This window comes from Rhinopithecus roxellana, chromosome 12, assembly GCF_007565055.1.
Source record: "Rhinopithecus roxellana isolate Shanxi Qingling chromosome 12, ASM756505v1, whole genome shotgun sequence".
In the NCBI taxonomy this organism is placed as follows: Eukaryota; Metazoa; Chordata; class Mammalia; order Primates; family Cercopithecidae; genus Rhinopithecus; species Rhinopithecus roxellana.
The window spans coordinates 34,367,374-34,655,731 of NC_044560.1; the positions used below are offsets into that span (position 1 = coordinate 34,367,374).

Consider the following 288,358-nt stretch of genomic DNA (forward strand, 5'->3'; position numbering starts at 1 on the left):
ATGTGACAACAGGCGGTTTTGATTTTGGCTTTATTGCTGAATTTGGTAATCTTAACATTAGGAGTACTGCGTAGCTACGGAAGATGACTAGATCATCCGGGGTTGCGGGAATTAATCCTGGATTCATGCCATCAAACTTTTGACAATTTCAGAGTATCACTTGGATTTTTAAAGCTTTATTTCAATCAGTACACAGTGATACATATCTTTTATTTCTGCTTTGCTTAGAGAATAAATGCCTAAGGTAAAAGATTATTACCAAATGTTGAATTTTTCTCATGCCCTTGTTGACAGTTATTAAACCATCAATAAGTGTATGGATTATAGTTACAAACAATAGCAGGATTTGACGCACTTGAGTATATGATGTAAGTGCCATGATTTTATAAAAGTAAAAATTATAAAAGGAGACAAAATTTTTAATTTCAAACTTATACATGTAGGTCTTATTTTTCTATTGCTGTTAAAATTCAGAAAAAAAAACGAATCTTTATTGGGAGACTAAATGAAAAGCCTGAAAAATTAAGATTGTTACAAAATTTAGTCACTTCTTATCAAAAATATACTTCTCTCTCATCATGTACACTACATTCAGGGATTAAATTTAGGAGTGACTTACTTTTTGTTTTGTTTTGTTTTGTTTTGCCTAGATCCTTTTATTAAAACACACATTTACGTTAGAATCATTTCCTAATTCATCTTTTTTCTCCACATTTTGACATCACAGAAAACAGAATGTGCCTTACAAATGATAGTATAATAGCTATTAGTCAGGCAGCAATAGTCATAGAGTTGTTACTTGCTCACATGTGAACTTGGTCATATCTGTGTATATGAGTGTTCTTTCAGTTGAATTAGGTACACTATTGGTGGTATGTGTGTGCTACTGTACACCAAGCAATATATCTCAGAGCAAGAGATCTTGATAAGTCCTTTGAAAAGAACCATTTCAAAGCAACTAGAATCCATGCATTGTGCAGGATTATGCTTAAAATTCAGGTTAGGTAAAATACAGTATTGAGCACTTAATAAACATATAACATCCTCTGAACACTCTGCAAGTAAATAAATGTTAAACAACAGCTATCATATATTTTCTTTAAAAAGAATCTTGAAAAAGAAAAAAATAAACACACAAATACCATATTTGAGGGCTTCAGATGGTCACTTCTGGTTTACTAAACAATAATTTTCATATTAACATGTTAATATGATATCAATTTGTGACAAATCAATCACAGGTCTGATCTTCTAAGGACCTGTGATTAAACTGAAGCAAAAGTGAAACTGAGTTTTGTCAAACAGAAGGGTATCAAAACTTGCAGGAGTGTGGGTCTGCAGTTAGGTAAAAAAAAAAAATCCAGACATAAGTGCGGTAAGAGCACTCAGGAAATACAGCCTTACCAATAACTCTGAAAGCACAGAACGTACTAGGTGGACGTATGCATATCAATAGCTCTGAAAGTGCTGAAGAGTTTGAATGTGAAGCTGTAGAAATTTCTTGATGATATCTCAGTATTTTACTTTTTTGTTATTTTATATGTACATTCATTCAATATTTCACTTTTTTGTTATTTGATATGTATATGCAAGAGGGTTAAATAAAAATCTGTATTTAAAAACAACTAAAAGAGATCTCCAACAAATATGAAAATTTCAAGTAACAAAGCATTGTGTCATGTTTTATTGTGTTTTTCTTAATGGAACATAAAATAATGGTGATTCTTATAATTGATAGCACTTCAGATTTGGTAAAACTACAATTCTGAACATTTAGTGAATGACAAACACATAACATCCTCTGAAAAATCTGCAAGTAAATCAATCATTTTTAAACAATAGCTACCATGTATTTGTATCTTATCCTTGGGAAAACCTTTGGGAAAAAAAAAACGCACACACAAGTATCGTAACTGAGGGTTGTGCACAAGTTACTTCTAGTTTACCAATTTTTACATTGACATAAAGTAGCACAGACTAGTTATTTCATTAAAAAAAAACACACACACACTGACAAATCTTTTCTCTATTACACTTTAGTATGAAGACTTTTCACTTATATGCTTATACCAACATAGAAATACATAACTTGAGATTCCAGCCAATTTTTATTTTCTTGAAACTTTATCATCTGTGTATTAGATCTAAGTTTTTCTATTCTCCTGCCTGCTTCTTGATGTCTGCATTTGGACCAATTATTGTTTCTCAGCATCACCAGTGTGTGGACAAAAAATAAGATGAAAAGTAAATTCAGTTCATTTGGTAATTTCAGTTTTGTCAGAAGGACTGACAGGAGATAATACAAGTAAAGTCTATAGTGAAATTATATGATTATTGATGAATTTCAATTATTACTACCATTTTCCCCACAGATAACTGAGTTTTGTGTGCATATGTGTGTGTTTTCCTATGGAATGGAACATAAAGGAAAAATTTAAATATACACAAACACATGTTCAAGTGTATAATACATATGTACTTTTAGTTTCATTTTGATAAAATTAATGAGATATGAATGTTATCATCAATTTCAGAGGTCTTTGTATCTAGTTATTTATCAACTAAAATAATCACAATATATTGGGCACTGAGTGAATGTGTCGGCTATGGATTTGTTTCTGAAAAAGTATTTCTACAGTATTCCTACACTACTCTGAACTTCCTACAGTATGCCAGTTTTATTATTCAAAATAGAATTACAGTTGAGGAGAGAAGTGCCAGTGAATACTTAGAACTTTACTGGATCAAAAGCCTCAAAAAAGATGGAAAAATTCTAAAGATATGCTTAGAAAATTATCTTTAAAACTAATTATGTGAAAAAACAATGCTCTACAAATCAATCATTATTAAAAACTAAAATACTGATATACATCCAAAAAATATCTGTTTTCTCAACTTAGTCTTGAAATATTTTTCTTCAAAAATGATTTATATGTACTTTTGTGCTATTATTATTATGCTACAGGAATTACATTAATACAATTTTCATTGAGTTCAGTGAAACAAACAGCCTACAGAAAATACCTATCTCTGGAATGTTACTCAAAAAGGCAAAGTGTACAATATTTAAAATGTCTCTAAATCAAATCGCTTTTTAAACTGATTTCTAGAAAAATTTGTTCCCTGTAAGTTATCATATCTTCTACATCTTTGTAGATAAGCATTTCTTCAATGGACAACAACTTATAGCTATTCAGGCTGAATGCTGACTTGTTCTTAACAGCATTTAACATCTTTAGGGATGTTGTAACTGAATCACTCAAAGAAGAACAAACTGGGAAAATGCGTGCAGTCCACAAACTCAGACACGTCTTGTTACCAGAGAACAGTTCCTCTGTAACTTTAAGATTCCAAACCTCTAAGCATGACAGGAAACAGACTCCAAAGAATTGAAGTAACTTTATATCTGACAATGTTTTCACACTCTTTTTCAAGTTGTCCTGCACTCCAAATGCCATAGTTGAATACTTTAAGCATCTATTCATCTTTAAACTTAAGGAACACACAAAAGAATGTGCAGGGAGGGCAGCTTTTGTTGGGATATAAGAACCACTAATAATGCAGTTTTCCCCAACTGAAACATCAGGCCCCAATCTAGAATACTCCACAACTGAGCCAGGTGCTATAGAACATCTTGAATCCAGTATGCTTTGAATGATACAGGATGTTTTGCAAGAGCATTCTGGTATATCTGGAAAGATACTAAAAGTTATGGACTGTAAGCCGAGCTCTGACTTTAAACTGTTATCTGAGGTAAAGTAAAACAAATATTCTTCGGTTGTTCCAATGTGATAAAATTTGGAGTTATTAAGAACAATAACATTTAGTGATGTTCCTTTAAGAAGATGAAATATTCTCTGTCTCATTTCTACCAACTCTGACCCTTCTTTAACGACATTTGATGTGTTTCTGGTGTACTCCACAGTTGCTCCAGGTCCTAAAGCCTGCAGAAAGTCACCATAGGCATCTATTTCACAGCTCAGTGTGCCTATTTTTTCATAAAAAGCAAGTAACATTTTTGCTGATTTATGATCCATATAAAATAGGCTATCTGTGTAGACATAGTCAGAGTCTACTTTAAGATCGGCAATGTCACCCCCAGCAAAGTCCTGTTGACAAAAAATTCCAGGTCTACACACAGCATTAAATTGATACATATTTTCTATGCTGGGCTTATGAAGGAAACGATGGCAAGATCTATATTCAAGGTCTCTATGTTTTAAATCATCAAAAGGATCTAAGACAAATACTCCATGTGTGGTACCTATCGTCAAACTAGAAGGATGAGCTAAAGCGGTAAAGCCAGGTTTGTCAAACCTAATAAACTCAAATTCTCCAATACTATAAAGTTCAATATCATCTGCACAGGTAACCAAAATTCCAGGATTCATATGTAAGGGGAAATCAATGTACATGGCTAGTTTTAATTCTAGCATCTGGTAAATGGGGTTACCAAGAGGTAAAGCAGTGAAAATTTTTCCCAGAGCACTTGCATTTGGAAGTCGTTGACTGTAGCCACCTATAAAATTAAAACAAAATAACATTTAAAAATGTAGTATTGTTTATAAAATTTTCAAAACCTAGGGTTTAATAACCTGTAAGTTACAAATCAAAATATATTTAAAGATATTTAATATATACCATGTGTTACTGTAAATCAGGAAAGAATAATGAAATCTAGATTACAAATTCAAAGAGAAATTCTCTTGTTGCCATTTGATATAACACAATTTTAAAAACTATAGGTCAGGAAAAAATTTAAGATACCGTAGAATCTGTGAAATGTTTTGAATTACATGTATAACAAACAAGAAGGACCATGGCCCAAAACATGATGTTGTATCTACATTTTTTTTCTTTTTTTCTGAGATGAAGTCTTACTCTGTCACCCAGGCTGGAGAGCAGTGGCGCGATCTTGGCTCACCGCAACCTCTGTGTCACAGGTTCAAGTGATTCTCCTGTCTCAGCCTCCCGAGTAGCTGGGATTACGGGCGCCTGCCACCATGCCTGGCTAATTTTTGTATTTTTAGTAGAGACGAAGTTTCACCATGTTGGCCAGGCTGGTCTCAAACTCCTGACCTCAGGTGATCCACCCGCCTCGGCCTCCCAAAGTGCTGGGATTACAGGCATGAGTCACTGCACCCAGATTATATCTACATTTTAAACAACAAATTTCAACCAGGTTTAGACTTCTAATTAAGAATCTACTTCACAGAAAATAAAATTATAGAAAATTAATATACTAATGCTAAAATACAGTCATTTGCTTCTTCATAACATTTCGCTCAAAGATGGACAGCATATATATAGGTTGTCCCATAAGATCATAATGGAGCTGAAAAATTCCTGTCACCTAGTGATGTTGGAGCTATTGTAAAGTCCTAGCATAATGCACCACTCAAATGTTTGTGGTGATGCTGGTATAAACAAACCTACTGTGCTGCCAGTTTACTAAACTATAGAACATACAATTATGTATAGAATACAATACTTGGTAATAAATGACTATTTTACTGGTTTTTATGTTTACTATACTATACTTTTCATTGTTATTTTAGAATAAATTCATATGATATATACAAAAAAAAGTTAAGCATACAATGGCCTCTGGCAGCTCCTTCAGCAGGTATTTCAGAAAGCAGCATTGTTATAGGAGATGACAGCTCCTGAACTCTAGTAGGACTACAGAGGTAGAAGACAGTGATACTGATGATCCTGACCCACTGTAGGCCTAAGCCTACACTGTTTTTGTGTCATCATTTCTAACCAAAAAGTTTAAAAGGTAAAAATAAAAACAACGGAATAAACCCTAATGATATAAAGAAAATATTTTTGTACGGCTGTACAGTGTTTGTAGGTTGAGTGTTATTACAATAGAGTCAAAAAGTTAAAAAAATTAAGACGTTTATAAAGTAAAAATGTTATAGTAAGCTAAGGTTAGTTTATTACTGAAGATCAACAATACATGTAAAGCACTTGGCAGCACACAGTATATTGTTCCACAAAAGGGAGCTAATAACTCTCTATTTTTTCTTTTTTCAAAGACCAGTCAATAGTAAAGTTTAGTACTAAGAATTATCTATTTCCAAAAGCAAAAATAAAAAAAAAAAATCTAACTATGCATTTCCTGGTATCTAATTTAATTTTTACTAAACTGATAATAATTATTTTATTAAATAAAATTGTAAATTAGATTTTTTTTACACATTTTTAGTCTTCAAACCAGAACTTGGATGCTTTACTTTGACATCATCTTTACAAAGAATCATTGTTTTGTATGTAAATCATAAGAATGAGAAAGTGCTTTGGAAGCCATGTAGACAGACAACTCTAAAATACCTGTCCCTGGACTGGTGTCGGTTCATGACGGTTTTCATTAATCCCTTAACATACAGAGAAAAACAACAAAGGTTTTCATGTAACCAAAATTTTCGCACAACTAAATGTATTCAATTTGAAAGGTTTCTTTATTATGAGGCTATATCCTTCCTACTTTTCTGTGTTTAAAATGTCTTTTTTTTTTTTTTTTTTTTGAGACGGAGTCTCGCTCTGTCGCCCAGGCTGGAGTTCAGTGGCGCGATCTCGGCTCACTGCAAGCTCCGCCTCCCGGGTTTACACCATTCTCCTGCCTCAGCCTCCCGAGTAGCTGGGACTACAGAAGCCCGCCATCTCGCCCGGCTAATTTTTTGTATTTTTTAGTAGAGACGGGGTTTCACCGTGTTAGCCAGGATGGTCTCGATCTCCTGACCTCGTGATCCACCCGTCTCGGCCTCCCAAAGTGCTGGGATTACAGGCTTGAGCCACCGCGCCCGGCCTAAAATGTCTTATTTTATGTGTGTGATTTCTCTCTTACATATTTACTTGTTCACTCCGTATATTGTCACATTTTCCTTTTATTTTTAAGCATTGTGGCCTCTGGCTACCAATAATCACACAAAAATGCAAGATAAAAAGTACTGGCAAAAGTCTAGTAATGACAGTGTTAAACCAGCCTTCCCTCAAAGCAAGAATCCCCATTAAGGAAGAAAGAGCATTAGGTAAAATAGCTAATGCATACTGGCTTAATACCTAGGTGATGGGTTGATAGGTGCAGCAAACAACCATGGCACACGTTTACCTATGCAACAAACCTGCACATGTACCCTGGAACTTAAAATGTAAATTAAATTTAAAAGAAAAATCCCCACTAAAGCATTCCTGGGAACTATTCATATTTGAATGAGTTGTCTTAGGAAAATAATTTTCTATATACATACCCAAAAGAAAACAATATTTATAAAAGGTTGACGATATATGTGATCTACAATTTTACGAGTAACATTTGTGAAAACCACTATACTACTTACAACCTAAAAAAAATCATGAAAATCATGAAATATTTGTTTTCAAAGCAGAATAACTTCAAAGATTTTTTTTAAAAAGAAGGAAAGTGTTTGCAAGACAGAAAAAAGTCTCTAAAGTATTAAAGGTGAAAGACTAAAAAGAAAATGTAAATTAGTAAAGTATAACATTACCAGAGTGAATCAATAGGATGGTAAAAGAATTCCATTTATCTCCATATAGCTTTTCCAAACGTTGAAGGGCACAAAGTGTTGATCCTCCATTTCCTTAAAAACAAAGTTAAAAATGCACAATTTATTTAATAGAAACCTACTAAAACTTTGTCATGATGGTAAATTTAGGTGTTATATCACCTTGAGGATTTGCCTTTCAGGAATAATTAAATAGATGGACACCAAAGGTATTGGCAATAGAACAAAATTAAAAATGTCTCATAGCAAACAACCAATCAATAAATTAGCAATGAAACCCAGACAACAACCCTCAGTAATAAATGATGAGGTAATATTCTCCCCAAAATAGTAATTATAAGAAAGAAGAAATAAATTACACAATCTGTAACATTAGAAGACTGATAAACATAAGCATTCATACAGAGTTACAAATCACAAAGCCCATTTAAATTCTCCCAAATAACACAATCAACAACACAAGTTAAGAGTTCCTTTAGAAAAAAAGATTTTTAGAACTTGAATTCCAAAAAAAAATCTTAAATATAACTACCACACTAGTTATCTTGGGCCAGTTATTTAACTCTCAGTACCTCAGATTCTCATCTACGGAAATAATATGACGCCTGTAATCCCAGCACTTTGGGAGGCCGAGGCGGGCGGATGTTGAGGTTAGGGGATTGAGACCATCCTGGTTAACACGGTGAAACCCCGTCGTCTCTACTAAAACAAACTAACAAACAAAAAAAACTAGCCAGTCGTGGTGGCAGGCGCCTGTAGTCCCAGCTACTTGGTAGGCTGAGGCAGGAGAATGGTGTGAACCTAGGAGGCGGAGCTTGCAGTGAGCCAAGATCGGGCCACTGCACTCCAGTTTGGGCAACAGAGCAAGACCCCATTTCAAAAAAAAAAAAAAAAAAAAAAAGAAATAATAAGAGTACTGACCTCATAGTTGTAAGGATTAAAAGAACATTGGCTAATTAGAATAATGCTAATGTCATTTACAGATATCCTATCTCTGGTATCAAGGGGCTTTAACTTTAAGTATCACATAGAAAATAGCCTTCAGAAAAACAGCATTTATTTCTATCTGCAATGGAAGGTCAAAGTGCAAAGTTGACCTAAAGTAGGGCTTTCAAATATATGTATTATGATATTTAAGCCACGTGACAGTGTTCTTTTGCATTATGTCCTCAAAAGGCCAAGAGTATTTTTTCCCACTACTTTGCTTTCTTCATGTAAACTGCTGGAGGAACTTTGGAGTGGAGAGGACCTTAAAAGCTCTACTGATAAGGTCCAAAGAAGTATTCCTATCTGAGTAGTGTAAATTTCATAAAAACTAATAAAATTATCTTTTAAGTAACATTCTGGAAGTTTTTCAAGGTAAGTCATAATGGGTAAGAACAGTTGCTATTCCTTTTATCTTTCTAAAAAAAGTGAATTTATGTTCAAATTTTAAAGTTTATAAAGCTGTGGGTAGAGATATGCAGTTTATACACTGTAAGTCACAGAAAAGCTTTTCTTCAATGATTATTCCGCTTAGGACCTATATTACAAATCTGACCATAAAGCGCATACCAATTTTGGCTTCAGCAGGATCTACAAAAACGTGATACTGAACTCCAAGGGGTAACTCCTTTCTTTTCAGCTTTTCTGACAGCTGTTGGTTGTAAGCAAGTTCCTGTTTTTCATCAGCCGCTGTTATTGCAACTATGTCCCAGAATTCTCCAGGTGTTACCAGTTTGCCTATTTGGAAAAGGCAAGCAAATGACAATAAAAATTATCAGAATTTTCTAGTTGCCATAGGTTTGCCTACTTAGGAAGAAGAAAAAGAAGGTAACATCTATTACCATCTTCCAAAATGTATCTTTGGCTTTTGAGAGTTAGGGAATAATCAGTGGTGCATTAGTATGATTCAAAATAGTTACAATGAGGACTGTTCACAAGTTCCTTTTTTTCTCTCTTTTAGATCACTCCCTCTTTTTATGGTCTACAATCCAATTTAATTATAAATGCTGAACGATATAATGTTTCTTGATTAAGAGAGCGACTTTTAACTTGCCAAAGACTATCGCCTCAATTCTTCAATAAGAAGAGGAGACAAACAAATCTCCAGCGTTGCAAATCAATTCTTACGTATCAGGGACACTTAGTGTTAGGTGACTGAGACAGACACAACCCAGGCCGGGCGCGGTGGCTCACGCCTGAAATCGCAGCACTTTGGGAGGATGAGACTGGCAGATCACGAGGTCAGGCAATGGAGACCATCCTGGCTAACACGGTGACACCCCGTCTCTACTAAAAATACAAAAAATTAGCCGGGCTTGGTGGTGGGCGCCTGTAGTCCCAGCTACTTGGGAGGCTGAGGCAGGAGAATGGCGTGAACTCGGGAGGTGGAGCTTGCAGTGAACCGAGATAGAGCCACTGCACTCCAGCCTGGGGGACAGAGCGAGACTCGGTCTCAAAAAAAAAAAAAAAAAAAAAAAAAAAAAAAAAAAAAAAAAAAAAAAAAGACACAACCCAAAGATCCATTCCATCAATGCCGCTGTTTATAAATGTGGGTACTTTATTTTCTATTACTTTAAGATAAACCATGCAAACTTACATAGGCTGTTAGAACATAAAATTCTGGATAACAGAAAGTCTCAACTTTCTGATGACATCTTTAAAAGACAGTCTGCACTTTTAGTAGACAGTTGGAATCTCTTTATTGATAAACAAAATGATTTATCGTTTTAATTAGTTAACAAACAGAACCCGTCAGCTAGAATCTAATAGTACTGAACATTTTACTGTTATCCAAGTATTAGTCCCAGTATTTTTTAAGCAGTCACTGCATCAGTAACCACTTTTATTAGCCAGTTGTACGGGGATTAAGTGGCATAGCCAATTTTTTGATAACAAATTTCTTCCTTTTTTTAATCCATAATTCCTCCATGCTCTCTTACTTCCTCAACAAACGTTTACATTACAGAAGTAGATGAATGTAATGTAAACAGTGAAGTTTACATTAGGGGGCTGGGATCTACTCACAAAGGTCAAAATACTGTGCTTCATATCTTTTAGACTTATTTAAAGTAACTTTTATTAATGAGCTAATCAATGCATAACTTCACCAGATTTTCTTTCTTCTTCTTCCTCCGCCCTCATTTTAATATCTATACTACTAAGAATAAGCAACAAGCATGTCAAGCAGGGACAATGAAAAGAATAAAAAAACTCAAAAGGATTATTAGCTAGCTACTCCTGGGGGGCGTCACAGGCCTGCAGATGAGAGGCAGACGGGAAGTGACAGTCCAACAAACCTCCTGGCACGCAAAAGCACCCTCCCTCTGCATTGCCCAGGAGAACTCGTATGCCTTCTCTGGTACCTCTCAGTTCGGAAAACCTCCGCAATTTTCGCTGGGTGGCTTCTCGCAGCGATACTTCCGGAGGGTCCCTAGCAGCTGCCATAGCCCCACCTTCCCTGAGACCGCGCCGCACAGCACGCATGCGCCCTGGGGTGCGCCGCAGTCCGGTTATTTCTGGCCCGCCCCCTCCGTGCGTCCCTCACGTAATCACGCCCCGGAGCGCCTTAGTTCGCTCCCTCCCGGAAAACCATGATGTGGTGAACCTGGATCTCTTCTGGTTTCTCTAGCAACGGTCTCAGGAGCAGATGGCCATCCAGCGATTTGTCTGACTGTGTTGGGTCTGGGCCACTTGTCTCCAACTCATAAGGGCTTGCGGCCCAGTTGACCCGGTGAGTGGTTCAGGTTGGGTTACAAAATTGTTAGAACCGACCCGCTAAGGATAAGGCGAAACTACAGTCTAGTTTCCCAACTTTCACATCAAAGGCGATTCCTCCTAACTGGTGATGTGTTTCAGCCTGGAGCAGTTCCCCAGGAGATACTGATAGAAGATCTCCCCCATCTGTCCTTTCCCCCCGCCACCCCAGGTCATCTGGAGCCATCTGCCCCCAACCCTGGGTCGTGATAACGTACACAGTCTGAATATTTAAAATCTGTTCTTTTTAGGAACCTTAAGTTTGTGGTTCCTAGAGAGTGAGCCACCTTTGGAAATTGTATAAAATTCAATCCGCAACCAGGCTCCAAATATTTTTGATATTTTGGTTTATTTTCTGTCATTCTTTTGTATATGCAGATTAATCTAGAATGTTCAATAGCATTCTTAGAAATAAGTCAGTCTTTTTAGGTGTATTTTGGGTAGCCATGTAGAGGTGTTCCTGTTGTAGAACACCACGTTTATTAGTTTTACAGATCACTTCATCTTTACACAGAAGAAAACTGAATCAGGGAATAGTGACTTAGTCAAGCTATCACAATTAGTAATAAAAGATTTAAGAAATATATTTCAATCCCAAACCCAGAAATTGTGCTATTTCATCATACCGTTTGATTTTTTGAGAAGATTTGTCTGTATCAAGGCCTTCATTAGGTACATAGGCATTCAGGGCACCATAAATTTACTTAGTTTTTCTTCTCAGACTTGTTATACAATCGTGTTCTAATAGTGGAAGCATTTGGATAAAATGGCAGATTAGATTACTCTTTCATAGTTTTATCATTTAAACATTTTCATTAATTAAAAAACGGTATCTTACTGAAGAACATTTAGCAAATACAGAGACTTGAGTGAGAGTAACCAAAAGAGAAGGTAGCAAGAGAAGGTCAGAGAGGGAACAAAGGGCCATAGAAAGAATTTTGGGTTTTACTCTTAAGGGAAACAAAGCCATTGCAGGGTTTTGAAATGATGTGCCTTGTGTTTAAAGAGATCACTCAGAGATACGAGAATAGATTATAATGGGGGATGAGGCAATGATAGAAGCAGGGAGACTTGCTTGGAGGCTACTCCAATATTGCAGGTGAGAGTTGGTGAAGTCTTGACCAGGATGGTAGCAGTGGGGATGGTGAGAAGTTGGTCAGATTCTGGATGTATTTTTAAGACAAAAACAATAAAATGTGCTGATAGAATTAATGGGTGTGGACTGTAAGAGAAAAAGAGGAATCAAAATGACTGCCTTGGGATGGCCATCAATTAAGATGGGTAAGTTTCTGACTGAGGAAGATTGTTGGGGTAATAGAGTCCAGAATTTGATTTTGGACATGTGGAATAAACAGACATATGTGTGTGCAGTGAATACGTAAGAGAAGTTTGTGTGTGTATGTGTCTGTATGCATTATATATGAGTCTAGAATTCAGGAAAGAGGTCTGGGCTAGAGATACAATTTTAAGAATTGTCAGCAAGAAGATAGAATTAATTTTAACTGTGGAACTAGGTGAGGTCCCAAGGGAATGAAGGTCAGCAGAGCCTATATGTCTGGGGTCTGTATATTCTAATAAGGTGAAATAAACAAGAAGTAACCAAATAAAATCATCCAGTGGTAACAGTTGTGAGGAGACAAACGGAGTGATGTGTTAGATTCTATCATACAGAATATTAAATAGAGTATTTCTTGGATCTGGGATGGTGTCATACAGAATATTAAATAGAGTATTTCTTGGATCTGGGAAAGATGGCCATAGAAATGGGAAATTATATTTTCTCAATATGACTATATCGTGCAATCAAAATTTGCTGGAAATAAATATACCATATTATCAGCTATGGGTTCTGTTCTCTTTTCTTTCTTTTCTCAAATTTTCGTTAATATTAATTTTTAAGTAAAAAAACTAAAAAACACTGTATATATGAGTAGGAGTAAATTTCCATGGCAGTTAATTGTTGGGGGCCAAAAAAATCTAGAGATTTTATTTAAGTTCATATTCAATATAATAAAACAGTGCGATATGATTGTTTAACATCTTAAGCTACTAGAGTATTATTTTACTAGAGTATTTGCCACAGAGTTTTTCCATTTATCAGAATATTTTCTATTTATCAGAATATTATTTTACCAAAGTAAAGTATATCAATCCAGCCAAGCTGTAAGCCCATTAATTCTGCACAAATCGAACACATAGGAAATAATCTATTCAGTTTTAGATTCCACATTTTTAAAAAGACATTGAACATACTAGACTATAATAAATTGAAAAATTATATTCTGTGGAGGCATTTGGGCTTTTTATTTCTTGGAAGAGCTGCCATAAGGAAGAATGAGATAGATTTTTTTAAACAACTTTATTGAGGTACAGGTTTAGAACATTTTCATCCCCCCCATTAGAATGCCTTCTAACCCATTTACAGTTAATGCCAGTTACATTGTTTTTTTATTTCTATAGACATAACTATGACTGTTGTGTGGAAATTATAGAGAAGCATGTTTTAATTTTCCCCCCTTCTTTATAGGAGGAAGTTGAAGCCAAATGAATAGGGTCCTGGATTATGTACTGTGGAGCTCATAGTGCATGCTGTGGTCAGGCCAACCTAGGACTGTACTTGTTTCCAGTCCTTGTTCTTCATGGCTCTGTTTAACCACTGTTTCCTCCTGCTACCCTTCCTGACATGCAACAAAAGCAAAACTTCTCTTTTTGCAGTTTGTTTTATTTGAATTTATTTACTCAGCTAGCCTGTTCTCAAGTTATTTCTTAAATATTTTTTTTCTCACTATGCCCTGTTGGAGGAACCCTCATATCCCTCAACTTTCCGTAGTTCAAGGAAACATTGTCCCACCCTTGAACTTTTATTATACTTCCTCCCTTAGTATTTTGTGGAATTTTTTTTTTTTTCCAAATGGAGTTCCCCAGTAGTGTAATCATAATCTACTTTGTCCAAATACCAGCATGAGGTTTCGGGGAGGGGAAAGGGACAGGGAGAGGGCAAGTACTTGAAGAATATAAATTAGTAGAGTCAAGAATTAAATTTTAATTAATGTAATACAATATTTATGACACTTAAGAGTAAGGTATTAATGGCTTAATTTTAGGAGATCCAAAATCTGTTCTTGAAAACTAACCAAGTAGTGTTTTGGGCTAGAAGAAATATTTGTTGTACTAATTTCCTTATTAAGAGGTTGTGATTTTTGTGCAGATTATTTTCTGTGAATGCTTTTATTAATTTTGACTGTTTAATATCCATCTTCTGGCTCACTACCTTTTAGTTTTTTAGGTTTATGCTTTTGCAGTTTCCAAATTGGAATAAAAATACAAACTGAAAAATGATGTCTCACAAAAGCTTTTTTTCTGAACAGAAGTATATAACCTTCTGAAATTTAAAAAGCCAATACATTTAAATAAAAAAGTTATAATTACAAATGAATCCTGATTCCTTGTTCTGAATGACTTTTCACGTCATTTGAAAACATATAGAATATGCCATGAAAATATGTTTTGTGCTATCAAGGTTATTTATATTAACTTAAACATGCACTGTATTCTATGTTCATTTTCCAGGACACATGTACTGCTCTGACTGTTCTACTAGACTCTCCCCTTCTTAATTTTTAAAATATATTTTTTCTGTGATATAAAATCATGGCAATTCTTTTATATTTTTAGAGACAGGATTTTTATTTTTAGAGACAACCTTTCACCCAGGCTGGAGTGCAGTGGCAGATCATAGCTCACTCCTGGACTCATGCATTCTCTTGCCTTGCCCTCTCAAAGTTCTGGGATTATACAGGCATGAGTCACTGCACTGGCCTATGGTAATTCTTTATTAAAATAGTCATTACTTAACAAATCTGTTATCAAAATAAAGAGTATTTAAAAAATATAATTTCTTTATTTTATTAATAGAGATGAGCTTAATATGTTGCAGACATTCTAAACTAAAAATAAAGTTTGTAATCACAATATGTATAAAATATTACCGATTGGAATCCTTACAATTAGATTTTCTAAAAACTGAAACTTTTCATTCTTTTTTTATGATTTGATTTTATATGCAGATATCTTAACAGCTGTTGTGATAATTCTGGAGTCCAGTATTCAGATTTCCATTTAATATTATAGTTCATGCTTATAAAATAAATTACTTTCATGTAGACCATCAAATCTAATATTTTAATATATTACTTAAAATAATGATGATCTGTCTTCCTAGTACCTAAAAGGTTCAGCGAATAAATTTTAAGTCTAAAGGTACACTCAGCAAAGGCTTTGAAAATTTTCTTTTCAATATTTATTATGTATCACATTTGGAAAAGAAATAAATATACAAAATAAATATTTTTTACTTCTTAATATTTAATTTAAATATATTCATGAGTTATAACCTTGTATAGTTACACTTAATGTGTTTGCCATCAAAGTTGGGAGTAAAGATGAGGTATAACTGATGGGCATTTTATTTTATAGAAATGGTTTATATAGTGTGATTAAAATGTATGATAATTTTTTTTTCTTTTTTTTTTATTTTATTTTATTTTATTTTATTTTATTTTATTTTTTTATTTATTTATTTATTTTTTTTAATTATACTTTAAGTTCTAGGGTACATGTGCATAACGTGCAGGTTTGTTACATATGTATACTTATGCCATGTTGGTGTGCTGCACCCATCAACTCGTCAGCACCCATCAATTCATCATTTATATCATGTATAACTCCCCAATGCAATCCCTCCCTCCTCCCCCCTCCCCCCTCCCCATGATAGGCCCCAGTGCGTGATGTTCCCCTTCCCGAGTCCAAGTGATCTCATTGTTCAGTTCCCACCTATGAGTGAGAACATGCGGTGTTTGGTTTTCTCTTCTTGTGATAGTTTGCTAAGAATGATGGTTTCCAGCTGCATCCATGTCCCTACAAAGGACGCAAACTCATCCTTTTTTATGGCTGCATAGTATTCCATGGTGTATATGTGCCACATTTTCTTAATCCAGTCTGTCACAGATGGACATTTGGGTTGATTCCAAGTCTTTGCTATTGTGAATAGTGCCGCAATAAACATACGTGTGCATGTGTCTTTGTAGTAGAATAATTTATAATCCTTTGGGTATATACCCAGTAGTGGGATGGCTGGGTCATATGGTACATCTAGTTCTAGATCCTTGAGGAATTGCCATACTGTTTTCCATAATGGTTGAACTAGTTTACAATCCCACCAACAGTGTAAAAGTGTTCCTATTTCTCCACATCCTCTCCAACACCTGTTGTTTCCTGACTTCTTAATGATTGCCATTCTAACTGGTGTGAGATGGTATCTCATTGTGGTTTTGATTTGCATTTCTCTGATGGCGAGTGACGATGAGCATTTTTTCATGTGTCTGTTGGCTGTATGAATATCTTCTTTTGAGAAATGTCTGTTCATATCCTTTCCCCACTTTTTGATGGGGTTGTTTGTTTTTTTCTCGTATATTTGTTTGAGTTCTTTGTAGATTCTGGATATTAGCCCTTTGTCAGATGAGTAGGTTGCAAAAATTTTCTCCCATTCTGTAGGTTGCCTGTTCACTCTGATGGTAGTTTCTTTTGCTGTGCAAAAGCTCTTTAGTTTAATTAGATCCCATTTGTCAATTTTGGCTTTTGCTGCCGTTGCTTTTGGTGTTTTAGACATGAAGTCCTTGCCCATGCCTATGTCCTGAATGGTACTACCTAGATTTTCTTCTAGGGTTTTTATGGTATTAGGTCTAACATTTAAGTCTCTAATCCATCTTGAATTAATCTTCGTATAAGGGGTAAGGAAAGGATCCAGTTTCAGCTTTCTACTTATGGCTAGCCAATTTTCCCAGCACCATTTATTAAATAGGGAATCCTTTCCCCATTTCTTGTTTCTCTCAGGTTTGTCAAAGATCAGATGGCTGTAGATGTGCGGTATTATTTCTGAGGACTCTGTTCTGTTCCATTGGTCTATAGCTCTGTTTTGGTACCAGTACCATGCTGTTTTGGTTACTGTAGCCTTGTAGTATAGTTTGAAGTCAGGTAGCGTGACGCCTCCAGCTTTGTCCTTTTGACTTAGGATTGTCTTGGCAATGCGGGCTCTTTTTTGGTTCCATATGAACTTTAAAGCAGTTTTTTCCAATTCTGTGAAGAAACTCATTGGTAGCTTGATGGGGATGGCATTGAATCTATAAATAACCTTGGGGAGTATGGCCATTTTCACGATATTGATTCTTCCTATCCATGAGCATGGTATGTTCTTCCATTTGTTTGTGTCCTCTTTCATTTCACTGAGCAGTGGTTTGTAGTTCTCCTTGAAGAGGTCCTTTACATCCCTTGTAAGCTGGATTCCTAGGTATTTTATTCTCTTTAAAGCAATTGTGAATGGAAGTTCATTCCTGATTTGGCTCTCTGCTTGTCTGTTACTGGTGTATAAGAATGCTTGTGATTTTTGCACATTAATTTTGTATCCTGAGACTTTGCTGAAGTTGCTTATCAGCTTAAGGAGATTTTGGGCTGAGACGATGGGGTTTTCTAAATATACAATCATGTCATCTGCAAACAGGGACAATTTGACTTCTTCTTTTCCTAACTGGATACCCTTGATTTCTTTCTCTTGCCTGATTGCCCTAGCCAGAACTTCCAACACTATGTTGAATAGGAGTGGTGAGCGAGGGCATCCCTGTCTTGTGCCAGTTTTCAAAGGGAATTTTTCCAGTTTTTGCCCATTCAGTATGATATTAGCTGTGGGTTTGTCATAAATAGCTCTTATTATTTTGAGGTACGTTCCATCAATACCGAATTTATTGAGCGTTTTTAGCATGAAGGGCTGTTGAATTTTTTCAAAAGCCTTTTCTGCATCTATTGAGACAATCATGTGGTTCTTGTCTTTGGTTCTGTTTATATGCTGGATTACGTTTATTGATTTGCGAATGTTGAACCAGCCTTGCATCCCAGGGATGAAGCCCACTTGATCATGGTGGATAAGCTTTTTGATGTGCTGCTGAATCCGGTTTGCCAGTATTTTATTGAGAATTTTTGCATCAATGTTCATCAGGGATATTGGTCTAAAATTCTCTTTTTTTGTTGTGTCTCTGCCAGGCTTTGGTATCAGGATGATGTTGGCCTCATAAAATGAGTTAGGGAGGATTCCCTCTTTTTCTATTGATTGGAATAGTTTCAGAAGGAATGGTACCAGCTCCTCCTTGTACCTCTGGTAGAATTCAGCTGTGAATCCATCTGGTCCTGGACTTTTTTGGTGGGTAGGCTATTAATTGTTGCCTCAATTTCAGAGCCTGCTATTGGTCTATTCAGGGATTCAACTTCTTCCTGGTTTAGCCTTGGGAGAGTGTAAGTGTCCAGGAAATTATCCATTTCTTCTAGATTTTCTAGTTGATTTGCGTAGAGGCGTTTATAGTATTCTCTGATGGTAGTTTGTATTTCTGTGGGGTCAGTGGTGATATCCCCTTTATCATTTTTTATTGCATCTATTTGATTCCTCTCTCTTTTCTTCTTTATTAGCCTTGCTAGCGGTCTGTCAATTTTGTTGATCTTTTCAAAAAACCAACTCCTGGATTCATTGATTTTTTGGAGGGTTTTTTGTGTCTCTATCTCCTTCAGTTCGGCTCTGATCTTAGTTATTTCTTGCCTTCTGCTAGCTTTTGAATGTGTTTGCTCTTGCCTCTCCAGTTCTTTTAATTGTGATGTTAGAGTGTCAATTTTAGATCTTTCCTGCTTTCTCTTGTGGGCATTTAGTGCTATAAATTTCCCTCTACACACTGCTTTAAATGTGTCCCAGAGATTCTGGTATGTTGTATCTTTGTTCTCATTGGTTTCAAAGAACATCTTTATTTCCGCTTTCATTTCGTTATGTACCCAGTAGTCATTCAGGAGCAGGTTGTTCAGTTTCCATGTAGTTGAGCGGTTTTGATTGAGTTTCTTAGTCCTGAGTTCTAGTTTGATTGCACTGTGGTCTGAGAGACAGTTTGTTATAATTTCTGTTCTTTTACATTTGCTGAGGAGTGCTTTACTTCCAATTATGTGGTCAATTTTGGAATAAGTGCGATGTGGTGCTGAGAAGAATGTATATTCTGTTGATTTGGGGTGGAGAGTTCTATAGATGTCTATTAGGTCCGCTTGCTGCAGAGATGAGTTCAATTCCTGGATATCCTTGTTAACTTTCTGTCTCGTTGATCTGTCTAATGTTGACAGCGGAGTGTTGAAGTCTCCCATTATTATTGTATGGGAGTCTAAGTCTCTTTGTAAGTCCCTAAGCACTTGCTTTATGAATCTGGGTGCTCCTGTATTGGGTGCATATATATTTAGGAGAGTTAGCTCTTCCTGTTGAATTGATCCCTTTACCATTATGTAATGGCCTTCTTTGTCTCTTTTGATCTTTGATGGTTTAAAGTCTGTTTTATCAGAGACAAGGATTGCAACCCCTGCTTTTTTGTGTTCTCCATTTGCTTGGTAGATCTTCCTCCATCCCTTTATTTTGAGCCTATGTATGTCTCTGCATGTGAGATGGGTCTCCTGAATACAGCAGACTGATGGGTCTTGACTCTTTATCCAGTTTGCCAGTCTGTGTCTTTTAATTGGAGCATTTAGTCCATTAACATTTAAGGTTAATATTGTTATGTGTGAACTTGATCCTGCCATTAGATATTAACTGGTTATTTTGCTCGTTAGTTGATGCAGTTTCTTCCTAGCCTCGATGGTCTTTACATTTTGGCATGTTTTTGCGATGGCTGGTACCGGTTGTTCCTTTCCATGTTTAGGGCTTCCTTCAGGGTCTCTTGTAAGGCAGGCCTGGTGGTGACAAAATCTCTAAGCATTTGCTTATCTGTAAAGGATTTTATTTCTCCTTCACTTATGAAACTTAGTTTGGCTGGATATGAAATTCTGGGTTGAAAATTCTTTTCTTTAAGAACATTGAATATTGGCCCCCACTCTCTTCTGGCTTGTAGAGTTTCTGCCGAGAGATCTGCTGTTAGTCTGATGGGCTTCCCTTTGTGGGTAACCCGACCTTTCTCTCTGGCTGCCCTTAAGATTTTTTCCTTCATTTCAACTTTGGTGAATCTGGCAATTATGTGTCTTGGAGTTGCTCTTCTGGAGGAGTATCTTTGTGGCGTTCTCTGTATTTCCTGAATTTGAATGTTGGCCTGCCCTACTAGGTTGGGGAAGTTCTCCTGGATGATTTCCTGAAGAGTGTTTTCCAACTTGGTTCCATTTTCCCCCTCACTTTCAGGCACCCCAATCAGGCGTAGATTTGGTCTTTTTACGTAATCCCATACTTCTTGCAGGCTTTGCTCATTTCTTTTTCTTCTTTTTTCTTTTGGTTTCTCTTCTCGCTTCATTTCATTCATTTGATCTTCAATCGCTGATACTCTTTCTTCCAGTTGATCGAGTCGGTTACTGAAGCTTGTGCATTTGTCACGTATTTCTCGTGTCATGGTTTTCATCTCTGTCATTTCGTTTATGATCTTCTCTGCATTAATGAGTCTAGCTGTCAATTCTTCCACTCTTTTTTCAAGATTTTTAGTTTCTTTGCGCTGGGTACGTAATTCCTCCTTTAGCTCTGATAAGTTTGATGGACTGAAGCCTTCTTCTCTCCTCTCGTCCAAGTCATTCTCTGACCAGCTTTGATCCGTTGCTGGCGATGGGCTGCGCTCCTTTGCAGGGGGAGATGCGCTCTTATTTTTTGAATTTCCAGCTTTTCTGCCCTGCTTCTTCCCCATCTTTGTGGTTTTATCTGTCTCTGGTCTTTGATGGTGGTGACGTACTGATGCGGTTTTGGTATAGGTGTCCTTCCTGTTTGATAGTTTTCCTTCTGACAGTCAGAAGGACTGTCTGTTGGTCTGTTGGAGATTGCTTGAGGTCCACTCCAGACCCTGTTTGCCTGGGTATCAGCAGCAGAGGTTGCCGAAGATAGAATATTGCTGAACAGCGAGTGTACCTGTCTGATTCTTCCTTTGGAAGTTTCCTCTCAGGGGTGTACTCCACCCTGTGAGGTGTGGGGTGTCAGACTGCCCCTAGTGGGGGATTTCTCCCAGCTAGGCTACTCAGTGGTCAGGGACACACCTGAGCGGGCAGTCTGTCCGTTCTCAGATCTCAGCCTCCGCGTTGGGAGATCCACGGCTCTCCCCAAAGCTGTCAGACAGAGTCGTTCGCGTCTGCACCGGCTCCTGCTACTTCCCCTGTTGGTCTTCAGCTGTGCGCTGTCCCCAGAGGTGGAGACTACAGAGACAGGCAGGCTTCCTTGAGCTGCTGTGAGCTCCACCCAGTTCAAGCTTCCCAGCGGCTTTGTTTACCTACTTAAGCCTCAGCAATGGCGGGCGCCCCTCCCCCAGCCTTGCTGCTGCCTTGCGGATAGATCGCGGCAGACTGCTGTGTTAGCAGTGAGGGAGGCTTCGTGGGCGTGGGACCCTCCCGGCCAGGTGTGGGATATATTCTGGTGTGCCTGTATGCTTACAGCGCAGTATTGGGGTGGGAGTTACCCGATTTTCCAGGTGTTGTGTGTCTCAGTTCCCCTGGCTAGGAAAACGGATCCCCTTCCCCCTTGCGCTTCCAGGTGAGGCGATGCCTCGCCCTGCTTCAGCTCTCGCTGGTCAGGCTGCAGCAGCTGACCAGCACCGATTGTCCGGCACTCCCTAGTGAGATGACCCCAGTACCTCAGTTGAAAATGCAGAAATCACCGGTCTTCTGTGTCGCTCGCGCTGGGAGTTGGAGACTGGAGCTGTTCCTATTCGGCCATCTTGCTCCGCCCCCCCCCCCCGATAATTTTAAAATTAGTACTTTAGTTGATACAAACTAAGGAAAGGTTTACTGATAATGGTACTGATTTATTTTTAACTGCAGAATTTCTTTGAAACTGTAGTTGGAGCCTTGATACTTTCTGTAATGTGTTGCTATACTTAATTTGCCTTTGAACGTTATATTATTATTTGAACTTGATAATTTACAGATGTGTATATACATTTCACAAAATAGTTATAAAATTATCAAAGTCTAAAATGAACAAAAGTGACTTGATTCCTCCTCTATGTGCATATTATAAATTTGCAACAAGTGGTAAGGGGCTTTTAACTTGGTAGAAGAGGATATATCAATTGCAGTGGTTTTTAGCTTCCCTTGGTAGACAGTAGAATCCTATGGGCCCATAGCTGCAATGATATGATTCAGGGGAAATGCTTTGGGGCCTGCTCATTTGAGTTATTCTAGTTTTCAGATGTGCAATATAAATAAATAATGAGAAACAAAACTGAAATGCTTCATGTGGTAGTTAAAATATGAAAAATCTCCACTTTTCCAAAATGATTGGAAAATCTGACAGAGTATGTAACTGAATAATATGAATAACTGACACATACATTATATTCTGAATATAGAATACTAATTTTCTAATAAAAATTATTTCTGTAATTTATTAATCATGTTAATCTTTCCTTTTAATAGCAATAACCAGGTATTACTATGTTCTATTTTGTAATTTGTAAAATATTAAGTTTGTTTATATACTGGCAAGTACATATTGTTGGCAGAGGTGAATATTAATAGAGAAAAAGAATATAAATTAGTATAGTGTATGGGGAAGACTGCTTATAAGACTAAATTAGTGTTCATATCACATCAACTAAAAAGAAACCAGTTGAGAAGAGTTTAAAATATTGAATACATATAAAACAAAAATCAGTTAAGAGGAACTGAAAAATATGTTTTCAGACACCTTGGATAAGATTTGGTATTGGAAAGGAATACAAGAATTGGGAGAGAGGACGACAGGTAAGAATTGAAAAAAAAAACTACTTGTTGGGTACTATGCTTACTTCTTGGGTGACAAATTCATTCGTACTCCAAACTGCAGCATTATGCAATATACTTTTGTAACAAACCTGCACATGTACTCCCTGATTCTAAAATAAAAGTTGGGAAAAAATTAACTCTGAATGTTCTAACAAATAAAGAAAGGATATATTTTGGAGTAAGATTTATTATTGCATGTTAAAAGTAACCACAGAGAGTATATGGAAAGACCTCCCCACTCTTCACTAAAGATCTGAACTACAGGTTGATGGTTAGATGCTTTATATTATAGAAGAACCTACATATAATCTGAGTAAAGTATTTATTTTTTAGAGAGACTATAGATCTTTATGGAGTCTTCTGGAATGAGATAATGATAAAATATGTCCCCCCTCAAAAATATTGGCAATTATAATTAAGAATTACAATTTTCTTGAAAACTAACTTAATATATTTATTACTTTTCTCCTATTTACTTTGGATTAAATTTGCTCTTCTTTTTCAAGTTCTAGAAATGGCATCTTAGATGATTCATTTTAGATCTTTGCTCTTTTCTAGTATATGTATTCCGTGCTATGAATTTCCTTTTAAGCACTGCTTTTACTATATCCTACAAATTTTGCTAAATTTTATTTTATTTTTATTATTTCAAAATATCTTTAAATTTTTATTGACCTATGTGTTACTTAGAAGTGTGTTGTTTATAAATCTCCTACGTATTTTGGAATTTTCCAGCTATTTTCCTGTTATTGATATCTAGTTTAATTCTATTGTAGTTTGAGAGAAGACGTTGCATGGCTTCTGTTCTTTTGAATTTGGTAAGACATGTTTTATGGCCCAGAATGTGGTCTGCCTTGGTGAATGAATCCTCCATGTGAGGTTGAAAAGAATGTATATTCTACTGTTGTTGGATGAATTAAAATAAAACTAGTTACTATTATTATTTTGGACAAATTATTCAACTAACAATAAGAAAAATAAGAGAATTTTATTTTATCCTCACTTGTTCCTTTCCCAACACTTTCTTACCATAGATATGAGTATCTGACCTATATCATTTTTCTTCTCTCAGACTGTCTTTTAACATTTCTTACAAGGCAGGTCTAACAACAACAAATTACTTCAATATTTGTCAAACAGAATTTATTTCTTTTTCACTTCTAGAGAATAATTTCGCATAATACAGTGTCCCTTGATATACTTTTTTTCTTTTTTCTTTTTTTTTTTTTTTTTTGAGACGGAGTCTCGCTCTGTCGCCCAGGCTGGAGTGCAGTGGCCGGATCTCAGCTCACTGCAAGCTCCGCCTCCCGGGTCCACGCCATTCTCCTGCCTCAAGCCTCCGGAGTAGCTGGGACTACAGGCGCCGCCATCTCGCCCGGCTAATTTTTTGTATTTTTTAAGTGGAGACGGGGTTTCACTGTGTTAGCCAGGATGGTCTCGACCTCCTGACCTTGTGATCCGCCCGCCTCGGCCTCCCAAAGTGCTGGGATTACAGGCTTGAGCCACCGGCCCGGCCAGATATACTTTTTGAAGCATGTATTTTATCTTGAATTGTTAATGGAACTAGGCATTCAATAATTTTGTAGAACTTACTATATTAGTCTGTTTTCATGCTGCTGATAAAGACACACCCAACACTGGGTAATTTACGAAGAAAAAGAGGTTTAGTGAACTCACAGTTGCGTGTGGCTGGGGAGGCCTCAGAATCATGACAGGAGGTGGAAGGCACATCTTACATGGCGGCAGAAAAGAGAGAATGAGAACCAAGTGAAAGGGTTTTTCTCTTGACACTTTAAATATTTCACTCCACTGTCTTCTGCCTGCATGGTTTCTGATAAGTCAAATGTAGTTATTATCTGTGATCCTTTATAAGTAAGATTTTTAAGAAATTATTTGGCTTTTTCCAATATTTTTTTTTTAACTTTTGATTTTTTGAAGTTTGTGTATTAAATGCCTAGGTGTGAGTTGTTTTTTTTTTCTTATATTTATCCTACATGATGTTCTCTGAGTTTCTTGAATCTGTGGCTTAGTGTCCGATGTTGCAGTAAATTCTCATTCATTATTGTTTTAAATACTGCTTTTATTCCTTTCTATTTTTCCTTTTTTGGTATTTTCATTACACATATGTTACACCTTTAGAAGTCCCACACTTCTAGAATATTATTCATTTTTTTCAGTCTTTTTTTTCTCTTTGGTTTTTAGTTTTGAATGTTTTTGTTGGCATATCCTCAAAGTCAGAGATTCTTTTATCAGTCACGTCCAGTCTACTAATGAGCCCTTCAAAGGTATTCTTCATTTCTGTTACAATGTTTTTGGTCTCTACCATTTCTTTTTTATTCTTTCTTAGAATATCTATCTCTCTATCTACATTATCCATCTGTTCTTGTATGTTGCCTACTTTTTCTATTAGAGCCATTAGCATATTAATCCTAGCTGTTTTCAATTCCCAGTCTGATATTTCCAACACCCCTGACATCTGTGTGTCTGTTCCTGATGAGTTTCTGTACTGCCTGTCTGTTGCTACAGTTTTGGGGTCAGCAGTTTACCCTATGATCTTACTTCTTTTGTGTAGCTAAGAAGAGTTGTTGATTTTCAGTTTGTTCAGCTTTTTAATGTGTTATTAGGATGGAGTGACTACTTCCAAGCTCCTTACATGCCATACTGGAAACTGCAGGTCCTTTGATACACTTTTTGAAGCATATATTTTATTTTGAATTGTTAATGAAACTAAGCATTCAATTAATTTTGTAGTGCTTACTGTATTAGTCTGTTTTCATGCTGCTGATAAAGACACACTGAACACCAGGTTATTTATAACGAAAAAGAGGTTTAGTGGACTCACAGTTCCTTGTGGCTGGGGAGGCCTCAGAATCATGGTAGAAGGTGGAAGGCACATCTTACATGGCAGCAGATGAGAGAGAATGAGAACCAAGCAAAAGGGGTTTCCCCTTATAAAACCATCAGCTCTTATGAGACTTATTCACTACCACAAGAACAGTATGGAGAAAACTGCCACCATCATTCAATTATCTCCCACTGGGTCTCTCCCACAGCAAGTGGAAATTCTGGGAGCTACAATTAAGATGAGATTTGGGTGGGGAAATAGCCAAACTATATCATTAAGTGCCAAACACTGTTCTAAACCCTTTATGTTGACTCATTTAGTCCTCATAACAATTCTATGGGCTGTTATTATCTTCTTTTTACAGAGGAGGAAACTGAGGTAGAGGATACATAACTTCCTTGAGATCACCAACCTCAGAACAACTTATGTTTCATTTCCTTTTTCTGTACTTAGTTTGTAGGGTGCTTGAAAAATAAAATGAACTTGTTGTAACCAGTAGAATGTGGCTGAGGGGATGCTTCAGTTGAACCTAAGCCTTAGGAAGTCTGACAGGTTCTGCTTTTATGCTTTGGGAGCCCTTAAGCGTGTAGAAAGTCTGGCTACCCTATTTCAGACATACATGGATAGATGACATAGAGAGGACAGTTCAAAATAGAGAGGTCCTGAGACAGTATGGAAAGAAAGGCTGGTTCATCTCAGTATCCCAGCTGAACCTAACCTTCCAGCAGTTCACTGGAGGAGTGAACTGACTCATGCTTCAGCCACTGTCAGTTGGAGAATTGCTTACTTCAACTTAGTGAACACACAAAATCTTCAGAATAACAAAATGGTGGTTATTTTAAGCCAATAAATTGTGGAGTGATTTGTTACACTACATAAATAGCTGAAAAATAAACCTTTTTTTGTTGTTGTTTTGCAAGATATTGAGTATTGGCTGTGGAGAATTAAAAATAAAGGAATGTCCAATAGATTTCTACTGAAATGGGAGAGACTTTGTCATTTGTACTTAGAAGTCTTTTAAAGGTTCCTTCCCCATAGTTTGCTATTTCTCTGAGTAAAGGAAAAGATAGACATGTCTATGAAATAGACATTTATTGAAATCTGACTCAGTTCTATGTCAGGTCCTATGTAAAAATTTGAAAAAACTACCTAACCGTAAAACAAGTTTTCTGTTCACAGATTACATATAATTTAGTGGAAAACAGGGCCATTAAATAATAACACATATAAATATATAATCACTAAATTGGGGATGTGGGGATGTGGGGATGGAATCAGAGTCTAAATAATGACTAGGCAATAATTTGTCAAAGAAGGTTACACTGAGAGAGAAGTGTGACATCCTAAGATAGCAGGCTAGCATATTTTATTAACTAAGAAGCAAGGGTTCTTAATAGTTTGGATTTTTAAAAATTTTTGCTTAAAGTTCAGGGATAGATGTACAGGTTTGTTACATAGGTAAACTTGTTTCAGTGTAGTGTGTTGTACAAGTGATGTAGTCACCTAGGTGTTAAGCCTAGTACTCATTAGTTATTTTTCTTAATCCTCTCCCTCCTCCCACTCTTCACCCTCCAGTAGGCCCCAGTGTGTTGTTCCCCTTTATGTGTCCATATGTTTTCATCATTTAGCTTCCACATATAAGGGAGAAAATGCAGTATTTGTTTTTTCTATCCCTGCATTCTTTTTGCTAAGGATAATGTCCTCCAGCTTTCTCCGTGTTCCTGTAAAGGACATGATCTCATTCTTTTTTATGGCTGTATAGTATTCCATGGTGTAAATGTACCACATTTTCTGTATCCAATCTACCATATATGGGCATTTAGGTTGATTCCATGTCTTTGCTATTGTGAATAGTGGTACAGTGAACATATGTATGCATGTATCTTTATAATAGAGCAATTATTATTGCTTTAGGTATGTACCCAGTAATTGGATTGCTGGGTCAAATGTTATTTCTGTTTTTAGGTCTTTGGGAAATTGCCACACTGTCTTCCACAATGGTTGAACTAATGTACACTCCCACCAACAATATATAAGCATTCCTTTTTCCCCACAACCTCACCAGCATCTCTTATTTTTTGACTATTTTTTTGTTGTTTTTTAATTTTTATTTCAGTAGTTGTTGGGGTACAGGTGGTATTTTGTTACATGGATAGGTTCTTTAGTGGTGATTTCTGAGATTTGAGGGTACCTGTCACCCAAGCAGTGTACACTGTATCCAGTATGTAGTCTTCTATCCCTCACGACCCTCCCAACCTTCACCCTTGAGTCCTCAAAGTACATTATATCATTCTTAGGCCTTTGCATCCTCACAGCTTAGCTCACACTTACATGTGAGAACTTACGATATTTGATTTTCCATTCCTGAGTTACTTCACTTTGAATAATAGCCTTCTAGGCTCCATCCAAGTTGCTGCAGAAGACATTGTTTTGTTCTTTTTTGTGGCTGAGTAGTATTCCATGGGGTGTGTGTGTGTGTGTGTGTGTGTGTGTGTATCACATTTTCTTTATCCATTAATTGGTTGATAGACACTTAGGTTTGTTCCATATCTTTGCAATTGTGAGTTGTGCTGCTATAAACGTGTGTGCATATGTCTTTTTTAATATAATGAATTTTCCTTTGGATAGATACCCAGTAGTAGGATTGCTGGATCAAATGGTAGTTCCACCTTTAGTTCCCTAAGGAATTTCCATACTATTTTCCATAGTGGTTATACTTGTTTACATTCCCACTAGCGGTATTCCCTTTTCACCACATGCACGACAGCTTCTATTGTTTTTTGACTTTTTAATTATGGCCATTCTTGCAGGAGTAAGGTTTTAGTTTACATTTTCCTGATGATTAGTGATTTTTTTTTCTTATAATAGTCAATGATTAAAGCTAAAAAGTAGGCAGTTGAACAAAATGGGGGAAAAGACATTACATTAAATAATATCAAAAAGATCTCAAATTTGAATTTAATATGTCCTTAATTAACTAGTACTTAATTATTACAATTTTTTTCTAATCTTTTTGATTGAAACTGAAAAGTAGACTGTTGTACAAAATGGAAAAAAAAGGCATTGAATTAAGTAATATCGTGAGCATTATCCCAAATTTGGTTTCTGTGAACCAATATTTCATTTCTTCCTCAAACTCTATGTCTTATTGACAGGAAGCTTTCAAGTGAGGCAAGAGTGCCAATCAAACCAGTTCCCTTATTATATATTACTCATTTTATGTAGAAAAATATTTGGGCATATTTAAGAATTTTGGTGGGAAAGAACAATGTTATTTTATCATGTTCATTACAACAGCATTTGTTAATGCCACAAAGCTACTAGCAAGGTTATTCATCTAATAGCTAACATTTGAATATCTCACATAAGTGTAGAACCTCTCATTTTGGAAAATTATCCAGTGTATCTGAGATCAGTAAGGAAAATAGAAAAAACTCTACTTTGGAATAATACCATTAGTAGTTCATTGGCATGTTCAAATGACATATAGACAGCATTCATGCAGAAGGTTTAAAATAAAAAATTATTCCTGGTGGGTGTATCTATAGACATTGCTAACTATATTTGATTAATAGCACTGTTGAAAATCCCTGAAAATAAATGCCAGGAAGAAGATAATATCTTCATAAAGAAATAGACTGTTAGAGATGGAATAATCAATGTGAGAAATAAATTCTTTGAAGTAAAAATACTTTATTTATATAGCTATATATTAAATAAAATTATATATAATTTTGTATACATATATATATATAATTTGTGTACTAATGTCATGATTAACAGTATAAAATCACCTGTAGCTTTATGTGAAGAAATGAGATCTCTGAAGTTCCATGTGGATGGGTGTTGGTTTTTCAAGGACTTTTTATGCATTTGTGAGCTAAAAAAGAAATGAAAATTAAGAAAGTGAAAAGGCAAGCCACAGAATGGGAAAAAAAGTTTTTGGAAAACACATATCTGACAAAGGGATTAGTATCTGAAATAATACAAAGAACTTAAACTCAACAATAAGACAATACTACAATAAAAATATAATGGACAAAAGATCTGAACAGATACCTCACCAAGGAAGATATACATATGGCTAATAAGCATATGAAAGATGCTCAACATCATGTATCATTAGGGAATTGCAAATTAAAACGACCAAAATCAAAACATTGACAACATTATATACTGGTGAGGTTGTGGAGCAATAGAATCTCTCATTCATTGCTGGTGGGAGTCCAAATGGTACAACCACATTGGAAGACAGTAGCAGTTTTTTACAAAATGAAATACATTATTATATGATTCAGCAAACGAACTCCTTGGTATTTATCCAAGTAAGTTGAAAACATATCCAGACAAAAACCTGCACATAAATTTTTATAGCACTTTTATTCATAATTATGTAAATTTGGAAGCAGCCAAGACATCTTAATAGGTGAATGGATAAATAAACCAAACCATGGTGCATCCATGTGATGGAATGTTATTGAGTACTTTAAAAAATGAGTTATTTTTCTAAAGACTTGCAGGAAGCTTAAATTTAAGCTTTCTTTAAATGAGGAAAGACTTAAGTCTTTTCTATTTTGGAAGTCCAAGTGATGCGATGTGGATATTATCCTGCATCCCAGCACCAATAGAGCTTGATGAGTTTAATTTGTAAAGGTTTATTTATATCTGTCTATTCCATATCTGACTCTATATTTGGAAGACTGGTTTACTTGTAGTTGAGGCTAATCTTTCTTAAGGTGTTCGTCGATCACCTGTTGACATTATTCCTAGGCCCTTAGCCCAGAAATTCTGATACAGTAGATATGAGATGGGGCCCATGAATCTGCCTTCTAGTTAATTCATTGATACTTAGAGTTTGAGAATTCTAGTTTTAGGCCTTGGTTATGATATGTAAAGTAACCAGTGTCTTGAGAGAGTACAAGAGTGTATCTGGATTTTCACATTTATTCTCATTTGAATTACACTGATTTAGTTTATCTAAACATGGTAGAAATTGGTTCTTCCATTGGGGAACATTGTTGATCTTAAAACACACTTCCAAATAGGTGACTTGAGCTCATACATTCTCTTCTCAGCTATCTCTGACTACCTTTTATGAAAGCTGAAATTACTCTTAATAAGTGAAAATTCACATATATGAGAAATACTGTATAAAATTATATTAAAAAGCATTGATCTAAACATTTTAGATAAATTTAAGTAGTGAAAATTTAAAGCTATTAGAATTCTGGAGCCTAATTGCCTAATTGAGTTGGATGTAAATATTGTGACAATGAATTTTCTCTTTAAGATACAAATATTATTGATAACATTTGAAGGCCTGTATAGCACCTTAATTTTATCTGGCTACATTGTTCACTCTCTTTCACAACGATTGTCACTTTCCTGACTTGTTTATTATTCAGTGTACTTCTTTAACAGTATATTTTAACAATTATTATACGAGTTATACAAGGTATGGTTTGATTTGTTTGTTGTTAGTTGTCTTGTCTAGAAGGGATGATTTTATCTCAGTTTCTTCACTGAATTCTGTAAATATTCTATGAAAAAGGAAGTTTGTCTTCCTCTTGCTAATTAGTTCGTTCATCGGTGAGTGCAGTGATAACATTCAGATTAGCTGTTATTGAAATGTTAGACATTTAACATTTAACATAGATAGAAAGTTCTATAAGAATTAGTTTTTAAAAATTTTAAGTTTAATAACACTTTTTACTTGCACCGTCTCTTGGCAAAATTTTGTTTTCAGGTAAATTTTTGAAAGTAGAAAAAAAATCAAAGCAATTTCTTATCTTTCCTAGATGTTTCATGGAACAATCACAGAAGAGCTAACCAGTCATGAAGAATGGAGTCACTATAATGAAAACATAAGAGAAGATCAAAAAGATTTTGTTTTTGTGAAGTTCAATGGCCTTCATTTAAAGTCTATGGAAAATTTGCAGTCTTGCATCTCTCTTAGAGTATGCGTCGTCTCAAACAATTTTATTACAGATATTTATCCACTTCAGAGTTGTATAAAATTAATCAAACTTGATCTCCATGGAAATCAGGTAAGCAATAAGCATTTCAGATATTTGCATATTTAATGAAATTTCAGTTTTATTTAATACGTACTTATGTTACCTATCCACAGTATTTCTTAAAGATGGTCTTTTATCTAAAATATAAACAAAAATTTAACAATAAATTAAAAGCATGTAAGATGTATATAAATACAGACATTTTGATGTAAATGAAAATACATAAATAGTGTGTAATTTGGTATGTTTCACTTCTTAAATCTACAGCCTGGATTAAGAATGCCTCATGCTTCCTTAATTTTCCTTAGGTAAGGAAAGTATTTTAGAAAAGTTTAAAGAGTCAGCCTATTACAAAGGAATCTTCATTGAACAAAAAAGTATCATTATGCATTTTACTATACTACTAATAATAAATTATCTCAGATGCCCAGTGTATTATGGTTTTCAACTAGCCATCATCATATAATTATAAATACTCTATTTGCTTATTAATTAGAAAATTGCTATTTGGGGATTATTGAATTTTAGATGTGTAATGTTGTACCATTTTCTGTGCTTTTTGAAAAAAGTAATTTTGTAATTTAAAGTATTTTTAATAATATTTCAGATAAAGAGTCTACCAGATACCAAATTTTGGAGTGGATTGAAGAATCTAAAACTCCTCTATCTTCATGACAATGGGTTTGCAAAGTTAAAGAATATATGTGTATTATCTGCCTGTCCAAACCTCATTGCCCTCACTATGTTTGATTGCCCAGTGAGCCTTAAAAAAGGATACAGACATGTTCTTGTTAACAGTATATGGCCTCTCAAAGCACTGGATCATCATGTGATTTCTGATGAAGAAATAATTCAGAACTGGCATCTTCCTGAAAGATTCAAAGCATGTAACCATCGACTTTTCTTTAATTTCTGCCCAGCTTTGAGAAAGGTAATTGGCTTCTTTAGGGTTTCATTTTAATTAAATGTATAAAAGGAAAATTTTAGCTTCTGATTTCTATATCTAAATTATATAAACTCTTTAATATTTTTGCATCATGTATATAAAATAATATAAACCAGTGAATATATTTGTAATGTCTATCTGAAACTTTATAAAAGTTTGTATGCCTACTACATAAAAAGCCTGAAATGATCAAATTGTAGAGAAACAAATTTTTGGTTTTTAAATTGAAAGTAAATCTCTAATTTATTCAGGATTTGGTATATGAAAGACTCCATTGGGAAATACTTAATGTTTTTTGAGAGCCTTAAAGGACAACTTAGATTATTATTAGAAGAAGATAAAATATTTAATTCTTACACAATTAATTTGGTTAACAAGATCAAACCATCATTATCTGTTGGTTTATAAAATGTTAGAAGAAGTGATTGTGAAAAGTTGATGCCTAGTTAATGGTTACAGACTACTTAAGTGGATTTACAAAAACATAAGGAAACATTCTTTGTGACACATGAATGAATGTTAGAACAAATCATTTAAGAGTTCAAAAGAGGGGGTTAAATTGGTACAAGATATAGTAACAATGTAAGTTGCAGGAGGTGTTTATAATATGTTCTAAAGATATGTGAAGTCATATATATGTGTGTAGAAAATTTGAGGAAGAATAGAACATCATTTTGAACAGTGAGTATATCTAAAAGAGTATATAAACATTGAACAGTGGTTATGCATGGAAAAGCTGAAAATTACAAAGTTGGAAGAATTTTATTACTGCATATAAATTTTTTTAATTAGGGGTATATTCGTGATTTTGTAATAGTTTTAAAAATTTAGGATTTTGGTAATAATTTTGTAGTAATATTTAAAAATATAAAAAACACGGTAGTATTTAAGTCTGATATCTTAACCTAGGCCCTAAATAAAGAATTTCACTTTGGTACTTCACTTGTGTAGTATGGCATAATCAAAGGTGGCAACATGCATGAGCCTTTTAAGGATAATCAAAGTGACTGAGATTCATTTAAGGAAGTAATGGAAAGTTGGGCAGTGGGCATTGAGAAAGAACTTGGACGACCTACTAAAGAGCTTAGACTTGATAAATATAATGAAGATTAATTGAAATTAGAGTAGGAAAATTAGAGTAGGTCCCTCATAGTAAGTGCTCTATGAATAAATGGTATTGACAAGGTTTTTAGAAGGTGATCAACCCAACATTTTGCTAGCAGATTAATGGAGGATAGAAACCAAATGAGGGCAGGGGGATCAATTACTGTAGGTTCAAAATGATGTGATCAGGATTGATATAGGTGGATACCAGTAATAAAGAAGAAAGAACACAGTGGAGAAGACAGACACATATTCAGTGAATGCCATTGTGGTAGGTGCTTTATACATTTTATTTATTCATTCTTTCACCAAGTATATACTGAGTACCTAAAATATGAAAAGGACTGTCTGGGACTTGGAGATTCAGTGGTAAATAATACTAACAAAATTCTTGTCCTCTTTAAGTCTGAGGGAAAGGCACAGAGACTAGACGAATCTGGAAACAAAAATAAAACAACTATAGAATGTCAGCTAGTGTTAATTGCTAAAGGAAAGAAAGTAAGACATTAACACAGACTGAAAGGGGTAGAGATTTGGGCTACATCAGATAGGGTGGACAGGGAAGGCCTTTTTATTTTTTCCTCATTGTTTCCTCAGATGTGGAAAAGCATTCTTTTACAGGAGAAAATGAAGCATAGTGAGGTAGGAACTTACTCAATATTGGACAGAAAATGAGTCATGAGCTGGGATTTCAGCAAGTCTGCAGTCAACATTGCATCACAAATGACAGACAGTGCAGAGATTTGAGTGTACTTTTCACACTGATTGAATGTGGGAATTGGGGAAGAGTAAGTGTGGAAATACTCCTCCACTATTTTGAACCTGGATAACTGGGACACAAAATAACTTATTTGTCAGAAATGGCAGCACTTAAAGAGTTTTGGTAAAAGGTAAGTTTGGTCATACTTACGTGAAAGCAGGATGTTAAAGAAGAAATATTAACTAGACATTGGATATGAAAAACAAAAACTCAGAAATAGTGTTCTGGACTTTGAATGTAAATTCAGGAGTGTTTGCTTGGGGTCATAGTTAAAGCCTTGTTCTCTCAGGTACATACAGGTATCAGTAAAGACTGAAAACTAAGGTTACAACCTTGGGGCACAGTCTCATTTTGTGGGTAGAAAGCAGTGTAACCAATGAAGATAAAGGATAATCGATCTCAGCAGGGAAGAGGAAAAAAAGTTAAATTGAAAAAAAAAAAAAAAGCACACTGGAAGAATTTTTAATGATAAAGAGGATGTCACATCTTTGAAATTTCAATAGCTTGCAGTTGTTGGATATGAAATTGTAATGGGTTATATGTAATTGCCAAATACAGAACCTTTATGGAGAAAGTTTTGGACAGAAGAAAGATAAAGCTTTAACTATAGGAAATAGAATTTATGAAAGATTTATTAAAGTGAAGTGGTATTTACCTCACTTTAACTTACCAAATATATAACTTACCATATTTAGAAACTGAGGATAAATAAGTTTTGATTAGAAAGAGAAAGAGATTGAAAATGTCATAAATGAAGAAATAATGGGAGAAAATCATTGTGAAGAAGTACGAATGGACGGCAACACAAATGGAGTAAGACTTAAAGAGGTATAGGCATACCAAATGCTGACATGATTTTTGTGAGTTGTGGAGATTTAAAGAAATCTTTCTGAATAACAATTTTTGAGGCTACCTATAAATTTGTGTTTGTTACTTCCACTAAGCAAGGTTCTTTTGATTGTTCTTTGATCATTGAAATGTTTTATATTTAATTTACAGGAACAAAAATAACTCTTGAGAAGGAATAAATGTAAACCTATGGGGATAATTGTTTAGTAATGCTTGAAATATATGTTTTAGAACATTTCATTGGACTTATTAACGAGTATAAATATTATGAAAACAAAAATAATGAGCCTTGTAAGAGTTCACACAATTATTTTATATAATTGGTATTCTTTCTTAAGGAGAGCATGAATGTAGAAATTAAAGAAGCATATGCTGATTTGAAAAGAGACAAATCTAGTAGTGTAATTAAAGCTTGTGGCTTATAACACACACACACACAAAATCCAGAAGGATTTTATCTTAATTGTGACATAAAATGATTTCTAACCTTTATTTTTTGAGTCAGAAAAAAAGGAGGAAGCATGGATTCTTTTTTGCTATATGAAATCAAAGTAACTTTACAAACTTGAAGTGCTTAGTTATCTAAAATCATATCATGGAAGGATATATATCTATATTTTGATTGTTTTATATATGTAACTTTTTAAAGATCAGAGTGATCTGGGCGAGAAACCAGTGCTATCAGCCAGTATTACATTTTGTTTACATCTAATAGAAATCCATCTAAATAAGGATTTTACTTTCATCATGTTACAGAAAATTAGGATATAGGAAGTCCTTCCTTGTAGTTGCTCAAGGAAATCATGAAGGACCAAGTTTATTCTAGCTTCCTGCTCTTCCACCTTTAGCAAGTGGACAGACCCCCTACCTCTCATAGGCAATGAACTTCTTCACATCCAAGCATGTGCTTAGGTCAGAAAAAAGGATTGGTGAGAACAAAAATCACATGCCAGTGAAGTCTGTTCATTTTATATTAGGAAATAATAGCTCCTGCAAATGTCTTACTTGATAGACTCCTACCACTGGAACTGCCTCACATGACTGCCACTAGATAGAATGGAATCTGGTATGATCAGTATTTTTAAGTGGACACATTTACTTCCTAAACAAAACCAATATTCTATTAATAAAAAAGAAAGAGATTCTTGTAAGGCAGCTAATATTTCACTCAGAGAAAAACAAATTGGTAATGCAATACAAGGTTGATATTTTAAGGTAGAGATTTCTAGCTTGAGCATTTAGCATCCATTTGTTCTTTTAATGTAAATGTCAAACAAAATATAAAAATGGTATGTATAATTACCAAAAATTATTTAAAAGTAAATTTATAATTCACTTAATAGAGGAATATAGATTAAATAATTTTTGTAACATTTAACGTGTTTTTGCTTTGAAAAAAATACGAAAGCTAAAAAAAGAATATACAATTATACAGTCTATATGAAAAAAACATAAAAGTGTCAAAAGTAAGATAATGCCTTATAAAAATTACATGTTTACGTTTATGGATGTGACCTGAATGTAAATGTAAATAAATTGTAAATGCATTATAAATGAATGTAAAAGCCAAAATAAAGTTGTTTATTGGCAAGATTGATTCCAAAAACGAAAGTAACGATGAACAGATCAACATAAAATGCTAAGCAAATATATATTAAGTAGAACAAAGCAAAGAACTTAACATTAGTTTCAAACAATGTAGAATTCAGTATATAAAGGGTTAAATGTCATAGATAGGAACTCTTTCATTGATAGAAAAAGTAACAGCCGAAATAATGATATTTTAGTTCTGACCATTAATGTGCACAATAGTATTATGCAAAAACATATACCATAAATACTTTGATAAATATAAGAATAAATCAATAGAAAATATTGTAGTAGAAGGAAAATGTGTAACATTTTTATGTCAACAAGTTGTGTGTGGAAAAATAAGCACATAGGGCTTCCACTATCAAGAAGATGGAGTAGATATTCCTCTAAGTACAATTAAATATCCTTGACATTATATATGTAGTAATTACTGTGTATTATATAATAAATTATATAATCTGTAATAAATATATTCCCTAAAACATTAAAATATATGTTCCTTAAAACATATAATGTAAAATATATAATTCCTTAAGATATTATATGTAATAAACATATTAATATCTTAAAAGTTATACACAAAACAAACATCAATAGACTAAAAAGGTAAAGAGAAGAGGCAGACTGGATAGAACAATTGAAACCCAAGGAATGACACAGTGGTAAGTTCTTCATTTTGCTGGTTTGTTTTTCTTCTTCTGTATAAGTCACAGTTCCCCAGAGGGACAGAACTAATAGGATAGATAGATACATCTTTATTAAGTTTTCACTTACATGATCACAAGGTCCCACAATAGGCTGTCTGCAAGCTTGAGGAGTAAGGACAACCAGTCTGAGTCTCAAAACTGAAGAACCTGGAGTTCGATGTTTGAGGGCAGGCAGCATCCAACACAGGAGAGAGATGTAGGCTGGGAGGCTAGGCCAGTCATTTCCCCAGTGTCAGACTGCATAGACATACTTAGCAGCTGAAAGAACCTCTATACCTTCATATATCCAAAACCTGAAGCTGATAAATCCAGCAACACAGAAGGGACAAAGGGTACAAACAAACAAACAAAAATTATGAAAAAAGTAATGGAAGCTTGTGCTCTCTATCTAAATGAACAGGAAAGGGTCAAACTAGCAAGACTGATAACTTTTAGAATATAACCACTCTACTGCAGTCAAAGTACAGAAAAATCTGTGTTCTCACATTCGCCCATGCAGCAAAGTCTGGGTGGGGAGTTTAGACCTCTCCCTTTTTGAGACTCAAGTGAAACAACCCAACACCCTGTAGGGTGGTGTCAAAGGAGGCCAAGTAAGGAACCAGGGATTTCATTTCTGTTGGCCAGTTATAAGCCCTTACTATCCCATTATAGTGCAGCATTCCTGCCCCTCCTTGCTGAGGTGGTGTCAGAGGAGAACTAATGGAGATCAAGACTTTTACCATTGCCTGGTGATAACAAGACTACCCCTAAAGCTGTGCCAATTAAGACCACACAGGAGCTATAACCCCTACAATATAAACAACAGAAAAAAAAAAATACTGAAAATGAAAATAGCTTCAGGTGTCCATGGAATTATAATAAAATATATAACTTTCATGTCATCAGAGTCTCAAGAGAAAGCAGTGCAGTGCTGAAAAGGTGCTTGGTTAAGAAATAATGGCTGAAAACTTCCCAAATGTTGCAATAGACATAAATCTGCAGATTTAAGAAGTTGAGAAAACCCCAAATCAGGCCAAAGAAATCCAATGCCAAAAAAAATCTTATTTATACTTCTTAAAACTGATGACAAAGGAACAAAATCTGGAAAACAAAGAATAAAAACAACCACTTTATCTATAGGTGAAAAACAATGAGAATGACAGAAAATTTTGCACCAAAAACCGTAAAGAATATAAGCAAGTGGCAAAGTATTTTTCAAGCTCAGAAAATAACACTATCAAATCGTAATTCTATGGAAATGAAAATATTCTTCAAGAATGAAGAAGGAATTAATATATACTCAGATAGAGGAAAACTAAGAGGACCTATTACCAGCATACCTCCCCTAAAATCATAGCTAAAGGAAGCGCTCTACATAGAAATAAAATGATAAAAGAAGGCTGTGGAATATCAGGAAGAAAGAACATGGCAAGCAAAAATATGGGTAAATGAAAGACACTTTCTTTCTCTTGAGTATTCTAAATACTATGTGAGCAAAAATAACACTGTCTCATGTTGTTCCAAATATACATAGAATGTATACTTAAGAAATTATAAACAGGAGTGTAAAGGGATGTTAAGCTGGATAAGGTTTCCATACTTCATCTGATGTGGTAAATTGGTGACATTAGATGGTTGTGACATTAATTGACTGTGGTATGTATATTTAAAGCATCTACTAAGAAAGCTCTACAAAGAGATATATAAAAACAATATATGGCGAGGAGTGATGTCAGCAAGATGGAGGAATAGGAGATTCCCAGTTCTAGCCCTCCCACAGAAGCACCAATTTAGTAACTATTCATGGATAAGAATGGTTTTGTGAGAATTCCGGAACCCAGGGGAGAGGTTACAGCACCCACTAGAGTGCAAAATCTGGGGAAGAATGTTAAAAGGATAAAAGGAACAGTTTTACTTCACATGTTTCACCCTTTCCCCAAGCTAGCAGAGCATCACAGTGAGAAGGACCTTTCTGGCCTCCCATTTCTTCAGTGGGGGAAGGAGAGTCTGAGATGAATATTCACTTTCCTCAGCATTTCAAGGTGTTGCCTAAGAGGTGCACTTCTGTCTTACCTCAGTCAGAATGTGGGAGAATTAGCACAGCTAAATCATCGGGGGACTAGGAACAACAACAACAAAAAAGGGGGAGGGCAGAGCTGTTAGTGGTGGGCAAACACAGATATTGGCAGTAGCCCCATACCCCCTACCATTGGCCTTGACTGACTGTAGACCTGTCAGTATCCTCACCTAACAACATCTTCCAGTTGGCCCCAGCAGACCAGAGAGACCTGACAGCTGGCCTCACCTGACCTTGGACCCCATCGGCCTCCTCTGACTTATTAAGAGCCAGTAGATACTAGTCAGCAGGCTTCAACAACCAGAGACACCAGCCAGAGCCCCAGAATCCCAGGGTGCTCTGACTGGTGAAGACCTTTAATTCCTAAAGTCAGCCTATGAAGATGAGAAGATTATTTTAGATGTAACTGCTTCTTCAAATGCCCAAACACCAACATAAGTGTATAAGGACAATGAAGAATAAGGGAAACATTATACCATAAAAGGAAACTAAAGGAAACTAGTAAAGCTCTCTCTAGCAACCAAACCCAAAGAAATGGAAATCTGCAAACTTCCTGACAAAGAATTCAAAATAATATTCTTAAAGAATCTTAGTGAACTACAAAAAAACATTGACAAATAACTAAATGAAATCAGAAAACCAATACATAAAAATGAGATACTAAAGAAATAGAAACCATTAACCAACAAGAAATAGAAAACATTAACCAAAATGAAATTGTAGGCTGGGCGTGGTGGCTTATGCCTGTAATCCCAGCATTTTCAGAGGCTGAGGCAGGTGGATCACCTGAGGTCGGAAGTTGAAGACCAGCCTGGTCAACATGGCAAAACTCTGTCTCTACTAAAAATACAACAGCCAAAAAATATAGCCAGTTGTGATGGCAGGTGCTTGTATTTCCAGCTACTTGGGAGGCTGAGATAGGAGAATTACTTGAACCTGGGAGGCAGAGGTTGCAGTGAGCTGAGATTGTGCCATCTCAGGGCAGCCTGGGCAACAAGAGTGAAACTCCTGTCAAAAACAAAACAGGAAGGAAGGAAGGAAAGAAGAAAGGAAGAAAGGAAGGAGGGGGGAAAGGAATTTTAGAGTTCAATGTTATAATGAATTAACTGAAAAATTCAACAGAAAGTTTCAACAGTAGACTCAGTCAAGCAGAAGAAAGATTAGTGAAATTAAAGATAGATCATTTGAAAGTGTCCAGTCAGAGAGATGAAAAGAAAAGAAAATGAAAAAGTGTGAAGAAACTACGGGACTGATGAAACACCATCAAGTAAAACAATATACTGCATTATGGATATTTTATAAAGTTAAGAGAGACAGAAAAGAAGGAAGAAAGTTTATAAAATAATGACTGAAAACTTCACAAATCTGGAAAAAGGAATGGACGCCTATATTTAGGAAGCCCAAAAATCTGCACATAGATAGAAATAAAAGAAATTTATATCAGGACACATCAGAAACCTTGTGGGCTGGAAGAAAATGAGATGGTATATTCAGAATACTAAATAAACAACAACAACAGCAACAACAGAAAACAAAACCTGACACCAACCAAAAATACTCTGCCTAGCAAAATGCTTATTCAAAATATAAAAGAGAGATAAAAGACATTTACAGATAAACAAAAAGTGAAGGAGTTCATCATCATTAGGCCTACCTTACAAGAAGTGCTAAAGGAAGTTTTTTGAATTGAAACGGAAATTATTATTTATTTATTATTTATTTTTTGAATTGAAACACAACATTAAGTCTAAACAAAATTTGTCACTGAATATATAATATGAAAAGTATGATATCAATGACAAAATATGGGAGGGATCAGTAAAAGTGCAGAAATGTGTATGTGTTTGACATTAATTTATATTAGCTTAAAATATACTTCATTAAGAGTTTTGATACAAATCTAATGATAATAAGAAAGATAAAACCTATAGTAGATACACAAAAGATAAAATAGCATCAAAGCATAACAGTATAAAAATTATCAAACTACAAAGAAAGACAGCAAGAAAAGAAAGAACAAGAGAACTACAAAACAAAACAATACATTGGTAATCATTAACCTTATTATTAATAATTATTTTAAGTGTAAATGGATTAAACTCACCAGTTAAAAGATAAGGAGGGATTGAATGGATCTGTAAAACACCAAGACCCAACTATATGCTGTTTGCAAGAGACTTTCCTTGGATGTAAATCCTCACATATTGGTGAAGGTAAAGAAGTAGAAGAACATATTTCTTGCAAATCATAACCAAAGGATACCGGGAGTGACTATATTTATTTAAAATGTAGGCTTTAATTAAAAACTTACAAAAGGCAAAGGAGGTCATCACATAATGATAACAGGGTTAATCCAACAAGAAGCTATAACAAGTATAAATATATTTTCATTCAACATCAAATTATGTAATATATGAAGCAACATTAGCAGTTATTAGGAGAAAACGGAAACACAATAATACAAGGCTTCAATACCCCACTTTCAACAATTGATGGATCATCCAGAAAGTAAATTGATAGGGAACAGCAGACTTGAATGATGCTGGAGGCCAAATATACCTAACAGGCATGTAGACAGCATCCAGCAGTAATATAATATACATTCTTATCAAGCACACACAGAATATTCTTTAGAAAAGATGACATGGTAACATATAAGTATTAAGAAATTTAAAATGATTGAATTTATTCCAAGAATATCTCCTAAGCACAATGGAATAAAACTAGATATCGTTAGCAAAAGGAAATTGGGAAAATTCACAAATGCAAGGAAATTAACCACTGAGTCAAAAGAGAAATCAAAAGAAATTATAAAACACTAATACAAGTGAAAATGAACTTACTAAAATTTGTGAAAACACAACCTACCAAAACATACAGGATAAAGTAAAAGCAGTATGATAAGGGGAATTTAATAGTGGAATATATTTTTAAAAAGAAAAAGCTATCTCAATCAACTGTACACCTGAAGTGTCCCGACCTGCAGGACAGTTGAACGGGCCCTGGAAGGGGGAGTGGGAATGGAGGAGACAAGAAAACACGAGAAATGGAGACAAGATAAATAGCCTGATCAAGTCTTGTTTAATGGTGGCAGTGCAATGCCTTATATAGGCTGGCAGAGGAAGAGGTTGTGCCAGGGCGGTGACGGGGAGCCGGATTTTCTCAAATTACAATTGCGCATGCGCCGTGGGTTTGTAATTTTCCCGGGCACGGGATCGCACCTGCGCCGTAGGCTGCGTATCTTCCTGGGCGGGAAAAAGTTTGCGCACACGCGGGAAAGGCTTGCACACGCGGGAACAGTTTAGGCGCGCATGGGAAAAGCTAGTGCGCGCACGGGAAAGGTTAGCGTGCGCACGGGAAAGGTTTGTAATGAAGAACCCGGAAATGGGCCATCTTTTCTCTGCTTTGCGGAGATCAAGCAACAGAGGTCGGCTAATTCTGGGCCTCATGGCTCCGGACAGGTCCCCCTTTTTTTATATATATAATTATGGCTAGAAGATTGTCCCTCGGGAACTGCGCCTGTCTTAGGTTGGAGTAATGCATCTCATCACTGGTACCCGTCATGGGATTAGGCAGTAGCTTATGATGGCCCTCCTGTCTTAGGTTAGTGAGAGATGATACTCTCTTACCCGTCATTGGCTGTCCAGTTCAGCGCATAGGGAAGGTGGTCATAATGGGTGTGAGTATGAACCACCGCGATCTTCTTGTTCTAGGCGATGATAATGGACCTGTATAGGCTTCGCTTGGATAGCCTCGACTTGTTGCTTAATGAATGTCATGAGCTTATTGAAGACCAAAGGTCCTACAGAGAGTAAGAGCAATAGGCAAAGCAGGGGGCCCAGGAATGGCATAAGATAGGGAAGGAGTCCATGGAACCTAGTCCAAAACGGGTTATGGGTTATTTCTTTTCGTCATTTTTCTAGGTCTTCTTGTAGATGCCTGATTTTATCCCTGACGATCCCGGATTTGTTGGCATAGAAACAGCACTTCTCCTGTAAAGCCAAGCAGATGCCTCCCTGTTCTGCAGTTAGTAAATCTAGGCCTCTTCTATTTTGGAGCACTACTTCTGCCAGAGAATCTACCTGATCTTGTAAATCTTGTATAGTACTTGAAATGGCCTGCATATCTGAGATCAATTGGTGAGACAATTTGGTGTATTGAGTAACAGAAACCCCGAGGCCTGTAGCCCCAGTTGCTACGGCAGTAGTTGTGCCTAATCCTGCAAGTAAGGGGATAAATTGTATTGCCCTTTTGTTTCTTCCTAAAAAGTGATCTATAGCTGGGATAGGCACAGGTTCATCTCCAGGGATAATGTCTATGTCTGGCAAAAGTGTGGCTAAGACACAGCGTCCTGTCCAGTTAGTAGGTAAATAGGTATAAGCCCTATTATTGCCACATATAAAAACCGAGCTGTTTGGGGCACACAACGATTGGGAAATATTTACTATGGTGGAACAATTATTGAATTGATTGAATCCTACTTCGAGGTCGTAAGTGTTATTAAGGGGAGGGGAGTAGATGCAAGAGGAACTAGGAAATTCTAAAGGCTGTACTTTAAGGGGAGGAATTACGGTGCAAAGGGTATTGGATGTATAATTTAGGTCATTGCTGGGTATGGCAAGAGGAACGGGATCTCCTGATTGCAGACACAGCCAGCAGTCTATTAGCTAGACTAGAGTTGGAATTGTTAAGCAGGTTATGAGTAGCAGTGAGGAAGTCAAAGGTCTGGGCATCAACTTTCTCTTTCCCTCGGGCTTTGGGAAGGCCAAGGGGTGGTAGTGAATTTCCGGGTACAGGGACCTTTGCAACTCTTCAAGTTTTTTGTATACCCTAATTTCTCGGACCTTGTCTTGTGGTCCTCCTCCATCAGAGATATGAAGAGGGGGGTGAATATTCCAGCAGACAGGCTGTCCTACAATTCCAGTACAGCCAGCTGATATAAGGTTATTGGTATTTCCTACAACTGTAGGGACACTACTGGCCCCTATAGTGGGGGTTCTGGATCTTGTTAAGATAGCAATATAGTATGTTTTACCGCCAGAGGTACATTCTAGATAAGTAGTGTAGCAGGAACTATGCATAGCAGTCTCAAATGTGTCACAAGGGCAGGTTGTGGTATCCCCTCCACTAAATATTCTTGGGGTTGACACACACCTCCACTTAAGAGAGTCACTAGACAGGTATGCTGTGTAAGCGGAGCAGGACACAGCTGAGATGTATGTATTTGGAAGGGAGGTCACATACCCCCCAAACAATCACAGGGCTTACCGTATCACTGTCGTATATATTTACGGGCCTCATGGGGATTACCAAAGCCAGCATATACCTGGAATGCTTGGCAAATCAGCACCATGGTCCAGAGGGGCTTGTAATTGGAGTTCATCTCTGCAATAGAGAAAAAGAGTACTCTCAGGGAGAAAATTACTCCCTGGATTGGTTATTGTTAGATACCTGTCTTACCAGTCGCTCTGGTAGCCATCTGGCTGCATCATGAGTTTGAGAAAAAACACAAACTGAGCCTCTTCCCCAGATTAACACTGGGTCTGGACCATGCCATGTGTTGTCTAAGGGGTCTTTCCACTTAACCATGGCAAGTTGTTTTTTGGACTCGGAATGCCAAAAAGATCAGCTGCTGATCTGTTCAGGTTATCCAAATTTAAAAATTTAAAATAAAAAGTGTGTGATTAAGGATATTTCTAGGGGTGCCCTTAGTAGGGTACCATTCTCCCTTTTTTATTTTGTCAATGGTGGTTTTTAAGGATAGGTGTGCTCTTTCAACTATTCCTTGTCCTTGAGGGTTATAGGGAATTCCAGGAATGTGTTTTATTTGTAATTTAAGACAAAAGTCTCAAAAGGCTTTGGATGTATAGCCAGGACCATTGTCTGTTTTTAGTTGTTTAGGCTTTCCAACTATGGAAAAACAGTGTAGTAAATGAGCTATAACATGTTTGGTAGCTTCTCCTGTTTGTAAGGTGGCTAGTATAAATCCACTAAATGTATCTATACATACATGGACGTATTTTAAGTTACCGAATTCTGAATAATGAGTGACATCCATTTGCCAGATCATGTTAGGAACTAGTCCTCTTGGGTTAATTCCTAAATGAGGGACTGGCAGGTATGTTATACAGGTCTGACATTGTTTAGCTATTTGTCTTGCTTGTTCTCTAGTTATTTTAAACATCAGTCTCAAAGTTTGAGCATTAAGATGGTGTAAGGCATGAGTAGCCTGTGCTTGGGCTAGGTTTGTATTTATAGCTATGGCTACCGTCTTGGTTGCCATATCAGCCAGTTGGTTGCCCTGGGATAGAGGTCCTGGTAATCCTGAATGAGCTCTAATGTGTCCAAGAAAGAAGGGTGTTGTTCTATTATGTATTAACTGTTGTCATTGTAAAAATAACTTGGCTATATGTGACACATGCTTAATTTGTGCTACTGTCTCAAGTAGAGGTATTGAGTGAGCTAAGTATGCACTGTCAGTATAAATATTAAGGGCCTGATCAGGGAAGGCTGACAGCACCGCAATTAGGGCCTGCAATTCTACTAGCTGAGCCGAAGTATGGCTGGTTTTGAATTTAACAGTGGTGTCAGCAAAAGTATATGCAGCAGTTCCTGTGGATGACCCATCAGTGAATACTAATAAGGCATTGTCTAAAGGTGTTTTACTGATGACATGAGGGAAGACAAAAGCATGTAGTTTACAAAATTGAATAAGCTTGTTTGGCGGGTAATGGTTATCTAAGTTACCGGCATAAGAGGCGCAAGCAATCGGCCACGTTTCAGTGTTTTGCATTAGCCAATGGATTTGTGGCTTAGAATAAGGTTGTATGATCGTAGAGGGGTCAATTCCAAAATATTTTTTGCTATTGTCTCTACCTAAGATGATTAAATCGGCTATGGCATCATAATAGGGGAGTAATACCTTTTTGGGTGATGAAGGCAAGTGGACCCACATAATAGGGTTATTTTGCCAGAATTAACCAGTAGGCATCAGTGTTGTGTTAAAGATTAAAAATGTTAATGACTGTGAATAGTCTATGTTAGTAACAAATTGTTCAGCAATGGCCATCTCTACCTTATTAAGTGATAAAAGAGCTTCTTTTGATAACGACCTAAGGGACTTAGGGTTGGGGTCACCTCTCAGGGTGTCGAATAAAGGTTTTAAGTCTCCCGTGGTGAGTTTTAAGTATGGCCGGAGCCAATTTATGTTTCCAAGGAGCCTTTGGAAATCATTAAGTGTTTGCAACTGATCTTTACGGATAACGGCTTTTTGATTGGTAATTTTAGGTCCATTTATTTGAAAACCTAAATATGTATAAGGGCCTTGGAGTTGTATTTTTTCTGGAGCTATTTGTAACCCCGCTGTGGTAAGTTCTTGCTTGAGTTGAGCAAAACACTGTGAAACTTGTTCTCCCATTTTTCCTGCTATGAGGATATCATCCATGTAATGTATAATGTATATTTGTTTCCATGTCTCTCTAACTGAGTGTATGGCTGTAGCCACATATTTTTGACACAAGGTGGGACTGTTGGCCATACCTTGAGGTAACACTTTCCATTGGTATCGTTTCATTGGTTCTTTGAAATTTATAGATGGTAAGCTAAAGGCAAATCGTTTTTGGTCAGTAGGATGAAGGGGAATTGTAAAAAAGCAATCTTTAAGGTCTATGATAATTTTAAAATATCCTTGAGGGATTGCTACCGGAGAGGGTAGCCCTGGCTGTAAGGCGCCTATAAGGACCATAATAGCATTTACTGCTCTTAAATCTTGTAAGAATCTCCACTTTCCGGATTTCTTTTTTATGACAAATATGGGGGTGTTCCAAGGAGAGTTGCTTTCTGTAATGTGTCCTGCCTCTAACTGTTCCTGCACTAACTGTTGGGCAGCGGCAAGCTTCTCATTGGTTAGTGGCCATTGATCAACCCAAATGGGTTCATCTGACTTCCAAGTGATTGGGTCAGCACTTTTTTGGGGTGCAGGCATGTCAATGGCCACGGTTAAAAATTTCCAAGCCCCCTTTTATCCAATTTTTCTATGGCTGGGATTGGCTGTAAAATGCCATCTTCTCTTTTTCCTAACCCTTTCCCAGGGTGGTAGCCCTGAGCCAACATTTGTGCAGTGACTATATCATTTGGGCTACACATCATGACCCTCATTTGGGAGAGATCTCTACCCCAAAGGTTAACAGGCAAATCAGGGATAACAAATGGCTTAATGAGACCGGAATTACTTTCCTGATCTCTCCAGGTGAGATATTTGGAACTTTGTCTAGGGTTATTACTTTGCCCGATTCCTCGTAAATTTGTTAAGGTCTCTGAAGTGGGCCAACTGGCGGGCCAATCTTGTTGTTTAATAATTGTTACATCGGCCCCTGTGTCTATCAGTCTGGTAAATAATTTTCCATCTAGCCATAAGGTGAGAGAGGGTTTTTGATTAGTAATGGGCTGTACCCAGTAGATGTCTGAGGATCCGAATCCTCCCTTTCCCCTTAGGGGCGATTGGACTTTATTAGCTGTTTTTAGCGATGGTAACAGGAATAACTGCGCTATTCTATCCCCTTGAGGAATAATAATGATGTCAATAGCCTTGGCCATGATTTTGATTTCTCCTATATAATCACTATCAACTATTCCCGGAAAGACCTGTAGGCCTTTCATGGTGATGCTGCTTCTCCCTAGGATTAATCCAAACATATTTGAGGGTAGGGGTCCATATACCCCAGTACCTATGGCTTGGGGTCCCATTTCAGGGGTTAATACTGTCTGGGAAGTGGAACAGAGGTCCAATCCTGCACTTCCTGGGGTTGCTCTACTAAGCTGTGAAACGGATTGTTGTTGGTGGTACAAAACTGACCGCCCCATAAGCTTGTTTCGGGGCCTGGGGCCGGCCCCTCAATCCGTTTCCCTGTTGAGGTGTTAGGGGATTTCCTTGATTGTCAATTTCAGATTTACATTCGTTGGACCAATGTTTTCCTCTTTTACACCTAGGGCAGAGGCCTGGAGCTTTTGCCTCTAAGGTCTTAGCTAGCTCTCCCTTACAGTCCCTAGCGAAGTGTCCCATTTTTCCACACTTGAAGCACCCCTTGCTATTCTTATTTTTACTGGCGAGGAAGTCTTTTATGGTTTGTCCACTAAAGGCAGCAGCCATAGCCAAGCCCTGTTGATATGAGGGCCCTATGTCTGAACAGAGGCGGATGTAGCCTGTTAAGTCTGTTTTCTTTCTATAAGGTCTGATTGCTGCCTGACAAGCCGGGTTAGCGTTTTCGTAAGCTAATTGTTTTACTTAATCCACCCCTGCCTCAGCATTTCCAAATATTCTGCTGGCCGTGGTTAAAAGTCTATGTACAAAGTCTGCAAAAGGCTCATCAGGCCCCTGTTTGACCCCCATGAGCGAGGCCCCTGGATCCCCCTTAACAGGAAGTTTTCTCCAGGCTTTGGTAGCCGCTGCTTGGATTTGAGAAAACAGTCCAGGATCGTACTGCATCTGAGCATCGGTTTCTGTGTAATTACCCGTGCCAGTTAGCATATCAAAATCCCAACCATATCCGGCTTGTTGGTTTCTCTTGGCTGTATCTCTACAATTTTCATAAAATTCTGACTTCCAAATCAGATGATCGCCTCCGGAAAGAACTGCTCTAACTAAGGTATTCCAATCTATGGGAGTGAGCCAATTTTCAGCCACAGATTCAACTATGGCCAGGGTGTATGGGGCAGTAGCTCCGTATTGCGAGACAGCAGTTTTTAGTTCTTTTATTACAGTAAATTCAAACCCATTGTGGTGTCTCCAGGCTTGTCCCTGCGCATCTGTAGTTTCAGTTACTGGAAAAACGTCTCAAGGAGAGGAATCCTCCCTATCCTCTACTACCAAGTGACCTTCCTTTTGGGACATGCTGTCTGGATCTCTGAGGGTGAGAGTGTTTCTCTATTCCTTTAGGGTATTGAACGCTCTCATTTCCTGTCCTTAATTTCTGCAATCTAGTGATTAAAGACTGATGTAGTTCTTCGAGCTTTATTTGCTCTTCAAGCTGGTGCAATTTTTTCTCTAAGCTCCTCTTTTGGGTCTATTACTGCCATAACTGCGGGGGCAGAAGCCTTAATATAGGGAGGGGGATAAGTAAAAGTTTGTGGCCAGTCAGAATTATGATATTTTGCTGCCTCTTCCTCCAAATTATCCCAGTCTACTTCTGAAGGGTTAAGGTTATTTTTACTTTTGCTTTCATTAGTTGTAGGTAAAACTGGGTATTTTTTAGCCTTTTCCTTATTTGATGTTTCTATATTTGTTATTGAGGGGACCCCAGCCTCTTCCTCGTCACTTTGTAGCAATATAAGGTCTATGTCTTTGCTAGGTGTGGATTTTTCGAGGTCGGTTTGGGAGCTGCCTCTTAATATTTCCTCAGTCTGAGTAACCACCGCCATTACCTCAGGATCTTTTTCTCTTTCCTTTTTATCTATTATATCTTTGATCAGATTCCAATAAGGAAAAGCTGTCACCGGAAGCTTTTCTGGTCCAAAAGTACTATAGTAATCTTGAAAACAATCTCCCACTCTACGCCACCTCTTTATGTCAATGGTTCCCTCTTGTGGAAACCAAGGGCAGGTATCTTTTACAAAATCTGTGAAACAAGTCAGTCATGGAAGGGCAAATACTGGATGATTTCTCCTATGTGAAGCAAATAGTCAAATTTACAGTCGTAGATAATCCAATCATGTTTACCAGAGGATAGAGAGGACACCATGGAGGTGTTGTTCAAGGTTTACAAATACCCAGTTATACAAGATACTCATCCTGCAAATTGATGAGTTCTTGCAAATTGTGGTACAACATAGAGCCTAAAGCTTGCAATAATGTATTGTAAACTTAAAAGTTTATTAAGTGAGTAGATCTCATGTTAAGTGTTCTTACTACAAACAAACAAAGGAAAATAAAAGTGACACAAGAGAACCAAAAGAACTTTTAGAGGTGATGTATATGTATATTACCTTGATTATGGACATAGTAACACAAGTAATACATATGTCTATACTCCCATTAATTATGTTTAGGCTTTTTGTGTGTACAAATTATATGTCTGGAAAGCTAAGGAAAGCCTCACTATAGATAAATCTAAATGTAATTACAAAAATATTTAAGTAACCCATAGGAAATCAAGAGAAGAAAACAATGAAAGAATAAAACAGAGGAATCTAACAGAAAACAAAAAATAAAATGATAGTCTTAGCATTAACCTGTCTATAACTACATTAAAGTTTACAGTTAATGGTCTAATTATGCAAGGTATAAGAAAGAGACTGGCGAATTGGGCTTCAAAACATTATTCAGCTATGTGTTGTTAACAAAAAACTAATTTCAAATTGAATGTTACAGGCAGATTGAAAATAAAATGATGGAAAAATATGTATCATACAAAAATTAGTTAAAGAAAAGTAGGATTGAGTAACTGTCTGAATATCTGATAAAGGAAGTTTCAGCACAAAGAGAATTATCAGAGGTGGAGAGAGATACTATATAATGATAAAAGATTCAATCCACTAATAAGGCATAGCCATTCTAAATGGGGATGCATTAAACAATAAAGCAACAAAATATAGGGATAGAAAACTGAAATGAGAAATAGGCAAATCTACAAATATAGTTGGAGATGTCAATACTTCTCTCTATAAACTAGACAGGAAATTAGATAGAAGAACTATACATAAAATTAGGATATATATATAGAAAATCTGAGCATCCTATTAACCGATAGTATGTAATTGACATTTATATAACACCACCCAACAGCCAAATATACATTTTTTCAAGTGTCCATGAAATTCTGTATAGACTGTAGCCTTAAATCAAATATCAACAACTATCCCTAAAATAAATATCAATATATTTAATAGAAGTTAAATCATACAGTGTGTGCTATCTGATAACAGAAAGATAAGAGGAAAATCTCCAAATACTTGGAAACTATTACACATTTCTAATAAAACCATTAGTCAAGGAGGAAGTCTTTTGTGTGTGTGTTTTTTTATTTTATGTTTTTAATTGTATAATTCAGTGTTTTTTGTATATTTTATCATTTCAATAGGTTTTTGTGGAACAGGTGATATTTGGTTACATGAATAAGTTCTTTAGGGGTAATTTCTGAGATTTTGGTGCTCCCATCACCACAGCAATGTACACTATACCCAACGTGCAGTCTTTTATCTCTCACCCCCTCCCATCCCTTTCCTCAAGTCCCCAAAGTCCATTGTATCATTTAAAAAAAAAAAAAAATGTATGTGGAAGTCTAGAGTGTCATATTTTTTAATTTTAATTTTTATTTAAGTTCTGGGGTACATGTGCAGGTTTGTTACATAGTTAAATATGTGCCATGGTGGGTTGCTGCACCTATCAACCTATCACCTTTTTTTTTTTTTTTTTTTTTTTGCATTCATCTATATATTTAAGAGTAAGAAAATAGGAGTAAAATACATATGTTCATTAATTAGGAAATGTTTTAAAGCATTATATACATCCATATAATGTAATACTTTGCAGACATTTCAAGTGATAATGTGTATTTACAGTCTTTGATATGGAAATACATGCATAGTATGCAGTTGAATTTAATAAAATTCTAAAAAACATTATTTGCAACAGACTTTCATTGAAAATGCTTACATGTATGTATATTAACAATCATTGTTGCCGTCTAATGAGAGTCATTTAAATATCACTACTCAAACATTCTGGAAGAGCAGCAGGACTCATGTTAAGGAATTTTTATTTTTAGAACCACATTGTGGCAGTCATATTCTAAGATGCTCTGCTACCCCATCCTTACTTTCTGCGTTTCATATTAATACCTTGTGTAATATCTCTCTCATCTAAGTATAGGTGTGATCTGCACCTTACTTTTAACCAATAGAATATGGAAATGGTGAATGTCACTCTATTATTACGTTTTAATATATAAGATTCAATGTTGCTTTCAAGCTTACTCTAGAGACTATCCTTGTTTGCTTGATGAAATAAGCATTCATGTTGAAAAAACCTCCATGACAAGAAACCTCAAGCAGCCTCCAGAATTTGTGGTCAGACTCTAACAACAGCAGAGAGCCCCACAGGCTGAGAACAGTGTCCAGCTGATAGCCAGCAAGAAGCCTAGGATTTCAGTATTGCAGCTGCAAGCAAATGAATTGTGCTAAAAACCTGAGTGAGTTTGGAAGCAGATGCTTCCCCAGTCAAACCTCCATGTGCAGATCCAGCCCTAACTGATACCTGATCACAGCCTTGTGAAACACTTACCTTCTTATGCCTTTGAGTCCTCACAGCTTAGCTCCCACTGTGAGTGAGAACATACAATATTTGTTTTTTCATTCCTGAGTTACTTCACTTAGAATAATGGTCTCCAGTTTTACCCAGGTTGCTGCAAATACCATTATTTCCTTCCTTTTTATGGCTGAGTTGTATTCCATGGTATATGTATACCACATTTTCTTTATCCTCTCGTTGATTGATGGGCATTTGGGCTGGTTCCATATTTTTGCAATTCCAAATTGTGCTGCTATAAACATCTGTGTGCAAGTGCAAGTATCTTTTTCTATAAAGACTTCTTTTCCTCTGGGTAGATACCCAGAAGTGGGATTGCTGGATCGAATGGTAGATCTACTTTTAGCTACTTAAATAATCTCCACACTGTTTTCCATAGTGATTCTAATAGTTTACCTTTTCACCAATAGTGTAAAAGTGTTCCCTTTTCACCACATCCACACCAGCATCTATTTTTTTTTTATTTATTTTTTTTATTATGGCTATTCTTGCAGGAGTAAGGTGATATCACCTTGTGGTTTTGATTTGTGTTTTCCTGATAGTTAGTGATGTTAAAATTTTTTTTTTCATATGTTTGTTGGCCATTTGTATATCTTCTTTTGAGAATTATCTATTCATGTCCTTAGCCCAAAAGAGGATGGTGTAAAAGAAATAAACGGTTAATGAAATAAAAATATAAATACAAAATATTAAAAGTTGTGGAACACAGCTAAGGCAATGCTTACAGGAAAATTTATAACACCAAATTAGAAAAGAGGGAAAATATCATATCAATGATCTATGCTTCCCACTCAAGAACTAGAAAAAGAAGAGCAAAATTAACCCAAAGCAAGCAGAAGGAACAAAATGATAAAGAGTGAATATTAGTGAAACTGAAAACCAATGAAGTTGAGAAAATTAGGAAAACATGCATCTGGTTCTTTAAAAAAGTGAATAAAACTGACAAACCTGTCAAGACTGACAAAGGAAAAAGAAGAGACAAATTATCAACATCATGCATGAAACCAGGGAGATTACAGGCCTTGCAAATATTAATGGAATAATAATACTAAATACTTCTACACACATAAACGAGACAGTTTGGATGAAATGAAACACTTCTACAGAAATAAAAACAAAAACTACAAAAACTCACCCACCATGAAATAGATAATTTGAATAATTGTGTAACTATTAAGGAAATTGATTTCATAGTTTTAAAATTCACAAAAGAGAAACACACAAGCCTAGATTGCTTCACTGGTGAATTATCCTGATCACGTAAAAGTAACACCAATTCTGTACAATATATTCCAAAAAATAAAAAAGGAACACCTCCCAATTTATATTATGAAGCTAACATTATCTGGATACCAGAATGAAAGGCAGCACAAGAAAGGAAAACCACAGATCAATGTTCCTTAAGATTATAGGCACAGAAATCTTTAAAAATATTAGTGAAAACAATTCAGCAGTATATAAAAATACATACTATGACCAAGTGGGACCAAGTATAGGAATTCAAGGATGGTTCAACATTCTAAACCAATGAACATAATCCACCTTATTAAAAGACTAAAGAAGACATGTCATACCAATTCATGCAGGAAAAAAAAAAAATACGACAAATTTCAGCATCTATTTGCGACAAAAACTCTCAGAAAAATATTTTTAGAAAGCAACTTCCTCAACTTGCAAAAGAACATCAAGAAAATACCTACAACTAACATTATGCTTAATGGTGAAAGAACGCTTTTCCCACATTATTGGGAATAAAGCAAGGATGTCCACTATCACTTCTCTTTTCAACATAGTGCCAGAAAATAGCCAGTACAAAAAGGTGGGAAAAGGAAACAAAAGGAATAGAAATTGGAAAAGAAGAATTACAACTCTCTTTGCAGATCAAATGATCACCTATGTAAAAAATCCTTGAGAATATACAAAAAATATATTAGAACTAATAAGTAAGGTTAGCATTGTCTCAGTATGCGAGATAAACATACAAAACTTAATTATATTTATATATACTAGCAATGTGCACATGGAAGCCACAATTTAAAATACAGTTTATCATCATTCAAATAAAATGAAATGCTTAATATATAAATCTAGCAATACATGCACAGTACTGCTGTGATGAAAACTACATAACACTGATTTAAAAATAAAAATAAAGATCTCAATTCTACCAAAATTTATATACAGCTTCAATGCAATTCCTATCAAAATTCCATAAGATTGTAGATGCTGTCAAGATTATACTACATTTTATATGGAAATATAAACAAACTAGAATTGCTAAAACATCTTAGAAAAACAAGAAAAAAGTGGGATGCATCAGTTACCTTATTTTTAGACACATGTAGCTATCGTAGTCAAGACTGTGGTGATTGATAACACATGGGCACACAGATCAATAGAACAGAAAATAAAACCTAAAAATAGGTTTATGCAATATGTTCAAATGAATTTTGGCAAAGGTACAAATGTAATTTAATGAAGTAAAATAGTCGTTTCAATAAATGGTCCTGGAGCAATTGGGTATCCATAGCCAAAACAACAATAACATCAAAAACCCTCAGTCTAAGTTTCATACTTTATACAAAAATTAACTCAAAATAGGTCAAGCAGTTGTGTAAGATGTAAAGTTACAGAATTTTAGAAAAGTAATACTTTTGGGGATTGGGGACTAGACAGAGTTCTTAGACCTGACATCTAAAGTATACTTTGTAAAAGGAATAAAAGATAAAATGCACCTAATCAAATATGTTTTCAAAAATTTTGCTCTATGAAAGACCCTGTTAAGAGAATGAAAAGATAAGCTACAGATTTGGGGCAAGTATTTGCAAACTCTATGTATTTGTTTGCTAGGGCTGCCATAACAAAGTACCACTAGGTAGCTTAAAGAGAATTGTATTTATTTATTTACAGTTCCGGAGGCTAGAAGTCCAAGATCGAGGCATCAGCAAAGTTGGTTTCTTCCGACGTCTCTCTCATTGGCTTGTAGATGCTCTTCTTCTCCCTGTCTTTACGTGTTTTTTCCTCTGTGAAAGTGTTCGTGTCCAAATTTCTTATAAGAACACCAGTCATACTGTATTAGAGCCCACCCATATGGTCTTAACTAATTTACCTCTTAGAACCCTATCTCCAAATACAGTTACATTCTGAGTTATTGGAGGTTAGGAATTCAGTATATGAATTTGAGGGGAAACAATTCAGCTGAAAACACCATGTATCTGAAAAAGGACTAGTATATAGAAAATGTATACAACTCTCAAGCCTTAACACACACACACACACGTCAAAAACATATGAAAAAATCTAAAAAAATTGAACAAAATCCAGAAGAGGAATTTCACCAAAGGGTATATACAGATGGCAAAGTAATTATGTGAAAAGATATTCAATATAATTAGCTGTTAGAGAAATGCAAATTAAAACCACAATGAGATACTAATATATAATATTCAGAATGGCTAAAATTAAAAAAAAATAGTGACAATAAATACTGGCATGTATACAGAGAAACTGGTAGGAAAATAAAATAGTACAGCCACTCTGGAAAAGATTTTGGCAGTTTCTGAAAAAACTAAACATGAAACAGTCATATGATTCAGCAATTGCAATACTGAGAATTTATCCCAGAGAAATTAAGGCATTATGTTCACATAAAAGCTTGTACATGAGTGTTTAAAGCAGTTTTATTGCTAATGGCCCCAAACTGGAAAATAATGTCCTTCAATGAGTGAATGGTTAAATGAATTGATACATACCTACCATGGTATAGTACTCAACCAGAAATACTAACAAATTATTGATATACATGCAGCAACCTGCATGAATGTCCATAGAATAATGCTATTTATGTATGATTGTTTCAACAATAGAAAAATTATATTTTCACTGCTTAGCACGCTTAGAATACTCAATTTTATTATGTAACTACTATTTACTATGTTCCGGTTTTGTTCTATGCCCAGGGTTTACAGTTAATAAAACACGGCCCTCTTGTTCCTCAGTGTTTACCAAGTGATCCTTAGAAATACTGATTTAAATAATACAAAAGGTTCCATGCTAATGTGGGGAGTTTCACACAGATTTTGTACCATTTTGTGTGACTGTTAAAGTGAACATAATATTAAAAGAATAAATAAAAAGGTAAAAATTATATGATTTTTCTTTATTTGAAATAAACACTTATGGGATTGGTATGTTTTAAACTTTTCAAATATGCTGAGAAAATCTGTGCCAAATTTGGATTTTTAAACAAAATTAACTGACATAATTGTACATATTTATGGCATTCATGGTGTTTCAAAACATATAATATATAGTGATCCAATCCTCATAGTTAGCATATTCATCATCTCAAACATTGATCATTTCTTTGTGTTGGGAACATTCACGATCTTCCTTCTGGCTAAAACTATATAATATATTATTATTAACTATAGTCATTCTGCAGTAATATAAACAGTAGAACCTATTCCTCCTATCTACATGTAATTTTCTATCCTTTGACAAATCTTTTTCTATCTCTTCCTTCCCTCTACCTTTCTCAGTCTCTAGTATCCTCTGTTCTACATTTTACTTCTATGGTATCAAATATTCTTATGGAAAATATTCACAAATAAAATAGAAAAAGATAAACTTTATGGACGAGATAGTAGAACTAAAAACATGGAAGTAGGAAAGATAAAAATTATTTAAGTACAATAGGCATTTAGAATGTCAAATTAATTGGGAAATTGTTTTGCATCATTTTATACAATGTGACTAGAATATAATTTTAGAATTAGTTTTTAAACTACTCTTACTGTCAACATGCAACACACTCTCATCCGTATGAATCATAATTATAAAAGTCCTTAATTTTCTTTTGAATGTCTCACTCTACTTTGTTCCAGAATTAGTCATAGCCCCTGTTTCATTTCAGACAAGTAGTGTAGAATTTCTGTTATTCTACCAGTCATTTCATTGATTGTTGATAGTTTTTTGCCTAAGCGTCTTCTGTTCTTTGCTAAGCCTTTACTATAATTCCTTTGATTGGATTGAAAACATTTGTAGTGATTATCTTTTATAGTTAATTTGTTGATTTCATAATTTTACATTATATTAGCTTGGATAAATTAATTAGTACATTTCTCTCTTTAGATAAAATTTTGTAAGTATCAAATATAATAATGTATGTGGAAGTCCCTTATAAACCCAAAAACACTATATCATTTTAAGTATTGCTATAAAACTGTTGAAAGATAACATTGTTTGCATGCTTGAAACCTCACAACAACCCAGTGAGCTGTACCATTGTTATCTCCGTTTTACAAATGATGAAAACATGAGACAGATAGGTTATTTACCCTATAACACACAGCTAGCAAGTGGTAGAACTAGGATTTAAACAAATGTAGTTTTTCTTCGGAGCCATCACTTCTTTAATGGAGGAAATGCATTGTATTATTATTATGTTTTAGAAGGAGAGTTCCTTCATCTTCAGACACCAAATGGTTTATGGCATTTGTAAAATTTTGCAGGGTCTTTATTGCCACTTTTCAAGATCATTGTTTTATGTCATGAGAAAGCTTAAGTATTGTCTGGAGGTTACTTGTTCTCTGGAAGGGACACTCATACTACCCATAGCTAATGAATATTCTGTTTTTCTGTTTAATGAGAAGGAATTGTTCATGACTCAGTGAGAAGCAAGACTCTGATGTAAACTGCAATATGAGCTTAATGGTTTCCTACTGATGAGAACTGCTTCTGACCAGGGCTACTTGGGCCTAATCATCTAAATTTCCTCTTGTATTCTTCCTCCTTTTCCACACTTCTACCCCCAGCCCCATGCCACCACTTATGCACTTTTACGCCATTACTCTCAACCCCTTTAATCCTAAGCCACAGGTGGCATCATGAGCACAAATGTAATTAACATAAAAGAAACATACAGATTTGTGGAAATCACATCTGTACTAGAAACCAGTAAAAGATAATATTCTTACAAAATATTATTAGCTCTGGATAATTTTAGACATAGCAAAGACTTTTTGTCAGATACAATGAAGGTGAGACTGCTATGGTCTAAATGTGGCCAGTCCAAAATTTGTATGCTAAAATCTAATCTCCAATGTGATGTATTTGGAGGTGGAGACTTTTGGAGGTGATTAGATCATGAAGGTAGAACCCTCATAAATAGGATTCATGTTCTTTGTAAAGAGGCCCCAGAGAGATAGGTCCCCTTTCCATCACATGAGGACATGGTGGGAAGGTATCATCTATTAACCAGGAAATGGGCCTTAATCCAACACTAAAACTTGTAGTAGTTTTATCTTGGACTTCCCACCCTCCAGAACTGATAGAAGTAAGTTTCTGTTTTTTATAAGCTACCCAGTCTGTGTATTTTGTTATAGCTACCCAGATGGACTAAGACATAACTGAATCAAAAGAAGAAACTAAGGCAGCCTGACTTTAAGCTATTCTTCCTGAAAAAAATTATAAAATCACAGGAACTAGAGGAAATTCTGCAAAACCCTCTATGTTTTCAGGGTGTTGATAGAACAAGTGACAGGATCTATTACTACAGAATAGGTTTCGTGGAGAGATTCAAGTACAGTCAGGGTTACAATAAATATCAAATGGTATATGACAGGACTCATGTGAGACAGAACAGCTAGGAGCTTCAGAAAAGAACTTAGACTCAGCCACATAACTCAAATAGTTGATAACCTAAATAAAAAATTCAATATGAGAAAGCTGACCTTTGACAGAATGGCTTCACCAAACTGAGAATAAATATATAAAGTTATGAGGAAAAATGTAGACATTCATGTGATATTTGTGAATAAGAAGGAATTATGGTAGAGAAAATTAAAACAAAGGAGAAGCAACAATCAAGGAAATAATGGATAAAACATCCTGAATCTGAGTACTGGGCAAAATTCTGTGAGCAAAGTGCATATATTTTCTTTAAAAATCTTTGAAGTTCAATTCTCTAATCACAGGAAAAAATGCAGAAGTATTTATATTTCTGATGAATTTTTTGAATGTAAGAAATCACTAGGCAAATAGAGGTGTTGGCATGAGTGTAGAGCCTGTGAGGCAGAGTGGAAAGCATTTGCAAAGGCACAGAGGTATTGATAGAGCTTGGCACATGCAAGTGACAACAAGTAGTTTCGTGTTCTTGAAGTTTAGAGGATATGTTTGGGCATGTCAAATGATGCTGGAGATAAAAACGGGATTAAAATAGCAAAGGGTGTTATATGTAATACTAAGGAGACAGGACTTTATCTTGCAAGATCTTGGGGAAACATTTTAGGCATTTATATGACCTGATTTTTATTCTAGAAAAATCATCCTGTATTCTGTAATTTTGGAGTGGAGGGAAATTGAATATAGGGGAATTGGGAGTCTATTATAATAGTTTAGGTATAGTGTATAAGGAACAGATTGAAGAGTTCCTTTGATATTTGATAGATATTTGATAGAATTTAGTGATTTATTGAATGGAAAAGGGTGCAAGAGAAAGAGGAATATGGGTTTATTACTTGGTTGACAAGAATAGTTTTTGTGACTATACAGATAATACAATATTAGTGTGGATTGATTCAAGTTAGGAAGATAATTATTTATGGTCTTGACATGAAAGTAAGTAAATGGAATTGGAAGTTTATTTTATATGCCTGTAATTTAAGAAAGAATGTCTGACAGGAGATTACAGCTATGTGAATAATCTAAGTATGTGAGGCAGTAAGATATAGCAAGGAAGGTGATCACTTGAGAAGAGTTAGCCAGGAAAGATGAAAAAGAATGAAAATCTAAATTAAATCAAATGTTTAAATGTTTGCAGAAGAAAATAAACCAGCAAAACAGACTGAGAAAAGTTTAAAAGGGAGAAAAAGAGTGTGATGTCTTTGTATCCATGCAGACATCACAAAATAATTGAGCTACAAGAATAAATTAATTGATGTTGGTAAGTCAAGCTTGGGGACCACCAACGATGATTTCTTAGTATATTAATTGTCAATTGATAATCAAATGCCAGTTATAGACAAGATAGCTCAGTTAGTCCAGATATGTAGGATGAAGAGGTGTTAAATTTGGTGAGCTTATATGGAGAAGATAGACCAATGATTGCATTAGAGTATAATTTGTCAGCTAAAAACATCAGGATTAATAAATAGAGACATTATTCAAAAAGCTGATTGAAAGTAAGGGAAAGGAACTATTGCAATAGTCAGGGTGGGATTATTACAATATGGAGAATGTTCTGACTATAAGATCTGCAAAAATCTCAAGGGTTAGGCAAAAGAGTTTCTCATTTATAAGGAAGAATAAACAAGACTAGAAATAAGTGAATGTGGGGAAGTGGAATAAAGAAAAGTAGTATGGTCTGACCTTAGAGCACTGACTGTTTTACCCTGAGACAAACCTATTCTCAGGAGCGGTTGTTAAAGGGAGATTGTGTGCTGGCTCGGGCTGATGGTGAGCCAAAGTTCAGGGGCCCAGGGGAAGGAAATAATCTTAACCAAAGTTTGGCTAACAAATATTTTGTTCGAATTGATCAATAGGGACAAAACCTTTCAGCTAATTGTTAAAGAAGGGAAGAATGGGAATTTGGAAGGTCTGTGTCAGGCCTTGCTAGAGATAAACAAGAAAGACATCCAAAAGTATTATTCAAGTCAGTCATAAAGAACAGGGTGCTTCTTTTCAGTAAGCCATTTCCTGAAACAAAGGACTGGGGAGATTTCTTAACTTTCACTGTTTTCGAAGAACACAGGGGTCAGCTAAAACTTAACATTTTCAAGTGTGACAAATGAATTATTTCACAGGACACAGGATAATATTGTATAAAGTCACTGAATGCAGATAAACATCAAGAAAGTCTTCTTGGGGGAAGGAACTGAGTCTCCCAAAGACTAAAATTGTGAGACAAATCATTGAGAAAGGCAGTTCAAGAAATACAGATGGCATTTGTAAAAAGCATTTAAGTTTGATTATCAGGTAATTCTATGTAGGATGAATGGAGATGAGATTAAGGAGCTAGGATGGGGCTAGATCAAGAAGGACTTTGTGTGGCAAATCAAGAAATTTGTAATTTGTCTTTCAGTGGTAAGCCAATGCAATATATTAATCCAGAATGCTATATGATAAGATTTGCATTTTGGAATGCTCAATCTAGCAATAGTGCATTTTATGGTTTGGAGGGAGTGGGGGAACAGGAATTAATGAAGATATAAGTTAGGAGAATTTTAGTAAGTTAGGGAAGTGATAATAAAGACATGGGAAAAACAATGGCAGAAAATAGAAGACAAAGAGAGGTAAGACTGATATTTGGGATGTTGAATGTACTGAATCTAGTAACATTTGCATGCAGGGAAGCATAAAAGAAAAGCAAACCTAGGACGGTTCCAGGGTTTCTGGTTTAGGCAACTGTGGCCAGCAGTACCATTTACTAAGGTAGAGTATATGAGAAAGCAGGTTGGGAAAGAAGATTCATATTTGGGAAAGTTGTATTTAGTTAGATATCAGTTTGACTATATTGTTATGTAGCTCAGGAGAGAGGTCAGGCGTAAAGATAGAAATCTGAGAGTCTGTGGCACAAAGGTGAGTGTTGAAGCTATGAATTTAGAAGTGGTCATTTGGAGAATGCGTAGAGATTAAAAAGCGACATGGGGAAAGTTCTTTCATTGTAACAGTGAAGTGATAAACATGGTATGTATATGTATAGTTTTTTTTTTTTTTTTTTTTTTTTTTTTTTTTTTTTTTTTTAAGTGTAGAAGCAAACAAACTTTAGAGAAAAACTGAAAGGAGTGTAGTACAGAATCTAAGGCAAGTGTTTCAAGGAGGGACTGTCCAATGTTAACTCTAAAAAAATGCCCTTGGATGATAGGGATAGAAGCTGGTGGAATGAGATACAGAAAACAAAGAAAGTGGGAGAAAAAATGTGGAATTCTGTTTCTAGATTTTGGGCTTTTCGTGAAAGTTAGATATAAAGGTTTCAGAATTGGGATTTAAGGATAGGTAAAGTTATATTTATAAATGAACAGATAGTGCTAGCAGAGGGAGAGTCTTAGAAAATAAATGTTAGACTCATAACAGTGACAGAGTGCCAATCTTCAACAAATAGAGTGATACTTCTTGTTTTAAGTTTGAGTAGAAGGCACTTCTACTCAGTATAGATAGGAATACAGTTAAATTTACAGAGAATGGAGTTAATTGATGGAGTTCAAACTTGACGGCTCTAGTTTCTCTGTGAAAAAAGAAGCAGGGTATTTAGGAAGCTCCAGGGAATGGACTGGAAGAGTATTAAATAGTGTCAAAGGTTTTTAGTAGCTAATGTTAGGAATGGAATCAAGACAGAGACAAGGAAAGAAGTTTCTAATTAGCAATGAGTGTTTGAAAGTATAAATCGGAAGTAGCACTAATCCACAAGGTGTTGTGATTTTTTTTTTGTTTGTTTCCTGTATACTTTATTATTGAGTGTATATGCGGAAAAGGTGTATGTTCTAAGTGTAATAGGGCTGATAATCTTCAGAAGAGGTGCTTCGTAAAGAATGCGATTGTGAGTATTTTTAATGTGTTATCTTCTATTCAAAACATAAATAGTGACCTTATTTCTAACCAGTCAAGTTGTCAATGAAATATACTGAGCCTACCATCTCAAATCTAAAAGTTTTCAGGAAAGGAGATCTTTCTCAAAGGCAATATAGGATATTTTCCAAGATAATTTGCTGCGTTCCAATAAAAGTGTCCAACATTCTAGTTAAGCTACAACAAAATTTTTAACTAGTATAAATTATTTTATGAATCAAAGTATATCAATTTTCTTTATGGGGACTGACAGAGTATTTGCAGTTTCATTGAACACCTGTTCATGTCACTACCATTTAGAGAGCAGAATGATTATGGTTAAAGTTTTATACATATATATCAGATTGGGAAAATAATCTTTGATAGAAAAAGTTATCATCAATAATCTTACATTTTGTGTAGAGAATTGAAATTATTTGATGCTACTAATTATTGTTCTTTTACTCTAATAATAAAAATATATTAATTATTTGTATTAATCAGTTTCATTGCTCTAAAGAAATACCTGAGGCTGGGTAATTTATAAAGAAAAGAGGTTTATTTTGACTCATGGTTCTATAGGGTATATAGAAAGTATGGTGCTGGCATCTGCTTCCGGTGAGGGCCTCAGGAAGCTTACAATCATGGTGGAAGGTGAATGGGAGGCAGGCAAGTCATATGGTGAGAGAGGGAGCAGGAGACAGAAGGGGTGGTCCCACAACCAGATCTCATGTGAACTATATGAGCAAGAAGTCACTCATCATCAAAGGGATAACACTAAGCCATTCAGGAGGGAACGGCCCCCATGATCCAATACCTCCCACAAACCCCTATCTCTACCATTGGGGATTACATTCCAACATAAGATTTGAAGGGGACAAGCATCCAATGATATCATAATTTAACTATAATGCCTATAAGACCTTGTGAACATTTTATTAGTTTATTTATACCAATAGATTACCAAGTTTAAAATATCTTTTGGAAATACTTTCATGAAAGATAAAAATTATTAATTATATTTTCTTTATACAGGGAACAACCTATGAAGAGGAAATTAATAATATTCAATATATTATTTCAAAAATTAATGCAATTCTGGCTCATAATTCACCAGTTTTGATTGTTCAAAGATGGATACGTGGTTTCTTAGTTAGAAAAAATTTGAGGTATGTTTTGTTTTCTTTACCATTTGAATATTGAAATAAGAAGGTGAAGAAATAAGTGATCAAAAGTCAATTCTCCAATAATTTGCATTTTTGTATTCTCTATCATCAAAATGGTATAGTCTGTTTAACTTAACTTTAAGAAAAATACCACAGACTCTATAGTAATATAATATTTAGAATAATTAACATTTGATATTTTATTTTTTTCTTTCCAATTTACCATATAAATACAAATGTAAGCCATGGATTATAAAATAGGATACAATAGAAATATAAAACATGGAACTTATATGGAAGATTTTATATTTTGTTTAGATACAAATACAATTTTGCTGAGACATCTGCTACCACATCAATCTATATTGTCCTTTATTTAGTTATCTTTTACTTTTTTCTTGTTCCTTGCATTCCTTTGCAGTAGCTAAGCTTTGCAAATAAATGAAAACCTTTTTTTTTTTTTTTTTTTTGCTAGAATTTCTTAACATTGTACTTGCAGAGATAAGATAGGATACTCTGTCATCAATTTATAGTATTGGTCATACCAAACGTCAAACATATGAAAAACTAAATGAAAATTTTCATATAGCTTATTCTAAATAGTAGAATTCAGAAGATAGAAATGAAATTTGTCCCTGAAATATAAATAGGATTAACATAGATCTGGAATAATAAAATGGATATTTGTTGGTAAAGCAAGATTAGGAAGTTTCACTGAAATGAGATTCAACATTCTGTGGTAAGATAGACACAATGAGACACAATGCCCTCCAGCATAAACCAATATATGCTAAATCATAGGTGGCAATGGTCCTGATAAAGAGAAACAAGTATGAGGAATAAGTAGCAAAACTGACCATAAATACAGTGCCTCTGACTTCTGAGGAAGTGGTTCCACATAATTTTCACACTGAGGTCAAATATGAGAGAACATAATTTCACATTGGAGACAAGTCAAATTAACTGAGTAAAGGAGGTGCAAAAGAATCAATCAGGCAGTTGCTGAAAATGCCTATTTAAAATATTAATTCTGTCTTTATTTTGCATTTGAATTTAATGTGCTCTTTATATTAAATACAGGTCTAATTAAAGGATATTGTTTTTGGTTTATACCTCAGGGATTTTTTTCTCTGGTAGAATGAAAGTTCTCACTGACGCTCATATAACATGAGATAAAAACTTTGTTTATGGGAAGAATCTTTAAAAACTAAGCATGTATGAATAGAATTTGAGAGTTTTGCAGGAAGAGATTTCAATAATAATATATGACAGGTTTCAAGACAAACTGATTTGTATTTTCTGCCTCTTTAAAGCTCTGTTCTATTAGGCACATTACTTACCTATGCTGGGCTTGAATTTCTGTATCTGTAAAACTGTAAAGAACAGGGGCTAATAACAGTACTTATTTCTATTTTTTGTGGGAATTGAGATGATCAATATAATGCTCTTAGCACCTAGCAAAAGTAGATATTACATTCTTATTAGCTATTAATTTTTTGTTTTTTATTTTTTGAGATGGAGTCTCGCTCTGTCTCCCAGTCTGGAGTGCAGTGGCATGATCTCGGCTCACTGCAAACTCCGCCTCCTGGGTTCACGCCATTCTCCTGCCTCAGCCTCCCAAGTAGCTGGGACTACAGGCACCCGCCACCATGTCCGGCTAATTTTTTGGATTTTTAGTAGAGATGGAGTTTCACTGTGTTAGCCAGGATGGTCTCGATCTCCTGACCTCCTGATCTGCCCGCCTCAGTCTCCCAAAGTACTGGGATTACAGGCGTGAGCCACCGCACCTGGCCTTAAAAATTTAATTATTATTGTTGTTGTTATATTTAGTGCTCTCTGTGTTGTTTGGTACCATGGGAAATTTCCCTTGGATTTCTTGCTCCCTTCCAGCATGCACAGAGTAATCTTTCAAAAATACAAATTTAATCATTTTATTCACCAACTTAAAGTCCTTCAGTGGCTTTCAATTTGTTTAGGACAAATGTTTGGAATATTGCTTCTTTGATGTGTTTCGCATACTTTTACTCACATCACAAGCTCTTACCATACTGTATTATAGTCATCTCTATAATTAACTATATCTCCATATGTACTATAAACTGTATGAGACTGTATCTCTGTTTTCCACTCTGTATCTTTAACATGTAACAGAATGCCTGACACATGTTAGGTGCTCAAAATATTTTCTGAATTGATTAATACATCAATAAATGGAGAGACAGTGGGAGCTGAAATCAGATCTGGATTCATTCATGGAAAGGTGAAAGTCAGAATTAGGAAATATGAAGAGCTCCCCTCAGAGGCAACTATAGATTCCCACAACCTAGTGTCCGAGTGATTAGTCCTTTTGTGTGTCTATTTATAGGCATGAGAAATGTCTCCCCACACCCAAATATTTTGTACTTTGAAATTTTCAACTAAAAGTACTTGAAATATGTATGGCTAAAATTTATAAAATTATTATGATTAATGCTATTATCTTTTAGAGTGGTAGTATTTCTAGTGTGGGTGATTGCATATAAGGAAAGTATACTTTTATTCTTAGAATGAAATGTGATTAGATTGATAGCCTCCTAAACCTATGTAAAGGCAGCTATATTGAGATCATAGGGAGGATTATTGGTTGCATTGAAGGGTTGTAAAAAAGGAAAAAGAATGGAAAAGAATATAGGAAACAAACATTTATTGAATGTGCAATATATGTAAAGCACCATATTAGGTACATTAATCCATTTTATTATTTAATAAAACAGAGCTTTTGAGTCTTTCTGTATTTTCTGTTTTACAGATGAAACACTGAGACTTTAAACTTGGTGGGGAAGCTAATATATGAATCAATATCAGACAGCTATTTTGTGTTGGGCATTTGTGGTCAGTTATGAAAAGATGAAACTGCATGTAAATACATATCAGATTCTGGTGTTTAACATTTTCCAAATTCCATGTTCCTTTTGCTTTTCAAACACTCCTGAAGTCAGCTTTTCCAAACAGCTCTAGTTCTTTCAGTAAGGAATGGTATTTGGAAACTAAGATATAGAAACTAGATGTATTCATTGCTATTGGGGTATCATTATTTTAGCCTATTTCAGCAGACAGAATATGGATTATTCTTTCCATCATAAATTCATGTTAACACCTCAAATGTTAATCCAACACAGAAGGTTCTTCACTGCTTTCGTTCAACATTATACTTCCCTTCGAATTTTGGTTGCCAACATTATTAATTTTACTCATTAGCTTAATCCTACAATATACATAAAAGAGTTTCAAAATCGCTATTACATACGACTATCAACAACGTATTTAATACAATTCAAGATTTGTTGCAGAATTTTTTAAATCATTATTAGACTGGAGATATGTTGTCAAAATACTTTATTGAATAGTTATTTATTTATAGTGATAGTAGTTCTTTTTCTACTGATTTTCTTTTTAATTTTAAAAATATTTCTTATTTTAGTCTATTTCACTTAGGAAATTTTTTGTTGTTTTCATTTATAATTATAATCCTTCTGGTTTAGTCTTTACATATAAAATGAGTGTTTAAATACTGATTTTTTTCTGATTTCTATCACTGCATTTCTAAATTTGCTCTTATATGTCCTATATAATTTTCTTGCTATCTTTTTGTTCATTTTGAAATAATAGGTTATAATTTTTTTATTTTTTATAAGCTTCACTTTCTGGCCTGCTTTCATTGTCTATGATGATGTTGTTATGCTCTTTATTTTCTTTTTATTATTATTCTGTAAAGGGTGAGATAGTGTTTTTTCTGCATTGCTGGTTCTATAAAATTAGTTTTTCTGAACTTTAAGAAGAAGCTTTTCTTTTTTCAGGATTTAAAACTACTCCTATTGTGTTTGTGTAGTATCCACAATGTCATGGTTCTCTTTATGGTATCTCTGGCTCTGGTTCCTTCACTTCCTTGTTAATGTGGATATTTTTCTGTCTCTTTTCACTGTTTTTCTCCGCTAATCAATTAGGATTCTATTCCCAGGAAATTCTCCTCACTTTGGGCTTTGACCTGTAAGAGAGTTTTGGCTGGTTAGTTTTGGGGGTGTAGAGTCCCAGAATGCTTCAGATCCTTTAGATCTTACCATTGATTTTTTGATTTATTGTATTCACACACTAATGCCCATCCCCCCACTCCAAATTTAGCTCCTGTTCTTACTATTTGTTTTGTTTCTTCCATCAAATGCCTCATTACTTTCATCTGTTTCCTCCTGAATAATTGCTAACACAGCAGTGGGCTTACAGTTGTCAATGCTTTTTCCCCCATTCATTCACATTTGGATTTCCTGAGGATACTTTGTCACATGGTACTGGTGTAGAAATTCAAAATTTTTGCCTTCTAGTTGTTATGTCTGTTTTTATGAAGGAATCTGGATAAATTAGAAAACTATGTCACTGCCATAACTATTATCCCACAGTGCCTTTAAAAAGTAGTGTTTACATGTTAAAAGCATTATTCAGGCTGAGGTGGGCGGATCACGAGGTCAAGAGATCGAGAGAATTCTGGCCAAAATGGTGAAACCCCTCTCTACTAAAAATACAAAAATTAGCTGAGCGTGGTGGTGCACACCTGTAGTCCTAGCTACTCGGGAGGCTGACTCCATCTCAAAAAAAAAAAAAAAAAAAAAAAAAGAAAAGAAAAGAAAAAAAAAAGCATCATTCAATAACTGTGTCTGACAAACTAAATTTCTGTGACTTTCATATTTTAGGTGATTTTTATTAAATAAATATTTATTTCTTAAAACATGTAAGGTTGGGATAAATGAAATATCCTAAATTATATCATCAGAGGTATGATTAGGGGAACTTGGGTATTTAAGTATCACAAGAGTAAATTTAAGGCAATTCAAATGGTTGACCTCAAATTGTTGAATATTTTCTGTATGTAAAATAGACAAAAAAATCAGGTATAGTGAGTGAAAGTTTTAGAAAGATAAATTTCAGCTTATTTTCCAAGAAAAATGTTTAACTCTGATTGTCTGATTGTATGGTTGCAAATTTCTTTTGGCAGGTAGTGTTAATGTAGGAACCATCTAAATGCTAGGGCTGTAATAAACTAGGTTTTAGCAGAAGCGAGAGTTTACTATATGAAAAGTCTAAGATACTTAGACTGCATTTTCCAGTAAATATGATTAAAATACATTAATATACGTATTGGAAAATAATAGCAAAATAGTACGTTATCTTATCCAATGAGGAGCAAGAGAAGGAGGCACATAATCATCACTATATATGACAATTTCCTGAAAGCTTTAGTAAATTTGATAATTAAAAGACGAAGAAATAATGTATTTGTATGTTTTACTTATTCAATTCAGTTCCATGTAAGAGGGATCCCCAATATCTTGGCTTAAACTCGGCAGAAGTTTTGTTTTTTGTTTTTTGTTGTTGTTGTTTTTGAGATGGAGTCTCGCTTTGTCGCCCAGGCTGGAGTGCAGTGGCCGGATCTCAGCTCACTGCAAGCTCTGCCTCCCAGGTTTACGCCATTCTCCTGCCTCAGCCTCCTGAGTAGCTGGGACTACAGGCGCTCGCCACCTCGCCCGGCTAGTTTTTTGCATTTTTTAGTAGAGACGGGGTTTCACCAGGTTAGGCAGGATGGTCTCGATCTCCTGGCCTTGTGATCTGCCCATCTCGGCCTCTCAAAGTGCTGGGATTACAGGCTTGAGCCACCGCGCCCGGCCTAGAAGTTTTGTTTTTAATGTGAGAAGAGTCTGTGGTTCAAGAAGTCCAGGCCTGTGACAAGAGGCCAAAATCAAGGCACAAAATCAAGGACCCAACCTTCCTCTAACTTTTCAATCTACCTTTCTAATTTGCGTGTTTTATCTTCAAGGTCATTTATGCTCAAAATGGCTGCCAGAGTTCCAATCTTTACATCTGATTGTATGCTGGAAGACAGGCAATACTGAATGGCAGAAAGGGGCACATCTCCCCATTATAACAGCAATTTTAATCACCCTTATTGGATTTACTGCATTTCCTTTTTCCTACATTTCCTTGGCCAGAATTCCCCTTTCCTACATTTCCTTGGCTAGAATTTAGTTGTATGGGTACACTGGCAGCTAAGAAACAGGGTCTTTTATCTGATCTCTTTGTCACCTGTATGAAATTTGGCTACTGTTACTAAGTATTAAAAAGAGAATTGGAATTAAGTGGTGTCAGGCAGTTTCTGACACAGAATATTTGAAAGCAAAAGACAAAATAATAATTATTGCCAGCAGCTACAAATGCATGTATGAACAAAGGAGAAAGGCTAGCATATCAAGAATCTAAGCATCTGTCTCACGAAGATAGAAAAATAGCAGAAGTTATACCCAAACAGAGTAAAGGGGAATAAGAAAAGTAGTATCAGAAATGAATGAAATGGAATATAAATATACAATAAACATGAGAAAATGCACATGAAAAAATTAATATATTTAAGAGTTCATTATTTATGGAGAGAAATTGGTAGTACTCCAGCAAGACTGATAAAGCAAAGAGAAAGTAAAAATATAAATTACCAACATAAAGAATTTAAAAAGGCACATTGCTATAGGTCTACAGATATTAAAGTGAATAAAGAACAACTTTATACCAAAAATTACAATTTTTTATGTGATATGAAAAAATTCTGTGAAGAAACAATTTTCAAGCTGACAAAGGAAGAAATAAAAATACTAAATAGTTGTACATACGTTAAAAAGTTGAACACATTATTGAAATCCTTTTCACAAAGAGACATTGAGCCTGGATGAATTTACAGATGAATGATTCTATACATGTAAGGAAAATATAATGCCATCTTACATAAATTTCCCAGAGAGTAAAAGAAAACACTTTACATATTATTTTGAGAGATCAACAAAACCTTAATACTAAAATCTTACAAAGACGTTACAAGAAAGAACATTTCAGGTCAGTATCATGAATACAAATGTAAAAATCATGAATACAGTATTAGAAAATTAGATCCAATGATACAGAAAAAATAATAATACCTTATAACCAATTTAAGTTTATTCCAGGAATACAGGATTAGTTTAACATTAGAAAATCACTTATAGTAACAGAATAAAAGAGGAAAATAACACCATGGTCATTCCTCACTTTTCCCCCGAACCATGTTGATGAAAATGTGTGCCTATTATAAGCCAGTTGTGTCCTCACTTCACATGGTTTCAAGGTAACTAAGATTTGATCTTATTTGATCTCATCTCACATATAGTAGGTAGAATTCCTAGGTGACCCACATGGCTTTTGTTCCCTGGTGTTACTCGCATGATCATGTTATGTTGAAGGACGAATTATATTATGCTAATTATGGTCAAATAAATTATGCTGAGACTACTCCACTACACCTATCAGATTCAAAGTCAAAGCACCCTATCCAACCAACACCATAGATACATCTATAACAAAGAATACTTCCCTACAAAATTTAGAAGAAGCAACTGTTAACACCAGATGTCCTAGATGTCAATGTAAGGACACAAGAAACATGAAAAAGCAGGAAACATAATGCCTCCAAAGAAATACAATAATTCTCTATAAACAGATTCCAAAGGAAAAAAATGTATTTGAAATGCCTGAAAAATTTTTTTCATGATTTTAAAGGAACTCAGTGAGATATAAAAGAACACAGTTAAGCAATACAAAGAAATCAGAAAAGCAATTCATGAATTCTTGAATGAGAAATTTAAAGTGACCAAATTCTCACATTTTGAAAGACTCAGAAGAAGAAGAGATGGACAAAGATGTAGAAAACCTATTTAATGAAATTATAGCTGAAAACATCTTGAGTCTTGCAAAACATATAGACCCACATACAGAAAGCTTAAAAGTCCTCAAAAAGATTCAACCCCAAAAGGTCTTCTCAATGGCACAGTATAGTTAAACTGACAAAAGACAAAAGCAGAGAGAATTCTAGAGACAAGAGAAAGGCATTAAATCACATATAAGGAAATCCCCCTCAGACTAACAGTTAAAACTGTATCCAAAACATGTTTTTGTCAATAACGCCTGCCTTTTAAATTAAATTTTTAAGTTTTCTGACACTTTCACTTTATTTTACGGGCATTGTGTTGATATTGGAAAGCTCTCCTGAAATAATTAGCATTTTGACATAAAATCATTATTCTCTACTATAATTGTCAGGGTAGCAACCTGTGTTATCAAATATCAAATTAATTGGGTTTGAAAAATACCTTAAAATGTTTTATTTATCATGAGTTAGAATCTTTCATGGTTGATCAGAGAAAAAGAGTAGATAAAAAGAGAAAAATTATTTATTTAATATGGAGTTTTTTTAGAATTTTCTTGCTGCCTGTATAATGATAAGCATAGAAAATTGTAGAGATTAAGTGTACCGGCCGGAGGCGGTGGCTCACGCTTGTAATCTCAGCACTTTAGGAGGCCAAGGTGGGTGGATCACAAGGTCAGGAGATCGAGACCATCCTGACTTACACGGTGAAACCCCCTCTCTACTGAAAATACAAATATTAGCTGGGCGTGGTGGCGGGCGCCTGTAGTCCCAGCCACTCGGGAGGCTGAAGCAGGAGAATGGCCGGAAGCCGGGAGGCAGAGCTTGCAGTGAGCCAAGATCGCACCACTCACTCCAGCCTGGGCTATAGAACAAGACTCTGTCTCAAAAAAAAAAAAAAAAAAAAAAAAAAAAAAAAAAAAAAAAAAAAAAAAAGATTAAGTGTACCAAATTAAATTTGCTTTTTAATTTTTATTGTTCATAGGCATTTCTTTTCTTTTGATAAAGAGTCTTACCTGTAGTCCAGGAGGGAGTGCAATGGCATTATTTAAGCTCACTGCAACCTCCACCTTCCTGGGCTCAAGTGATTCTTCCACCTCAGCCTCCTGAGTGGCTGGGACCACAGGCACACATTGCCATGCCTGGCTCATTTTTGTATTTTTTGTAGAGATAGAGTTTTGCAATGTTGCCCAGGCTGGCCTCCAACTCCAGGGCTCAAGCAATCTGCCTGCCTTGTCCTCCTAAAGTGCTGAGATTACAAGTGTGAGCCGCCTCAGCTGACCAATTATAGGGAATTCTTATAAAGACGATTTTATTTATTATAAAACAATATTAACTATTTAGGTCTAATCAACTATCCTACTTACTGTGAAGTTTTTGGTGTTATTCAAAGTTGACGGTGGATTAGAATCATCAGATAATGTATTCAAGTTCTGGCTTGTCATTGTGTGCCAGACATTTTATGTAATTTACCTGATTTGATCCTGTAAACAATCCCAGATAACTTGCCTGAGGTTTCAAAACTTGTAAGTTATAGACACAGGACTCAGGCCCATATTTCATGGATCATAACCAAATAAAATAAAATAAAATAATTGGTATTATTCTGCTAGAACTTGCTAGATCTTGGGAAAATATTATTTCTTAATAAAATTTTCATAGCAAAGTTATGAAATTATATACAAATGTGCACTACCTGCCTTATAGGCATGATACAATTATTAATTTTTATTGATCAGTTCATTCTACAAGTATTTAGTGAGTGCTTCATTCTACAAGTATTTATTGAGTGCCTACCATGGGTTAGGCCCTTTCTAGGTCCTGAAGATACAACAGTGGACAAAACATTTAAATTCACTGCCTTTGTGGCGTTTATATTTTAATAGAATTATTATTTTCACATATATAGTGGCATATAATAGGACATATATAATGGTATACTAACAATGTATATGATTTTACATTATAAGTAACATAATTATTTTATTCCTAATAGATTATTTTTGCTGAAATACAGTCATGCGTTGCTTAATGACAAGGATACCTTCTAAGAAATGTGTTGTTAGGTGATTTTGTCATTGTGTGAACACCATAGAGAGTACTTAGACAAACTTAGGTTGTATAGTCTACTACACACCTGGGCTGTGTAGCATAGTCTAGGTGGTGTAGCCTATTTGTAGCCTAGGCCACAAGTCTGTATAGAATGTTACTATACTAAATTTTGTAGGCAATTGTAACATAATGATAAATATTTGTATATCTAAATATAGAAAAGAGAGGAAAAATATGGTAATATAATTTCATGGGGACCACCAGTGTATATGCAGTCTGTCATTGACTGGAACATCATTACATGGCATATAACTATATACTTTGTAGGACGTTTTAAATGTACACTTGTCTTTATTAAGTCATTTGATCCTCACAGTAGTTCTGTGAGATAAATATTACTTCATAGATATGATAGAGAAAATTGAGGATTTATTTTTGAAAGTAGATAAAAAGAAGAGAAATACTACATTTAAATACTTAATACATATATAATTAAGAAAAAACTAAGTAAGTCATTATATTTCAGTGGTGGAATATTTTACAAAACTCTTTTCAAATTTAGATTGTTGACCTAGTATACTTGTGCTGTTTTTCTGATTACGTGGTTGATGAATAGCTAATGAGTTATTTCTTTCATAGTTGATTAAAGCAAGTAATTTTTTTAATCCTTCTCACATAGAAGTTTAGAAGATTAGATTATGTAGTATATGGAGTTCTTTTGCAAACAGCAGAGACTAACTGTAAATGACTTAGACAATATTAGAATTGGTTAGAGGCTTATTCAGGAAGCTCACCAAAAATTCAGGAAGACACAGTAACTAGCCTTGGAAAATGAACAGCAGCAAGAAGCATGGCAGAGCCAACTCCACCAGAGAGCGTTCCTAATTTTCTGTTATTATTGGCTACTTGTCTCCCCATTATTCTATTGCAGCTGTCATGAGTGCCCTCTTGCTGTCCTTGTGCTTTTAGATTGTCCCTAAAAAGTAAAAATCCAGGGAGAAAGCACCGAATTGGTTAAGCTAAGTCATATGACTGTGGCCTTAGCTGTTAGGAAAATGGAAAATGGGATTCGTTTTCTGAAGTCATTCATACGCTAGTGATAACAACATTAGCAGAGGTACCCAAAATGGAAGGATTTTCAGGTGTTGTCTACCTCTACTAAACATACATTATTTTTGTATGTATAGACCATATTATCATAATAAGCAAGATTGATATGGGGTCTCTATAATATTTCGTTAGGTAAAAATATTTTAAATTTAATTTAAAATTGTACATGTATGTGTGTGTGTATGTGCATTTATTTTTCATTTTTCCTTAAAAATTTCTAAGGCAGAATGGGAGAAAAATGTGTGCGTGTGTGTGTGTGTGTGTGTGTGTGTACACATGCATGGATGAATTAGGATAAAATATAGATATAAGGTTGGGAAACTACAGTCCGCAGGAAAAATCTGATATAGACTGTGCATAAGGAATAATAGTTTTTATAATTTAAAAGGATTGTTAAGAAAAAAGAAAAATATGCTATAGAACATATATACACTGTAACGTCTACATATTTACTAATTAGATTTTTATAGAAAAAGTTTGCTAACCATGACTGATGACTGTTACAGAAGATACAATGGAGATAATGTGATAAATGTTTTTTTTGCGTTTTTTTTTTTTTTTTTTTGTGGACTGTTACAGGCCTCCGAATTTGAGGCTTGCTTGAAGCTGTGTCCAAGAAAGTGAAAAAATAAGTACAACTTTTTTTTCTAATTTTTAAGTTGATAGAAAAATATCAATCTAGTTTGCTTGAAATATAAAATCTATTGAAACTAAAGGAAAGTTTCATGTTAAACTGGACTCCAGAAATTTGTTCTAGATTAAGTTTTCATATAACTAACTTAGAAATCTGCATTGTTGATTACTTGGGCAGTATTTGATATGTGGATATCCTGGGATCATGCCAAATGTGGTTGCAAATAAGACTTCTTGTCAAATGAAGGGACACTGATTATAATCTAGGAAATTAGACCATAGGTCAGGACTAGGAAGTTAGCTAATCGGTCTATCAAAGTTAAGGGCACCTAGTTAAGGAGAAAAGAGAGAAAACAAGAGAGCTACTAACTGAAAGGTGCCCACATAGGTAAAGAATAAATGGATCATAGTTGATTCTGAGGCCAAAATTTCAAACACCAACATCTATTTATGCATTTTAAATGTATATCATTAATGCTTTGCTAGTTCTTAAAGGAATATAAATTATTATAATACTCAAAATAGCATTATCACAACTTATATGAATCAGGAAATGATTAGTCTCATTTAAAATTACTCACATTAAAGGTTTACTTTAAGTATAAAACATTTATAATGTACTTAATATAATTTGTTAATATGAAAGCATTGCAGGCAACTTTTTAGTAATATATCTGATGTGCCAATGATAGTTACCACAGCCACCTGGGGAGTACATTTTGAGACTTAATTTTGGAATTATGAGATAAAAAGTTATAATATATAATACATAAAAGGTTATTATAATTTGTTATAGTAAATTATGTAATTGTGAATGCTGAGTGTGTTCAACAATGATATTATTACTTATGTATAATGAAGATTAGATTAATTCCTACCTTAAATGTTAGGTATATTAAAGATACCAGTAGCAGAAGTTCCTTAAAGAAAATTATATTTTAAATAATAAATTTATGTCAACATTTGCATTAAAAATGTTTAATAAGGTGAATTTCCTGGATATATACCATGATTTAAAATATTGTCTAGCTTTGCATATGGTAGGGGTTGTTAACCATCTGTTAAGACAAAGTACAAATTCAAGGCAATACTATCTAAAATTTGCATCTTCAAAATTTACCTTACTTCATTTAATGCTATCTTGGAACACAGATGTGCTTCTTTCTTCTACTATTTGTCAATGAAAAATTATCTTTATTAGAATGCTATTAAGGAATCAATAACATTTTATGGCTGGGTAAACGATTTTAATAATTAAATATTATCCATAAGATAGGGTCTCACGTTCATCTTACCAGTTGAATAATGATCCTTCTGAAATTGTCAGAATTGGACTGAATTGTTTCCTTATTTAAAGTTTACTCCAAATAATTTTAATTGCCCTAATACTTTGCAAAATATTTTGACTCCTTTGAAACTCAGAATAAAAAATAAATGTTTATATTAGTCTTATTAGAAAGTAGTTTTCCATTTTTCAGAAGCGGTACTAGAAGCAGAATATTTTGTGTGTTTGCTTTCTTTCAAAATGAATGGGCTTCTACATAGATACACATGCAAGACAGCTTTATGCTATCTTCTTGTCCTCATTAGACTTACTGGAAGATTGGTGGCATAAAAAGGTGGGTGGACTCATTCCAATAATCTGTGGGTCTTCCTGCACTGAAGGCAAGTATAGTACATCCATCAGCAGGTTTCAGGAGCTGCAAAAATAAGTGGCACAGCCTTGTTGCATGCCCTGATGATTCAAGCTGTAACAGCATGATCACTTCTGTCTGCCTTCTTTATGGATTCAGGTAAGTATAGCCCTGACTCTTTTAAGCAAGCATTTGTGGCCATTCCAGGAATAAGTACCCTTTAAAAATACAAAATTCACATGAAATTGCATACAACAGATGACACTGAAATTTAAGCTACTTTAACAGTCAGCCTTATATCTGTGACTTTTACATAGGCTTTGGCTACCTATTCTAACGATGGTTTGGCCACCTAATTTGCAAAGTCAGAAAGTCACATTACAATGCAGTATTTCCTTGGTTGAAGTGGACTGGGTGTGGTGTGATTAACTCTGCTTTGATAAAGTAGGTAAACACTGGTAGGAGGAGAATATGTTAAAATTGAAGCTTTAACAATTCCTGAGTAATATGTGGATTTCATTATCTCATTTGATGGGATAATTAATAATTTGAGAAGCAGTATTTTAATAAAGTGGAAGTATTGGTGATACTATGGATGTGAATAGAGACTGGTACTGCTACTGTGGGAAAAATATGAAGGTTCCTAAAGTAACTTAAAATAGTACTACCATATGATGCAATGATTCAACCCCAGTCTTTCAAACTCAAAGGAAGTGAAATCCCCGCCTTGTAAATATGGCTGCACTCCCACGTTCATTGCAACATTATTCACAATAGCCAAGATACAGAATCAATGCAAATGTCCATCAAGGAATAAACAGATAAAGAAATTGTTCTCAGATTCTCCTGACCACCTTTTCTGCTCTCTCTTTTCTGGTCAAGTCTGCATTCATATTATGATCACTGGTTTACCTTTGGACTTGGATGAAACAGTCCATAATACAAGGGATCTCTCTGAATGGCACTGACAAGCCAGGTTGTACGAGCCATCAGTGTAGGGGTAAAACACTCTGCATAAGATTTGACCAATAGGTAACTTGAGATGGGAGAAAGCTGGGAACACACATTTCTCCTCCTTTCCCTCTCCTAGGAATGACTCATTCTTATCACACTTCCGAAGAAGTTCTATGTGTTGTGTGAACACATGCACTATGCATCTGGCAGTATCTCTTAGTGACTCATCATGCAATGGTGACCAGTGTTGTAACATAAGGCAGCTTAAACTCCTTAAGCTGATAAGCAACTTCAGCAAAGTCTCAGGATACAAAATTAATGTGCAAAAATCACAAGCATTCTTATACACCAGTAACAGACAAACAGAGAGCCAAATCATGAATGAACTTCCATTCACAATTGCTTCAAAGAGAATAAAATACCTAGGAATCCAACTTACAAGGGATGTAAAGGACCTCTTCAAGGAGAACTACAAACCACTGCTCAGTGAAATCAAAGAGGACACAAACAAATGGAAGAACATACCATGCTCATGGATAGGAAGAATCAATATCGTGAAAATGGCCATACTGCCCAAGGTTATTTATAGATTCAATGCCATCCCCATCAAGCTACCAATGAGTTTCTTCACAGAATTGGAAAAAACTGCTTTAAAGTTCATATGGAACCAAAAAAGAGCCCGCATTGCCAAGACAATCCTAAGTCAAAAGGACAAAGCTGGAAGTGTCACGCTCCCTGACTTCAAACTATACTACAAGGCTACAGTAACCAAAACAGCATGGTACTGGTACCAAAACAGAGATATAGACCAATGGAACAGAACAGAGTCCTCAGAAATAATACCACACATCTACAGCCATCTGATCTTTGACAAACCTGAGAGAAACAAGAAATGGGGAAAGGATTTCCTATTTAATAAATGGTGCTGGGAAAATTGGCTAGCCATAAGTAGAAAGCTGAAACTGGATCCTTTCCTTACTCCTTATATGAAGATTAATTCAAGATGGATTAGAGACTTAAATGTTAGACCTAATACCATAAAAACCCTAGAAGAAAACCTAGGTAATACCATTCAGGACATAGGCATGGGCAAGGACTTCACGTCTAAAACACCAAAAGCAACGGCAGCAAAAGCCAAAATTGACAAATGGGATCTAATTAAACTAAAGCGCTTCTGCACAGCAAAAGAAACTACCATCAGAGTGAACAGGCAACCTACAGAATGGGAGAAAATTTTTTCAATCTACTCATCTGACAAAGGGCTAATATCCAGAATCTACAAAGAACTCAAACAAATATACAAGAAAAAAACAACCCCATCAAAAAGTGGGCAAAGGATATGAACAGACATTTCTCAAAAGAAGACATTCATACAGCCAACAGACACATGAAAAAATGCTCATCATCACTGGCCATCAGAGAAATGCAAATCAAAACCACAATGAGATACCATCTCACACCAGTTAGAATGGCAATCATTAAAAAGTCAGGAAACGGCCGGGCGCGGTGGCTCAAGCCTGTAATCCCAGCACTTTGGGAGGCTGAGACGGGCGGATCACGAGGTCAGGAGATCGAGACCATCCTGGCTAACAAGGTGAAACCCCGTCTCTACTAAAAACTACAAAAAACTAGCCGGGCGACGTGGCGGCGCCTGTAGTCCCAGCTACTGGGGAGGCTGAGGCAGGAGAATGGCCTGAACCCGGGAGGCGGAGCTTGCAGTGAGCTGAGATTGAGATCCGGCCACAGCACTCCAGCCTGGGTGACAGAGCGAGACTCCGTCTCAAAAAAAAAAAAAAAAAAGTCAGGAAACAACAGGTGTTGGAGAGGATGTGGAGAAATAGGAACACTTTTGCACTGTTGGTGGGATTGTAAACTAGTTCAACCATTATGGAAAACAGTATGGCAGTTCCTCAAGGATCTAGAACTAGATGTACCATATGACCCAGACATCCCACTACTGAGTATACACGCAAAGGATTATAAATCATGCTGCTATGAAGACACATGCACATGTATGTTTATTGCGGCACTATTCACAATAGCAAAGACTTGGAATCAACCCAAATGTCCATCTGTGACAGACTGGATTAAGAAAATGTGGCACATATACACCATGGAATACTATGCAGCCATAAAAAAGGATGAGTTTGCATCCTTTGTAGGGACATGGATGCAGCTGGAAACCATCATTCTTAGCAAACTATCACAAGAAGAGAAAACCAAACACCGCATGTTCTCACTCATAGGTGGGAACTGAACAATGAGATCACTTGGACTCGGGAAGGGGAACATCACACACCGGGGCCTATCATGGGGAGGGGGGAGGGGGGAGGGATTGCATTGGGAGTTATACCTGATATAAATGATGAATTGATGGGTGCTGACGAGTTGATGGGTTCAGCACACCAACATGGCACAAGTATACATATGTAACAAACCTACATGTTATGCACATGTACCCTAGAACTTAAAGTATAATAATAATAAAAAAGTTATTAGTAGTGTATTAGAAATCATGGCATCCTTCCTTAAAGGATTGTAAAGGTATGTGTGTGCTTCGTGTATATGGTAGCCTAGGTACTTAATACGTGATCTACCCTGAGGACTGTTTGAAAATTTAACACAGTTAATTAATCTAGGAGGGTTTAAGATACACTGAGGATTTTAGTATGAGTGAGGAAAATAACAGATAAAAGGAAAAGCAGCAAGAATGGGGAAAATTTTTGTGTATTTTAATAATAAGTTAGCAGCATTCAAATGGATTTTTTTTTTTTTTTTAAACTCAACCATTTGGATTTTTCTTCTTGGATTGTTAGTGTGACAAAGATTTCTGTTCTTGAATCTCTATTGGAGATACGCAGTGATTATTTTAATAAAAGAATACATCATGCAAGGAAAGAGAGACCCTTATACTGATTTTTTTCTTGGGTACAAATGCATGGTTTGCTGTGTGAAGGTCTAAAACAGCATTGCTGCACCTCTGGAGTGTTTTTCTGCCTCACAGTGTCTAGGGCTGTCAGTTGAACCAAGACCCATAATGACTGAGAGCTTATCAAAATCAAAACGGTAAATACATTTCTATGGGATTAGGTGCCCAACTTCTTTAACAAATAATGAAAACTCAGAAAGGGCATCTGCTTGGATTTTGTATCACAAACTCTGCATTTCTCTCTCAGTCCATCAGTTATTCAGGCTCAATTAATGTGTGTTTACTTTGCTTAACAGAAACTGTTCTCAGGCAAGAGACGCTGCTTGCTTTCATCATGAAGTGTAAATCAGAGGCTGGGATGAACCTCACAAATAAAGCAACTCACTAATACAATCTAATGGAAAGCTCAAGGTTCTAATCCCAGCTCTCTTGCAGGAAGGCATTTAATTGTTCTAACTGTGATTTCCTCATCTGTAAAATAAAGAGATTGGATTAGATGACCTCCAATATTGGTTCAAAATAGTCTATGTATTTTATTAGTTTCAGGAATCTCAAAGTGGATTTGTTAACAAGGATGTTTTAACTTAACATGTTTGTGGATTTGGCGATATGTCTAGTACTCCTGCTTTTTATGTACTAATGGTGTCTAATTATTTTGTATATTAATTAAATATTTTTGAAGCAATAAAAAAATTTCTCTTCAACTTCAAAAAAATTGTTAAATAAGTTTGTGTATATGTGTGTGTGTGTGTGTGTGTGTGTGTGTGTAAATGAAATATTATTCAGAATAATATTATTCGGTGCCTTTAAAAAGAACGAGAATTCTTTAGGGGAAGAAGTGGCAATTCTCAGTTTAATCTCTCCAGGATTAAATTATGAAACTGCTTTTGACTTGATATTCCAATTATCTTTTAATAGTGGAAAACAAAAGTGCACTAGGAAAATTTTTCATAAAGCAACAAAATGAGTCCAATATTTTACCAAAATAATATTGTTTGTGTTTTTTTCTTAGTTTTATATAACTCATAATTTTGGATAAAAGTGACATAAAATTCTAAAAATTTAGAAGAACATTTTTATCAAACAAAATATGTATCTAATACATATTTAGAAATAAAAAGTATTGGGTTAAATTATCTGCATCTTAAAAATACCAGATGTTAATAAATAATTATTGAATAAATCAATGTCTACATTGGTGTGTTCAAAACATTACATTTAGAAATTTTAATATTTTTAGAAACAATTCAAACAATATAGCTGTCCATTCATATTTTCTAGATACTGTTTTTGTGGCAATACAGGCAAACTGAATTTTTTTTCTTGAAAAAGCTATAGTCATGCTTTTGTGTAAAATATTAGCTCAAACCGTGTTTTACTGATGCAACATTGCCATCTAACCATGCTTATTTTTAGAATCATCAACTTATTTGTATTTTGAATTGATAATCTAGCATGTACTATTAAGAAACTGAAGTATATTTTTAAAAATTTACTATTGGAGATACAAATTAGAATAGTCAACAATAACTGAGCTACAAATTTAGTTTTGAACATCTTGGCAGCCAAAGAAAACCTAGTTCGATGATGTTAGTGTATTAGTTGCTTGATGTGTCTTAAATGCTTTAGGTGTTTTAGGTGTTGAGAATACAAAAAGATGCAAATTATGGTTCCTAATCATAAGAAGATAATAGTTCAGTTATAGAGACAAGCAAACACAGTATTTTATCTACATGATAAATATTACAGTAGAGAAATATTCACCCAACTTTGTGGGCATACAGTTAAGTCTGATTGGGTGAGGTTGTCAAGAAAGACTTCATAGAGGTTATATTACACGAATTTTTTCAAAAATTTAAAAATTTCAGCAAGTATGGAATGTATGTATGTTTTTACATTGGAAGGGATGTGGTGCCAGAAGAGTGGGATTAGTTGTAAAGCGTTTAATTCTAGTCAAACTATAGGATGTGTAAAGTTATTGAGGTAGGGAGGGACATTTCACATTAATATGATAATAACTTATTTGGTGTGAAAATACCTTAGGGCAGGGGAAGTAAGCTTAATTGCCTTGTAGTAGGAAATCGTGTCCTATATGATTTCAGTCCTTTGACTTTGAATTTCATTGAGATTTGCTTATGGCCCACGCTTTTCACCTGTGCTTTAAAAAAAAAGTGTCCTCAATAGTTATTGGCTAACATATTTTTTTGTATTTCTATTAGGTCACTGGTTAGGTGGTGTTCAACTATTCTATTCCTTATTAATTTGGGGATTACTAGATTTATCAGTCACTGGGAGAAGTGCACTTATATCTCTCACTGTGATTGTAGATATTATTATTTCATTATAGTTAGGTCAAATTTTGTTTTATGTATTTTGAACTATGATATTAGTTGCATAAAAATTTTAAATCATGTCAATCTGTCCATTGAACCTTTTATCTTTATGAAATGACTCTCAATTCATCTAGTAATCTTTATGGCTTAAAGTTTACTTTATCAAATATATTTGCACTGGCTTGTTTTATATTTAGTTTTTGCATGTTTATTTTCTATCCATTTGGTTATAGGTTATAATCGTTCTGTATATGTATCTTTATCTATCTATCTCATAAATAGCAGAATATGTTTTTTTAAATCAAGTCTGATAATTTTTATATTAGCTGTCATATTTGGACTATTCACATTAAATGCTATTCCTGATGTTTGGGGTATTAAATACATTTTTATTTTTGCTTTTTGCTTTTCTCTCCTCTTCTGCAAATTTTCTCCCTCATATTTCTTGCCTTCTTTGGAATTTAGTTTTTATTATTGTATGTTATCCCCCTCTACTGTTTTGGAAGATAAACTCTATATTTCCAATTTTGAAGAATCAGTAATCCTGGCAATGAAAATATGCTTATTTACTTTAATATATCTTCATTTAATTAGTACCTTTACTCTTCTTCTTGACCATATAAAAATTTTAGAACTCCACTTCCATTATATCGCCTTTTCAACTTTAATGCTATTTTGACATGTACTATAATTTTATCTATGTATTATAATAAGACATTAATATTGTTATTTTCATATAGTCAGTATTTATATTAAGAAATATTATCCTTTGTTGTAAGTAGTGGCAAGCCATTACGAGTGTTTAAGCACAGAAGAGATGTCATGAGATGTTACTCTACAGTTATGTGGAATAAAAGTTTTAATGAGGGAAGACTAAAGCCATCAATCCTAGGTTACTAAAACAGTTTAGGTGAGTCAAAAGGGCCTGGAATAAAATATAGATGTAGGGATCGGATAAAGGTATTTATGGGTACAATACAGAGAATTTGGTGAACAAATGGGTAGTGGTTGTTATGGTGAGAAAAAGAAGCATATGATGGATGACACTAAAAATTATGGTGTATGCAATTGCATGGATAGTGGCCAGTCCTCACTGCTTCCCTTCCTAGCTTCTTGCTTTTTCCTTCCGTCCCTCCTTCCCTTCCCTTCCTTCCTTCTTTCCTTCTTTCCTTCCTTCCTTCCTTCCTTCCTTCCTTCCTTCCTTCCTTCCTTCCTTCCTTTCTTTCCTTCTTTCCTTCCTTCCTTCATTCCTCCCCTCCTTACTTCCTTCTTTCCACTGAAGAATTTGAAGTCAAATTATACATTTTATTTCCCCAAAGCCATCATATTTTCATCACTTGCAGCTTAACATTTCACATTTATGTGTGTGTGTGTATACATATTTTTGTGTGTGTTTATTTATTTATTATTTATTTATTTATTTTTGCAGAGACAGGTCTTATTATGTTGCCCAAGCTGGTCTCAAACTACCGGCCTCAAGTGTTGGCCTCCCAAAGTGTCATATTACAGGCTTGAGCCACCATGCCCAGCCACTCTCATATTTCCTATGATAAGTGTACTGGGGGCTGTATTGGAGAGGAAGGGAAGGTGCTGGGAGAGGAACAGATATGTCATAGATAATTGAATTTCATGTGTAACCCAGTTACCTCCTGGAGCCCATGTAGTCCTGGGAGTTATGAAATATGATTTGAGTATAAACATTATCATCTTTAAAATGAAAACTACTCCCATTACAGGTGTAACTGGCAGCATGTTCTGAGTCCAAAATTGTAGTTTCTCAATCCACCTGTTTTGAAACACAGTCTTTGCTGTCTGCTTTCTTGAAAGCAGCCATAAGAGAGGATTTTTGTTTAAACAAAGACCATTTCACTCTCCTGAAGAGTTCCACTTGCAGTTTTTCTCCTTTTGTTTCTCATATTGAGACAATAGACATTCAACTTGACATGCCTAGCTGACCTCTGGGTCAAACCCTGCCCATGGGACACCAAAAAGTAAGTAAATAGGTCTGGTAATGGATTGAAGGATATTTGGAGACAGTCTGGGAATTTTGGCCCCAGTTTATCCAGAAGGAATAGCTGAAAATAGACTTTTTGTGACCCAGGAGAATTATGAAGTGTGATTTGGCTATAAACATGATCATCTTTAAAATGAAAAATGCTAAAGGTCTTTATGCTTATCTGTACTGGCCTCTACCCCATACTTGTAATCATACATCCATGTCACATTCCCATTAAATAAAGTCAGGGCCTTGGTTTTCCTTTTTTTTTTTTCGGAAGCAAAAGAGCCAGGTTATTTATTTATTTTCTTCTTCTTTCTTTCTTTCTTTCTTTCTTTCTTTCTTTTTTTTTTTTTTTTTTTTTTGATTATACTTGAAGTTCTGGGATACCTGTGCAGAACATGCAGGTTTGTTTATAGGTATACATGTGCCATGGTGGTTTGCTGCACCCATCAACCCGTCATCTACATTAGGTATTTCTAACGCTATCCCTCCCCTACCCCTCCACCCCCTTACAGGCTCCAGTGTTGATGTTCCCCTCCCTGCATCCATGTGTTCTCATTGTTTAGCTCCAACATATGAGTTGGAGAACATGCAGTGTTTGGTTTTCTGTTCTTGTGTTTGCTGGGAATGATAGTTTCCAGCTTCATCCATATCCCTGCAAAGGACATGAACTCATCCTTTTTCATGGCTGAATAGTATTCCATGTTGTATATGTGCTACATTTTCTTTATCCAGTCTAAGTCTTTGCTATTGTGAACAGTGCTGCAATAAACATACCTGTGCATGTGTCTTTATAGTTGAATTATTTATAATCCTTTGGGTTTATACTCAGTAATGGGATTGCTGGGTCAAATGGTATTTCTTGTTCTCAACCCTTGAGGAATTGCCACACTGTCTTCCACAATGGTTGAACTAATATATACTACCACCAATAGTGTAAAAGCATTCCTGTATCTCCACAGCCTCACCAGCATCGGTTGTTTCCTGACTTTTTGAAGATCACCATTTTCTAACTGGCGTGAGATGGTATCTCATTGTGGTTTTGATTTACATTTCTGTAATGACCAGTGATGATGAGCTTTTTTTCATATGTATGTTGGCCGCATAAATGTCTTCTTTTGAGAAGTGTCTGAAAGATGCTTGTTATATAAAATCTGCAGTAGCAATTTAGGTTGACTGTTTAATTTTAAAAAGTGTTGCAAATAAAATAGGAGTGAATTTAAAAAATTTAAAGAGGGGATTCTTTCCCCCCTGTAATTATACTAGATATATTGTCTATTAGGTATATATGATTTTTATTTAGATCATTGTAAAGGCATATCTCCTGCCCCTTAGGAACCAAAAGTTGAAAACAAAAGCAATCATGAATGCAAGAAATAGCCATAAATATTATACTCTTAAAATACTTAACATATTTTTAACAAACAGCAGTAAAATAATAAACTTAATTCAGTGCTTGAAGATATAAATAAAGAGCCATTATGAGGTTCAGCAAATAAGACTCTAAAAGTTTTCTACTTCAACTGTTTATGTTTGAGTTGCAGTATAAAATGAATCAAAATGGTTTTCCCTTTAACCTTAATAATTTCTACTGAATGACCATGAAAAGAGTGGAAAGAATGAAGAAGGCTAAGGAAATTTTGCATTTACAGTTAGCAAAATAATTAATAAAAACAGGCTTCCCAATCTGCCTCTGAGAAATTGACTGGAATAACCAAAGTAATAGAAAAATTATGAGTGATAGGTAAGAAGGTAGATAAAACTAATTAATGCTCAAATTAAGGAATAATTCTAAAAGCAAAATCAAAGTTCTTGATGAAATTTTGCTATTTCTAATATATATCTATATAATTAGATCTATTTCTTTATGGATTCTTGAACAATACTTTACTCTTGAAATTGCCATTAAGCTGCTCATTAGGGTTCCAGAGAGGTACCTTGGAATGATGCTCACTGCAGTGCTAAGAAACCTTCTGTGTAGCCACCATCTGGAATGATGGCAAAACTTGGTCTTACAGAATTAATTGGGATGTGTTTCCTTCCCTATTTCTGGAGGAGTATGTGAAAGATTGGTATTATTTCTTTCTTAAATGTTTAGTAGAATTCACCAGTGAAGCCATCTGGGCCTTGGATTTTATCTATGGGAATATTATAAATTGTGACTTCAATTTCTTTACTTGTTACAGATCTATTTAGGTTTTCTATTTCTTAAGTTAGTTTTGGTAATTAGTGTTTTTTTAAGGAATTTGTCCGTTTCATCTACATTTTCCAATTTGTTGGCATAATACTATTTCTCATATTTCATTTTTATTTTATTTTTACTTTTTTTTTTAATTTTTTTTGGAGACAGAGTCTCCCTCTGTCGCCTAGGCTGGAGTGCCAGTGGCATGATCTAGGCTCACTGCAAGCTCCGCCTCCCAGGTTCACTCAATCTTCCTGCCTCAGCCTCCCAAGTAGCTGGGACATGTAGTCTGTTTTTTATTTTAGCAATATATGCCTTCTTTTGTTTTACTTAGTTAGCTTACCTAGAGGTTTGCCATTTTGTTGATATTTTAAAGGAATCAAGGATTTTATTAATTTTCTCTACTATTTCTCTAGTTTTTTTATTTCACTGATTTCCTTTCTCATCTTTATTCCTTCAGTCTTGCTTGCTATGGGATTCCTTTACCTCTCTCCTTCCCCACCCCACCTCAAATTTTTCAAGTGGAAGTTTGGATTTTGATTTGACATATTTCTTATTTTCTGATATAGGCATTTACAGCTGTTTTCATCTAAGCACTGTGTACCTGATGAATTGACATTTCCAACACTGTAAAATTTTTGTCTTTGTTTCAGTAACATGTTTTATCTTAAAGTCTATTTTGTCTGATATTAGTATAGCCACTCCAGCTTCTTATAGTCACTCTCATTAAGGTATTTTTGCATTATTTTAGTTTTAGCTGATTTGCATCTCTGAATTTTAGAGTTTATTTTGTAGACAGATTGTAGTTAGAACTTATGTTTTGCTATTTTAAAGTTAATCTGAAAACATTTGTCTTTTAATTGGAATATTTAATCCATTCTCATTTAAAATTATTATTTATATAGCTGGACTTACATCCACCATTTTTCTTTTGGGTTTTTATATATCACATGTATTTCCCTCTATTTCTCCTTTATCACATTCTTTTATATTAAACAGGTATTTTCTAGTGTACCATTTTATTTCTTTCTTGGTTTTTACTGTATTTTTTGTTATTTTCTCAGTGGTTGCTCTGTGTACTACAATGTGTATCTTATCACATTGTACTTCAAATTAATATTACCTTTATTTCAGTAAAATATAGAACTTTGCTCCAGTATAACTTAAATCTCTCTACCTTCCTTTGCCCTATTGTTGTTCTATATTACATCTATATGTGGTAATTTAAACCAAACAAAAGTGTTATAATTATCGCTTTTAAAGATATCAGGAGGGGGGGCGGAGCAAGATGGCCGAATAGGAACAGCTCCAGTCTCCAACTCCCAGCGCAACCGACACAGAAGACCGGTGATTTCTGCATTTTCAACTGAGGTACTGGGGTCATCTCACTAGGGAGTGCCGGACAATCGGTGCTGGTCAGCTGCTGCAGCCTGACCAGCGAGAGCTGAAGCAGGGCGAGGCATCGCCTCACCTGGAAGCGCAAGGGGGAAGGGGATCCGTTTTCCTAGCCAGGGGAACTGAGACACACAACACCTGGAAAATCGGGTAACTCCCACCCCAATACTGCGCTGTAAGCATACAGGCACACCAGGAGATATATCCCACACCTGGCCGGGAGGGTCCCACGCCCACGAAGCCTCCCTCACTGCTAACACAGCAGTCTGCGGCGATCTATCCGCAAGGCAGCAGCGAGGCTGGGGAAGGGGCGCCCGCCATTGCTGAGGCTTAAGTAGGTAAACAAAGCCGCTGGGAAGCTCGAACTGGGTGGAGCTCACAGCAGCTCAAGGAAGCCTGCCTGTCTCTGTAGTCTCCACCTCTGGGGACAGCGCACAGCTGAAGACCAACAGGGGAAGCAGCGGGAGCCGGTGCAGACGCGGACGACTCTGTCTGACAGCTTTGGGGAGAGCCGTGGATCTCCCAACGCGGAGGTTGAGATCTGAGAACAGACAGACTGCCTCCTCGGGTGTGTCCCTGACCCCTGAGTAGCCTAGCTGGGAGAAATCCCCCACTAGGGGCAGTCTGACACCCCACACCTCACAGGGTGGAGTACACCCCTGAGAGGAAACTTCCAAAGGAAGAATCAGACAGGTACACTCGCTGTTCAGCAATATTCTATCTTCGGCAACCTCTGCTGTTGATACCCAGGCAAACAGGGTCTGGAGTGGACCTCAAGCAATCTCCAACAGACCAACAGACAGTCCTTCTGACTGTCAGAAGGAAAACTATCAAACAGGAAGGACAGCTATACCAAAACCCCATCAGTACGTCACCACCATCAAAGACCAGAGACAGATAAAACCACAAAGATGGGGAAGAAGCAGGGCAGAAAAGCTGGAAATTCAAAAAATAAGAGCGCATCTCCCCCTGCAAAGGAGCGCAGCCCATCGCCAGCAACGGATCAAAGCTGGTCAGAGAATGACTTGGACGAGAGGAGAGAAGAAGGCTTCAGTCCATCAAACTTCTCAGAGCTAAAGGAGGAATTACGTACCCAGCGCAAAGAAACTAAAAATCTTGAAAAAAGAGTGGAAGAATTGACAGCTAGACTAATTAATGCAGAGAAGATCATAAACGAAATGACAGAGATGAAAACCATGACACGAGAAATACGTGACAAATGCACAAGCTTCAGTAACCGACTCGATCAACTGGAAGAAAGAGTATCAGCAATTGAAGATCAAATGAATGAAATGAAGCGAGAAGAGAAACCAAAAGAAAAAAGAAGAAAAAGAAATGAGCAAAGCCTGCAAGAAGTATGGGATTACGTAAAAAGACCAAATCTACGTCTGATTGGGGTGCCTGAAAGTGAGGGGGAAAATGGAACCAAGTTGGAAAACACTCTTCAGGATATCATCCAGGAGAACTTCCCCAACCTAGTAGGGCAGGCCAACATTCAAATTCAGGAAATACAGAGAGCGCCACAAAGATACTCCTCCAGAAGAACAACTCCAAGACACATAATTGCCAGATTCACCAAAGTTGAAATGAAGGAAAAAATCTTAAGGGCAGCCAGAGAGAAAGGTCGGGTTACCCACAAAGGGAAGCCCATCAGACTAACAGCAGATCTCTCGGCAGAAACTCTACAAGCCAGAAGAGAGTGGGGGCCAATATTCAATGTTCTTAAAGAAAAGAATTTTCAACCCAGAATTTCATATCCAGCCAAACTAAGTTTCATAAGTGAAGGAGAAATAAAATCCTTTACAGATAAGCAAATGCTTAGAGATTTTGTCACCACCAGGCCTGCCTTACAAGAGACCCTGAAGGAAGCCCTAAACATGGAAAGGAACAACCGGTACCAGCCATCGCAAAAACATGCCAAAATCTAAAGACCATCGAGGCTAGGAAGAAACTGCATCAACTAACGAGCAAAATAACCAGTTAATATCATAATGGCAGGATCAAGTTCACACATAACAATATTAACCTTAAATGTTAATGGACTAAATGCTCCAATTAAAAGACACAGACTGGCAAACTGGATAAAGAGTCAAGACCCATCAGTCTGCTGTATTCAGGAGACCCATCTCACATGCAGAGACATACATAGGCTCAAAATAAAGGGATGGAGGAAGATCTACCAAGCAAATGGAGAACACAAAAAAGCAGGGGTTGCAATCCTTGTCTCTGATAAAACAGACTTTAAACCATCAAAGATCAAAAGAGACAAAGAAGGCCATTACATAATGGTAAAGGGATCAATTCAACAGGAAGAGCTAACTCTCCTAAATATATATGCACCCAATACAAGAGCACCCAGATTCATAAAGCAAGTCCTTAGAGACTTACAAAGAGACTTAGACTCCCATACAATAATAATGGGAGACTTCAACACTCCGCTGTCAACATTAGACAGATCAACGAGACAGAAAGTTAACAAGGATATCCAGGAATTGAACTCATCTCTGCACCAAGCGGACCTAATAGACATCTATAGAACTCTCCACCCCAAATCAACAGAATATACATTCTTCTCAGCACCACATCGCACTTATTCCAAAATTGACCACATAATTGGAAGTAAAGCACTCCTCAGCAAATGTAAAAGAACAGAAATTATAACAAACTGTCTCTCAGACCACAGTGCAATCAAACTAGAACTCAGAACTAAGAAACTCAATCAAAACCGCTCAACTACATGGAAACTGAACAACCTGCTCCTGAATGTCTACTGGCTACATAACGAAATGAAAGCGGAAATAAAGATGTTCTTTGAAACCAATGAGAACAAAGATACAACATACCAGAATCTGTGGGACACATTTAAAGCAGTGTGTAGAGGGAAATTTATAGCACTAAATGCCCACAAGAGAAAGCAGGAAAGATCTAAAATGGACACTCTAACATCACAATTAAAAGAACTAGAGAGGCAAGAGCAAACACATTCAAAAGCTAGCAGAAGGCAAGAAATAACTAAGATCAGAGCAGAACTGAAGGAGATAGAGACACAAAAAACCCTCCAAAAAATCAATGAATCCAGGAGTTGGTTTTTTGAAAAGATCAACAAAATTGACAGACCGCTAGCAAGGCTAATAAAGAAGAAAAGAGAGAGGAATCAAATAGATGCAATAAAAAATGATAAAGGGGATATCACCACTGACCCCACAGAAATACAAACTACCATCAGAGAATACTATAAACGCCTCTACGCAAATCAACTAGAAAATCTAGAAGAAATGGATAATTTCCTGGACACTTACACTCTCCCAAGGCTAAACCAGGAAGAAGTTGAATCCCTGAATAGACCAATAGCAGGCTCTGAAATTGAGGCAACAATTAATAGCCTACCCACCAAAAAAAGTCCAGGACCAGATGGATTCACAGCTGAATTCTACCAGAGGTACAAGGAGGAGCTGGTACCATTCCTTCTGAAACTATTCCAATCAATAGAAAAAGAGGGAATCCTCCCTAACTCATTTTATGAGGCCAACATCATCCTGATACCAAAGCCTGGCAGAGACACAACAAAAAAAGAGAATTTTAGACCAATATCCCTGATGAACATTGATGCAAAAATTCTCAATAAAATACTGGCAAACCGGATTCAGCAGCACATCAAAAAGCTTATCCACCATGATCAAGTGGGCTTCATCCCTGGGATGCAAGGCTGGTTCAACATTCGCAAATCAATAAACGTAATCCAGCATATAAACAGAACCAAAGACAAGAACCACATGATTGTCTCAATAGATGCAGAAAAGGCTTTTGAAAAAATTCAACAGCCCTTCATGCTAAAAACGCTCAATAAATTCGGTATTGATGGAACGTACCTCAAAATAATAAGAGCTATTTATGACAAACCCACAGCTAATATCATACTGAATGGGCAAAAACTGGAAAAATTCCCTTTGAAAACTGGCACAAGACAGGGATGCCCTCGCTCACCACTCCTATTCAACATAGTGTTGGAAGTTCTGGCTAGGGCAATCAGGCAAGAGAAAGAAATCAAGGGTATCCAGTTAGGAAAAGAAGAAGTCAAATTGTCCCTGTTTGCAGATGACATGATTGTATATTTAGAAAACCCCATCGTCTCAGCCCAAAATCTCCTTAAGCTGATAAGCAACTTCAGCAAAGTCTCAGGATACAAAATTAATGTGCAAAAATCACAAGCATTCTTATACACCAGTAACAGACAAGCAGAGAGCCAAATCAGGAATGAACTTCCATTCACAATTGCTTTAAAGAGAATAAAATACCTAGGAATCCAGCTTACAAGGGATGTAAAGGACCTCTTCAAGGAGAACTACAAACCACTGCTCAGTGAAATGAAAGAGGACACAAACAAATGGAAGAACATACCATGCTCATGGATAGGAAGAATCAATATCGTGAAAATGGCCATACTCCCCAAGGTTATTTATAGATTCAATGCCATCCCCATCAAGCTACCAATGAGTTTCTTCACAGAATTGGAAAAAACTGCTTTAAAGTTCATATGGAACCAAAAAAGAGCCCGCATTGCCAAGACAATCCTAAGTCAAAAGGACAAAGCTGGAGGTGTCACGCTACCTGACTTCAAACTATACTACAAGGCTACAGTAACCAAAACAGCATGGTACTGGTACCAAAACAGAGATATAGACCAATGGAACAGAACAGAGTCCTCAGAAATAATACCGCACATCTACAGCCATCTGATCTTTGACAAACCTGAGAGAAACAAGAAATGGGGAAAGGATTCCCTATTTAATAAATGGTGCTGGGAAAATTGGCTAGCCATAAGTAGAAAGCTGAAACTGGATCCTTTCCTTACCCCTTATACGAAGATTAATTCAAGATGGATTAGAGACTTAAATGTTAGACCTAATACCATAAAAACCCTAGAAGAAAATCTAGGTAGTACCATTCAGGACATAGGCATGGGCAAGGACTTCATGTCTAAAACACCAAAAGCAACGGCAGCAAAAGCCAAAATTGACAAATGGGATCTAATTAAACTAAAGAGCTTTTGCACAGCAAAAGAAACTACCATCAGAGTGAACAGGCAACCTACAGAATGGGAGAAAATTTTTGCAACCTACTCATCTGACAAAGGGCTAATATCCAGAATCTACAAAGAACTCAAACAAATATACGAGAAGAAAACAAACAACCCCATCAAAAAGTGGGGAAAGGATATGAACAGACATTTCTCAAAAGAAGATATTCATACAGCCAGCAGACACATGAAAAAATGCTCATCATCACTCGCCATCAGAGAAATGCAAATCAAAACCACAATGAGATACCATCTCACACCAGTTAGAATGGCAATCATTAAGAAGTCAGGAAACAACAGGTGTTGGAGAGGATGTGGAGAAATAGGAACACTTTTACACTGTTGGTGGGATTGTAAACTAGTTCAACCATTATGGAAAACAGTATGGCAATTCCTCAAGGATCTAGAACTAGATGTACCATATGACCCAGCCATCCCACTACTGGGTATATACCCAAAGGATTATAAATTACTCTACTACAAAGACACATGTACACGTATGTTTATTGCGGCACTATTCACAATAGCAAAGACTTGGAATCAACCCAAATGTCCATCTGTGACAGACTGGATTAAGAAAATGTGGCACATATACACCATGGAATACTATGCAGCCATAAAAAAGGATGAGTTTGCGTCCTTTGTAGGGACATGGATGCAGCTGGAAACCATCATTCTTAGCAAACTATCACAAGAAGAGAAAACCAAACACCGCATGTTCTCACTCATAGGTGGGAACTGAACAATGAGATCACTTGGACTCGGGAAGGGGAACATCACGCACTGGGGCCTATCATGGGGAGGGGGGAGGGGGGAGGAGGGAGGGATTGCATTGGGGAGTTATACATGATATAAATGATGAATTGATGGGTGCTGACGAGTTGATGGGTGCAGCACACCAACATGGCATAAGTATACATATGTAACAAACCTGCACGTTATGCACATGTACCCTAGAACTTAAAGTATAATAAAAAAAAAATAAATAAATAAAGATATCAGGAGGAAGGAATATATACTTATAGACTCTTTGAAATTAACATACATATGTATAATTTCCATTACTCATGTTTTCTTCCTGTGAGTTGAAGTTGCCATCTGATGTCACTGCAATCTGCTCTCAGTCAACTATGCCATACTTTTGCACCGTGTATATATGACTACAGTGATCAAAAACTTAGATCACAACACCAAAATTCCTTTAAATATCTGAAAAACCTTCCCAAGAAGCATATATACAAATAACCTCAGACTGCAATGAGTCCAATAAATACCCCATTCTTCAATGGCCAGACACTGATAAACATTCACAAACATCAAGATTATCCAGGAAAACATGACCTCATCAAACAAATTAAATAATGAACCATAGACTAATCCTGTTGAGAGTGACATATGTGAACTTTCAGACAGATGATTTAAAATAGCTGTCTTGAGGAAACTCAAAATAATTCAAGATAACATAGAGATGGAGTCCAGAATCCTATGAGATCAATTTAGTAAACAGATTGAATAATTAAAAAGAGTGAAGCAAAAACTCTGGAGTTGAAAAATGCAGTTGACATAGTGAAAAGTAAATCAGTCTCTTACCAGCAGAATGAATGAAGTAGAAGTAAGAATTAGTGAGCTTTACGACATGCCATCACAAAACACACAGAAGAGAGAAAACAAACAAAATAAAACAAAAAACAAAAAACGAGATAATAACAGAGAACTTCCCAAACCTACAGAAAAACGTCAATATATAAGTACAAGAAGGCTATAGAACACCAAGCAGATTTAACCCAAAGAAGACAACCTCAAGGTATTTAATAATCAAACACTTAAAGGTCAAAGATAAAGAAAAATTCCTAAAAGCAGCAAGAGAAAAGAAATAATTGACATACATGGAACTCCAATATATCTGGCAACAGACTTCTCAGTGAAAAACCTTTAGGCCAGAAGAGAGTGGCATGACATATTTAAAGTGCTGAAGGAAAAAAAAAAAAAGCTGTATCCTGGAATAGTAAGTACAGTAAAAATATCCTTCATATAGGAAGAAAATATAATTTCCTATACAAACAAAATGTGAGGGATTTCATCAATACTAGACTTGCCCACCAGAACTGCTAAAAGGAGTACTTCAACCAGAAAGAAAAGGAAGTTAATGAGCAATAAGAAATCATCTGATGATACAAAACTCAGTGGTAATAGTAAGTACAGAAAAACACAGAATATTTTAACATTGCAAATGTGGTGTCTAAAATAGTTATATCTTCAGTAAAAAAAAAAACAAAAAAAAAAACTAGAAGATAACTTCAAAAACAATAACTACAACAACTTTTTAAGACATAGACAGCATATTAAGATATAAATAGAAGCAACAAAAAGTTAAAAAGCAGGAGGATGAAGTTCAATGTCGAATAACAAAATGGCAAAAGTAAGATCTTACCTATCAATAAAACATTGCATAGATCATTCTCAGGGATGGACCATATATTAGACAACAAACACGTCTTAAAATATTTTTTTAATAATTGAAATTATATCAAGTGTCTCCTCTGATGACAATGGAGTAAAACTAGAAATCAACATCAAGAGGAATTTTGGAAACTATACAAAAACATGGAAATTAAACAATATGCTTCTGAATGACCAGTGGGTCAATGAGCAGATTGTGAAGGAAATTTAAAAATTTCTTTAAACTAATGATAATGGAAGCAGAACCTACCAAATATTATAAAATACAATGAAAGCAGTACTAAGAGGTAAATTTATATCTATAAGCACCAATATCAGATATATTAAAAATATTTAAATAAACAACTTAACAATGAAACTTAAAGAACTAGAAAAGCAAAAGCAAATGGAACACAAAATTAGTAGAAGACAAGATCATAATAAAGATCAGAGCAGAAATAAATGAAATTGAAATGAGGCAAATAATACAAAAGACCAATGAAATGAAAAATTGGTGTTTAAAAGATAAATATGATCAACAAACCTTTAGCCAGACTATCCAAGAAAAAAAAGAAAGACCCAAATCAGCAAAATCAGACATGATAGTAGAGACATCACAACCAAAACCACAGAAATCCAAAAGATTACTAAATGATACTATGAGAAACTATATGCAAATAAATTGTAAAACCTAAAAGAAACGAATAAATCCTTAGACACTTACAACCTACTAACACTGAACCATGAAAAGATCCAAAACCTGAACAGAACAATAGCAAGTAGTAAGATCAAAGCTGTAATAGGAAGTCTCCTAGCAAAGAAAACCTCGGGACCTGATGGCTTCACTGATGAGTTTTACTAAACATTTAGAGAAGAACTAACTCTAATCCTATTCAAACTATTCACAAAAATAGAGGAGTAAGGAATACTTCCAATCCCATTCTAAAAGACCAGTATTATCCTAATAGAAGAATCAGAAAAAGAGACATTAAAAAAAGAAAACTGGCCGGGCGCGGTGGCTCAAGCCTGTAATCCCAGCACTTTGGGAGGCCACGGCGGGCGGATCACAAGGTCAGGAGATTGAGACCATCCTGGCTAACACGGTGAAACCCCGTCTCTACTAAAAAACACAAAAAACTACCCGGGCGAGGTGGCGGGCACCTGTAGTCCCAGCTACTCGGGAGGCTGAGGCAGGAGAATGGCGTGAACCCGGGAGGCGGAGCTTGCAGTGAGCTGAGATCTGGCCAGTGCACTCCAGCTTGGGTGACCGAGCGAGACTCCGTCTCAAAAAAAAAAAAAAAAAAGAAAGAAAGAAAACTACGTTCCAGTATCCCTGATAAACATTGATGCAAATATCTTCAACAAAATAATAGCACACCAAAATCAACAACACATTAAAAAGACCTTTCAGCACGACCGAGTGGAATTTACCCTGGAAATGCAAGATTGGTTCAACGTACATAAATCAATCAATGTGGTGCATCATATTAATATAATTGAAGGACAAAAAATATATAATTATTTTAATTGATGCTGAAATACTCCACAACCACAGGCAACCAAAGCAAAAATGGGCAAATGGGATCACATCAAGTTAAAGAGCTTCTATACAGCAAAGGAAACAATCAATAAAGTGAAGAGACAACCTGCAGAAATTGATAATATATTTGCAAAATATCCATGTGACACTGGATTAATAGCCACAATATATAAGGAGCTCAAACAACCCTACAGGAAAAAAATCTAATAATTTGATTAGAAAATGGGCAAAAGTTCTGAATGACCATTTCTCAAAAGAAGACATATACATGGAAAACACATATATGAAAAGGTGCTCAACATAATTTATCATCAGAGAAATGTAAATCAAAACCACATTGAGATACCATCTCACCCTAGTTAAAATGGCTGTTATCAAAGAGACAGGCAAAAACAAATGCTGGCACAGATGTAGAGACATCTGTAGATGTCTGTTTTTATGACAGTACTATGTTATTTTGGTTATATATCTCTGTAGTATAATTTGACATTGTTGGTAGGAATGTAGATTAGAACAACCACTATGGACAACAGCTTGGATGTTCCTCAAAAATATACAAACTATCATATGATCCAACATTACCACTGCTAAGGACATACCCAGTGTAAAGGCAATCAATCTACTGAAGATATATATCTGTACTCCTTTGTTTATTGTGGCACTATTCGCTATAGCCAAGATTTGAAAGTAAACTAAGTGTCCATCAACAGATGAATGAATAAAAAAAAATGTGGTACATATACACAATGAAATACTATTCAGCCACAAAAAAGAATGAGATTCTGTCATTTGCAACAACATGGCTGGAACTGGAAGTCATTATGTTAAGTGAAACAAGACAGACACAGAGAGACAAACTTTGCTTATTCTCACTCATTTATGGGAGCAGAAAATTAAAACAGTTGAATTCATGGATGTAGAGATAGAATGATGGTTACCAGAAGCTGGGAAGGGTAGTAGGGTGGGTGGAGTGGAGACAGTTAATAGGTATAAAAATATAGCTAGATGTAATGAATAAGATCTAGTATTTAATAGTACACCAGAGTGACTACAGTCAAGAAAAATTTATTGTACATTATGAAATAACTAAAAATAATATATGTGGATTGTTTGTAAAACAAAGAAAGGATAAATGCTTGAAATGATGGATACCCTATTTATCCTGGTGACATTATTATGCATTATAGGCCTGTATCAAAATATATCATGTACCCTGTAACTATACACACCTCCTATGTAACTACAAAAATTAAAAATTTAAAAATAAGTAAATAAAAGTTGGAATGGAAAATTAACACAGAAGTTGAACAAAAAAAAAAAAAAAACTCTATCTCAAAAAAAAAGAAAGAAAGAAAGAAAGAAAGAAAGAAAGAAAGAAAGAAAGAAAGAAAGAAAGAAAGAAAGAAAGAAAGAAACAACATACAAAAGATAAAGGTCCTATGTGAAGAAAATAATTTTTATCAAACAATAACCTGAACAAATATAAATACCATATTTCTGGGTGGGAATTCAGTATAATACAAATAACCATCCTTTTTAAGTTTATATTTAAAAATAAGTGATTTCAATTACAATCTTGTTTTTCTAGAGATACTGGGAAATATGCTTTGAAAGTTCCTGAGAAAAAAATTAAATGCTTTATAATATCCAAGAAACAACTGAAAAAGTATGCCTTTCCAAATATGAAAAATTACTCTTAGGCCACTTTATCAATATATGGTTGTATTGGCACAGGGATAGAGAAATCAGATGAACAGAATAAAAAGGGCCCTTAAAAGAGCTGTGTATATAAGGGAATCACAAAGTATGATAGGAGTATTATTTTTGATGGGGAAAGGATGATTTATTTAATAATTGATAGTAGTAAAATTGTTTATTTTTCTAAACAAAAGATTTGTTTTCTTACTGTACACTATAAACAAAAATATATTTCAGATGAGTTAAAATGTTACATATAGGACTTTAGAATATAATTAAATTGAATATTTTTTAACCTTGTTGTGGGAGAGACCATTTGTAAGTGGCCTATATATGGAAAAAAATGTATTTAACTACTTTCTAAAGAATCTGTCTATACAAATCAGAAAATGTTCACATATAAATAGCCTGTATATAAAGTAGTTGAACAAAGAAAAATGAGTCAAAAAAAAATGGACAAAGGATGTGAATAGACAACTTACAGAAGAAGAAATATAAACTACCAACCAGCATATCAAAAGATCTTTAACCTAATATTCAAGATATGCAAATTATATCAGCAATGAAATATATTTCCCTAATAATTTGAAAAAAAAATTTAAAGTGGGATAATAGTTCTTATAAGGATTTAAGAGAAGGGGAATTATATTACTGGTGAGAATTGCCACCACCATTTTAAAAAACAAAATGGCAATTTTTTCTAAAATTAATTTTTAAAGTGTTATACTATTTGTAATGTTTAATTTTATGTGTCAACATTGCTAGGCTACGGTGCTCAGTTACTTGGTCAAACACCTGTCCAGATGTTATAAAGGTAGAATTTTAGATGTGATTAAACATTTAAATTTGTAGACTTTGAGTGAAGCATATTACCCTCCATAATGTGGGTGAGCCACATCTAATCAATTAAAGGTCTCAAATACAAAGACGAAGATTTCCTAAAGAAGCATTTCTGCCTCAAGACTGTGACATAGAAACCCTGCCTGAATTTTCAGACTGTAGATTTGGACTTGAGATTGCAACATCAACTTTCCTCTGCAGGCCTGCCCTACAGATTTCAAACTTGCCAGCTTCCACAATTGTGTGAGCCAATTCCTTAAAATAAATCACTCTCGCTGTATATGTATCTATTTTCTACTGGTTCTATTTTTTTGAGAGAATCCTGACTAATACACTCTTACGTCAGCAATAACAATTCTTGAAACTTATACTACAAAAATAAAATGTGTGTGTGGGAGATGGTGGGGTGGGGGAGAAGGCTAGGAAGAGACAGAGAAAGAGAGCAAGAGAGAGATTGTCTTATTTGTAGTGGCAAAACTCTTGAAAAACTTATGTGTGTCCTTTGTTGAAAACTGGATACAAACACAGTATAAAATATTATGCAGTTGTTAAAAAGTGAATTAATTCTAAAATTTAATTTGAGCGATTTCAGCAATGTATTAAGTTAGAAAAGCAAGTTACAAAAAAACACATTTAACAAACTTCTTTGCACAGAACAAGGGCAAAAGTTTATGTCCATTTGAACAAGGGAAAAATGTGGAACCAAATGTGTGGGTAGGTAGGTGCCTGTGCAATAGTCTGTAAAAGCGAGAGTGTAGTAATGATTCATAATTGTATGTGTGTGTATACAATTTTAAAAATGTGACATATACATGTGGGTGTATTTTTATTTTACAAAAAAGGGTATGTTATGCCTGCTATTTTCTAATTGGGTTGTTTCCATTTTCTGTAGTATTAGATATTATTCCATAAGAATTTTTAATAGCTGGGCGGGCGCGGTGGTTTACTTCTGTAATCCCAGCACTTTGGGAGGCCGAGGCGGGCGGATCACGAGGTCAGGAGATTGAGACTATCCTGGCTAACACGGTGAAACCCCGTCTCTAGGAAAAAATACAAAAATTAGCCGGGCGTTGTGGCAGGCACCTGTAGTCCCAGTTACTTCCGGAGGCTGAGACGGGAGACTGACATGAACCCGGGAGGCGGAGCTTGCAGTGGATCGAGTTCCCGCCACTGCACTCCACCTGGGTGACAGAGCAAGACTCCGTCTTAAAAAAAAAAAAAAAAAAAAAGAATTTGTAATAGCTAAATGTATTCTTTTGAATGGTTATGTTTTATTTAGGTAAATTGTCCCTTCTTGGTGGACATTATTGTGGTTTCTGTTTTCTCTAAATTATAAAATGACAGGGACCAAACCCTGTAAATTTACATATGTATATATACCCATTATAATGTCTTTATAAACAGTTGCTAGAATTTGATTTGCAGGTCAATGGATATATAGAATTATATTTTTATTATTGTATTACCGATACTAGTAATTGCTAGTTATATGGTGTATTATTATTATTATTTTGAGACAGTCTTGCTCTGTCACCCAGACTGGAGTGCAGTGGTGTGATCTCAGCTCACTGCAACCTCTGCCTCCTGAGTTTAAGTGATTCTCCTGCCTCAGCCTCCCGAGTAGCTGGGATTACAGGTGCGTGTCATCACACCTGGCCAATTTTTGTAGTATTACTAGAGACAGGGTTTCACCATGTTGGCCAGGCTGGCCTGGAGCTCCTGACCTCAAGTGATTTGCCCACCTTGGCCTCCCAAAGTGCTGGGATTACGGGCATGAGCCACCTCACCCAGCTGTTATGTTATTAATATTATCAAGACAATATTTGCTTTTCTATTTTTTCTGCTAATAATAGTACTACTGTTAATACAAATAATAAGATAAGGCCTTATCTTTTCTTCATACTTTGCTTATCTTCATACTTTTTACATGAGACTCTTGTCATTAAGTCAAATCTTTAGTGAAATGAGAGACAGGAGTGAAGGTGGTTGGAGGTAGCTCTTAAAGGCTATGTTGCAAGTTAATATTTTCAATTGTGATAAAATATACACACCTTTTCCATCTATATTTTTACTTTCAACCACTGCCAAAGTTACCTGGAAAATCACCTTTTATCATCAGTTCTGTATAACTTCTGTTTAAAATACTTTGTTTTACAAAGGTTCTGAAGATGATAGTGACTTTTCCTTTACTGGTTGTGATGATAATTGTTATTATTCTTTTTAAAGAATTTAATATACTTTTCTTTGTTTTACAGTAGAAAAGAACTAAAAGGTGGCACTACATTATAATGAATCATTTCCCCCTTAGGACAAATAGAGCTGAAGACTAAGTATATAACAGGGCAGGCTTACTCTTTTAAATTAATAATCATTTGAATTATGGGTCTTTATAAGTTTTACTCTTCATGCTTCTGCAATTTATACCTTATTAATGGTATATTACCTATTACCGTAAAACCTTAATACTTACATAATGGCTTAAATTTTTTCATTAATATGTAAATTTAGAGCTCTTTGCAGATAGCATTTTGTAGATACTTTTAAAGAATTCTAAACATGGCCGGGCGCAGTGGCTCAAGCCTATAATCCCAGCACTTTGGGAGGCCGAGATGGGCGGATCACGAGGTCAGGAGATCGAGACCATCCTGGCTAACACGGTGAAACCCCGTCTCTACTAAAAAATACAAAAAACTAGCCGGGCGAGGTGGCGGGCGCCTGTAGTCCCAGCTACTCCGGAGGCTGAGGCAGGAGAATGGCGTGAACCTGGAAGGTGGAGCTTGCAGTGAGCTGAGATCCGGCCACTGCACTCCAGCCTGGGCGACAGAGCGAAACTCCATCTCAAAAAAAAAAAAAAGAATTCTAAACATATGTATCTTCTTTCTCATTTAAAAATTACTGTGATCAACATTTCCTTTGAATTTTGATGCTCACTACCTTGTATTTTTCTACTAAACCCAGGTAATTAGCAACAAACTGAGGAAAACTTAAAAATTTTCGAATATTTTTAAGTTAATAATCCCTATGTATTGAATTGTAAAATAATAATTAATCCAATTGTTTGTTATTTAATACCATAGAAAGAAATGTCAATTTTTTTTCTGAAATTGCTGAAGTTATTATTTCACTCTTTGACAGGTTCAGTGTGTGGGGGGAGCATTATATCTGATTGCCTGTATGTTGTCATTTCAGAGAACTGTTAATAGACCCTTACATTGGCTTTCTAGTCTTCAAATTTCAAGCCATGATAGTGGCTTGAATACCTGACCTCGTATTTCCAAAGTTACAAAAGAACATAGTGAAACTCTATTACCTTAATTTCAGTGGGCAAGGGCAAGAGCTCCAGGTATAGGGCAGTGTATGGATTTTTATTTTTTATTTTTTTGGTATTCTCTCTGCACTAACACATTTCTCTAATACTAGGTACTCTGTTTTGGAAAAACTTCCATATTGGAGACTTCTTCTGTTTTATTGTTTTAAACTGTAGTGGGGTTTTTTGTTTTTAGGTTTTTAAAATCAATATATTTTGATTTTTAAAAAGAAAGTTAGAATGTATATTTTGGACTTATTTTTAATTGAGTAATGTCCTGATTTACATTGTTTTAGTTCTCTGTATTGATTTTCTATTTTACATTATGCATTTTAAGTGTTTAATATTTGGTCTTTCTCATCAAATCTTGTTTTTCTTCTCTTTTAGAACATTCTTAGTTGTTTTAACAACTGTTCCAATGTTCGACTTTTTTGGGGGGAGGGTTCAGATTCTTTTGGGGATCTGAAGAAAGCTATGGGTATTTTACCTAGTATAGTCCATGCGTGCATATTCAAATAAATTTGCTTGTGAATTCACTAGATTCATGACCCTGAAGCTAAACTGTAATATATACCATAACTTTAAAATTCTCCTGTTTCTTAGCCTTTATTCTTGGAAAATTAGAGTAAATCTGAGTTATTTCATGAAAGACCCAAGACCCCTCTCTTCTCCTGTCTAGGTTACCTTGATCTTGAGATCTAGACTGTCTCACACTATCCAACCAGGACCTTAATGGATTAATGAAGCCACTTACTTATTGAAGGCAAAGTAAAGTTTTACAAACACCCTATTTTATTTTGAACTCATTAGTTATTTTCTATTTTGTAATGAGACTTTTAATTGCTAAGGCAACCACATAATTCCTGAATTCCTCCAGCCAGTAGTTCATTAAGAAGCCACTTCCTAAGTTAGAATGTCATTAGGGAGTCTCCAGTAAAAATAAGATGAGATGGAAATATTAAAGAAATGTTGAGATTAAATAACTGATGTCATTAAAAGTTAAATTTAAATGTTTTGTCCTCACAATTCATTATAATAAGAGAAAAATAATCTTCCATTTTTTGTTTTTCTAATCTAAATATCATCAGACTTTGAATTTTTAATCAATAGGTCCCTAGAGTCTAGAACAGTTCTTTTTGAATGAGCGAATGCTTGAGCAATTCCTGAAAGAGTGAATAAATACTTCTGCTGAGATAAAAATTAGGTTTTAACATCTATAGGTTGTGGAAATGATTTGTACCTCTTCAATTCTATGGGTTTACTTTCTATCAGACATTATAAAAAAAATCATTAGATAAGATAGTATGCTTTAGAAAGAAAATGAAAATAAAATTAAACATTATATTTAAAATAGGAGCCATGTAAAATTAATTATATAATCATATAAAATATTAAGAATATAAGGGAAATTTATTTTAAAATAAACTTAAATCCTAACATTCACATATATGTCTTATATCATTTTTGTTCCTCTCTTCCTTTATAGCTTTTGTTGTTAGTGATTATTTTATAGTTTAACATGTACATTTCTTTATTGATTTTTTCATTGTATGTTTTTAGTGATTTTCTTGGTGCTTTTTTTTTTTTTTTTAAGACGGAGTCTCGCTCTGTCGCCCAGGCTAGAGCGCAGTGGCTCCATCTCTGCTCACTAAAAGCTCCGCCTCCTGGGTTCATGCCATTCTCCTGCCTCAGCTTCCTGAGTAGCTGGGACTATAGGCGCCTGCCACCACGCCTGGCTAATTTTTTGTATTTGTAGTAGAGACAGAGTTTCCATGTTAGCCAGGATGGTCTCGATCTCCTAACCTTTTGATCCACCCAACTTGGCCTCCCAAAGTGCTGCGATTACAGGCATGATCTTGGTGCTTTTATTAGGCCTTAGGATATACACTTTAACTTATCATGTATACTTCATATTTATACTAACTTAAGTCTAGTGAGATATGGAAACATTACTTCCATATAGCATTATTCTCTTTCCCCAGTTTTTGTACTATTAAATTAGACATATTACATCTATACATGTTACAAATCCAACAGTTTGTGACTATAATTATTACATTATAAAACTGTAAGCTTTTAAAGAAACTAAAAGATGAAGAGATATATTCATAGAGTTTGTTATATTAATATTTCTATTTATCATTTTTAGCTCTCTTCATTTTTATGAATTTGAGCTACCATTTGGGGTTCACTATTCCAACTTTGCTTTCACCTGCCTCCTGTGCCTTTATTGTCAGATATATTTCTATATGTTATAGATCCGACAATACAATTATATATGTGTGTATATATAACAATATATGTATGTATATATATAACAATATACACATAAAATGATATATATATAATTGTGTGTGTACATATAGAGAGAGATAAAGGGAGGGGGTTTATGTGTGTGTATATATATGTTTATATAATTAATTTTTCAATTAGTTAAGAGAAAAAGTATGCATTTATACAGATTAATAATTACTTAATTACCTTTGCCAGCATTCTGCTTTTTTTATCTTAAAAAACATGGAGGTCTCTTGCCTTCAGCCTAAATAGAACTTCCTTTAGTAGCTCTTACAAGGCATGCTGCTGGAAGTAAATTATTTTAGCTTGTATTGATCTGGAAACATTGTTACTTCACCTTCAGTTTTGAAAGATCATATTTTCTGGATTTAAGATTGTTGATTGAGTTTTTTCTTTTTCTTCTTTCAGAACTTTGACAATGTCATACTATTGCCTTCTGGCTTCCATTGTTTCTCATAAGAGAGCCATAGTTAATTTTATTGGGATTCCTTTGGACATGACTCATCATTTTTCTTGATTTCAAGAAAATATTTTCGAGATTTTCTCTGTCTTTAGATTTCAGTAGTTTTACTATGATGTGTCTGGATGTGGACCTCTTTATGTTCATTGGACTTCTTGGATGTGTAATTTTTCAAAATCAAGTTGTAGAATTTTTAGCCATTATTCTCATTTTTCTTTTCCGCCTTTTTCTCTCTGTCTCTCTTATTTTCTTGTACTCCCATTATTTGTACTGGTGGACTCAATCCTATCCCTCAGCTTTTTGTGAGTCTGCTCACATGTCTTCCTTTTATTTCTGTTTTTCAGATTGCATAATCTGTTGAGCCACTGGAGTAAAATTTTTTGTTTCAGTTATTGTACTTCTTAGTTGCAAAGTTTTTGTTTTTGTAAAATTACTTTTATGTCTTTATTGATAGTCTTTATTTGAAAAGGCATTGTTATCATGCCTTTAAATGTATTTGATTTCTTTTAAGCGTATTTACTTACTTAAGCTTGATTTTCTTTCAACATATTTATAATACCTGCTTTGAAGTCTTTGTCTGTTGTGTCTATTGTCTGGGCCCTTTATATGGTGGCTTCTGTTGTCTGCCCTATTTTGTATATAGTTTACATTTTTGTGTTTCTTTGCCTAATAACATTTAGTTTAAAATTAGACATTTTACGTACTATATCGTAACAATCCGGGATACTGTAGCCCCACCCAGAGTTTCTTGTGATTTGTTTATTTGTTTAATAACTTGGCTGGACTATTTTAGTGAAGTCTATTTTCCCTGCATTGTGCAGCCTCTGATATTGCTCCTCAGAGCTTGCCCCAGCTATAGTCAGCTGTTTGGCCAGCTATAGTTGCTCTTGGGAGGACAGTGGTATAAGCAGGGCTCTCTTTGACTGTCTTCTCTGATTTCCCTGTTAAGTCTTCTGAACTGTTTTAGTATTAAACCCAGTGTCAACCTTCACTAATTGCCGGTTGATTGCTCTATTGTCTTTAACAATGCTCTGGGACATAAATTAACAGTCTGATTCATTTTATGTTGAGGCCCTTTCCAGGGTAATCTTTGAGACCAGTTTTTGCTGTTTGCTCTAATCCCAGTACTCTTCTTAGCTCTTTTCCTATTTCTCTCTGGAAAATTTCAACCTCATCTTCAGTTTACCTTTTTAGTCTCATGGAACTACCATCCTTCTCTTAATTGCTTAACACCATAATCTCCACTGTTTTTAACAGTGCCTTTAGATTTGAAATTCTCCATACTCTGTTTCATAAAGTCAGTTCAGTTTGAGGGGATGAGGGGAGCACTTCAGATTCTATGTTCATGTGGGCTACATTTATCCTTGGGCAAAATCACTGTGCCACTGTCCTGGATCAGAAGGAGGAGGCAGTGGCTCACTTTTTTCAGAGTGACATTCACAAATAGAATGCTCAGCTGTGACAGCAGTCTTTTGTCTTCTAAGCTTGCCTCACCTGGCACAGAATCGCTATCTTACAAGTGATCTGGAATAAGAGCTACCAGGGCTCCAGTATTCTCTACCTGTTGCACCTTGATTAGAACTTCTGCCTATCAGTGGGAGCTGGAGGGATGAAGAAAGCCCTAGACCTCTCAACTATTCTTTCCTGACATAATACCTCTGAAACATGTAGGTAGGCTTGGGATGCGAGATAAATTTATGCATTTCTTGTGAAAATACCGTAATCCTCAACTGGGACCCAGTGGGAGGGGGATCCTATGTTCTTGGCTGTACTTATTCAGGGTGGAACTTCTGTCATACTGAACTGGGGTCAAAGGAGGAGGGGAGGAAACGAGAGAAAATTATGGTTTACATGGCAAAGATTCACTGTTAATACTGAGATAAAATAGATTTTCTTGAATAGATGTTTATTTTACTGTATGCCCTTTGGACAATTTCCAGAGATATTTAACTTAAAAAAAAATTCCCACCAGATATTGTTTCACTGGGAAGAGATTCCACAGAATTTCTCACATCTCTATTCCAGAAGTCATCTCCCCAACTTGATCCTTTTCAAAGCCACTCTTCTACTCAAAGCTGCAATGACTTTCCATCTCAGTGACCTTCTTTCTGTTTTTCAGACATGCCAAATGTGGTCTCGTCTCATGAAGCATACTTCTGCCTGGTTCTTTGCACTTGATATTTGCTCTGACTAGAATGATTTTTTCTGTGATGCCCCCTGTGTCTCGTCTCTTCTTAACAATATTATCCCTAAGTATAAAGCAATTTACTTATTATGTATTTTGTGTTTTATTTCCATACTATCTATCTCTACATAGGAGAGAATATAAGCTTCATCATGTTAGAGACTTTTTTTTCTCTTCACAAGGCACATATTGAGCATTTGCAAAAGACCACTTTTCCCTTTAACATCCATTCTTTTCTTTTCTTTTGGCAATTGACTGAAAACTACAGATTGTATTCACACTCTCACTTGTGGCTAAGTATATTCATCAGACTACAACTTTTTTGTTGTTGTTACATTGGAAAGTGAGCAGAAGTAATGAATACAACTTTGATTTTATGTGCTTAAATTGTTATTGTTTTGCCTCTTTGTTTCCACATTTCCTTATTCTGTGGGCTAGAAGGCATTCATCATGGAGCTGATGGCAGTGATTTTAGATATGGTAAAACCAAATCGAATGGCTTTATGGAGCAGAGCTACTCTACTCGCCTAGACTGGTCAGCATGAGAAAGTAACCTTATTTAAACTATTATGAATTTTATTATCTTAGTATATTTTACCCTAACTAATTTGTATGTCATTAATACAAATATTTTGAATGAAGGAGTAAATAGATGGAGTCTACTTAAAACATCTTAGAAGCGAGAATATTGCTTTCCTTAGTTAATTTGTTTTATTTCTCCTATTGAGTAATAATGGTAATAATGGTAACCATCTACCTCATTCATCATTTTATTCCAAACAATTATTTTATCAAACAGAATGGATGTTGCTGATTTTTGGTAAATCACCTCCATGATATTGATATGGTTTCTTTGGATCCTGTTTTACAAAGATTTTTCTGTAAAGATAGGCTGCTAATTTATCCAATGCCTTTCCTGTATCTACTTGTATAATCACACTTTTTTTCCTCTACTAATTTGTTGATGTAGTGAGTTTTATAATACATGATCATAGTGTTATTATTCTTTGCTTACATTGTTAGATTCTTTTCACTAATACTTAGAATTTCCATGCCTGTGTTCAAAAGTGAGATTGGTCTATGGTTTTCTTTTTATTGCCTTCTTAGACCAGTAGGCATTGTAGTACAATATTGAGTAGCTTTGATGAAAGATTACATCCTTTCCTTGTTTTTAATCTTAGAGGGAAAACATGTAGTTTTTGACCATTGAGTATGATGTTAGCTTGTAGATGCCATTTATTGGGTAATATTTTTGATCTATTGGGTTAAATAAAGCATAGTATTAAAATTAAACTCCCCTGTTTTTTAAACTTTTTCTTAGTGTGGCTAATGAAAAACTTAAAATTATTTTTGGCTTATATTATGTTGGACATACTGCTCTAGAGCATATTTCCTAGTTTGTAATGAAGTACAAATATAATTTTTGTGGCATAGTAATAACTCTTAACCTCATTTTAAAAGTTCCTTCTTCACTAGGTTAGGGGAAAAAAAAAACAGCTTCACACTGCTTACCTTATGTTTCTGTAGATAATTTAGACATGTTCTTCTTCCCATTATTTATTAAAATGCTTAGCCAGATGTAAGTACAGAATTGTTTGTAGATTCATATCAGCCCAAATTCTCAGCATTCATTTATCCTCTGATGATTGCTGATGGATAAACCTTAGTTACTAAGTAGCATTATATAACAATAAGATGAAAATAAATATATTATTACATTCCGTTTACCACCATGTTTTCTAAGATGTAAGTGAACTCATGACTAATTTTCACATTTTTTAATGACACCAAACTAACAAATAGTTTTCCTCTTCCCTTATATTCAGCCCTGTGTTTTTGCATAAAAAACATCGGGAAAAAATTATTAGAGGATATGAAACAAAATGGATTTACATAACCAAAGGATATGAAGATAAGCTCCTTAAGGATCTCTTTTTCAAACCTGAAACTAATATAAAAGGAAAGCTTGCGTATTGGAAACATGTAAGTATAATTAGTTTATTATTTTTCTTTGAAATGTTTTTATTTAAGATATTAAAGTTGCAATTTAGGTAGCACTATTATTTCTTCAGTCTATTAAATTTCCTTTATTATATTATTAATATCCTGCTTTATATTTTTTGATTGAAAAAATTCATAGAGTAATGTAATACAAATATATTTTTGTGGTGCATTAATAGTATACACAACCATTTAATAATTTATACTTTATATATATAATTTTTATTTCATTTTTACAAATAGTAATGGTAATGTAAAAACCACTTCTCAGTGATTGAAAACATAAACATTTACTTTATTGAAGAGTGCTAACTCTGTATAATACAACATTCCTTCATTGTTTTATTCTATATTATGAATTGCTTTGAGGACACAGTAGAAATAGAAAGAAATTTATTTATGTTGATTGAATGCCTACTACATCCCAGACACTGTGCTAGATATTTTGCAAGTGGTATGTAACTTATTCTCTGTAGCACCATAGATAGATACTTTTATCTCATTTTGATCAATATGAAAACTAAGAGACATAGAGGTTAATTAACTTACCAAAAGCTACACAATTGATAGGTAGGATCGGACTCCAGGTCTTCTGACTCCAGAATCTGTGTTTTTTTATCTTTATAATTTTGTTTTGATTTGGACACTAATTAATGATAGACGTGAATAGTTAACATTATAGTAGAATTAACTGGAGTGAACATTATAATTTCTAAAGCACTTGGTTTGTGATAAGCTCCTTCCTATGTGGCTCTCTGCTTGAGTAGCCTGAGCTATAAATATTTCTATTACATTAGCATTGTTATAAGGGAATGAAAAAGGTCCAGACTGTCATTAGTCTTATTTCAATGCAAATGACGACCTATGTTCCAGATATATCATAGAAATGTCCTCAACTCCTTAAATGGTGTGAAGTTATTCATTGAATAAAAACATAGGATACAAAAGGCAAATGTGTTCTACTCAAAACTTGTCCCTCATCAGCACTCAGTGCCAACAGTATTAATTTGCTCTAGATGAGACTGTGCATTATGAAATTATAAAGTTCATCTGAAGTATGTTTTGACCCTCTGTGTAGAATATAAAATCACTGGATTTCAGGGCATACCACCTGCTTTTCTATATGCTTTATACAGAGTATGATTTCGGAGTATGATTAGAGAGTATATGATATCAGTATATCGATAACCAGTTTGTTGTGTAATTATAACTAATTTGAATATATTGACAACCAATGTATGTGCGTATGAATATATATTATGTATATATATTGTGCTGTGGCAAGCGAATATATATGTGCATGAAATCAAATAAAATACTCATTTTCCAAAGATTTTTTAGTATGTATAAAGTTATATAAAATGTACCATTGTTAGGGTTTTGCAAGTATTTTGAATATTATGAAGTTATTTCCAGATAAATTTATTGTAAAGAAGTTTGAAATCTCCCTTGTATTTTTAATAATTCTGCTAACTATATCATTATTAATGTTATTTTTTAAGAACTATTTTTTATAGTTGGTAAATATGTACATTGTCTTATGCATTTTTATCGTTTATAACCACCATTAATAGAATATTAATATGGAAGTTGTCTTCATCTCAATTTCTTAAAGTAAGTAAAATTATTTTAATTGTAAGTTTTATTTTTTGATGAATACTTTCTTTGTATAAAATTGTCCTTCAATCTTCTGCTGCCTTCATTTGTAGTTTCCTGTTCAGCTCACTTAGTTAATATATTGTTCTTTTATTATTATCTTTCATTATTCTTCTTATTTGTATGATAATTACGTATTATTATTTTATTCATTATACATTATTTTTATTCACTTATTATTCTTTTTTATTATTTTGAGTGGTAAAAATAGTAAAAGAATAATATATCGACTAAGTGAGCTACCTGATTTCTTGTGCCTTGGAGTTTGGTTTGTAAGAAACTATAGTGATAATTGATAAATCTAAAGGAACAGTGAAAGGGTTAAGAAGTAGGGAAAGGGGTGGGGGTGAGAAAACATGGACATTTAATACCAAGAGTTTATAGAAAAGAAGACAAAACAATAGCAACAACAAAACATGCCATGAGCAAAGCAATACAAAGGATTAGCCAAGGATAGAATTCAAGGTTCAGTAATTAGATGAAGTAACCAGTATCTGAATCTTCTCCTGTTTGGGGATAAAATGTGCTTGATCTAAAGGATTTAACATTTCCCCATAACTATGGAACCGAAAGTGCGAAGAGCCAGAGGAGTAAGTTCAACCTACATTCACTTAGGAAATACCATGATGCAAAACTAGAGGTTCAAATAAACATCCAGTGTCTATAGAGCAATGACTAACTGTAAATGAGATACAGAACCAGAAGTCAGAAACCATGAGGAATGAATTTGACAAAAGCAGTTGGGTCAGAATAGAAGAAATGGAGGATGTGGAACACTTACTAGGGACGTTATTTTTCCATGGCTTACAGATACTAAAGCATGGTTGTGACTTGTACAGATGAGACTGGCATAAATACAGAACTGTGAGAGTTCAATTAGATCCAATTGTAGGAAAACTTGTATACTATTATGATAGATTTTAGGAAAATCTGAATACTAATATGAAAAAGTTTGCTAGGATGCCTAAAGATATTTAAAATCGGCTTTGGTATCATTGATTCTTTCCCTTGGAGGTTACTGCTGTTCTAAGCAAAATATATGTTCAGGGAGTAATTGCAAACACACCAAAACCCCACAGGGGCTTTGACTTCAAATTCCTTACAAACTTATAGTAAGTAACCTAGACTGGACTGTGCTGTAATTCCTTTATTACCTATACTTTGTTGGCATAAATAGTCTTCTTTCATCTACTTCCTATATTTCAAACATGAATTTTAGAAGGAATACAGTGTGAGAGATAGTCACACCCATGGGAGCCAAAAGGAAAGAGATGGGGGCATTTCCCAACATATTTATGTCAGAGGCGGCCTAGCTCCCCTCCTTTCCTCCCCTAGTCATCCCCACTCCCTGCCACATATATCTGAAGCTTCCCTGTGCTGATTTAGTTCCTATGTTGTAAGGAAGGAGAGAAAGCATCTGTGAAGTAAGAAAGTGATGGCCAGAAACCTTTACTGCTTCAACCATGTGGAAATAAAAGAATCAGTCTATATGTTGTGAATTTCTATCTTTTTTGACAGTCCACTTCCTAGAATCATGATCTAATCTTTTTCTTAGAACTTGAGCAATACCCTTTCTCCTTGAGGCATGAAAATTGGAATTTCACACCCGCTGTCTTAATCTTCTGGAGAGGGTGCCTGATTCTCCCTGGTTATCAACAAAGGAGGAAACCTTTCTATAGGGTAACCATATACAACCTTTCTGAAAGGGATCTCTTACTCAGAACCACTTCTAATGTACTGAATGTTTACATCTTGTACTCTGTGGCTTTGTATACCTCCAGAAAACACCTAACATGAAATAACCTGGCTTTCAGCTATACTAAAGTAAGATTTGTTTTATAACTGCTGATTTGCTTGAATTATAGAATATTTTTGTTGATTTTTGCTTTGCTTCCAAAGATTAATTTTTCCCATAAAAAGGACTCATGGAACTATATACATGCTATGTTGAGTGCCATTTTGTAAGATCAAATAAAATTAAATGTTCTCATATACAATTCTCCCTGTGAACCCTTTCCATTAATTATTATTAGATGTATTGTTCTAAAGGTTTAAATATATATTTAAATCTGATGAGCTGTTTGTATTTAAATCTATTACAATTTTAATAAGGGCTCAAAAATATAAACAAAATAACTTTTTAATTATACCACATAGGCCAGCCATGGTGGCTCATGTCTGTAATCTCAGCACTTAGGAGGCCAAGGTGGATAGATTAATTGAGGCCAGGAGTTCAAGACCAGCCTGGCCACACACACACACACACACGCACACCACATAGATGTGCAAAAATACATTATAGTCAGCAAGATATTAATAGTGTTCGTAGTTAATACAATTTTAGATAATTGCTACTTTCTTTCTAAAGGTTTACACATTATTTTTAAAAATTCAAATATGTTTTATTTACAAAATAAAAATGTTTTCATTGTGAACAAAAAAATTACTTTTTTGAGAACATAAATATAGAAATATTGCCTTCAGGTACCTCTGTTTTATATTTTATGCCACATCATCAGTTCTCTTCTTTTTAATTCATAAACTTCATTTATTAAAGCAGTATTAGTTTCATAACAAAGTTGAGAGGGAAGTACAGAGAGTTTCCCTATACCCCACAACTGACATCCTACACCACAGTGGTAAATTTATTAAATAGATGGACCCATACTGACCCATCATTATCACAGGAAGTCCGTAGTTTCCATTGCAGTTCACTGTTGGTGTTGTACACTTTATAGGTTTTGACAAATGTATAATTGTATGTGTTCACTATTCTAGTATACAGAATTGTTTCACTGTCCTAAAAGTTCTTTGTACTCTGCCTATCCTTCTTATCTTACCCCTGGCAACCACTGATCCTTTCACTGTCTCCACAGTTTTGCCTTTTCTGAAATGTCATATAGTTGAAATCATACAGTATGTAACCTTTTCAGATTGGCTTCTTTCACTTGATAATACGTGTTTAAGTCTCCTTTATGCCTTTGCATGTGGCTTTGAGCACACATTTTATTTTTAGCACTGAATATTCCATTGTATGAAAGATCATCCATTCACCTGTTGAAGGACATCTTATTTGCTTGCAAGTTTTGGCAATTATGAATAAAGCTGCTACAAATATTGTATGCAGGTTTTTTTGTGTGGGCATGTTTTTAATTCATTTTGGTAAATATCAAGGAATACAATTGCTGGACTGTCTGACAAGAATGTCATACAAACAGCTGTACAATTTTGCATTCCCATCAGCAATGAATAAGAGTTCCTATTGCTCCACAAGGCCTCATCAGCTTTTGGTATTGTCAGTGTTTTGGATTTTGGTCATATTAATAGGTAGGTAGTGGTACCTCGTTTTTGCTTTAATTTATATTTCCCTTAATTTCATATGATGTTGAACATTTCATATGCTTACTTGCCATCTATGTATATTCTTTGGTGAGGTGTAATTTTACTATTAGAAAAATGAGATACTTTGTCACCTGTCCTATATAAGAGAAGAAAGAGAAGAATTCACCTTACTTATGACTACTGCATTGCAAAGCATAGAAGTGCATTTATATCACAGTCTATGTAGCTGGCTTTCACTAGAGTGATGCAGAACACAACTGGCAAGTCAGGGTGAGGTTGCTGTAATTTTATACATCAAGAACTAGTCTTATTTGATTGCTTTTAATATTTTACATCTACTTTAAATTCAGGTAAATATGGAGGGGGAAGGACAGAGGGAGAATAATTAGTTCCATAATATTACAAGCCAAAATATTGAATCTACTGCTCATCTTCTTTTTTATCTTGTTCAACAGAAAATGATGCTAAGAAAACAGTGAAGGAGTTGATTCTCTATGAGATTTAGGAAATGTGGAACTGGTCATTCTCTTTTATAATATGGAATGTGAAAAATAGTATGTTTAAGTATTTTTATTTTTGGGGTCAATTTATGTCATTGTTTTGTGAAAGAGTGTGTTTCCTTATGCTGGAAAGTAAAATTTTATTATTATTCAGCTTCTGGGATTTGTTCTAGCTTAACTAATGCTAAGAAATGAGCTTTGTAATGACATTCGTACATCTCCTCTAAAAATTATCCTTTGTTATTCTGTAACTCTCATTTTAGGGTTCCACCAGTAATGCAATTTATTTTAAATGGGTATTTACTGAATATTTACAATGTTCCAAGCACTGTAGTAAAGCATAAGGCCTAAAAACTTGCAATCAAGCAAGTTCTATGCTGGAACTTGTAGGGGATGGGAAAGAGCTAGAGAAATCTCACTGGGCAGAGGTTGATTTTGTAAAGAATGGAAATGAGAGAAATACACACATTGAAGTACAGTTTAGTCAGCCACCTGCAGAAGTTGGAGTTGTCCTGAGTATTAGGAATTCTGACAAGTAATGGTTTTCAGTGTCTGCTTAGGTAGACTTATAAGATATTTATCAGAATAATCTATGGGGAAGATACTAGAGCTACCAGACGCTAAAAATAATTTTAGTCCATCCTTTAAATGTCCAAGGAAGCAATATTGATGGCTTAGAAGGGAGGTTATAGCCCTTTCTGGAGAAACCCAACTTTGACACCATTTATTATACCTAGCTCCATATATGTGGATAAGAAAGGTTTGAAACCAAGTAATTGCAGAATTGGTTTTGAAAAGCAGCAAGTGGATGCTAGATTAATACGTAATCTGAGGTAGAAAGATGTGCGAATTGCCAAGGTCAATAGAGAAATCACTGGGGAAATGAGAGAGTTGAACAGAAGGTTTATCTAATGCCACAATACGTCCTAGGAAAGGGAAAGAGTAAGAGAAAGGAACTAGGAAGTGTTCATGTCTTTGAGATCTCAATCTCAATTCTTTTGGATAAGTAACCAGAAGTGGAATTGCTGAATCATATAGTTCTAATTTTAATTCTTTGAAGAACCTCCATCCTGCTTTTTATAGCTGCTACATCATTTTGCTTTTTCAAAAACAGTGCAAAGGAGTTTCAACTTTTTCATATTCTTACCAACACTTGTCTTTTACTATTTTTTTTATAATAGCCATCTTAACAGGTATGAGGTAATATCTTATTGCAGTTTTGATTTGCATTTTCCTGATGATTGGTTTAATTGGACATTTTTTATATACTTTTGAGGCATTTCTGTGCCTTCTTTGAAGGAATGTTTATTCAAGTTCTTAGGTGATTTTTAAATCAGTTCTTAATGAAAATATTCAACATTATATCTTTATTTACCTCTCAGTGCAGACAATACTGTATCAAATAATTTTGAGAGTAGTTGTTTCATTTTATTATTTTCTAAATATTATTTTCCCTCTTGATCTGAGATAAAACTATGGAGATTTTTTTTTTCTCATCTACTTTGTCCTCTTAATAGTCATCATATGCATTCTCTTACAACCTTGAGAATTTTCATGCCTTTTGACTGGCTTTCCTATAATTGGTCCAATTTCGTAAGATTTGTCTTTGTAGTTATTCTGTATAATAGTGGTTCTCAAAGTGTAGTTCAGGGACCACCTTAGGTTCCTGAAATCTTTTTAAAGGATCCACCATACCAATATAGCTTTTATGATAATACTAAAACAGTGTTTTCTTTTTTGACTCATTCTCTCATTACTGTATCATGGAGTTTTTCCAGAGCCTACATGACATGATACAATAAGAGATTTAATATATAAAAAGATATGAAAATCTGGTTTATCTATTAAGCCAGATACTACATCTATTCTTAAAAATATAGACCAATCCCACTCTTAACAGTGGTATTTTATAATATAGTTTGATTTTATAATGTGTAATTTCATGAAAATAAAATGGATTTCTTATTGTTATTTTACATAAATTAATACATACCTTAAACATTTAACACTTTTAATTTCTAATATGGTAAATATTGAAAGAATATAATACACATAACAAAAGATTTTAGGGATTTCATAATTTTGCAGCAAATAAAGGAGTCCTGTGACCAAAAAGTTTGAGAACCTCTGCTAAACATCTCCATCAGATATAATTTTTATCATTTCCTTTTAAATATAACTATATTATGATAAATTAACACTTAGATTAGGAATGTTTTGGATAAACTTAAAAGTTAGCAGTAATGACCTAAATGTATTTTTACATTTTTTTATTTACTGTGCTCCCATGTGACCATGGTGTAGTTATATATGACTATGAATTTGGAGTACAAAAGTGCCCAATATTGAATATGTTGTCTACATAAAAAAGCATTCTTACTCATTAGCTAGAATTCCTGTGCATAATGTAAGTTGCTTCTGAGATTTATTTAGGCATAATATATTTAACAAGTTTCCTTCCCAATATCTTAGTTATAATAGTTCACAACACATATGCCTTTAAATAACTTCACTAATGTTACATTTTTAAAGACAAAATTTTGTCATACATGTCATGAATATGTATGTAGAGACATGAGTAAAAATTTACATGAACAGTTCTATGAGAGAAATAATAAAGAAGGAAGAAAATGCAGTAGTTAGAATTGGGAGTAATCATCCCTAATAGTGACTTAAACAAAACAACTTTTCTCTCACGTAAAAATCAAGATATAGACGATGCACTGTCTATATCTTAATTTTTATGTGAGAGAAATAACAACTCTGCATCATAATGTTCTCAGAGTTCTTCACTCCTTTTATCCTGTTGCTCCACCGTACAAGGCCTCTATTTTGCAGGTCATCTCGTGGTCCACAATAGTTTCACCAGATCCACTCATTATGCTTTCATTCTAACCAGCCAGAAAGAAGAGGAAATGAAGAAGAGGGCATAACGATTGTGTTTACTTTTGGGAAGTTCCTGGGAGCTTCCATGCAACACTGCTTGTATCTGGTAGGCCACAAATTGGGCATACGGCTACAAGAGGCTAAGAAATATAGTCTTATTCAGACCATCCAAATGCCAAGCTAAAACATGGGTTTCTTTTATTGTAGAATAAGATTGGAATGACTATTGAAGCACAATTTTAAACATTTGCATGTACCCTTTCCAAAACAGAACACGAAGCCTCTACCAAAGGGAGCAAACCTAAAAGCTTATGTCACTATAATAGCAAAAATTCCATCATTTCTCATGGCAGTAAGTGATGTTTGCTCTCTAATGTCTATCATATCTCTCTTCCTCTGTAATAGCATCCCCAAATTTTAGCTGTCTGGATTAATTTGCATTTTGTAGCTTCTCTAGCAATTAAGTATTGCCATGTATATTAGTTTTTTATTACTACAAATTTGGTGGCTTAAGATACATTTATTCCTTTATAGTTCTAGAAGACTAAAATTGGCTTTACTTGGCTAAATCAAAGTGTTTACATGGCTGATGTTTTTCGAAGTCTCCAGGGCGGAATCTGTTTCCTTGCCTAGTCTAGTTTCTGGAAGCTGCCTATATTCTGTGGCTTATATTCCCTACCTCACATCATCCTAACCTCTTGCTTCTGTCATTTCATCTCTTACATCCTCTCTAATGTCCTGCCTCTCTCTTATAAAGACGCTTCTTATTTTATCAGGCACACCACAATAATCAACTCATCTCAACATCCTTAATCACACCTGCAAAGATCTCTTTGCCTACAAAATGTTATGAGGTGAATGTGTCCCTTCAAAATTCATATGTTGAAATTCTAATCTCGTTTGGCTGTATTTGGAGATGGGGACTCGAAAGAAGTAATTAAGGTTAAATGAGATCATAAGGATGGGGCCCTAATCTGATAGGATTAAGAATCTCCTCCTACCCCCACCCTATGTGCACACACTGAGGAAAGACCATATTGAGACATAGGGAGAAGGCTGTCATCTGCAAGCCAGTAACAGCCCTCATCAGAAGCTGAATCAGCTGGAACCTTTACCTTGGACTTCCAACTCTCATACCTGTGAGAAAAAAAAAAAAAAAAGACTATGTTTGAAACCATTGAGTCTATGGTATTTTATGGAAGCCCTACCCAACTAATACATAAGGTGACATTCACAGGGTTCAGGGGATTAGGACATAGATGATTTGGCAGCCCTATTCAGCTCACCATACCATGTCATGAATGGAAGTATTTGGCAGATTCTGAAAAATGTTCCCAAAAGACAGTTGGCAATGGATTTTGTCTCTTCTTTCTGCTTTCCTTCATCCTGTGGCTTGGAACTTCATTTTAGACCATGAGAGTGAAAGCCACATATGAGTAGAAACCTGGAAGTATCCTAGATTACAGAAAATTGCAGAGTTTTCATACCAGTCGTGGTCTTCTTATATTCAGATACTCATGTGAGATGGAAGTACTCCTATATTGAATAAGTCACTACTTGCAGCTAAACTTAATTCCAATTGTTATACTGGTAGATGTCCAGTCTGCTTCACTAAGACAAGATATAATAACTCATAGTCTAGCAACCTATAGCTAAAATATAAAATATTCACCTTCTACATACCTAGCATATAAAGTGGCATATAAACAGCATACTTATAATAAAACTCTAATTTGGAAAAGGGAATCACAGTTGTTTCTTCCCCCATAGCAGTTACCAAATCAGTCTGATAGGAATAGTAAACACTTTCTTCTCTTGAAATAAACACATCTGGAAAATCTCCCATATTTTCCCTGTGAAAACATCTTACCTGTTTATTCATATTTATGGCAACATCAGAAGTAGGTATTAGAGAATTTGTTCCTCCTGAGTGTTGGAGTTTCATAGTCTTAATAGATTTAGGGGCCTATGGGTTGCTATAGAGATTGAAAAACCACAGATATTTTTAGGACAGATTTTATTTTTTTTTGGTAATGCATTTCCTTCAAAAACTTAGTATGCTTCTGATTTATTTGATGTCAGTAGTTTCTATGGTAAGTAGAAAGTAAGCAGAAAATCTTATTTAGACATTGTTTATAATCCTGAAGCTTCTGGTCTTTCACTTACTGATTTTTTTCTCTACTCATTTTCCTGCCTTCCAAATTAATGATAGCGACCATAGGTGAACTTTCTGAAACAATGGGTGTTGGAGGGAAGGCAAAATTCTTAATCTCATCTTTCCTGCAGACATTTACGCCTTTGTGTGTAAGTCTTAGTTCTACTTTGAAGTCACCTATTGTAACCGCTTCAATTTGAGGAACAAAGATGTTGGTTTTTTCATCTACACAAGGCCCAGAATCACTAGAATCTCAGTAAACTTAACCTGCAGACTGCAAAGAGTACCTGCCTTATCAAAATTTTTATTCTGTTTCCATCTCTTATTTCAGGCTGGCTGGATATAACCCAGATTTTTTTTTCTCTCAAAAGACTTAAATAAAAGGTACTAGTAACATCTAGCACACAGTCAAATATGGTATTTGTTTGACAATTTCTGTAACAGAACACACTCAGTTAGCATGTAGCCTGCTTTCCAAAGTGAAAATATTTTGAAGCCATAAAAAAAAGGGCCACCAGCTCTTCAGCCTGTGATATCTTGAGTCCTTACCCAATCTCTCTTAATAAGGTAGTGTTAGATGTTTTACATTTCTTTTATCTGTACCATCTCACTTCCAACTACATATTGCTATCAGTTTAAATTAGATTCAGCTATGTGTAATCTAATAATAAATTAGATTCAGTATCTAAAATGATACTAATATGTTTGTTCACCTCTCATGTAAAACTCCAAAGGTATACAGTCTAGGACTGATATTATGGAACTATCTCACTCAGTACTTAGTGACTGACTGTTTTTGTCTCCTGCTTTTCTGCACATGACCTCCAGTCAAATGGTACCTCATGACCCAAAATGACTGCGCTTACTCCACCCATCACATCCACACTCCAGCCATCAAGAAAGAGGAAGAGATAGAAAATAAAGGTGTGAAGGAACTTGTAGCTGTGTTTTAAGTAAGGTTTCTAAATGATGCCACACAATATATCTTTAGTCAGAGTTTGGTTATATCATTATATTCAGCTGCAAGGAAGGCTGAAATATGTAGGCATTATCTTAAGCAGAAATGTGCCCAGACAAAAGTCAGAGATTCTGTTATGAAAATGAAGGAAAACCAGTATTGAAGAAAAAATATAAGTCTTTGCTGCAGATTAGCTATGGAAAGCAATTGTCAAAGCAAATAGAAAATAAGAAGTAAAGAAAGTATTTAATGGAGATACAATGTTATAATAAAATATTATAAAATAAAATAGATATTTTCAACTTGAATTGTTAAGACATTTATTTACTTGAGACAGTTAAAGCAAAGTTAGGTTGCACTGATGTCAAAGATCTTGCAATAGGATGTTTGTTACTTTTTACTAATAAACTTGTATTCTCTATGGTTCTTCTTTTCTATTCTATGAATTTCACTTTTTTTTTTTCCTCCTTGATGCTTTCTGAAATTTTTTTCACTACTCTTCCAGTTCACTAATTTTCTTGTTAGCTATGTTTAATCAGTGAATTTTATTTTTTTGTTCTTTTCCTGCAGGTATATCAAAATTGCTCATTATTTATTGAAAAATAGTAATCAGAGTAACTCTCTAGTCTTTTGTCTGTTCATGTTCATTTGATACCTCAGTGTATCTTGTGTACTGTGTCTTGTGTACTGCTCATTGTATTTGAAATATCAGTTGTGAAAATTTTGGGCCTTAGAATGAAGGTACTTTCCTCCAGATATTGTTTCCATTTTCTACCACTAGAAACTGTGAATCACCATCAATGTTTGACCGTGTTACAATTTAAACCTTGAGATTTTATGGATTATTCAGATATCATTTTAATTTAGAGTCTGTTTTATTACATGTTTACTTGTATTATGCTGTAGCTGTGTGAGTTTCCAGCTCACTATGAATAGGATCTTCTACTTTGGTGAACATAGGATTGGATTTTTGATTCCTAATCTCCTTGAGCCACCAAAGTTATAGTTTAGTTTCTTCCTGAACTTCAAATATTATCAGAACAAAAGCATCTTTGAGGACTTACCTCTGGAGGATCTTGCCTTCTCTTAAATTTTGAACTGATAAGTCCTAGCTTTCTTGATAGCTCTTTCCTAATTTTTAAAAGACTTTTAAATTTCTTTTATTTTAATTTATGTATTTACTTATTCCTTTTGAGATAGTGTCTCACTCTGTCTGTTGCCCAGGCTGGAATGAAGTAGCACATTCATGGCTCACTCCAGTCTTGACCTCCTGGACTCAAGCAGTCCTTCGACTTCAACCTCTCTAGTACCTGGGAATACAGGCGCATCCCCCCACACCCAGCTGAGTTTTATTTTATTATTATTATTATTTTATTTTATTTTTCTTTTTTAGAGACAAAGTTGTTGCCCAGGCTGGTCTTGAAATTCTAGGCTCAAGCAGTCCTCCTACGTTGGCCTTTCAAAGTACTGGGATTACAGATGTGAGCCACCATGCCTGGCCTAAATAAATCTTTCATAGGGCTTTTTGAAACTTGAGAATTAGTCCGAATTTAATCCAATTTAAACCAATCCTGGTTATGGATGTCTCTGCTCTCCAAATTTTATTTCCATTACTAAGTATTTCTGGTGCAGTCTTCTTTTGACCTGATAATCATTCTCTCATTTTAGCTGTATTTTAAATACTAAATCTGGTGCACTTTGTGTTGATTTTATAATTTATTTTTAAGTTTTAAAGTTCTCTCATAGTTTTCTCATCTTCCTAGCACTTCCATGAACAGTATATGTTGTACATTACTTCCTAAGATTTGAGGGAATATAAGCCTAATAATTGTCAAGATGTTTTCTTTCTACAGGCAAATTCTAAAAGCATTTATATCATGAAAAAAAAAACTGTTTTGTAGGTTTCTTCTTCTATTCTGACTAGTCCATCTTGAATCCTGATTTATTATAATTCTGTAGATGCCACCAAATAATTTATATTTGGATCCCCAAAGAGAGAAAATGCATAAGATCCTATTACCAAGTTTAAATGAAAGTTCTGGAAGTGCTATAGCTAGTAATTAATGACAAATATGTTATTTTCTGCATTTTAGTTATTTTGAGCTTCAGTTTTATCAAACAGTAAAAACAGTAAAATTCATATTTACTTGGCTTATTTTTACATTCTTGAGTTACCATTAGAAATACTAAAAAAGTGGTATAGTTTTGAAAATGTGAATCCTACATTGCCTGAAAAATTTTAATAATTCTCTCAGCTCTCTTGCTATTATGTTAATTATTTTTAGTATCTCACATTTTTGACATTTTGTTATAATTTTGACAAACACTACTGAAGCTACATTGCCAAGTTTACAATTTATAACAACACCTTTACTGAGATATAATTCACATACCATAAAATAAAACATTTTTAAGTGTTCACTCCAGTGGTTTTTAGTATATTCACAAGTTTGTTAAACTATCATCACTAATTTAATAAAATTTTCGTTACTCCCCAGAAGACATCCCATACCCATTAGAAATTCTCCTACAGCTCCTGGGAACATTAACCTATTTTCTGTCTTCATGAATTTGTCTATTCTTGGCATTTAATATAAGTGGAATCATGCATATATGTTATTTTGTGTCTGGCTGCTTTCACTGAGTATAATGTTTTCAAGAGTCATCCATGTTGAAACACTTTTTTTTGCTGCCCAAATCTCATGTCAAACATGTTGTAACATTTATCAATAATTCGTTTATTTTTATGGCTGAATAATATTCCATTTTATGGATATGCCACATTTTGTTTTTCCATTCATTCATTGAGTTCCTTCTAATTCATGGATATTTTTAATAATGCTACTCTAAACATCTAAAAAAATATACAAATTTCTGAGTGAATATATGCTTTTAGTTTTCTTGGGTATACACCTAACAGTGAAATTACTGGATGATATGGTAGTTCTACACTTGACTCTTTGAGAAATTGCCCAACAGTTTTCCATAGCAGTTGTATCATTTTGCATTCACATGATAAATGCATGAGAGTTATAATTTCTCCAAAACCTTACCAATACTTGTTATTTTATGTCTTTATGATTATAACTGTTTACTGGATACAAAGTAATCTCATGGCGGTTTTAATTTGCATTCCCCTAGCAATTGATGATGCCCGCATCTTTTTGTGTATTTATTGTCCCTTTGTATATCTTCTATGGAGAACTATTTAAATCCTTTGATCATTTTATAGTAGGTTATCTTTTTATTATTGAGTTGTAAGAATTCTTTACATATTCTTGATACAAATCTTTTATCACATATATAATTTGTAAGTTATTTTCTCATTATGTGGGTTGTCTTTTCACTTTCTCAATGGTTTTCTTTAAATCCCAGATGCTTTTAGTTTTGGTAAACTTCCATTTATATTTTTTTGTTGATGCCTTTATTTTTTGTGTCATATATAAGAAACCATTCTTTTAGTTGAGGCCTCAGATATTTTTTTTTCTATGTTTTCTGCTAAGAGTATATAGTATTAGCTCTTATATTTAGACCCGTAATCTATCATGAGCTAATTTTCATATGGCGTGAGGTAAAAGTTTGACTTTGTTGTCTTACATGTAGATATCCAGTTGTCCCAGTATCATTTGTTGAGAAAAATTTCTTATCTCTATTGAATTATCTTGGTACTCTTGTCAGAATTCAGTTGACTATATTCAAGGATTTATTCCTGGATTCTAAGTTCTATTTTATGGATATGTATGTCTGTATATATAATTTTGGCATTGAATAATTTATATTGTTTAAAAGGTATACTACTACTGAAGGACAAAAAAAATCTTAAGAATCTTCAATAGTATAGTTTGTTATTGTCTTTTGCTTAGGATTTAAACCTATTATCATAAAATGTAAGTGTTTTATGTCATTATAATAAATTTCAGAAATTAACATGCAAAAAATTCCTTCCATGTGTATGAATGTTGTGTTATTTTCTTTGAAATAATTTATGAAATGTTTATAATTTTTAGACTCATAATGGATAGAAATCTATGTGGAGAGTTAGTTTCTGAGAGTTGGCATATGGAAAGAATATTCAAATACCTGAAATACCTGAGAGACAATTTTTTGTTTGTTTGTTTATTTTTTGACAGAGTCTCACTCTGTTGCCCAGGCTGTAGTTCAGTGGGGCAATTTCGGCTCACTGCAACTTCCGCCTCCTGGGTTCAAGCGATTCTTCTGCCTCAGCCTCCCAAGTAGCTGGGACTACAGGCGCTTGCCATCACACCCAGCTAATTTTTGTATTTTTAGTAGAGACAGGGTTTCACCATATTGGCCAGGCTGGTCTCGAACTCCTGACCTCGTGATCTACCCGCCTCAGCCTCGCAAAGTGCTGAGATTACAGCTGTGAGCCAGAGCCCCTGGCCTGATGATTTTTTTTACCTATAGAAATACTGATTTATTCCACTGTTAGGCCACGTAGTATAATGCAAATATGATGGTCTTTATAATTAAAAAATCAGTTTTGCTTATATACTTAAAGGTCAATAGATATATACTCACACAAATTTATAGATATGTGTCAATACAGATATCAACACAGATTGTTTTTACATGAGTACTAAAGCTTAGCTAAAAATCTCACATTCTATGCTCTTAGGTATTTTTTTTACCTCAACATGCGATGGGATAATTAAAAAGAGTGGATTTTTTTTTTTTTTTTTTTTATGAAATAGCATTTTAGATGAGGTAATAGAAGAACACAGATGACATAGAGACCAATACATCTATATAATTAAGCACCAGCTCTGTGGTGGATCATTTAAAAAAAATGAAAGCAAAAAAGTTAAAAAAAGATACAATTTTAAATAATACTATTCAAAGGAACAGATGAAGGAAAATCCTAACTAAGAAAACTATATGGTCAAAGCTGTGGAAATGAGAATTAGCTTGGCAAGTGTGTTAATGGAAAGTAAATTATCTTAAACATAGAGATGTATGAGACAAAATATGGAAACAAGTGGATAGGGCTGTTAATGAGCATTTTAATTTCACGTGAGCACTCAAAATGATTATTTGGCAATAAAAAGTCTATCTATATATTTTAATACCATATGTGCAGTTATATGCGTAATATTTATCAAAATACTTGGAGTAAACAAGTTATATTTATTATTTAATCTTTTGTATAAGCAATCAAATGTTAGGATTGCTATTTAATTGTTATTAAGATATAAAGGAAAGAGTAAAGAGTAAACTCTTACACCCATCAGCCTAAAGTTTTGTAGGTGGTGAAATGTTACCGATGACAAGAAAGTGCAGAAAAATTTCTGGAGTGTAGATAAAAGAGTATAATAGGAGGATAGATTACAGTAGTTTATGGGTGTTTTGGCTTTACCGTTTTATTGTTTTTTGTTGTCTCTTCACCATTTTTGTTATTCTTTTGTCCATTATTACTTGTTTGCCTCATGTTTTCCTAATGTAAATTAAGTATTATTTACTCATTCACATCTGCCTAACTCATGTTCCCAGTTTCTTTAAGATGCTTTCCAACAAGCTCAATCTTTTGACAACTTCTAGAGCTTTTAGCCTATTACTCATATTAAAATTTAAACATATACTTTATCTTGAGATTCACAGGTGATGGATATTAATTAAAACACAATAGGTTAAACTAAGGAAGAATTTTGACTGGGCTAGTATGACAGTACAGGAGACAGAATGGTTATAGCACTAGGTATTAAAAAAGGAGAGTCAGTCTGGTATCCAGCGAGTACTGTAAGCTCTATTTGTTGTCCACATGGCAAGAAACAGTTGAGCAACTGGCATGAAATGTTTAGCAACATTGAAATTGGACCAGGTTAAGATTAAAAGTTGGTTAATGGAATCTGTCATCAGGTATCAAATCCCAGACACCATGCTGAAGTATTGTCTTAAGAAGAAAACTTGGACTAAAGACTGGATTGCTAGAATAGAGGCTTGGGAAATGGCTCAAGGCAGATACCAGGTTTGAAGAAACTGGGAAACATTACAAAGGCAGAAAGGGATGATGAAGTCTCAAAATGAGGTAAAAACCTAACTACCAGCATTATATGTTAGGCTGTTCAGAAAGTTAAATTTACAAAGAGTTCTAAATTTTGGTGTGAAGAGACTTAAATAGCTCCTGTCACAAGCACTAGAACTGGAAAGAGAGTGGGGTCTCTGTTTGTTGATTTAGTAGCTCCAAAGGATGAAGAGGGTGATTACAAAGATGGAGCATTATTTCTACCAGCAGTTTTTTTCTGCAAGCAAACCATGGCTACATAGTGTGAGAGATTCCATTGTCACAATTGTGTGTTAGAATTAACTGTTTGATCTTAGTGCCTATGAATCAATCAGATTTATTTATTTAGAGCAAAGTCTTCTTTTTTATAGCTAGGTCTGACATTAAAAAGCATCACTATATGTCCTTCTCCACTTCACCTCCATTCCAGCACACTGCTTGCATTCTACAATTATACTATTTTAAAGTAGGCACTAAAAAGCCTTTGTTCATTTGCTTTAAGTTAAATTCTGGGCTCCCAGGCTAAAACCTCCTTCCTGGCAACTCCTTCAATTTATTTAAGAATAATTTATTCCAAGATTGTACCTCTTTATCTTTTCCCTCTTCACTTCAACTTGCAATGGTAAATAAAATATTATAGTCTCTGATGTCATCCAGAACAAAGATTCATTCTCTTTTAGTAAAGTTCACTTTTAGTATTAGGGGAAATTAGGTTTAATTTGTGTATGTCTCTATTTAAATTTATATTCTACCTCCTTTTAAGGTGACTATTCTATATGAATGGTTTTACACTAAGAATATTAGCCATTTTATGGCAGGTTGCGTTTTGTTTTTGCCACCCTGTACCTAGCACAGTGATATGAACATAGGATGCACTCAAAAAATATTTGTGTATTTATTTAAAATAGTATCTGTTGCATTTAAAACATATAATCCAAATTCTATTTATATTGTTTTGAGTTACAACTTACAAATCACATAATCATTTCCATATATTTTGTGAAAACATTATTCTGCTGCCCTACTATAAAATAATAGCCAACAGAATCTACTTATCATTGTGATATTTGTATGTGGGTGGGAAGATTGAAGGAAATCATTGAAAGAGAATATATTAAAATTATAAGATGCAAGTCAAAGAATAAAACATAAAGTTATGAGCTATAGAAATAAAACCGATATTCTTGGCAATCCTGTTATACTAGAACTTGGAATACCCTTCAAAGATAGATAAAGTAAGGAGGTTACCAGTACTGTGATCATTATAATGAAATTCATTATTCTGGAAATTCTATAGGCTGATGATATTAACAGACAAAAAATAAACCACATAGATAAATTAATGAACAGTAGATTCTTAAGGATTATTAAATAAAATTAAAATGTTTTGGTGGATAAACAACTTTTTATAGCATGTTTCTTTTTACTACTATTAGAGGTAAAATATTTGGTATATAGGACAATTAGTCTGCCTCAGTATGCCAAGTCATTTTCCACTTACTTCTTAGAATTCTGATATAATCTTGAAAATACTACTGCAGAGACAGCATTGGAGTTTTACATAAGATCTGCACTTTTTGTCTTTCTGTGGGAAATAAATATATATACTCAACTGCTAAATATTTGTCAGAAATGCATAGGCTCATTTCACAAGAAAAATATTTGTGGACAGTAGAGATAAAAGAAAATAATTAAAAAGTGTGCCTTTCCTTTTGAATTTTAACTGTTGAGCTCATTGAAATGTGAAAATTCACATGTTTAGGTTTCTTGTTACCATTTGGAGAGCCATGATTATTAGAATTCACGAGCACCTAAAAGCAAATCTTGAATGCACTGTCCTCCAGGCAAAATGTAATGTTTGCTGATTATTGTTAACTAGTGGTACACCTCAAGAGTTTAACTGTATTTTTTTCCATCTTTAAAATTTATTACTGTATTTTTCTTCAGGATAAAAAAAAATTATGGGTCAATTTTCACTGAAGTGGGCTGGATGTGTGTATTCATCTCTCATCAGTGCCAAAAGGAATTATGCACATCATTCATTGGACAACAGGATGAAAACTTGTCTCTGATTGGACACTAGGGATATCAGCTGTACACACAAGATAAGTGTAAAGTTGAAAAGAGAAATACACTTAGTAATTCACTCAAGCTAACATTTATTAACAATTTAAAACTAGCATTAAAATGTTCATGATATTATTTCCTTCCCCATATAAGAAAGCTAACATTATAATTCTTAAATTGAATGAAACATATCATCATAAAAATTGCTTTGCAGAGACTGCTAATGCAAAACTTTTAAGCTGTTGTCCTTTTCTAATGAAAAAGATAATAAGATCAATAAAAGCACCATCCTTTACCACTTACTTAGAATGAATTTTTATTTATTCAGTGTAAGAGAGATTGGCTGTTTCAATGTATTTCAATATTGGTCTAAGCTTTAAATGACAAAGATTTGTGTTTTATGACTTATCCATACATAAACAGTACTGAATTTTCTCGAAACTTATTTAGGCAGCATGACTTGGAATGAAAATATTAACTATTGAATCACACTGATGCTCTCTTGTCTACTTAAGATAGTTTTTTTAGGTACTCCATATAAGCACGGGTTTTGCTGACAAAATTCACCTACAAAGCCCAGAGAGACTCATAGTCACTTGCAGGCATTTCTTTATATTAAGGCCTTTAAAAAATAAAATATACAAGATTCTGACAACACTTGACTTAATTGCTTAAGAACTTAAAATAGGCCTGTTTGTAGAAATAGTTTGCCAACTACAGTTTTGAGTCACCTTATCCAGTCCTTGGAATATTGGGGTCTTATAAATAATTAACATTTGGGCAGTGGCTGAAATATTTTTGATCAGAGCAGTAGGCATAATGTTGTTAAGGAAGCTGTGCTGAATACAGTGTGAAGTGAAACAGACTAAGATTTGTACTGAGGCTGTAGAATTTTCAGGCTGCCTATCTTGGGTGAGTGATAGCAGTTTACTGAGTCTCAGTAGATATATATATGTACATACATAGGCACATGTGTGTGCGTGTGTGTGTGTGTTTATTCTCTGCCTTATTACATAGTCCATCATTTGATAAAAAGAGTCCCTGAAGTTTTAGAGATATATGTGGCATTTGGCAGAGAAGAAACATAACTGTACTGCATTTGAAACAGTCATTTTAAGCTTCAGTATTTTAATAAAACTTACATGAAGTAACACTTAAGAAATATTCTGATAGGGCTAAAACTTCAATTTTAGAATATATTATTCAAGTAATTGTTATCGAGTCAATTTCATAATTTATCAATAAGTGTTTATAAAGTATGTGCATGTACATTGTAATATGCCTTACTTTCGAAATATGATTATATGTAGCTACTTTGAGACATTTTTCTCATGAAAAAATATAAATTCCTCCTCAGATTCAAACTCCAATTTAAAACATATAAATTCTAAATTGCTGGATTACTTAAGCTGTTTAGGTAAAACAAGATCAAACTAATCAGTAATAAAATATTGACAAGTCCCCATTTGTGGTTTTTTCTAAATCTTTCATAAATATAGACATTGTTCAAATATAATTAGAAATGTATACTCTTGAGCTATGTATTTTATTGTTAAGGAAAAAGGATTTCCCCCTTGAAAATTGCTTTTTTGCCCATCATTAAATTTTATATGACCCTATGAACTTTTCAGAATTGTAAATTACTTAAGCAGTATAAACTCATATTACTTATATACGTATGTCTCTTTCATTTAAAATGATTAGATTTACAAATTGAAAATATTATCATAACTAATTGACCTAAAACATGAGGTGTAATAAAATGCAGATCTGGTGCAAGCAACATGGCCGAATAAGAACAGCTCCAGCTTCTAGCTCCCAGTGCGAGCGACACAGAAGATGGGTGATTTCTGCATTTTCAACTGAGGTACCGGGTTCATCTCACTGGGGAGTGCCAGACAATGGGTGCTGGTCAGCTGGTGCAGCCCGACCAGCGAGAGATGAAGCAGGGCGAGGCATCGCCTCACCTGGGAAGTGCAAGGGGGAAGGGAATCCCTTTAGAAACTGAGACACACAACACTTGGAAAATCGGGTAACTCCCACCCTAATACTGTGCTTTACCAAGGGTCTTAGCAAATGGCACACCAGGAGTTTATATCCCACACCTGGCCAGGAGGGTCCCACGCCCACGGAGCCTCCCTCATTGCTAGCACAGCAGTCTGAGATCTAACTGCAAGGCAGCAATGAGACTAGGGGAGAGGCATCCACCATTGTTGAGACTTAAGTAGGTAAACAAAGTAGGAAGCTCGAACTGGGTGGAGCCCATCACAGCTCAAGGAGACCTGCCTGTCTCTGTAGACTCCACCTCTGGGGAGAGGGCATAGCAAAAAAGAAAAAAAACAGAAACCTCTGCAGATGTTAATGACCCTCTCTGACAGCTTTGAAGAGAGCAGTGGATCTCCCAGCACAGAGGTTGAGATCTGAGAACGGACAGTCTGCCTACTCAAGAGGGTCCCTTACCCCTGAGTAGCCTAACTGGGGGACATCTCCCCCACTAGGTGCAGACCGGCACCTCACACCTCACACAGCAGGGTACATCCCTGAGACGAAGCTTCCAGAGCAAGAATCAGACAGCAGCATTCACTGTACAGCAATATTCTATCTTCTGCAGCCTCCGCTGCTGATACCCAGGCAAACAGGATCTGGAGTGGACCTCAAGCAATCTCCAACAGACCTACAGCTGAGGGTCCTGACTGTTAGAAGGAAAACTAGCAAACAGAAAGGACTCCCACACCAAAACCCCATCATTACATCACCAGCAGCAAAGATCAAAGGCAGATTAAACCACAAAGATGGGGAAAAAGCAGGGCAGAAGGCTGGAAATTCAAAAACTTCAAAAAATCAGAATGCATCTCCCCCTCCAAAGGAACACAGCTCATCACCAGCAACAGATCAAAGCTGGGCGGAGAATGACTTTGATGAGCTGAGAGAAGGCTTCAGTTGATCAACCTTCTCAGAGCTAGAGGAGGAACTACATACCCAGCACAAAGAAACTAAAAATCTTGAAAAAAGGATGTAAGAATCTGTAACTAGAATAATCAATGCAGAGAAGGCCACAAATGGACAGAATAAAAACCATGACACGAGAAATACGTGACAAATGCAAAAGCTTCAATAACCGACTCGATCAACTATAAGAAAGAGTATCAGCGATTGAAGATCAAATGAATGAAATGAAGCGAGAAGAGAAGTCTAGAGAAAAAAAGGAAAAAGAAATGAACAAAGCCTCAAAGAAATATGGGATTATGTGAAAAGACCAAATCAACGTCTGATTGGTATGCCTGAAAGTGAGGGGGAAAGTGGAACCAAGTTGGAAAACACTCTTCAGGATATCATCCAGGAGAACTTCCCCAACCGAGTAAGGCAGGCCAACATTCAAATTCAGGAAATGCAAAGAACGCCACAAAGATACTCCTTGAGAAGAGCAACTCCAAAACACATAAATGTCAGATTCAGCAAAATTGAAATGAAGGAAAAAATGTTAAGGGCAGCCAGAGAGAAAGGTCGGCTTACCCACAAAGGGAAGCCGATCAGACTAACAGAAGATCTCTCAGCAGAAACTCTACAAGCCAGAAGAGAGTGGGGGCCAATATTCAACATTCTTAAAGAAAAGAATTTTCAACCCAGAATTTCATATCCAGCCAAACTAAGTTTCATAAGTGAAAGAGAAATAAAATTCTTTACAGATAAGCAAATGCTTAGAGATTTTGTCACCACCAGGCCTGCCCTCCAAGAGATCCTGAAGGAAGCACTAAACATGGAAAGGAACAACCAGTACCAGACATTGCATAAGCATGCCAAAATGTAAAGACCATCGTTGCTAGGAAGAAACTGCATCAACTAACAAGCAAAATAACCAGCTGATATCACAATGATAGGATCAAGTTCACACATAACAATATTAACCTTGAATGTAAATGGACTAAATGGTCCAAATAAAAGACACAGACTGGCAAATTGGATAAAGAGTCAAGACCCATCAGTTTGCTGTATTCAGGAGACCCATCTCACATGCAGAGATACACATAGGCTCAAAATAAAGGGATGGAGGACAATCTGCCAAGCAAATGGAGAACAAAAAAAAAAAAAAGCAGGGGTTGCAATCCTAGTCTCTGATAAAACAGACTTTAAACCATCAAAGATCAAAAGAGACAAAGAAGGCCATTACATAATGGTAAAGGGATCAATTCAACTGGAAGAGCTAACCATCCTAAATATATATGCGCCCAATACAGGAGCACCCAGATTCATAAAGCAAGTCCTTAGAGACTTACAAAGAGACTTAGACTGCCATACAATAATAATGGGAGACTTCAACACCACACCGTCAACATTAGACAGATCAAGGGGACAGAAAGTTAACAAGAATATTCAGGAATTGAAATCAACTCTGCACCAAGTGGACCTAATAGACATCTACAGAACTTTCCACCCCAAATCAAAAGAATATACATTCTTCTCAGCACCACATTGCACTTAGTCCAAAATTGACTGCATAGTTGCAAGTAAAGCACTCCTCAGCAAGTGTAAAAGAACAGAAATTATAACAGTCTCTCAGACCACAGTGCAATAAAACTAGAACTCAGGACTAAGAAAATCAATCAAAACCACTCAACTACATTGAAACTTAACAACCTGCTCCTGAATGACTACTGGGTACATAACGAAATGAAGGCAGAAATAAAGATGTTCTTTGAAACCAATGAGAACAAAGATACAACACACCAGAATCTCTGGGACACATTTAAAGCAGTGTGTAGAGGGAAATTTATAGCACTAAATGTCCACAAGAGAAAGCTGGAAAGATCTAAAATTGACACCCTAACATCACAATTAAAAGAACTAGAGAGGCAAGAGCAAACACATTCAAAAGCCAGGAGAAGGCAAGAAATAACTAAGATCAGAGCAGAACTAAAGGAGATTGAGACACAAAAAACCCTCCAAAAAATCAATGAATTCAGGAGTTGGTTTTTTGAAAAGATCAACAAAATTGATAGGACGCTAGCAAGACTAATAAGAAAAGAGAGAAGAATGAAATAGATGCAATAAAAAATGATAAAGGGGATATCACCACCGACCCCACAGAAATACAAACTACTATCAGAGAATACTATAAACACCTCTATGCAAATAAGCTAGAAAACCTAGAAGAAATGGATAATTTCCGGGACATTTACACTCTCCAAGACTAAACCAGGAAGACGTTGAATCCCTGAATAGACCAATAGCGGGCTCTGAAATTGAGGCAATAATTAATAGCCTACCAACCAAAAAAGTCCAGGACCAGACGGATTCACAGCCAAATTCTACCGGAGGTACAAGGAAGAGCTGGTACCATTCCTTCTGAAACTATTCCAATCAATAGAAAAAGAGGGATCCTCCCTAACTCATTTTATGAGGCCAACATCATCCTGATACCAAAGCCTGGCAGAGAACAACAAAAAAAGAGAATTTTAGACCAATATCCCTGATGAACATCAATACAAAAATCCTCAATAAAATACTGGCAAACCAAATCCAGCAGCACATCAAAAAGCTTATCCACCATGATCAAGTGGGCTTCATCCCTTGGATACAAGACTGGTTCAACATATGCAAATCAATAAAGGTAATCCAGCATATAAACAGAACCAAAGACAAAAAACACATGATTATCTCAATAGATGCAGAAAAGGCCTTTGACAAAATTCAACAGCCCTTCATGCTAAAAACTCTCAGTAAATTCGGTATTGATGGAATGTATCTCAAAATAATAAGAGCTATTTATAACAAACCCACAGCCAATATCATGCTGAATGGGCAAAAACTGGAAGCATTCCCTCTGAAAACTGGCACAAGACAGGGATGCCCTCTCTCACCACTCCTATTCAACATAGTGTTGGAAGTGCTGGCTAGGGCAATCAGGAAAGAGAAAGAAATAAAGGGTATTCAGTTAGGAAAAGAAGAAGTTAAATTGTCCCTGTTTGCAGATGACATGGCTGTATATTTAGAAAACCCCATTACCTCAGCCCAAAATCTCCTTAAGCTGCTAAGCACCTTCAGCAAAGTCTCAAGATACAAAATCAGTGTGAAAAAATCACAAGCATTCTTATACACCAGTAACAAACAAAGAGCCAAATCATGAAAGAACTTCCATTCACAATTGCTTCAAAGAGAATGAAATACCTAGGAATCCAACTTACAAGGGATGTAAAGGACCTCTTCAAGGAGAGCTGCAAACCACTGCTCAGTGAAATAAAAGAGGACACAAACAAATGGAACAACATTCCATGCTCATGGATAGGAAGAATCAATATCATGAAAATGGCTATACTGCCCAAGGTAATCTATAGATTCAATGCCATTCCCATTAAGCTACCAATGACTTTCTTCACAGAATTGGAAAAAACCGCTTTAAAGTTCATATCGAACCAAAAAAGACCCCACATTTCCAAGACAATCCTAAGTCAAAAGAACAAAGCTGGAGGCATCTTGCTACCTGACTTCAAACTGTACTACAAGGCTACAGTAACCAAAACTCATGATACTGGTCCCAAAACAGAGATATAGACCAATGGAATGGAACAGAGCCCTCAGAAATAATACCACATATCTACAGCCATCTGATCTTTGACAAACCTGAGAAAAACAAGAAATGGGGAAAGGATTCCCTCTTTAATAAATGGTGCTGGGAAAATTGGCTAGCCATAAGTAGAAAGCTGAAACTGGATCCATACCTTACTCCGTATATGAAAATTAATTCAAGATGGATTAGAGACTTAAATGTTAGACCTAAAACCATAAAAACCCTAGAAGAAAACCTAGGTAATACCATTCAGGGCATAGGCATGGGGAAGGACTTCATGTCTAAAACACCAAAAGCAACGGCAACAAAAGCTATAATTGACAAATGGTATATAATTAAACTAAAAAGCAAAAGAAACTACCATCAGAGTGAACAGGCAACCTACAGAATGGGAGAAAATTTTTGCAATCTACTTATCTGACAAAGGGCTAATATCCAGAACCTACAAAGAACTCAAACAAATCTACGAGAAAAAAACCAACAACCCCATCAAAAAGTGGGCAAAGGATATGAATAGACATTTCTCAAAAGAAGACATGCATACAGCCAACAGGCACATGAAAAAATGCTTGTCATCACTGGCCATCAGAGAAATGCAAATCAAAACCACAATGAGATACCATCTCACACCAGTTAGAATGGCAATCATTAAAAAGTCAGGAAACAACAGGTGCTGGAGAGGATGTGGAGAAATAGGAACACTTTTACACTGTTGGTGGGATTGTCAACTGGTTCAACCTTTATGGAAAACAGTATGGGGATTCCTCAAGGATCTAGAACTAGAAATACCATATGACCCAGCGATCCCATTGCTGGGTATATACCCAAAGGTTATAAATCATGCTGCTATAAAGACACATGCACACGTATGTTTATTGCGGCACTATTCACAATAGCAAAGACTTGGAATTAACCCAGATGTCCATCAGTGACAGACTGGATTAAGACAATGTGGCACATATCCACCATGGCATCCCATGCAGCCATAAAAATGGATGAGTTTGTGTCCTTTGTAGGGACATGGATGCAGCTGGAAACCATCATTCTCAGCAAACTACTGCAAGAACAGAAAACCAAACACCGCATGTTCTCACTTATAGGTGGGAATTGAACAATGAGATCACTTGGATTCTGGAAGGGGAACATCACACACCAGCACCTATTATGGGGAGGCGGGAAGGGGGAGGGATGGCATTGGGAGTTATACCTGATGTAAATGACGAGTTGACGGGTACTGACGATTTGATGGGTGCAGCACACCAACATGGCACACGTATACATATGTAACAAACCTGCACGTTGTGCACATGTACACTAGAACTTAAAGTATAATAAAAAAAAAATACAGATCTTTATCAGGAGCTTAAGAATTTAGCTTATGCTTTCTACTGTCTTTTTCTGACTTTCAATGCTTTTTTTCTTGTTTTCACATCTACATAGGGAAATAATCAGTAAATTATGAAATATTTTGAAAAAGACATAATTTAAATATTTACTAATAATAACTTTATGCCTGTGTCTAGTATTGTGCCATGGATATAGCTGGCATTCAATACATAGTTGTTGAATAATCAAATTTATCATCTTTTTTTTTTAACTTGTGACTTGATAATGCAGCAGATTGAAGAATACAATCAAAGTGGTGCAGAAATATCAAGATAAGTAAACCACAGCCCCAGTCATCAGAGAGAGTAATTTTTACTAGGGGTGAGCAGTGGACATAACTATGATATACAGTAGAATGCAACAAATGCTTTGAACATTATAAACAATGATATTAATTATTTAAGGAAGAGTTATATTCTGTTTAAAATGAGATCTTTAAAGATATAGAATTATTTTTAATCATTACTAATAATATGTTAGGTACCAGATAATGTAATCCATGTACTGGAAAAATTGGGTTGTGAATAGAATTGTATTGAAATGTAAATAAAAATTAATCAAATACATTTTTGGAGAGATTTTCAAATAAAATGAAAACTGTATACTCTAAAATTTCCCCATGTCCTTTCTTTTACTTATTCTACCTAGTTTCAATTATTACAATACACAAACTAGCATTGTTTTTTCCTCAATTTGAAACTATAACCAGCTCTAAAATCTCATGGAAGTTTGCAACACCTCTTTTTTACTCAATTCTACAAAAGTTGCTACCAGATATCCACTGTAGTGTAGCTAAGAGTAGGCATCATTAATTTACACATTGGTGCCTCCAATCTTGGTAATGACAGACCTTAGACTATTAGACAGTTCTTGAACTAAGGGAACATAAGCTTTCTATTATCATTTTTGTCATGTGTTCTTAAACTGGACACTTGCAGCATAATATATTCAGGTGCCCCATTTCTCGGCTACTTTGTGTATGGAAGAGAAATGTCACATTTATTTTATTTATACAATATGTTTCCTGTGTTTATTTATGCAGGCCATTCATTTTGGATTCTTTCCCATGTAGCAAGGGTATTTTCATTTCTAGTTCTCTCTCTTAAGATAAAGTAAGATTGGTATCAAATGCAGGGTCGTAGCAATTTTTCAAACAGCAGTTAAACCTGCCAGTCACTTAAAGGGGTTATCTTTTTTTAAGTAACTTTTTAGAGTTACTTTTTCGTAACTATTTCTGGTAAAACTTATGTTAAACCATTTGAACCATGCCCCTTTCTCCATGGTTTTTCTTGTTAACCAGTACTTAAAGCAGAGTCCAAGTGCTACTCGATAGTTTACCCACTTTGAGGACAACCCTATTTACTTTCCATATGTGGATTGCTGTACACATTAACCTCCCCCTAAGATGAAGGCTTTGCTTACTACGTTAATGAAAGGCTGTGCTACTAAACACTAGAGCTAACAATTTTCATTCAAACAAATAAGGGCGACTCTTTCTGTTTGTGTTTTAGTATAATCTCTTTGAATATTATCTGAAAAAGGTAAGATCTGGATTAGCACTCTGATTTGTATCACTCAAAATGTGAAAACAAAATTACAATTTTATAGAGCTCTAACTAAGCTACTTTGGGAAACTCAAACTAGGAAGGGTTGAAAATGCAATTTGAATTTGAAAGACAGCAAAGTTCAGTATAAAGTGTTTACTCTTGATCTAGAAATAAGATAGAGGCAATTGTTACCACTGCTAACGCTCCTTAATTTTTAAAGATAAATCATTATCTCTCTTGGGAAAATAAATATCTAGTTCAATAATCCATCTGACTTTTATAACCAGGTACTTATTTAATTTTTCTTTTTTTTTTTTTTTTTTTTTTTTTTTTAGCATTAAGGAATTATAGTTAATTATTATTTTTTTCTTTATAAAGTTTTGCATTTTGCAAGTTTTATACAATGAAGATTATATATATTATGTTTTATCATTTATTTATTTTTTTTTTTATTATACTTTAAGTTCTAGGGTACATGTGCATAACGTGCAGGTTTGTTACATATGTATACTTATGCCATGTTGGTGTGCTGCACCCATCAACTCGTCAGCACCCATCAATTCATCATTTATATCATGTATAACTCCCCAATGCAATCCCTCCCTCCTCCCCCCTCCCCCCTCCCCATGATAGACCCCAGTGTGTGATGTTCCCCTTCCCGAGTCCAAGTGATCTCATTGTTCAGTTCCCACCTATGAGTGAGAACATGCGGTGTTTGGTTTTCTCTTCTTGTGATAGTTTGCTAAGAATGATGGTTTCCAGCTGCATCCATGTCCCTACAAAGGACGCAAACTCATCCTTTTTTATGGCTGCATAGTATTCCATGGTGTATATGTGCCACATTTTCTTAATCCAGTCTGTCACAGATGGACATTTGGGTTGATTCCAAGTCTTTGCTATTGTGAATAGTGCCGCAATAAACATACGTGTACATGTGTCTTTGTAGTAGACTAATTTATAATCCGAGAGCTCTATGGCTCCTCAGATAATCTATTCCAATTTTCAATAATGCTCTGAGAAATTATTATTATTAGATGAGATTTATTAATATACATTTGTCTCCCCCACTTCTATACCTATTATAGATTATTTTTTCTTAGCTTCTTCCCTCTAAATTACATAAAGATGGCTCTTTTGTTGAGGTTTTGGTTTGTGTGTGTGTGTGTGATGTAGAATCAACAGAACAGGTAGATAGATGTAGCTGAGTAAAGATATAATTATTCTTACCAGACGTTTATGTTTTGATTTTGTGTGTGTGACAAATTGAGAAATTCATAAATTGATAGAGACAACAAAAAATTCACAGAATCTAAGACACCAAAAATTCAGAGAAACTAAATTCAGAGAATCATGATAAACAGTTTATAAAGAGATGCAAGAGTTGTGAAGGGTTGCTGAGTGAGAAGATTTGGAGTAACAGAAAGATGTTAAAGAATTCAGGAAGAAAAGAAGAGAATGTTGAATGTGTTATTGGGACAAGTCCTGTAGAAAATACAAGCTACACGTTTCTTTTAAAATTATTTTTGGTTGTTGGACTGTCTCCAAAGAATGGAGCTTTGTTTAACATCATATTGAACTGAAGTTTCTAAATCTCCACTCATTGCTTCTGCTATTTCTCTTTGGCTATATTCATTCAACATTTAACAAATAATTATTGAGTATCTACTGAGTGTCAGAGAACATTCTCAGCATTGAGTAAAAAAAGAAAAGCAAAGTCCTTACCCTCGTGGATTCGATTGTAGGAAGAAAAAACAAATCTTAACCCATGTTAGCAAGCAAAATTGTGATAAATTTTATAAATAAAACAAGTAGGATGTTGAGATAGAGAATAATAGGAGGAAGACTATTTTTCATAAGATTGTTATGGACCGTTTTTCTGAAGAGATAATATTTAAAGTCCTGAAGGAAAAGGAGCTAGCCATGCATATTATAGGAAGGAGAATGTTGCAGGCAGAAGAAAGATCTTACACAAGGACCTGAGGCATGCAATAGCTTATTTTGTTTGGGGTTTGTTCAAGGGACTGCATGAAATCTAGTATAGCAGGACTATAATGAACCAGGTCAACAATAGCATGAGATGAGCTTGGCTGTGTGGTCAGGAGCCATATTTTGATGATGTTCTATACCTCATAGAAAGGACTTAGCATCTTGAACAATTGGAGGATTTAAAGCTAAAAGAGAAACATGATTGGATTTACATTTTGACAATGTAAATGTATATTATAAAAGCCAGGGTGAAGGCAGAGTCCAATAAGAGGTATTTGTGATTGACCAGAAATAGATGATTATAGCTGTAGAATGAAGTAGCTGAAAATTTAGAGAAGGGAGCATATTTAAAATATATTTTGGAAATAACCTTGCCAAGATTTGCTGATAGCTTAGACATAAGGTTTCAGAAGAAGGGTTAAAGAACAAATTCTAAGTATTTCTGAGTTGAAAAAAATTATTTTTAGCAGTATTTTTCAAAATGAAAAAGATGGATAGTGGAGGAGATAGGGACCCTGAATCTCCCTTTATCTTTTCTCTATGCTGGACTTAACTATAGCCTATTTATATAGGGCTTACATTTACAATAATTCAGTAGGTAGGCTGCTTACTATTCATGTTCTAGGTTATCTGAAATCATCTGAAAATATGTTTTCCTGATCTGACATAGTTCTTCGGAAGTGAATATGGTAAAACTATTGCTTCTTCCATTCTCAACGAAATGCTTAATACAGCTTAGGGTCACATCATAAATGAATTCCTAACTAATTTACTTTTAACTAAAATGTATTTTATAAATATAATATGTCTTATCACTCATGTTTTTAAATCACCATCATGTACCCCAGTGATTAAGTATATTTTGCCCAAGTGCAATATTTATTTCTATTTTACTTAATCTACTTAATTTACTCCAGGCTGTTGACACTATCTTAGATTTTTGTTCGGTATTAATTGATTTTGTTTTTTTATTATTTCATTGGAAAATGTAGCAACCATTTCTTTTATATTTTACTTCTCATTTATATAAACATTGATCAGAATGGAGCTGAAAACAGAACCATGTATCATGACATTAGATACCTCCCTTCAGCTTGGCATCATTTTATTAATCTTCAGTCTTTCATGGTCACTCAGCATTTCTGATCTCTATCTAAAAGTAATGAAAGATTTTATCAAACATACCGCTGAATACAGGTTTATCATGCCAAGGATATTTGAACCTGAATTAATTTTGACCATGTTAAAAATGAAATTGCATCTCATATAATTAGCTTATTGTCAACTTATAATATTCCTTGATTATTATTCCTTTACTAAGTGCTACCAAATATCCTTAAAATATTTTCTGCAATTATTGAGGACCAGCATTAAGTCTAAGGTAGGGTAGGTAATCGAATATACTTTCTGTTATCGAAAATGAGATCGTTATTAGATCATTCCCAGTCTTCTGATAACTTTTCCTTCTCTATGATCTCAAAGATCAATCAGTAAGTGCACACATTCTCTTTCCTTTCTTGCATTACATATAACAGAAAAGCCCATTTCTTTACTTTTGCAGCTTGTGTAAGCCTCAGTTCCTTTAGAGGTTTAAATTTTTTGATCATCTTTCTATAGATTTGTTCCCCTGTCATATATGTACCCTTTGTCATGAATTCTTCTTTTCTAAAAACATGGAAGGAAGTATTTTTATAAAACGTGACAAACAATGACAGCCAGATACATGAAAAAGGATAATTAGGAGAAATGAAGTAAATATGTTTCTAAAAGGAGCTAACTAGCGATCTACTTAATTTCTGACCCTTTACATTTCATGAATCTATGAATTAACTGTATGTGTGATAGAGTTTGGGTATCTCAAATTTGGCAGATTTTTGGAGGGAGAGTTCTCATTTTTTTCAGGGGAATCTAAAGGTGTAAGTGCTAGTGGAAACAGGATCACTGAACATACTCGTTATTTTATCATGGGTAGGATAAAAGTGAGATATATAGAAGAAAGAAATGACACATTTCTATGGTTCAAATGCAATTTGAGGTGATTTTCAACATGTGATGAATTGCATTGTTAGGAGGGAGAAACAGAGAAGTTTCCAAATAGAGCAAAATTCTTAGAAGTAGGAAAATACAAGAGTGATGATGTAACATGAAGAGGACTTGCAGAAGAATTTGAGGCTGAAAAAGTATTTAGAGTTGTTGTTACAAACTGGATTGCAAAATAGTGCCACACATTGTATTTTCTCGTACTTACCTAATAGAAAAACCAAGGCCTAAATGAAAATAGAAGCAGCATTACTTAAAATTGTGTCATATTTTGACAATATGTTTTGGTATTGTGACTTCTTTAATTTTAATTATCTTTGGCAAGATTGAAAAATTTTTAAATGTAAAGAGAATATATGAGCTTAAAAGTCCTTATTTGTGTTTCCAGCGACATGAGGTGATTTTATCACATAAAGAATGAAAAAACATTGTCTTGTGTAAGAGTTGATAAGTGAAGAATTTTTAAATGAAAAATAAAAACAGGTTTATTCCAGGAACAGATGATACTTAACACCTATAATGAGCATTAGAAAGCCCTTACCCTATGAGTCACTGCTTGAAGACAAATTGTTTTTGATAAGTAAATTAGAGAATATCACATACAACATTTAAATAATAGAAACTCAGAAAATTGTAAGTACAGGGGACTGAGGCGCATATCCAAGTGTCTTTTCTAAATTATCAAATAAAGGAGATTTGAACGGCTAACAGGTCAAAGTAGTGGGGGAAATGTGAGGATGAATTCTCTATTTCAAAATTCTGTCAGCTGTGACGTATCAGAGAGTTTACCTGATTTTCTTCTTCTTAAACAAACATGGTGCCATTCACTGAAACTAGGACTAAGAACTAATATATTTGGAGGAAAAAAATATGGTTTTGATTCTCTTGAGTATGAGATGTCCATGTGAAAGAGCTCAGTTTATGGTTGTTATGATTATTAATTGAGTTAATAGTCATAAAGAACTTCACAATGGCAAAAGATAAGCACTATGTAAATGTTCCAGAAACAAATGCACAAAAGCAAAGACCTCAGAAAGATCTATGTGAAAATAAATATTTGTGAGTCTTCAGAAGTTAGATCAGTGTTTCTTACCAAAGAAAGTATCATATCCCGAGAAAGTTTTTTAATATATAAACACATACCCTCATCTAACCTTCTGAACTTTTTCTCTATGATAGAGACTATTGGTTGCCTACCAATATATACTGTTTTCTTCTACCATGGTAACGGGCCCAAATTTCATTCCAGGCAGCAAAACGCCTAGCATTCCTTACCCTCCCCTTCATAGCGGGATATGGGGCCAATGAGATATTCAACAGAAGTTATTTGAAGAACCTCTGGAAAATCTCCTTAAGATACATGGCCTGTGTCCTATTGTCATTTCCCTTTTCCTCCAGCTTCTGACTGAAACGGTGTTTGGAGCTCTAGTAGCTATTTTGATTCATCTGAAAAGTTTGAGGATAGTACCCATGCAGATACAGTAAGAGATGATAAAGGAATTTTGAAAGAGCCTTTGCCCCTGATAACTTGATGAAAGCTCCATAACAGTCCTGGATGAACTGTGAAGAGGAAAATAGATAACACTGTTACTAAAACATCCCACCCGGTTCACAGATACTATACAGTTACATTCCACAATGCCCCTGTTCCCCATGAAGCTCCTCTTCAATATTCTACTTGCTACTCTTCTTCCCACACATAGCTGATCCATTTGTCCCCTTTTTTTTTTTCTGAGACGGAGTCTCACTCTTTTGCCCAGGCTGGAGTGCAATGGCTCAATCTCAGTTCACTGCAATCTCCACCTCCTGGGTTCAAGTGATCCCCCTGCCTTGGCCTCCCGAGTAGCTGGGATTACAAGCATGCACCACCACACCTGACTAATTTTCATATTTCTAGTAGAGACATGGTTTCGCCATGTTGACCAGGCTGAGCTCGAACTCCTGACCTCAGTTGATCCACCTGCCTTGGCCTCCCAAAGCGCTGGGGTTACAGGCATGAGCCCCTGCACCTGGCCCATTTGTAGTTTTAAAACGTGATAATTCTGGTCCCATTTCTCCCTTCCTTTCTTTCTGTGTTATTGTCCGTCCTTTTCCTCCTCCATGTTACTGCCTTTAAGTGCTCTGTGAAATAATTTTGTCCCTCCCTTTATTACTCTTAATCTTCCTTCAGGCTTTCTGGGGAAAACTATCTTGCTTCTCTGTTTATTCCTTATTTTCCCTCTTCCCTTGTTCCTTTTGTCACGGCACTCTCCTGGCAGGTCTCTCTTTCCCTCAATCTCTCTTACGGCATTGGCCGATATTAGTAGAAAGACAGATTGTTAAAATTATACACAATGGAGTTTTAAAAATTTTTTTCTTAACCCTGCCTACCTCACAGGTTTTTGTTTTTGTATTTTAAATGAAAGTCAATCATGATAATGTATAATTCATGTGAGAACACTTGGAGAACTCTAAAACACATGAGATATTATCATTGTCATTGCTTTTATTTTATTTTCACAGAATATATATTATCCTGTCGATTTAAAAACTTCCAGTGAACACAGAAAACATGTTTCCTCTATTTTATGTGAATTAAAACCAAAAGATCTTGGCATGAAATCAAAAACATCAAGACATCTCATTCAAAAAGGTTAGTTATATGAATTTTTAATTGTATTTAATAAATATATTTTGATGAAGAGTAAATAATGTAATTAGAAATTGGGCATGTTGATTGGCAAGTATAAATCCAAAAGTCTAATGAAATATGTGTTGAGACTTCTAGATAAAAAATCCGTATCTTGGAGCAAATGAAGCCAGACACAAAAGAGTACATGTAATCCATGTATAAAAAGCTAAAAAACGATAATTATCTTCATAGGGGAGTAGTGAGTAGAAGAAATTACAAACAGGCATCTAGGATTTTGATAATATTATTTCTTGATCTGTGTGATGGTTATACGAGTTTGAAGAATTCATCCAGCTATACACCTGTGATTTGTTCACTTTTCTCTATATATTCTCTATTCCCATTAAAAATATTACAGCAATGTTAAAAAATTATATCTTATTCAATAGTTTCTAAATATACATATTCAGAAGGTTATTTTATGGATATCAAGAACCTCATTTGGGGTAGAAGTTGGGAATTATGAGAAATTTTTGTTAGCAAGAATCATTGAACTGATAGCTTTGTTACTGTATGACTATGTCAGCATTGTACCTCCTTCAGGAAATCTGTCAAGTATCAGAATAATTACTGCAAATTAGTTAAAATTTATAAGTTATTAAATTTCTTTCAGACTTTCGACATAATGATTTTTGTTGAATAAAAATGCATATTGTCTTACATTATCACTGATAAAATTTTAGTTTTAAATGTGATTTGTTTTTGTCTTACAAAATTTGTTCTGGTAAAATTTGTCATGATTAGATATGCTTTTCTTTATCTTTCACAGAAGAATCATAAAATCACTTTTGTAAAATCATTTGAAGGTCTTATTTTTCTCAAGGGCTTCTGCTCATTCTTAAATATTCAAATCTTTCTTTTTAAATCCCATGATGGTGTCTTTATCCCATTTGATTTTCTCTTCTTTGCAAATGAATTGGTCAAACTCTGTTAGTTCCTCGTTGCCAGTGGCTTTATTTCATCAGTTCTCCATTTTTACACATGTACTAATTTAATAAAACTATTTTTTTTTAAAAAAAAGAATGGACTGTTCAACTGTATTGAAGGCCAGTTGAAAAGACTTTGTGTGTGTGGTCTTTTGGTTTGTTTGTTTGTTTGTTTTAAAACTGTCTCACTCTGTCACCTAAGTTTGAGTGCAGTGGAGTGATTATAGCTCCGTGCACCCTCGACCCCCTGGGATCAAGCGATCCTCCACCTCAGCCTCCTAAGTCGCTGGGACTACAGGCATATGCCACCATGCACAGCTATCTTTTGGATTTCTTGTAGAGATGAAATTCCACCATGTTGCCCAGGCTGGTCTTGAACTCCTGAGCTCAGGCAATCAACTGCCTCAGCCTCCCAAACTGCTGGGATTATAAGTGTGAGCCATCTCACCTGGCCAAAAGTCTTGGAATATGAAAACTAAATAGTATTTATTGAATCTGGAATATAGATACCAACGGTGGCCTTGACAAAAGCAAATTCAATGAAGTAGCAGAGAGAGGAACCATATTGGAGAAGGTTAAGAGGGAATAGAAGTAAAGAAGTAAACACATTGACAATATTTAATGCTTTTGAGGTATTTTAAACTTTATGATTTTTATGCTGTCAATAATCTCAAGGCATTGAAAAAAAGAAATCAACCTTCTGAGTATCAAAAATTCTAAATTATGAGCCAAAGACATTTTTAGTGTTATCAATATTTTGTTATATTTATCTTTTGAAAATGTATTAAGTATATAAAAATTATAAAAGAACATTATGGTCAGAATATTTAAATAATCAAAATTTCATACCAAAAGTTAATTCTGGATATCATAAATTCTAGCTATTACTCCTGCCTTCTAAGGTAAAGGGAATTTGAGCGAATGACTGAGGATTAATTTTTTTTTTCAAAATGGTACAGTCTGCTAATAGGTACCTACTTCCAACTAGGCTAGATATCTCTTCATAATCAAAGCATAGATGTGAGCATAAATTGCCCCACAATATGGATCATCTCTCAGTAGACCTATTTCCTAGATACTATTACTCCTGAGCACTGATTATGTTTTCTTCTTTGTTCACAAGCCCAAATATGAAGAAATATTAGAATGTGATAAAAAATTAATCTCTCTCAAATAAAAAAAATATATATATGCATACAAGCATTTTATTCATGATTTTAGGAGGTTCATGGGATCACCAAAGCCCATCTATGGTCCTTAAATTAGTTGGTAAGAACAAGAATCACATAATTTAGCTAACACATGAGATTTTATGCTGCCTCTAAAATCTCCAAGAAAAGCTCACCTCAGTAAGTAATGGTTCTGGTATTATCAATTACAAATCTTGCACATTTTTGTATCTTCATTCCTTGAGCTATTCCTAAACATTAGACATTATATAAGACTTACTTGAGATATATGCGATGCTTAATGTTTCTGATGGAGCATAGATTAGTTTGAGTGCTATTCATATCACCTATTACCGTAATTCCAACTTTTAGATATCATTCTTAAATACTGATATTTGTGTGGCTAAATATAATGGTGATAATCAAACTACCTATAAGAGTAATATATGATTTGTTAATTTTTAATTGGAAATAACATGTTACTCTATATATTTTCTAATGCTTATATTGTTAATATAAGGTCAGCCTGAATAATTAATATATTGCTGAGTGTTACAACTCCTATATGGGACCATATTATTCCATTTTCTCACCTAGACTTTCAAAGTTGGCAAAACTTTTTAACTATTTATTAGGTAAATACACTAATGAATGGGACCCATGCTATTTGTACTATAACTACATGTCCCAGTTTGGCCCTAGAGAGTCTCAGTTTGTGTCTGTTGTCCTGGTGCATAACAGTGCCTTTCAGTCTTGAACATGCTCCAGTCTAAATGACATGTTTATTGTTATACAAAACATATGTGCCTTACTTTTTCTTCTTCATAAATCAGTTTAACATTATTGGATTGTCAAATTAGAATGACACAAATCAAAGATCTTACCTCAGTATGAAACTGTACTAATAACATCAAGAATACAATCAAGAGACTCAAATGAAACAAGGAGACATCTGGGACATCAAGGGTAGCTTTCTAGGTCCTCTCTTCCCTTGGAGAATATGCACTTCTGACCCAGGAAAACGAAGTCTCTAGTGAGGATTGAGTTTACTTCCAACAGAGGCAATTTTACATTACGAAGTATTTTCATTTTATTTTCCAGAGGATTGTGTAGTTTATTGATATTTTCCAGGGAACACACCTCACAGACTCTGTGTTTATTTCACAGAAGCAATTCTGGCAAGTCACAGTGGCTCATGCCTGTAATCTCAGAGTTTTGGGGGGCCAAGATAGGAGGAACATTTGAGGTTTGCAGGATGCAGTGAGCTATGATTGTGCTATTGTACTTTAGCCTGAGTGACTTAGCGAGACCCTGTCACTAAAAAATTATATAACTATATATAACTAGATGGATGATAGATGGTAGTTATATATACATACAAGCAATTTACCTATCTAACAAACTATATATATAACTATAAAAGTTGTATAGTTATATATATATATATGTGTGTGTGTATATATATATGTGTGTGTGTATATATATAGCAAAGACAAGGAATCAATTACATATATATTGATATATATATATATAAACAATCTTTAGCCAGGGTCCATCCTGCCAAAGGCATGCAATAGATAAGGTGTCTTTCTCCTGAAAAATATAATTTGTCTATTTTTTCTGGAGTTCCAGTTGACATGGAGGTTAGATTACTTCACAGTCTTCTTTTCTTCCTACAGGCCCCTCATTTTATAAAATAAAAATGAGTGGATTACTGGACAGATACTTTAACTCCTTCCTCCTACCCCTTCAACAGATTTTGAAATTGAGAGGTATTTTATTATGCTTAGATTTCTTTTTACTAAATCATAAGTTATTGCTAAACAATTATATATATATACATATATGTATCATTTTAAGTCCAGGGGTACATATGCAGGTTTATTACGTGAGTAAATTATATGTCACAGGGGTTTGGTGTACAGATTATTTCCTCACCCAGGTAATAAGCATAGTGCCCAATACGTATTTTTTTGATCCTCTCCCTCGCTTCCCTCCACTCTCCAGTAGGGCCTAGTGTCTGTTGCTCCCTTCTTTGTATTCGTATGTACTTGATGTTTAGCTCCCATTTATAAGTGAGATCCTGTGGTATCTGATTTTCTGTTCCTGCATTAGTTCACTTAGGATAATGGCCTCCAGCTCCATCCATCTTGCTGCAAAGAACATTATCTCATTATTTTGGGGGCTGCATAGTATTCCGTGTTGCTTATGTGCCACATTTTAAAAATCCAGTCTACCACTGATGGGCATCTAGGTTGATTACATGTCTTTGCTATTGAGAATAGTGCTGCGATGAACATGTGTACATGTGTCTTTGTGATAGAAAAATTTATATTCCTTTGGGTATGTGACCGATAATGGGATTGCTAGACCAAATAGTAATTCTATTTTATTTCAGAAGTCGCCAAACTGCTTCCCATAATGGGTGAACTAATTTATATTCCCATCAGCAGTGTATAAACCTTTTCTTTTCTCCACAATCTTGCATTATCTGTTGTTTTTTGACTTTTTATAACCATTCTGACTGATTGATGTGAGATAGCATTTCACTGTGGTTTTGATTTGCATGTCTTTTTCTTTCTTTTTCTTTTTTTTTTTTTTTTTTTGAGACGGAGTCTCGCTCGGTCACCGGGGCTGGAGTGCAGTGGCCGGATCTCAGTTCACTGCAACCTCCGCCTCCCAGGTTTATGCCATTCTCCTGCCTCAGCCTCCCGAGTAGCTGGGACTACAGGCGCCCGCCACCTCGCCCGGCTAGTTTTTTGTATTTTTTAGTAGAGACGGGGTTTCATCGTGTTAGCCAGGATGGTCTCCATCTCCCGTCTCTGCCTCCCAAAGTGCTGGGATTACAGGCTTGAGCCACCGCGCCCGGCCTGATTTGCATTTCTTTAATGATTAGTGATATTAGATAAATATTTTCATCAGCCCTAAGCATTCAACATTCAACTAGGGCATATGAAATCCTACTGTCATGGAGCTTGCATATTGTTGTAATGATGATATTACAACTTTCAGTGGAAATTTTGGAAGATTATGAAGTTCAAAGTCTCCATGTACCTACTTGGAACTTGTGACTAAGGATAGATATTATACTGTCTCATTTATATTATCAAATAAATGGTAATTTACTTGTATGTGACATTTTAGCTGCTGATTGAATTTGTTATAAATATTATCCAAAATTCCTGTTGTATTAATTAGCTAGTTTTTAATAATAGATGCTTTTATCATCTTTAACTTAAGGCCATTATTTCTCCTAACTTCTTTTTATAATGCTTATCCAAATTTTTTTATTTTTCTCTACAAAAATGATATAACACTATAGATCAGACATTTTAAAATAATGCTATACTTCATGAATACCTATTCCATCGGCTGCTGTAAGAAGCATTTTCAGTATTAAAAATTAACATACAAACTTATTGATTTATACTGAAAAGATGTGGCATACAAGGCTGAAATTGAAACCTTAAAAGTGTGTGTTCTGTTAGTGATTTTTAACCCTTTATAGTAAGTATAGCTGGAGAATGGGCCAATCTTCTACAGCTATTTCAAAGTACCATTTATATTTCAGATGCAGTTATAAAGAAGTAAATTCAAATACTTTCCAGAAAATGCCAGCTGATACATAAAAGATATTTCTGAGAAAAAAACCTACTACTTCCTATTCAGAAAAAAAGGTCAAAAGTTTAATTATTTGAGGGTCATTGTATCATAGTGCCTGTGATCAGATTTATGCAGGATTTAGTTATTTTACCTTCATTATATACTTTTTCTTGCTCCAAATCCACTTATATCTGAAATGAAGACTCTAAAGGTGATTTTATGGTTTCCATTGAAACACGTTACATTTTCTGTCTCCACCATTTTTCTTCCAAATTCATCCAATTTATCACATCTTTCTGATTTCAATCCACTTGTGCTTTATGCAATTTTAACAGAGCTTTTTTTTTTTTTTTTTAACCATTCTCCTAGATTGTTTGCTGGAATGACTGAATTTTAGTCTAGGATATAAAATAGTATCAACTAAATTACTTCAGATGAGCAATTAGAGCATACTCAAGCATATAAAACTAGAAATCTTTGCCACCAGATGTTAAATTAAAAGCAAACAAGCAAACAAACCAAAAATGGATTTTGTTTTTGTGTCTGTGTAATATTTCAAATTGCTTTTAAAATATTTTAAATGCTTTTACTACTGAGAACAGAGAGAAAGAAGGTGAAATTTAAATCAGATATGTTTGAATTTATTTTGTAATTTTAAGCACCAGTGCCATATATTCCATGTGCTCCCCTGCATTGCCCAGCTTCCCATGCAGGTATGTAAAAATTATGTGGTCGGTCTCTCTACTTGACTGTGAGCAAAAGTAAAAGTGATCATTTCGGAGTGAAAGCAATTAAAAGCATCATTCTATTTCCCTGCTATGCAGATCTTAGAGGCCATATGTTCCATTAATATAGCTGCAAGGTCCTCCTGACCCACGTTGTTTCTTAGATGAGAAATAAAGAAATCTTCACTGTGTTAAACTGTTGAGATTACAGGGTTTATCTGTGAGGGAAGTTAGGATTAATCATGCTATTAAATACAGAAATTAGTATCAAACAAAAAACATAAAATATGGCCTTATCTTTGTGATTAGTTATAGGAGATGAGAAAATTGATATCAGAGGCTGAAAAGATGGCAATCCAAGTTGTTTAGAGCAAAGAATGTCCCCATGATAACTTGGAAGGCAAACTATGTGCCTACTAATTTATGTCTCTAAGGGAAGAAGCTGGAAGACGGAATGTTGATTCTGTATGTTGGTTGTACTTGACTATGTTTGGCAAATTACCTTATAGCAAAAAGAGAGCTCAGAAAAGTAGCTGGTTTACAAGACAAAATAAAAGAAAGTGAAGAGTTCCAAAGTTAGAGCCTTGCACATTTGGAAAGCTGTCTGCTTCTAAATCACAAATAGTAAAACAATAAATTTAACAAATCTTTTAGACAGAGGCCCAAACTTCTTAAATGAAAATGATGACTCACAGCACAGTTTAGATTAAGCATATGGGCTTCCCATCTATTATTCTAGATTTATAGTAACTTCCATTAAATTGCTAGTGAGTTGTGGGAAGAAATTAAGAAAAAAAAAAAGCAGATATGGAAACTACATATGACTCCAAAAGAATTTTGGGTGTAATCAACCACATATGGAGCTCGCAGAAGAAAATAGATCAGATATCTATAATTTTAAAGGAAAGATATTACCAGAGAACTTTAGCCTAAAATGCCTTTAAGCATTCAAGACTTAAATATACACTTGATCCCCTCATCTTCAGCACTAAAAAGTGCACTGAAAAAGCTTTTGTAGCCTCTGAGATAGGCAATTCCCTAATTCTCCACACCTTCAGAATGCAGGAAAACTCCACATGGAAAGCAGAATCAGGGACTAATTCAGGAACCACCTGTAACTGAAGGTAGGAGAAGTTCACAAAGTGTGTACTTCCACTTGTGGTTAGTCTTTCGCTGTTCCACTTTTGTATATTTAATATGTATATGAATGGGTGGGGCAGAAGGCGGATGATTTCTCTTTTATTTCATAAGTCTCTGGACTAAAAACTTATCCAGACCTGATTGAGAGATACTGCACACAGAGATTCTGGACTTGATGGGATTTCAGTTGTCATTTTTTAGGAGTGTGTTCTACGTTTGGGGAAAAGGGATCAAAGGATCTTTGGTGACCTGTGGCAATAATTTTGTTCTTACAAAGTATTCTACTTGTTTCTCTACGTTTTCTAGCTTTCCTTAAATTTAATTGGGGTGACATAATTTATTACTGGTTAATAAATTCTGACTCAAATTAAGTGTGTCACTTCTGGGCTAAGCACACCATTCTCTTTATTTAGTTGCTTTAGCGTCCCTAGAGAGCTTATGTTTCAGATGGTATAGCTACATTATGTACGAAGAATGCTACCCCCTCCCCCAGTTTAGGTTTGAATGAGCAAGAAATCAACTTTTGCTTTGTTAACCATTATGATTTTAGGTTTTGTCTGCCATGGTATCTAGTGTTAATTATCTTGACTAATATACTAACCATGGTAATGGACTTTCCTTATAATCAAATAGCTATAATAAAAGCATGTATTTCTTAAGTAGGCTATGAAAATTAAGTGAAAGAATGCATGGATAGCACTTGACATAAAGTCTAGCACATTTGTATACTCAATTGTCCAGTAAAATATCTAGCACAGAATAATTGTTAATAAATGTTAGCTGCTGCTGCTGCTGCTGCTGCTGCTGCTGCTGCTGCTGCTGTTATTGTTATTATTAGACCTCATATACCAATAGAACTGAAATGTATTGTGAAAAGTAGCTGTGGTTATACCAAAAAATGTGTCTATTGTATAACTTTTTTGAGAATTTAGAAAGAAAAGTGATAAGAAATGGAAGCCCATAGGGGATTATTAAGTACACATTATGTCAAATAAATCTAATTTTCATTATTATTGTTTAATAATTTATGTAATATTTATACGGGCTGTCTTGATATTTAGAGATCTTTGCATTTAAGAGATTTTCATAATAATTTTAGGACAAAATAGAAAATAGTCATGGGTATTTTTTTACTGTTTTTTTTTTTTTTTTTTTTTTTTTTCTAGATGGAGTTTCACTCTTCTTGCCCAGGCTGGAGTGCAGTGGCATGATCTCGGCTCACTGTAACCTCTGCCTCCCAGGTTCAAGTGATTCTCCAGCCTCAGCCTACCAGGTAGTTGGGATTACAGGTGTGCACCACCATGCCCAGCTAATTTTGTATTTTTAGTAATGATGGGGTTTCACTATGTTGGTCAGGCTGGTCTCAAACTCCTCACCTCAGGTGATCTACCCACCTCGGCCTCCCAAAGAGCTGGGATTATAGGCATGAGTCACCGCACCCTGCCTCAGTTTTTATGTAGTTGAATAATCTTACTTAACAACATTTTTAAATGCTTCAATGCTAACCTGGAATTAGCTTTTTAAGGGACTATCTCAGGATCATTCTTTTTATTACCATATTAGAATTAAGTACAAACAACATGATTATACATTTTATGAAGCCAGAAGAGTGAGCTAATATTTTATAAAAAATAAAATTATAAATATTTAGACTGAAACAAAGAGCTAAAACCAGGAATATAAAATGTTTAGCAAGTATAAATCTGCCATTTAAAAAAATATTCAAACACAGATTAAACGATACATGATTTAAAGCAAATTCATGCGAAGGCATTCAACTTTTAATTTTCCTCAAGCTAACTATGGAGGAACAGTGTATTTTGTACCTCTTCAATAGCTGATATATCTTTGGCTTTATGAATTGATGCATCCACAGTGAGATAAAAACCTACTATTTTACTCTGATGTCAGCTCTCCTAGGATTATGATTCACCTTTGAAAATGATTATAACCAGCAGAAGCTTTTAAAGAAATGGGTAATTATAATGCTAAGGGGACTTGGAATCAAAACAAGGGGAGACTGTTCCTTAACATAAAACTTTCTTAAAATTAGACCAGCATAAAGTCAAAATGAAATATTTAAGAATTAGTCACTTCCTTCACTGAAAATATGCAAACATAAGCTGGGATAAGCATTTGTTGAGCTTTTTGAATAAGGAAGGCAATAAAAATAATTGGTTTGGTTGTACTAGAAGTTTTCTGTAGTGCCAGCTATCTTGTAATAGTCTGTAGTTCTTTGATTGTAAGTACAGTGAACAAAGCCTTGGAGAAATATACGAGAATATTAAGTAGCCAAATGTAACAGGAGAACTAGGTGGAGAAAAGAGACAAAAGGGAAAGAAAAATTATTCAAAAAATAGTTACTTTCCAAATTTGATGAAAAACTGTATTCTACATATTTAAGGATATCAACAAACTCCAAATAAGATAAACAGAAATATTTCCATCCAGACACATTATAATCAAAATATTAAGAACAAAATATAAAGATAGAATTTTGAAAGTAGTAAGAGAAAATTCATTCAATGCAAGGAACTCCAATGAGAATAATAACTTACTGCTCATCAGATATAATGAGGCCAGAAGGCAGTAAGATAACATCAAAATGCTGAAAGAAAAGAAAACTATCAACCAAGATTCTTAAATTCAGAAAAAACTGTCTTTCAAAAATAAAGGTGAAATAAAGACATTCCTAGATGAATGAAGGTGAAATAAAAACATTCCCAGATAAATGAAAGCTGAGAGATATCATTGCTAAAAGATGCACCTTAGAAGGAGTATGAAGGAAAGTTCCACAAGTTGAAAGCAAGTGGCACCAAACAGTATTTCAAATCCACATGAAAAACCAAAGAGTGCTAATAAAGGTTAAAAAGTCAGTAATTACAGCTACTCGGAAGGCTGAGGCAGGAGAATGGCGTGAACCCAGGAGGTGGAGCTTGCAGTGAGCTGAGATCCGGCCACTGCACTCCAGCCTGGGCGACAGAGCGAGACTCCGTCTCAAAAAAAAAAAAAAAAATGCAGTAATTATAAAACACAATGTAATTGCACCTTTCTTCTTCTTTTCTCTTTTAACTTAATTTAAAAACAACTAAATAAAACAATATGTATATATAATTATATTGTTGACTATATAACATGTAGAAATGTAATATCTTTGGTAATAACAGCATAGAGGAGGTAGGTATAACAAAGTTATATTGGAGTAATGAAATGATGTGAGATGGTAAAAAGCCTAGAGAAAGAACTAGGACAAAAATCGGTAAATAAAAAAGCTAATAACAAGTCTATGACTATATATACTTGCTCTCCACTTTTGTCAGTTTTCTAAATATATATACAGTATAATTACAAAAATATTTTTACCATATATAGACATTATACATTATATGTAGTATCTATATATGCACAAAAGTGGGAAATGACATCTGTAAGAGTCAAGTTTTCATATTTTACTGGAATTTACTGGAAATCTGGTGTCATTTTGATAACTTAAGATATATATCTATTGCAAGCCCTAGAGTGACCCCTGAGAATATAGCCCAAAAAGAAAATTAAACAATCATTAAAATAATTTAAATGATGCCATAAAAAATATTCACACACCATATCAAGATAAAATTAAATGTGAATTGATAAAGATCCAATCGAAAGACAGATTGCCAGATTTAATTTAAAAACAATCCACCTACATACTTTCTAAAGCAAACACACTTTAGACTTAAAGTTTCATGTAATTTGAAAATAAAATGATGGAAAATGATACCATGCAAACAGCAATCATCAGAGAACTGGAGGGACTGTATTAATATCGGTCAAAAAAATAAAACGAAAAAGCAGTGTTGCTGGAAATAAAGAGGGTCATGTCACAATAATGAAAGAGTCAACACTTTAGGAATATATAACAAATATAAAAATGTATACACCTAACAATAGAAACCTCAAATTGACAGAAAGCAAAATCTGACAGAACTGAAGAGAGAACTAGACATTGCAACAATAAGAATTGGAGACATTTATATGCCACTTTGAATAAAGGATTCAATAAATGGGTAGAAGATCCAAATGAACCTAGAAGATTTGACCAACAGTGTAAAGCAGGCACACTGAATGAACCACTCATCAGTAGCAGAATACACATTCTTCTCAAGTGTGCATGGAATATTTTCTAGTTTAAACCGTATACAAGTATACCAGGTTATGAAAAGAATCAAGGAATTTTAAAAGATGGAAATGATTCAAAACATGTTCTTTATTCATTATGAGATTACATTGGAAATCAATGATAGAAGAAAATTTTAAAATCTCACAAATGTACAAATAACGTGGAAATTAGAAAACACCCGTTCTCGTTTCTTTGTTGTTGTTGTTTGGTTTTGGGGTTTTTTGTTTCTAGTTTTCATTTTGTTTTGTTTTTTTGGTAGTGGTTGTTATTTTAGGACTACTTGAGTGTCTATTTTATTTAATTGTTTTTATTTTACATTTTTAACTTTTATTTTAGGTTCAGGGGAACATATGAATGTTTATTACATATATAAATTGTATGTTATATGGGTTTGGTGTACAGATTGTTTCCTCACCCAGGTAATAGGCATAGTACCCGATAGGTAGTTTTTCGCTCCTCACCCTCCTCACACCCGCCACCTTCAAGTGGGCCCCTGTGTCTGCTGTATCCATATATACTTCATTGTATCCATATATACTTGATGTTTAGCTCCCATGCTCAGGATAATGGCCTACAACTCCAACCATGTTACTGCAAAGGACATGATCTCATTCTTTTTCATGGCTGTGTGGTATTCCATGTTGTGTATATACCATATTTTCTTTATCTAGTCTACCGTTGATGGACATTAAGGTTGATTCTGTGTCTTTGCTACTGTGAATAGTGCTGTGATTTCTATTCCTTTTGAGTACTCATTCTGTTTTAAGTTCTTTCAGAAATTGTCAAACTACTTTCTACAGTGAGTGCACTCATTTACATTTCCATCAACAGTGTATAAGCCTTCCCTTTCCTCTGCAATCTTGCCAGCATCTGTTGTTTTTTTGACATTTTAGTAATAGCCATTCTGACTGGTGTGAGGTGGTATCTCACTGTGGTTTTGATTTGCATTACTCTAATGGTTAGTGATATTGAGCATTGTTTCATATGCTTGTTGGTTATATACATGTCTTCTTTTAAAACGTGTCTTTTCATGTCTTTTGCCCAATTTTTAATGGGGTTGTTTTTCACTTGTATATTTGTTTAAGTTCCCTATAGATTTTTGGATACTAGACCTTTGTTGGACTCATAGTTTGCAAATATTTTCTCCCTATTCTGTAGGTTGTCTGTTTACTTTGTTGATAATTTATTTTGCCACGCGGAAGAAGCTTTTTAGTTTAATTAGGTCCCATTGGTCAATTTTATTTTCTTTTGAGAAAAACTCTCACTCTGTCTCCTAGGCTGGAGTGCAGTGGTATGATCTCAGCTCCCTGTAACTTCTGCCTCCCAGGCTCAAGGAATCCTGCCACCTCAGCCTCCCTAGCAGCTGTGACTACAGGCATGTGCCACCAAGCTTGGCTATATTTGTATTATTTATACAGAGAGGGTCTCACTAAGTTATGCAGCCTAGTCTCCAGCTCCTGAGCTCAAGCAATTCACTGGACTAGGCCTCCCAAAGTGCTGAGACTACTGGTGTAAGTCACCATGCCCAACCACATTTGTCAAGTTTTGTTTTTGTTGCAATTGCTTTTGCCATCTTGATCATGAAATCTTTGCCTGGTCCCATGTCCAGAATATTATTTCCTAGGTTACCCTTCAGGGTTTTCATGGTTTTAAATTTTACATTTAAATCTTTAATAGATCTTGAGTTGATTCTTGTATATGGTATAAGGAAGTGGTCGAGTTTTCATTTTCTGCAAATGTAGTATAGTTTGAAGTCAGGTAATGTGATGCCTCCAGCTCTGTTCTTATTGTTTAGGATCGTCTTGGCTATTCAGTCTGTATTTTGGTTCCATATGAATTTTAAAATATTCTAATTCAATGAAGAATGTCATTGATAATTTGATAGGAATAACATTGAATCTGTTCATTGCTTTGGCCAATATGACCATTTTAACAATATTGATTATCAATATTGATTCTTCCTATCAATGAACATGGAATGTTTTTCCATTTGTGTCATTTCTGATTTCTTTGAGCAGCATTTTATAATTCTCATTAGAGAGTTCTTTCACCACCCCAGTTAGCTGTATTCCTAGATATTTCATTCTTTTTGTGGCTATTGTGAATGGAATTGTATTCTTGATTTGACTCTCAGCGTGTATGTTGTTGGCATATAAGGATGTTATTACTTTTTGTACATTGATTTCATATCCTGAAACTTTGCTGAAGTCATATGTCAGATCAAGTCCTGCCCCTCCACCTCTCTAAGCAGCTTTCCCTGACAGCTCAAATGTCCTTGAAAGTTGTGACATCTGCTGCCAGAATTCCAGAAGTCTGTGGTAAGAGAGGGACGCTTCTCGCCTGCTCAACTCACCCCTTCCCCAGAAGTCATTTGGGGGTCAAAATGAGTCCTGATGTGTGGTAACTACATGCAGAGGTCCCAGATTCCTGCCCCTTCAACCTAGCATGTGTTTCTTGTCTGTCTGCTCTCAATGCCTTCCTTCTGAAGATCTGCTTGGAGTGCACCAGTCTTCCTGATGTCCTGGTCCCTTGGTGGTAGATGTTCCTCCTACCTTTTTTCTTTTTTTCTTTTTTTTGGTGACAAGGTCTTGCTGTGTTGCCCACTGTGAACTCAAACTCCTGGGCTCAAGTGATCTCTAGTAGCTGGAACGACAGTCATGGACCATCACACCCAGCTACACCCTCTCTAATAACCAATGAATCAGAGAAAAAAATTACAAATGACATTAGAAAATATAGATAGGTAAATGAAAACAAAAACAACTTATGAGGTTCAGCTAAAGCAGTACTGAGAATGAAATTTATATCTGTAAGCACCTCTATTAAAAATGCAAAAATACTTCAAATATATAACCTAACTTTCCACCTTAAGAAAAAAGGAGAAGAAGAAGAGGAAGAGGAAGAAGAAGGAGAAGGAGAAGGAGAAGGAGGAAGAAGAAGAAGACTCAGGCTACTAGAATCAGAAATGAAACAGGGGACATTACCACAAATTTTCCAGAAATAAAAAGGATGATAAAGGAATACAATGAACAATATGCAAAGACATTTTATGATAGATGAAATGAACACTTTCCTGGAAGTATAAAAATACACAAATATTTGAAAATCATTTATATAGTGAATAATTTGAAAATAATTTAAGAATACAATTTTATTTATAATAGAAACAAGAAGAACAAAATACTTAGGAATAAATTTAACAAAGGAAGTACAAGACTTCTATACTGAAGAATTAAAGTAGATCTAAATAATTATAAAGACACTTATGTTCTTGAAATGGTTGACTTAAAATTGTTAAGATGATATTACTACTGAAAGCAATCAAGAGATACAAGCAATCCCTGTCAAAATTTCAATGCTTTTTCTTTTCAGAAATGGAAAAGGTGATCCTAAATTCCACATAGAATGTAGGGGATTTCCAGCAAACAAAACGATCTTTAAAAATAAAAACAAATTTGAAGAACTCACAGTTCCTGATTTGAAAGTTACTGCAACGCTATAATAATTAAGACAATGTGAAACTGACATAATGAAAGACATTTAGATCAAGGCAATATAATTTTTTGACAAGAGTGCTATGATAATTTATTGAGGAAAGAATAATTTTTCAAAAAATAGTGCTGGGAAAGATATATATCTACATTCAAAAATTGATGTTGGATCCCTATACAAAAATGTACAAAATTTAACCATGTACAAAAATTAACTTTAAATGGATCATGGACCTAAACATAGGAATTAAAATTATAAATGTCTTAGAAGAAAAGATAGGAGTAATCTTTTAACTTGGGCAATGATTTTTTAGATATGCCACTAAGAGCGTAAGCCAAAAAATATTAAGAAAAGAAAAAAAAGAAGCAAATAAATACAGATAGAAATTGAAAGACTGAACTACATCAAAGTTGAAAAAATAAACAACTTTGTGCTTCAAAGTATACCATCAAGAAAGTGAAAAGACACTCACTGAGTAAGATAAAATATTTGCAAATAACATATCTGTTATGGACTTGTACCCAGAAATATTAAAAATCTCTTACAACATCTTTGGCCACCAGGGCAATACAAATAAAGAATTCAATGAGATTCTATTTCATACCCATTCAGATGGCTATAGTAAAAAACACAGACAGTGCAAAGGGTTGGCAAAGATAAGGAGAAATTGGAAACTTCGTGGATTGCAGATGGATTTCCATACATTGCTGGCTGTAAAATGATACATACATTTACTTTCTATTTTGTTTATAATTAATACCTAATAATTATACATATTTATGTGGTACAGTGTGATGTTTCAATACATGTACACATTGCACAATGATCGATAGCATAATTAGCATATTCACTACCTCAAACATTTACCATTTCCTTGTGTTAGATGCATTCAAACTCCACTCTTCTAGCTATTTGAAAACATGCTACAAATTGTTGTTGATTATAGTCACTCCCCAGTGTTACAAAACGCTAGAACTTATTCCTCCTATTTGTGTATCTATTAACCAACCTCTGACTATTTCCCTTCTCCAACACTCCCCAGCCTCTGGAAACCACTATTTTATTCTTTACTTCTATGAGATAAACTTTTCTAACTTCCATATATGCAAGAGAACATATGATATTTGCCTTTCTATACCTGGCTTATATCGCTTAATATAACATTCTCCAGGCTCATCATGTTGTAGTGAATGACAGGATTTCATTCCATTTTATTTCTGCATAATATTCCATTGTATATATATACCACATTTTCATTATCCATTCATCTGCTGATGAACAAAGGTTGATTCCATTTCTTGGCTATTGTGAATAGTGCTGCAACAAACATGGGAGTTCAGATGTCTCTTTGAATACTAATATCATTTCCTTTGGATGAATACCCAGTAGTGGAACTTCTGGATCATATGATACTTCTATTTTTAGTTTTTTGAGGAACTTCCATACTATTTTCCATAGTCATTGTAATAATGTATGCTCCTACCAACAGTGTATAAGGGTTCTCCATTCTCTGCATTCTCACTAGTATTTATTTTTTTGTTTGTTTTTTTGATAGTAGCCATTCTAAGAGGGTTGAGGCAATATCTCACTGTGGTTTTGATTTGCATTTTCTTGATGATTGGTGATATTAAACATTTTGTCATATACTTACTGACAAATTTTATGTTTTCTTCTGATAAATGTCTAGTCAGGGATTTTAACTATTTTTTATTTGGGTTGCTTGTTTTTTAGCTATTGAGTTTGAGTTCCCTATGTATTTTTGATATTAACCCCTGATCACATGTATAGTTTGTGAATATATTCTCCCATTCTGCTGATTGGTTCCTCTGCTGTGCAGCAGCTTTTCAGTTTGGTGTAATCCCATTTGTCTATTTTTGCTTTTGTTACCTGTGCCTTCAAAGTCTAATTCAAAAAGGCCTTGCCCAGCCCTACGTCATGCAGCGTTTCCCTTTTGTTTTCTAGTAGTTTCAAAGTTTCAAGTCTTACATACAAGTTTTTAATGCATTTCAAGTAGACTTTTTATATGGTTAGAGATAAGGGTCTAGTTTCATTCTTCTGCATGTGAATATTTAGTGTTTGCAGCACCACTTATTGAAAAGACTGTTCTTGTTGAATGATTATTCCTGCCACCTTTGTCTAAAATCAGTTGGCTGTGAACATATGAATTTACTTATGAGCTGTCTATTATGTTCCACTGATCTGTGTGTCTGCATTTATGCCAGTACCATTCTGCTTTGGTTACTATACCTTTTTAGTGTATTTTAATGTCAGGTAGTATGCTTCCACTACCTGACATTAAAATATACTAAAAAGCTGTAGTAACTTGTATTCATTTTGCTCAAAATTGCTTTGGATATTCAGGATCTTATATAATTTGGGGATTATTTTTTCTATTCTGTGAAGAATGTCGTTAGTATTTTGATAGGAATAGCAATGAATCTGTAGATCACTTTGGGTAGTATATTAGACCGTTCTCACACTGCTATAAAGATATTACCTGAAACTGGGTAATCTGTAAACAAAAGAGGTTTAATTGACTCACAGTTCTGCATGGCTTGGGAGGCCCCAGGAAACTTACAATCACAGCAAAAGCAAAGGGGAAGTAAGGTACATCTTTCATGGCTGCAGGAGAGAGAGAGTTCAGGGGAAATAGCCACTTTTAAACCATCAGATCTTGAGAGAACTTCCTCATTATCATGAGACCAGCATGGGAGAAACCACCTCCGTGATCTGATTATGCCCCACCAGGTCCCTCCCTCAACATGTGGGGGTTACAATTCAAGATGAGATTTGTGTGGGGACACATATCAGGTAGTATGGACATTTTAACAATACTAATTGTGACAATCCATGAACACAGGATAGTTTTCCATTTATTTTTGTGTTCCTGAAACTATTTCATCAGTATTTTGTATTTTATAGAAATATTTTCTTTTCATGATTAAATTTATTTCTAGGTATTTTATTTTTGTGGTTATTGTAAATGGGATTGCATTCTTGATTTATTATTCAGACAGTTCACTGTTGGTGTATTAAAACACTACTGATTTTTGTATGTTGATTTTGTATCTGCAACTTTACTGAATTCATTTACTAGTTATAACAGTTTTTTGGTGGAGTCTTCATGGTTTTTTGTATGTATGATCATGTCATCTGCAAGGAGGAATAGTTTGACTTTCTCTGTTCCAATTTGGATCCCTATTTTCCCTCTTGCCTAATTGCTCTGGCTGGGACTTCTAGTACTATGTTGAATACAAGTGGTGAAAGTGGGCATCTTTATCTTTTTCCAGATCTTAGAGAAAAAGCTTTCAAAATTTTCCCATTGTGTATGATGTGAGCTATGGTTTTGTCATATATGGTCTTTACTGTGTTGAAGTGTGTTCCTGCTCTATCTAATTTGTTGAGTTTTTTATATTTATTTGTTTATTTGTTTATTTTTGAGACAGAGTCCCACTCTGTCACCCAGGCTGGAGGGCAGTGGCACGGTCTCAGCTCACTGCAAACTCCACCTCCTGGGTTGGAGCGATTCTGCTGCCTCAGCCTCCCGAGTAGCTGGGACTACAGGCACCCAGCAGCACACCTGGCTAATTTTTTGTGTGTTTTCAGCAGAGATGGGGTTTCACTGTGTTAGCCAGGATGGTCTCCATCTCCTGACGTCGTGATCCGTCCACCTCAGCCTCTCAAAGTGCTGGGATTACAGGCGTGAGCCACCGCACCACGGCTTTGTTCAGTTTTTATCAAGAAGGGGTGTTTAATTTGATGAGTGCTATTCCTGCATCTGATACAGCCACTTTTGAAAAACAGATTGGCCATCTTCAAACATTAAACAGTTATCATATGAACCCCTAATTTTATTTCTAGCTGTATACCCAAGAGAATCATAAACATATGTCCACATACAAATTGCTTATGAAAGAAGCAGTATTTACAGCAGTTCAAAGGTGAAAACAAATCAAATGTCCATGAACTAGTAAATAAAAAATGCATTACCTAGTCCTGGGCATATAATGAATACATATAATGAATGATATTCAAATATAAAGAGGAATGAAATACTGATATATGCTACAACATGGATGATTCTTGCAAACATGTTAAATAAGAGAGAAGACATAAAAGGCACATATTTTATGACTCCATGTATATGTAATGCCCAGAAAATACAAACCTATAAAGATATAAAATAGGTTTGTAGTTGTCAGGGGCAGAAAAGAGGGAGGAACAAGAAATGATTGTTAATAGATACCACATTTCTTTCTAGGGTGATGAAAATGTTCTTGAATTAGGTAGTCAGACAGTTGCATTATTCTGTGACAAAAAAACACTGAATCATACCCTTTATATGTATGTGTGTATATATAAAAAGTGTGTATTTATGTATGTATGTATGTGTGTGTATGTGTATATATGCATGTGTATGTAGTGCATACACTTCATGATGGTTGCATTATTCTGTGATAAAAAGTGGCAAAGACACACTGAATTATATACTTTATATGTATGTGGGTATTTATATAAATTATATTTATATTTACATATTATTTAACATTATATTTTATATAATTCATAATATATAATATATTTTATATAATTTATAATTCATAATTGTATTTTAAATTATATTTATAATTGCACATAAATATATACATATATACACATACATTAAAAGTGTGTATGTATGTGTGTATATGTATGTATATATGTATGTGTGTATTTATATGTATGTGTGTGTGTAGGTATATATAGATATTGATTTGTGTTTTCTTCCTTTTTGTAATTAATAAACTTTATTTTTTTTAGCGCAGTTTTGTTCATAGCAAAATTGAGCAGGAAGTAGAGAGATTTTTCCATAACATTCTATTTCAATATATGCACGACCTCCTTCATTATTCACATCCCACACATTTAATACAGTGGTACAATTGTTACAATAGATGAACTTAAACTGACACATTATTATCTGCAAAAGATCATAATTTGCCTTAGGGTTTACTCTTAATGTACATTCTATGAGTTTTGACAAATGTATAATGACATTTATCCAACATTACAGTATCATTTAGAATCATTTCACTACCCTAAAAATCCTTTGTGCACTCCTTATCTATCCCGTCCTCCCCACCTTATCCCTGGCTACCACTGATCTTTTTACTATTCTTCACAGGTTTACCTGTGCACACATGTTATATACCAGTATCTGGAATCATACAGTATGCAGCCTTTTTAGATTGACTTCTTTCACTCAATACTATGCATTTATTTTTTGTGTTTTTTTTAATGTCTTGATAGCACAAGTCTTTAGCACTGAATAATATTCCATTGTCTGGATATACCAAGGTTTATTTATCCATTCACCTACTAAAGAACATTTGATTGTTTCCATATTTTGCCAATTATTAATAAAGCTGCTATTAAATATAAATATCCATGTGCAGGTTTTTTGTACAGACACAAGTTTCCAGTGTTTTCATTTCATTTTGATGGATACTAAGGAACATGGCAGCTGGATTTTACAGTGAAAATATCTTTAGTTTTGTAAACACTGCCAGTCTTCCAACGTGGTGGTACCATTTTGCATCCCACCAGCAATGAATGAGAGGTCCTGTTTTTCCATAACCTCATCAGTATTTGGTGTTGTCAGTGTTTTGAATTTTGGCCATTCTAGTAGGTGTGTAGTGTTATCTTATGAAGTTGCAATTCTCTAATAACACATGATGTGGAGCATCTTTTTATATGCTTTCTTGCTGTCTGTATATTTTCTTGTCTCTTGTCAAGAAATGGACAAAGGAGGTCTCTTGTTCATTTATTTATTTATTTATTTGCTTTTAGAGGCAAGGTCTGTCTCTGTAGCTCAGGCTGGAGTGCAATGGTGCCATCATATGCTGTTGCAACCTCAAACTCTTTGGCTCAAGCAATCCTCCTGCCTTAGCCTCCCAAAGTACTGAGATTACAGGGGTGAGCCATTGCACTCAGCCCCTTGCTCATTTTTTCATCTGATTATTTATTTTATTATTTTTGAGTTTTAATAACGTTATTTATCAACTGTGTGTTTTGAAATAGTTTTCTAAGTCTGTGGCTGCTCTCTCATTCTCTGGATATTGTCTTTTGCAGGGCAGAAATTTTAATTTTAATGAAATGCAGATTAACAGTTATTTCTTTCATGGATCTTTGGTGTTTTTTAAAGAAGTTATTGTCATACTCAAAATTATATAGGATTTCTTCTGTTTTCTTCTCTGAGTTTATAGTTTTGCATTTTATATTTAAATCTATGAGCCATTTCAAACTAATTTTTGTCGTGGGCATAAGGTCTATGTCTAGATTAACTTGTTTTATTGGCATATGGAGAACCGTTTATTTCATCACCATTTGTTGGAAAGACTGTCTCGCTTCATTATTTTGCCTTTGCTCTTTTGTTAAAGATAAGTTGACTATTTTTATCACGGGACAGATCTATTTCTGGGCTCTCTGCTTTGTTCCATTGATCTATTTGTCAATACTCTTGCCAATACCAAACTGTTTTGATTATTGTAATTGTACACTTTAAAAACATACATTGTTTGGCATATGAATTGTATCTCAAAGAAGATGTTATTTTTAAAGCCAGAAAGAATAGTGAACAAGGAAATTTTTAAATAAAAAATTAATTGAATACTTGAATTAAGATCAAGTGTAAGTAATATTCCTACAATCTAGAATGTATTTTGTTTTAAAGAAGTCAGACATAATACACATTATGAAACAAAAAGGAAATGCAAATTGAATATATTCCACAGAGAGAAGAGCTCAGAGAGGGATGTGTAATTGTTATATAATAAGAGAAAGCAAAATTTATTATATCAGATGAAGATAGTAAATCTGTATTGGCTTATAATCTACTCCAATTAATAACAGCTCTCTGCCCAGAGTGTGAGAAAGGCAGTGTCAGAAAAGCTTTTGAGTGTATTAGAGATGTCTACCATTGTCAAGGATATAAGAAGTTGTAGATCAAAAAATGAAATTGAGAGCTGATATAAGAAAAACAGCTAAATTTTAAAGTTTCTTCTTCAGTGCCAAGCAGATTTTACTCAATCCTCACAGCAAATATATTAAGTGGGCACTTCCATTCTCCCATTTTATAGATGAAGAATCTATGACATCGTGAATTTAAGTAGCTTTCATGAAGTTACTTTCTGAAATGATAGGATGTGGCATTCCAGACATGCAAGTGATTTTGCTCCTGTTTTTTTTTTACCCGAACCACTATCCAACAGTGGCTGTAGCTGTCCAATGGCTCAAAAAAGAGAAAGTTAGATCCAAGGCACTGTTTCAGTGGACATCGGACTAGTAAGACTTACGTAGTCAGCGCGGTCCTGGTGGAACTCACATATTTGGACCTAAGATATCAGGTAGAGAAATTTAGATATTCAAATTAAGATCCTGATCATAGAGGAAAAAAAGACTGAAGCATCATGATCCTTAGAAGATGAAAGAAATGGTAAGCTTGGGAAAAGGGAAATATAATTATCAAGGAACCTGTAAAAAGTTTGACCTTAATTCTAAGCCAAACTTGCCCAGTCTATTTTTTTTCACTCTTTATGGCCAGGTATGAAATTGGTTTAAATATTTTGTTCTACCTAAAATTACCAGACAGGTAGAACTCAGGGTGGAGTAGTGAAAGCAAACTGCATAAAAGGCAAATTTTAAAAGGGAACAAATCATAAAGCTGTAATGTACTGCCTTAGAATAATGAAACCCCTTATAAAAGACCACATATTGTATGATTACATTTATAAGAAATATCCAGAATAGGCAAATCTGGCAGACAGAAAGTAGATTAGTGGTTGCTTAAGGTGGGGGAGATGGTAGGAGACAGGGGATGGTGAATGATGCTGATATGTATGGGGTTTCTGTTTGGGGTGATGAAAATGCTCTAAACCTGGACTGTGGTGGTACTTATGGTTGCACAACTCTATAAATGCATTATAACAATTACATTGTACACTTTAATGATTTAATATGCGACTAATATGGGATATTAAGTATATCTCAATAAGGATGTTTTAAAAATCATATGTAGGCACTTTTAGAGCATGACGAATGTCAACAATAAGTATGGCTATTTGAGACGCCGTTGTCACTAACAGCCACATCATTGCAATGGATAACTGCTTGTAAGCAGCCTTAATAACTGATGATCAAGAAGCAATGTTTTAAGTAATTTGCACATTAGTGTGAAAGGTACTTATAAATTCGTGTTTTAGTGTGTTTTTCTGCTTTAATGTTTGTAATGCTCTATTTTCATTTTTGGAAATCAAATAGGGGTTGGTGGTTAACATTTAATGTTTTACAATTTTCCCATGTAGAATATAGAGAAATAGGCACCAGGATAGCACTTCTTTACAGAATGTCTAATTTTCAGAAATGGATTAAAGATGTAAAGTGAGAGGGATAATTCCTGTGCATCTCTGTAACTTTCTATTCTATTACAATCTATCCCCAGTATAGCTTTATTACATGTTAGATGTGAGATGTTTCATAAACTATATTCTTTATTATGGTGATCTTGTACCATATCTTAGATAAGTCATTTATACCAGAGTATATGTACACGTGTAATGGGAGAGACTTCACTGAAAACATTTGCTACTAAGAAAATAGGAAGAAATTGCAACCGTTGCTGTAAGTTAAGTGACATTTTTGCATCTAGCAAATCAGGAAAAACTCAGTACATGACAGAAGTTTATGCCACTGCTTTCTTCCTTATATTCATTTTTTTTTTTTTTTTTTTTTTTTTTTTTTTTTTTGCTGTTCTTTGCTTCACCTAAACATAAAGCGTATGTATCACATAAGGCTATAAGCGTGTGCGAAGGTGTCAGGCCAGTTTGCTGAGGAAAGCAACTGCTTCAGACTCACTTGTGAACATTCAAATCACAGCTATACTGATTTTAAATAGGTTTGGACCATTTGTTTCTTCACAGATGGTTCATAAATCTGCAATACATTCAGAAGAATCAAACAAGCTCTGTTGACCACAAATGGTATTGGCTTCTGTATTCCTCTGAGTCCCCAAAATCCAACTATCTGTTCAGACAACTGAAAGTAAATTGGCTGATATGATCTAGTTGTTTTGCTGTAAAGTTGAGAGGTATATAGAAGGTACAAATACAAGAATAATTGCTTTTTTGCAAGCTTTTGTTTAATAGTATATCTAAAACAGGACATTTTGTTGCCTTTGTGTCAAAAAAATCAGTTTGTGGACGTTATGGCTGGAGAAAGGACAACCAGTACTTCAAGTATTATCTGGTATTATTATTTAAAAAGTACTCAAGGCGGGTGTGGTGGCTCACTCCTGTAGTCCCAGCACTTTGAAAGGTCAAGGCGGGTACATTATGAGGTCTGGAGTTTGAGAGCAGCCTGATCAAAATGGTGAAACCCCATCTCTACTAAAAGTATAAAAATTAGTCGGGTGTGGTGGTGTGCATCTGTAATCCCAGCTACTCAGGAGGCTGAGGCAGGATAATTGTTTGAACCCATGAGGCAGAGGTTACAGTGAGCTGAGATCATGCCATTGCACTCTAGCCTGGGCGACAGAACAAGACTCCATCTCAATAAATAAATAAATAAATAAATAAATAAATAAATAAATAAAAAGATGCAAAGGTGTCATTTTCTTCACTTTTAACCTGAGTATTACTAAGAATCATGTAAATGGAAATAGTATTTGTTCAAAATGATTTTCTTATTTTAAGAATAAAATACTTTAAAATGACATTGTATTAGTGAAAGTTTTAAATGATTTTTTACGATAAACAATTTGAATATGACATTGAATTAGGAGAAAGTTATGTGTTTAAATATGAAAAGTATGAACTGCGAAACAGTAATACATATACAAATATTTCTTCTAGTTCACCAAATCTGCTTTTTCTCCAGTTTTTCCCATGTCAACAAATGGCATCACCATTTACCTGGTTTCTCAAGCCAAAATGCTACCATTCATCTTTGATTTTTTTCTGTCTCACTTCTGCTATCTAAGTTATCAGCAACCCCTTCTGACTATACTTGTAAAACATATGCCAAATCTTTCTACTTCTCTGTGAATTTTTTGCCTTCATCTAGGCCCTACCTATCATAAAACCTTACCTGGGCCACTAGAGTAGCCTCTTAACCAGTCCCCTACTTAAACTTTTATGGTCCACATTCAAACCCATTGCCTTCATGGTAAAACACATACCATATCAGTCTCCTACTTCAATGGCTTCAAATCTCAGAATGAAATCCGAACTTCTACTGTGTGACCTACCATGCCCCATAGAATCTGGCCCCTGCCTTACCTATGTAACCATCTCTAGAACCACCCTTCTCTTACTCAGCGGATTTCAGGTGGCTTTCTCTCTGTATCCCTAACAGGCTAAATGTGCTCCTGTCTACTGCCTTTACATTAGCTTCCCTTTTCTTCTGGAATGTTCATTCCCCCAGATTTTCTCCCTGCTTGTTCTTACTTATATTTTCCCATCTAGGATTAAATCAGATATCCTCTAAAAAGCCATTCCTATCCACCCAATCTAATTACTAGACCCTCTCACTGCCAATTAATTTTTATCAGAGCATTTATTTCTATTTGATATTTTCTTATTTATAAATTTGTTATCTGTCTTCTCCATTAGAAGTTTCATGAGACCTGGGATAGTGCATTTCTTAGTAAATACCTCATGTATTTTGTTTTAAAAAGTGTCTTATACACAACAACAAACATTCAATTTTATGTATACACTGTTCACACATTATATTATTATTAGACTTCTATATTTAGCAAAGAAAACATTTACAATTAAAGACAGACTGCTAATATTCATGGAAAAAACTCTCAAACACAAAGGCAAACAAAATTTACAGAAAAAAAATTAAGAACTAAGGAAAGTTTGAAATAACTTTTATATTTGTGATCCCTGAATTTCCATAGAATTTGCAAGCTACTAAAATATGAATGAATGGATGGAAGGATAGATAGATGAATTAATAAGTGAATGAATCAAAATGATTCTAGGAAGCCAGAAGATACTTAATCCTTCATTGAGATCATATGTAATTTTAAGTAGCTGCTGGGAGGTTATGGGGGAAATTGGTATCTGTTATATTAATAAAACAATGAAATTGAGATATGAGACTCAAGACTAGACAAATGGTCACATTTTGGACATTCTAGGAACATTATCCTCCCTTCTCCAAATTAGAAGAATTGTTAACACACTAGGATGAATTAAAATTGAAATAAAATAGAAATAAATAAGCATCCCAGGATGATCAATATCTCTGAGCACTCCTATTATCCATTAATAGCACACTAGTTTGCCACAGCACACCAGTTGGGCAACTTTACATAAAAATTCAGGAGAGGGAGCTCCCTTTGTGTTAGTCTATTCAAGCTGTCATAACAAAATTCCAGACTGGGTGACTTAAAGAACAGAAATTTGTTTTCCTACAATTCTAGAGTCTGAGTCTGAGATCAGGATGCCAGCATGGTAAGTTTCTAGTGAGGACTCTCTGCTTTATAGAAAACCACCATCTTGCTGTGTCCATATGGCCTTTCTTTGGTATGTATGCATAGTGAGAGAGGGAAAGTGAGCTATCTGATATTTCTTCTTATAAGAACACTAACCTGATTCAATCAGGGTTTCACCTTTATGGCCGAATTTAACCTTAATCACTTTCTGAGGGGCCTCACTACCAAATAAAGCTACACTGGGGGTTGGGGCTTTGTCTTTGTCCATTTGGGCTATTATAACAAAATACCATAAACTGGGTAGCTTATAAACAACAGATTTATTTTTAAAAATCGTTGTGGAAGCTAGGAAATCCAAGAACAAGACACCAACAAATTTGGTGTCTGTTGAAAACCCACTTTCTGGTTTATACATGGTGCCTTCTGACTATGTGCTTACATGATGGTAGAGGGTGAAAGACCTCTTTCAGGCCATACATATATATATATATACTTTTAAGTTCTGGGGTACATGTGCAGAATGTGCAGGTTTGTTCCATAGGTATGCACGTGCCATGGTGGTATGCTGCACCCATCAACCCATCATCTATCTACATTAGGTATTTCTCCTAACGCTATCCCTCTCCTAGCCCATCACACCCCAACAGGTCCCAGAATGTGATGTTCCTCTCCTGGTGCCCATGTGTTCTCATTGTTTAACTCCCACTTGTGAGTGAGAACGTGTGGTGCTTGCTTATCTATTTTGGTGTTAGTTTGCTGGGAATGATGGTTTCCAGTGTCATCCATGTCCCTGCAAAGAACATGAACTCATCCTTTTTTACGGCTGCATAGTATTCCATAGTGTATATGTGCCCCATTTTCTTTATCCAGTCTATCAGTGATGGGCATTTGGGTTGGTTCCAGGTCTTTGCTATAGTGAACAGTGCCACAATAAATATACATGTGCATGTGTCTTTATAGTAGAATGATTTATAATCCTTTGTGCATATATCCAGTAATGGGATGGCTGGGTCAAATGGTATTTCTGGTTCGATATCCTTGAGGAATCACCACACTATCTTCCACAATGGTTGAACTAATTTACACTTCCACCAACAGTGTAAAAGCATTCCTATTTCTCCACATCCTCTCCAGCATCTGTTGTTTCCTGACTTTTTAATGATCACCATTCTAACTGGTGTGAGATGGTATCTCACTGTGGTTTTGTTTTGTATTTCCATAATGACCAGAGATGATGAGCTTTTTTTTATGTTTGTTGGCCATATAAATGCCTTCTTTTGAGAAGTGTCCATTCATATCATTTGCCCACTTTTTGTTCGGGTTGTTTGGTTTTCTCTTGTAAATCTGTTTAAGTTCTTTGTAGATTCTGGATATTAGCCCTATGTCAGATGGATAGATTGCAAAAATTTTTCTCCCATTCTATAGGTTGCCTGTTCGCTCTGATGATAGTTTCTTTTGCTGTGCAGAAGCTCTTTAGTTTAATCGGACCCCATTTGTCTATTTTGGCTTTTGTTGGCAGTGCTTTTGGTGTTTTAGTCATGAAACCTTTGCCCATTCTGATGTCCTGAATGGTATTGCCTAGGATTTCTTCTAGATTTTTTATGGATTTAGGTCTTATATTTAAGTCTGTAATCCATCTTGAGTTAATTTTTGTATAAAATGTAAGGAAGGGATCCAATTTCAGCTAGCATATGGCTAGCCAGCTTTCCCAGCACCGTGTATTAAATAGGGAATTCCTTCCCCATTTTTTGTTTTTATCAGATGGCTGTAGATATGTGTCATGATTTCTGAGACCTCTGTTCTGTTCCATTGGTCTACATATCTGTTTTGGTACCAGTACCATGCTGTTTGTGTTACTGTAGCCTTGTAATATAGTTTGAAGTCAGGTAGCATGATGACTCCAGTTTTGTTCTTTTTGCATAGGATTGTCTTGGCTATGTGAGCTCTTTTTTGGTTCCGTATGAACTTTAAAGTAGATTTTTCCAATTCTGTAAAGAGAGTCAATGGTAGCTTGATAGGGATAGCATTAAATCTATAAATTACTTTGGGCAATATGGCCATTTTGATGATATTGATTCTTCCTGTCCATGAGGATGGAATTTTTTTCCATTTGTTTGTGTCCTCTCTTATTTCCTTGAGCAGTGGCTTATAGTTCTCCTTGAAGAGGTCCTTCACATCCCTTGTTAGCTGTATTCCTAGGTATTTTATTCTCTTTGTCGCGATTGTGAATGGGAGTTCACTCGTGAATTGGCTGTTTGTTTGTTACTGGTGTATAGGAATGCTTGTGATTTTTGTACATGGATTTTGTATCCTGAGACTTTGCTGAAGTTGCTTATCAGTTTAAGATTTTGGGCTGAGAAGATGGGTTTTTCTAAATATACAATCATGTCATCTGCAAACAAAGACAATTTGACTTCCTCTTTTCCTACTTGAATATTGCTTTATTTCTTTCTCTTGCCTGATTGCCCTGACCAGAACTTCCAATATTATGTTGAATAGGAGTGATGAGAGAGGGCAACCTTGTCTTGTGCCAGTTTTCAAAGGCAATGCTTCCAGTTTTTGCCCATTCAGTATGATATTGGCTGTGGGTTTGTTATAAAAAGCTCTTATTTTGAGATATGTTCAATCAATGCCTAGTTTATTGAGCATTTTTAGCATGAAGCCTGCTGAATTTTGTCAAAGACCTTTCCTGCATCTATTGAGATAATCATGTGGTTTTTGTCCTTGGTTCTGTTTGTGTGATAGATTATGTTTATTGATTTGCATATGTTGAACCAGACTTGCATCCCAAAGATGAAGCTGACTTGATAGTGGTGGATAAGCTTTTTGATGTGCTGCTGGATTCAGTTCGCCAGTATTTTATTGAGGATTTTCAGATAAATGTTCATCAGGGTTGGCCGAAATTTTCTTTTTTTGTTGTATCTCTGTCAGGTTTTGGTATCAGGATGATGCTTGCCTCATAAAATGAGTTAGGGAGGATTCCCTATTTTCTATTGTTTGAAATAGTTTCAGAAGGGATGGTACCAGCTCCTCTTTGTACCTCTGGTAGAATTTGGCTGTGAATCCATCTGGTCTTGGACTTTTTTTGGTTGGTGGGCTATTAATTACTGCCTCAATTTCAGAACTAGTTATTGGTCTATTCAGGGATTCAAATTCTTCCTAGTTTAGTCTTGGGAGAGTGTATGTGTCCAGGAATTTATCCAATTCTTCTAGATTTTCTAGTTTACATAGAGGTGTTTATAGTATTCTCTGATGATAGTTTGTATTTCTGTGGGATCAGTGGTGATAACCCCTTTATCATTTTTTACTGCGTCGATTTGACTCTCCTCTTTTTTCTTCTTTATTAGTCTGGCTAGTGGTCTATCTATTTTGTTGATGGTTTCAAAAAAAAAAAAAAAAAAAAACAGCTCCTGGATTCATTGATTTTTTTGAAGAGTTTTGTGTCTCTGTCTGCTTCTGTTCTGCTCTGATCTTAGTTATTTCTTGTCTTCTGCTAGCTTTTGAATTTGTTTGCCTTTTCTTCTCTAGTTCTTTTAATTGTGATATTAAGGTGTCAATTTTAGATCTTTTTGCTTTCTCCTGTGGGCATTTAGTGCTATAAATTTCCCTTAATATTATGGCAGAAGGTGAAGTGGGAGCTGGCATATCACATGAAGACAGAGGTGCCCAGCTTTTTTAAACAACTAGCTCTCATGTGAACTACCATTAACAGGAACTCTCTTGTTATCATGAGGGGTCACCTAGCCATTCATGAGGGATCTTCCCCATGACCCAAACACCTCTCACCAGGCCCAGTATTCAACTTTGGGGATTGCATTTCAACATGAGATTTGGAGGGGACACACATCTAAACTACACTGCCTCACAAACCATACTGTGCAAAATAGTAGGCTAGGGGCTAGGAATGTGGCACCAAAGACCAAAGGAGTAGATCCTTACTCCTAAGAAGCTTGTATCAAGTTCAATCTTGTAGCTAAAAACTACTACATAGAGCTTTAATGTAAGTGTAATATGAGTAATTCTATCAGGAAAAACATATATGATAGTTTAAAACATATCAATTTTTTAAGCAATAAGGAAAATATGACATGTGGAAAGCCATGGAAGAATGCATAGAATATGAACAGATATAGATAAGAAAAACAGCATACTGAACAAAACATAAAATAGTATACACAAAGGCTCAATGATGATAAGATATGATGCATGTGCTGGGAAAAAATAAGTCGCTCTTTTCTGCTATTGTTTAATCCTAGGCTAAAAGTGTAAACTATTCTTTTGCCTATGGGTGGAAAACCGTAAAGATTTTGTCTTCCTTTGTTCTGTGTAAGATACAATGTTGTTAGAACCCTATTTAAGAAAGATAAATATTATGGCAGTGAGTGATTTCTTGAAACAGAGATTCTGAAAACAGAGAAAGAAATTAGGAGACTTTTTAAAGTGTTAATGGGACAATGTTCAACCAACTAATGAGAGACTTTGGCTTTTGACTCTTTGGGTCCCCCATGTCTTGCTTTGGACACACACATTTAGTGTTTATTTCTGGACACTTTGGCTTTGTATTCTGATGAACTGCCTTTTCTACTTGATGGACTTGATTTCCTACTTTGCTGTAGAATTACTTACTTTTCCAATGTTGATACTCCTGTAGCCTTTCATGAAAATCTTGCCTATTCAATTATTTTCTACTGTCTGTCTAGACCACAAGCCCTGCCCTTCTTCATGGTTCCTTTAACTTCCATAAAACTACCAGCATCATATTTGACATTTTTACACATAAAGACAAGGTAATTTTCTAGGGAAGATCAAACGCTTGTAGACTAGAGTTAGCAGGAATGTAATTTTAATAAGTGGAAGAAATCAGGAAACATATTTTTCTCCTAAATGAACAAGCATAACTTTTATACTTGTATTTGTCACCTGATTCTGAATTCATTAATAGGTTTGTCAAAATGTAAATATGCAAACAACAATGTGGTTCAATTTATTGTATTAATTAGGTTGGGTATAGTAACAAATACACCCAGAAATATATATTGACCAAAACATAATTACTTTTGATTTCTGGCTCCATGAGTGACCAACTTGGATGATTCCGGTCCGTGAGTAGTTTTTTCAACAAGTGATTCAGGCAGGCAGGCGGTGTCTATCTTATAGTTCTACCATCTTTGGGGTTTCATTCTCATCTCTACATAGTGGAAAGAAGGTGCACATTGTTTCTTAAAACAATCCCTTGGACAAGAAATGACACATAGCAATTGTGTTCACACTCTATTAAAAAGGACTTAGCCCATGGTCACACAAAGGAAAGCAAAGGAAGTTAAGAGTTTTAGTATTTTTATCTGTCCAAAAAAGCGAAAAACAATTGATGGCTGCTATTATTTTCCACCAGAGTTAATAAAAATAAGGTAAAATGGATTACAATGCCTTTGCAACTATGACATAATAATAACTTGTTAAATGTGGCCTAAGGCTGCCTCTGTTCCTTGATTCCTTACATAATGAATTGCAACCTAACTTAGTATGCAAACAAACTGAAAGCCTAACTTAGGGGTATATTTTTGTAAAAGATAACTTAAGTCATAGCCAATCACAGCAGCCAAGCTTCAGCCAATCACAGGCCACCAATTGATATGATTATGTCCAAATAAGGCAAAACTGAACCATAACCAATCAAACTATTTCTATATTTCTTCCATTTTCTATCTATAAATACTCCCTGCTCATTTATTAAGCAGAGTTTTCTAAAATTTCACTGGTTCTGGGTGCTACCCTGTTCATGAATTGTTCTTTGCTTAAACTTTGTTTCTTTTAGCAAACTACATGAAAAAATAATATGTGTCATTAAGTAGTACTAAGTATATGATTAGGTGCTGCTATTGAGTCAGTGCAAGTTAAGCAATTGTGAAAGATAATACAGAAAATATAAGAATTAGATTTTGTGCATTTCTATGTGAAAATGTTTTAATAGTAATTTTTTTCTCCAAAGTTACTATTAAATCACAAGTTGAAAACATACTTGGGAAAAAATCCTCTTAGTAAATAACAGGTTTTTATCAACTTTACTGATATATTTGAACAGAAAATAAAATGTGCTTAGCTCTTGTATAATGTATAATATTTGTCTTTTGTTTGATGTAGGTCAGGAGTCTAAAGATGAAATGGTGGATGAAAAATTGGATACCAGTTTTAGGATATCAGTTTTCAAACTACCCATATGTACTTCCGTTTCATTGAAGAATATTGCAGTATTGAAAGAGAATAAACAAGATTTTTTTCCTGCATATCCTCAGCCAATCTTTGCTACTCATCCAAAGCAAATCATTAAAAAAGACATACGATTGGAGAGGAGTATGAAAGAGTTTTTTGCAACACAAAGAGCTGGTATGAAACTCCGAACATTTAGTGATATTGACAAATATTACACAGAACAAAAGAAGCAGGAATGCCATAAAGAAAAAGTAAGAGTTGTAGCCATGGCACAAGTTGCTCGAGAAAGAGTTAGAGTAACTGTTAATGAACATTTGAATCAGAAAAAATATGCTACACAAAAACTAATTGAAGAAAATAAAGAGATAATTCAGAACGGTTTACGACAAGTTTGGCAAAACAGATTCAACTACCTTGAAAAAGCTAGAGAGAGAAGAGCTCTGTTTCTAAAAGAAAAATCCCAAAAGGCTGCAGAGCGTTTATTAGTACAAAATTTAAATAATGAGCGCACTCTTTTGACCAGAGGACTACTTAAAATTGACAGACTGAAGAAGAATGAGGCTGTCCTAAAAGAGAAAAGCCTGATTGTTAAGCAAAAACTAAAAGCAGAAAAATATGGAAAGAATTTACTTAAAGAAATGAAAAAAGTTAGGTAGGTACAATTTAGGTGTAATAGAAGCATTTAAATCAATTACATGTGAATATTGCATACTAAATTTGAAGATCTAATAATTAGTATTTTGTTTATAACATAGTACATTCTACTTTGAAAAACTGAAACAAAGAACAAATAATGTACTAATATATTACCAAAGATCAGGCAATAAAATAACTCTGTCTTTCCCCGTCTCTCCACTTGTTCAACAAAACCTATCTACCTCTTAGTTACGAGTTGTTCTTATTATCACAAATGGCATCATCATCAGCCTCTTGACCAGTGCTATCAACCTCGGTCTTTTGCAACAATCTTCATTGCCAATATCTAATGTTTTTCTACTCACTTTACTTCTAAAAGGAGTCTCAAAAGGATCCTTCCTTTTCAATACGACTCCTCCTATTCTAACTTAGGCTGTCATAATTTCTCTACGAATTCACATTATTCTTCCACCTGAGATCTTCATTCCTATTCTTCATCTTTTCTTCAACCCAAGTCTTTTCTCTGGCCTACAAACCTCAACTGTCTTTAAAATAAAGTTCTGATCATATCACTTCCGATTTAAATATATTAATAGCTTGCAGTTGTTCACAGAATAAAACTGAATTTGCTTAAATGGCATTTCAGACAATGTGCTCTGTTCTTTCTAGTCTAGACTTATCTCACGCTAAATTTTCTGCTATAACCTCCTCCCTCCTCCCTCTAGCAGCACTCTGCTCTAAACAGACTATTCTGTACTCCCTACCCAACTTTATACTCTCTTATTCCTATGACTTTACTGATGTTATCCCCTTTTTACTCAAATATGTACTCCTCAAGAGCACTACAAGCTCACAATGTTAATATTGTCTAGATATTATTATGCAACAAAAGCCTCTATGTTATTGTGCAAATCAGAATGCTTTGCTGTATTCTAATTGCTGAGAAGGTAGTGCCTACATGTGAAGAAAAAGACACTCTTTTCTCCAGGGAAGTGCCTCACAAGTGGCTGATTCTTGACTGTGTGTGACCTTGTTTCATACCTATTTGCCCTCATCATAGAATGCATGAACTACACATCCACTGGTAAAATTTATCCTTTTATTACCCATCTTTTAGCAACCAACTCAATGGCATTTTCACTTTTAATCTCTTACCAACTGCTCCTCCAGTCTGAATTAGTCTCTTTAATTTTGTGGTGATTTTATATACTTTATTGGAATCTCAATGTTACCAGTTATAACCAGAGAGCTTTTATCATGGTTGCATGGTTGGGTTGTGAAGTCTTTTTTTTTTTTTTTTTTTTAATTCTTTATTTTTTATTTATTTTACTTTAAATTCCTGGATATAAGTGTAGAATGTGTAAGTTTGTTACATAGGTACACATGTGCCATGGTGGTTTGCTGCACCTGTCAACCCGTCATCTAGGTTTTAATCCCAGCATGCATTAGCTATTTGTCTTAATATCCTCTCCTCCCTCACCCCCAATCCCCCAGCAGCCCCAGTGTGTGCTGTTTCCCTCCCTATGTACATGTTTTCCTGTTGTTCAACTCCCACTTATGAGTGAGAACATGCAGTATTTTGGTCTTCTTTTCCTGTGTTAGTTGATGGCTTCCAACTTCATCCATGTCCCTGCAAAGGACATGATCTCATTCCTTTTTATGACTGCATAGTATTCCATGGTGTATATATACCACATTTTCTTAATCCAGTCTATCACTGATGGGCATTTGGGTTGGTTCCATGGCTTTGCTATTGTAAATAGTGCTGCAATAAACATACGTGTGCATGTGTTTTTATAGTAGAATGATCTCTATTCCTTTGGGTATATACCTAGTAATGGGACTGCTGGGTCAAATGGTATTTCTGGGTCTCGATACTTGAGGAATCGCCACCCTGTCTAATGGTTGAATTAATTTAATCGCCACCTTGTCTAATGGTTGAATTAATTTGCATTCCCATCAACCGTGTAAAAGCATTCCTATTTCTCCACAGCCTCACCAGCATCTATTGTTCCTTGACTTTTTTAATAATCACCATTCTGACTGGTGTGAGATGCTATCTCATTGTGGATTTGATTTGCATTTCTCTAATGATCAGTGATGTTGAGCTTTTTTCATATGTTTGTTGGCCACATAAATGTGTTCTTTTGGAAGTGTCTGTTCATATCCTTTGCCCACTTTTTGATGGGGTTGTTTTTGTTTTGTTTCTTGTAAATTTGTTTACATTCCTTGTAGATTCTGGATATTAGCCCTTTGTCAGATGGGTAGATTGCAAAAATTTTCTCCCCTTCTCTAGGTTGACTATTCTCCCTGATGATAGTTTATTTTGCTGTACAGAAGCTCCTTAGCTTAATTAGATCCCATTTGTCAGTGTTGGCTTTTGTTGTCATTGCTTCTGGTGTTTTAGTTACGAAGTCTTTGCCCATGCCCATGTCCTGAATGGTATTGCCTAGGTTTTCTTCTATGGTGTTTATGTTTTTGAGTTTTACATTTCAGTCTTTAATCCATCTTGAGTTAATTTTTGCATAAGACATAAGGAAGGGGTCCAGTTTCAGTTTTCTGCACATGGCTAGCCAGTTTTCCCAGCACCATTTATTAAATAGGGAATCCTTTCCCCATTGCTTATTTTTGTCAGGTTTGTTGAAGATCAGATGGTTGTAGATGTGTGGTGTTATTTTTGAGATCTCTATTCTTTTCCATTGGTCTACATATCTGTTTTGTTACTAGTATCCTGCTGTTTTAATTACTGTAGCCTTGTAGTATAGTTTGAAGTCAGGTACCATTGTGCCTCCAGCTTTGTTCTTTTTGCTTAGGTTTGTCTTGACTGTATAGGCTCTTTTTCGGTTCCATATGAAATTTAAAGTAGTTTTTTCTAATTCTGTGAAGAATGTCAATGGTAGTTTGATGGAAAAGTATTGAATCTATAAATTACTTTGGGCAGTATGGTTATTTTCATGATCTTGAGTCTTTCTATCCATGAGGATGGAATGTTTTTCCATTTGTTTGTGTCCTCTCTTACTTCCTTGAGCAGTAGTTTGTAGTTCTCCTTGAAGAGGTCCTTCACATCCTTTGTTAGCTGTATTCCTAGATATTTTCTTGTCTTTGTAACAATTGTGAATGGGAGTTCATTCATGATTTGGCTCTCTGCTTGTCTGTTGTTGGTGTATAGGAGTGCTTGTGATTTTTGCACATTGATTTTTGTATCCTGAGACTTTGCTGGAGTTGCTTATCAGCTTAAGGAGTTTGTGGGCTGAGACAACAGTGTGTTCTAAAGATAGAATCATGTCATCTGCAAACAGACACAATTTGACTTCCTCTCTTCCTATCTGAATACATTTTATTTCTTCCTCTTGCCTGACTGCCCTGGCCAGAATTTCCAATACCATGTTGAATAGGAGTGGTAAGAGAGGGCATCCTTGTCTTGTGCCCATTTTCAAAGGAATGCTTCCAGCTTTTGCCCATTCAGTTTGATATTGGTCATGGGTTTGTCATAAATAGCTCTTATTATTTTGAGATATGTTCCATCAATACCTAATTTTATTGAGTTTTTAACATGAATGGATGTTGAATTTTATTGCAGGCCTTCTCTGCATCTATTGGGATAATCATGTGGCTTTTGTCATTGGTTCTGTTTATGTGATGGATTACATTTATTGATTTGCATATGTTGAACCAGCTTTGCATCCCAAAGATGAAGCCAACTTGATCATTGTGGACAAGCATTTTGATGTGCTGCTGGATTCAGTTTGCCAATATTTTATTGAGGATTTTCACATTGATGTTCATCAGGGATATTGGCCTGAAATTTTCTTTTTTTGTTGCATCTCTGCCAGGTTTTGGTATCAGGATGATGCTTGCCTCATAAAATGAGTTAGGGAGGATTCCCTCTTTTTGGAACACTTTCAGAATGAATAATACCAGCTCCTTTTTGTACCTCTGGTAGAATTGTGTTGTGAATCTGTCTGGTCCTGTGCTTTTTTTGGTTGGTAGGCTATTAATTACCGCCTCAATTTCAGAACTTGTTATTGGTCTATTCAGGATTTCAGCTTCTTCCTGGTTGTCTTGTGAGGTATATGTGTCCAAGAATTTTTCCATTTCCTCTAGATTTTCTCATTTATTTTGTAAAGTTGTTTATAGTATTCTCTTATTGTAGTTTATATTTCTGTGGGATCAGTGGTGATATTCCCTTTATCATTTTTTGTTGTGTCTATTTGATTCTTCTCTCTTTTCTTCTTTATTAGTCTAGCTAATGATCTATCTATTTTGTTAATTTTTTCAAAAAAACAGCTCGTGGATTCCTAGATTTTTTGGAGGGTTTTTCGTGTCTTTGTCTCCTTCAGTTCTGTGCTGATTTGAGTTATTTCTTGTCTTCTGGTAGCTTTTGGATTTGTTTGCTCTTGCTTCTCTGCCCCCCCCCCACCCTTTTTTATGAAATGGATTTTCACTCTCATAGCCCAGGCTGGAGTGCAATGGCATGATCTTGACTCACTGCAACCTCTGCCTCCCAGGTTCAAGCAATTCTCCTGCCTCAGCCTCCCAAGTAGCTGGGATAATAGGCTTGCACCACCATGCCTGGCTAATTTTTTGTATTTTTAGTAGAGATGAGGTTTCACCATCTAATTTCAGCTGGTCTTGAACTCCTGACCTCAGGTGATCCACCCACCTTGGCCTCCCAAAGTGCTGGGATTACAGGCATGAGCCACCGCATCCAGCCTCTAGCTCTTTTAATTCTGATGTTAGGTTGTCATTTTGTGATCTTTCTCCAGCTTTCCGATATAAGTATTTAGTGCTATAAATTTCCCTCTTAATACTGCTTTCACTGTGTCACAGAGATTCTGGTATGTTTTCTCTTTATTCTCGTTGGTGTCAAATAACTTACTCATTTCTGCTTTAATTTCATTATTTAATCAGGAGTCATTCAGGAGCATGTTGTTCAATTTCCATGTAATTGTGCGGATTTGAGTGAGTAGTTTCTTAATCCTGTACTCTGATTTGATTGCACTGTGGTGTGAGAGACTGTTCGTTATGATTTCAGTTCTTTTGCGTTTGCTGAGGATGGTTTTACTTCCAATTATGTGGTCAGTTTTAGAATAAGTGCAATGTGGCATTGAGAGGAATGTATATTCTGTTGATTTGGTATAGAGTGTTCTGTAGATGTCTATTAGGTCCACTTGATCCAGAGCTGTGTTCAAGTCTTGAATATCCTTGTTAATTTTAAGTCTCATTAATCAGTCTAATATTGACAGTAGGGTATTAAAGTCTCCCACTATTATTGTGTGGGAGACTATGTCTCCTTGTAGGTCTCTAAGAACTTGCTTTATGAATCCGGGTGCTCCTTTATTGGGTTCATACATATTTAGGAGAGTTAGCTCTTCTTGTTGCATTGATCTCTTTACCATTATGTAATGTCCTTCTTTGTCTTTTGATTTTTGTTTGTTTAAAGTCTGTTTCGTCAGAGACTAGGATTGCAACCCTTGCTTTTTTTTTTTTTTTTTTTTTTCTTTTTTTTTTTGGCTTTCCATTTACTTGGTAAATATACCTCCATTCCTTTATTTTGAGCCTATGTATGTCTTTGCACGTGAGATGGGTCTCCTGAATACAGCACACCAATGGGTCTTGACTCTTTATCCAATTTGCCAGTCTGTGTCTTTTAATTGGGGCATTTAGCCCATTTACATTTGAGATTAATATTGTTATGTGTGAATTTGATCCTGTCATCGTGATACTATCTCGTTATTTTGCACACTAGTTGGTACAGTTTCTTCACAGTGTCATTGGTCATTATATTTTGGTGTGTTTTTGCAGTGGCTGATACTGGTTATTCCTTTCCATATTTAGTGCTTCCTTCAGGAGCTCTTGCAAGGCAGGCTTGGTGGTGCTGAAATCCCTCAGCATTTGCTTGTCTGGAAAGGATATTATTTTACCTTCACTTATGAAGCTTAGTTTGGCTGAATATGAAATTCTGTGTTGAAAATTCTTTTCTTTAAGAATGATGAATATTGACATGCACTCTCTTCTGGCTTGTAGGGTTTCTGCTGAGTGGTCTGCTGTTAATTTGATGTGCTTCCCTTTGTAGATGACCTGGCCTTTCTCTCTTGCTGCCCATAACAGTTTTTCCTTCATTTCAAACTTGGAGAATCTGACTGATTATGTGTCATGGGGTTGATCTTCTCATGGAGTATCTTAGTGGTGTTCTATGTACTTCCTGAATTTGAAAGTTGGCTTTTCTTGCTAGGTTGGGGAAGTTCTCCTGGATAGTATCCTGACATGTGTTTTCCAGCTTGGTTCCCTTCTCCCCATCTCCTTCAGATACTCCAATCAGTCATAGGTTTGTTTTTTGCTTTTTGTTTTTTGTTTTTACTTAGTCCCATATTTCTCAGAGATTTTGTTCATTCCTTTTCATTCTGTTTTCTCTAATCTTGTCTTCATGACCTATTTCAGCAAGGTAGTCTTCAAACTCTGATATCCTTTCTTCTACTTAGTCAATTCACCTGTTGATACTTGTGTGTGCTTCACTAAGTTCTCGTGCTATGTTTTTAGCTCCATCAGGTCATTTATGTTCCTCTCTAAACTGGTTATTCTAGTTATTACCTTCTCTAACCTTTTATCAAGGTTCTTAGCTTCTTTGTTAAGAACCTTAGCACATGCTTCTTTAGCTTAGTGGCGTTTATTATTACCCACCTTCTGAAGCCTACTTCTGTCAATCTGTCCATCTCATCCTCTGCCCAGTTCTGCACCCTTGCTGGAGAGGCATTGTGATCATTTGCAGGAGAGGAGGAACTTTGGCCTTTTGGGTTTTCAGCATTTTTTCACTGATTCTTTCTCATCTTCATGAGTATGTCTAGTTTTGATGTTTGAGGCTGCTGACCCTTGGATGGGGCTTTTGTTGGGACTTCTTTTTTGCTGATGCTGTTGTTGTTTTCTGTTTGATTGTTTTATTTCAATGGTCAGGTCCCTCTTCTGTAGGGCTGCTGAGGTTTGCCAGAGGTTCGCTTCAAGCCCTATTCATCTGGTTCACTCCTGCGCCTGGAGATGTCACTTGAGGAGGTTGGAGAACAGCAAAAATGGGTGCGCACTTCTTCTGAGATCTCTGACCTCAAGAGGCACCTACCTGATGTCAGTGGGAATGCTCCTATATATGGTGTCTGACAATCCCTGTTTGAGAGTCTCACCCAGTTGGGTGGCACAAGGAGCAGGACCTGTTTGACAAAGCACTTTGACCATCCCTTGGTGAAAAATGTGTTTTGCTGGGGAGAAACCCATTTGTCTAGGCTGCCCAGATTCCTCAGAACTAGCAAAAGGAAAGGCCAAGTCTGCTGGTCTGCAGAGACTGTGGCAACCCCTCTCCCTAGGGGCTTGGGCCCAGGGAGATCAGACTTCTGTCCCTGAGCCCCTGGCTGGAGTTGTTGGAGTTCCTGCAGGGAGGCCCCACCCAGTGAGAAGGGATGGGTCAGGCCTGAAGAGGCATTCTGGCTGCAGTCTGCCACAGCCGGTGTGTTGGGCTGTGGGGAATACCTCTTGGGACCAAGCCATCCAGCCTCCCTGGCTCCATCAGGGGAAAAGCATATCCTGGAGCTATAGAGATGGCTGCTGCCCTACACCCGCCCTGGGAGCTTAATGTGTTAGGCAGCTATCAGTCCCAGTGTTGGCTAGTGCCTCTCCCCTAAGGACCTCAGGCAGCTTAGACAGTAGGCAGCAGAAGCTGTGGTGCTGGTTGCCCCTTCCATGGGAGACTTAAGCAGATTCTAGTTGAGTTACTATTGAGAATCTGCACGGGTTCTGCTGCAGATTGGCATGGGTTCACAAGTAGGATCCTCCAATGCCTGGGTTCCACAGTTCCATGGAAAAAGCACAGTTTACTAGGCTGGGTAGCACACTCACCACCTCCCTTGACTGGGGCGTGGGGGCTCCCCTGCCCCGTGTGGCTCTTAGGTGGGCCACCACACCACACTGCTCTTCCTTCCTTTCCATGGGTCACACCAGCTGCCTAGTCAGTTCTTTTTTTTTTTTTTTTTTTTTTTTTGAGACAGAGTTTCACTCTTGTTGTGCAAGCTGGAGTGCAACGGCATGATCTTGGCTCACTGCAACCTCCGCCTCCCAAATGATTCTCCTGCCTCAGCCTCCTGAGTAGGTGGGAGTACAGGTGTCCACCATCACACCCAGATCTTCTTTGTATTTTTAGTAGAGACAGGGTTTCACTATGTTTGCCAGGCTGGTCTCAAACTCCTGACCTCAGGTGATCCGCCCCTTTCAGCCTCCCAAATTGCTGGGATTGCAGGTCAGTTTTGATGAAGAACCTGCATACCCTCAGTTGCCTGTTCAGGATTCACAGACGGTTATGGTTCTTTTCGATGACAGCCTCCAATCACTGCTGCTTCTAGTCAGCCATTTTGGCCCCATCCCCTCAAGAAAATAATCAAGTCTTTGTATTATTCGCTCCATCTTTCTATTTCAGTGCTCAGTATAGTACCTAGTTAATACACTTATTCAACACATATTTATTGAGGTAAATAGGTGAGAACCCCAATTAGTAATGGCTGTGTATAAACTCATTTAAGTCATATAACAACCACTGAGAAGACTGTGTTTTTTATGTATTTGTGCTTAATATGTAAGTCATTTAGAATAAGAAGCAATGCTTATTTTTTCTAAATGCTTTTACAATGAAGATAAATAATCAGAATAATATTAAACGTAGAGTAAAAATGTAATTTAACCAAGTTACAAAAGTAGCTTCACTAATCATTAGACTACGTAAACTTCTTAGCACAAGTGTTTAATTCATGGCAGTAAATTTGTCCTGCACATTTTTTTCTGTCCCTCTGTGATCATTGGTGCTTCTACTAAGTAGTACTTACCTTCAATTCAAATAATTCAAGTAGTAATTCATTTCTAGCTCTTGAAGAGTTCTCTTACAGGTGATGTAGGCACATAAAGATCATTTGGCCCAAGAAACTGAAAATTGAGGTGGGAAATACAGCAAAAAGCAATGAGATTAACAGAATTACATAATAATATCAGCAATAACACAAACACTACGAATAGAGAATTAAAATTTCAGGTACATAAATAGGTTTATGGCTGACACTTCTATAACAAAGACAGATTAGCAAGGAAAAGGCATAACAAATTTATTTCGTCAAAATGTTATGTGACCTAGAAGCTTTCTAAAATGAAGACCCAGGGAAAAGTATTTTTATGCCTAGGTTTGATGAAGAATAGACAATTTTGTAGAAGTATGATTGGAACAAAAGAAAAAGGTATGACCTAATGGTAATGAACTGGGGATGAGGTGTACCAAGCATGGCCTGTTTGTTTAGATTCTTCTTGGCCTTTCTATGTAATATTCCTTCCCTCCTGGTTTAAAGCATGGCACTTGTCACAGTGTTTAAAAAAGAGGAGGCAGGAGTTCAGAACAATTTTTCTGCTTCTGCAAGTTTCTCAGTTTCCTTCAGCTTAAAATACATAGTGTGCCAATGTGCCATATTTGGGGGCAGCATTTTTTGCTACTCCAAAATCAAAAGCCTTCAAAGAGAAGGCTTAACTAAACCAGAGTGTTACTTCACTTAAATTATCCCTTGCCCTGCCATACAAAGATGAATAAGATATTCTTGATCCTCTAAGAACTCACCATCCAGTGGCAAACATAAGCATACATTTCAATTGTTATAAAAAATAGAAGTGGGAGAAGTACAATTGTTGATTCAAATTGGAAAAGCAGAGAGATGAGGGGAGACCATTATAGTAGAGAGGTGAGGCAAGGAGAAGAGGATAAGCAAAGTTGGAAAGTTCAAAATAGGTAAAGCTAGGGGAGATCAAGGAGATTGTGAATATTCCTGTACCTATAGCAGAAGGTTTATGAAGAATAGTTGAAGGTGCGATTGCTTGAGAAACATCAACTTGATTTTAAAAAGCCTCTAAGTCCCAGTAGATAGTTGTGCAGTAAAAACCATTAGGATTCTTATCAGAAAGATATATTGCATTTTATACATGTATTTTACCATAAAACTTCCCTTTCAAGAACTATCTCAGAAAATAATTGTTAGGACACACTTTAGACAAAGTTTTCTCAAACAATTGCAAAAATGAGAAATTGTTTTATGGTGAAAGTTTTAAAATTTTAAACAAATTTGGTAAAGTAGGAGCTTTGTTGACAAAATATTTTAACCTACAGTTAGTAAATTTGAATTTTATTAATTGCCAAGGAACATTTTTAAGAACATAAAACCAGGTTGCCCCTTATAAATATAAACTGAGCACATGCCGAAGATATCATTTAACTCATTAAAGAATAAATCAGTTATGAGAATTCAAAGAGCATTTCTCTATATATGTATCTATTTTATATCTATGTCTATGTTTATATCTACTCCTATGTCTATATCGATATTGGCAATCAAAAATGCTAAACTAAATTCACAGATAGGTGCAAAACTAGTCAATATTCACTGGGCAATAATCAAACGTAACTTAGCTGAACACAATTATTTATATCTCTATAAACAAGAATCATTTGGATTACTCATAGTTTTTCTTAGAGTTGTAAAATTGTTCAAGGAGATTGAAAGGCACAGATAGTTCTGAAGAGTGTACTAGCCAGGACTCCTAGTAATTTTATTTTACCTTTTCAAAGTTTTTCACACATTTTTTTTTCTGATATTAGATTGAAGTTGATCAGCCACAGTTTTATCCTACTGGTATTTCAAATGGCCAAATTATGTATATACGTCTTTAAGGCTTGTATAGAAACACTTAGAGATCTTCAGAACTGCTTATTTTATTTAAATTTTTTTTTTTTTTTTTTTGAGACGGAGTCTTGCTCTGTCACCCAGGCTGGAGTGCAGTGGCCGGATCTCAGCTCACTGCAAGCTCCGCCTCCCGGGTTCCCGCCATTCTCCTGCCTCAGCCTCCCGAGTAGCTGGGACTACAGGCGCCACCACCTCGACCGGCTAGTTTTTTGTATTTTTTTAGTAGAGACGGGGTTTCACCGTGTTAGCCAGGATGGTCTCGATCTCCTGACCTCATGATCCGCCCGTCTCGGCCTCCCAAAGTGCTGGGATTACAGGCTTGAGCCACCGCGCCCGGCCTATTTAAATTTTTAAATAGCATCATTTTTAAAAGCCTGTGCTGGAAAGGAGTTTCAAATAAGAAAAAGCATTTGTCTTTTCCTACTTATAAGCAATTTAAGCTATTTACTGATGTGTTTTATGTAATACTTTATTACGTATGAAAAATATTATGTATTTCCCCCTCCAAATTTAAAATCATTTTCTTTAGTGTACACTTTGTGTGGTGTGTGTGTGTGTGTGTGTGTGTGTGTCTGTGTGTGCTTTGGAAATGTTTTTTATAACTAAAATAAGTATTTATTAGTATAATAAAAAAGTATTTGGAAAAGAAATGAAGGCTAGTGTGATGTATTGAAATACAAATCTAGTGCAAATCAATCTAGTTTAATCAGCTTAGTTTTTTCACAGCAAATTGAATGTCTGGCCATAATTAATTTTTAAAGAATACAGACTCAAACAAGCATCCTAATGTATGTTAACTGAATTATCTTCTCTCCTAAGCTACTGCAAAAGTACTAACCTGTAGAGCACATATGAATACGGCAATGTTTGTGAGTAGTATGTCCCAACAGGCATCTTTGAGTTTAACTCTAAATATTTTCAAATAAAGATTAGGTATCAATATACAGAAAGAAGCTATGATCAAAAAGTGAAATCTAACTGGAGACTTCTGAAATTTTTCAGTTCTGATACTGTTTTGGCTGATGATTTTTTATTCTCTTGACCTAAAAGCATTCTGATAAATTTCAATAACTAGTGAAGTCGTTACTGAGAATGTAGCTCCCTAATCCTGCTTTGTGGAATGAGAAAGAGTAAAAGAAAAAAAGGGGAACCATAAAGCTCTGATTAAGAAAGTTAATAAAATACCCACAGGAGTATTTAAGCATTAATTAAAGATAGACTTTGAAATGGAAGAATCTATGTATCAGATAAAAGCTAGTCATGGATTTTCTAAGATATTCATGTCTATACTCTGAGAAAGTGATGATACTGTTCAAGCCAGGACAGCAGGGTGTCCATTTTGAAGTAGGGTATCACTTAGCATGGAAGAGCTAGAAAATAAAGTGGTTATCCAATTACATCATCTTCAACTCGTCCTTATTTGGTCATCAATTGATCTCCCATACTACCGTCATAATTTACTGTGGTCTTTACATCATTTTTGATTTATGAAGCTTTTTCTCTCCATCCAATTTCTGCCATAATCATTAACTTCCAAATTCATAAGAAAACCCTCCCAATTACCTAATATTGGCATTTTTGGACACCGACAATCTTTATCCTACCTGACGTTAATAAACTGATTTCCATAGACACATACAAAGACCCTCTTATCACTTGGAACTGCCCCACCTCTTAAATCTTCAACTCCTATATATTTATTTATAACTAAAATCTATCTTTTCAACTCCTTTCTTCCTTAACTTCCACCACACATATCCTTCAAATATATGGTGACACCCGTCCTTCAAATAACCTCCTTTATACACTTTTATTTTCATATTTTCATTTCTAGTATAGGCTCCGGGGTTCTTTAATTTAATTATTGTTTTGTTCATTCTCTCCAGTATCTCTAAAGTTATTTCATTTCATTGCCTCGATTATGCTAAAATGTTCCTTACAACCCTTACCTTGGAACAGTTCAACTATCTATCTTCATTTTCTGTATTCAGATATAAACGTCTAGAAGAAATCAATGCCCCATAGATTTACGCCAATATTAATTTTATGGTCTCCAACTTGAGCTGCTCCCACAATTGCTTACTCTTTCTCCTATTACCTACAAGAGCCATTTAAAATCTTCACCAACAGTACAGCTTTCTGGTCAAACACCACTTATGGCGTCTGCTTCTCAACAATGTATTTTATCTATTTCCCAAAGACATTTTAGGACTTCAAGCTTTAATTCATTCAACTTCCTATATCCATATTTATAAAATTCTATATATTTTATACTTACCGCAGTTTCCTTTTCTGTTGTCTCATGGTTAGGTTTCATTTTCCTGTTAAAAGTTAATAATCTCTCCTCTTATAATTCTTATAATCTTTAAAATCAAGTAATGTAAGTCTGCTGTGTTAGTCAGAATTATGGCTACCAAGAAGATAGATATTATTTCATTCCCTGCTTGGTTCCCAGGACTATGAATATGATGAGATAGCATACCTGTGAATGTGTTGGTAAAGGGACTTTACATATGTAATTAAGGATATTGCTTAATTAACCTTAACATAAGGAGATTATTCTGGATTATCCAGATGGGCCCAGTGTATCACATGAGCCTTGCAAATACAGAGACAAGACAAAGTCTTCTCAAAGTATGAGAAGCGTTTTACATGATATTGCTGACTTAAAAATAGAGGGAAGCACAGGGAAAGAGTGATAATAAAATGAATTCTGACAACCACTGATCCTAGATGAGGACCCCAAGACCTGAATGAGAACCACTGCTCTGGCTGACACCTTGATTTCAGCCTTGTGAGACCTAAGCAGAAAACCCAACTAGCCACAATATCCCTGGACTTCTGACCTAATGAAACGATGAGCTATTATAAGGTGGATTGTCGTAAGCCAATACATTTATGGGTAAATTGTTCAGCAGGATGGAAAATAGAGATTCCAACTTTGTTTTGTTTTCCCAAGATTACATTGGTTGTCCTAGGACCTTTGCATTTTCATATAAATTTAAATTTAAATAAATTCAAAACATTTAAATTTAACACATTTAGAATAAATTGGAATTAAATTAATATATATTTAAAACAAATGTAAATGTTAATTTCTAATTTCTATCATAGAGGACTCTTGGCGTTATTAATTGTAATTTTATTAATCTGTAGATCTATCTGGGAAAAATTGACATCATAATAATATTATCTTCTAATCTTTGAGATGATATAACTCTCCATTATTTTAGGTCATTTAAATTTCTTTCAGCAAAATTTTATCATTTTTAGGTATTGGCCTTGCCTATCTTTTATTACATTTATGTCTAAATATTTTCTGTTTTTCTGGTCACAATGTAAGTGGAATCACTTTCTTGATTTTATTTTCCAATTGTTTGACACTGGTATACATGGATATAATAATATAATTGATTATTTCATATTTCTCTTTTTAAAAGTCTTTTAAATAGTTCTTTTACTTACATTTTCTTCACAGCTTATAATTTATCTGTAGGAGGGCTATTTTAGTACATTTCTTGACTTAATTAGTACCCTTAATTACATGTGCAAGATCTCTTTGCTATGATTTCTACTCTGCTACGTGTCCAGACATGACTACTCTCCTGATCTCTAGGCTTATAGTACTAGTAGCTAACTTTTAGCTACTACTAAAATGATTATTAAATGCCAGGCACTCCTTTAAGGATTTAAAAACTGTTGGTTTATTTACTTCCTCCTAAACCCTATGAGTTGAAATGGCCTCTTTATAAAGATGAAAAAATAAATGATACAGAGAGAATTTAAATAGCCTATCTAAAATCACACCAACAATACATTCCAGAGCCAAGCAGAATGGCTTTACTACCTGTACACTTAACTATAAGCTATCACTTCTCTGTATTCAACACCCTGGGCATCACCACATGAATAACTAGGCTCTTAACACTAACCATTTCAAGTCAGAACTCTAATCTTTCTTCCCATCTTGTTGCTCTACCTACATGTCTTTCTGTTGAATGCCATTATTATCCATCCAGTGAAATGAATTATTTAATGTTAGGCATTCACCTAAGAATTTTTAATGTATCAACTCACTTAGTCCTTTATTAACCCTATGAGTTAGATTATCTCCTTAACAATGAAGAAAATGATACAGAAAGAACATGAATAAGTTGTCTAAAATCACACTATCAATAGGCTGCAGGCGTTTTAGACTTAATGCTCTCTTTCTCTTCTCAAGTTCAGATTTCTGAGTATACCTACACATAAATAAAGTATTTTATGATCTGGCCTAAATTTGCTTCCCAGACTGTATGACCCAGACAATTAGATTGATGTCAGTTCTTGGAGCATTCCAAGCTGTGCTACCCTCTCTACCTTTGTTTTGACTGTGTTCATGCTATAAAAATCACTTGAACAAAATTATCTTCCACTTTCTGACTGGAAAACACACATCTTCCAAGATTTAGTTCAAAGGTTATTTTAACTCTAAACTTTTCTTGTCTTCCCCTCCTTGCTCTCTAGTTTATATTTACCAAATTTTTACTCAAGTGTTTCCTCACTCATGATGAACCATAATATCTTTTATATATTTACATACATTTATTTCTCTTAACTTTTTATAAGCTTCACGTAATTGCATCATGTTATATTTATGTTTCCAGCATCTAAGTTTAGTGCCATGCATCACAATACATAATCATTGAATAAATAAGGATGAATTAATGAAATCTCCTAAGACCTGTGACATTTCCCAGGTTTGGCAGAGTGTTAGTCTACTGGGACTGCCATAACAAAATATCACAGGTTGCATGGCTTAAACAGAAATTTATTTTCTCCCAGTTCTGGAAACTGGAAGTCCAAGAATAAAGTGTCAGCAGGTGTGGTTTCTGTTGAGCCCTCTCTCCTTGACTTGTAGATGGCCACCTTTTCCCTGTGTCCCCCATGGCCTTTCTTCTGTACACTCACATCTCTGCTGTTGCTTCCTCTTCTTATAAGTACACCAATTATATTGGATTAGGACCTACCCATATAATGTCATTTAGCCTTAACTACTTCTTAAAGGCCTTATCCCCAAATAGTCACAGTCAAAGATACTGGGAGTTAGGACTTTGACATATGAATTTGGTGGAATGCATTCAGTCCATATAACAGAGTTGAAGAAGTAGCTTGGGTTTAGCGAGGCTTAAATAGATGTATTTTAAGTGATGACATAGGGTGGTTTAGATGCCTCTTTGGAAATCTAAGCCGTAGTTTGTGAGAATTTTTAATTATAGCTTATAGATATCTCATAAATACTAGACTAATACGAATATTGTTTAATGATATAACCAAGATATATAAATGGAGTTCTGTCTTTCTCACTTGTATATGCCTATTTCGAAGACATCTAGTTATCATCATTAACAGTCTAATAGATTGCCATGGTTTCAGTATTTAAAAGTATCTCATTCTATTACCTTTCTTTCTCCTCTTAGGTCTCAAGAAATATATAAAAGACATTGTGAAGAAAAATTTGTTATGGATATGATTGCCTTTGAAAAAGCCTGTGAAAGACTTCAAGATGCTAAAACAAAAGTAGCAATTGTGAAAACAAATGTAGACTTTAAAGTTCCCAGTGGACTGATAAAATGAATCAATGCCAGATCATGGCCTGTGATCATCTTAAATTATAGTCATTATTTTTAGTTGAAGGAATTTGAAATAATACTCTAAAGCAAGAAATATTCTACATCACAAGAGGGATTTATATATAAATATTCTAAAACATATAAAGATTAGTTAAAATGTTTCTCTTATTGGTCATAATTTAACTTAAATAAACTTGACTTAGCTCCTCTGAAAAATTTCTTAGATCGGATGCCCAAGGAACAATTAAAACTGATTTTATTTATTGCAGACAATCTTGCAATGACATTGCTGATATTCCATTTCATATTCTCTCTAAATATAGCGATTCATAAGCTAATTTAGGTTTCTCTGGAAACCTTAGAATAGTAATTTCTACTCCAACTGCTGACTTTTATTAAGACACTGTGTACGTTGATTACTTTTATTACCTGCTTTTATATATTTAATTATATTTCCTGCTTATTTTGTTAAAACAATTTCTGAATTTCTTTTCTAAAATACCGTTTCACTATTTTGTCAGTAATTTATGCTGTTATAAAAATTCAGAAAATATGAACTGTGAAAAGTAAACATTCTTATCACCTTCCTTGAAGACTGTAAGATTTTTGTATATTTACTTATGATGGCTTTGCCCTGCTTGGTATATATATGAAGACAGGGAAAAGAGAGAGGAGAGAAGCAAGAAAGAACCCATATAATTATATATTTGAATCATAAAATACACAGAAATGGTATATATTAACCATAAGTCTGTTTAATACATACCAATTGTAGAAAATTTGAAAAATAAACTGTTAAAAAAGACCTAAAAATCCTTTGTAAAATTTGCAACCGTTTTCAATAGTGATTTCATATATCTAGAAAGATAGGTGTCTCACCGTAATTATGACATTGTTCACTAAATACGATGTAGCTAATACTATTAAAATTTCTCTTTAATACTCATTGATTATATATGTAAGTTTTTAAAACACTGTTGCTTTAAAAATTCCCTAATTTTATGTCTATGGTAAATTTCCAAAAATCACATATTTTACAACAGTGGTTACATAGTTGTGCTTCTATGCTGGGCTGCTAACAAATGATGATAGAAGTTTTATATTTAAATTAGAAATTTTCTATAAAATAATAGCTGTCTTTTTAAAACCATGGTACAAGCTCTCACGTTTCTGATAATTAGAGGATAACTAATAAGCAAGTCATATTGGCATTTCTATTTATTCTCCAGAAAGAACAAAGGGACATACTGTGGGGTTGTAGAAAGCATGACAGACCTAGGTTTACAGCAGGTTAGCTAATGTGTTACTCCAGTTTTCTGTTCTGTGTTTGGAAATAATACATATATTTTGGAGATTTACTTTACACAAAGTAAACATTTTTTTTTTTTTTTTTTTTTTTTTTTTTTTTGAGACGGAGTCTCGCTCTGTCTCTCGGGCTGGAGTGCAGTGGCCGGATCTTAGCTCATTGCAAGCTCCGCCTCCCGGGTTTACGCCATTCTCCTGCCTCAGCCTCCTGAGTAGCTGGGACTACAGGCGCCCGCCACCTCGCCCGGCTAGTTTTTTGTATTTTTTAGTAGAGACGGGGTTTCACCGTGTTAACCAGGATGGTCTCGATTTCCTGACCTCGTGATCCGCCCGTCTCGGCCTCCCAAAGTGCTGGGATTACAGGCTTGAGCCACCGCGCCCGGCACAAAGTAAACATTTAACAGAGGTAAGTGTGTAGTAGTGGAGGCAGAAGTCTTCTCTGTATAGCTATAGGAGGATTTGTCACCTATTTATGTGAGCTTTGAGAGGCATCATCAAAGAAAGTAAGCTTGTTTGTGTGATATGTTGGGATATGTCATTTATTCAGTCCAAACATTAGTTGAATGTTTGTAATCTTTATGCTCTCATTTTATCTGGTAAAGTTTTATAGCTTTTATCACATGATAAGTAATCAATAATTTCCTTGACTATTTTATACCAACCTGTGAGCTTCTTTAAGGAAAATAATATTTTACTCATCTCTTTCTCTCTATTACTTTTGACTAAGGCAGGTATGCTATGCACAATGTTTTTTGTTGTTGTTTTTGTTGTTTCTGTCTTTAGCTCTTCTTTCCTATTTATGCCCTGTCCTAGTCAATCTTGTGACATTTACTGCCACTTACTGTTTATGTTTTGAAGAATTCAAAATCTGTATCTCTAGATTATGCCTCTAGATTTATATATCGCCTGTGTTTTCAGAATGCATGCTACACGTCTCTACTTTGAAGGCCTAAAATATTTTTATATAATACATTAAAATGGAGCTTGTTTTTATTATCTTACTGTTCTCCTCCCCTCCCACATCCAGCTTCTCTTTCTATATTCCCCAACACTCAGATTCATAGCTGTCTACATGGCTTCCCATATTGAAAATTTAGAAGATATCTTTGACTCTTTTCTGTTACCATGTCACATATTATTAAATTTTATGTCCTATAAATTTCATCTGCAGAAGGTCTCTATGGTAGAGAATGGCTGGCTTTTCACCAAATTCATTTTCTCTTTTTTCAGGGCACAACTAGTCTATATTTCCTAGCCTGCTTTTCAGTTAAATGAGGCGCACAACTGAGCTCTCACCAGTGGAATCCAGGTAAAGTGTTGGGCAGCCCTTCCATGTACTATTCCTCACGATTTTACCTCTACTTTGACCACCTTGGAAAACATGTTAAAGACAAATGAGCCACTAGATAGAAAGAACCTGGCCTCCTAAATCCCTGTTTGGAGTATGATAGAGAACACCTGTTTTGTGCTTTCCATCCAAAAGAAAATTCAGTTATATTAAGGGCTTTTCAACCACGTCAGTTACATTGGGCCGGCATCTATGAGTGATTTAATCAGTAGAGAACTTGTTACCAAAATAAGAGTGCTACTATTGGCTGAGCGCGGTGGCTCACGCCTGTAATCTCAGCTCTTTGGGAGACCGAGGTGGGCGGATCACGAGGTCAGGAGATCGAGACCATCCTGGCTAATACGGTGAAAAACCGTCTCTACTAAAAATACAAAAAAATTAGTTGGGCGTGGTGGCGGGCGCCTGTAGTGCCAGCTACTCGGGAGGCTGAGGCAGGAGAATGGTGTGAACCTGGGAGGCGGAGCTTGCAGTGAGCCGAGGTCGCGCCATTGCACTCCAGCCTGGGGGACAGAGTGAGACTCTGTCTCAAAAAAAAAAAAAAAAAAAAGAACAGTGCTACTATCACAGAAACCCAATGTATCTGGTACTGGCTTTGTGGGGTAGTAAGATAACCAATATTGAAGACAGAAATGTGGAAACACAGGTCTACTGATACTATAGCCCATGTAGTTTTAAATGTTGTGGGTTCTGGGTGTTAGTCTCCTATACTGCCTTTAACTTCATTATTCAGATCACTCATGTCTAAAAAAAAATTTTTTTAAGTTAAATCTAGAAAGCAATATGTATATTGTTGGTTAATTTGTTTTCCTACTCCTACCCTTTCAGCCAGCACATTTTTTAAAGAATTCTTAGAATTCTTTTGCACTCTTTCATAGAGTAATTCTTGCCTTCAGTGCAAATTATAGACTTAAGCAGAATGATTTTTTTTAAATTTCACACACCCACACAGACACAGATCACACATATGTACAGACACATACATAGTAAAATAAATTCTAAAGAACAATATAGTATTTCTACCTCAAATACTCTCTTTAGAAGCACTACCATATTTCTTGATTTGTTTCTAGTATTTATCTTCTACAGATTGAGCATCCCTTATCCAAATTGCTTGGGACCAGAATTGTTTCAGATTTCAGATTTTATTTTTAATTTTGGAATATTTGCATATACATAATGAGGTACATTATGGATAGGACCAAAATCTAAACATGAAATTCATTTATGTCTCATATACATTTGTACACATAGCTTGAATATAATTTTATGAAACATTTTCAATAATTTGGCACCATGAAACAAAGTTTTGACTGCATTTTTACTGTGACCCATCACATGAGGTCAGGTGTGGAATTTCCCACTTGTGTCATGTCAGGTATCAAAAAGATTTGGACTTTGGAACATTTTGATTCCAGATTTTCAGATTAGGGATGCTTGACCTGAAATAGCACATCCCATCCCATTCAAATTAGAAGAATAGTGGTTCTTGAAAACCATGATTATATGCCTTCTTCCTTGACTCCAGTTATTTTTCACTACTGGTCAATATGCTCCATATCACAAATGTCACCTGCATAATTTTTAATGAAATCTAATACCCCAACACTGTGATCCATAGAAATTTGGCTAATCCTTTCAATTAGATGTATTCTACACTTTCTTCTGAGTCACTATAATAATTTAAAATATTGTATTTCAACAATAATAGCAGCATTATTTTTGAAAAGTAGAAACTGTATTTAAATTTGTAAAATGAAAGTAATAGCTTATGACCCACAGATAACCACTGTTAACATTTTGGGTTCTTTTTCTAGGTTTGGGGGTGTGTGTATATATGTGTGTTGTTCTGTTTACTGATCTTTTTCCTGCTTCTCACCCAACTTCGCAACCCTACCTACCCTGTCACTTTCTGGGTCACTGACACTTAAACAATTGTTGGCTGAGCTCTTCCTGTCTTTGTCTTCATCCATAATCCTATGGTAACTCTAACACATAAAACAAATGAGACATACGAGCACCACCCTATACATTCAAACATATACATTTTCTGACCAATTGCTTCATTGTAATTAATATATCATAATGGATGAGTCTATATAGAATGATTCAGCAGACTTCTAGCTAGCATAAGTAGCAGCAAACACATTCATACTGGGGAAGAGATCACATTTTTATGCTGGTACAGATACAGGGTTTGAACTAGGATGCAGTAGCACAAAGGAAGTAACCTATCTCCCTACCTTATTTTAGGCAAGTGAGGTTTCTCGGTTTTATGAGGCAAACTATGAGTAGGCTTTGTGTGTTTTTAAGGAAGAAACTTGCTCATCATTCACAATGGGGGCTAAAGGTATCAGATATTCCCTCCCCCTCCCCTCAGCTACAGTAAGGGCACCTGATTGCTTATTTATTCTTGCCCGTGACTCTGGATCTTGAAGTATTGCTGAAACATAGGTAATTCATAAATTATTCACTGCCATTGCAGCTCAACATTCCAGGAGAAGCAGCTACTAGTTTCCTATGGCAGTAGTACCTGGAAGTTCTTCCAGATTCTTTCTGTGTTGAAACATCACTTTGTTTGTATGCTGCTGGATTCGCTAAGTTTCTGACCATACTTTAACCAGGGAATTTCTAGGCTTACTTTTCCCAGTAAGTGTCTGATTATCAATGGGAAACAGAGGTTATACAAAATAAAACTATGAAGGAGTATGGATAGAGCTCTAGCCGTCCCCTGAGACATCTCCATATACTTCCACTTCTAGAGCTAAAGTTAATGGAAGGCTGCCCCAACACTTTACAAGCAAGGGCTTGTATTTCTCAGGAAAGAATATTTGGGTAAGCTTACCAGGTAAAGCCTTCTGTTATAGTGAATTGTTGACTGAAGGCAAAGGGTACCTTGAAGAGATGGTGGAGATGGAAATTAATACATTTTAACTATGGTTTCATAAATGTATATAGAAATAAAGATCACAACCTCTACTCATACTGCCTTCATGTTTTATCACGAATGTATTTGTATACTTTATATTTTTTCTTCCTCTCCATTTCTTCGATTCCATATAATATTAATGTAGTATCATAGTAGAACTAGAGCACAATGGACATTGCACAGTGATCCTGGGCCCCAAGGTGAATGTAGTAACTAATGAGACTTTGAGTAATTTCCCTTAGGAAGTGGATGTATGCTTTTTTGGTTGTATAAAGAATACTTATATTAGGATTGAGCCACCTTATGGGATTAGTGAGAGGTGTTAGTAGCATAAGAAAAATGTAGATGTACATTTGTACATTTACATTTGTACAGATTCTTTTGTTTATTTTTGTCTATAAATCATCTAAATGTTCTTTTTCTGGGGAAATACCCTTGGCCTGTTTTGAGTTATTAACCATGTCTTAACAAAAATTTAGAGGGATCAAAAAATTTTCACTTCAACTACTGGGATATAGAGCCAGTCGTTTGATGCTTATGTTAGTACTTCTAAAGTGATACCAGGACAAAAGGCAAGAAGTCATTCACAGTGGTGTTGAGTCCAAGAATGGCAGCAGCAAATTTCCAGTGATAGCAGTGTCAAAGATGGCCATATATGTGGCATTGTCTACTGAGCTTCTGCTACCTAGCCTGCTTTGATATCTACCCATTTTCTGAGCTTGGTCCCAGATTTCTTCATGTAGATTCATGAGTTACCAACGATCCTTCCAGTGAGTATCTTTGTTGTTCTTAATAGCAATGGTCTCAGTCGCACACCAGAATAAGAAGAATTCCAATATATTTAGTTTGTCTCAGTAACTCTCACTTTACAAATGTAAGAGTTTCTTTTTTTTTTTTTTTTTTTTTTTTTTTTTTTTTTTTTTTGAGACAGAGTCTCACTCTGTTACCCAGGCTGCAGTGCAATGGTATGACCTTGGTTCACTGCAGCCTCCAACTTCTGCCTCCCGGGTTCAAGCTATTCTTCTCCCTCAGCCTCCCAAGTAGTTGGGACTACAGGCATGCACCACCACGCCTGGCTAGTTTCTGGTATTTTTAGTAGAGACGGGGTTTCACTATATTGGCCAGGCTGGTCTCAAACTCCTGACCTCGTGATCCACCCACATCGGCCTCCCAAAGTGCTGGGATTACAGGCATGTGCCACACCTGGCTATAAGAGATCTTTTTAAAGCTCAAGAAGTAGGCTTTTTGTCTTAATCATCTGTCAAATGGATATAATATTTATCTATCATGAAAGTTTCAAACATAAATGGATGTGATATACCCAGAACAGTGCCTGGGCCATAGTAAGTGTTAGATAAGTGTTTGCTGTTATTATTCATTATTTTCCATGCTGGGAATTTTCAGCTTTGGGGAAAAATGGAAGGGAATGCTTCAGAGGCTGCTAATCAGAAAGCACAATAAATTGAAGTTCAGGCATGATACTTTGCCTGTACAGCCCTATGCCACTCATCTTACCCTATCTTTTGTTCCTGTCATTTACCTATTTGTTTAATTGTCCCACTTACGTTATAAAGTCCTTACAGTCAGAAAATGTGTGTTACCATCTTTCTGTTGACAACCTTCTCTAGCATTGTGCTACACATTGCAATGATCCATAATAATCTTTCACAGATACCTTCCTTGGCTATGATGTAGTGTGTAACAAAGTTGGAAGATTTTTTAGAGCCTACATTCAAAAAGAACAAAGAATCTCTTTATATATATTTTTACTTTTATTATAAATATGTATATTGAAATGATCAAACAACTATTTGCTCTTTTCTGTAGTTTCTTATCTGCCCCATTTGTCACCTTTATGGATTCTTTCTCTGCTAAATAGACACTTTCTCAGGCCATTCAAATCTTATCTAAATACATAAACATCCTCTCTTGTGTTTTATGTATCAATTCTGTGAAATCAGACTTCCATTTCATCTTATGACCCTGTAATGAAAACATCTTCAACAAAATCACTAATAACCTCCTTTTTGCTAAGTCAAATCAACATCTTTTAGCCTGTATTTTGCTGGAATTTTCAGAAGCATTCGCTACTATTAATTTTGCCCTCTTTGACACATCTTTTTCCATCTCAATTTCCATGACACCACATGCTGCTCTTTATATCCTTTCTTACCCGTCTTTTTTTCCTCCTGTTATTTTTTCCTTGAATGTTGGTGCTATCATGTTTGTAAACTAAATGTTTGTGTCTCATTAAAAGTTATATGTTGAAGCCTGATCCCTCAAGTGATCATATTTAAAGGTGGGGCCTTTAGGAGATGATTAGGTCATAAGGGCAGAGTCCTAATGAATGGGATTATTGCTCATAAAAGAGGCCCGAGAGAGTTCCCTCACCCCTTCTGCCATGTGAAGATACAGCAAGAAGACAGCCATCTATGAACACGAGGAAGCAAGCTCTCACCAGACAATGAATCTGCCAGTGCCTTAATATTGAACTCCCAAGCCTCTAGGGATATGAGAAATAAATTTCTGTTATTCATATACCGCTAAGTCTATGGTATTTATAGCATCCTGAACAGACTACTGCATCATTCTCCCATATATAGCTTTATTCTCAATTTGTATGTTTTCTGGTTCACACCATGCAAGGTCATGATTTTTGACATTGCCCATAATTACATTGCCCATATTCTAACAGGTCCTAACAGCATCGCTCCTGAGTTCCAGACATATTTCTAATCATCCACCGAACATGTTCACTTGGATAACCCACATGGCACTCAAACTCAACATGCTACAGACTAAAATCATAGATCTTCCCTTCCAGAACCTGTCCTGCAGGTCACCCTTAACATAATTCTCCACTGTATGTCTTATATAACCAAATATTTTGCATCCTCTTATATCATGGCTCTTAAAACTCTCCTCTGAATCTCCAATGACAATGTTTAGTTCTTGCTATTTCTTTCTTCAAATCTATTCTGCATATCCTGAAATGGAAATCAACTATTCGGTCATATCCCCACTGCAATAGGATAAAGTTTTAAAAACAACAACAACAAAAACAAACAAACAAACCTTTCCACAGTAGCAGGAAAGAAAAAAAAATTCTTAATGGCCTTGACAGTTCCTACCTTTCCAGCTTCTCCTGCCATCAGAAGTCTCATGCCCCATGTTCCAGCTATCAGATTATTCAGTTCTCTAATTCCTCTTCCTCAAGTGCCCTTATGCTTTTGTCTGCTTAGAGAACTTCTGATTGATCTTCTAGAGTCAAGGGACATGCTCTGAAAGTCTTTTATCCAGCGCTTCTGTGCATGCCTTTATTATATTATTATATTACTTATTACTTGGCATTACAACAAATTGATTATATGCTGCTCCACACATTTGACTGTGGATTCCCTGTATTTTAATTTGTTTATCCCCAATGCTTAATAAAACAAGAAAGAGGGGTATCTTTTAATTTCCTGTGTGTACTATTTGCCCTTGGAATGACATCAAGAACAAATAATTCCCTTTAAATATTTTAATTGTTTGTACTAAAATTTTCTGTCCTATGTAGAGGTCAAAGATTGGTAAATATATCTTATAGACTGACAAAATTGAGATACAAACATTCAGTGCCACTAAAATTTCAAGAAAAAACTCTAATTTGCTTCATTATTTGCATTGACTATCTAAACTATTCTGCTGAGGAATCAACTTTTAGGTTAAAAGCCCTATTTATAATAATTTCAAAAACCTCCTATTTTCCCTTCTTTCCTACATTTAGAGAAAAAAAAATACAAAGTTGAAAGCTGACTTTTTTAAGAATTTTACTTCTAAAAATGTGGTTCTTCAGATAAAGAAGAAGAGTGATTATGAGAGTTAAATAAAGAATGAAGTACTTTATTATCGCTTTAGAAAGAGAGTTTCTAACACGCTACCTGCATGTGTAATTGTTAACCATACTTTTCCTGGCCACCCCTTTCGCCTCCTCCTGCCATCCTTCTAGCCAGAATGGATCTGTATAAAAATGCCAACCGCTCTCATGATTTACACAATAAAGTACTTTGGAGAAGAAGAAAGTCACCTGGTAATCATACAGATACTGTTTTTTAATTTTTTTTTTTTTTTTTTTTTGGTGGTGGTTGTTCATTTGATAGGCTAGCTCCAAAAATTCATCAGCATAGGTGAATATGGTGTAGGTAATTTGCCTCAGAGTATACTATGTGGCCTCTGAGATGAACTGGACCTTGTGAAAATGACTGACCTGTACAGTAGAAATCTTTAGACAGTGACCTTGTTCACCTGATATTGATATGTGGTAAAGGTCTCTATTACAAGGTGATCGTATTATATGAAACAAATACATCATAAAATGTATTTTCCATGTGTGTTCATAAGTCTGTGGGTGTGTATATGTGTTTCCATGTATATGTGAATATATAGGTGCCAGTCTCCATATGCAAATGAGAGCTATTGAAAATGACTCAAGCTCACAACATCAGTGGCTTGAACACCCAGGCAAAGGAAACATCTTTTGGACCCAGTAACCTAAAGAGGGAAATATGTGTGGTCCTTGCCTAGGCCACAAGGGGAGAAGGTTTTTTTTACTGTTTACTTTTGGAGAACTAGATAAATAACTGGTAAAACACAAAAATAAACCCAAATGCCAGGTAAATGTGGTAATGTAAAAGATCAGTTAGAGCTAGATCTAGGTTTTTATGGGGCCTGAAGCTTATTCAACTTGAGAGGATTCTCTTTTGGAAAAATAATACGAAATTATCAAGTTACGTATAGGGCCTTGGAAGGGGACCATAATATGAGGGATACTGAAGGTTAAGCCTCATTATCTTCACTATAAATCTGCCTATATAAACTGAGAATCTAAAAGTCTCTTCAAGATGAAGGAAATAATTCATGAGAAAGTGTATTGTCAGAGGTGTAGAACCTTCTTTTATCTTCTCATGAATAGAGGTTGTCACCAACCAGGCAAAAACTAAATGGTTATATTTGTATAATATGCAATACTTCTCAATTGATACACATGGTTCCTAGAAGTCAAGAAATGTATGAATTGATATATTATAACCCCTACTCTTCATATCAACACTTCCTCTATCATTTCAGGATAATTCCATCATGTTTAACAGCCTGACACTGTCAGATGAGGGTAACAGACTCTACTGTCAGTGACTTAGCCCAGTTTAGTTCATTTCTCACTGATACTCCATGTCCAGAGTAACTAAGGAAGACATCACTGTTTTATAGCATCAGTGTCTTACAGGTGGTCTATGATGCTGCTATGGCAAAGAAAGAACATGGTAGAAAGGAGGGGGCCCAACAGCCCTTAAATGGTTTGGCTCCAAAATAACAGGTCAAGTCTGCTCAGAGAGCTTGGCCAGAACTTTTCACATGGCTTCACCTAATACAAGAGCTTTTGGAAATGCTGAGGAGCAGATAAATGTTTTAGGGAGCAAGGACAGCCAAGTTCATCTCTAATATAGAGAATATTTATGGAGGCATTATCTTTAACCAGCCATCACAAGGGAACTTCATTTCAAATACACACACACACACACACACACACACACACACACACACACACATATGCACAGAGAGAGAGAGAGAGAGAGAGAGAGAGAGAGAGAGAGAGAGAGAGAGAGAGAACAGGTCCTCAAATAATATAGCTTCATTCAACAGAATTTCCTTATAAAATTGATGAGAAAAAAAAATTGATTCCCAGCTAGGGCCACTGTCTATGGGGAGTTTGCAGGTTCTGCCCATGTATTTGTGGATTTTCTCCATTTTGGTGTCCTCTCACATCCCAAAGCTGTGCACATTAGGTGAATTGCCTGTCTTTATGGTCTCAGTTTGAGTGAGTGTGGATGTGCATGTGCGTGCCCTTCAGTGGAATATTAGCTTGTCCAGGGTGGGTTCCCAGGATAGCCTCCAGCTACCCACTAGAATAAATGGGTTGGATAATGACAGAATGAGTACAAATTATTGTCAAATAAAAATTTTTAAAGTATACAATAATCATACAAATGTATAACAATAAATGATGCTGTACAAAAGCACTCAATGAGCTTGCCATATTTTTGTCATTGTTTTTGAACTGTGTGGTGATAGGAAGTACTCTTCACAGTTTTCATTTTGCAAACATCTTGATTTAACCCACCACTACGATGACCACCGTCATTCACTGATTCACCAAAATTGAGTAAATAATGATCTTACTTGTTTTTTTCTTTCTTATATGTATGTATAGCTCACCGTTATTTCAATATTTAATATTATAAGTCTTTTGTCTTTATTTAGAAGTTTGGTGATGTTTTTGTGACCAGAAATATGCCATAAGAACTTAACTATTTTTTAAAAATATATATATTATTTATTTATTTTTGAAACAGAGTTTCACTCTGTCACCCAGGTTGGAGTGCAGTGACGTGATCTCGACTCACTGCATCCTCGGCCTCCCAGGTTTAAGCAGTTCTCTGCTTCAGCCTCCCAAGTAGTTGGGATTACAGGCACCCACCACCATACCCGGCTAATTTTTTTTTTTATACTTTTAGTAGAGACGAGGTTTCACCATCTTGGCCAGGCTGATCTTGAACTCCTGACCTCGTGAACCACCCACCTCAGCCTCCCAAACTGCTGGAATTACAGGTGTGAGCCACCATGCCTGGCCTATTTTTTATTCTTTATTATTATACTTTAAGTTCTGGGGTACGTGTGCACAATGTGCTGTTTTGTTACATAGGTATACATGGGCCATGTTGGTTTGCTGCACTCATCAACTTGCCATCTACATTAGGTATTTCTCCTAATGCTATCCCTCCCCAGCCTCACACCCATGACAGGCCTCAGTGTGTGATGCTCCCCTCCCTGTGTCCATGTGTTCTCATTGCTCAGCTCCCACTTATGAGTGAGAATATGCAGTGTTTGGTTTTCTCTTCTTGTGTTACTTTGCTGAGAACGATGGTTTCCAGTTTCATCCATGTCCCTGCAAAGGACATGAACTCATCCTTTTTATGGCTGCATAGTATTTAATGGTGTACATCTGCCACGTTTTCTTTATTATTATTACTATTATTATTATTATTATACTTTAAGTTCTAGGGTACATGTGCATAACGTGCAGGTTTGTTACAAATGTATACTTGTGCCATGTTGGTGTGCTGCACCCATCAACTCGTCAGCACCCATCAACTCGTCATTTACATCAGGTATAACTCCCAATGCAATCCCTCCCCCCTCCCCCCTCCCCATGATAGGCCCCGGTGTGTGATGTTCCCCTTCCAGAGTCCAAGTGATCTCATTGTTCAGTTCCCACCTATGAGTGAGAACATGCGGTGTTTAGTTTTCTGTTCTTGTGATAGTTTGATAAGAATGATGGTTTCCAGCTGCATCCATGTCCCTACAAAGGACACAAACTCATCCTTTTTTATGGCTGCATAGTATTCCATGGTGTATATGTGCCACATTTTCTTAATCCAGTCTGTCACAGATGGACATTTGGGTTGATTCCAAGTCTTTGCTATTGTGAATAGTGCCACAATAAACATATGTGTGCATGTGTCTTTATAGCAGCATGATTTATGATCCTTTGGGTATATACCCAGTAATGGGATGGCTGGGTCATATGGTACATCTAATTCTAGATCCTTGAGGAATCGCCATACTGTTTTCCATAATGGTTGAACTAGTTTACAATCCCACCAACAGTGTAAAAGTGTTCCTATTTCTCCACATCCTCTCCAGCACCTGTTGTTTCCTGACTTTTTAATGATTGCCATTCTAACTGGTGTGAGATGGTATCTCATTGTGGTTTTGATTTGCATTTCTCTGATGGCCAGTGATGATGAGCATTTTTTCATGTGTCTGTTGGCTGTATGAATGTCTTCTTTTGAGAAATGTCTGTTCATATCCTTTGCCCACTTTTTGATGGGGTTGTTTGTTTTTTTCTTGTAAATTTGTTTGAGTTCTTTGTAGGTTCTGGATATTAGCCCTTTGTCAGATGAGTAGATTGCAAAAATTTTCTCCCATTCTGTAGGTTGCCTGTTCACTCTGATGGTAGTTTCTTTTGCTGTGCAGAAGCTCTTTCGTTTAATTAGATCCCATTTGTCAATTATGGCTTTTGCTGCCGTTGCTTTTGGTGTTTTAGAGATGAAGTCCTTGCCCATGCCTATATCCTGAATGGTACTACCTAGGTTTTCTTCTAGGGTTTTTATGGTATTAGGTCTAACATTTAAGTGTCTAATCCATCTTGAATTAATTTTCGTATAAAGAGTAAGGAAAGGATCCAGTTTCAGCTTTCTACTTATGGCTAGCCAATTTTCCCAGCACCATTTATTAAATAGGGAATCCTTTCCCCATTTCTTGTTTCTCTCAGGTTTGTCAAAGATCAGATGGCTGTAGATGTGTGATATTATTTCTGAGAACTCTGTTCTGTTCCATTGGTCTATATCTCTGTTTTGGTACCAGTACCATGCTGTTTTGGTTACTGTAGCCTTGTAGTATAGTTTGAAGTCAGGTGGCAAGATGCCTCCAGCTTTGTTCTTTTGACTTAGGATTGTCTTGGCAATGTGGGGTCTTTTTTGGTTCCATATGAACTTTAATGCAGTTTTTTTCCAATTCTGTGAAGAAACTCATTGGTAGCTTGATGGGGATGGCATTGAATCTATAAATAACCTTGGGCAGTATGGCCATTTTCACGATATTGATTCTTCCTACCCATGAGCATGGTATATTCTTCCATTTGTTTGTGTCTTCTTTTATTTCACTGAGCAGTGGTTTGTAGTTCTCCTTGAAGAGGTCCTTTACATCCCTTGTAAGTTGGATTCCTAGGTATTTTATTCTCTTTGAAGCAATTGTGTATGGAAGTTCATTCATGATTTGGCTCTCTGTTTGTCTGTTACTGGTGTATAAGAATGCTTGTGATTTTTGCACATTAATTTTGTATCCTGAGACTTTGCTGAAATTGCTTATCAGCTTAAGGAGATTTTGGGCTGAGACAATGGGGTTTTCTAAATATACAATCATGTCATCTGCAAACAGGGACAATTTGACTTCTTCTTTTCCTAAGTGAATACCCTTGATTTCTTTCTCTTGCCTGATTGCCCTAGCCAGAACTTCCAAGACTATGTTGAATAGGAGTGGTGAGAGATGGCATCCCTGTCTTGTGCCAGTTTTCAAAGGGAATTTTTCCAGTTTTTGCCCATTCAATATGATATTGGCTATGGGTGTATCATAAATAGCTCTTATTATTTTGAGGTATGTTCCATCAATACCGAATTTATTGAGCGTTTTTAGCAAGAAGGGCTGTTAAATTTTGTCAAAGGCCTTTTCTGCATCTATTGAGATAATCATGTGGTTCTTGTCTTTGGTTCTGTTTATATGCTGGATTACGTTTATTGATTTGCGAATGTTGAACCAGCCTTGCATCCAAGGGATGAAGCCCACTTGATCATGGTGGATAAGCTTTTTGATGTCCTGCTGAATCTGGTTTGCCAGTATTTTATTGAGGATTTTTGCATCAATGTTCATCAGGGATATTGGTCTAAAATTCTCTTTTTTTGTTGTGTCTCTGCCAGGCTTTGGTATCAGGATGATGTTGGCCTCATAAAATGAGTTAGGGAGGATTCCCTCTTTTTCTATTGATTGGAATAGTTTCAGAAGGAATGGTACCAGCTCCTCCTTGTACCTCTGGTAGAATTCAGCTGTGAATCCATCTGGTCCTGGACTTTTTTTGGTTGGTAGGCTATTAATTATTGCCTCAATTTCAGAGCCTGCTATTGGTCTATTCAGGGATTCAGCTTCTTCCTGGTTTAGTCTTGGGAGAGTGTAAGTGTCCAGGAAATTATCCATTTCTTCTAGATTTTCTAGTTGATTTGCGTAGAGGTGTTTATAGTATTCTCTGATGGTAGTTTGTATTTCTGTGGGGTCAGTGGTGATATCCCCTTTATCATTTTTTATTGCATCTATTTGATTCTTCTCTCTTTTCTTTTTTATTAGTCTTGATAGCAGTCTGTCAATTTTGTTGATCTTTTCATAAAACCAACTCCTGGATTCATTGGTTTTTTGGAGGGTTTTTTGTGTCTCTATCTCCTTGAGTTCTGCTCTGATCTTAGTTATTTCTTGCCTTCTGCTAGCTTTTGAATGTGTTTGCTCTTGCCTCTCTAGTTCTTTTAATTGTGATGTTAGAGTGTCAATTTTAGATCTTTCCAGCTTTCTCTTGTGGGCATTTAGTGCTATAAATTGCCCTCTACACACTGCTTTAAATGTGTCCCAGAGATTCTGGTATGTTGTATCTTTGTTCTCATTGGTTTCAAAGAACATCTTTATTTCTGCCTTCATTTCGTTATGTACCCAGTAGTCATTCAGGAGCAGGTTGTTCAGTTTCCATGTAGTTGAGCGGTTTTGATTGATTTTCTTAGTCCTGAGTTCTAGTTTGATTGCACTGTGGTCTGAGAGACAGTTGGTTATAGTTTGCTGGAGGTTCACTCCAGACCCTGTTTGCCTGGGTATCACCAGGGGAGGCTTCAGAATAGCAAATATTGCTGCCTGATCCTTCCTCTGGAAGCTTAGTCCCAGAGGGGCACCCCTCAGGTGACAGCCAGAGCTCTCCTCTATGAGGTATCTGTCAGCCCCTATTGGGAGATGTCTCCCAGTCAGGCTACATAGGGGTCAGGGATCCACTTGAAGAGGTAGTCTGTCCATTATCAGAGCTCAAACACTGTACTAGGAGAACCACTCCCCTCTTCAGAACTGTCAGGCAAGGACATTTAAGTCACTGAAGCTGTGCCCAAAGCTTCCCCTTCTCCAAGGTGCTCTGTCCCAGGGAGACTGGGACTGCTGCCTTTTGTTCAGAGATGCCCTGCCCACAGAGGTGGAATCTCAAGAGTCAGTCAGCCTTGCTGAGCTATGGTGGACTCTGCCCAGTTTAAACTTCCCTGTGACTTTGTTCACACTGTGAGATAATGCTGCCCAGTCAAGCCTTAGCAGTGGCAGATGCCCTTCCCCCTGCCAAGCTCCAGAATTTTCAGGTTGATCTCAGACTGCTGTGCTAGCCGTGAGGATTTCAAGCCAATGGATCTTAGCTTGCTGGGTTCCATGGGCATGGGACCCACCGAGCTAGGCACTGGTGGGAATCTCTTGGTCTGCCTGCTACAAAGGCCATGGGAAAAGTGCAGTATCTGGGCAGGAGTGTGTCATTCCTCACAGTATAGTCTCTCACGGCTTCCCTTGGCTAGGAAAGGAAAATCCCCTGATCCCTTGTGCTTCCCAGGTGAGGCGATACCCTGCCCTGCTTCAGCTCACCCTCCATGGGCTGCAGTCACTGTCTAACCAGTCCGAATGAAATGAACCAGGTATCTCAGTTGAAAATGTAGAAATCACCCATCTTCTCTGTCAGTCTCTCTGGGAGCTGAAGACTGGAGGTGTTCCTATTCGACCATCTTGCCAGAAATCCTCTCCATAACTCTTTTCTAGTATCAATTAACCTTTGGTAAAATTGATTTTGTTACTTTGTTTTCCTTAAAGTCACAGTTTCTAAGAATCTATTGACAGTGTTAAGTGAGGACTTTATGTATGTGTATGTGTATATATATGTGTGTACATGTGTGCATACATATATATATGTGTAAATTTAAGATCAGTGCCATCTACATTTAGAAATTTAAATAGTGATTGGCATATATGAGAACTTAAGAATGTTTGTTGAGTAAGTGAAAGATTAATGAGTGAATAGAGAATATTCATGATGACTGTAATTCTTGGAAGATGAAAAAGAAGCATATGTTCCTAAAGTTCCAGCAAGAAAGCCCCAGTACTATAATATAATTCTGCCTTTTTTCTCCATAACTCTTCAGGTCTGGCCTGCTTCTGGCTCTTGCTAAATAAAATTACTTGCATTTCAAAAGTCTTATATTCTGTCAAGTGAGCCAAATTTAGCAAATAATTTGAACTCAGGATTCTTACTAAGATTGTCATTTTTAAACCAGCAAAAGAATTGACCTTGAGAAATTAAATTAAAAAAAATATAATGTTAGGCCGAGAGAGAAATTGAGGTGAACTACAGATTACGTGGCACTTGACTTGCCAGGAGCTGAGAAGGAGAGCTAAGCAAATGGAAACTAAAAAATTAGTATCCATATTTTCTTGGCTGCAACCACCTAAAGTTTTCTTTAGAAAAGGGAATTGTATAATTCTAATGAGTAAGTTTTCATAATCATTCTATTAAGAATATTCGTTTGGGTGGTATACAGATATATTCACTGCTTTAGCTGTTTTTAAAATATATTGAAAGCCGTTATTCTTAGCAAACTAATGTAGGAAGAGAAAACCAAATACGGCATGTCCTCACTAATAAGTGGAAGCTAAAAGATGAGAACTAGTGGGCACAAAGAAAGGAACTACAGACACTGGAACCTATTGGAGGGTGAAGGGTGGAAGTAGGGAGAGGATCAGGAAAAATGATTAATGGGTACTAGGCGTAATACCTGAGTGATGAAATTATCTGTAAAACAAACCCCCATGACATGTATAACAAACTTGCACATGTACCCCTGAACTTAAAATAAAAGTTAAAATAAATAAATAAATAAATAACATTTTTCTCATTATGTATTTTTCCTTTGTAATGTTATCAACACTATTTATTTGTCATGCAAATGTATGTTATCAACATTTAAAATGAATTTATTTCTACTAGAATACACTTCATAATGGTGAGTTGTATAATGTAGCTTATTACATTACAACACTATTTGAGGAACTTTTTATCTTTTATGTCTCACTAGCTCAGGACACTAAGGACACTTAGGACACTCACTAGTTTAGGACACTGTCCTAAAATATTGTGCATGAGTTTTTCCCCTCCGTTTTCACTACTCTTTCCAAAGAATTGCAAGTTCCAGCACAGTTCACCTGATTTTGCCTTTCTTTTCCTCCTATAAATTACAGGCAATATCTTTGTTCTTAAGTACTAGCTTTCCTTTGAAAAGACTAGCTTTCACCCTTTCTTCATGGTATGTGAGTCTATCACCACATAAGAGCCATGGGGAACCATTTCCACTAATGGACTCTACTCCCCAGTGCAGTTAATTTCACCCTTGTGGTCAGAAAGAGTTAATTTCCTTTACCACCAGGGTTTTAACACAGACACTAGGGAGAAGATGATACCCTGTGTTTTTCCAGAATGGATGTCTTACAAGTCATTAACAATTTTATCTCCCAGAAATTTTTTAGGTTTTTTTTTTTTTTTTTTTTTTTTTTGTCTCTAGAAACTTTAAACATATACAACATGCAACCATTGCTCTTTAAAGGGCATCTCAACAGATTTGATTTTCTGATATATTTTTGCCTTTCAAACAACGTGATGAGTTGCTTCATTAATCTCTTGGTCTTCCTGCCTCTCCTCCATCTGGCATCTCTAGCAGATGGAGGCAGAGTTGCTCAGATATAAAAGGACAGACTCCAACTACAAATATATCATAAAGATAACAAACAAAGATACTTTGTGATTATTGGACAGTGAAAATTACGTAAATTCCATCTATTATTTTCTTATAGCTATTATTAAATATGGAATTTTACAATGTAATTTGGTACATAAACTGTGACTAGTGATTCTGGTTCATGCATTTATTCAACATACACTTGTTGAATACCTACTATGTGCCATGAAAGTAGCTTGGGATAAAATGAGGGCAAAATAAGACATAATCTTTTTTCTCAAAATGTATATAAGTAATAGTTTCTAAGATACTGAGTATTGAGGATACATATTATAAAACTTATGGCAGACAGATTTTCATAAATGCTCCATGCTTCTGTCCTTCTACCCTTCACACAGAAATCCTTTGTAAAGCCCTCTCAAGTAAACTGTATCTAACTTAATTTAGTATGTATCAGAGTCATTCTGTAGCAATTAACCAATGCATTTATCCAGAAACAAAATCTTACTAAGCAACTACTATAAGCAATAGATTGTACTTGGCCTATGATGAATGCAAAGGACTATAAGGCAATACTTCTTCTTTCAAGGAATTAAAAAAGAAAAAAGAAAACTTGATTAGATTAAAAACATACACAAAATAGTAAATTACAGTTAAAGAGAATATGTGGTAGATCTCAACTAACTCAGGCAGAAATATCTTCTCGTATCTCCATTTGAAAGATTGTTAGGCACCTTAAGCTATAACCAAATGCACCCTCACCTCCTCCTTCACCCCATGGGGACTGCTTTCCTCTAGGGTCCCATCATCCAAGGCAGACACCGAAGCATCATCCTAGATCCCACTGTTCCACTATCCTGTTCATCAAAACAATCTACAGCCCATTTCCAGTTAAAATACTTAAAATCCATTTCTTTGGTACTTCTTTCCATCACGACTTCAGACCTTCACCATCTTTCACCTGGATGTACTGCAATGAAGCCCATTAACCCTTCTCCTTCCAGCTTTTCTGGCCCCACACCTCAGATTCATCATCTTTGTAAAATATAAATATGTACTTACACTTCTTAGTTAAAAAATAAATGCTTAGTGCCTCCCCCATTGCTTTCAGGTTAAATACCCAAGCAACTTAGCATCTGAGAGAAAGCCCTTTAAATTTTAGTTTCTTCATCTGCCTTCAGCCTCGTCTCCACCAGCCATTTATTTTGTGTTCTAGTCACATACAGCCACTCTGAACATGGTGCTCCATGAGCCTAGAGTGTTCTGCACCCACAAGCTACTGGTCTTGGCTTACCCATATTCATAATTAAGAGGCTGCCTCCATATAACTAACTTGGAAATGTTTCTGTCTCACTCCACCTCCCTGCTTCCATTTGAGCCTGGTGTCCCTCCCATATATGCATAGGGCCCTATACATCTCTGTTATTATTTTTTATCATATAGCAATATATTTTCCCATTCACTTTATTTTCATAGACTTTAAGGTTCTTGAGGGTACAGAGCTGCCTTCTTATCATTTTCTCATCAGTAAGCAACACAGTACTTGATATATAACGAGAACTTGGTAAACATTTGTTGAATTGAATCAGTAAATACCAGTGATGCTCAGGAGAGTGAGAAGTGACTTTTCATATAAAGACTTACTGGATATAAAACCAGATATGATGCAAACAACTTAGCACACATCGTCAGACACAGAAGCTGCTCAGTAAATGCTAGTTCTCTTTCCCTTGAATTGCCTTCTAAAAATTGGTTGCAATTACATAGATGAAGGTGAGAAAGTAGGGCTTTATAAGTTGAAGAGAGTGTGTCAGTCTTAGCTTGGTAAGGTATTTTGGGAATAAAGCTGGTTTATTAGAAGATTTAGGGTTTAAAGAATGTGTAAGGAGTTGAAGGGGAAATGCCTGAGAGCACAACTAGAGGACTGGACAACCATCACTCATTACTGCAACCTGAAGCACAGGTGGAGACACTGGAGCACAAGCACTCCAGGAAGCCTGAGCACCCCACGTGGGAGAACAAGGGAGTCTCAGTTTCACTTTCACCTTCCAAATGGTGTTAATGTTCCCCCAAAGGCCAACTGTAGCAGCATTCCTGGAGAAGCGCATCCAGGAAAATGTAGTTCGCAGCACTCAGGAAGTTGTGCTCTGCTACTGGTGCTGGTGGTGGCACTGGTGATACTTATGCTGCCCAGTTGATAACAGTCTAAAACAGGGAGAAAGGTACAAAAGAAAAGGATAATCATGTGCTGAGGTCAGAGGGTAAATATAGGCAGTATAACAGGAAAAAAAAATTGTTCAGAATAGATTAGCCAGGTGAAGCAATTTCAGAGCTTGTGTGGGAAAATGGGAAACCTTGGACTTAGGACTTGGAATAATTTGTTCTTAATCCATACTCTGCCATTATTAGCTATATGACCTGACTAAACACTTAATTTCTCTAAGCCTGAGTTACTTCACGTGGAAAACAGGGCCAAATCCTGCATGCAGGGTTGTCAGAAGGAATAAGTGAGACTGCATGTAAAGCTCCAGGGCTTGGTAGGCATTAGGCATTCTGTAAAATTAACTACCATGTTATTGTTATAGCTGCTTGGGTTTTCATGACCCTTTGGAAATTTGTTGTTCCTAATATTATTAGCAATGGAATCCTAATGAATGTTTTTTGAACAAAGAAATGAACACATTTCTCTATAATTAATTTGGTCCTTGAGCTTGTTAAATATGTGTAAAGTGTTTCTCTAGTGTCCCATATATTTCCATAGGTGTGTGTATTATATAAATCTCATTAGATTGCATGTGCATTGAAGGCAGAAGCAAATGCTCCTCTTCTTATATCGTTCTACAGTATCTAATGCAATCTGATACTGTGTACACAGTTGATGACTCATGGGTGTTGTTAACAGCACCAACTGTAACAATTTCTGGCTCATATCAGCTGTAATAAGTTTCCCAAGCTGGAAATGAGAAAAAATGGAGAAAGAATAACATTTTCTGTATTTGAAATGAATTGGCCTACTATGAAAAATGGCTGAAACAGGCCTGGCACGGTGGCTTATGCCTGTAATCCCAGTACTTTGGGAGGTCGAGGCAGGTGGATCATGATGTCGGGAGATGGAGACCATCATAGCCAACACGGCAAAACACCGTCTCTACTAATACAAAACTTTGCTAAATACAAAAACTTGCTGGGTGTAGTGGTGGGCACCTATAGTCCCAGCTACTTAGGAGACTGAGGAAGGAGAATTACTTGAACTTGGAAGGTGGAGGTTACAGTGGGCCGAGATTGCGCCACTACACTCCAGGCTAGGCGACAGAGTGAGACACCATCCCCCACCCCAAAAAAAAGAAAAATAAGAAAAATAGCTAAAACAGGTAAAGGTAAAAAATATGAAATGAATTGAAAAGGCAAAACTCGAGTAAACATAAAAATAACTTGTATTCTTTGCTTTTAACCTTAGCTACATGGGTAGGCTAAAAATTATCACAAGAACACGATTTCAGCTGACCTTGTCATACTTGAAACTATAAAAGTATCTATGAAAACTTTCATTTTTAGGTCACAGCAGTATATTTTTCATATAATTTAAAAAATCTATACTCTTCTTCTTCTTCTTCGTCTTCTTCTTTTTTTATTTTGAGGCAGAGTCTTGCTCTTGTCACCCAGGCTGAAGTGCAATGGCAAGACTTCAGCTGACTGCAACCTCTGCCTCCTGGGTTCAAGCAGTTCTACTGCCTTAGCCTCCCGAATAGCTGCATTTACAAGCACCAGCCATCACACCCGGCTAATTTTTTGCATTTTTAGTAGAGATGGGGGTTGCACCATGTTGGCCAGGCTGCTCTCGAACTCCTGACCTCAGGTGCTCCGCCTGCCTCAGCCTCTCAAAGTGCTGGAATTACAGGCATGAGCCACCAGCCCGGCCAAAAATCAACAATCTTATTGTTAAAAGTAAATCTGTAAGACTCAGATAATGATCTGTTTTCTGATCAATTGTTTTCTCTCTATTGTCTACAAAACTAGATCATTCAGAGGGGTCACATTTGTCTTGACCATTTGGCATAATTGGCCAAATATCCACAGAGACATTTGCTCAGCATTCTAAGTAATTTTCTAATAAAAATATGAAGGCATATTTAAACTAGAAAACCAACAACATCATGATATACAGGTTTAAGACTCTTAATTTTAATGATATGAAAAAAACTTTTTATGAATAAGGAATTAATTTGTTTGAAAATTATGTAAAAATAGAGAAAGGAAAAGATGGCTACCTGGAGCTGCTAATCCTACAAGTGGCTAACTCTAAGATTAGTCACTACTACAATGCATTGCATTAGCCATGAATTTTTTTTTTTTTTATTCCTTCATCAAGTGTGTAAAGATGGGCACATACCAGAGATTCTGCTTCATTCGTTTCCAATATCTTGAGCCATAGTTGATTTACTTTAATCTTGGCACATCATCATCGAACCAGTAGACTAATAGCTCTTATGGATTTAATCGACTTATTTAGGTGATAGGTCTATCTATATCAGAGCTATGGAAATAAAGAAGGCATAGGATTACTTCCCAGCAAAGCAGAAAAGAGGAGCTACAACATAAAAATGTATATTTTTAAAATGTCCACTGAATCAGATGCACGGGCTACAAAACCTTAAAAATACTTCTTAATTTTACTTTTAATATTTAGCCACATTAAAAATCCTGTGTTAATTTAAAAAAAACAGCACATACAGATCACAGCCTTCATGGAATCTGCTCTGCACAGCAGGTGATGGATAGAGGGGCCCACTGGGGCAGGTGAGGCTCTCTGCAGTTATAAGAAATCTAATTTGGAAAGCAACAGACATATTCCTCTTCAACAGATCTCTTTTCTCCTTTGTTCTATGCAACTCATTGATTTTGCAACTCATTGATTACAAATAAAATTTCAACTAAGCTTTGAAGATTGACCGCCATTAACTGCTGAAGAAAATAACATGGTAGATGCAACTATGGGTTCAACTCCTAGTCTGCTACTCATTAAGTGTAGCTCCCAGCACTTTTCAATAACCTTTCTAGGTTGCATACTTAGAGTATGGAAAATATGCCTGGTATAACATATGTTTTTTGAATGACAGTAAGTGAAGAAGCTCCTCATGTGTAAGTTGACTATTGCATTCCTCATGGATTTATTGAGGGAGTTAAAGGAGGTCATGTTTATTACATGTTTTAATCACAGTGTGCCACATAGTTAGCACTTAGGAAATGGTGATTATTTTCATGATTAGGGTGGTGATCTTCTTCACCTAGGAAGTCTCTCAAATTTTTCTTTAAAAAAAAAAAAGGATCAAACTAATGTGTTCATTGAATTCATTTGACAAATTAGAAATACTGTTTTACACAGATAGCCATTACCAGTTCAGCCATCATCTAACTACTTACTCTTACATGTAATATTGTCAGATTTATGGAGTGCAGGATTTCTGCTGATATAAAGGCTAATAAAAAGCCTGACAGGTTTCTACCATTTTTCCTAAGTGAAAAATTGACCTAAGGTGGTACTAATTCACCCTATCAACAAAAAATAATAAGAGAATTAAAATGGAAGCTTTTGGAACCAGTGGAACTTGAGCTTCATGTTTCCAAATTAACAAGCCAATAACTATGTATGGCTTACTAAAAAGTCCAGCTCCAAAGAATCCCTGAGACTATTGTTTTCATTTTATTTTAGGATCTGATCCTAAAAGATGTGTCGTGAGGACTCTCTCTCTCTAGTGTTATCATGTCCAGCATGCAAGCTGTTCATTCAGCATTTGTCATCCCTGTGTGGTCTTTGGAAGCCATTGAGAAGTATATCTTTTGCCATTGTTGCTCAGATAATCTGATCGGTGTCTTCTTTCAATTTAATTTACGAATCTTATCAAGAAAATGAATCTGCAGCAATTTTTTCTTCTCTGATATTCCAAAAACTTATTAAGACAAGTTTTGGTGGCAATACTTTCTGCTTCCTATTATAGTTATTTGTGAATGACTTAACATTCCTTCATTGTGTAACCACATCTTATTATCAAAAAGTGTAGTCCTATATATATATGCAAAAATATGTGCAGAGTGTGGTATAGTTTGCTGTATATGTGTGGTATATATACAGCAAAGGCTCAGTAAGGTTTGTTAGACTGAATTACCACCTGGTGATCTTCAGAGTCCACTTCCCCAGAGGATATTTCCCTCTCAGACTCAGTCAGTTCCTTGTTTTGTGATTTCATAACACCCTTTATCTCCTCATAGGTTTTTCATAATGTTAACTAATAATTAATTAATTATAATAATATAATAATTATATATATAATAATATATAATATATAATAATTCACTTAACTGTTTAAATAAATTCTTGAAAGAAATACCTGTACCTATCTTAATGATCACTATTCCTACAGCTAACATAGTACCTGTAAGGAACTCAGGGGATATTTTATCAATGGCTAATAAGGCTTAACCAATTACTTCCTTGTTTCACAGTTACAGAAACCAAACTTTTACTCTACTACACTATAAGATCTGTTCATTTATTCTCTCATCTCTCATAACATATTAGAGAATATATCTCATAATATATAAAACCTTTGTAGATATGTTTGGCTTACATCCAAAAATAACAAATTTTGGCCTGCATTTTCTTCAATGAAATAATCCTCCTCCACTTCCCTGCTGCCTCATAAGGGAGTATTTTAGAGTCAACAATGCAGCTAACAAAATTTCCAGAGTCCTTGTTTCTTTTTCTTCTCTCTGGTCATTTCCCTGCTCATTAACATCGACTTGAGATGAAGTTGTTTTGTTAAATTAGTTAGAAGAAGTTTAGGCAAGGAAGAGATTTGAAGATTTAGTTATCTTTGCTATTTCCTACACTCTGCTCTCTTAGATCATCAAGAATTCAGTATACCTTTGGTAGAACAATTCCAAACATATCTCATGAAATTTTCTTATGACAAACTTAATTTAAATAAAGCCAGTTAATGCAACCAAAAGAGGTATCTGATTTATTTCATTAGATCAATATTTTTCTGGCTGTTACTGTCCTATGTCACAGTTGGAAACCAAAATGTAAAAAACTCAATTTTCTGATAGGACAATATTTTATTATAGTAGTGTATAAAGTGGAAATAGTAAATAATACGTTACTCAGAATGCTACTGAAATGTACATATAGCTTATTTATAGAATAAAAATGTGCTCTATTAATTATGTTACCTTAAGTGAAATCTTCCCTCCATCCACATGGTAGACCAGCATTTTTTCTCATTTACTGAGGAGAGTGAGAAAGAGAAATGTATCCGCTTGGAGCTGAGTTCCTCCAAAGTGGAGTGTCTTTATCTTTGTTACCTTTCTACATGATGCAAACAATTGGCTTGTCCCTAAGCAATCATGCTGTAATTAGTCAATAATGGCAGTAAACAGGGGTCCTACTGTCTCTCCAATAGTTCACTCCTCCAACAAAATGATTTGTAGAGTTAGTTTAATGGAGTACTGTCACTAGATTAATGGCCTCCCGTTGAAACAATGTCAACCTCTTGACAGGACATGTTTTTGATAGGTGTCCTGGCACATAGCTACAAGTAAGAAACTAATAGCTTGTAACAATGTTTTATTTATCTGAAGCCTTCAGATTGTGTACTTTGTTTGCAGAAATACACCAACATCATCATGTTTATGTTTTTATTTTACAAAAAAAAAAAAAAAATGCTAACTTTTTTTTTGTTTTCATTTTTCAAAGGTGACATAAAGTGTTCTGAAGGACTACATAGTTTCATATTGTGAAAAGCAGGGAGAAAAGATCTTATAAAATACTGTATTTCTCTCCAAAAAAAATCACACTTTTCTATCCAGTAAGTGGAGGATAGTTGTGTGTGAACACAAGTTGTTTTACAAAACAAAACATCTTTTGTTCAAAGCCTCACTTCTACACCATTTAAAAAAATATATATATCAAAATACCTGTTGTATTTCACACATTTTTCTTGCATGTCATGCATTTCTGTGTTCTGGAGAAAAGCACAGTAGAATATATTGTGCTGGAAAAGCTTACTCTCTGAGAGAGACATCTGTTTTAGTTATGCATTTTTGGTGTCTAAGCCTTTTAAGTCTGGCCAACTTATAATGAAGTGCTCTGGGGACATTAGCAACTAACCCTATTTGGATGGAATCAAATATGAGATTATTCTACATAAAATGTTACTTCTTTGCATCTGATAGCTTTAAAGCAATATTCCATTGTATTAAAATTAGTGAAACTGATCATCTAAAAATGAGTTTGGGGGCACTTTTATTCACAGAAAGAAATATTGGCAGCAAAAAATATATTTTTTCCTGAAAAATCTGATGATTTTACTGTTTAATTAAACTGGTAAAATTAAAATAAATTAGATAAATTAGACAGCTTTACTGAGTACTTACTATGTGGAGGAGGCGCTCCTGGGTGCTAAGAAGAGAAGGACAAACAAGATAACATAAGATGCCAGCCTGGAAGGAATTTAGGCAATAGTTGGGGAAACAGAGGGGTGCTCAGGTAATTCTCACAATAGACAGTGATAAAAACTGTAATAAGATTTAAGTACTGGTACTGAGTGCTTAGTGGCAGTCCTTAATGGTAGCAGAAGGTAACACCTAATCTATGCTTTTAGATGCAGGAAAGATTTATGCAAGGATGAAAGGCTCAAATGAGTTAGCTGCTTGCAATGAGGGACAGTGGTAAGAGAATTCCAGGCAGAAACAAGAGGAGGAGGAATTTCGTAAGCGACAGAGAGGGTAAGCTGAATTTAAAGAACTGAACTTCATTTAAATAAGGGCCTGAAAAAGCATTGTAAGAATTTGGGACGTCACCCTGAGAGCAGTTTTGAGCTAAGATAAGATTTTAAGGAGGGGAGTGGGTGACTTAAAAAGATCATTCTGAGTCTAATGTGGAGAATGGATTAGAGGTGGACAAGATTGGAGATAGGAAGCCTATTAGGAGGTTATTAAAATAATCCAGGCAGAAGATGGCTTGAATTTACGTAATGGAACTGGGGATAAAGGAGGTCAAGAGTTCAAGAGATGTTAGCATTTCCATTTCTTCTTCTCCACCTCTATTTGTGTAATGTGCATTGAACAGAGGTTTTGCCTGTATCTGCACTATGACAGAATGCCTGGAGATCTAGAGTCCTTAAGATCTTTGATATTACAAAGTGATAATTTGATAGAAATTTTATGAGTAATTTCTGAAACAACTGCTAGGTACTTGAAGAGGAGAATGAACAGATCATATATTTATAGATATGAATGATGCAATCTCAATCTGTCCACAAAAGGTAGCACAAAGTGTCAGGCCTCTGAGCCCAAGCTAAGCCATCATATCTCCTGTGACCTGCAGGTATATATCCAGATGGCCTGAAGCAACTGAAGAATCACAAGAGAAGTGAAAATGGCTGGTTCCTGCCTTAACTAGTGACACTACCTTGTGAAATTCCTTCTCCTGGCTTAGAAGCTCCCCCACTGAGCACGTTGTGACCCCTGCCCCTGCCCACCAGAGAACAATCCCCTTTGACTATAATTTTCCACTATCTACGCAAATCCTATAAAATGGCCCCACCCCATCTCCCTTCATTGACTCTCTTTTCGGACTCAGCCTGCCTGCACCCAGGTAATTAAAAAGTTTTACTGCTTATACAAAGTCTGTTTGGTGGTCTGTTCACACAGACATGCGTGACACAAAGGAGATTCTAGGAAGGAGGACTTGGTCTTGACCACTTAATTAAGGTAAAAGTTCAAAGACATTGCAGTGTCAGTATTAAGACAGAGATCTAGTGTTATGTGTTGAATTGTATCCCCAAAAAGATGCTGAAGTCTTTACACCCAAAACCTGTTAAGTGTGACCTTATTTGGAAAAAGGGTCTTTGATGATTATCAATTTAAAATCAGGTAATTATTAGGGTATACTCTGGTCCATTATGCTTGTGTCCTTATAGAAAGGAAAAATGTGGACACAGACAAGTATGCACAGGAAAAATACCACGTGAATATTGGAATTATGTTGCCCCAAGTCAGGAAACTACCAGAAACCAGGAGAGAGGTCTCGATCAGATTTTTCCCCAGTGCTTTCAGAGATAGCATGTGTCAGGCCTCTGAGCCCAAGCCAAGCCATCGCATCCCCTGTGACTTGCACATATATGCCCAGATGGCCTGAAGTAACTGAAGAATCACAAAAGAAGTGAAAATGCCCTGCCCACCTTAACCAATGACATTCCACCACAAAAGAAGTGAAAATGCCCTGCCCACCTTAACCAATGACATTCCACCACAGAAGTGAAAATGGCCGGTCCTTGCCTTAAGTGATGATATTACCTTGTGAAAGTCCTTTTCCTGGCTCATCCTGGCTCAAAAAGCTCCCCCACTGAGCACCTTGCGACCCCCACTCCTGCCCGCCACAGAACAAATCCCCTTTGACTATAATTTTCCTTTATCTACCCAAATCCTACAAAATGGCCCCACCCTTATCCCCCTTCACTGACTCGCTTTTCGGACTCAGCCCGCCTGTACCTAGGTGATTAAAAAGCTTTATTGCTCACACAAAGCCTGTTTGGTGGTCTCTTCACACAGACATGCATGACAGCATGACCTTGCTCACACCTGATTTTCAATTTCTGACCTCCACAACTGTGATGCAAAGCATTTCTGTTGTTTCAGTCACTTTGTGGTATTTTGCTATGGCAACCCTAGAAACCTAATACGCCTGGAGAAAGGAAGACTTCAATGGACACATGAGAGAATTTGCTAGATTCAGGAGAAGGAGGACATGTTGATATGCTAGTCAACTATTTCCCTATAACTGGACCATACTAACATGTGAGATGCTTCCAAAGTTTCAGTGGTCTGTCAGCGTTCAGTGTGACTTTCTCACGTTACTTCACTGACTTGTGGGAATAAAAACTATGCTAGTTATCCAGCTAGGCCCATGATTCTGAAGCAGAACATTGATTCCATAGCCCTCCTAACTTTCTAGCCAGTACTCCTGCTTTCAAACTTATCTCCTTCTTTTATGCCTTATCCTTTTTCTTATCCCTCTTTCTCAACCTAAGCACTGAGATGTCTCTGTTTAACTATATTAACTTTGGGTAATAATATCAATATCCCTCCTCTGTTCTGGGCTCATTCCCTATTTCCCTACATTCTCCAATACCCTGTCTACTAGGCAGTATTACTTCCCTCAGTGAATTGAAACCAGCTGCAAGCAGATTTTGATGAGTGAAACTAGAATATGAGGCTGTCCTGAAAGCAAATGTCTTTTTTTATTCATGTTTTTAAAATTATTTTATTGAGATATAACATATACAGAAATGCATATATCTTAAATGTATAGCTTGATAATTTCTACTTATATACATGTTCCAGGTGAATGCATATTCCCATGTAACCACAGCCTAGATAAAGATTATGATTATTATGTATTATTAATTTTTTAAAGTTTGCCTCTTCTGGTGAGTGCATAGTGGTGTTTCATTGCAGGTTTTAATTTGCACTTATTGGATGATGTGTCCATATCATTTCTGTTTGGCTCTTGTAATTAGCAAAAATTATTTTATTCCAATGAGACAAATTTTAATACTGAGTTTCATACATTTATATCTACTGTGATTACAGAAATATTTGGATATTTTTTACCATCTTATTTTATACTTTGTGGGCCATTCATAACAAACAGAAAGCTATGGTGGCAATGTTAGTACTTGTGTGGTGCAGAACTAGCTTTACCCAAAGAGGAGTCTGGCCTTTGCCTTGACTCCAGGCGGTAGCCTCTAAACCCTTTGAATTTTCCAAGTAATTGGAGTGTCTTTGTTATGGTGGGCCTATTAGAACACCCTTGATAGAGAGTTATGCTAATTAGGTGACTGATGGTTAGCTCCTAGATAGTTTATGCTAAGGAGTTGACTCAGGTTGGATTCAGCCATACTGGAAAGATCAACCTTATATTTTTATATTAGCCTAACCCCAGTAGAAGGGAGAAATAACTGGAGATTGAGTCAGTGGACAATGATTCAATCAATTGTGTCTACACAATTAGAGTGTGATTTGAAAAAACAAAAACAAAACTCTGAACACTGAAGCTCAGTGAGCTTTCCCTGCTTGGCAATGCTCTTGAGTATCATCATACTTTGACACTGAGAAGATGATGCAAACTGTGTTTGGAACTGTCTGAGACTTCACCCCATTCATCTCTTCTAATTTGTATCCTTTTTATATGTTAAAACTATAACTTTAAGTATTAGACTTTCTTTTACTGAGTCCTATGAATTTTTCTCTTGAATTATCAAACCTGAGAGTGGTTGTTGAAATGCTCTAATTTGTCACCAACTGGTCAGAAGTAAAAGTGGCCTTGAGGACTCCTGACTCTTAACCTGTGAAGTTTAGCTTACTTCTGGTCGTATTAAATTATAGAGAAGTTAAGATGAAGAATGTTATTAAGAATAAAGAGGGACACGATATATTATAAAATAATAAATTTCTTAGGAAAATATAAACAGTCTAAACAGTCATAAAATATGGGAAGCAAAATCTGCTGGAACAGAAAAAAATGATTTCTCACTATAATGGGAGATATTAATATACTTTTATTAATCAATCAGTTAGGCAGTGAAATAAATTAATAATGATATAGACAATATGGACAGTATAATTAAAAATTAACAAGTTTGGTTTATCTATCCATTTAGCACCTAAAAAGTAGAAAATGCACATTTTCAAGCACACATGAAACATTTTTGAAAAATGACTGTGTGCTAATTATAATGAAAGTCTCAATAAATTCAAATACAATGATAATATATATAACTTACATTAAAAAAAAAAAAAAACTGTGCCCTTTTGCCGAATGTACACTTTTATCTGTGTTTCTTTTTCAAGTAAGAGGCCTCTGGCACACTAAATAAAATCACTTGAGCAATGGAGTCTCTTTCTACTACAAGTGATTGTAGGATCGGTGGAGAGTCAGACTTTAAATTTTGGCTCCTGTGGTCTGCCAACTTGATATTGGCAGATCACTCTCAGTGTGCATGTGTGCGTGTGTGTGTGTGTCTATCTGTATATGTGTGTGCATGTGCATGAGGTTTAGCACCCCACATTGACTTTACTCTTAACTCCAACTCCTTACTTTGTGTCTTTTCTTCAACTATTTCTTGACTTTCTTGGGAGACTGCTGGCATAGCTGTCTCAGTAATTAATGTTATGGAAAGTTTCATCAATGATGCTGAACAGAAAAATGAATTCCAATATGCACAAATGTATAATATTAACATTTAGCTCTAGGGTATTGTTCTTAATTGTCTTTCATTATAATTTGTTTCATAACTGCTTCGATGGATCTTACAGTGATTCGAAATATTTTAATTGCAGGATGAAGTCCATTTAAAGATTGAAAAATAAAAAATAATTCCAGGACCATGAGTTCCTTTGTTCTTTGTTTTTGATTTTTAATATTTCAGACTAGTGATTTTGCCTATGCAGTGCTATACTTTACTTTGTGCCAGGGCTCCCCAAACTCTAATGTGAAAACTAACTGCCTAATCATCTTGTTGAAGTGCAAATTCTAAGAAGGTCTGGGAAGAGGTCTGAGATTCTGAATTCCTAAAGAGCTCCCAGATGATTCTGGTACCTAAAGTGTGGTCAGCAGACTACACCTTTGCACATCAAAGCTCTGTATTGTTCTGAACTGTACTATCCTATTCAACACAATACAATAATTGGACTTGTTCGGATATTGAACCCTGAATCAGTTAAAAATATTTTAGGAAACAAAAAACATTTTTAAGAACATATAAGATAAGACAGTATTTAAACATGGTGAGTTAATAAATAAATTATGCATATACTGCATAAACATTTGTTGTTAGGTCTGTTGAGAGGACCATGTTTTCAACAAATGTGTTCACGTACTTATTGCAAAAAAGTAGTGCCATTTGTTTTTATTTGATTTTGTAGTATTTACCAGTAGATGGCAGTACATATTCAAGCTTATGGCAAGACAGTTACTGTAACTAAAACAGTGTCCCCTAACATTCAAGAAGGCAGTCTTTCTGTAAGTGCTCCCCAAGCCCCAAGACACAGTCATGAAACTCTTATTAGCAATGCATTTTTATTTGATATAAGCTCTAAATATCCTTTTTTTATTCAACTTGCATGTTAATAAATATTTTCACTTTAGAAAATCAGAAAAACATACTCTAAGAGGTCAAATGAGAAAAATTGAAGTTAGGACTATAGCAGATGGAGATTTAGTTTACATTTGTACATTGGGTGTGTGTGTGGGGGGAAATAATCCTCTTTCAAAGCAGGTATCAAATAAAACACAAATCTGGAATTAGGGTAAAGAAAATATTTAAAAAGATGATTGCAAGGAGGAAAGAGAATAGAAGGAGGGGAATTGTAATAGAAGGAAAGGGACTACTGTAATAGATCATGAGACCTGCCAGTATTCAAAGGTTAAACAAAAGGAATTTTCCTTTTATAATAAGAAGTAAATAAGGGTAGAAAAAATTAGGTGTGGAAAAATGGGATGAAAGGGTGGACAGCAGATTGGACAGTAAATAAGAAAGTGTGTTACTGAGATTATTCTCAGGAGGTGCTGTTAAGAGGCTGTCTGCTGGTTTAGTCTGAAGGTGGTTCAAAGTTCAGGGACCCAGGGGAAGCAGAGATGCTTTAACAAAGTTTGCTTAAGCATTTTGTTCTATTTTGTTCTCATTGATCGGTGGGGACCAGCAGTTCAGTTAACTATTAATGAAGCAAAGAATGGTAGTTTGGAGTGTTTTGTCTGGACTGGTCATAGGTAAACCAAGGAAAGCATCCCTAAGTAAGTCATAAGGAAGGCTGTTTCTTTGTAGTAAGTTATCTTCTGGGACACAAAAGGATGGGGATATTTCTTTAACACCTTTGTTCCAAGATCCCTGTGTTCTAGTAAAATTCTACATTGTCATAGCTAAAAAGTCTAAATAAGGGATTTAAATGAATTTTTATTGTGATTATTGCATTTATTCTATACATGTTTACTGGAATTCAAGCAATGTGTAGAAATGGGCTCTGGTCATTTAATGGTCCAAATGTTATGGTTAAACATGCTTCCCAAGGATCTTACTACATATCCAGTCCAGAGCTTTCTACAGTTGTGTAGGTAATTTGAAAAGCATGGTTTGATTGTTTCCTAAATACTGTAAGTTAATAAGCCAAAGTAAACGCTTAATAAATGTTTGTTTGATGGATGAATGAATGAATACATGTTCTGCATTAAACATGTTGTTACATGTTTATATATTTGACTGAATTGAATAAGGCTTAAAAGTTAAATTTCTCAAAATATTTTATTGTTGCTCACGGACAAAATCTTCCCAGGTATTTCCTATGAAGTCTGAATGCTGCTTTTCAGAGTGCACTTATGTCTTTACTTGTAAGTTCATAAAATATCTTTCTAGAAGTACTATGGTGACTTATACCTTTCTGACTAAAACAGCAACAAAAACAACAACAAGGTTTATGGACATAAACTGAGAGAATGAGGGCATATTTCAATTCCTACACCTAACATTAAGATTTCAAAATAATCCTTCTCTCCATCTCCTACTTATGAAGGGGCTGTGGTTTCAGGTGGAGAGTGAGGGTCTGGGAAACATCATTTATATTTAAACACTTAATATATGTTTATCATCTAATGCCCTCAATAGCCTTGCAGGGTACATGTTATAATAATGTTCTTGTAGATTAAAATATTTTCCCACAGAAATAAGACACAAAAGTGACAGAGAGGGCTCTGAATAAATTCATTATATGTATATAAACAAAATGATTGCTCTATCCTGGAACAGGGCAACATGTTGGAAGGTACAAGGCTAAAATAAAAATTGTCTCTGTTGTTAAATTTTTGCAACCTAAAGAAACCAACTAATGTAGCTCTCAGGACAGCATTCTGTCTGAGTATAGGGGAAGCAATGGAGAGAAGTGATAAATTCTTCAATTGATGGAGGTGACAATCAAGAAAGACTTGAGAATGTGTGCCAGGGGTTAGAAGTTCTCCAAAAATTTGAATCTCGACTTCCACAGTGTGAAGTTGGTGCTAAGAGAGGAATCTCCAGACAGGAACCATGCTTCTCCAGCCTCCTTTGTATACAGTTGCAGTAAGGTGCTCTCAGCTATGAGAAATTCTCCCCCCACCCCAAAAAAAAAAAAAAAAAACTAAGCAGAAATTATGTGTGCCACTTATGGTCTAGGTTTCTCCACTCTCCTTCCTTTCATTCACTAGAAGTAGAGGACTCTGAGGCTCCAGTGAATGAATGATAGAGCCAATGGATGGAGAAGCCTGGGTCAATGAATCACCATGTGGAAAAACAGGAACATTGTTATGTGAATGAAAAATAGAATTATATTATTTTATGGGACTGAAATTTTGAGGAGTAGTTACTACAGCAGTTACTGCTGCCATAACTATCATAGAAGTTACTCCTAATCTGAGTTATGACAAGTTAACTCACATAGTTCACATAATTTTAAATCGTAAGGAATCTTATACATTATTCCAGATTTTCATTTTATACAGCAAGAGATATGCCTACAGGAGAGTCGAGATTACGTTGCTAATAGGTAATGAATTTAGGTCTAGAATTTTGTGCTTTCCTGCCCCCAAAGCCCTTTTTAGGGGAGGAAGATGTCATGCTGCTTTTATATAGCACTTATGAAAATCACCCCATTTAACTTTTTATTGACCTTTAAGTTTATTTCTCTGTATTCAACAGTCTGTGAACAATTAGTCATGGTTTTTCTTATTATCACCTTCTGTGTAGCTAAAGACAGCTATTTTCCATCAAAAATAATCAAAATTATTTCTTGATCTTAAGCTAAGATGTATAATTCCTTGAACAGTTTCACATTTATTTTATTTTATATGAATTATCTTAAAATAAAAATGTCCACATCTTTGGTATCTTTTCTGAAATAAGTGTATCCCACAACTAGTAGAAAGAATACTGGGTTAGAAATAAAAATTATATTCAATTTAGCAAATATCTCTGATATACTTACCATATGTAAGTCTCTGTACTAGTCTTGACCAATGCATTTTTAAGGAAAATGGTTACTAATCAAGTATCATCTCCAGTTCGAACATGGTAGAATTATTCTTTCCAATCTTTTGTTGTTGGCTGGGGATCCTGTGATGAGTAGTGAGTGGAAGTATCATCTTCCGGACCAGAGAAGTTAATTGCTGGTGGACACTCTTCAGAATACTTTTTTCCCTGTGGCGTAAATGCAATCAATGTTCAAGACTGTGGCTGCTCTGTCAGCCTGTGTCTCTCAATGGCAATATCGATATCCTCTTCTTACCTATGAGGGAACTGTAGCAGGAGCAATAAACCAACCTTTATTGTTTCAGTATGTAGGAATTTGGAGAGTATTACTGCAGCATAACCTAATCTATCCTGACTGAAATAATGATGTTTCTGACATTATAAATGCGATCTTGAAAAATTCATTAAACTTGTTGGATGTCTAGCCTGCAATTTGGGAATTAACTGCTGTTTAGAGAACAAGTTATATCATTATGGAAAATACTAGACTAGGAGTCATAAATCCTTAGTTTTGTTGTCTACCTGGTCACCAATTTGTATAATTTTGGGAATATATTCCTTCTCTAATTTATTCACAAATACCTATTGAACACTAACTGTGACTTAGTACTAGAAGACACTGACGAATAAAATCTTATTTCTTGCCCCCACAGGAGCTCACAGGTGACACAGAGAGACAGAGAGATGTAAGTAAATATGATGAGATGTGGTGAGTTATAGTAAAGGTAAGTGCAGATTTTTGTGAGAAGTGTAGGAGGGACAATCAGGTAAAGGCACAGGGAGTAAGGGAGGGATCACAGAGAAGACATTTCAACTTGAACCTTTTTATTAGAAGTAGCATTTTTAGTAAGAGAAAGGATATATGAGAAGATCTAAAAACTATATGTTTTAAAAGAGTAATCTCCTTTCTTTTTTCTCTAAAACTCATATGTACAATTATTTGAGTGCATTTTTATTTGATGTATGTGGTTCTGATGTTTGTCAAGGTATTTTAATGGCCCACTTTAAAAAAAATCCAATAAACTTTTGTGTATTTTCTGGAACCTACAAAAATAAGGTAAATTTGCTCTTCATTAGAATATTCAGCTCTACATACATTGTGGTCAGGGATAACAGTACAAGCATTTTTGCATATAGAAAGAAAATTTCTTAAGGTGTTTTCAGACTATTAATCTTTAATGTCCTTATAAATGGCTTCTATATTTGCATATGTGCATGTGTGTGTGTGTGTTTTAGTAGTTATTCATTCCAAAACTATAGGGAAAATTAAGAGGTGCATCAGTACCTCACCCTGTCATGGCAATCTTTGTTTTTTTTTTTTTTTTTTTTTTTTTTTTTTTGAGACGGAGTCTCGCTCTGTCGCCCAGGCTGGAGTGCAGTGGCCGGATCTCAGCTCACTGCAAGCTCCGCCTCCCGGGTTACGCCATTCTCCTGCCTCAGCCTCCCAAGTAGCTGGGACTACAGGCGCCCGCCACCTCGCCCGGCTAGTTTTTTGTATTTTTTTAGTAGAGACGGGGTTTCACCATGTTAGCCAGGATGGTCTCGATCTCCTGACCTCGTGATCCGCCCGTCTCGGCCTCCCAAAGTGCTGGGATTACAGGCTTGAGCCACCGCGCCCGGCCGGCAATCTTAAAGAATATACATGATGTACCAAAGCATTTCTTAGAATTTTCTATTATTAAGACTAAGAAAAAGGGCATTAATTATTATTTATAACAATTGTAGCATCTAAAGTTGTGTGTTTTACATTTATTTTAATTTCTCTAGTTATCAACACTATAATAAAATGTGTTACATACATAAACTCTTATATTTTGTAATGATTTTTTTTTTTTTCTTTTTGAGATGGAGTCTTGCTCTGTCGCCTAGGCTGAAGTGCTGTGGCGCAATCTCTGCTCACTGCAAGCTCCACCTCCTGGGTTCAGGCCATTCTCCTTTCTCAGCCTCCGGAGTAGTTGGGACTACAGGCGCTTGCAACCACGCCCCCCAGGCTAATTTTTTGTATTTTTAGTAGACATGGGGTTTCAGCCGTGTTAGCCAGGACGGTCTCGATCTCCTGACCTCATGATCTGCCGCCTCGGCCTCCCAAAGTGCTAGGATTACAGACATGAGCCACCGCGCCCGGCTTTTGTAATGATTCTTATGGAGAATTAAGGGATGAGTCCAAAAAAGAAAAAGTGATTCTCCTCGTATCACCTTTCACTGTAGCTAGTACTGCTGCTCCAGTGCTATACTGAAGAACCAAGCATCCTGGAGTATCAGGTAGTGCCCAGCTGTAGGGTAAATAATGACCAGAGTTAGAACTGAAAGCAGGGGAAAAAACATATCTCATGTGGTAGCAACAGTGAAGGAGATGACTCACCATTGGACATATGACATGCTCACTTTCCCCCAAATAAGCTAGAGAAAGGGAGGCTAACATTCTACGTTTACAGTATGAATGTGCCTGTCATAGTTCGATAAAAGTTAGTACCTCTGTGTGGCACATGGGTCTGTAGAAAGGTAGACCCAAAGCTTGAACATGAGCAAGAAAAGATCCCGAAATAAAGGGAAGGATCACTCTGAGAAAGACCAATGGACTTGATGTTAATCTCACATGGTAACAGAAAGCTGCTGAAGAATCTTGAACAAGGGAAATCATAATAAGATTTGTGTTCTATAAAACACTCTCCAATAAATGTATTGAAGTTGGATCAAAATTAGGAGTAAGTGGGAACCCAAGGCAGCCACAAACAGACTATTACTGCCATATTTTCAGTATTTGGTGCAATATGTGGCTGGCAGAAGAAGCACAAGAATATTTGGAGTATGAAAGAGTGGAGGCAATGATGAGGACCTGAACTACCTTAGTGTCCCTGGGTTAGTGAGATGTGTAGGATATAAAACTAAATAGCATGTGGATCACTGATTGGATATGAGATAAAAAGAAGAGTAATTTCAAAATGACTCAGATTTTTAGCTTGAATGAGTTCTGATGGCTTCACCCAAGGAAGGGAAATCACAGGGAAAATAATTTCACCTAATTAAAGATCAATTTAGCCTACTTGGAGCCTTAACTTCTTTATTTTTTTTAAATGAGGAAGGCAAACTAGGAAATCTCTAAGTTGTCAGCCAGCTCCAACAATGTATGATTTGATAATTCTAAATATGTGATAAAGGAAAATACACTACCATAAAAAAAAGTTGGTGCAAAAGTAATTATGCTTTCAGGCTGTGAATTTTAAATCATTATAACTAGGCTCAAACACATCTTTATTAATCAAAATAGAAACCATTACAATCAACATATTTTTGCCAATGAAAAATAAGTTTGTTTATTCCTGTAGCATAAAAATCCATGCTTCAAGATTCTACAAACTCTTAGATAGCATTTCTTGCATCTTGCTGGCTGTAGAAACAACCAGCAAAAAGTTTTTCCCTGCAAAAAGTTGTTGAGATGCTTGAAGAAACGGTAGTTGGTTGGCGAGAGATCAGGTGAATATGGCAGATGAGGCAAAGCTTTGTAGCCCAATTCATTCACCTTTTGAAGTGTGGGTTGTATGACATGCACTTGGGCATTGTTATGGAGAAGAATTGGGCCTTTTCTGTTGACCAATGTCAGCTGCAGGTATTGCAGTTTTCTATGCATCTCATGGACTTGCTGAGCATACTTCTTAGATGTAATGATTTCATCAGGATTCAGAAAGCTGCAGTGGATCCTACCGACAGCAGACCACCAAACGGTGACCATGCCCTGTTTTTGGAGCAAGTGTGGCTTTGGGATTTGCTTTGGAGCTTCCTCTTGGTCCAACCACTGAGCTGGTTGTCGATGTTTGTCATATAAAATCCACTTTTTGTTGCACATCACAGTCTGATTGAGAAATGGTTCATCGTTATTGCATAGAATAAGAGAAGACAACACTTCAAAATGATGATTTATTTATTTATTTATTTATTTATTTATTTATTTTTATTATACTTTAAGTTCTAGGGTACATGTGCACAACGTGCAGGTTTGTTACATATGTATACATGTGCCATGTTGGTGTGCTGCACCCATTAATTTGTCATTTACATTAGGTATATATTTTTTGCTCACCTTATGAGGCACCCAGTTATCAAGGTTTTTTACCTTTCCAATTTGCTTCAAATGCCGAATGACAATAGAATGATCGACTTTGAGTTCTGCAGCAACCTCTCATGCAGTTGTAAGAGGATCAACTTTGATGATTGCTCTTAATTGGTCGTTGGCAACTTCTGCTGGCCAGCCACTATGCTCCTCATCTTCAAAGTTCTCGTCGCCTTTGCAAAACTTCTTGAACCACCACTACACTGTAGGTTTCTTAGCAGTTCCTGGGTCAAATGCGTAGTTGATGTTGTGAGTTGTCTCCGCTACTTTATGATGCATTTTCAACTTGAATAAGAAGATTGCTCAGATTTGCTTTTTGTCCAACATCATTTCCATAGTCCAAAATAAACATAAAATAAATGGGAAGTAATAAGTCATTAGCAAAAACAAAAAAACAAAAAACCATAAAGTGAGAAATGTGCACTAACATGATTTATAACATAATTACATTTATTTAAGAATGTATTCCAGTATCAAATGGCAAACTTCAGCAATGCAGAAACTTTTGCATCAACCTAATATTAATTATTATTGGTAGAAACATTGGCTTCCAACAATGCAGTATTATTACAAGGGCTCAGTTAGCACTGACTAAAGAAAGACAATTATTCACAGACTCTTCCTTGTCCTTTTTTTTTTTAACATAATCTAGTATCTTGTGCATTGTTTTCTTCTCAGACAGCTTTATATAGCTTAGACATCTGCTTAGTTTGTGAAATATAGATGCTCCTTGACTTAAAATGTCATTACATCCACATAAACCCATTGTAAGTTGGAAATAACGTAAATTGAAGATGCATTTAATACACCTAAACTACCAAACACCATAGCTTAGTCTAGCCTACATTGAATGTGCTTACAATACTTACATTAGCCTCCAACTGGGTGAAGTTATCTGACAGCGCAGTCCACTATAGAATCTCTGTGTTTAATCCCATGATCCTGTGGATGACTGGGGGCTGTGGCTCACTGCTACTGCCTAGCAGTGCCAGAGAGTATTATATGGTATATTGCTGGCCTGGGGGAAAAAAATCACCATTCAAAATTCAGAGTATAGTTTCTACTTAATGCATCTAGGTTTTGTACCATCGTAAACTCAGAAAATCCTAAGTTGGACCATCGTTAAGTTGAGAAGCATCTGTACTATGATCTCAGTTTAATTATTTACTTTTATTCCTCATAATGTCTTTTCTAATACACTCCCATTTTTTTCATCATTAGATGCCTGCTTGTGTTTTGATCTTGATTTTCTTTCCATTCACTTTTTGTTAATTTTCAATTCCTTATTCTTAAGATATTAACAATTCTTTTTCTTGGCATTATTTGAAATACAATGTTTTTACTCTTAATCATACTCTTGAAGGAGGAAGAACACCAGGATAAATAGCTAATGTATGGAGGGCTTAATACCTAGCTGATGAACTGATACGTGCAGCAAATCACTTTGGCACATGTTTATGTAACAAACCTGCATGTCCTGTACATGTACCCTGGAACTTAAAATAAAATTAAATTAAAAAATAAAAAATATATACTCTTGAAATTATTTATAAAGATAAATAACAATCAGAAAGTAAAATGATAATAAAAAATACTTTCACATTAACAACCAATGTAAAACAGAAATAATTTTAATAAGAAATGCATGTGATGTTTTAGGGACATATAAGAATGCTTGAGTAAGTGAAGCAATGTGCCATATTTCTGGATGAGAAGACTGAATATTATTAAAATGTCAGTTTGTCTAAACTTATATTGTAGGTTTATTGTAATTTAAATAAAATTCCAATTAGAGTATTTTTCACCTGATAAAATTATGTTAACGTTCTTCAGAACAATGCTCTGAAACAAACAATTAAAAAGAAAACGTGATTTATTAAGAGGGCTCTCAGAAGAAACCTATGAGGGAGGGAGGTAAGCAGGATAAGGAAAGGAAATATATTAAGCAATGATATAATTCAGATCATATACTTTCAGTGGGGCAATCTCACCCTTAAGGGAGTGAAAATTTATTGTTGGGAGGTGAAAGATATTATAATGGTGTGTAGCCCTCCAAAACACCACAATACACAAATAAATACATAGATGGTCACTTTTGGCATTAAAATTTCATGGCAGTGGGTGATTAGGGGAAAAATACTATCTATGAAGTTTCTTTAGGGGACCAATAATGGAAAAAAGGGGGCTGAGAAACACAATTTTATGTGAAATGTAGCCTCAGGATGATCTTAAGGAGATTTCTGGAGTATAAATTGCCCAAAGTTTATTTTGTCTTTAGGTAAGCAAGGCTTATATCATCAGTCATGAGATATGCGCCATCCTGGAGTGAGAGGGCGTAATTCCCAGGCACGTCCTCGTGCAGCAGCTCTAATCACTGAAGAGCCATTCTACGGAGGAGGTTGCCTGTGTGAGCCATTAGCAGTGACATTCATAGCAACTGGAGGATGGCCACACTAAGCAATGTATACTATGGAAAGAAGAGATGTAGTAGTCATTGTTTTCACATACTATAATGTTTTGCATAGAAACGTATGAAATGCAAAAAATTATTAGAACTAAATGGAGAATTCTCAAGGTTGCTGGCTATAAGATTAACGTAAGATTAACTTGGAGAAACAACTGTTCCTCTATACTGATGTGAAACTACTAGAAAACAAATGAAATTAAGATATTATTTTCAAAGAACAACAGAATTCTGAAGTATTTAAAAAGAAATCTAACAAATACACACTACTTGAGGATAAACACTATCAAAGAACATTTTAAAAGACATGGATAAAAGATATTTATGGATAGTATGAGTTAACAGCTCAACCAATCAAAATTATGGAGGGTTTTAAGAAAATAATTGACAAATTTCCAAATGTCAGTTGCAGTGCTATTTGAAATAGTAGAAAGGTAAGAAATACTTAAGTGTCCGTAAATAAGTGAAGACACAGTCACATAATGGAATACAAAAAATAGTGATCCAGACCTATATTACTGCTATGGTGAGATGTCTAATGTATATTAAGTGGAAAAAACCAGTTGTAGAACACACTGGTGTGTGGAAGTGGTTTTGAAATTAAGTAATGAGTAGAGGCTAGAGGAATTTTGAGAAGTAAGCTAGAAAAAACCTAGATTGCCTCAAATAGACTTTTTGTAGAAATATGGATGTTAAATTCCACTGGCAAGGACTCAGAAAGACATGAGGAACATATGTAACAGTTTTTTCGCTTTTTTTCTGTGTTTATCCGGAGTTTAAGTTTTGTTTTTAATTTACAAACAATAATTACATATATTTGTGGGGTATAAAGTGATACTTTGATATCTATCCACTGTGGAACAATGCCCTGGCTAGAGGCTGGATAGTTCCCCTTCTTGAGCAACTGCCGAAGTCCACACTGTAACCACTTCCCTTATCAAGCTCTCATATTATGGGTCATTATGCATCAACTTTAATCACCCCAAAGCCAGGTACCAGGCAATTAGGGAGAAATCATTCAAATTAGCCAATCAACAAGGAGCCCTTGAAATCTAGCACACTCCACTCCATTTGAGGTACAGAAACTTTCCCCTCAAGCTCCAGCTTGCTATTACCCTATCTCCAGTTGTAACTCCTCATGTGGCTCTGCCTGCAGCCTTCTCTCATTTCAAGCCATAAATAACAAAAAGTTATGCCTTTTATCTATCTGAGTATCCCTGTATTGCATCTTGCAATCAAAAGAATCTTTAAATTTTACAAAACAACATACTATTGGATACAGAAGTAAAGATAATCTTTTTTTTTTATATCGGGCAGAATGCTTACCTGCATTGTGTCCTACATTTGTAAGGGATGAACTTGGATATATAGCTGAGATTTCCAAGCAAAGTGTTGAAGCCAAGGCTTAGTTTCTTTTTTTTGCTACTTATGATAAAATGTAAGAGGAAGAGATAAGTTGAGAAAACAACTATTAAGCAAAGAAGAATCAGAACTTGATGATTTTGGAAATTCTCAGTTTATCTAGACTTTAAAATATGCTATAATGAGGAGATTTGCTGTCAGAAAAGCATGCTCTGAGGAAAAGCCAAGAACCTAGCTGGACAACTTTTTGCTAATTTCTTAGAAGTAACAAAAGCTCACAGTCAGTGTTCAGTCACACAGAGGACTCTTTGAGGAGCTTAGTTGTCTGACTCATGGATCCTCTCAGCTATCTCTGGAAAAGCCAAAATTAGAGAAAGAATAATCCAGAAAAACCTGTGGAGGACCCACTTGTCTAATAGAGTGAATTCCTGTGACATACACAAAAGACTCACTGATACTTGAGAATATTATATCAGAAGAAACATGGCTAATTTTGCTCTAAAGGGACAGAGGAGATGAAATAAAATAAAGTTTCTGAACTCCCAAAATTCTATAGGCAGGAAGCAGGCTGATAAAACCATTTAGTTGCAAACACATGCTATCCTGTAACATAAAGGAAAAATGACTCTGAGGGTGCAACCACTGGCATAGAGGGATGAGCCTAAAGTCACAGAAGATTATTCCAGGCCTTAAAACATAATGCAGTTGGCCTTGCTGGATTTTAAAATTGCTTGAGAGAACCAACTCCCTTTTTCTTTTTCTTTTTCTTTTTCTTGATTTTTGAATGGAATTGTCCATAATTCTTCTACTATGGCTATCCTACCATTATATTTTGGAAGCAGTGAGCTTGTTTTCTAGGAATCTGCTAAGATAGTAACTTGGATATTTAGCTAAGGAAATTTCTGAGCAAAGTGTTAAAAGTATGGCTTGATTTCTTTTTGCTGCTTGCGGTAAAATGCAAAAGGATGCAATTATGATGAGAGTAAAGAGATATTTGAAGATGTACATTTTGAAGGCAGAGAAAATTGCCACAAGCCAAAAAATAAGGACAGCACATAGAAACTGAAAAAGGCAAGGAAACAAATTTTCTCCTCAGAACCTCCAGGAGGAACCAGCCCTGACAACACTTCGACTTTAGCTCACTGTGACTACTTGTGGACTTCTGACCACCAGAACTGATAAAGAGTAAACTTATACTGTTAAAGAAGATACATTTGTGGTATTTGTTATAGTAACAATAAGAAATATGTGTGTGTATCTATAGGAATACTATTTATGTAAAAACACATTTATATGATGCTCATTATAGCCCACACATTATACTAAACGTTTTGTACAAATATTCTTATTTGATTCTAGAAAGAATCTTATTTACTTTGCATTTCTATGTGTTTGTATATGGATGTGTGTATTATGTATGTGTATGTGCGTGTGTGTGTGTGTATATACATATATATATATATATGTATAAAATACATGTATCTCATAAATAAAAAACCTAAAACTTAGGTTAAGTAACTGGAAAAAGGTCAAATAGCCAGGAAACTTTCTATCCAGAAACTTTGCTGAATTCATTTATCAGTTCTAGGAGCTTCTTTAGAGCTGTGCTTTTAACCATAAGGTAAAATTGTGATCTGGATAATCTTTTAAATACAGGAGGAAAAAAAGAAACCTGGAAATAAATATAACAAAATGTTAAGCAGTATTACTTTGCAGGTTGAAAACTATGAACATGTTTTTCCTTCTTTTTACCTTTCTGCATTTCTTTTGTATTAGGTGTGAATTATTTTCATCATGTGAAAATCAAACGAACATAATACAAAACTTTACTTCTATGTAGAACTGGATTTTGTAGATATTAATAATTTGTACTCCTCTTCAGACAATCACTTTATACTAGCTCTATTATTTTTTTGAGACAGAGTCTCACTATGTTGCCCAGGCTGAAGTGCAGTGGTATAATATTGGCTCACTGCAGCCTCTACCTCCCAGGTTCAAGCAATTATCCTGCTGTAGCCTCCAGAGTAGCCGGGATTACAGGCATGTGCCACCACACATGGCTAATTTTTGTATTTTTAGTAGAGATGGTGTTTCGCCATGTTGGCCAGGCTGGTCTCAAATGCCTGACTTCAGGTGATCCACCTGTCTCAGCCTCTCCAAGTGCTGGGATTACAGGCATGAAACACAGCACCTGGCCTATGCTAGCTCTTTAAAGTAATTTTTCACATAACTAGACGGTCTGGCTAGTGACTTTTTTTCAGAATAGCAAAGGATTAAAAATTGATGTCTAAGATTATTTGAATCAGATTGTGAAAGATAATACACATAGGAGAATATGGCAACACCTGATTTGTTGAATAAAAAATACCACTTTTTTTGACATGGAGAAGCAGATTATTTTGGTTTAAAATGAGTTTATAGAGTACAATAGGCAGAATTCTGAGATGATCCCCAAACTTCTACCTTCTGGTACAGATTCCCTGTGTAATCACCTCCTCTTGAATGTGGGCAGGACCTGAAAATATAATGGGGCAGTTATTCTCTTGATTAGTTTGTTTTATATGCAACTACATGCTTTGAAGAAGTAAGGGGAAATGCTAACAAAAAAAGTCCAGGACCAGGGTGGGTTCACAGCTGAATTCTGTCAGACATTCAAAGAAGAATTGGTACCAATCCTATTCCACAAGAGAAAGAGATGGAATCCTCCCTATATAATTCTATGAAGCCAGTAGCACCCTAATACCAAAACCAGAAAAGGACATGACAAAAAAGAAAAGAAAAGAAAAGAAAAACTATAGACCAGTATCCCTGATGAACATAGATGTAAAAGTCCTCAACAAAATACTAGCTAACTCAATAAATGTGATACACCACACAAACAGAATTAAAAAGAAAAATCACATGATCATCTCAATAGATGCAGAAAAAGCATTTGACAGAATCCCACATCTCTTCATGATTAAAACCCTCAGCAAAATCTGCATGGAAGGGACATACCTCAATGTAATAAAAGCCATTTATGACAGACCCACAATCAACATTATACTGAATGGGGAAAAGATGAAATAATTCCCCCTGAGAACTGGAACAGATACAGATGCTCACTTTCACCACTTCTATTCAACCTAGTACTGGAAGTTCCAGCCAGAGGACTCAGACAAGAGAAAGAAATAAAGGACATCCAAATCAGTAAAGAAGAAGTCAAACTGTCACTCGTTGTTGATGATATGATCATGTATCTAGAAAACCCTAAAGACTCATTTAAAAGCTCCTAGAACTGATAAATGAATTCAGCAAAGTTTCTGGATACAAAATTAATGTACACAAATCAATAGCACAGCTACACACCCACAGTGACAAGATGAGGATCAAATCAATAACTCAAACCCTTTTATAATAGCTGAAAAAAAAGAAACTCCCTTAGGAATGAAAGACCTCTATGAGGAAAACTACAAAACACTACCAAAAGAAATCATAGATGACACAAACAAATGGAAACACATCCCATGCTCATTGGTAGGTAGAATCTATATTATGAAAATGACCATACTGCCTGATATGGTTTGACTGTGTTCCAACCCAAATCTCATCTTGAATTGCAGCTCCCATAATTCCCATGTGTTTTGGGAGGAACCCAGTGGGAAATAACTGAATCATAGGTGCAAATTCCTCCATACTGTTCTCACAGTGGTGAATAAGTCTCATGAGATCTAATGGTTTTATAAGGGGAAACACCTTTTGCTTGACTCTCATTCTCCCTTTGCTCTTTCTTCATCTTCTACCATGATTACGAGGCCTCTTCAGCCATGTGGAACTGTGAGTCCATTAAACCTTTTTCCTTTATAAATTACCCAGTTTCAGGTATGTCTTTATCAGCAGTGTGAAAACAGACTAATATAGTAAATTGGTACTGGTAGAATGGAGCACTGCTGTAAAAATACCCAAAAATATGGAAGTGGCTTTAGAACTGGGTAACAGCTCACACCTGTAATCCCAGCACTTTGGGAGGCTGAGGTGGGCAGATCACGAGGCTAAGAGATTGAGACCATTGTGGCTACAGTGAAACCCCGTCTCTACTAAAACCACAAAAACTTAGCTGAGCGTGGTGGCGAGTGCCTGTAGTCTCAGCTACTCAGGAGAGGCTGAGGCAGGAGAATGGTGTGAACCCGGGAGGTGGAGCTTGCAGTGAGCCATGATCATGCCACTGCACTCCAGCCTGGGCGACAGAGCGAGACTTCCGTCTCTAAAAAAAAAAAAAAAAAAAAGAACCGGGTAACAGGCAGAAGTTAAATTAGTTTGGAGGGCTCAGAAGAAAACAGGAAAATATGGGAAAATTTAGAACTTCCTAGAGACTTGTTGAATGGTTTTTTTAACCAAAATGCTGATAGTGACATGAACAATGAAATCCAGGCTGAAGTGGTTGCAGATGGAGATGCGGAGCTTGTTGAGAACTGGAGTAAAGGTAGCTCGTGCTATGTTTTAGCAAAGAGACTAGCAGCATTTTGCCACTGCCCTAGAGATCTGTGGAACTTTGAACTTAAGGGAGATGACTCAAGGTATCTGGCAGAAGAAATTTCTAAGCAGCAAAGCATTCAAGATGGGACTTTGGTGCTGTTAAAAGCATTACATTTTAAAAGGGAAGCAGAACATAAAAGTTCAAAAAATTTACAACCTGATGACATGATAGAAAAGAAAACCCCACTTTCTGAGGAGAAATTCATGCCTGCTGCAGAAATTTGCATAAGTAACAAGGAGGCAAATGTTAATCACCAAGACAATGGGGAAAATGTCTCTAGGGCACATCAGAGACCTTTGCAGTAGCCCTTCCCACCACAGGCCTGAAGGCCTAGGAGGAAAAAATGGTTTTCTTCACTTGGCCTAGGACATCCCTGCTCTGTGCAGCCTAGGGACTTAGTACCCTGTGTCCCAGCTGTTCTAGCTATAGCTAAAAGGGGCCAAGGTACAGCTCAGGTTGTGGCTTCAGAGGGTACAAGCCCCAAGCCATGGCACCTTCCACATAGTGTTGAGCCTGCAGTACACAGAAGTCAAGAACTGAGGTTTAGGAACCTCCACCTAGATTTCAGACCATGTATGTAGATGCCTGGATGTCCAGGCAGAAACTTGCTGCAGGGACAAGGCCCTCAGAGAACTTCTTCTAGGTCAGTGCAGAAGGGAAATGTGGGGTTGAAGTCCCTACACGGAGTCCCCACTGGGGCACTGCCTAGTGGAGATGTGACAAGAGGCCACCATTTTCCAGACCCCAGAATGGTAGATCCCACAAGAGGCTACACTGTGAACCTGGAGAGGCTGCAGACACTCAATGCCAGCAAGTGAAAGCAGCTGGGAGCGAAGCTGTACCCTGCAGTGCCACAGGGGTGGAGCTGTTCAAGACCATGGGAATCCAACTCTTGAATCAGTGTGACCTGGATGTGAAGCATGGAGTCAAAGGAGATAATTTTGGAGCTTTAATATTTGACTGCCCCAGTGGTTTTCAGGCTTGCATGGGGCCTTTAGCCCCTTTGTTTTGGCCAATTTCTCCCATTTGGAATGGGTATAACATTCAATGCCTGTGCCCCCATTGTATCTGGGAAGTAACTAACTTCCTTTTGATTTTACAGGCTCATAGGTGGAAGGAACTTGGCTTGTCTCAGATGAGACTTTGGACTGTGAACTTGTGAATTAATGTTGAAATGAGTTAAGACTTTGGGGGACTGTTGGGGAGGCATGATTGGTATTAAAATGTGAGGACCTGAGATTGACATTGAAATGTGATGTCAGGGGTGGAATAATATGGTTTGGCTGTGAAATCTCATCTTGAATTGTAGCTCCCATAATTCCCATGTGTGGTGGAAGGGACCTGATGGAAGATAATTGAATCATGGGACTGGTTTTACCCATACTGTTCTCATGGTAGTAAATAACTCTCATGAAATCTGATGGTTTTATAAGGGTAAACCCCTTTTGCTTTGCTGTCATTGTCTCTTTGATGGCTGCCATGTAAGATGTGCCTTTTTCCCTCCACCATGATTGTGAGGCCTTCTGCCATGTGGAACTGTGAGTCCATTAAACCTCTTTTTCTTTATAAATTACCCCAATCTCAGGCATGCCTTTCTCAGCAGCATGAAAATGGACTAATACACTTCCTAAAGAAATACAAATTCAATGCAGTTCCCATCAAAATACTACTATAATTCTTCACAGAACTAGAAAAGAAATCCTAACATTCTCATGGAACCAAGAAAGGGCCCACATAGCTAAAGCAAGACTAAACAAAAAGAAAAAATCTGGAGGCATCACACCTCCTGACTTCAAACTACACTATAAGGCCATAGTCACCAAAACATCATGGTACTGGTTTAAAAAAATAGGCACATAGACCAATGGAACAGAATAGAGAACCAAGAAATAAAGCCTAATACGTACAGCCAACTGATCTTTGGCAAAGCAAACAAAAACATAAAGTGGGGAAAAAACACCCTATTCAACAAATGGTTCTGGGATAACGGTCAAGCCAGATATAGAAGCATGAAACTGTATCTTCATATATCACATTATACAAATATCAAATGAAGATGGATCAAAGACTTAAATCTAAGACCTGAAGACATAAAAATTCTGGAACATAACATTGGAGAAACCATTATAGACACTGGCTTAGGAAAGACTTCATAACCAAGAACCTAAAAGCAAATGCAACAAAAACAAAGATAAACACATGAGACTTAATTAAACTAAAAATCTTCTGCACAGAAAAAGAAACAATCAGTAGAGAAACAGACATCTCATAGAGTGGGAGAAAATCTTCACAATGGATACATTTGACAAAGGACTAATACCTAGAATCTACAAGGAATTCAAACCAATCAGCAAGAGTAAAACAAACAATCTCATCAGAAAGTAGGTGAAGAATATGAATATACAATTCTCAATGAAGATATACAAATTGCCAAAAAATATAAAAATTCTCAACATCACTAATTATCAGGGAAGTACAAATCAAAACCACAATGCAATATGGCCATAATCAAAAAATCAAAGAATAATAGATGTTAGTGTGGATGTAGTGAATAGAGAACACTTTTACACTGCTAGTGGGAATGTAAATTAGTACAACCACTATGGAAAATGGTGTGGGGATTCCTTAGAAAACTAAAGATGCATTCACCATTTGATCCAACAATCCCACAACTGGCCATCTACCCAGAGGGAAAGGAGTCATTATACAAAAAAGATACTTGCACACACATGTTTATAGCAGTACAATTCACAATTGCAAAAATATGGAACCTGCCCAAATGGTCATCAGTCAACAAGCAGATAAAGAAATTGTGGAATATATATACCATGTAATACTACTCAGCCATAAAAAAAAGGAACAAAATAATGGCATTTGCAGCAACCTGGGTGGAATTGGAGATCATTATTCTAAGTGAAGTAACACAGGAATTGAAAAACCAAACATCGAATGTTCTCACTCAAGTGGGAGCTGCTAAGCTATGAGGATGCAAAGGCATAAGAATGATACGATGGACTTTGGGGACTTGAGGGAAAGAGTTGGAGGGTGGTGAGGGATAAAAGACTATACAATGGGTACAGTGTACACTGCTTAGGTGATGAGTGCACCAAAATCTCAGAAACCACCACTAAAAAACTTATTCATGTAAACAAATACCACCTGTTCCCCGTAAACCTATTGAAATAAAAAATAAAATAGTGAGAAATATTTAAACAAAGAAGTAAGGGGCAATGTTGTGGCAGGTTGGATAGAACCTAACAGTGGCCTCTAGTCACTGAGTGACCCTCACTGAATAGCCAACAAGAAATAGGGGTTCTAGTGTTACAACTGCAGGAAATGGAATTATTCCAACAACGTTCAAGAGAACCATGAGCTGCAGATGAGAATACAGCCTGAGCTAGAACCTTGATTTTAACACAGTAAGACCCTGAGCAGAAAACCCATTTAAGCTAGACTTTGACCTCTAACCCAAAGAAACTAAAAGGTAACAAATTCGTGTTATTTTAAATCACTAAATGTGTGGTTATTTGATATACAGCAAGAGAAAGCTAATATATGTAAACTTAGGTATAATATTCTCCTTTAAGATAGAGAAATTTACCTGGAAGAAGCTTGGCAAAGGCTATGAGTTCTATTCCACCCTCTGGAGTTTCAGAGAGTTGAGACTGGTGATTAATTTGTACCCAGGGAATGTCTCATTCGCTAAATATTTTCCTTTCAAGTTTCTCTTAACTTATAAAGGCTAAGAAAAGTGTGTAGAGGGAGTAGGAGGAAACCATAATTGGGTGCCCACTAGGTTACTAGAACCATGGTATATGTTTACTACCTTTTTCTCATTATATTCTCAAAAATCCATGAAGAGGTAGATACTAGAATCCCCATATCATAGATGAGAAAACAGGATCAGAGATATTAAATAACTTTTTCAAATGCAATGTAGGTAGCCAAAGGCTCCTCTTCCAGGGAGCTATTGACTTTTATTGTCTGGTCTCTGCTTGTTAATGTTATTTCTACCTCTCCCAGGCATCTTCTTTTAATTCCTTCTTTTAATTCCTTTTGCTCAGTCATCCCTAGAACAAGTAAAAAATATAACAAATACCTGGCTGTGGTAGATAAATTCACAACCCAGTTTATTCACGATCATTTTCTATGTTTCGAGAATAAAGTGAAAAAGTAGTACCTTTATTAATATATAGAAAGAAATTGTGTAGTTATACACTTTGAAATACCTGAGAGAAATTCATTATTTTTTTATCTTTGCAGGAGGAGGGTTATATTGTTAGTCATACTGTGGGTTCAAAGTCCTTCCAACTATCTAAGTAAAACCTGATATGAAACTCTGACTCACAGCACAATGCAAGATGGTTTTCAGCCATCATTTGCATTCCCAGTTGCCCTGGGATATTGTACTATTCAAACTGTCTTTGATTGCACTCTACAAACACATGTGTTTTCTAAGGGTTACTTTGTTAAATAATGTTTTAAATTTTTTAAAATAATGCCTAAAATTGTGTCAGTTAACTGTTTCAAAGAGGCTCAGAGCCTTAGAAACAATTGAAGTTAAGACAAAAGTTATCAGCCAGCATGAAAAAGGCTAAGGGGTCACAGACATTGGCTGCATTCTTTCCTGAGAGGATTTCATCAGAACAATGCACACATTGCTGCCAAGATTAATGAAACTGCTAAATCTGGAACATGACAAAGACTTTAAATGCCATTTAATGAAGGGGATGGAGAAAAATACAGCTATTGGAATGGGCAAATGCTATTTATTGCTTCATTTGGTATTGTCAGTAACTTATTGTTTTATGAATGCACACTTTAGATATAAATTTTTTCAATAAATTACTTAGTTACTCTTCATATTTATGTTGTATGTGAAATGAACAAGTTTGAACTTTTTTGGATTCTACTGGAACATGACTTGCTTTTTCTTTATTACGATACATTTCATTTTGTGTTAGAATTATCCACCAAATTTCAGGAATTTGTGTAAATAATGATACACATTTTTTAACCCCAGATTTTTTATACAAAAAGACTGAAAGTATTACATAAGTCAGCCTCATGCACCACTGTTAAGTCCCTCACCTTCATTATTATCAGCCTTAACTATGCCTTTTCACCCTCCAACCAGTCTTGCTATGTCTCCCCAATCTCAGCCTCTTACAGAACTTTTGAAAAACACAAGAGAAGAATAATGAACCAGAGACCAGAGGATGTTAGAACTACTGAATGAAAAGGAAGCTGGAAAAATAGGCCCCATGATTAGTGGCAGTGTTTGAAACTAAACACACATGTGAATAAGGAGAGACAAAAGGCAATAAGAAGTGTTGCACTGGGAATGAATTAGCCTGGATTTTAGTTCTGATTCTACAGCACCATTATCAAGCTCCACTGCCATAACCAAGAAACCATAAAATACAGTGGCTGGAATGAGATATAATTGTTTTCATCTTTTACTTAATAGGTCATAAATGAATGGTTTGGGTTTGGGAGGGTGGCATTGCCATTTTCAACACATGGCTTCCTAGATTGTTCCTATTACTGTTATTTTTAAGTTAATATAAAAGGAGAAAGGAAAGAAACATGGGAAGAGACTTTGGGTTTAATAAAATAATCTAAAATGTACAAATTATTTCCATTTACTTCCTACTGGCTAAAACCTAGATGTATAGTACAGTTCTCCCACACTACACACCTCCAAGAGATATAATTTAATCATATTTTAAGGTTCATGATACCCTCTGACTTGTGCGGAATGGTGGCCCTAGCATAGCTGCTTCTTGCACAAGAGAGTGGTAGGCAGCATGTTGCACCCCATGAACTTTGCCCAATGTTTTGTCAATGAATATGTTTCATTATATGGCAAAAGGGATATAATTAATGTTACTAATACACTCACTGTAAAATTACCCTAGATTATCTGGTTGGTCCTAATATAACCACAGGAGCTCTTAATAGCAGAACTCTTTCTCTGGCGGCAGCCAAAGTGGAAGTCAGGGTTTCAAAACATGAAAAGGATTCATCATGCTATTGTCAGATTGAAAGTAAAGGGTCTACATATCAAGACAACAGAGACCTCAGTTTTAACAGCCAAAAGGAGCTAAAATCTGCCCACAATCTGAACAAGACTGAAAACGGTTTCTTCCTCAGAGACTCTAGGTAAGATGCCAGCTCACCCACCAGTTTAATTTTGGCGTTGTGAGGCCCTGAGTCAATATACAAACAAGTGAAAAGACATCTCATGCTCATGGATTGGAAGAATTAATATTTTTCATGACCATACTACACAAAGCAATCTATAGAGTCAATGCAGTCTCTGTCCTAATACCAATAACATTCTTCACAGAAATAAAATACAATCTTAAAATTGGTATGGAATCACAAAAGATCCCAAATAGCTAAAACAATCCTGAGCAAAAATAACAAAAGTATAGATAACACACTACCTAACATCAAAATACACTACAAAGCTGTAGTAACCAAAACAGCATAAAAACAGACATATAGACCAAGGGAACAGAATAGAGAACCCAGAAATGAATCCATATGTCTACAGCCAATTGATTTTTGACAAAGATGCCAAGAACACTCACTGGGGAAATTACCAGATTTTCAATAAGGAGTGCTGGGAAAACTGGATATCCATCTGCAAAAGAATGAAATTAGACCCCATCCTCACCTCTCACTCTTTATAAAAATCACCTCAAAATAATTAAAGATTTAAATGTAAGTCCCTGAAACTATAAACTGACTAGAAAACAAAACATGGGAAGAATGCTTCAAGACATTGTTCTAGATAAAGATTTTATTAATAGGATCTCAAAAACAGAAACAATAAAAGCAAAAATAAATAAGTGGGATCATATTAAATAGAAAGGCTTCTGCAAAGCTTAGAGTGAAACAATCAACAGAGTGAAAAAGTGACCTGCAGAATAGGAGAAAATATTTGTAAACTATTCAGCTAACAGGGAATTCATATCCAGAAAAGAAATAGGCAAATGATCTGAATGGACATTTCTCAAAAGAAGACATAAAAATTGCCAACAAATAAATAAAAAATGCTCAACATCACTAATCACCAGGGAAAGGTAAATAAAACCCACAATGAGCAATTATCTCACAGCAATTAGGATGGCTATTAACAAAAAGACAAAAAATAGCAAATGCTTACCAGGAACTAGAGAAAAGGGAATTCGTATACACTGTTGTGGAAATGTAAAGTAGTGCAACCACTATGGAGTACAATATGGAGATTTCTCAAAAACTACCAATAGAATAACATATGACCCAACAATCCCACTACTGAGCATTTATCCAAAAAAAAAAAAAAGGAAATCAGTATATTGAAAAGACATCTGCACTCCCATGTTGACTAGTACTACATTGAAGTACTAGTCATAATAGCCACGATATGGAATCATCCTAGGTGTCCAACAGCAAACGAATGGATAAAGACAATCTGGTATATATACACAATGGAATAGTATTCAGCAATAAAAGAGAATGAAATGCTGTCATTTGCAGTAGCATGGAAGGAACCAGAGAATATTATGTTAAGTGAAGTAAGCCAGGAAGAGAAAGTTAAACACGATATGTTCTGATTTATATGTGGGAGCTAAAGAAAGTTAATCTCACAGAAGTAAAACGTAGAATAGAGAATACAAGAGGCTGGGAAGGGTAGGGAGAAGTGAGAAATAGAAATTTGTTAAATGATTACAGCTAGATAAGAATAAGTTATAATGTTCTATAGCACAGTAGGATGACTATCATTAACAATGACATATAATTTCAAATAGCAACAAGGAGAATACTGAATGTACTCAACAAAAAGAAATGATAAATGTTTAAGTGATGGATATGCTAATTACCTTGAAATGATCACTATGCATTACGTGTATGAAAACATCATTATGTGACACCGTAAATATGTACAATTATTATATGTTAATTAAAAATTAAAAATCCGGCTGAGTCCACCTGGACTTCTTACCTATAGAACTATGAGATAATACATGGGTGTTATTTTAAGCCAATATATTTGTGATAATTTGTTATGGCAAAAATAGAAAACTAATTAAAGAAGTTTTGAAATGTAGACTGTAGCTATGAAGTCAAATGCCAAGCCAAAATTTGGAAGCTTCTGTTACCAAAAGGTAGTAGGAGAGAATGTGCACTAGAGGTAATCAGTGGACCCTCAGCAGCCACGATTTGCAAGATTGTGACCTCACGTTATTCACCTGTGGAACTGTGACCTAAACAGAGGATCTCTGTATTTCCTTTTCTTGTGATCTGATGTTATGGTTACACTAAGGCTATACTAAGGCTATACTATCTTTCTACGCAACTGCCGTACAAAGAGTATCTGAGCAGTCATGCCACCTTCTACTTGCTTCATAGAGAAACCTGCTCACTTTGGCTGGCTTGATTATCTTTCGCCCTTTGCTTTAACACTCCACAAACATGCTTAAGGAAAAGAATAAAAAAATTTAACAAAGATAAAAATAGCAGCCTTTATAATAAGAACTAAAACAATAGGATGTCTTTCCTAAGCTGAGTGAGTTGGCATAATTTCTGTAGACTTAAGGTTGTTCTATTTTCAAAGATGAGGGTAGAATCCAGGATGATATTTTTAATATGGAGGTGATTCCAGTAAGGCTATGCTTTATGGCTGATTGTAGCTCCTGTGGCAAGGTCATTAGATACTGTAGTGGAAGAGGGAGGTAAAGTCAGAGGAGAATGCAGGAGAGGAAAGGAGAAAGAGAGAAGCTGTGTTAGACTTTCAGCCAATCAGTCTTTTCACAAAAATAGAGAAAAGCTAAAATGTTTTGCCTGCATACAGAAGAAAAGAGTAGAATTAGAGTTACTAAGAAGACAAAAGGACTTTAGATCAAGTTCATTCCTTCTTCTCTTTTCCTCAAGTCTAGATTACAATGTTCATCTCTTTCAAAGGCACCTCTACCCCAATGACAAATTAAAAAAAAAGATGAAAAGAAAAGAAAAAAACAAGAAAAAAGATACAAAAAGTTTAAATTAAGAGCAGCAGAATGAAAAAGAATATAAAGGACAATATATTTCTCATTAGATTGTATATAGATGAATATTTTATTCCAAGGCATTATAAGTTACTGATTATTTTTGGAAGTAGGTAAGTCTGCTCTCAAAAGCTGCAACCAGCGGTATAATGGATCTTCAGCATATGGTAACAAATGATTAAGTGATAATGTTTAAGGCTGTGAACTTTACCAACACTAGCTTTTGATTTTGTTTTTGTTCCATTTAAGATCTTGTAAGATGTTAATTTCCTGTGATAAAGGTTTACTTAAGAAATAAAACTCATTCAGCTCTAAAAGACTCATAAAAATTCACGTTTACCTTCCCCCTGAAATGCTAACTAAATTTCAAGTAATGCAATAAAGTAAAATTAAGCTTTTTAATTTTCAAGTATCTTGGCAATTGACAGGTTTGGAGTTAATTTTGTCTGTTTAATTTTTCTCCCAAAGCATTCGATGAGTCAGAAATTTATTTAAGAAAACATGACCCTCTATAATTTTACGTTGAACCTACCATTTAAGAATTGTGAAGAGCCTCAGACTTATGAAAGTTTAACTTTTTACCATTTTAGATATATTTTTCAAACAAATCACAAGGGTCTTTTAGTTACAAGGTGGTACAAGAGTTAGAAGAGGTTTTAAAAAATAACTTTCCATGTTTTTTATTAGAATTAGGACTGGATATTTGTGTAAAATCCACTGAGGAGACCTGTCGTGGGTTGAATTGTGTGCCCTCAAAGATGCTGAAGTCTTAATCTGTAGTACCCATGAAGGTAGTCTTTGGAAACTGGGTCTTGAACATGACCAAGTTAAGATAAGGTCATTAGGATGTGCTCTATCCAATACGTCTGCGTTCTTATATATAGGAAGAAATTTGGACCCAGAAACAGACATGTGTGGAGGGAAAATCATGTGAAGACATGGAGAGAATGCCATCTATAGCTGAAAAAATCCTGAGACTACCAGGAGGTAGGAGAGAGGAAGGAAATAGATGTACCCTCACAGCCCTCAGAAGAAACCAACCCAGGTGCACCTTAAATTTGGACTTCTAGACTCCAGGTGTGTAAGACAATAACTTTCTGTTGTTTAACCCATTCATTTTTTGACACTTTGTTAGAAAGCTCTTGGAGACAATCACAAGGCCCAAGGCAACTAGTGTACGGTAAGGTGGTCTGTCACTCTTTACACATGCTTTGGGAAATTGTGGCAATGGTCTTTCTCTATGCCCCAGAGATTCTCCTGAATTTGAGAACACTAGTGGAGTTCCTTCCAAAACATTTGTAGCTGGATTGGCTCCATTATTGGTATTCAAAAGGAATCTCCTGTGAAATAACTGGAATCCTCATCCTTCATTCCACTATTCTTCCCTATTCCCTTCATTTCCCTTCATTTTTTTCCTCTTTCATATGCACACACAAAACATCCTCACAGGACATGATCCACATTTCATTGGAAGAAGATGGTACTTTTACCTATCTCCTTGTGTAGAGTTGAAAACTCAACTATCTCCTGCAAAGAAACTTGTGTTAAATAATTAGGCATCCACCTTACCTCACAGATATTTTCTTCTGTTCAATAAAAGTAGATGTAAAAAACAGGCAGAATTAATATGTTCTTAAATTAGAAATGCTCAAAATAAGAAAGATATAAGTTGTTCCTAAGTTAATTAAAAATACATCACAAGTTTAGTTTTTCTGTAACTATAAAAATTGACTCTAAAAAGCTTATTGAAAAAATCTAAGCAAGTAAGAATATCCAGGGAAACTGAAAAAGAAGAGCCATACATTCAAATTAACACAAACTTAATGGCTTAAGGCAACACAAGTTCATTATCTCACAGTTGTTATAATGCAGAATTCCAGGCATAACTAGGTTTTCTGCTCATGTGTCATAGGTTGAAATCAATGTGTTGGCTGGGCTGTGTCATCTGGAGCTTGGGGTCTTCATCCAAGCACCTTTAGGATGTTGGCAGAATTCGCTTTTTTGCATTTGTAGGACTGAGGTCTCCATTTTATTGGGAGTTGTGAGCTGGTGGTTGCTCTTAGCAAGTAACGATTGTTTACTTTCCTTGTCATGTGTCCCTCTATCTTTAAACCCTTTAAAACCGGCCATGGAGAATCTTCTCTTTCAAGGGCTCACCTGGTTAGGTCAGGCCTTCCTAGGATAATTCGTAAGGCAAATGTGCTTTATAATGTAACCTAATCAGAAGAGTGATATTCTATTACAATCACCAGTTCCTCCCACACTCAAAGGCTAAGGAATTATACAAAGGCATGGGTCATTGGTGGTCATCTCAGAATTCTGCCTACCACAAAGCAAAAGGTTATTGATTATAAGACAGTTTATAATGGCAGAAATATAGCCACAAATAATACCATGCAGCTACAACAGAGTACAAAGATGTTCTCAATGTATTGATATAGAAAGACACATTATTAAATGAAAAAACTGCCAAGAGTGAAACAGCATATCGGTTGTTTATTTTTGTGTAAGACTTGAATAAAAGGGTTTAAGATTATTTATTTTAATTTGGAGACATCTGCATGAAGAAACACTTAAAAGATATTCAAGAAAGTCATTAACTACTGGGTATAGTTGGGGGGACAGGTGGGCATTGAGGAGATAGAGTCAGGGATGGGAGTAAGGGCTTTCAATGTGTGCTTTTTTAAAAATTTTAGTTATTGAACAACTTAGATGTATTGTCTATTAAAGCTAGAATTTAAGGAACAAGGCAAATATTTATTTGCCCTAAATATTCATTTATACTTAATGTGCTGGGTGAGAAGTAAAACAATTATTAGAGCTCCACTCCTGTTCTAAAGTAGCAGACAGTGTGTTATGGTCAAAAGTCAAATCCAAAATTGACTACCATTCAAATAAGAGAAACGTCATAACAGAAAGAAAGCAAACCACTTAGTGGATTTTAAAAGAGAAAGCAGTTCTACCAAGTGCCTGTAAACCCAATTCTTTAGTTGCATATATCCTTCTGCTCAGTCAGGCTGCCTGCCAGAAAGGGCAGTTTGGATCATTGTCTATCGATCCATGTAATTCAAGCTTTCTCATTTAAAGAACTAAGAGAAGCATTACATCCCTCAAATTTCATTAGACATCATTGGATCATTGATTTCCACATATCGATTAGAAGGCAATAGATAGTCTGCATGATTTAAAAAATAACTTCTTGTAAACCATTAGTCTGTATGAAAGTCAAAAAATTGAAAACATTTTCTTTATTCTTGTTCTGATTGCTACACAAAGAAGAGTTGCTGATAAAATGTAAACAAGGCATGCTTATCAGACAATTAGACTACCCAAACTCTTTTTTTCTACTTTTTCAATGATCATTACTATAACTTGAATTTCTTCTTATGTTATTTTGAAGTCTCTGTATTCATTTCTATTTTGATAAGAAGCAAAATAAGTCCATTGGATTTTTATGTGGCTTGCTTCCACATTTCACTGGAAACTGCTCAAATATCAGTTCCACAGTGAGGGCTTCCCTAAAATAACCCTATTCCCCATCCCAACAGCCTACTCCATTACCCTGTTTTGTTGTGTTGTGTTTTGTTTTATTCCTTTTTTTCCTTTATAGGAATCACCTTTAAAACAATGGCATTTATGTGCTCCCATGCTTATTGTCCATCTCCTCCACAACATACAATACACTCACTGAACAGAACCGGGACTTTCTTCTGTTTACAGTTGTGACCAACATGACTAGACGAGTGTTTGGCTTAATAGGCATTACATATATATATATTTGTATATTATTAATTATATATAATTAATAACCAATTTATTAAAGAATAAACTCTATTCACTGCCATCAAATGCACTCTTATTAATTCCTATTTTCCCTTTCCTTAGGGAAGGGAACAAAAGCTCAGTGCTTCCTCTCTGTCTTACAAGAAGTGCTCCTTTCTGGAAGTGTCATGAGGGCAAGTCATCATGTCACTGCCTGGCAAATGTCCAAAGCAAAATAAAATGCCAGTTTTCTTTTCTTTCAGAGTGATATACTAAAATATATATATATATATTTGTTCTGTGTCCCCAGTTCCTGGCACAAAGCTCTTTAAAACCTTACAGCTTACTGTTTTTGTATAGTAATGAAATGACTCTTGAGAGGCTCTAGATAGCTTCAGAGCAATGGCTGCTCTCCAGAAAAACCAACCATGTGATTACAGGGTTGGAGCTTTCAGGCCTATTCTCAACCTCCAGGGATGAGAGAGGGATGGCAATTGAACTCAATTGCCATTGACCAATGATTTAATTTAATCATGGCTAAGTAATGAGACCTTTATTTATTCTTAACAATGGCAAGAATGGAGAGCTTCCAGGTTGGTGAACACATCAATGTGCTTGGAGGGTGGTGTGCGTGGAGAGGCATGGAAGCTCTTCTGTACCCCTTTCACAATACCTTGCCCTACACAGCTCTTCCATTTGGCTGTTCCTGAGTTGTATCCTTTATAATAAACTAGTAATCATAGATATAGTGCTTTCCTGAGTTCTGTAAGTTATTCTAGTGAATTATTGAACCTGAGGAGAGTGTTGCGGGAACCCCCAAATTTGTAATCGGTGGATGTACTGTGGATAGCCTGAGCAACCCCTTTGCAGCTGGCATCTGAAGAAGGGGTTGTTCTCTGGAACTGACCCCTTAACCTGTGCGGTCTGCTCTAGTTCTGTGTAGATAGTGTCAGAATTGAATTGAGTTGTGGAATCCTCAGTTGGTGTTGGAATTTTGAAGAGTTGGTTGTTTTTGGAAACACACAGCATTTGGTGTCACAAAAAGTGCACTTGTAAGCAGGCCAGTCTCTGTGAGCAGTTTTTCCTGCAAGAGCTCATTACCTGCCTGCGGAAGTACCCCCTTCCCATTGCATCCTTTCTCTAATTAGATAACTTTTACTTGTAGAAATTCCTCAAAATTCTCCCTAGGCTTCTACTTGAATGGGTCAGACGGGGTGGTTGTGTAAGGATATTCGTTAGGTAGTCCTGGAGGCATATGTTTGACTAGTTTCTTTTGAGTGAACTTTAAGGTTTGAGCTGCAATTCCAAGTTAACATGAAAGGTTCCAATATCCAATCTGAAATGAACAAGCGAGTGTTGAGACTTCTTATTGTGTATATATTGGTTAAAGTTGATTGACCAACTTCAAAAGGTCCTGAAAGATGTTTACTCAGGAGAGAGTCAAGAATCATTCTAGTACCCACTACACTTTGACTGATATATGAAAGATCATCTCTTGCATTCTCTAATTTTCATCTTTGGAATCTTGGAGCTAAATGAATTATAATTAACTCACAATAAAAGACAAATATTATTTTATTTTCAAAAACAGTTACAAAAATAAAACCCATTGACAGGGTAAAGATTTAAACCAAATTTGGGATTATATATTAATTCCAAATGAATATTAAATTATCATTTTGGAAGCAAATGTAAAAAAGGTACAGATACTGTTACTTCAGTCTTTTTGTCTTAATAAGAGGAGACCTGCCCTGTTTCACCAGAATTGATAAATACCTTAAAGGACTTTGTAGTCTGATTTATTTTATGAGACACTAAAGATAAGGATGAAAAGATTATAAGGGATACAGCTCGGTTTTAATAGTAGTTTCACAGAGGGTAAAAAGGAGAATGTTAAAACAGGGCAGAAGGCCATGACAGGCAAGGGTTAATTTGTACACCCCTTCACTTAAAGAATAAACTGTGTTCTAACTACAACAAAGATTTGCTTTTTCCTCTGCCAGTGAGATAAACAATATTAAAACAATTACAGCTCGCCAAATGTGACACTAACTGACAAGCCATAACTAGTTTCGCAAGCCGTAACTACAGCCTTGATTGGACAAGAGACTGATTTCGGTAACTTTCTCCTTACAAACCACTGGCCATGGACTGGTTCTGGCTGGTTCACAGAGGCTGTGCATATGAGTGCCTTCATGTTACCGCTTCATCTTCTGGTATATAGGGCCTAATCATAATGCATTAAAGTGTTAGGTCTCCACCCCAAAGTGAGCATGAGACATGTGTAACATGCATGTTTGCTTACTACACCTGGGCACATCCCCCCTCTTTGTGAATACTCATAGCTCCTACTATAATCTGCTGAATATTTATACTTGGCTAACTCATTCAACATAAATTCTTTTTCCACTCCCCATCCTCAAAGTGCTCGCTTTTGGTCTCTGCACCTTCCCAGCCCGTCAAGATGGCCAACTTACAGGCTGGAACACTTTATAAGAATTAAAGTCTCCTTTTCAAATTTATGAACCTCATTATTTTAAGTCAACCATCATAACAAATGATATCATAAAAGAGTGTTTGATATACTCCAGGCATTATATGAGGCACTTTACATGTGTGATCAAATTTGATATTCATAGAATATTGTGTGGTAGTAGTTATTATTGCAATGTATAAATGAGATATCTTATTGAAATGTATGGAAAAGAGACCTCATTTTGCAGAGGTTCACAAAAATTATGCAGTTTCCTCAAGATCACAAAGCTGATAGCTGTCAGAACCAGGATCTAGGATTACGTCTTTATGATTCTGTATCCGTAGTGTACACCAGTGATTGCCAAGTGGTCCATGAATAATTTCTACACATTAATAATAAAATAAGAACAATATTTTTAGTGTTCTAGAACACTAAATTTATTTAATTAAATTTAATTTGAAAGGCTGTCTTTTATCCTGAAGTTGTGTCCTCCCTACTCTTTGGTCTTTATTTTGAAATATGAAATGATCATGATGATAATAAATTGAGTTTTTTGTTTCTTTAGAGGATCTTCACTTAGCGAGAAAAGACAGAACCTTTTGTGAGTTTCCAATAAGAAAAATAAAGTTACCTATAAAACCTAAATATGTGGAAATTAAAGCTGTATATACTCCCTTGTTAATGGAAAGTTTTTATGTATTCTATTGATCCCTCAAATATGGCACTACCTTATGAACATCTTTAATCCTCCTACTTGTCCCTCTTACACTTGGCCAGCAAATGCCCAGTCCTGGTTAAATCATCTGTCTATATAGTGTCTGCTCCAGAGGCATTGAAATTTGCTCAAAAAAGATTTAAAAGTCCCACAAGTATTACACTTTTAATTCATATTCACATAATTCAAATAGACCCCCAGTACTGCTTGGCAGCCATTATGCACTCCCTTACATTCTCTCCAAGTGAAGGTTTCATAGCATCAGCTCTTCCCTAAAACATCTCACACCCTTCTCCCGCTCTCAGTTTAAAGGAATGACTCCTCCTCATAATTCTTTGAGAAAAATATCAGAAGGAAACACCCTCTCAGTACCAATCTTTTTTAAAAAAAATTTTACTTTAAGTTCTGGATACACGAACAGAGTGTGCAGGTTTTTTACATATGTATACATGTGCCATGGTGGTTTGCTGCACCTATCAATCCATCATCTAGGTTTTAATCTCTGCATGCATTAGCTATTCATCCTAATGCTCTCCCTCCCCTTGCCCCCCACCACCTGCCAGGACCCAGTGTGTGTTGTTCCCCTCCCTATGTCCACATGTTCTCATTTTTCAACTCTCACTTAGGAGTGAGAACATGTGGTGTTTAGTTTTCTGTCCCTGTGTTAATTTGCTGAGAATGATGGCTTCCAGTTTCATCCATGTTCCTGCTAAGGACAGGATTTTATTATTTTTATGGCTTCATAGTATTCCATGGTGTATATGTACCATGTTTTCTTTATCCAGTCTATAATTGGTGGGCATTTGGGTTGCTTCCAAGTCTTTGCTATTGTGAACAGTTCCACAATAAACATATGTGTGCATGTGTCTTTATAGTAGAATGATTTATAATCCTTTGGGTATATACCCAGTAATGGGATTACTGGGTCAAATGGTATTTCTGATTCTAGATCCTTGAGGATTCGCCACACTGTCTTCCACAATAGTTGAACTAATTTACACTGCCACCAACAGTGTAAAAGTTCTTATTTCTCCACAGCCTCACCAGCACCTATTGTTTCCTGACTTTTTAATAATTGCCATTCTGACTGGCATGAGGTGGTATCTCATAGTGGTTTTGATTTGCATTTCTTTAATGATCAGTGATGATGAGTTTTTTTTCATATGTTTTTGTTGACTACATAAATGTCTTTTTTGACAAGTGTCTGTTCATATCCTTTGCCCACTTTTGGATGAGGTTGTTTGTTTTATTCTTGTAAATTTATTTACATTTCTTATAGATTCTGGATATTAGACTTTTGTCACCACGGTAGATTGCAAAAATTTTCTCCCATTGTGTAGGTTGCCTGTTCATACTGATGATAATTTCTTTTGCTGTGCAGAAGCTCTTTAGTTTACTTAGATTCCATTTGTCAATTTTGCCTTTTGTGGCAAAGGCTTTTGGTGTTTTAGTCATAAAGTCTTTGCCCATGACTATGTCCTGAATGGTATTGCCTAGGTTTTCTTCTAGGGTTTTAATGGTTTGGGATTTACATTTAAGTCTTTCATCTATCTTGAGTTAATATTTGTATAAGGTGTAAGGAAGAGGTCCAGTTTCAGAGTGTGGCATATGGCTAGCCAGTTTTCCCAGCACCATTTATTATAGGAAATCCTTTCCCCATTGCTTGTTTTTGTCAGATTTGTCAAAGATTATATGGTGGTTTTTTGAAAAAAACAATTAACAAAATAAATAGACTGCTAGCTAGATTAATAAAGAAAGGAAGAGAGAAGAATCAAATAGATGAAATAAATGATAGAGGGAATAGCACCACTGATTCCACAGAAATACTAACTACCATCAGAGAATACTGTAAATACCTGTATGCAAATAAACTAGAACATTTAGAAGAAATGGATAAATTCCTGGACACATGCACTCTCCCAAGACTAAACCAGGAAGAAGTCAAATCCTGGAAGAGACCAATAACAAGTTCTGAAATTAAAGCAATAATTAATAGCCTACCAACCAAAAAAAAGCACAGGACCAGATGGATTCACAGTCAAATACTACCACAGGTACAACGAGGATCTGGTACCATTCCTTCTGAAACTATTACAAACAATTGTAAAAGAGGGACTCCTCCTTAACTCATTTTATGAGGACAGCATCATCCTGATTTCAAAACCTGGCAGAAAACTTCAGACCAACATCCCTGATGAACATCAATGTGAAAATCCTCAATAAAATACTGGCAAATCGAATCCAGCAGCACATCAAACAGCTTATCCACCACAGTCAAGTCAGCTTCATTCCTGGGATGCAAAGCTGGTTCAACATACACAAGTCAATTAATGTAATCCATCACATCAACAAAACCAATGACAAAAACCACATGATGATCTCAATAGATACAGAAAAACTTTTGATAAAATTCAACATCGCTTCATGCTAAAAACACGCAATAAACTAGGTTTGATGGAACATATCTCAAAATAACATTTATGACAAACCCATAGCCAATATCATACTGAATGGGCAAAAGCTGGAAGCATTCCCTTTGAAAACCAGCACAAGACAAGAACACCCCCTCTCACCACTCCTATTCAACATAGTATTGGAAGTTCTGGCCAGGGCAATCAGAGAAAATAAAGAAATAAACAGTATTCAAATAGGAAGAGAGGAAGTCAAATTGTCTCTGATTACAGTTGACATGATTGTATATTTAGAAAACCCCATAGTTTGAGCCCAAAAACTCCTTAAGCTGATAAGCAACTTCAGCAAACTCTCAGGATCCAAAATCAATATGTAAAAATCACAAACATTCCTAAACACCAATAATAGAGAGGCAGAAAGCCAAATCGTGAGTGAACTCCCATTCACAATTGCTACCAAGAAAATTAAATACCTAGGAATACAACTTACAAGGGATATTAAGGATATCTTCAAGGAGAACTACAAACCACTGCTCAAGGAAATAAGAGAGGACACAAACAAATTGAAAAACGTTCCATGTGATAGGAAGAATTAATGTCACGAAAATGGCCATACTGCCCAAAGTAATTTGTAGATTCAATGCTATTCCCATCAAACTTCTATTGACTTTCTTTGCAGAATTAGAAAAAAAACTACTTTAAATTTCATATGGAACCCAAGAAGATCCCCTATGGCCAAGACAATCCTAAGCAGAAAGAACAAAGCTGGAGGCATCACGCTCTCTGATTTCAAACTGTACTACAAGGCTACAGTAACCAAAACAGCATGACACTGGTACCAAAACAAATACATAGAGCAATAGAATAGAACAGAGACCTCAGAAATAACACCATACACCAGTACCAATCTTATCAGCTCATCTGTCTGCTTCACACTCTTTGTTTTCCTTCTGTTACAGTGGATGACATAGCCCTGCTCCAATCACAGTCCACCCCTTCCATAAACACCCAGGATCCTATTGCCCCTCACTTTCTCAAAAATTCCAGTCTTTAAATTATCATATTTCTTTTGTATTACCAACATCAGTATATAAATGCAGCATTATCATTGGCATTCAAATATGCCTTAATATCCTGAATCTTAATGTGATCTTTCTTTGAGGTCATGTCCCACTTCAGTTTTATCCTCCTTTTTCTGCTCATCTTTCATAGCAAAAATTTTTGAAACAGTTATCCATGTAACTACTCTCTATTCTACCAGTTTTTAATCCTCACCTCAACTCGTATTGAGGGTTCAACGTGGGTTCTTTTCTATTTCCCTAAGTGTCAGCTGGTCTGAAAAATAAAGAGAAAGAGTACAAAAGAGAGAAATTTTAAAGCTGGGTGTCTGGGGGAGACATCACATGTCAGCAGGTTCCGTGATGCTCCCTGAGCCATAAAACCAGCAAGTTTTTATTACCAATTTTCAAAAGGGGAGGGAGTGTATGAATAGGGTGTGTGTCACAGAGATCACATGTTTTAAGGTAATAAAATATGACAAAGCAAATGGAGGCAGGGCAAGATCACAGGACCACAGGATGAGGTGAAATTAAAATTGCAAATGAAGTTTTGGGCATGCATTGTCATTGATAACATCTTATCAGGAGACAGCACTTTAGAGCAGACAACTGTCTGACCAAAATTTATTAGGCGGGAATTTCCTCATCCTAATACTCCTGGGAGCACTACAGGAGACCAGGGCTTTTTCATCCCTTCGTCTTCGACAGTAAAAGACAGCCATCCCCAAAGGAGTCATTTCAGAGGCCTACCCTCAGGGGCCATTCTCTTTCTCAGGGATGTTCTTTGCTGAGAAAAAGAATTCAGCAATATTTCACCTATTTGCTTTTGAAAGAAGAGAAATATGGCTCTGTGCGGCCCAGCTCACCAGCAGTCAGAGTTTAAGGTTATCTCCCTTGTTTCCTGAACATTGCTGTTATCCTGTTCTTTTTTCAAGGTGCCCAGATTTTATATTGTTCAAGCACACATGCTCTATAAACAATTTATGCAGTTAACGCAATCATCCTAGGGTCCTGAGGCGATATTCATCCTCAGCTTACGAAGATGATGGGATTAAGAGATTAAAGTAAAGACAGGCATAGGAAATCACAAGAGTATTGACTGGGAAGGGATAAATGTCCATGAAATCTTCACAATTTATGTTCAGAGACTGCAGTAATGACAGGTGTAAGAAATTATAAAAGTATTAATTTGGGGAACTAATAAATATCCATAAAATCTTCACAATTTATGTTCTTCTGCCTTGGCTTCAGCCAGTCCCTCCAATCAGGGTCCCTGACTTCCCACAACAAACTTACTTTAATCAAATTTCCTTAGTTACTACTCTACTAAAACTGTTCATAGCATGGTCTCTAATAACCACTAGTTTGCCAAAGTCTGAGGTTCATTTTTCTCTTTTATTTTACTAGATTTCAGCAACTTTGATAGAGTAAATGACTCCCTTGCCCTTGAAACCTTATGTTTTCTATAATACTAAATTCTTTTGGCTTTAATGTCCCTAACTAGTTACTTCTGCTTCTCTTTTGCTATCTTCAATACCTTTCTTAATCTCTAAATATTGATGTTATGACCATCTTGTTTCTGGGAATCTTTTTTTTAAATTGCTACTCTTTTCTTAGATCATTTTATCCATATTAATGCTTTGAAATTTAGTCTCTGCTGGGGCATACTAAACCCATTAGTTTCATCTCATTTTTTTCTCTGAACTCCAGCCTCTTGGGCCCAATACTATGTGATGTATCCATTTGAAAGAAGTATCTCAATTATTAAGTGTTTAAAACAGAGTTCTTGATCCTCCAGTCCAACATTTATGTTTCCCTGTCTTTTCCATCTAAGTGAATGTCATTACCATTTAGTAGCTCAGCCTCAAAACATGACAGTCAATCTTTATTCTTCTTTCTTCTACCTCCAATATGACATATAGAATGTCACTATGTTTACTGTAGACCTAAAATTGTGTACTCTTTTCCTCTTCAATGCTACCATCTAGTCTTCTGTTGACAACTGAAATTACTTTTTATGTGGCTTTAGCGTTTTCATTCTGTTCCTATTCTCCCAACCTGTGCCCAGTCTCTATATAATATGCTCAGGGACTTCTGAAATCACATTCTATTTCTCGCCTGCTTGAAAATCTTCAATTATACACAATAACCCTCAGAATGAAATCCTAACTCTTATTTACAAAGGCCTGTCTGATCAAATTCCAAGCTGATCTCTCTGACCTCATCTCATTTTATGATCCACTGTGCACACTAAGTAGGATCTTGGACTATTTTTTCTGAAATACTTTTCCTAGATTTTCAAGAGGTTGACTCAAACTCAGTCTTGGTTCAAATGCCTCTTCCTTAGAAAATTTTTTTTTTTTCTGATTATGCAACCTGAAATAACTCCATAACACATCACACCATTTTATTTTTATCCTAGCACTTGTCATTTCCTCATTTACTTTGTACATTTGTTTATTTTTGTTTCTACAGTGGAATATAAGCTCCATGAAAAAAAGAATGATCATATCTGTTCATTCTTTGCTATATTCATAGTGCTCAAAACACATGGACATACAGAGGGGAACAACAGACACTGGGGCCTGCTGGAGGATGGAAGGTGGGAGGAGGAATAGGATCAGGAAAGATAACTGGTGAGTACTAGGCTTAATAGCTGGGTGAAGAAATAATCTATACAACAAAGCCCCATGACACAAGTTTACCTATATAACAAACTTGCCCATGTACTTCTGAACTTAAAATTTTTTTGTTTGTTTGGTTTTGTCTTTAAGGAGCAGAATTTGAAAATCAGTAGGTTTTCTATAAATTCTCATGGAGTAAATAAGTGAATGACCAGATGAATGCTTATCATTCGTGTATGTTACAGTAAAAATATTGAGAACACCTTGAAATAAATGGAAGTGTAATATCAATTATAAGCATACCTCAGAGATACTATAGGTTTGATTCTCCACCACTATAATTAGGTAAATATCTCAACAAAGTGAGTCACACCCATTTTTTGGTTTCTATGAGCATATAAAAGGTGTGTTTACACTATAATGTAGTATATGAAGGGTGTAATAGCATTATTTCTAAAAATATGATGTACATACCTTAATTTAAAAAATTGATTGCTAAAATGCTAATGATCACTGAGCCTTCAGTAAGTTATACTCCTTTTACTGGTGGGTGTCTTGCCTCAGTGTTTATGATTGATGACTGATCAAAGGGATGGTTGCTGAAGGTTGGGGTAGCTATGGCAATTTCTTAAATTAAGACAGCAATAAAGGTAGCCACAATGGTTGACTTTTCCTTTCATGAAAGATTTCTCCATAGCATGCACTGCTGTTTGATAGTATTTTATCAACAGTAGAAGTGTTTTCAAAAGTTGAAGGCAATTCTTTGAAACCCTGCCTCTGCTTATCAACTAAGATTGTGTAATCTTCTAAATCCCTTGTTGTCATTTCAACAATGTGCATAGCATCCTCACAAAGAGTAGATTCCGTCTCAAGAAACAACTGTTTTTGCTTGACTATAAGAACTCCTCATCCTTTCAAGTTTGATCATGGCATTGCAGTGATTCAGGAGCATCTTCGTGCTCCACTTCTAATTCTAGTTTTCTTCCCATTTCCATAAATCTGAAGTTACTTTATATAAAGAAGTCTTGATTTCCTCAAAGTCATCCATGAGGATAGGAATCACTTTCTTTCAAACTCCTGTTAATGTTAATATTTTGCTTTCCTCTCATGAATCACAAATGCTCTTAATGACATGTAGAGTGATAAATCCTTTCCAGAAGATTTCCAATTTATCTTGCTCAGATCTATAAGAGGAATCACTATCTATGGCAGGTACAGCTTAGGGTGTGAAAGAAAATTACTCCTTGATCCATGGATGAGCTACACAATAGATGTTGTTAGCAGGCATCAAAACAACATTTATATCCTTGTACATCTTCATAGAGCTCTTAGGTGGCAAGGTGAATTGTCAATGAGCAGTAATATTTTGAATGGAGTGTTTTTTCTTAGCAGTAGGTCTTAACAGTGGGCTGAAAATATTCAGTAAACTATACTCTAAATAATGTGCTGTCATTCAGGCTTTGTTGTTCCATTGTTAGAGTACTGGCAGAGTAGATTTAGCATAATTCTCAAGAGCCCTAGGATTTTCAAAATAACAAATGAGCATTGGCTTTAACTTAAAGTCATCATCTGCTTTAGCCCCTTACAAGAAAGTCAGGCTGTCCTTTGAAGCTTTGAAGCTTGGCATTGACTTCTCCTGTGTAGCTATGAATGTCCTAGATGGCATCTTCTTCCAATAGAAGACTATTTGTCTACATTGTTGTCTACATTTGTTGTTTAGTATAGCCCTTTTCATCAATGATCTTAGCTATATCTTCTGGATAACTTACTGCAACTTCTACATGAGCACTTGCTGCTTCACCTTGCACTTTCACGTTGTGGAGATGACTTCTTTCCTTAAATGTCATGAACCAATTTCTGGTAGCTTCCAACTTTTCTTCTTCAGATTTCTGACCTCTCTCAGCCTTCATAGAATTGAAGAGAGTTAGGGCTTTGTTCTGGTTTTGGATTAAGAAAATGTTGTGACTAGTTTCATCGTCTATCTAGTCCACTAAAAGTTTCTCTATATTGGCAATAAGGCTGTTTCCCTTTTCTATGATTTATTTGTTCACTGGAGTGCAATTTTCCTTTTTTTCAAGAACTTTTTATTTGCATTCACAACTTGACTGTTTGGGACAAGACTCCTAGCTTTTGGCCTGTCTCAGCTTTCCACATACCTTCATCACTAAGCTTAATCATTTCTAGCTTTTGATTTAAAGTGAGAGGTGTGCAACTCTTCCTAACACTTGAACCCTTAGAGGTCATTATAGCATTATTAATTGGCTTAATGTCAATTTTGTTGTGTTTCAAGAAAGAAGGCCAGAGTAGAGGAAGAGAAACAGGAGAGTTCCCCATCCTCAGTGGATTAGTCAGAACACATACAACATTCATTAAGTTACCATTGTGGGTGTGGTTTTGCTCCTGAAAACACTTAACGATAGTAACATCAAAGATCACTGATTACAGATCACCATAACAAATATAATAATAATGGAAACCTTTGAAATGTGAGAATTACCAAAATATGATACAGACATGAAGTGATTACATGCTGATGGAAAAGTAGTTCCTATAGACTTGCTCACCACAGAGTTGCCACAAACCCTCAATTTGTATAAAACAAACAAACAAACAACAAACACACCCTACCTGTAAAACTCCATAAAGTTAAGCACAAGCAAACAAAGTATGTCTGTAATTAAAGGTTCAAATTATATGTTTAAAAAATGTACTTTATTGTCTTCAGGTAAACTAACTCAGGTTAACAACAACAACAAAAAATTACATAGAAAACCTTTTAAGGAGACTGCTTTAAGAAACCGAAGACAGTAAAATTACAATTATAGTATTGATTACTTTGAGGTAGAAACATTTTTCTAAGAGCTTTAAGTAATTCTATTAAATCAGATAAATATTTCCTCTGCAATCCCTTTTAATACTCGTCTTTAGCTTTTTAAAAGCTTGATTTTTCTTTGAAATTCGCAAGGTAAATTTCACCCTAGTCTATGACTGAATAATTACACATTTTTAATGAGTGGAGTCTGAAATAATGTGACTCATGTAGTGAAACTAAAATTTTAAAATACTTGGTATATAAAAATTTCTCTATGAAAGTTCTAGCTCATTTTCCAGCATGTTTCTGTTAAGATTTTAAATGTATTAATTATGGGATGATAAAAATAGATTTCCAATTGATCTTGAAATAGGGCAAGTATTTAAGATCCAGGACATGAATATATATTTGGTACCATCATGGCATTCTTTTAGTTATAATCTGTTGGCCACACAATAATTCTCCTATTTCTAGAAAAGATTAATTAAAATCCTCTGAATGTCTTCATTTCTGATTTTCTTCCCTAAATATATGTTGATCACCAATTATGTGTCAGGAATGATGTTTGATGCTGTATATGTAATGATGAGCTCTATAGTTCTTGAGCTTAAAGAATACCTGCTTGACTTGAGACAGGAGGATAAATAAACAAACAATAACTAGTATTATGAAAGGTATAAAAGGCTAATGTGAAGGTGCTATTAAAGGGGCTTCTAACCTGAGTGGGAAGGAAATCATAAGGCACAGACATCTTCCGAAGAAGAAGTGATGCCTGTTTTGAAGCTTGAAGTCTATAGAATAAATGTTTGCCAGGTAATATGGAATGGAAAGGGAAGGATATTTTTGATGGGTTCAAATTCAGAGACTTCAAAGTCGGAAAGAGTGAGAGAATGTCAAACATTTGAGAAACTCAAGGCAGTTTATCATACAGTTTAGAGTATCAGTGAGGTTTTGGCAATAGATGAGACTATAGTGCTGAGCAGAGGCCAAATCATTGAGACCTTAAGATATATCTCAGGGCTGGATATACCATGGATTAATGTGGGAACCAAGGTTCCAATCCTGGTTCTGTCATCTGTTGGCTATTGCTTTTTGCAGTTTACATAATATGCTGGTGCATTTTCATCATCTTTATAATGTTTAAAAGCTCTTTTAAAAAGTATGTTGAAATGGGTAATCATAAAAAGTGATGTACATATCTTAAGCGTGTGATTATAACTTAAAGATATAAGCATTTGCCAATATTTTGATGAAGAGTAAAAAACATTTCCTTTAGTATTAGTCTGCTGATTGGACTTACTTGTTGTATTCCATAAACCCTATCCATTATGTATCATCTGTGATTTTCCATATTAGTTTCATCAAAATGAATGAGAACTTAGATACTTTTGAAGCAATCTGTCTACTGTCTACACAATCTTTCTTAATTTTTCTGTGGTTCCCAACACTTTATAGTGGCTGCACAAACTTCTAATATAAGATGAATTCTTTTTATTGATCCATCTTTATTAGGCTTCAAAAATGATTTAATGTTTATAATAAAAACAACATTATTTAGAAATGTCCAATTATTGGTTTATAAGTTATTTTTTTAAATTACAAATTTCAAAACAGTCACACCTGAATTTGACAGGTTTGGGATCTAACTCAACTAATTCTTGGTAGCATTAAAGTGAAACTTTGAATGGAGAAATTAACACTCTTCAGCACTCTTTAGTGTTAAAGATTAATTTCATGATTTTAAGTGTTCAGTACTCATTATGTTTCACTGGAGAGGGTAGAGAATATCTTTAATCTACAGAGTCTTTTAGATAAAAGATGTTTAAGAGGGTTCTTTGTAATAGCATCTATCTTATAAAGTTTATGGAAAAGTTTAATGAGAATGCATTAAGTCTGATGCATAGTACATTTTAAAGACATATTATTTTCAGTTCATATCTAACATCATTTACCCTTAACAGAAGAGTCTAAATAATTTTCTTTGGTGTTTATTTCTAGGCCAACACTAGCCCATACTATGCTGTTGTGGGAATTAGTAAAAACACCTTATTGAAAGAGGTGGAGTCCTCAGGGCCCATGAGTTATGAGACAACTAAGCTTGCATATGAACTAGAAAAAAAGTGTTCCTTATTCCAGAAGCAGGAGCTGGATGTCATTCCCCTCTCGTCCTTTTAGCTGAGTGCCTTTGTTTGGAGAACAATCAGAAAAACTATACATTGCAGGTCTGGATCACAACCAAGTCTTGCCGAAATGACAACGTTCATGTTTCAGTGCATCTGAGTCTGAGAACTGACCTGTTGTGGTTGGGGTTCTGACCTCTCCTGTTTTCAGAAAAAAAAAGTCTGCTTCCTTCAAGTGATCAAATCATTTTTCTGTTTTCATTTCTGTGTAACTAGTTTGTGGACTTCCATCAGTATATCGACTAGAAGTGTACATTGTTGAGGGAAGTTCTTTTATATTTTTGTCTGGGATGAAAGAGATAGGGATTGAGTGTTTATGAGGGAAGACTTTCTAGTTAACAAAAAAGTACATCCATATGCATGATATTTCTCCTTTAAACAGGATGACAGAAGAAAAAAATTGTGGGCTAAATATAATTTTCCCATATTTCTCTTACTTGGATAGAGAATTGAATCACTTAATCCTACACTGTCTATTGCAATGAGTTTACATATAGACCAAGGCAGAATTTTCTTCAGCTTAGAGGGAACTACCCTTTCTTTTGGTCCCTCTCAAATGTCACAGATTTCATGAGGCAAAAGCATATAGTTTTACATAACTTAAACTTGGAAATTCAGTCATCTTCCTTCTTGGATTTCTTGCTGATAATGAATGCAAACTTGTAAAATATCAAGTGGCATATTTTTATGACTTGGAAACAAATACACATGAAATGACAGTTTAGTTGAATTCTTACTTGTGGTTAAATTTTATTTCTGATACTTGGAGTATAAACAAATGTCCTTCAATGGAAGGCATCCTTTGTTTTTTCTTGGGCCCATCTTCTGCAGAATGCATTTTGATTCATAATAGGGGTCTATTTATTGGGGCTTATTCATGACCAGATTATATTAAGAAGAGGCAGTTTTTTACTTTGCAGAATTGTCAAGAAATTGGAAGGCCTAGCAACAGGTCCTGTAAGCCCAGGAAAAAGAATGAGATATATTGGCTCTTCACTGACTGTGAAAAGACTTTTGATCAGATTAGGGAAGCCCATAAAAAAGGGTAAAATAACATAGCGTTTGCTAATAAGTGTTGGATTACTAAAAGAATAGAAGCAATCAGTAAAAACAAAAGTGATATATATTTTAGCTGGAGTTAAAAGAAAGTATTTGTTATTTTAATTTTTAAAATACCAAGAAAATAAGTAATCTGCACACCATTTTTCAGTTTTTACCTTTGTATTAGTCCATTTTCATACTGCTATAAAGAAATACCCAAGTCTGTGTAATTTATAAAGAAAAAGAGGTTTAATAGACTCACACTTCCACATGGCTAGGGAAAACTCACAATCATGGTAGAAGGTGAAGGAGGAGCAAAGGCACATCTTACACGATGGCAGGCAAGAGAGCATGTGCAGTGCAACTGTCCTTCATAAAACCATCAGATCTCATGAGACTTATTCACTATCATGAGAACAGCATGGGAAAACCCACCCCCATTATGAAATTACCTCCCACTTGTTCCCTCTCACAACACATGGGGATTATGGGAACTACAATTCAAGATGAGATTTGGGTGGGGACACAGCAAAACCATATCAATCTTTATCATGATTTCCATTTTATTCTTTCTGCAAACATTTCCTAGTCTGCTTATCCAGAAGTAAAAATATCTTGATCCTTTGGATGCTCTCTCTTAAAGTACTTATGTTTTCTAGCTTAATTTGATTAATTTGCATAGACGACTTTCCTGATAAGTTGTAAGATTCTTGAAAGCCAGGACAATGCTTCTCAGAAATTTTGCTTTCAGATGATTTTCCACAAAAGTTTAAAGCAATAATGAATCAACGAATATGTGCTGTGGAACAAGATCTCAGCATTTTAGACATTAGCTCCTGAGTGCTGTGAAGATAAAACACTCCAGGGCAAGTGTGTCATATCTGACACAAAATTTTAGGAAACCTTAAAAATGTCACTGAAAAAACAATGATAAATAGAACATAGATTTATGTTTTAAAATGTGATGACAGCTGAAACTCATTAAGTTCAATGTCAGTGTAAAATGACAAAACCTGGGATGATTCTTTGTTAAAGCCTTTAAGGTATTATAGCCTCTGGCAGGAAGTAGAGCCAAGTAGTTAGACCATAGGAAAAAATATAAAACATATATCTTAGACATATACAAAGGAATTTTACTTGCAGTGCACTGAAATAAAGTGTTGACAAAGTTATTAATGTTTTCTTCTAAGAAGTATATATTTTCTTTAAAAATGAAGAGGAGAGAGAGTGCCTAAGTCAGTTTCATCATTTGTGATCATAAATAGTCTTATTCCTCATATGGTTAAAATATTATAGTTCAGTAATTTACCTATCACCATTGCTCATCAGATAAGTTTTACAGGAAGCCAAATAAATTCTCTCCTGCCAGCCTTATGGCAGTAGCTCAACTGTCTCACCCAGGGCACTAACAAATGGTGGAAAGGTCTAACTGAGTTTTATCTCAGTGAAGGCTAGTTAGTGGTAAAAGTAAAAATAAATAAAAATAATATAAAAAAAGGTGGGATGCCTGTTATCCTACACAGGTATGTCCCATTGAACCCAGTGGCAGAAAGCACACTTGAGACTCCAGAAAGAAGGAGATATGAATTGGCAGGTTGATAGGTAGCCACTGTCTTGATTGTGTGTGTGTGTGTGTGTGTGTGTGTGTGTCTGTGTCTGTGTCTGTGTTTAAGTCATGGTCTCTCATCTTGGCTTCTCCCTTCAGCTCTGCTTGATTTTGCTCTTTCTGTTTCTCTGGGCATATTACGGAAGATGGGTTTCTTGCAGCTACCAAATTAAGATATTCTCAATTCAACATAAACAGCCAAAAGCAGAATCTATCTCCCATTCACCCAAACTTCTGTAGAGAGAATATTCATGATCTAGTTTGGTGCATACCTTTTCCAGTCAAATTCAGTTAGAGGATTGGTGTCAGATATTTTAATAGAATATTTGATATACATTTGATAGAATATTCCTCAATTTGCAAGATCTTCAGCCTCACTGGCCTCTTGTCACTAAGGTGAAAACAGTGCCAAAGGAAGTTGTCAGAGATATTGAGAATCAAAGTATGAATGTGGCCTTCTCAGGAGCATAAAATGATACAGTAGATGATGATTTTCCTTTTACACCCTCTCAGCTGCCACCATTCAATCATTTAATCTTAAAATTGTCGGTTCTCTGTATTTCCTCAGGTGCTTATTGAGTCAGCATCAACAAATCAGCTTCCTCACTACAGTGTCTCCCAAGGAATACCCTGGACACTTGCCTTAGCCCCTCTTAGATAAAGCAATGCCTGATTATCAACAATGGAATAATCAGTATTTAAATTTTTACACTATAACTAGTCAGGGAAAAGCCAAACTTCTTGACTACTCTTGAAACATCTGGATGAAAATAGGAAAAAATAATGTTGAATATAATGATGTAATGTAAGTGATCTTCTTAAATTGTTAAAGAATAGCCTTCCTTTTGATTACCTTACATTTTGATTACCTTGCATTTTGATTAATTTATTATATTCTCAATATTTTTAGGCAAACACTAACCAAATGCATATGCATATATACAGACACTAATGCACATATACATACACACAAATGCACTTACAGATGTAACATTATTAGCATGACTATACACCTGTAAGTGTATTTGTGCATATGTCTATGTGCATTACATTATTAATGGCACCATTTATTAGGCTCTACCTAAATGCCAAGTATTGTCTAAGTGGCACATATATATTATCTATTGTGATCCTCAAAGCTAGTTCTGAAGACTGAACAATTTAGGAAGACCAAACAATTTTCCAAGAATCACATTGCAGGGTTGTGATTACAACTGTAATAGAAGAGAAAAGGTGCTGGCTTGGTACAGTGACTCACGCCTGTAATCTCAGCACTCTAGGAGGCCAAGATGGGCAGATTACTTGAGGCCAGGGGTTCAAGCCCAGCCTGGCCGACGTGGTAAAACCCTGTCTCTACTAAAAATGCCAAAATTAGCTGCCATGGTGATGGTGCATACCTATAATCCCAGCTACTCAGGAGGTTGAGGCACCAGAATTGCTTAAACCTGGGAGGCAGAGATTGTAGTGAGCCGAGATCACAGCACTGCACCAGCCTGGCAACAGAGTGAGACTCTGTTGAAAGAGAGAAAGAGAGGAAGGAAGGAAGGAGGAAGGAAGAAGGAAGAGGAAGAAGGAAGAAGGAAGAAGAAGATGGGAAAAGAAGGAAGGTTGCGTGAGGGTTTGCGGGTTATAGATAGGCTGTCCTTCCTTCAGGAATGACCGACCCTCCCATCCGCTACCTCACCACACGACAGACAGAGAAAAGAAAGAAGAAAGAGAGAGGAAGGAAGGAAGGAAGGAAGGAAGGAAGGAAGGAAGGAAGGAAGGAAGGAAGGAAGGGGCTACTGAAAACCACACCTGCTACTTTGTACTACTGCTGCTGCTGCTATTGCATCTACTTTAATATGGGTTGTGGAATGAATTATAGTCCCAAAAATATATATTGAAGCCCTAACCCCTAGTACATCAGCATGTTCCCTTATTTGGAAACATGGCTGCTGCAGATATAATTAGTTAAGATGATGCCACACTTAGTAGGTTAGAACTTAATCCAATATAACCGGTGTCCTTAAAAGAAATGAAGAGACACAAAGGTACAGATACACACAGGGAAAATGTCATGTGGCAATGGAGGCAGAGAGGCAGAGACTGCAACGCTGTGCCTGCATGCCCAGGAACAACAAGGACTGCCAGCAAACCACCAGAAATTAGGAAGTCACAAGGAAGAATTCTCCTCTACAGGTTTGAGAAGGAGCATGACAGGGACGACACCTTGATTTTGGACTTGTAGCCTCTAGCCATGTAACACAATGAATTTGTATTGCTCTGAGCCAACAAGTTTGCTGTACTTTCTCACTGCAACTCTAGGAAACTAATATAATCTGAAATAAAAAAGGCCATAATCTCAGAGACATTGCTGGCTCTGTATAATCATTTGCCAGTTATATATCTTTAACGGTGGCTTTAAACATATTACTTCTCACAGTAGAACGATAAGAATTTGGATCAGAGATGGCAATCTGGAAAAATGATATAATAAAATAAGATGGGAAATTGAAGGGAATAAAATAAACCAGCAGATGGTAAGAGGTTGAGGCAGTTGGGGTTGGGTTGGGGGAAAGCCAGCAAGAGGGTGCTGTTGGCAATCGTAGTAAGAGAGTGTCTAATAGAGCTGATCGTTTAGTAAAGGTGGATTCTGCATTTAAAATCTTGCCCACTTACTAAAATGTATCTGTAACCCCAGAATCGATACAAGTGGTAGTTTTTCAGTCATTCATAGATATGTGCAAAATGGCAAAAAAAAAAAAAAAAAAAAAAAAAAAAGAAAAAAGTAAAAAGAGTCATTGGATGGGCACAGCTTGAGGTCAATGAACAAAGCAATGCTCTGTCGTCCTGTTTCAGCCTTTATATGGTGAAAAAGTATTCCTTTTGCAGTATATTTAGTGACAATTTTAGACATTTTTTGTGTCCTTTTTGTTTGTAATTTTGCTGTTTAAAGCAGCCCCCAAGCATAGTGCTGAAGTGCTGTCTACTGTTTTCAAGTGCAAGAAGACTGTAATATGCCTTACAGAAAAAAAAAAAAAAAAAAAAAAGTCTTAGATAAATTTAAATCAGTCATGAGTTATAGTGCTGTTGGCTGTGAGTTTCATGTTCATGAATCAACAATATATATTTTTAAAAGGTGTTTTTAAACAGAAACACACATAAAACAAATTTATGTATTAATTTGGTGTCAAAATGTTGTCACAGAGGTTCACAGGAGTCTAACCTTTTTTCCTCCTAGGTCCAATGGTTCAGTATTGCTAATTCAGGGTTTGTGCAGACTTTAGAGAACAAAGCTATAACAAGAATCCACTGTATATGATTTAAATTTGTATTCTCTGTGTTTCAATGGTGTAACCTCTTCACCATGATCCATAAATGTCTAGTAAAATTTCTGCTGCAGGCATTTATCTGTGGTTTTCTTTCTGTTGATGGATTAAAGAGGAGACTGGGGACAAGGCAAAGAATCCCAGGTTTTGTCAGGTGTCAGAACTGCACTAAGATAAGGAAATAGTCTCAAGAAAAAAAGCAGAGAATTAAGGAAAGCAGGAATTCTAAGACGGAGGTTGACCATGCAAGTCCCCCAGTAGTTCACAGCTATTTTGAAGAGCATACAGTCTTTTATAAGACATTGAGTGAGGATTTAAGATATTTGTCCTTAGATGTTAAGTGGCTAGTATTTGGGTAACATAGTCCAGATATGTCTTATTCCTTTTGCCTTGGCTTTTAACCAAGATGAAATTGGTTCAAGTTTTAAGATGGATTTATCTTGAACGTTTAGCCCAGACATTAATTATACTGAAAATCTTATTTTGACCTGGACTACTTTAATTTGTACCATACACACCTCACCATTATTATAACTGTACACACTGTATAACACTTTTTTTGTGTAGGTCTAATTCCTTTTTTAAACCATGAGTAACTGGAGGCAAGAACTATGACAGTTCATCTTTTTATCTGTTTCACCTAGCCCAGTAGTAGATACAAAGGAGCCCAGCTCAATAAAATCTTATTTTTTTTTTTTTCTTTTCGGTGTCAAGTCCTTATACAAAAGTTCCTTTAAGACTGTATTTATAGCCGGGCGCGGTGGCTCAAGCCTGTAATCCCAGCACTTTGGGAGGCCGAGACGGGCGGATCACGAGGTCAGGAGATCGAGACCATCCTGGGGAACATGGTGAAACCCCTTCTCTACTAAAAACTACAAAAAACTAGCCAGGCGAGGTGGCAGGCGCCTGAGGCAGGAGAATGGCGTGAACCCGGGAGGCGGAGCTTGCAGTGAGCTGAGATCCGGCCACTGCACTCCAGCCTGGGCGACAGAGCGAGACTCCATCTCAAAAAAAAAAAAAAAAAAAAAAAAAAAGACTGTATTTATAATTGTGAAGGAAATGAGTGTAGCAATTAAGAGCTCAGATTCTGGAGTCAAGAAAACCTGGATTTCGTTTCTAAGTTATACAACTTCAGACAGAAAAGTCTAAGTTTCAGTTTCCTCATCTTTAAAAACATGAACAACCATAATACCTATCTGATAAGGTTGTGAATATTAAATATAACATATACATGATTCCCCTGGTATGGTGTACCACATGTAGTATTACATTAGGCAAAAAATAATGAAAGAGTAACAGTATTATTTGCACAAATGCTGAGAGATCGGCGTTAGTTGGGGTTGTGATGAGTTATACCATCTGCAAAGTGGAACTTGAAATAGGATTCAGAATAATAGAACAAGCCTTATAGAGAACATAAATTCATATATAATCCAAAACATCCTCGGGACTCTTTTGTAACTACCTTTAGTAACTACTCCTTTTGCCCGCAGAAATATCCACTTCGCTTGACATTCTAGAGCATATTGTTGACACCGCAGGCTTCCAGGGAGCCTTTTAATACTACTAAGCACCCTGCCATTCATGCACAATGGGGAGACAAGGAGAGACACTGATGCAATAGTCCTGTTAGAAGATATTAGAAAGTCCTGGCTAGTTTGGACTACCTGTTGTTGGAAGATTTGACCAAAATGAGCTTCAGTACAAATGACATTTTTTTTTCATTTATTCATCTAAGAAACATTTTCTGAGTGCCTACTTTGTGTCAATCACTTTTCTAGGCACTGAAAACACATCAGTGAATAAGATGGCAAGGTTCCTGCACTGTTGGAGCTTACATTACAGTTGAGTAGTCTGATTTAAAAAAACACACATGAACAAGATAGCTAAGGTAAGAGTGATGGGGAGGGATGGGTGTGGTGATGATCGGAGAAGGCTTCTCTGAGATGGGATTTGAACTAGGATCTGAAAGATGAGCTGGCAGTTATAAGGAGAACTACACATAAAAGCAATCTAGGTAGTGAGATCAATAAGGATCATTCTTTGGAGAGTCAACGTGGTATGTTCCAGGGACAAAGTGAAGGTCAATGTGTCTAGACTGTAATAATGAACAAGCAGGATAGTGTAGGAGTTGAATTCAAAGAAATAGGTAGAAGCCAGATAATATAAGACACTCTAGGCTATGACGAAGAGTTTCATTTTGCTATAATCACAATAGGAAACCACTGAAATAAAGTGTGAAGAGATCTGAGTTGATATTAAAAATTTAATTTTTAATTTTTGTTTTATAGAGAATGGATTATGGGGATAAGAGTGTTGAGAAAACACGGAATGAGAGAAAGTATCGGGAAATTATTGCAGAAATCCAGACTATACATGCTGGTGACTTGGATTAGATACATAGCAACAAGAAATGGGAGGGGGCAATCATGGTATAATATATTTTAAACATAGAATTAATATAAATTTCTAATGGATTGAATCAAGAGTTGACAGAAATTATGGGTATGGTAAAAGATCATGATCACGAAAGAGACATTTTTGTAGGTGCTATCAGAATGAGCATGTAGGAATCCAACAGTTTGTCTGGGGAACTCCTAGAGTCAGCCCAAAATGGCTACTGTCCGGGTCCCTGAATGAAAAGAGCATGATGTAAGTCACAAGAGAAAATATTTCTTAGATCATATGGTGTATTACTTGACTCCAAATACTTCCTTTTATCTGATTACCACACTGAACATGGACTGTAGTCATGGGTAGGATTTATTTGGCTCTAAGTGATTCAGAGTAACTATATGAATTTCTGGTGTTATTCAGCTATATGGGGGACATCTAACCCTGTAGATAGTCAATCCACAGAAGAAGTCTGTATGTTGCATGTTAGAGATGTGTGACTCTAAGATCCTTTCTTCACACTATCCTTGTTAGTCTGCTCCTACTTGTAAATTAGTCTTTTTACTGGATAATTATCAGTAGAGGGTAGAAGTATTTTCTTCAGCATCAGTAGTGTTCCAGAACCTCAATAGTGTTAATGAACTTCAGGACTGAACTCTCCCAGGGTGAAAGGACCCATAACATTCCTGGAAATAAAAACTTTTTTTTTTTTTTTTAATGTTCCAAATGCTCAATTACCAAAACACCTACACTTACTTCTAAATTGAAACTAATAAAAGTTTTCACAGTAGGCTTGCTTTGAGTTATCTTTTTCTTTTTGTCAGCTACTTCCTTGTCTCCTCCTCAACCCCTTATCCTGTATTTTCCTCCTCCTCCTCCTCCTTTTCCTCCACTTTTTTTCTTCTTTTACTGTCATCGTCTCTATTAATGTGCTAAATGACTCCAGCTGTGGGCTCCAGTGTGAGAGCCAGTACTCCAATTAATCACACATTCTTTCATTCTGTTACTTTCCCATGAGCAAATCACACATTTCTGTTTTCTAATGGAGCTGTTGCAGCATGTACATTCTATATTTCTCAGTCTCTAAGGCAGACTTTGAAACTGATCTGGTGAATTTGCTTGTTTCTGAGCCGTGATATACTAGTGGGCCTGGTGGGGTGGCTGCTGTTTGTACAAGAAGTAACCTAGAAAGCATTAACCCTAAAAGGTATCTCACTAATTATCAGACACCCAATGTCTTTGAGAAAGAGCACCATCTGCTCTTTCCTAATTCTTCATGGTAATATTTTCCAAAGCATGTTCCTCAAGACATATTCTATGAGGAAGGATTTCATGGTCAATGTGTTTGGGAGATCTTGTGTTAAATGAGTTTCTTTACTGTATCAAAAAATTATCAAAGCTTTTAATAGACTAACACACTTCTACAATTTCCAAGTTTTTAGAATCCCCATATCATAAGGAAGATGAGCATGAAACTCCTTTAAGAAATATCTCCTGAGGCAAGTATTTTATTCCCCGCTGTTTCACAATTATTGAGCTGCCTGTGCCTTATGGGAGAGCTAACTTTGAGGATACTCAAAGGAGCAGTAGTCAGGTCAATGGAAGCAACTTAGCTCACTGATTGCTGTCTCCACTGTGGATAAGCAAGATGTGTTCAAAATGAAAGTCTCTCCCTAGAGTTACGTTCTGTTACTTAAGTCAATTTTTGAAAGAAGTTTAATAAGAAGAAGTTCCCCAATGGAAAACTTTGACTTTGAGTGAGGACAAGGTTTATGGGCAGTTGATAATTGTTCAAGGTTTGAGCTCTGACTATGGTTCTCTTTTATTTCAGCCCTGCTATTCTCATATTGCAAGGAAAATGGCTTAATTTCTTTAAGTTCTTTGGATCTTAATACGTTTACAGTGAGAATGGTGAAAATTGTTCACATTTAAGATGTTTTGAGAATTAAATTGTGGCATCAAAAAGATTGTCCAGAAGCAACAAACTCAACGTTTATTAAGTTGCTACTGGTAGTGTCCCACAGGCCCTGGCTTATTCTGGTCACTATTTATTGTACTATGCTACAAAATTCTTGTGCCTGAGGGCCAGGGGTTGATAAATTATGAGAATAAAGCCAAACATGCACTATGGCCGTGTAAAGGAAATAAAAAGAACCAATAATCTTATTGGATTTTCAAAAAGAATTATTTCCTGAATAAAGCCTTAGGCAAAGGGAAATATAATAATAAGGGATAAAACTGTCATGCAATTGACTTTACAATGATTGCTTGCTCTACAGATCAGTATCTTAGCCTATGACTCAGGACTCCTGTTGGATCTTGGAAGATACTCTGACTTCCCCTTAGTTGATATGCTTTCTCATCCAGGAGACTTAGATTTCTGTATGTAATTACAAGCTTTATTTGATTTTGTGCCAGCCATTATGAGGTGGTCTTAAGAGAGTTGTATTTACTATCTACAGTGTCCAGTCAGAAAGACTGCTGTGTTTTAGATATCACTAGAAGTTGCAAGTTACCAGAGAAAACCTGTGTTCATTTTTAACATTATCCAACAAACATTTAGTAAGTCCTCTGTGGGTAGCATTTTTCTAGGTGTTCGGAACCCATAGAAGCCAGGTATGTTCTTAATGCCACTTTCTGACCTCATAATGCTACTACACAAATAGCTTAAACTTATACCATAGACTAACTTTATTCAAAAAGTCATTAAAGCAAACGCAGACCTCAAAAAGACAAGGAGATAACGGAAATCTACTGGTTTAATTTCAGCCATCCAGCGGGGTTTGGTGCTGATATAATAGCCACTTTGCTTAGTTTTGTACTTGAATGTGGCTGCAGCCTACGACCTAATGTTACTTTCACATCTGTATTTAACCACTAACTGAATCTGAAACCTGCCTAATCATATTCCTCTCTCAGGATGTCTCACCTATTCTAAGTAGAGCAGGGAGGGCATCATGGCTTTTACTCCTTCTTCATGATACTTGAAAAGTTTTGATAATGTGCAATGTTACTTCTTATTAAGGCTAAGCAGCTGGGCGCGGTGGCTCACGCCTGTAATTCCAGAACTTTGGGAGGCCGAGGTGGGCAGATCACGAGGTCAGGAGATCGAGACCATACTGGCTAACATAGTGAAACCCCATCTCTACTAAAAATCAAAAAAAAAAAAAAAAAAAAAAAATTAGCTGGGCGTGGTGGTGGGCACCTGTAGTCCCAGCTACTCGGGAGGCTGAGGCAGGAGAATGTTGTGAACCCAGGAGGTGGAGCTTGCAGTGAGCTGAGATCGCACCACTCTACTCCAGCCTGGGCGACAGAGCGACACTCCATCTAAAAAAAGAAAAAGTACTAAGCTCAGCATGGTTCAAAGGTCATCAGTATATACCATCAGACTAATCAGAGTGCATTAGTTACTGGTGTCTTAGTTATTCAGGCTGTTACAACAAAATACCACAGATTGGGTGGACTAAAAGCTACAGAAATTTATTTTTCACATTCCTAGATGCCGAAAGTCTGAGATCAGAGTGCCAGCATATTTGGGATTTCGTGAGGGCCCTCATCTGGGTTGCAGACATCAAACTTCGTGTAACTTCTTATGACAGAAAGAGGGCAAGCTAGCTCTTTGGCCTCCTCTTACAAGGACACTAATTCCATTCATGATGTCTTCACCCTAAGGACCTCAATACCTCCCAAATACCCCACCTCCAAATACCATCACGTTAAAGATTAGATTTCAATGTATGAATTTTGGGTGGACACGAACTTTCAGTTCCATAACACAGGGGCTGTGAAAATAGAAAAAATATGAACTTGAATCCTTCTTCTGTCATTCACTCATTGTATAGGCTTTGCTAATGAATCTTAATCAGCTTACATTTCCTTTTATTAAAAATGAAAATGGGCCGGGTACGGTGGCTCACACCTGTTATCCCAGCACTTTTGGGAGGCCGAGGCAGGTGGATCACCTGAGGGCAGGAGTTCGAGACTAGCATAGCCAATCCCTGGTGAAACACTGTCTCTACTAACAATACAAAAATTAGCTGGGTGTGATGGCAGGCACCTGTAATCCCAGGTACTCGAGAGACTGAGGCAGAATGGAATCACTTGAACCCTGGAGGCCAAGGTTGCAGTGAGCCGAAATCAGGTCATTGCACTCCAGCCTGGGTGACAGTGCGAGACTCCATCTCATAAATAAATAAATAAATAAATAAATAAATAAATAAGAAAAAAGGAAATGAAGATGACAGTACTAAGCTCCTGGGGATCGTCTAAAGATTAAGTGAGGTGGTACAATAGCTAACAGCAAAGAATCTAGACAAAGGCTGCCTTGGTGTTATTCTAGCTCTGCTCCACATGAGCTGTATGATCTTGGGAAAGTTACTTAACTTTGCTGTGCCTTGGTTTCCTCGTATGTAAAAGGGGGAGGAATAAAATGTACTTCACAGGATTGTTTCCAGGATTTGAGGTACTTAGCAAAACGAAATCACTGAGAAGAATGCCCAATACAAAGTGCTCAGTAGGTATAATCTGTCGTCGTCACTGTTAAAATTTATTGCAATGGAAATGAAAGTATTAATGTTCAAATAATTATAATCTCTCTCTTCCATTTCTATCTCCATGCCACCGACAAAGGAGTAAGTAGATATATATATATATATTCCAGAACTCATTCTCACTATGCAGAATTTAGGTAGTGGATTGCTGTTCCCAGAAGAGCAGAGTAAGAGATAAAATCTTACTTGCCAGGGCTTAGCTTGTTTTCTCAGCAAGAAGAAGGGATCCTTCACAAGGTCTGTGCTTGTCATGAGATCCTGCAGTGCTATTGGAGGGTCTGCATCAGCAGACAGGAAAGGGAGATTTCCAGAGGGCTAATTTTACCACAGACATCCTGGATCTAGGTGCCACAGGGAGTGAGGAGATGGCGAGAGGCACATCATGGTTCTGAGACAACAGGAGAGGTAGAAAGAGGAGCATTTTAGTAGCTTCCTAGACTGGGAATCTTTTGGGAGAGAACCACCCACAAAGGCTTGTAAAAAGTTTCTCCTATAAGGTACTATGTAAGAGTCTCATGCTATTCCTTTAAAGAAACAGTCAAGAAAGATTTGAATCAGTCTTCAAAATTCTGGAGTCAGATTATTATTTCTTAGATGGGGATTTGGTATAGGAACTGAATCATGTTGAATTGTTGAGAAAAGTTTAATACAGTTCTTCCTATGAAGCAGGCACTTGACAAATGGTAGCAGTCACTATTATTGATAGACACATTACATTATATGCGGTCTCCTGAAATTCCATGTTGTTTCCTAGGCACTTTTGAACACTTCATCCCCTTTTCCTACAATGCTCTTCTGCATGTATATTGCCTATATTCATAAATATTCAATTTATTGTTTAAGACCTATGGGAAGTATTTTCACCTCTTTGGAATTGATTGTTTCCTGCTTTGGCCCACCACATTGTCTCCTATAAAGTATTACTACAATTCCCTGCAGCTGCAAATACCAGTATTTCCCAACTACATGCAATGCCTGTGTCTATTATGGCAAGAACATTCTCTAACTGGTTGAATTGAAACAAGCCTCTCACAAGCTGTTCTTCCTATATGTACAAATAATTTCCCCTGACATCCTCAGATCCACAAGAGTTGAACCCTGGGAGTGACTGGACTACCTTTTCATAGTTTCCTAGGGTTCCTTCCTGCAGAACCCATGACCAATCTCTGGTCTGTAGAGTGTATATAGTAGTAATTACTCCATGACATTGCTTGTGATCTCATTCTTGAGAGGAAGGTAACCAGGACAATAGAAAAATCTGTCACCTATACCAGGCCAAATCACCAAAGATGTTATGTGAGCATTAGAGGCAGCAGATTAGCCTTGGCTTTTTGGCTAGGATAATTTTAGACAATTAAATCTGTTGACCAGTCAAGGAGTAATCTGCTCCCTGAGCAAACATGTTGTATATAGGTAGAGTGACCACATATTTTTGCTTTCCTGGAACAATTCCAGCGTACAGCTATTGAGCAAGATTGGAATTCTGAATAAGCATCTTCTTTAACTCTTAAATATCACGTGGCTTGGATAATAAATTCTATGGTTACCCTACATAAGGTTCAATATCAGTGATAAGGGAAATCAATTAGTCCCCCAACTGTGACAGAGTGATGGTTTAAGAGTACCTGGGATCTCTTCTCCTGTCTAGATCTAGTCCTCTTTGGCTTCTGGACTAGTAGAGAGTCACCAGTTTTACTCACATACTTCCTTTTCCTGTTCATTGACTTGGTTGTCTTCAAGGGTCTGCCAAGCATGACCAGTGATTAGTATCATGGTCCTAATAAGCAAAAATTGTATCAGTGGCTGAAAGAGTGGGGTATAACACTTAGAGGCCACATTTTGGGATCGTGAGTGTAGTGTGAGACCTAGATGTAATTTAAGATCACTTCTCTTTGGTCTGGCTTCCCATAGAGGCAGATGGTCTTCTGCAAAGTCAACACGTAAAGCATTTGGTCCTCTTTTGACTTGAGGGTGCTGCGTAGAGCTGGCAGCCAAAGGTATGTCATACAGCTTATTTGTTGTTGAAGGGAAATTCTCTAAATCCCTTGGTAATATCGGAGAAGGGGTTGGTACTCTCTCAGCAATTAGGTAGCGGGGTAGAGTGGAAAGTCAAGATTCTACCCTGTCAGATACTTCTCTAACTATAAGGTTTGATCATTATCATGGTCATAACAAAAAGGAAAATTGTTTATGACTACTCATGAAGCTTAATGGCCCCATAACCCAAACGCCAGTTTCTTTTTCCCAGACTCTGATGCCTGAACTATTAGATTACTGGTTTTCAGCAATAACTTTGACATAGATTTAATTCATATGGCTTCTTCAATGTTAGTTAGCAAAAGAAAATCAAA

At 35.6% G+C, this 288,358-nt stretch overlaps 2 protein-coding genes across 4 annotated transcripts; one reads left to right on the forward strand and one right to left on the reverse strand.

Annotated features, from left to right (window-relative positions):
* Positions 1-1,654: 1,654 nt before the first annotated feature.
* On the reverse strand, positions 1,655-11,022 carry FPGT (fucose-1-phosphate guanylyltransferase). Of its 2 annotated transcripts, XM_010381107.2 has the most exons (4): positions 10,880-11,022; positions 9,087-9,254; positions 7,515-7,607; positions 1,655-4,519 (listed from the first exon to the last, which is right to left on the reverse strand). In XM_010381107.2, the coding sequence occupies exons 1-4, from the start codon at positions 10,998-11,000 to the stop codon at positions 3,078-3,080; spliced, it is 1,824 nt and encodes a 607-aa protein (XP_010379409.1). In that variant the 5' UTR covers positions 11,001-11,022; the 3' UTR covers positions 1,655-3,077. The 2 variants fall into 2 exon arrangements, with proteins under 2 accessions (XP_010379409.1, XP_030768637.1); XM_030912777.1 differs by lacking the exon at positions 9,087-9,254 and having other exon boundaries at positions 1,829-4,519; positions 10,880-10,981.
* Positions 11,023-11,058: 36 nt separating this feature from the next.
* Positions 11,059-198,253, forward strand: LRRIQ3 (leucine rich repeats and IQ motif containing 3). 2 transcript variants are annotated; one of them, XM_030913592.1, is made up of 8 exons: positions 11,059-11,247; positions 31,707-31,955; positions 32,533-32,856; positions 64,821-64,954; positions 111,590-111,746; positions 147,374-147,503; positions 180,383-180,625; positions 197,295-198,253. In XM_030913592.1, the coding sequence occupies exons 2-8, from the start codon at positions 31,707-31,709 to the stop codon at positions 197,345-197,347; spliced, it is 1,290 nt and encodes a 429-aa protein (XP_030769452.1). In that variant the 5' UTR covers positions 11,059-11,247; the 3' UTR covers positions 197,348-198,253. The 2 variants fall into 2 exon arrangements, with proteins under 2 accessions (XP_030769452.1, XP_010379410.2); XM_010381108.2 differs by having other exon boundaries at positions 180,383-181,103; positions 197,295-198,032.
* Positions 198,254-288,358: the final 90,105 nt, after the last annotated feature.

Bases quoted from the DNA above. Each gene is read 5' to 3' on its own strand.
- FPGT (XM_010381107.2), bottom strand. From the start codon at position 11,000: ATGCGTGCTGTGCGGCGCGGTCTCAGGGAAGGTGGGGCTATGGCAGCT. The intron at 9,255-10,879 runs GTACCAGAGAAG...TTTTCCAAATAG, and splicing joins GAGGTTTTCCGAACTGAGAG to GCAAACTGGTAACACCTGGA. The intron at 4,520-7,514 runs GTAATGTTATAC...TTAATTTTATAG, and splicing joins CATCCTATTGATTCACTCTG to GTGGCTACAGTCAACGACTT.
- LRRIQ3 (XM_010381108.2), top strand. From the start codon at position 31,707: ATGTTTCATGGAACAATCACAGAAGAGCTAACCAGTCATGAAGAATGG. The intron at 31,956-32,532 runs GTAAGCAATAAG...ATAATATTTCAG, and splicing joins TTGATCTCCATGGAAATCAG to ATAAAGAGTCTACCAGATAC. The intron at 111,747-147,373 runs GTAAGTATAATT...TTATTTTCACAG, and splicing joins AGCTTGCGTATTGGAAACAT to AATATATATTATCCTGTCGA.